This window comes from Dromaius novaehollandiae, chromosome 10, assembly GCF_036370855.1.
Source record: "Dromaius novaehollandiae isolate bDroNov1 chromosome 10, bDroNov1.hap1, whole genome shotgun sequence".
Lineage (NCBI taxonomy): Eukaryota > Metazoa > Chordata > Aves > Casuariiformes > Dromaiidae > Dromaius > Dromaius novaehollandiae.
Window position 1 is genome coordinate 12,441,017 of NC_088107.1, and position 228,968 is coordinate 12,669,984.

Consider the following 228,968-nt stretch of genomic DNA (forward strand, 5'->3'; position numbering starts at 1 on the left):
AGGTAAAATGGCTCTCTGAACACATCTCAGAGGTTTGTCATGACAGGTTCTTTGTTATCTGGGGCCTCCCCACAGGAGGCCAGATGTCTTCTGTTGTGAAAGGAGATAGATAGAGATGCTCTTCCTTTTCCTCCCCCTTTAACTTATGGCTGTTTAAGTTACTGCTAATGGAAGTGGAAGCCTGTTTTTCCCCCTCGCTCTCTGATGTTTTTGGAAACAGAAGAGATAGTTAGTGAAGGGGTATTATGATATGAAAGAAAAGGCCCAGAACTGGCCTTTACCTCCCCATGACCCTAGTTTTAAAGAACAGGGAGGTCAGTGCTGCTAATTGCACTTGAAAGGATTAACCACTTGATTGCTTTCATTTGGCAGTACAACACTATTCTTTGGTCTAAAAGCTGGAAAATGTATCAGAGGTATTGAGACATTTTTAGTGTGAGGTGGATAACTTGGTTGGTTCAGCTTATACCAGTATTTAAATTAAACGGTGGATTTAAATCTGTTAACTGAGGGGAGAATGGAAGATGGGAGAGAAGGGGGAATTACATCTGCTGCTCAGACAGAACAGACTTGCAGCTGAATTGACAATAGCCTCCTTCCTGCCCTCCTAAAAGGTTATCACAGGAATATCAACAGTCCATAATTAATTACGGACATTAGATGTGCCTGTATCACTTAGTGTAAGAATTACTCTTGCCTTACATCAAAATTACACTGGAAGAAAAAATATCTGAACCCAACTGCTGGACACACAGTGTTCCAGATTTAAACTTTTTTCTGTACGTTGATTTCATCTAAGAATTAAAATTTATTTGCTTTCAGGATAAATTTTTAATTCCCATTGTTCAAATAAAGCGGGGTACACAAAACTTGAATTTGGAAAACATTTTTAACCTTATGAAGCTATTTTTCAAAAGTAACAAAGACCAGCTTATATAAGCTTTTATCTGACCTCTACTTCTTAAATAAAAAAACATGTTTTCAGAGAAATGTGTCTTGGAAGAAACTCCCCCTCCCCGCCCCCCGATTTTTCTCTCTGGTTCTTGTAAAACATTAGGTCAGTGGGTTCATTTTATTTTTGTTTGTTTAAAGTGGGTGAAAGTTTCCTTCTCAAGCTATTATACTTCTGTGATTTTTAGAAAATATTAAAGCAATCCTTGTTTAAGAAATACAAGAACAGATGGAAATGTCAAAAGACTATCAAAATTCATACCAAAGGAAATAACATTAATCACTGTAAAAAGCCAAAATAACCTCTCAATAACAGTAAGAACCAAATGAGTAAGAAATGTGTTGTTCCAATAGCACTGAGACATGACTGCTGATTTTTCTCACTGCCTGGCACATTAACTCGTAGCTTATTTAACAGCTGTGCCATTATATGTGTATATTTAAAATGTTGTTTCTCATACTGACTTCAAGCTTGTTTCTTGTAGTGCTATGGTAGTTCACCTGCACTTCATATGAATCCATATGACTTAACCAGCATTTCTTTGTGCAAATGGGAGTGAAGTGTTTTGGTTGTCCAAAGAAATGCATCTTTTATACGCGTTCACTTGTGCAGATGAGCACACACACCTGGAGGTAAGTATGACTTGCAGAAAAAGTGTACCTGTAATTTGTGTTTCAAGCAATATGTATTTTGATTTATTCAATATCTTGATGATGAAAAAAAACCACAGTACAAACAGACACAGTACAAATTAGTTGTTAGAGCCTGTATGGATTTCTGTATAAGTATATAAACAACTTCTTAAAGTGGTTTTCAAGGGACTGTTTCTGTGCTCACCCAGGTATGAGGGTGCCCTCCTCGACAGTACATTACAGACAATAATTTAGCCAAATTTGTTGAGGAAAATATACAATAAAAATAAGCTTCAGAGTTTTTGTTTAAAAATAATCTATAATAATTTTTCAATCTGTGTCACTTTTACAAGATTTACAGGTTTTTTCTTCTGTAACACACTTGAAAATATTCAGAAATATTTATCGATTTTACTTATATCGGACCTGTGCTTAAAGAGTTTTTGCTAGCTTAAGTGTTTTTTTAAGAGTATAATTTTTTACCAACATAAATTTTGTGGCAGAACATCCTAGTATAATGTGAATAGATTTGTATAACTCTGCTTGTAAAGATATTGCCTAAGTCTGTTTTCTGTGCCAGCACAACCTGTACTGGTATAGCTTGGCAAAGACATACGTACATAATTACATCCATATATGACAGCTCTGTCAGCACAGCCCTACACATACCAGCAAAAATTTATTCGCTGCAGACAAAATCTTCCTTATGCTGAGCAAATCTCCACTATTACTGCAAAAGAAATAAAACAGTAGATTCATAGTCTGCCTGAAGTAAGGAAGATCTGTCATAAACCTCTTCTCTTATTTCTCTTCTTTGTAAATTACTTAGGTTTAGGTCCTGCAAACAGATCTGCATTTTTAGACAACCCCAACAGTGCAATTAGCCCTTTCGGCTGCCTAATACACAAGTATGTGGCATTTACAAAGTTCCGCTGTTTGTGATATGCCATAATGAGAGAAGTTAGTGCTCCTAAAAATAACAATCATATTATATAAAAATAATAAAAAGGTGTAAGGAAATTCATTTCTGTTTGAAGAAATCTAAAATTATTCAAGAAGTTGAGGATAATCTTAATACAAATATACGTGAATGGTACTTTAGAAAAATCATGAACTGTACAATGATGTTTAAACAGATAGCTCATTTCTATTACTAGGACAATTTTCCAGAAGTAATCTTGAAGTTTATCATTTATATGCCATTCACTCAATTAATGTGGCCTTTCATTTTGTCTTCTTTTTCACCCTAATTAATACCATCCTAATCATTTCAGTAAGTTTTTGATGTCATGAAAGTAAAGCTAGTCTTACTGGGTAAAACACACAGAAATCATCTGAGCAATTAAAAAAAAAAAAAAAAAAAAAGGAGCCAATTCTTTTTTACAGTTGGAGAGATCACCCTTTATGGGATGAGGGCCAAGTCTTCCAATCCCCACCTCAGGCAATCCTCTCACTGTGCCTAGCAGATTAGGACGGTAAATTCGAACACAGCATATTTAGGAAAGCAAAGCTGTTTTCAACTAAGTAATTCTAATGGGATTGCTCACCTGAGTAGTTCCACAGCCTTATGTGTGCAAGGCATGAAGTCTTCCGTTTACATTTGAAGCAACACTGTAGACATTATTAAGAATACAATCTATTTCCAGATTTCAGATAGATAAAAAGTAGTTGCATTTGTGCAGTTTATCATTACATAAGAAACAAAATATCATGTTACTCACCTATGGATGGCCATCTTGGTTTATTCTTTCCCTGCACAACACTTAGCATTTTTAATCAATGTGTACATAAATGAAAAGAAAAAAAGCAGATTATCATATTGTCCTTTGTAGTTCTCTTTCAAAATCTCCTGATGGTAGTCCACAAGGAAATAATAAATTGCTTCTATTGTGGAAAGGTATGTATCTGGCTTTCCCTTCTGATGACGCCAAAAGCAAGTTTTTCTTGTTTTCAACTCAATTTGTAGCAGCCCTGTCAAGAAAAAAACTGACATAGATTAGATGACGCAGATTGGATAGGGCACCAAACAAGTCTTTGGCTGTGTTTTGTTTTTGGCTTTGCTGCTAGCCTGCATGAGAAATGTTGTAGGAGCTAGGTTAAAATCCCCATGCTTACATTTAAAATGTACAGAGTATCCTTTCATCCATACAGCCTCACTCGACTGAGTGAAATGCAGTTTGGATGCAGGGACTGATCACATGGCAAGAGTGAAATGTACACCTATTATTGATCATTGTTCAAAAAGTGATGTATAAACTTCATCTTTTGCAAGGTTAATACTTTTGAGTGTAAAACAGAGTGCTTCAGACTGCCATAGTTTTTCCTGAATTCTGATGAGGAATATTTCTGTTTGCTAAGAGCTAGACAATTTATGCTTGTTAAATAACTGTAATAATCGCCCTTGGATTACTCAGGAGCAAGAATGGCAGAATTTGGCCAGTAATTTATTTCAAACTTACTTATTAGAAACTAAAAAGTTTCCTAGCTTGAGATGAAAGCAAGATATTCATGGCATGTATGGATATGTATGGCATATGAGAATCTTCTATCTCCCATAGTCTCTGTCTATAATTTCTTATTCATGAGATGAATATTAAATGTGTATCTTCATTTGGTATTCCTTAAGATGCACAAATTACTCAAAATAAAACATATTATTGAGTAACTGCTTTGTAAACAGGAGTGGACAGTTGGATTATAAAGAATAGCATATATTTCTATCAATAATAAGATCAGGTTGTAAAGTTATCTTTTTTAAAAAAAAGTTAAAATTAAGATACAAAATTTGCATCTTGGGATGGTTTAGTATCCATAATAACATTGTCTGAGAATTACCTAGAACTTATAGACAGGTAAGTTTGGACCCTTTTCAGTATGACCCAAACTCAGAAGCCCAAACTGGTCTATAGCACAGAACTTGAAAGTTTATCCTTTTTACTTTCAAACTACATTTAACTTTAGAGTGTAATGGCAAGATGGACTTAGCTACTTGCTCTGCAGTTAATAACATATGATAACTTGCACAGTAGAGAAATCTTCTACAGCATTTTTTTAAACTGAACAACAGGAGTTTCTGTCACTGAATTTACACTGAATTATTGTTGGCACTTCAAAACTTAAAATTCAAAATAATACAGTCTATTGTCTCTAATAATCTCACACTTAATGCAGTTTTTTATTACTATTTTAACTACATCAGTTTGTTTCCCACAGGAGGTTTCAATGCTTGCTTTTTCTTACTTTGAACAAGGGTAGTCTTAGATCCAGGAGAAAAAAATAAGAGTGAAGTCTCGGTCCTAATGAAAGTGAAAACTCTCATCAAATTCAATGACGTTTCCACTTTAAGAGCAATGAACAAAATTTAGAGCAAGATTCCTCCAACATAAATTCCCACCTATTCATGGTTTGAATATAAACATAAGTTCATTGAACGCAAGCTCACCGATGCTACTGAGCTTATTGCAAATGCAGGATCAGTTAATTTCCAACACAGAGTCTGAGTTTTGGAACAAATACTTCAGAGGGATTAAGGGTTACAGCTTACTGAGCATATTTCCATCATCTTTGTACTGTATCTGTACAGCCAAAGGCTATGTTTTATTACAAACATTGGTTGTTCTTATGAAAGCAACTTAAACTATGAAGGAAATCAACATCTGCGTTTTTTTTCTTAAATCCACATACTTTGAGCTCATTAGAAATAAACGTTTGTGCAAATCTAAGATCAAGCAAGATGAAAATACAGCTACCTTTAAATCCACTTGACTATTGAATGTAAACAAAATTTTCCCTTATAAAAGTTATCCTCCTGTATATATATGCCTTTCTCCCACCTTTCCTTCATCCTTCATTCTTTTTCCATATGCTACATCTAATTATAGCAAAATAATCCCTGTGCTACTTCATTATAATAATAGAATGCCCAAACCTTCAAGATCATATTTAATCATATTTAGTCACTGATGTTACATCTAAGGAAGACTCAGGTCCTTATCAACAAACATTCTCCATTTTAAATACATGATGAAGCCTTTTGTTTACTCTGGGCCTTCAATCCCCTCTTGGTTTTATGGAATATTTGTATAGTGGATTGGGAGATTCACTAGTTCAAGAAATACCAATGTGCTGAAAATTTTGGAAAAGTAATTATGGTTTGCTCCTATGGCTAGTTTTTCATTGTTTCAAGAGGCCTGTCAATGCACCTATCCTTATTTTAATTATATTAGTTAATTTCCTACAAGAGGTCTCAGTACCATCTTGAAACTGGTATTTCAGACAAGAATTCCACTCCTTTCCTAAATAAACTTCTAGTTTCCCAACTTTTGTGAGTAACTTAATTGAGGATTTAAGGTGAAGCAGAAGGGATTCACATACCTTGGATTCACCTTGCCTCTGTGCTGTGGCCCCCTGAATATATACCAAACTCACAGACATAGAATACAGTGCATGCTATTGTGAAAAGACTGTAGAAACTCATAATGGAGTTCTCACTTTTCTTTGCATTGCATGCCCAAAAGTTTGATTTTGAGGGAAAAGGCGAGACAAAAATGTGAAAAGAGGGCAAGAGAGTTATCAGAAATAGAGGCTGGATGGAAGTTGGCCTCAGAGAACATCACCTTTCTGCTCTCAAATATCCTGACTATGCATAGGCATAAAGGGTACTATTTTCTTGCAGAACTGCAGGCAAGCACAGAAACTTAAAAAAAACAAAGCAGATGTATTTAGAGAAAAAACATCAAAGCAATCTGTTTCTTTAGCAACCACATTGATGTTGCCAATATGCTTCATCACTCATATGAGAAAGTAATCGTTAACACTAAATATAACTGTTTCCTTTCTGATCCAGTGATCATTTCACTTCTAATGAAGTAATCAATCCTAAACATTACCAACTTTCAAATATTTCCTGTCTTTAATGCAACTGATTTGGTTTTGCTTTCTAAAGATATATTACGCCACTTTTCCAAGAAGATACAGAAGTATTTTGTTTTGTCCAAGTTTTCTAGATTGCCTATTTTTAAGATTGATAGACTCAATTGCTTTCTCTTGCAGTGCAATTAGCTAGATTTATTCCATATATCAATCCAGGCTTACAAAACACAGGCTTTATTTTACGTTTTCTTGGCTTACTTCATTAATGGTTTCCATCCACTATTTCTTGTAACTTCATCTTTTTGAATAAGCACTGCAGGAACTTCTTATTTGGAATTGCAAACATTCCTTTTTGAACTTTAATATCTCAGGAATATTATGTTGGATGATGACTTAATTTGTAGGAGAATTGAAAAATTACAACAGTCCTCTAGTTTTCACGTGCATGTGACACACACATTCCTTCAGTTTATGTCTGAGGAAACTTTGTCCCCATCCATCTTGATAGGCAAAATTGCTGTCTCTAAAAGGAACATGAATGCAACTTATGTCCTGTATAACAGGCACTAAGGAAAGCAATGAATGCACCAGATGTATACCCTAGATATACCTGCTGTATGGAGGGCAGAATTTTCCCTTGGGGCAGGATAAGAGAGACTGACTCACATGACACCAGTCACACCTCTTAGAGCACTTCTGAAAGGAGTGGAAGGTGCTCAAGGAAACAGAGGACTGGAATACAACTGAAACAGAGATGAAGTTCTAGAAATGAGGGAAGGGTCCACTTGGATCAGCATTCACATAGGCCAGCTGGAAACCATGGTGTAAGAGCTACAAAGTAACAACAATCAGTAATTTTTGGCTGATATACTGCACAAGCTTCCATGGAAATCTTCAGTTCCCTTGGTTAACTGTTAATTTTCTAAAGTTTGTCCTTTTTATAAAAGTTCCAAATACTTTACGGTAAATTACAACATGCAATAGCTCTAATCTTTACAGTAATATACAACATGCAATAACTCTAATCTTTACAGTAATACTTCCATTTATTTGATAGAGATTGTTTTGTGTTAAACTAAATATTTGGTAATGGAATTTTAATTAGCCACTAAGTTACATTAACATGTGGGACTCCTTAATGAGCTGGCTAGGCAACAAGGCAGCATTCATCTTCCATGTAAGAAGCCTGTGAAAACCCTTGCAAGGGCCAGTGGAAAGCAGGCACTACTAAGCAGATATATATATTACATACAAACTTGATACTACCAGCTAAGTACACCTTTTAAACTAATGAAAGTATTTTCAAACTCCTATCTCAAAAAAATGGAACGCCATGGCTAAATTGTTTTATATTTTGTGATTTTCTTCAGAATACTTAAATGTAACCTCTTTTAATGAACGTAAGGCAAAAAGCCGTTGCAGAATTCTAATTTTTTGCTTTCAAAGATTGGAGGGAGTTGGGGGCAGGCAGGCTTTCCTCTTTTGACTGGACAATACTGATGTCACTGAAGTGACTATGAAACAAAGAACTTTTCTAGAAAAAGGAACAAAGCACCTTCGTCAGTGGCCTATCTGCCTGGGAACACAAAACATATCCAGAAAATTCTCCTAGCCTTTACTCACTAGGAAATGAAAAAACAAGTCCCAGATAGCCACCTACAAAGGAAATCTTTCTGGCTTTCTGCATGGCTCATTTAAAGGACTACTGTTCTTCTGTATTGTCTAACATGACAGCTTCCATTCTGTGAGATTCAGGAAATTTGTTCCAATAGACAAGTGGGGGAAAAGAAATGTAGATGCTTTCTTAATAGTAGTTTTATCATTTTGCAAAAAAAAAAAAAAAAAAATACGTGATATGAAAACAAATGGAGTCTTTGGCTCAGGAAGTCTTTTACAGCACTAAAATATTGAATCTTTCATGCCTACTCAGATCTGTGGGTAGCTATGCACTTATGTTCAGGTCTGTTATATATATATATACATATACACATACATATTTGGTTTAATCATTTTTGTAGCAATAAAACCTCCATTTCAACTTTTTTTTTTTTACCTTGAAGTCGTTCATCAGTTATTATTTTGTTAGTTTGATTCCAGGTACTGTCAATAAATATTATTTTCTTCAGTCTAGTGCCTTCACTCCTGTTGCTTGAGATGCGTTCATTTAGATTTTTTTCTTCTTCAGGTTCTATTTTTGCTTGCTTAAGAAACGGCTCTCTGGAACAGTCATCATCATTGTCACAAACACCTTTCTTCACATATTTTTGGAGATGAAAAGCAATATCTCTCACTGAAATTGAATTGGGGCCAGGAAAGATAAGTGCTATCTAAATGAATAAAATAAAGAAATCAGAGTGTCATCAAAATCTGACAGTCTTATAAAATACTAAGAATTGTTTCATTAAAGAAAAAATACAAATATTTCCTATCCCCACCCACATTTAAGACAGTAGAAGAGGAAAGAGAGCATCTCTTATACAAAAATATTCTATTGTCTAAAAGCAAAAGGGATTATATTAAAATAATGAATATCGAATATTTCATAAATGTCATTTCATGTCTCTACTACTGACTCTAGTACTTCTGTAAAAAAAAAGGGGGGGGTTCATCCAAACAATGATGTCAGCCAAGAGGAAGTCTGAATTTCACTTGTCACTGTAGTGTATGGACCAGGAAGGCCATGAAGAATAGTTTTTATCCTATTTTCATTCACAGCTTTTGGGTCAGAAGAAATAATCTGTTTTTCCTTCTGTCTACTGCAGCTCTCACAAATATGTTACGTCAAAAAGACTATTGATTTCCTTTACTTATAATAGAGTATTTTTTCAGTAGGTTATTGCTGCATTCAGAATCTGTGACTTGGAAAGCCTGGGCAGTATGAAGTCACTGCAACCTCTTCCCATTTTGCCTACCTTCCCCATCATTCTTTCTGCTTTTTTGAGCTCCCTGCCTCTGTACCTCCTATTTTTTCTCTTTCATTATCTGAAGAAAATACCATCTCCCTGAGCTAGGTACATTATCCCCCTTTTCAGGTAATCAGACAATGAAAGTGTTAATTATGACATCAGAGGCATTAATGTTAGGTTTCAGGTTAATCAAACCATTCAAATGTGTTTTTATCTCACTTTTATCTCATTTTTTTTCAGGCTCTGTGCTGACTCAGCTAGACAACAGTTATATTTGCTGGGTTTTCTCTGTAATAGTGAATGATATAAATTTTAAAGAAGTTTAAATCCTGTAGAAGCTGAATGTGATGAACAGGACACCTAATTGCATTAAGTTGAATACTTTCACAAGTTTGGGTAAAATAGTCCTCATAGTACACAATGAATCAAATTATATGAGGTGCTAGACATGAGAAACTTAAACTGGTTACATGATGCTATAGTATTTCTGAGCTTTGGCGGCAGTCCATAACCATACTTGTGGGCATGTGCTTTGAGAGAGTTCAAATGGGTGGACTAGATTAATATACTAGTGCTCTCCTTCCTCTTCCTCTTTGGGGACTGCAGTACCAGCTGCAGGAGGGAACACAGAAGATATTCAGCGCTCCCCGGCACAAAGCCCTGTTTTCTACATAGCATTTCTTACTTCATGCCTTTTTTCTTTGTATTCTGGAATGCAAGGGTATTTATAAATTGTAACATCATCAGGTGCTAGGAGCTTAGCATGCACAGCAGTGCTTTTGCCATCGGTTTCATTTGGGTGTTTAATAATGTCAATCTTCAAAGGTAACTACAATAAGAAAGGAAAAAAACAGAAATAAGCACGATTTATGATCATATACATGCCTGCATATAAAACATACACAAAATCCTTATGGGTATGTAATTAACACATATTTGCTTCAAATAGTCTCACTGAATGTTTTTGGTTTAATAGTTTAGAAATAAACTAGAAACCAGTGAAAAAAAGCCTCTCTCACTTTCTCTCTATTCATGTAAATAGCTAAGTATACAATGAATGCAATCTGGAACGGTGCAGCAGTAGGGTAGTAAAAGTTCTAGTACTAGCATCAATCAGGTAAAGGAGATATAGGTTTAAATTTAGCAAGATAATAGTGCCAAATATGAATATGCATCTGTATTAGATATTCACCCTAGTGCAAAAATGACCATTTTAATTGAAATACACCTAAAGCCAATAGGTCACATTTCCAAAATACTTCTAAAGTACTTTCACAATGCTTTCAAAGTGTCTTCAAAATGCATTTTTTGTTCCTGGGTGATTTTGGAAAATATATCTCAGTCACATTTGATGGTTTCTCCAATATATTTTAGCTGAAGAACATTAGATCTTAAAAACATTTATTTATTTTTACTTTAAGAGTGGTTATCTGAATTCAACACCCTTTATATTTAGGAATGTCTTTTAGCTCACATTTTATGTAAAATTCAGCCTTGGTTATGGGCAGGTGATACCATTTGTTCCCAATACGCTTTGTTCTGGCCGGAGTTCTTACAAAATGAAGAATGAAGGTAAGAACAGCCTAAAGGAGCTTTTAAAAACTAAGTGAAAACACAGTTGTTTGCATGAGAATCCCAGTGGCTTCAGCTTATCCTTTTCATCTAGAACATACATAAATGTTTATGGGGACTGGAACATTGTCAGTGCTTGTACGTTTAATTCCTTAAATAAGAACAATAATTTTATCTAATTGTAGTTTATTCATACATTATGGCTACTGTGTTAAAGATGAATGCTCATAAAAATGAATCAGAAAAGAAATGGTCACCATACACTAGCTGCCTAACAGGCACAAGAATAATACAAAAAAAAAATGTAAGAGATATTAACCTTCACAACTGGAATTTCTTTGGTAGGGACAGTTTCAACAGGAACAAAACATGTATAACAGTAAAACATCCTTGAACTACTGCAGCGTGGGCACTTTGATCTCCCACTCTTTTTTGCCTTTTCAAGCACTTCCTGCGATGCTAACTGTAATTGCTGAAGTGGGTTATCTTGCAACGATGATGGAGTCTGCAATTCTGGACTTTCCAAACATTCAGTATTTCTTTTTAGTCCTTGAGAGTTTTCTTCATTTAAAAGTGTAGATGAATTTAAAGACATGGTAAGCTGAAACAGACAATATGTTGTACCTGATAAATACAAATCTGATATACGATGAACTAATTTATTGGAAATTCTGTATGATCTTATTTAGCCAAAAAGAAAAAACTAATCAAAGTAGATATTCCCTATACTGAATCAGATTATTTTATTCTTTCTTTTATTACAGCACCAAGAACTCAAAACAGATTTCCGGACAGCATGATATAAACAGGTAGAAAAAACTTGAGATCTGTATTCTTAATGCATTTATATACACATTTGTCATTTTACCCAGATAAATTATCCCATTCACTTCACTTATGTAACAGAAATATACATTTTTAGGATCAGCATCTTTTTTGTTTGCTGTTCCTTTTTCTGTTGTTTGTTGCAGCAAATACACTGGTAGACATTGCTTTCTGCATGAGCCGTCCCACTAGTTTTCACCAGGACTACTGACAATGAATTAAATGCCTGCAGGACAGAAGTCCATAATAAGAGAAAAGTTAACTGTACAGTTTTAGACCTCTATCCTGAAATTTATTGTGTGTGGGCAGAGTAAACTACCTGAATAAAATCCCTGCTGACACAGCTTTGTGAGATAAAAGAAATCTTTCAGGAACAAGGCTTGAGACTGAAAAATTAGGCTAAAATCTGGATTTGAGGCTCCGTACACCAGACAGTAAGGGCTGGTCGAGTCTAGACTCACTCTGCAGGTTCATATTTCTTTAAAAAATATTGATGGATTAACATTTTTTTTCCCCCAAGGCTTTCTTCAAGATGGACATTGACCCTCTGCAGCTGGCATAAAATTTCTGTGTTCTCGGAGTAATGTATCTGAGTAACGGCTGTATGCATGCCCATACCTGATCCAGATGGAGTAGCATTGTGTGCAGAGATTCATATTCCCGATCACAAATGTAGTGAAACCTTTCGGACTAGATTAGTCAGGGGCCTCTCTAGCCTTCAAAGCAGCCCACATGCAGGAGATTAAGCAGCCTGCAGTAGTTACGAACTGCCTTTTGCATTCTATACGGCATCACTTAAGACGAAAAAAAGTCATTCCTAGTATTTACTTTCAGTTAAGTTTACTTTTTCATGTCACAGATCACACTTGTGAAATGATGTAACAAAACAGTCATGTTTAGCAAAAACAAACAGTAATTCCTGTGATGTGATCCAAAGTGAAGTGCTTAAATAAAGCCAAGTGTAGTTTAACTGAAAAACAGCAAGGACAAAAGACTCAGCGAACTCCTCCATATAAATTTAAAATTCCAGAAAAATTAGTTGCTGTTTTCTGGTAAAAATGAATACTTATGCTTGCTTCGACTCCCCCTGCCCTCAGGTTCTAACTCTTGATGGGTCAGGGATCTCCCTTAATATAAAAACAAAATTCATCAATATGCATATAAATTTTATAGTCAATTTGCTTTTAAATGTATCTGAGATAATGCAAAGGGAAAACTATACCCTATGTCTCAATGAAAGCTTGCCATGCCTAGACTAACCCCTACAACGATTAAGATTCCTTCAGAAGGAGAGAGGGCAAGAGGCCCTGTAATTTGACATGCATTCCCCGCCTGCAAACTGACTCTTTTCAGTATAATGTCTTATGGCACCGCGGTGTTCAGCTACGATGCCCCCGAAGCGCTTTCATTATTGATGCTGACAAGAGAGAGGCCGCTCTAATGGCACAGGAAAACCTCTGCGGTCTCAGAATAACTGTTTCCGAAGTGGGGCGAAAACCATACGCGCGATACGCTGCGCAGAGAAGAACTGTGCCCATGCTCCCTGCGTATGGTCTCCCAGACCGCTCGCACTGCCGCGCACCCTCCGCGCACGTCTCGGGCAACTTACAACCTCGGGCGGGGCGCGGGACTTCTCTGGGAAGCCCCGACCTCAGTCAGCCGAGCCGCCGCGATGTGGCTGCCGCTGCTTCTGCCCGGGGCCTGGGCACGGCCGAGCGACGCCGAGGCCTGCGGCGCCCGCAGCGCTCTGCAGCCCGGGCCGCCCCCGCGGCGCGCCCGCCCGCCCCTCGCCTGCCCCGGGCCCGCCGCAGCCCCGCGGCCTCCGCCTGGGGCCTCTCCCGCGCGCCGCCCCCGCCGCCGCCGCCGCCGCCGCAGCGCTCCGCGCCTCACCCGCTGCCTCGGCTCCAGCCCCGCCGCCGCAGCCCTGAGAGCCCCCGGAACGGAAGTGTTGGGGCTCGGCCGCCGCGGGGCCGGAAGAGCGCGCCCGGGAGAGCGCTTTTCCGGGGGGACAGGCCGCGGGGCCCTGTTGCTAGGGGCCCCTAGCAACGGCGCGCGGGGCCTGGAGGTAGCGCGGGCGGGGAGCGCTGCGGCGGCGCGGCCCCGCGGCGGCGGTGGCGGTGGCGGTGGCGGTGGCGGCGGTGGAGGGGGGGCGGCCTCCGCGGCGGGGCTGTGTGCTCCCCGCGGGCGCCTCCGAGCCCCTCGGCCGCGGGGGCCGCGCCTGCTGGCCCCGGCGCGGGGGCGCTCCCCACTGAGGCGGCTGGGGGCAGGCGCGCGCCCGCAGCCGTTGCGGGGCGTCGCCAACGGCCGCGCGCGGAGGCGCTGCCTCGTCCCGCCCTGTCGCGTTTCCACGTTTTGTGCCCCAAAATCCGAAGGGAAGCCACGTCCTGCCACCTGCAGGGAAGAGACACACCGTTTTCGGCTGGCTTCCGTTCCCGCTGCGCAGAGGTGGTCCCACCCCGCACTAAGCCGCCCCCTGACTTTTAACCGCCCTGAAGCGTTTGCCCCGGGGGAAGCGGCCGGGGCCGGGGGGAGGCTGCGCCGTGGACGCGCCTTGGGACCAGCTGCTGTGACAGAAGTCGCGGTTTAGTTGCAGTCCCACGTTGACTCCAGGAATGTCAGATCGTTTAGACTTTATAACCTGTGTTTTTTTGCCAAGTGTTAACTGCATGCTTCCTGTTGACACCAAGGACTGGAAAATATTTTTTGTAGCATTCTGTTTCTGTTGTTTTGCCTCTCCCCTTAAATGGGACCCAGGATCTTTTCTTTGGAACTTCTCGGTCTGGTTAAGGGTGATGCTCTGCAATAATGTTTACCCAACGTTCGGTGTTCAGCAGCTGCATTTTTAGGTTGAAATGGCTAACCTAAAGCAATAATTTTGGTATACAAAAGATTTCTCTTGACTCAGTGAAATAAAATAAAGTCTGTGATATATTAGTTGTAATAGCCTTAGGGAAAAAGTTAACATTGTAGGCAGATTTTATGCCAAACTTTGATCTCAGTTACACCCTTAAAACCTCATTGACTTCAGTGGTATTGCATTCAGTGGCAGAGGATTTTTACCAGAATTCTGTTGTTATTTGTCTTTGCTTTGACCTGTTTTGTTTTTCTTGTTAGCAGCATGTAATAAATACATTGCAGTAGAAAGGAAAAAATAGTGACATTTCACATGATTTATACTTTTTACCTCCTTATGCTGTAACAATACGTCTTGATGTGCAGTAGTTAATTACATTAAAGTAACAAATGTTTATTGGACACAAAGAAGAATGTTATAATAGTTTTAAAATCCTTTTGTGCCAAGCTTAATCATACTAGGTTTTACCAAGTGTTCCATCTCCTACTTTACTTGAATGATTTCTTTGGATGCTTGGTCCAGAGAGGAGCTGTTTGGGAATGACAGAGCTCAGCATTTAAAAGCTGGGCCTGAAATCTGAATTAGTCCTTTACATTTTATTCTATAGTTATTTGCAACTGAAAACTGTGATACTAACAAAACTGTTCTTCAGAATGGTTGCCATGTAGCTTTTGTTTGGGGTTCTTAATTTCACAATTTGTTAAAAAGGTAATTTTTTTCAGACTGATATTTCTCACACTTGGTTTCTGCTCACAAGTAATACTATAAAGTTGTGCTTGCATTTTTAATTATACTGAATTCAGCAGATACCAGCTGATTGATTTCTTTTCTGTGAGGCTTTTGCTAATCTGCAGCGCTCATATTTCTTCCAATTTGTAAGCAAAAATTGAGTATATATAAGAACGGACCAGATGTACCAGGTGAGTGGACTTTCAGTTTTTCTTCAGAATGTATTTTAGAAGTACCTAAATACAAAATATCTGTAATATTATTTTTTTTGATGAAGATACTTGGAACAAGGTGGAAGCTCTACTTTTATGATTCAGTGTTTTACATATCTTTCATATTCTTAGCATGTTTCTCAACATTTTGTTTATTGGAACAAATGATAATGAACATGTTCATTATCCGTTACGAAGGTAGCTTTGTCTGGCAGTATTAATCATCTAAAGTTTAAATGTGTGTTAATAAATGTTGTCTTAATTTGTTAAGGTATTCTGGTAAGAACAATTCTTATTTGTATGTCAGCAGAAAATGCAAAAGCCTCCTTTCTCTTTTGAAGAATTCTTACGGTCTCAAAATTTGGTGAGTCCTACTGCTTATTATTTTAAATACCCATGTGTATGGTGAAGTGAATATGCAGGAATGGGGTCGTGAGCAAAGCCATGTGAATATAAATATTGAGAACTGAGTCTGAACATAGATTGTATTTCCTAGACCCTCAGGCACTGGAAACTAAGAGGTCTGTAGAAATGGCAGGCCTTCAAGAGAACAGCGTGTCTGTTGTTAAATTTTCTTTTTCTCAAAGGTAAACCTTGGAAGAAGTCTTTTGTCTGCTGTGCAGCAATTTTTTATTGTTGGAAGCATGCTTGAGTAATGACAGTGACTCAAGCTTTGTTTAAAATTTGACCAGTCCACAACATTACTAGCATAATACAAAGTCCTAAACCCTGAGGCAAAAAGTTCTGAGGAATATAAAAGGAGGAATAGTTAGGTTTGCTTTTTAAATGAGCTTTCCTTCGTTTCTTTTGCTGATAAGATTGTTGGGGAGATCTTTGAATATACCTGTGTATTTTGTTACAGAATTATATATAACGTGGATACAGGTGATTCATTCAAATTACATTCTTATTGTAGGAAACAGAACATTCCTATTGACCTATCCACATTATTTGCAAGTATTGATTCACTCAAGGCTGTTCAACTATAGAGCTATGAGGAAAAATTGCTCTTTTTGATTGAACCAGAGCTTTTTCCGCTCACAGAAGAAACAAAGAAGAAAAAAATTTAAAGTTTTCACAGATGGAAATTGCATTATAACTTTTTTTTAAAGATATAATTTAGAAGGAACAGCCTGACAAAAATGGAAACATTTAATTGGGAAAATGTCAAAACAAAATATTAATGCATTTTCAATTTCTAATTGGTTTTATTTGCCTTTTCTCTTTTATCCCAAAATGATCATGTGTTTTAATAGTTTTCTTTTCTTTTTCTTTTTTTTCTTTTTTTCCCTCTAAATACTTTGTCTTGCTGTCCTACTATTGAGGTAGAATAAGCCATTGTCTTCCAAGTATACTTAGAGGATTTAAAAACAAATAAATTGTTCTCTATTAACTCTTACTAAGTTATTTCAGGAAAGCAACCAATCTGGTGATTAACTTCAAATATCTTCCATTGGCATCAACAATTTGCTCATCTACTTCAGCTGCTAGTTTTAATGCTTTGCTAGATCGAGGAACAGAATTTTTGCCTATGCTTCTAAGACTATTCTCAACAGATGGAAGACATTACTGTTCTTTCAGAGAATTTAAATTGCACATGATTTTATTTGTCTCTTTAGAAACACAATAACCCTTCTTTCATTGAGTAACCCCTTTTCTAACCAAAAAAGTTATAATTTTTTTTAATTACTCTGTGTGTGCTATAATGGGTCTCCTTGGCCTGTTTTCTTTTTTTCTTGCTTTTTGAGATGTTATAATAATCTGTGAATCTGGTATATGGAATAGTAGGAAAACAGTTTGTGTTGACAATGTTGCAAAATTTAGAGATTCTTTGAAGGTGTACGTAAAATGCATTTATACTGGTACTGCAATTTTTCATATAAAACAAATTTTACAAATTACCTAATTTAATCTTTACATTTATATCATATCCAGAAATAATAATTTTTACTTTGTACTGATTGCAGAAGGAATGGCCAAGATTTCTCTTTCTGGATGAGCCTTATTCTTTGGTGGATCAGTTACAGAAAGACTGTTCATTCGATGCTGTATCTAAATATCTGCATGAAAATGTGCCATTGAACATCAACCCTCTCTCAGATTTGGAGAAGAGAATAAATGCGTGCATCACTGAACTGGAGGAACATGCTGAAAAAATATTTTCATTACAACATGGACCAGCATATCTAGAGGAACATCTTACTCCGCTTGAACAGAGTAACAGTGATTTTAGTTTTTTCTAATAGAAAGCATAGTTAGAAAGTGAAAAACAATCCCTTTAATTAAGGCCTACATAACTGGTGATTTCTTTCCACTTCTTGGAAAACAGCTTAGAGTAGTAGCCAAAAAATTTAAGATCGTATATGTAGATTTAGTGTGTAGAGTTTGAGTTTGCTAAATTCTAGAAATTTAAGTAAAATGAAGCACCCATGTTAGAAAACTTCCAGATACTGTGTTAAATTAAAGACATTGTTTCAGATAAGTGATTATAGATTATGCTAAGGCAAGTAGTTCAGGAGGTGCAAGTAAATATTGATGGCAGGTTCAAAGTGTTAAAACAACAATGTAAGAATTCAGAGTTCTGTGTATAATTGTTTGTGATTAGATACTAAATAGCAGTATCAGAACTTCTTTTACAGACAGCCAAGAAGGATAGTACTGCTAAGTGATGGGTTGGGGTGTGCGGGTGACAGGCTGCCTGTGTGCCCTCTGTCAGTACTTCTCTCTGTACCTCAGCTTCCTGTGTGTAAATTTGGAGGATACTTTCCTGCCCTAAGTATCATGCAAGAAACACTAATTTTGCAGTGCTCTTTTAGAAGGGGACAACATTCTCCATCTGTATTAATTCTTGCAAATTTCTGAGACTTAAGATAATACTGCTAATACTGCTCATATTAAGTGGCTGTCAGACATTGCTCTTCTCCTTATCCCGTTTCATGACAAACAAATAGGCCCCCAAGAGATGTAATAGGATGGGGAGTTTTAATTGAATAAGCGAATATACCTGATGTTGGTTGATATGGTCAGTTACTGAGCTCTCTGAACTAGGGTTTGCTTGCTGTGTACTAGTGCTAGGTGATATACCAATATCGCAGTAGTACCGCTATTCTGAATATGTACAATACCAAAATTGCTATGTCATAACAATAGCACAGTAGCACAATATCTGTTGTCAGTCCTGTACGTCGCTATGTGCCAGCCAGCGCTGCTTTAGCTCTACTTGCATTTCCCCCATTCCCTCCTCACAGATGTAGGGCAATGGAGCCAGGAGTGCAGAAGGGCTGGAGGCTGTCTGAATGCCCCACTCGGTGGTGCCCCCCCTTCCCAGGAAACTGCCTGAGCTGAGCTGTCACATCTGGGGTTCAGCGTTTATTTTCAGATGCTGGGAAGAGAGGGAGTAGGAGAATGGGGCTGTGCTACAGGGATGAGTATCAAACTATGAAGGAAGTGGGGCGGAAGGGGATTGAACCCACAGCTGCAGGTTTATCTTGTACACTGGCTTCACTGTGGGGTAAAGTTCCCTAGGGCAGCTCTGCCACATTAACAAGATTAATCAGCTGGAGAGAGAGAGAATTAGTGAGAGGAGAGCGAGAGAGGTTCCTTTCTTCACAGAGAGACTTCAGATTCCACACTGAGCTCTGTTCAGAAGATTTGACTGTTGTGATCCAAACGGGTATCATGCTATTTTTTTTTTTGAGATAGTAATGTTAAAGATCCAAATGCTGTTTACACATCACTATTATTCTTTGAGCTATTATATTTTAGTCAATTCATGTTTAGTCTTTTCCTCAGCTTGTAAGAGTAAAGTGTCAAATTTAGAATTTAAAAAATTCTAATGAACTAAAGTTTTGGTTCTGCCTAGGTCTTAGGCACGTTTGTTTCAAGCCTAAACAAAGTCCAGGCAAATGTCTATGAAGGCATAAGTGCCACAGATTTTGGCGTTATAAAAAAAAAAAAAAAAGATGAGACACACAAAAAGACATAAGTTGTGGGGGGGGTTTATGCCTACCAATCATTTCAGTGATGCAGTAGGACTATATACAGTGTATGAAGTTTTGTGCATGTACACATTTAGACGTAAATCTAGGTATATTAAAAGTCTTTGCCTGATTAGAGCTTTTAATTGATAAAATCACCAAATCATACTTCTAGCTAAATCTTGCTAATTTTTTAAGCCATTGCTGCTGAGGAAACTGGTACAGAAGGAGTTCCAAATCCAAAAAGTGAGGTGGGGAAAGCAAAGGTATGCTACCTATTTTTAACTGTATTTTCAAGTTAGACAGGGGAGACCAGATTTTCAAGTTCTCCTCCTTAAATCCAGAGGTGAGATTATACCTATCTCTGTATGTTTGTGGGGGGGGGAAACCTTGAAATGTATATTTTTTTCTTTTATCTATCCAAAGGTGATTTGTAGTATTATGTCACCTGATGTCTCAATTTTAGACCATTGTTTCTAATCTGAAGTATATTTGCAGTTCATAATTTGAATTACCTTAGCTGAATATCATTAATTTCATTGTGTAAAATATATGTAGCATTAATTTTGTATTATGTATTTAAACATTTTTCAGGTTGCCAAATACACTGTTGACAAGTCAAAGGGTAGAAATGTAGAGGTGAGCCTTATTACTGAAAAAAGTACACAGCATTTGGTCTTATGCATGTACTTTGTTAGTGAGTTGGAAGTCAAATACGTTTGATACCAAACCAAGGGAAAGAAAGGTCTTGAGACTCGCATATTCAAGATTCATTATCAATTTTTCTAAGATTATGTAAATTTGTATGTATTGCATAAGGGAAATTCCCAATACAGTGTAAATATGATCACTGGTTTTATTCACTTGACACATTCTGCTTGAATCTTTGGGGCTAGTGTTTTGGACTTTCCAAGATGTGCCAAATGAGAGACTTGAAGGAGAACAAATATGTCTCTTTGATAGCTTGGAATATCTTGATCCTGGCTTTATCTGAAATATTAATGTGATTACTTACAAAATTAGGTCCCATTAATAACTCATTGAGGAAATATATTAAGTGATGCAAAATGTTTAATATAAGGCCATACCATATTTGTCATTGGGCTTATCAAAGCTCAGTTAAACTTCAGTTAAAAAAATTGGTATGTAAAAATAACAAACCCATTTAAATCCTTCTGAGACATTTCAAGAATTTCAAAACATAGGTTTCAAAGCATGTTTGCCTCTAACACATCAGTGAGACAGGTTGTCCAGAGAGCTTATGCACTCTACATGCTTGAGGTTTTCAAGGCCAGACTGGATAAAGCCTCGAGAACCTGGTCTGATCTTATAGCTGACCCTGCTTTAGGGAGGATGCTGGACTAGAGCCCTTCTGAAGTCCCTTCCAACCCGAATTAGCCCACGATCTGTAATACTGATATCAGTAGGTCAGAAACCAAGTAACAGTGGTGTTATTTATATAGTGCTTTGAACAAAATCAGCTAAGTTTCTTTCGTATATGTTTTCTGTGCTTTTTAAATACAAGCTGAGCCATGACTTGAGTAAAAGATAACAGCATGTTTGTATTATATATGAGTAGATATGAAGTAGAAGAGTAGTTGTTTTCTTTGACAGAGGCCTGGCTTAGCTTCTGTTGGGACACTTCCTATTATGTATTTGAAACATAATTAGCAGAGTAACTGTACAGGAAATACGCTCAGCAAGGAAGTCAAGTGACTTTGGTAACTGTGCTCAAGTTGAAGATCAAAGTCTTCGAACCAAGTAGCATGACATCTTTGCACATATACTCTCTATATGAACAGTTTGACTGCAAGTCAGTAGCTGCCTAGAGCGTCGTATTTTCTGCCTGGAAAGCCAGTCAGCTCATTTCAAACCAGAGCTACTCTGGTAGACTCTTATGGACAATGTAATGTAGAAAGTCACTGTATAGATTTTGTGGGCAATTTGTACATGACTGGGAACTCATGCCCAGTGCTAATAGAACAGAGCAGAGATAGCCAAAGTGGCCAAGCAATGGTTAATGTCATCTTGTATTGAAAAACTAATATAAAGCTTGAAAGAAACAAAAATCCCTGTAAAAAAAAAAACATGGGGTTTTACCCATATTTTATGATAGAAAAGAAATTTTTCAATAAGTAGAAACTCACAGGAAGCAAACTTTAGTGAAGACTGAAATGGCTGATTTTTGTACTTTGACAGACTCTTACTGGGTGTTAAAGGAAAGCAACTGCTAAACAGTATTTTTATAAAATTAGGCCATGAGCAAATGAACACCTCTGATCTAGAATATTTTTTTAAATTTTACTTTAGAAAAAGAATGGTTATGTGTTTGATATAGTGTTTTATCAGTGAAGCAGTTATATAACACAAAGGAAATGTAATAATTAGCTTTAGTTTCTAAATATTTTCTTTTCTTTTTAGAGCTATAACTACCCTGGTTTCAAGGTAAAACAACTTTTAGAATTACCAAGACATTTGGAAGCTCCAAAACTTTGGGACTTAGTTATAAAAGCTCAGCATTTCAAAGTATGTATTCTCTGTTCTAGTTTGCTAAAGAGAAGCGGTGATACAGAGTATTGCAAATATTTTGCTACATTAATCTTAGGTGTTCTGTTTTGCTACATGTTTTAGTATCACTGTTAGCATTTCTTGAAGTTACCAAATTGACAGATCTAGGAGTCATTTATTATTAAAACAGCATTACTGAAGGATTCTTCCCGCTGCCTTGTCCTTATGTCCCAAAATTGACCAATAATTAAAGTACTGAAATAAATAATATTAAGCTAATATTAAAGTTGAAAAGAAATTCAAAAGCAAGGTAAAGCCAGAATTAGAATTTAGAAAATATGATGTTACACATCATTTTTTATTTTTTATTTTTTATTTTTTTTTCTTCCATCACTCTGTACACAGATCTGACAGTGCTCAGGGAATGATTTAAGACTATGCAGTGAGTGAGATAATTGTCTTTAACATCTATGATTTGTTGGAGGAATTGTAAGATTGATAAAGAAGGAATTTGCAGAAAGTACATAAAACTATGCTATTATGCAAATTAATTTTGCAGTAGAAAAACCATCATGACGTTTTTGTATTTGTTTCTTCTGTGGGTGATCATTCATAGCTGGTGGGCTTGAACCTCATGTTTGTGAAAGTGCTTTTGTAGCAGCAGTGTCAGATAGAACCTCACTGCATCTTCATGGAGTATATATCTCCTCATGTCTCTCACCTGAGGGCGTAAAAATTGAAGCCATTCCTTAATTTTTTCATGTGACCAACAGCAGCAAGATGAAGCCCTTATGGTGTCCAGCTGCTTCTGTGTGCACTGTTCATTAATGATAGTTAATAGCTCTTTTTTTGTCAGCCAAGGCAAGATTATCTGATGGTATCATAATTCCTCCAGTATGGTACACCCATCTTTTACAGGACTGACGTGGATACTATTTATAGTAAAGATATGGCTTTTGTACCTGCCCCTGGACTGAATTAGCAGTCTATGACAGAAATTGTAAATGACAATTTAGAGTATAATTGCAACCCTAACCTTTGTATTCTAATTTTTACTGACTTTAGTAAGAATTAGCTATGGCTTTAAATGCTTTAGTTACTTCACCAGCAGACAAACAAGGAGGCATATTCTTTCCCTTGTGAATTCAGTAGGTATATTTTTGAGCTGTATCTCTCCTGTCTTTGTGATCTGCTTCCGGTAGCAATCCCTATTCCTGTGCCTAGTTATTTGCCCCTGAGTAGCCTTCTCTTTGGAAAAGTCAGTTTGCAGCAGAGTCAGAATTCATAGCACCATGGAAGGCTAAGATATAATATGTTAGATTTTATTGTAACTTCCACTTGAAGTGGAAATGTGTAATCTTTTATTAATATTTATGTTGAAAATATAAATGTTCAGTGCAGTAAGTTATAAATTAGATAAATATGCATAGACTGTAAATTAGGTAATAAGGAAAAAAGAAAAGTAATTTATTTTAAGAATAAATTTGAATTCTCACCATACAAATATTTTAGAAATTTAATGCTGTAAGTAGATCATCCCAAATTATTTCTTTATGCTGTTACACTTTATGTGGGAGGATCTGTAGGTCTGCATTGGTACGTAAATATATAAACAAGAAGAACAGATAGAAACAAGATACATATATGTGTGTGTATGTATAAATACACACAAAGATATGTATATATATAATATACAAGATACATACACACACACAAATATATATCTATATTTCTGTATATGTACACACACACAAAATTACAGAAGAACAGATTCCTAATAGGAATGTGAACATAGTTAGCACTAACATAAAACTATCACTAGTCTGTTACTGTTAACATCAGATACTGTGAAAGCCTGATGTTTGATCCGTTTTGCATGTTGGGTTCTTACTGTTAAGCAGTATAAAAATGATTTTTATGACTTCTTACAAATTAACCTATGATTAAATAGTGCTACACAGACTGAATTTCACAATTTATGTGAAAAGTTACCACCAGATAAGACTGAAGAATATTTTAAATGTTATATTGTTTATATGTTATATTTTTCTGAATTAATTTTGACTGTTTCAGATACTTATAAATGATGGAAACTGTTAATTTCTGTTACTTTTTCAAGTCCAGATAATATCAAGCTGACAAAAACAAATTTTGCAGAGTTGGGGGGAGACTCAAGATTCAGATTTTTGAGCAGTCTTAGTATACTCTATGTTTTAATAGTGGCTTTTGACAGCACTTGCTGAAAACGTGTGCATAAGTATAACTTTTTTGAGTGATAATGTTTAAATATAATCAGAATCGTTCTTGTTGAAGTTGTTAGTGCAATATCAATATACGGCAGTAAACACTAGTCCTACAAAATATAAAACATCATAATTTTTTTTGTGTACAACCTAATGTATTTGTGCTCAGAGAACAGCTGTTGACCTTATTACTTGCACTGGATAAAAGGCTGATAAGAATTTGTAATCTGCAGCTAGCCTAATGAAGATGTTTGTAATACACAGCCAGAAGCTGATGTAGCTTTCTGAAATACCACATGCATGTTTTAAAAAATCCTTTAGAGGATTGATTTTAAAATTTTGTTTATTTTTCTTTAATATGTGAAATGTACCCAGGTAAGGATGATGCAAGGACTCTCCAAACCCTCTCAGCACTTCTGTGCATGGTTTTGGCAGAATTTAAATCACTACATGTCAAAGGAAATAAGTGAATCCAGAGTCTGAATTTGCTTTGTTGTTTTAATTATTTATAATATTTGTGCTTTTAGATAGTTGTCATTGTGCTAGGATTTTAATGCAAAGGTATGACTTGTCTTACTAATTTTGTATACTTTCATTTTTGTATGTTGAACTTGAGATGTTTGGACTCTGAGTCCTAGGTTTACTGAAAATTTATAAATCCAGTAAAAACCCGAGAGTTGCAGGTTTCTGAAAAACACAGATCAGTGTCTGTATTTTGAGGACCTGATGCTGAGGTACCCAAAGTAATGGATTCTTTAAAGAACTTGCTTTTTTAAAAACATTTCTCCCACAAGGTTTTTTTATTTTTTTAAATTTTCTGTGCAGTAATTCACCAAGCTGAAAGAAGTTCCTATTTTCTTTTGGATTGTGTTAAAAAAGGAAAAACCTTGTACTTTTTATCTTTGTCTAGTTTTGTTTTATTTTGTGGTTCTAGGGGTTTTTAAATCTCTGCAATCAGGATAAGGAATGTTTGTATTGTTTTTTTTAACAGAAAGATGTTCTTAAAGTTTGGAGAAGTTTGTTTCTCTCAAAATCATCTATTGCAGTGTTTCAGGATTCTTTCTGGTGGTGGTTTCTTCAAAAGTTTAAGGTACAAATGCATTTAAAGCATTTTTAGAGCTTTTATAATCAAAAAAATAAACTGTAGATTCTACAAATACAAACCTGTAAATGTTTTACTGACTAGACTCAACTATATGAAGTGTAGCCCAAAAATTAACTTTTCATATAGCTTCAAACAGCAGTAATTGAACTTACAAAGAGCTAATTTCATTATCAGGTTTATATCATGAAGCTTAAAATAAACCTTTAGTCTAAAATTGACTGTTTATTTTACTTTGCATTTGTGTAATGATGGTAGGATTTATATAAGATATGATTTTGGAATGTTTAGGTTAAGAACATAAAAAGATATATATTTCGTTATCTCAGGTGATCACTATGTTCTCTATTAAGAAGAGAAGAAAAATGTTCATATGGTAGGAGACTGCTTAGGTACACTGGCTTCGATTCAGCATAGCATTTAGATTCCGTCTTAATTGTGGCCTGGTAGACTTACATATGCTTCACATAATGCATGTACTTAAGTGCTATGCTGAATCAGGAACTACTGCAATAAACTAAAGAAAACATCTGTTAATACATTTAAAGAAAAAATATTGCAGAAAGAGGCCAAATTAATTTAAGTATTTGTATTTCAGTGGTGTTCTGTTATGTTGTCAGTGCCTCACATCATGGGATACATGTGCTTTAATAGTGTCATGCATCAATATTTTAGCACACAACTTTTTCTGATTTTACGTTGTTACCTTTATGCTTGTTTTTTTTTTTTCTCTTTGAAGCCTAATCAAGAAGATCAAGACCACTTATTTGACAGAATTGCAGACAGTTTTGTGGCACTTTTTCTTCTTGTTCCAAGGGAGACTAAAGATGCTTTTTTTCAGGTAACCGTACAACAGTACAGTTACTATACAACAGTACAACGGTAAAATTACTTAGCATTTGCTATGATATGTGGCTAGATACTATATTTTAGCTCATAATACTAACATGTCACATAAACCAATTTGCATATAGCCAGATCCGCAGTACTCTGAGTACAAAAGAGAGCTGCAAGTATGTATATGCAAGACAACAATCAGAAATGTTGTTGAGGAAAAGCTAGAAATCATGGGCAATCTGAAGTGAATTTTTTTGTGTCATATAATACGTGAATAATAACATTTCATGATAGTATAAGAAGACAAGCTTTTTCCAAATTTCTTGTTTTTCTTTACATATCATGATTAGTTAAATATAAACAAATATTTATTCTGCATCCTAATTTTAGCCTTAAGTGACTTGTTCAAATCTACAGTTTATTTAAATCAGTATTCTGTAGTTCAGACTTAACTGTGAACTTTGACTTATACAATGGTTAAACAAATTACTGAGATGTACATTTGCTTATAATTGCTATAGTTGCCTAATGTTTCATACAGGTAGTAAAAACTTGTACCATTTTTTAACAGAATGGCTTTGTGATTACAATGTTTTACTTGAATATTTTTCATTAACTTAAAAAAAATTGTAATATGAAAGCTCTTTGTAGCCTTGTTAGATATGGTGGTGTTCTTATTTTGACAGGTATATCCTGATTGTTTATCACAAGTCATTTATGTTGCTTTCTGTGAAGCATTTCCAGAATCCATTAAATGTTTTGATGATGATTTTAAGGATGAATTAGTAGATTTAATTTTTCAGTGGATATCAGGTACTGATAGTTTTTTTTTTTTCCTTTTCACTGAGGCATATTTTGTCCATGCTACCAGATTTGCGTTTCATTGAGAATCTATTGCTTTTTCCCTTAATAAAAATATTTAATAACAGAGTTCAGTATTAGTAATACTATTGTCAAAGTTGACTTTTTGTGTTCAAATAATAATAATGTCATAATTCTGATTCTTGGTATATATAAGTAGGAATAAATAGTTAAAAACAATAGGTGGCAGTCTGGAAAGGAAATAAAGAATGTCAGCTGACTATATAGCATTAGTTCTGTTTCTAATTTTAGAAAAAGTAAAACTGGATCTGACATTTCAAAATGTTTTTGGCAAAAGCATGTCAAAGTGCTTAACCTACTTTAATTGCTCAACTGTGCTATATTTCTGTCTTGACTAACCTATTTAGTATCCTGTTGTCTGAATGCAGCTGGCACTGTGAAAGCATACTGCATTCAGATTATTTATTTGCATAGCAAGATTAGCTGAAGTGGAGCTTCCAGTGCTCAGTAGCGAAGGTGGTGATGTCTTACTGCAAATATGAGAAGTCTTTGAAACTTGCTTGCCTTTCTATCTTTCTAACGCTTTCATATGTTTTAGATCCAGTTTTAGAACTGTTCCTATGTAAGATGATTGAAGTTGCATCAATATTTGTCGGTTGGATTTAAGTCAATATTTTTCCCTCTTAAATAATGTAATTTCAAGGACAAATTTAATTGTGAAAGTCCAAAACCTTTATTCATTCTGCTCTAGAATTACGAATGTAATAACAGCTGTAATGTTAGTCAGTTTTTAGAAGCTTAGTATGTCTCAGAATTTGAATGGATGTGAATTGATAATCTCTTTGGAGCTGCTGACTTTCTGGATGATATTGAAATGTGTGTTATTTTAAAGATTATATAGGCTGTAATCCAGTCCAAGTCATTGCCTTATTGCAGAGTGACTCTGTTCTGGAGTAGCTCTTTCAGCTGTGTAAGTGCTTAACTATTGCAGAATTGGTCAGCAAGGGTATAACAGTACTATAGGATGTAACTTTTATAATTGAACTGGTGAATGCAGAGTTCCTTTTGCTGCTTTCGTCGTGATACTCTATAGGAGAAGTATTCTGGAAGAATCTGTGGTAAGCACATTAATGCAGTTAGGATGGAAGCCTTAAAATTCAAGGCCTAAGTAACACTATAATACAGGGAAAAATAATGAACATAGTGAGGATTTGTATTTTCTGGGTTAAAGTGGAAGACTAGGAGATCTTCTTCCTCATTATTTGTAAGTGGCCTTGAAATTTTTTCTCTATAAAAAATGGTCAGCTTGTATAAACAGTCTTACAAGACTCAAGACTGTACCTGTCCTGGAGTCTTCTGCTGGAAATGGTATTATTACCATTAAATATCCACATGGTTTAACAGTAACAGTTCATGATATATAGCTTGTAGTATCATTTAATATCCATTCCAAAACTTAGATTTAGAGCAGATTTCTATCTTTAGTGCTTATTTATTTAGATTTTATGACAATGTGGAATTCATTATGTTGTGTGTTGAAGCTGATTGACAAATGCAATAGAAATATGATTTTGAAGTGGATACAAAATACAAAAATATTTTTTTACAACCTTTCTCTGTATCGGTCACTGTTTCTTCAGCAGAATTTTCCTTTTAGTTACAGACAAAGAGAAAGTTGTATATAGAAAAAAAATACACTGAAAAATCTAATTTAGAGAAGGTTCGCATACTTCAAAGTCATATGCACCAAATTCCAAATGAGCCTTGCACTTTGAAGAGTTTGATAACCCACAGTCTAGTCTGTAATATGTAACCACTATAAGTAGATAATGGGTTGAATTATCTGAAATTTAGTCAGACTCCCCCCCCCCCCAAAAAAAAAAAAAAAAAAAACCTCCCAGCAAACTAGGAGATCACTGCTATGGCATGGATTCTATATCTGCATGAAACTTATGGTGGGGCAGCTGTGCAAAATTCTACTGGAATGAATATTGAAAACCACTGAGTAAAGTAAATTATGTATCACTGCCAGAATAATTCACAGCCTCAACAGAACATGCAAATGTATTACATTACCAGTATTGGAACAACCGCAAGATAAAGATATTCATTCATGTGCAAAACCAAGCAGCAGCAGAAGAAAGATAGCAAAAAATTGTCCGTGAAGACGCTGGCTTACTTTAAATATGTGAATACTACTGTATAAGTGAATGGTTTTGCTCCTTAGCTAAAGGTTGTGCATGCGTATAACTATATATATATTTGAGACATGAAAGAAATGAATTTTAATTTAATTTGGAAATATTAATTGGGTGATTTTCAAAATTAATATCAACATTCTTCTAAATTTAACTTTTGCTTTTCAGGTCTAAAACCAAAAAAATGTACATGGAGGAAATGGAATCTTAATAGCTTTAAAACAACCATGGTAAATGGTGCTAGTAAAGATGCTACTACTAATATACAAGTTAGCGGATCTGCCAGTTCTGTAGCGGCCTGTAAGTCTTGTAAATATTTTTAAGCACACAATACACATTACTTTATGCATATTGGAATGAAACTTATGGTACATTGCAAAATCTAATTGTCAACAGAAATTGTTAGTATTGTTTCCCTTTATTTTGCAAAGAATCAAAGTTTTACAGTCATTAAAAATGAATTGTGAATTTTGCTTGAGTCTTAACATATATCCTCCCAATTTACTGATATTTGCATTTAATTGAAGCTCTAAACAATATCACTGTAAGGTATTTAAAGAAGCTGCTAATACTAACTTGATACTTGGAGCACATTTTCATTCTTACATGCATTCTAGAGAATACCTTCTACCACTTTGTCTTCTCTATCCTGATGGATCAGATCTCAGACTGTTTTATGATTTGATACTAGCATGCTGTTAAGATCTTATCTTAAGCCTTTTGTGCTGCTGTTGCTTACTGATTCCTTCTAGCTTGCTCCCTTTTTGTATGTGATCTAACTTTTTGTTTCTTCAAGCTAACCAGATTCTTCTTACTGTCTTATTCCCCATATATGAAGATACCATGCTCTTTCTAGCACCTATAGCCATCATTTTATACTACATCTCTTCTCTTGTTCATTATCTTCCTTCTCCCCCAACCATAACCCAACAACTTTTCCCATCCTTGCCTGTCACTTTGTTTCCAATGACCAGATTATTTACATGCTCTTTTTATGATCCATTCACTATCTATTGATGTTGCCAAAATTATTATTGTTCAGAATGTAATCATCTCTGGCAACTGGGATTTATTGTTTATGGAAGTGCAAATGCTATGTTATATTCCATATATAATAACAATATGCTCAATGCTAGCTGAGTGTTTTGTGTAGGCGTGTCCATTTATTTTATCTTTTTGGGTGATGCTTAAGTGCTCTTTTATATGACTTACCACTTAAGGTGTAGTCATTGTAAGCTTATATTTGCTTTTGTCTGGAACAAGACTAGAAGTGTGTCATGTATTAAGCAATGAGATCTTCTAATTGCCTAAGTGCTAGTGTTTCTCTCCTGCTAAGCAGCTGGAGAGCAAAATCTGATGCACATTAAAGGACTGCACAGATATGGGGTTATTACCTTTATTTATACTTTTTGGAATCTCTTCTGAATATTCACAGTGAAGTCCAAGCACTGTGGACACACTGGAAGTTTCCTATGGATAAAAATTTACATACACCTGTGGGAAACTATGTGCCATAGCCAGCCGGCTGCAGATCCACTGATGTTCTGTGATTTCTTGAGAATTGGTGTGTCCTATAGATCCTGACTTTCCTTCCATAGTGTTACGGTCCTGTGTTATCAAAGATGTAGATGGGGAAATGTTAACTTTGTATACCTGAATTTCTGTGTGGATTTTTTTTCCCATGGGCCCATGTGCTTTTTCTGTTTTTAAATAATTTCCCTAGTCTCCAAGGTAGGAAAACATTATTTTTGCTGCAGATTGATTCAGAGGGAAATACCTATGCATCAAACATAGGTGTCATTTAAGTCAGTGAAGTCTGTGATTCTATGATTTTTCCATTTGTTAATGTATAATTGCCTGTATAAAATAGGAAGATTCTTTGCCAGACTTAAAGATAATCTGAGGAATGATTTTAGAAATTCTTTATTAGTGGAATTTACCTGAATGAGGATAAGATATCCTCTGAATGATCTCTCTGTGCAAATTTTCAAGGCTATTCACCCTGCTCTATTGATAATAGCCTTCCCTTGCCTCCCCAGTGTTGTCAATGTCACTCTGGCAAGCTTTATTTTCTCTATGGTTATGTTAAATGTTTTAAAAGAAAAGATAGATAAGCTTCTATCAAAACTAGGCTCTTAATGTCATAAGGAGTTAAGATATGGAGCATGCTGTACTCAGGAAATCATGAGCTAGTGAAATACTGCAGATGTGTCAGAGGAAGGAAGTGTTCTAGCACGTGCCCTGATTCCTGCAAAGCTCACTCTTATAATGTAAATGTAAGAGAACTCCGTGGGTTTTTCCCAGTGAGAGGGGCTATCTGAGCAAAGGGGAGAGTTGCTCTTGAAAGTGAGCTGAAATGGTCTCTACAAATGAGCACTTTCCCAAGCACAGAGCTTTGCAGAATCTATATAGGAATTGGCGACACACATCTGTGGCATAATAAAGTGAACTATCTTACTGGTATTATGTATTGCCTGTTAGCTTTCCATCATTTTCCTTTTTGACTTTACTGCTTCTTTTCAAGTAGCATAGTTAAATAAATGAAGTTGCTTTAAAGTTGACAGTCAGTGTTATTTTCATGAAGTTACAGTCTTGAAAGGAAATTCTTGTTTACAGAATTCTTTTCTCATGCGTTGCGCTGTTTGCAGTACAGTTTTTTTTTAAAATAGAAATGTATCTGTGTTGCTGAAGACAATTGTCAGAGGAACATTTGGGTTTAAAAAATAATATGCTTTTGCAAAACCTAAAACCAATGGAAATGTTTGCATGATTTTTATAAATTCCCATGGTTTTGTTTTTATAGAATCATATTTCCTTTGCCTTTTGGATCTCTGTCATTGTAGTACTTCACTAGTATATGAAAACAAGAGTATGAAATTGAGTAGAAAGCAATTATTTGTGGAGCAGGTTTGGCAAATCACCTCAGGTGTTTATTATAATAAACCCTTATGCCCTGAGTCTGTTTTAACTGCAGTAATTTCTGAAGTCACTGAAGCTATTGGGATCTTGATGTACATCTCCAAGAGAGGATGGAATGACCTGTTTTTTTCCAATGGCAAGATGAAAAGGAAAAGCCTGACTACTTTAGTTCTTTTAATATCCTATTGCTTGCAGGATGCTCACAGTTTTGTTTAATAGTCTCATGTTCTCATTTATGACCAATGAGAAGCTGGTTGCTTGTCCAGGTGTGGGTAGAAAATAAGTGACATTCCCCCTGCTGAACTCTGCCCTATTGTGGTTATTCTGGTAATTTAAAGCTGGTGTGGGCATATGTTTAAGTTTTAGCAGCACATACCAGACTTGTACTTTCTTTTCTTAGGTAGGGAATAGGATGTTAAAAGTGGCTTTCTTGAAGTTATGTAACAAATCTGTAGCAGAACCAGGTTTCAAAGGCTGGTGGATGAACCGTGAAAATTCAGCAATCACTAGCTGATGACTTGCTTCAGGTCCATCATAACTGGTGCTGTCCAAGGTAATATTAAATCATTTTTATGCTGAAGCAACCAGCTGTAAATTGTAATAGTAAATGGAGTCTGTCCTGAATTCTGACTAAAATTATAGCACGTAACCTTATTGTAAAAAAAAAAGATTTCCAGTATGAATAAAAATAATACTGAATTAGTTAAAAGAATAAAATATGAAGTTGAGATTCTTTTAAATAAGCTTAGGACAATGGAACATGTATGGTTGGGGTTCTTTCCTCAGGGTAGACAGATCTAAACTAGAAGTGGGGACTGTTGTACTTTATGAAAACAGAAATATTTAAATTAAGACCGTCGACATTAGGATCTATGTGAATTGTTCAGTCAACATCACACTATAGATCTGTCGGTCTACTGTAATTGCATTCAGTCAAGTGTTGGCATGTTATCAGAAAATACAGATGCAAACCAATGAAGACTGGTCTGTAGAACGAGTTGTTTTCCGTGTTTATGTTGCAAAGCTAGCAAAAGAATATTTTGGTTTTGGTCGTACAAAATTCTATGTGACACAAATCATCCAGGTGACACAAATGCTGCCTAATTTCACTGACTCCATTAGCTATAGAAAGAGCTTAGTCTGCAGAGAACTGCACCCTTAAAAATGACCAGTCTATCTTGTCAAAGATAGGACAGTTGTTGATATATGTAAAGTGAAATTGTAACCAGTTTCACAAAGGTATCTGGCTGCTAAGTAAGGCAAATAACTAGTAGTTGAGCACACTAGGTACTTCCTATTGAAATCAGTATGACTTTGGCAACCTACTTACCTGAACACCTTCAAGTTTTCATGAGGTACCAAAATCCATGTTTAGGTACCTGGTATCTCTGAAAATCTATACTTCATTTAACAATGCTCAGTGTTCACATCTTCAACCATCCTCACTAAAACACTGTTTTAGAAGTGACTATAAAAGTAAGGATTATTATTTGCTATTGGACTTTAGTCTCAAAACACTGTAACCTTTATGTGTCAAGTATATGCATAGTTGTTCAAAATCCTGTGCTTTTCTGGTTTATCATTGAAGGAAAATATTTGATTCTCATCAGGAAACAATTTCCTCTGACCTGAGTTCTCTTTTTTCCTCTGTATTAAGAATCAGTCTTTTCAAGTGCCAGACCTCTAAGTAAAAGAGTTTTCTTAATGAAACAAACCAATTGTGGTAAGGTAGGATCTGCCTTCCAAGCAGAATTGAGAAAAATCTCCCTTTTTAGGTCTGGAATGTAAGCAGTTATAGAATTTTGGTGTCTGGAACACTAGAGATTTACAAGCTAGCATTCCTCAGCCAGGTATTGTGAAGTTATTTACAGAGCTGAAGTCTGAACACATAGTATTTCTAATACTATATGGTATTTTTGTTTGCAAATTTTTAATGTTATACTGTACAGTGGCATTTTATGTAAGACTATCAATTTAAGCCTATGCTTTTTTTCAGAAATTTTAGCTATGTGAATACCATTGAAGTTAATGTCATGTTTAAAACCTCATGCAGCTCCTTAAAAATTTTCCCTCATGAGTTTCTGCTTTAAAGACAGTACTGTTCTTCAGAATGATTCTGTCGATAGTAGAAGACTCCAATATTTTTTCTCTTAATGAGTTCACCTTCTCTCCTTCCAGTGAACATGTAATTTAAATGACTGTTAGCCTTGAAAAGTCATCCAGTGGTGTGAGCAGTTGAATTTCTCTGTTACTAAATGATAGTAAAAAAAGAAGTGTAGTATTAGTTCTAACCATGGACCTCTACTTTCATGATGACTGCTTCACTGATTTGGGGAAAATTTTCTAACCTGTAACTTTCATTTCCTACATCTGTTAAATATTATGAAATTCTTAAGGTTCTTAAAAAGTTAAAGTATTGAGGAGATAAATTACTTATGTTTAGGTAGTATTTAGACTATTCAGGTAATGGTTGTTGAGTGAAGGGAAATACTGTTGCTCTCTTATTATTACTGCATTGATGAAGCTTGATGTTAGCTTAAATTTTTTTCAACAAAATGCTCGTGCGAAAAGTGTTAATCCTTTCCTCGAATTCTTTTTCCTGTGGTGGCACTAATCACATGGTTAAAATGTCATCAAAATTATTTGCTAGAGTTGTTTGAAAATATAGCCAAGTATTTATTTAAAGGAGTAGTATACAATGTACGAATGTTTTCATAACTACTGAATTGATTCATCATTTAGTAATCTGATTATATGCGTGGTGGTGTTTTAAATTGCTTGCAACAGAGAACTAAAAGTGAGGCCATATTGTACCATATCATGTCTTTTAAAGGCTATGAAAATTGTCCAATTTTCTCATTGTTTATTTCATTATAGGATGATTTACATCATTTTACATAACTCTAATGACATACAAGTTGTTACAGACACAGTATGAGATAAACATGTAGTTATCCACATACATGGAATTCATGTTTTCTGTTGTTGTTCAGAGCCTGAACTGCATTTTAAATGGCTGTTTTAAGAAAAACAACTTTTCTCTGGGACCATAGACTCATCTGGGTTGGAAGGACTCTGGAGGTCTAGTACAATCTCTTGTTCAGAGCAGGGCCCATGCTGAATTCAGACCAATTTGTTTCAGACTTTGTCTAGTCAGGTCTTGAAAACCTCCAAGGAATGAGCTTTTACAGGCTTCTACAAGATTCTCCAGATGAAATTAGCTCATTTCTGTGTCATAGACTGTTTGTCAGCACTAATGCAAAAGGTAAGAAGTAAGTAGAACCTTGTTAATTAAATTTAAGGGATTGCGTAATGGAACAGTTTCTGGGAAATGTGAGTGGTTATTGAAGGTGGCTAAATAGAATGGCTGTTTAAACCACAGGAGTTTATATTTTGGTTCTAAACCACTGTCTATTCATACTTTATAATATCTGTGGTAAACATGGAAAAAACCATAGATTTCAGCCAATGCACTGGAGGAATAACAAAGAAATTACAATTGCCAGTGGCTTTTATAGCCCAGCTTATTTGGATTTTCTTGAACCTTCAGGATTATAAAGGTTAGCAATGAATTATATCCAGACAGGTATATCTGTTTCTTTCTCTTCATATGAATCAGTTTAGTGATACAAATCTTTTAGTAGTTTGCTATTGTTGGTCATCATTATAAATTTTCTGCTTATTCCTCTCCATTTTTAACATCCAACCCGCATTTTTTGAGGCAGTGTATGTGCTACCCTTTAAGTCTATTTGACAAATAAAATGCCAGAAGAAATGAAAATGTAAAAGAAAGGCAAAATACTGATTTTTCTCAATTATGACCCCTCCTCTGCTTAGTCAACATGAGGAAGTTATTGCACCATGTAAGGACATATGACTGTGCTACTGAAGGATCACATCATTTGCATTCGAGTATCTTTTCCTGAGCCATTCATTCACAAGATGCTTTTTGGATATGACAGCTGTATAACCTGAAGCAGCCTTGGCTTACCTGAGGATATATGTCTTTTTTTCCTTCAGGTTTTTGTTGCCTATATTTTTCTGATTGTTTTCTAATTTGTAGCTTTTGTTGGCAATTTCTATGCGTGTTGTCTCTGCTTCATAATTATCTTTGTCCCCACTTCCATTTCTGTTGCTTGCTTTCTCTTCTGAACAGTTGGATAGAATCTTTCTTTCACCTTATGCATGTTCTGTCTTTCTGACTTTCTTCACTACACAAGTGCTGTATTTTTCTTAGCTTTCACACTTATGTTCCTGTTGTTTCTGCCTTGCCTGAGTATTCTTTCACTGTTTAGTTCTGCAGTAGCACGAAAGCTTCTTGGATCATCAGAGTTCTACTTAAATGAGATTGCTACGGCATCCCTCTGAAAATAAGGTGGGGTCTTGCCAGCATTTGGAAAGTTATCAGCTTTTATGGCAGAGTAATTCAGATAGCTGGATAAGTAATACCTTATGGTGGCAGTCCTTCTCACCTCATCAAAATGCATATTTCACTAGATTTTCATACCTCATTTCTGAGTATATGTTTGCACCACTACAAAGCACAGAGTGCAGACCATGTGTTGCCACAGTAGTTTAAATTTGATTCCAAAGGTCTACTTTTATAGCACAAAATAAAACTGTTAACTCAAAGGATTTTTCTAGGAAATTACTTGGGTTCCTTGTAGTCCTTTGTGTTACTTGGTAGGTGGATTGATTTTTTTAGTTCTTGTTGCCTGGATAATATTGAATTTGATGGCCTATACAGTGTGGCTGGTAAAGCACAAAATCTTGACAAACATCAGCAGTTCATGATACACAGTAGTAATGTGAATAAGTTGTTAAAAATAATGCATTACAGTTTTATGTTAAAGTTCTTTGATAACATACATTTCTGTTCTTTTAAAGGAAAAAATAAGAAGGATATTATACTGCATGAAACCTAGTGCTAAAAGTGTTTTAAAACATTGATTCTGATTACAGAAATCTAAATCTCCTTCTCCTCACAATAAAATCTGAAAGATAAACCTTGGGAAAGAAAACTCAAGGATCATCTTGGGTAGTTTATCTCAGATCATTCAATTAGGATCACAGAAGTTTCTGCCACATACCCTGGAATTCCCTGGGTATAAATGAAAAATCAGTACAATGCAACCATGTGGCTCTGATAGCTTGGTAATTCACTCATCTTCAGTCTCATAAGCAGACTTAATATCAAGGATATTCCATGGTCTTAGTTATCTGTAAGGACTGCTGTTAGAGGGGTGCTTCCCACTACTGAAGGGGATTCACAGAAAAAGTTAGAAAGGCTGGCAGAGGGCTCTACAAGCCTGCTCTCCTTGATCTATACAGGGTGAAAGAGAAATCATTTTACAGGTACTGGGAATGAAATGCGGTATAGAAAAAAATCATTTTTTATTAATGATTTCACATCTTAAAAATAAGCAGATGTTCTATAATATATAAAATAATATATAGATAGTATATAGTGTAATAACATATACATTATTATCTTGAATATTGTAAAGAAAACGTGCAGTCTGTTTATTTCAGAAGTTCAGTAGAGAAACATATGTTTCAGTAATACCAAAATGATCTGGTCAGATTTGTGAGTAGTTACTAGTTAGAGGTAACTAAAATGAGCAGATTTAACTATCAAAGTATGTACTGCTCTGTTTCACATCCACCCACTACTCAGGAGTTTCTTAAACCAGCCAGATACTGGTCCCTATAGAAGAATGAATTTTAATATTCATATGTTTAGCAGCCTTTGAGATTCCACCTATAAAGATAACAAGCTGTGAATGAAGAAACTCTCTGAATTAATCAAGGAGAGCTCAGTTCGGCTTGTTATCTCTCTCATCTTGATTTTGTTTTTCTTACGCATTTCCTTTTATTACTCTTCACTTCAGCATGAATGCACATGCCAGCACGTTCTTGTCCCAAGTCATCTGATGGCGATGATACATGTATAAAGTATATATCGAAAATATGCATTACCAGTGGGGTTCAAGAGTTGTTTGACTGTATACCTGTATTCTTGAATAACCCAGTAAAAAGATCTTTAGAAGAGCCTGTCTGCTTCTGGATTTAATTTTAAGCTTTTTGGAATATATTTGTATTTTAATTCAAGCTTCAATAGAGATTCTAAACACAAACAATCTCAGCGAGATTTTTTTTATTTTTTATTTCAAAACGTGAACTAGCCTGGTTTTTAGGTCTAGAAACTTTTGCTGGTATATTAATGTTGATCAGGAGTGTGAATTTTGTTACAATGTTTATATATTCACAGAAGGTAGCTCAGACATATACTTACAGGAAAAATGTTTCTTTCCTAGTACAGTCTGTTGTATTCAGTGAACAAGTAATAGATAAAGTAGCAAAAACAGTGAAGGTTTACTGACATGGCTATATGGACAAATATTTCTGCATAGATCAGGTTATCTCTACACTTTCATGTTTGATATGCAAGTCAAAAATCATAAATGATTTCCAAGTTAAAGTATTTGTTAAACAAGTATTTGTTTAAAAAATTGTTAAAATCCTTGCAGACAATTTTTTGTGCATAGGTAACCTGACTCCATCCCACGCTGGTGATGATCATCCAGTAGCTGTTTTAGTTAATTTTTTAGTGATCTTTATCTGTGCACAAGTATCATAACAAGAAAACTTGTAGGCAAACTAAGCAGAATGAAATGAGATAAGCCACTAGGACTTAGCTGAACACTTTAATAGCTAGGAAATTAAAATATCTTTTCTTCATCAGGTCACATTGATTTTGGCTGGAGTTTGAAATTAGTCATGTAGGTTCTTTATATAGCCCTGTACCTGTTAGTACAGTTTCTGCCATCTGAGCATTTATTCCAGTACCTGTTGGAATTGTAGCTTTCCTTTATCTAATGTAACTATGGGCATGCTATTAAATTCAATTAGCATGAGTACATGGCAAAGATTTTTTACATTTTTACATTGTTCCCACCGAGACGTCGATTGTGAGATTTGCTGCAGGCTGTCGTTTTTGTCTGCCATCCAATGTATGTTGGCAAGAGGGTTGTGTGCTAGACTTTGTGTCTGGTCACAGAAAAAATTTGTGCATCTCAGCCAGACCATTTTGTTATTCCTTTAGAATTAAAAGCATATGAAACAGATGCAGCTTAATAAGTTTTTTTTTTTATAAATAACATTTAAATAACTTAGAACAATAAAGTTCAAATACAACTTAAAATAAAGTTTAATGCTGTAACAACAGAAAAAGCATGTATAACGATGGAAAAACAATATTAAAAGCTGTATGCCCTAACAGGAATTATACAAAAGATAGGATATGTTACATAAAAAAACCATAATATGTCTGAATTTTTGCTTCGTCGTTATATAAGATGTTACTTTGTGAAAAGTGAGATGAAGTACATTATTTATTCCTATTCTTATTTTACATACACTATTTCGAAACATCTTTTAGAGCAGCATTAGGTATTTGTTTCATTAATAGATAGGAACATTTTGTAGTAGAGTAAACTTAATTTTTCCAAACTAACTCTTTTATATGAATACAACAATAAACATTTACAGGATTATATTTTTTTTCTGATCATATAGTTTATGTGTAGGATATCAGTTTCTTGGGGGAAGTATTTAAAATACTGCTCAACCTCCACATTTACTATTGACTTGATAATCTGACAACTCATTCCAGCAGCCTTAAAGTCTGACATATTTTACACAACATTATCATCTGCTTATTATTATTATAGCAGCCATATTTAAGAAGCAGATAGGTTTTTTTTTTAAATAAAATATTATCAGATAATCAAGTCACGACTTATTCTTCAGGGTAAATTAACTTAAGAAACTACCCAGTTACAATGACTAAGATAATGATTGTACAGCTCTTTAGAATTTTTTACAACTTTTAGTTAGTAAATCTGGTTTTGTGTATATTTTCAAATCTTTTTCATGTAGTCTCTTAAAAATAAACATAAATGCGCAAGTCCAGCTTGTTCAGTTTCTCAGTAGTATTCCAGCCTCTCTTGATATCAAATAGTCTCCTTAAAAATAATCTTCCTGCTGGAATTAGTTCTGTATAGATCACTTATGATTAGGATATTGCCAGAGGAAGAAAGTGGGATGCTCTGTGTTCTTTCTTTGTTTTTTTACCTTTCATGGGAACACCTTTGTGGTTTAATGTGACAAACATCTCTTTTCCTTTGTGTGTCCATTTTGCAGAAGCATATGTATTATAATGGTTCTCTTCAATCAGTTCTATGAAGTTGCAGTCCTCATTGCATACTTTCTGTTGAGAATGAAAAACAGTGTAGAGTAAAATAAGTACAAGTGTTTTTTAAATACATAGATTAGGGAAGATGGGAGAAGAATATGCATCATCAATAGTACATGTTATTAATATTTTTAATAATATATAATTTATTTTTAATAAATAACAAGTTTCAAACCTAAGTGTCTAATTGAATATTTTAGCTTAGCATATTCCCTCTTAGTAGTTCACATTTTTAATAAGTATATGCCTTTAATCACTGAATTTTTAAATGGGCATAAAAGTGTATTGGTAGGCAAGTATGGAATACATTTTAATTTGTTAGGAATCATTTTAAACAAACTGTGCAGATACTACATTAAGATTATCTAAAACTATATATTTTTAAGATTGTACATGATGACTGCACACCGAGAAACATTTGCATCCATACCTTTCCATACAGTCTTCCTGACTTGTTCATTGCTAGAAAGTATTCACTTTCCACTCCTTTGATTGCCACTACTCCAACTGCCACTGTTCTGATTTCGAGAATACCTGCAAAGAAACACAGTGAGGTCTGTGAAGGGGTTGTTCGTTTCTGCAGTCAACTCACAAGGTTAATTAAAACTAATGTTCTGTAATGTTTTTGTGTTTATCGGATATATGCAGCAGTGGTTCTTAAAAAGAAAACAGAAAAATGTGGTTTATTCATGTGAAGAACAAGTTAGACTTCAAAAATCTTCTGTACGTGAGCATGTCTGCGCAAAATCACTTAAAGAAAACTGTTTGATAACTTTTAGGTATTATATTCTGAAGTTGCCATGTTAGTATAAGCAATTTTTTTATTTTCAAAAAAATCAACATATCTTAGAATTTTTCAGCTTCACGGTTTCATTTGGAAGGATTATATATGTAGTCATCAAGGTTCACAGAATTTGTGTAAAGCCTGTACTTGGAAGACTTGTTTAGCTGTACCATCTCCTTGAACAAGAGTAAACCTTAGAACTTGCAAATGATAGAAAACAGACCACAGTGTCTTAAATAAGATAAAGGATTTGCTTGACCCTGCATGCTTTTAAAACCGATAGGAGCTCTGAAGATACCTGCATTTGAAAACAATTAAAAGCTACTGTGAGAACATACTTATTCAAAGATATTACACAGAAAACATTTGGAGTTATCTTATATAAATTACTTTATTTTCATCTGGCTGATGTGTATCTGTAACAGCTTTCTGTGGTTACTACACTACACTTAAGTTACCTGTAACATAAAATGTATGTTTCTGTAAATTTAAAAAAAAGTAAGATTGAGTGAAGGCAGGAGGATGGTATAACATATTAAGGAACACCGGATAGTTTTCAAACTTGAATATTATTGTTGTTTTAAGTAATACTTTAGAATTATACTTCTGAGTTGGAGCCATGTTTTTCTGATATTGAGTCACCTACAAAGCTGTATGTAGTAAGATTTGTATTATGACTCATTTCCCCAAAAGAAGGGGTCTTTCAAAGCCAGCCAAATATAGGCAGATTCCAGCAGATAAGGGGAGGAGGGGGGAGAGAGAGAGATTTAAGTATTGCATTTCTGCAAGGACTATTTACTTATGTTACTCTTCTTTTCCTAAAAGAATGTTTTGCCCCAAAGATCCAGAATTAACTCTTGAATGCATCCATCCTTAGCTATTGATCTTATACTGGCAGCATTATTCCAATTTCAGTAGGAGTTCAAGGGTATTAGAGTCATATTGTGTTAGACTGTCACCTGAGAAATGGCCTTCCTCTTGAACAAAGCTTTTCTTTTTCTCTCTTTCAAGCTTGTATTGACTCTTCACAACTGCCACAAGTGATGACAATTTTTCATTAATTAGTTTTTTAAAAGATTGCATGAGTATCTGAAATTTCTCCTTACTTATACCTTTTCTATACCCTGATGTCCTTACTGTTCTGTTTTGCTTTCTTCCTGTTCCTTGATTTACTCATGTATCAGGCCTAGCCTGTTATTGCTTGCTTTTTTCTTCCTATTTCGCTACCAGTAGATTGGTTACCTCTTTTCTTGGTATGTGCTTTGCTGGGCATTCATCTCTCTGAACACTTACAGTTCTCTACTTCTCTGTAAAGCTAAGCCAGCTTTAAATATAGCTTTCTGAATTCTTTGACAAGTTGCACTCTGCTGCAGGCATAGCAACAATTCTTGCAAAGGGCAATTTCTAACTGAAACTTACAAAATTGTATTAACTTTCATTTAAATTTCACTTGAGAGAAACCACAGTGAAGGCTGAAAAACAGATGAACATCTGCATCTGGCCAAACACAGAACATAAGAGTGGAAGGGATCTCTGGGTCATCAAGTCCAGTCTTCTCCTAGCCTGGGAATAACATCAGATAATTCTCTTTTCATTAACTCTGCCAATACTAAATAGGAGTTGTTATTTCTTTGCCCCCAGTATTTCCACTGAAGGCTGTTCAGAGCTTGATTTATTTTAATGGCTAGAGACTGTCTAGTAATTTGCAATCTGCATGCTTTCAGGGACAGCTTCTATTCATTTTTTCTTTTGCCTATGTTGGTCAAAATCTTAAGGAGAATTCTTTTCAAAAGTGTACAAGTTTTCTATTAATACAGCAGTAGAGAAAAAAAAGATTGAATCTGTGACACAAATTATACCAATAAGAAGTGAGATCTCCTTGAGTAAGCTGCTGTTGGCTGAAATTATGGCAGTAGAAAATACTGCTACTTTTAAAAAGGAAATGCCAAAAGCTTTTGCCCAAAACTATTATTATTAGAATTGTATGTTATTTTATTTTTTTTCTGAAGTGGATGATGAAATTCATACTGACTTGTAAGAGTTACTTTGTTTTGGGTACTTGTTTTTCTATTTTTTTTTCAATTCAGACAAATGTCTTAACATGTGGAAACTTTACAGGAGAGTTTTGCTATGCTGTCATCTTTGTTGTAAGGTTGCAGAAGGTTGTCATTAGAGAATCAATTATCATAACTGTATGGGTAAAAAAAAAAGATCAAAAAAGCTCTTGAACTTATCCTGAAGGTGAATGCATAGCACTTATTCAAGATATTTGAGTATAGAAATAGAATTTGGCATAGTTTTTCCAATTTTTGAGTTAAGAATAGAAATTGGGGATGTTGAAATATTTCATAAGTCTCCTATAAGGCAAATCTGAAGCACTTTGTAAAATAAAATATTAACTATCAAAATTATATTCTACACATATATTGAAAGATCAGTATCTGTAACAGATTTATAGTATTTGGAGACAATTACATGGCTTTTCATCTTATTTGTTAAATCCTGTTTGTGCATACAAACCAATACATTTATTATAATTAAAGACATAATTTGAGATTCATAAATGGGAATGCATATTTATTGCTCTTTGCTATATTATTATTATATAATTTTCACAATTTTAAGCAATTAGGTTCCCCCAAAATTAGGGCTAGCTCTCACATAAATAACACTTGACTGCCTGACTCAGAGGTGATATTGAATCTGAAGGATACTTTGAAGTCTCTGAAAAGCACTTTTCTAAAAATGCTCTGTGTGTGTATATCTTTGTAAAGTTTAGTCTGGGAGTATTACATGAACTCTGCAATCTGGAGGGTTATTGTTGTCACAGACAGTTGCGTTATTAGCAATATTTAAGAGAGAGGAAGAGACCACAGAGAATTAAGTAGAAATAGTTTGTGTTCTTGATTTTTTGTTCAGAATACACATGTCTCAGAAGTAACTTGCCTGTCACAAACTATGCATACACTCATTTTTCTGTTCCCAGTACTAGATCATGTCTTTTTTGTTCTGTTATCTCTAAACCAATCCCAAAAGAAAAAACAGAGCATAAATTTCTGCATGATTGCTATACTTTTAATAGGACTGGCCATAAACAGTTTTTGCTTTACAGGAAAGTAACCTGTGTTTTCTAGAAATGCAGGAAGTACTTTGCTTCTGAGCAATTGGAGGTGTTAAAATTAACAACAAAACAGCAATATACTCTAAAGATTGACTTTATAAGGAACAGTAACCTGAGTCAAGCAAATCTTGCTGGAGCTAGAGTGTCTTTTCTAATACATCTTCTTTGGCTGCTTTTAAGATATGAACATAAGACAGGAGCAAAATGAAAATGTGTTAATTTCTTTGCTCCTCTGCTGGGAACTTAAATGTAGCTGTACTTCAGTCTTCGTGCTTAATTCCTGTTGGTTGATTCACTGGAAGGAGATAGATCTCTACATCAACAGAAAAACAATAATGGAAGTAAAATTACTATGTTATGTTAGGCTTAAAGGCAATGTTATATATGAAGGCAAAAATTCCATCCTCATTAAAGTCAATAGTCAGATCTCAGCAAACTCAGTAGGGCCAGGATCGTATCCAAAAGGTAATTCCTTCAGTGAGGCAGAAGCAGTACAATAAGCTAAAATATTTTCTGTAAAATCACAGAAGTAGAGAAACTGCAAACTGGTTTGTATGTGGGGTTTAGCTGTTTCCCTCTCTAAATGTTAGTTTCTGTAGCACAGATGCTTTAGAGAAATGTGAAAGAAACAACTACAATCCAAGTTAGAAATTCTACTCTCTGCAGTGTAATAGTATAGCATTCATTATCAGATCTGTTTTAGCAAGCCTGTTCGTAAATGCTGCTCTTTGAAGTAAAAAATTCCAATCCTTTCCATCTCTGTTCATGAAAAGGAAAAATTCACCAAGCTACGATGAGAAAGAGAAATTTCTTATATTTAGATTTTATTTCCAAAAAAGCCCCTCAGTTGTTCTATTCAAATAATCTGTGTTTATACCTTCAAAATTGCTTTAGAGACTAGCTTAAATTGATAAGATGCTGCTGATGAGAAGGTCTTAAGTATCGATAGTTTAAAAATGAAAATCTAAATTGTGTTTTTGAATTACTTTATCTAAAGGATCCACATAAATGTTCAGAAGAGATTTAAGAGAAGAGTTGAATTTACAATGAGGTAACTGGGAAAGAAATCAAATTAAAGCCAGAAAGTAAGCAAGCTGAAAATAAGCAAGCTGAAAATGGACCCACAAAATTGAAAACAACTGTAATTGCTAGAAAATCAACATGAAATTCCAAACAATTTTATATGGTTGCATGGTCAGTGTATCAAGTGTAGTTTAAAATTCCTGGAGTGAATGAGGTTTCCTGCAGAGCTGAAATTGTCCAGTGTACTTAAAAGATTACTGATGCTCAGCTGAGACTGGCTATAGCTTTTCTTTAGGAGAAGACAACTGTAGATACTGGCTGCAGTGTGTTCAACCACTTGGGGCATTTAAATGTCAGACAACTGATAGAAAATCCAGTAGAAAAAACAGAAACAAAACAACTGTTTGGGTCGATGTAATAATTTTAGTGGGTGGAACTATATCGGTTTTTGGAGATTATTTACGTAATAAATGGGGACTGAGTTTACTGGCACTGTGGTCTAGGATGGTGGTCCCTCAGTGTTTTACAAGTAGGCACTTATATTTCTGGATTTATTCCATGACTGTGACCTGGAGGACAGGACTGTACCTTGGTCTGGAAATCTAGGTAGAAAAATTGTCTTTTCGCTGTGTCACTGATACAAAATTGAACATTCTCACGTGAGATTATCCTTTGCTTGGGCAAATGGTATTGAATAGTTTTGTTCTGAATCACCTGATATTATTATCTTTTTCTGTTGTAATTAATAATTTCACATTGATTTTTTCATGTTCTTTTTATTATTTTTTTCTTTAAAAACATTTTAATACCATAACATTTTCTTTTTTTAAAGTAAACATTTGCTTGTATTACTACAGAATCTTTTTACAGATTATATTAAACTAATTTATAACTGGATGTAGCCACAGCTGATTTGGCACAGTTTTATGTTTGCCTACAATATCCTCAAAGAGTAATATCTTATCTATTCCAAAGTAATGAAAGCACTGTGATTTTGCAAGATTGGGGGGGGGGGGGGCGTTGTCATTAATCATCTTGCAGCCAGGAGGCTGGAAGAATACAAAAACATAATATAAACAAATTCTTTGTGCTTCTGAGAGCTGTAAAAAACAAACAAACAAACAAACAAAAACAATAAGTGCAGCAAGTTACTGAAGACCTAATAGGTGAGAACAACCTGCTAAATGAAGCTTCTTTGGAAGAGAAAAGAACTTCTGAGACTAGATATTTTTTCACCTACTAGGGAGCTTCCATAACATATCAAAGTGGTGAGATTGTTTAAGAAGATATAGAAAGAGATTTTAAAGTACACATTTTGCTTAGTCCTTTATCAGCTGGCTCTTTTTCCAGATGTTTCATGTATTGCTGATATTCATGGGATATCTCATTGTGTTTCTGGCCACTGCTTCTGTACTTGTTAGTGTCAGTATTTCTGTAGACATTAATATGAAGAAAAGTTTTGGGATCAAATACATTTTTTCAGTCAGGCATATGGCAATTTTATCCCAGTTTTTTTTTTCTATTAGGTACATATATTATGAGAAAATGTTTAAGGTTCAGCTGGAAGCTTAGCTACTGTGGCTTTTAAGTCTCCTAAATGCTGGAAAGAAGGAAGGAAGAAAAGGGAAAGTAGGGTTTTTAAGGAAAGAAAAAGTCAAATGTGCAGGAACTAGTTTTTATTTTACATTCTTAGAATTTCCCTTTAAAAAAGATAGCTAATGTAATATATCTAAAGCTGATTTTTAAATATTCTAAATGCTTTACAGCACCAAATTTTGTTTAATACTTATAGCGGTTTATCTCTCATGGCCCCTCTGTGTATTGAAGCCGCAAAAACCAGTCTGCTGCTGATGTTTAAGGGTATGAAAGCTGGCACTGACAACTAAGCACTTGTGAGGAATGTGTTTGTGAAACACCCTTCCCTAGGTATCGTTGGCCTGAAGTAAAGCATTTGAAACCTCAAAGAGGGAGCAGAAAAGACTTGGATGGAGAATAAGTCAAAACAGAATGAAACTGCTTAAATATGACCAACTTGTGTTTCTAATTAATTAAATTTGGGGTACATATTTATAAATTCAAGTGACCTTTAGAGGTGATTCAAGGCCAAGATAAATGCTCAATTCATTGCTTATAAGAAAGAAGTTAATGGTATTTAAGGTTATTTTCTCTTTTATTCTGGGATTTATTAAGTTAGCATTCTCTCTCTTAAAGCAAGAAAATACAAATAAAGATGGTCAATCATATAGAATTTTGGGAAAATTTGATAGCCTTTACTGGTGTTACTAGTGCATTCAGTGAGCCAGCATGGTAATGTTCATTAGCTGGTTTATTAAACTTGAAATGTTTTTCCAGAGGACTCTATCAATATTTGTTTTCTGAAAGTAAATGAATACTTCCATCGGATAGTTTTGTAAGTCACTGGTTTTAAGAAGCATTACCCCTTTGTATATCTTCTAAAAAAAAGTGTGTATATATGAAGCATTAGTTTTTACTTAAGTTACTCTGATTCTTAATGACTTTTCAAAATATATTTATTTTAAAATTCATTTTTAGGTAGAGAATTTGTATGCTCATTCTCACATATAAAACCTAATGGTGTAAACATTACCATAAATAAAGGTACTCATTTAAAAGATATTGTAGGATTATTTAATTCTTTTTCTCCCCTCCTCTCATTATTAAACTGATAAAATTTTGAATTTGCATTTGTATTCTATACTGTGCTTAACAAGAGAATGAAAGATTTTCCAAGATGGTGCCACATAGAATTTACATTCATAAGATCTATAAGTAGATTTAGATATAAAGGTATGTATTATAATAGTTTTGACAACAGGGAAAAGATCATTCCCACCACCAGGAATTTTCTGTTTATGGATGTGTTTTTAATAAATGGTAACAGAAAACAAGTTACATACCAGGCATACCCCAGCTGGTATGTACATCCACTATTACTTTCCTTTTTTATTTGTAATATTTTTGCTTCTCCTTGTGATACTCAGAATCTAGATTTTATGGCATAACTACATGCAAAATACATTGTTATTTATGGCAGAGACCAATGTGGAAGGCTAAAAAAAAGCTTTTTATTAAGAGGTTTTGTGTTGTATTCATGCATGCCTTTACTGTTCATGCGTAGACTATCTTAAGCACTCTAGTTATAAATATGACTAAAAATGATCTGCATATAAACAATAGATCTGTCAAGGATTTTCAATAGTCCAGTTGAAGCTACTGCTTCAATGCAGTGCCAAACATCTGGATATCATGGACAAATGTCCAAAGCACTCAAAATTCCTGTTTTCCTCCTGTACCTAATTTTCAGGGAAATTTCAGGAAAATTGTAGTTGTCTCAGGAAACACGAGAGACGATACAGATATATTCCTTGAGGACCTGATGCAGCATATTTTTTGATCAGGCACCTCAGGTAGCAGAATTTGCTTCTAAGACTGCAAGTCCGTATTCAGAACAGCTGTTTGGTTAAGCATAAATGACTGATGGTTAATTAGGGTTTTTTTGCAATTCTTTAGGCTCAAAAACAGTAGGCATGCTATTTAAAACATCAACTAATTGATAAACAGAAGACCATCTATTTTTCTACTTTGGTGGATTTTCATTGATAGATCATTTTAAAGTTTTCTTTCTTGACATTGCATTGCCCATAATTTTCTGAGCTCTTTGTTAATCTCAGAAACAGTTCAATACATGGATTGCTAGATAGAGCAACTTAATAATAAACCATTGTATTGGTGGTGTCCAGCAGTTGACAGGTAAGATATAGTTATGGAAGTTAAGCCATGTGAAGGTTTCTGAAAGAAACCACTAACTTGATAAGTGCTATGAAGATAGCATAAAAAGGGTAAGTTGCAAACCAAACAGAAGAAAGAAAACACAACAGGGAACTAAAATGACTGTTTAGAAATGCTGTTGTTTTACTTACAAGATCTGTTCTTTGCATTTGTACTTGGACTTGGGGGTGTTTACCTTTATGACAGAAAAGGAAGGAGTAAGCTAAATTCCACTCTTAAGTCTGCATTGTTTGACGTATTTATTTGCTTAGTTTCACATACATCATCAAAGGTATAATCTGACCTTCTGAGTATGTATTACGGGTACCACAGCATGAGAAGAAAAGTCTGGTTTGAATTGCCAGACTGATGTTTAGGAAATGAACCTTTCTTTTTACTTATAACCTTACCCCATTTAATCTGAACTCTGAGTGAGAAATATTAAAATCCCAAATACCTTTTCCAGTTACTTTTCAAAGTGCATGAGAAATGTAAAATATTGCTCATCAGTTGACAATACTGTGTAAAGTTTATCTCCAATAAGTATTGTAGCAAGGATTTTAGTGACAATATTCTCTTGAATAAAAATGTATATGATTCCATAGTGCTGAAAAGAAATTCTTCAGAATGTCTGAGAATACTTCTCCTTATTGTACAACCTCTTTGACTATCCTTTGATGTTGGTGGGTTACGTAGGCTTGTAAATCGAAGGAAAGCTTCCTTCCTTTTTGTAAACGAAAGTTTAATAAGAATTGATCTAGGAAATTCTAAATTGCCTTCTCCCCTGTGTATGTCTCTTTGGACTTCTAGCGCTTTGGACCACTCTGTTTCCAGTATGTCTCTCGATCTAGTCCTGAAAACAAAAAGAGCGTGACATTCTTCACTTAAGTAGAGTGTAAAATTGTGGAACTTCTGCATTTTACAGGTTTGTCTGGTGGACAGCAGTATATAGTATCAAGCATTGAATACCATGCCCCAAGCAAGCATAGACTCATGAATTTCTCATTAAACTTATTAGAACCCTTCACTTTTGCTGATCTTCACTGTGCATTTCATATAAATATTTTCTTGAACAGCTTCTTATACAGCACTTAGCCACTTCTCGTATTTGCTGGAAACTACATTGCAGTAAAAATTGCCCTGGAGCTAAACATATGTTTATAATGAAAAAAAAAATGTGTATTTTTAGAATTTATAGTGTCCTATAAAACTCAAGTCTTAATCTTCAGTCTGATATAACACTCTTCTATTATGGCATTAATAATTTAATTTACTGATATTAAAAACAGGGGGGAAAAAGGAGGATAGAACCACTGTTTACAAAAGATAATAGTTTCCAAGCAGTAAGAAAATTAATGGTTTAATAGTTTAGAACTAAACTTGCACAACAAAGTAATTTCTCTACTGCTCAAATCAAGGATATTCCTAACCTTGAAGCTGTTGTGCTAGTTTCGCTAGAATAAATGATCTCTTTAAACTTTTCAGACTTTTGGAAATCTAGCTTCAAAATAGCAAAACTGCATATAAAATCCTACTGGTAATGAACCTTTTCATAGCAAAATGAGATGCATTTATTTAGTGGTATGAAGCCTCCCAAATTTAGAGTTTCAGTGCTTACAGCTGTTTTGATTACCTGACACTTGGAAAATTTCGCATAGGACCAGAGTCTGCTGTCTTTCCAAATTCTTCCTTAATGCAAAAGTCTTTAAATAAATTAACTTTTTCTTTGGTATTTATCTCTATTCTATTTGGTGTTTTCATCTGGAAAGGGGCTGGTGTCTTGGTATTATTCCCTAGTATGATTGCTGCTTAAATTTCCTTCACCCTTTCATGTGTATAATTAGTCATCATAGCTGACATAAAATTGGTCATTTATCACATCTTTCTGGAAGACTTTTTCTCCTGGTTTTCTTAAGAAAATTGGAGAGCATGTGCATGTATCATTTGTCTTTTGTGTGAGAAATTGAGTGATTGATTATTGTGTTCTGAAGAATTTTGAGTTCCAGGTGAATTTCTTGTGATATTAGGGCTTATACCTGTAAAAGCTGGCTGCGGACAGTAGTAAATATGACATAATTATTATGTAAATATTACCTGGCAAAGGGTGCTAGACTCATCTCAAAGTTAAAGGAGGCAAAAATACATTTAAGTCAAAACCTGTTCTTTTTTTATATGAAGTGTTCGCTCATCCTAGACATGTGCCTATTTTGTTCTATATATTGTACTGTCTGCAACCATTCCTTCCACAGCTTTGCTGGTCCCTGGCATAGGCTTTACAGAGGAACATCATAGCCACATACTGGAGACAAACTGAATTTAAAAGCTCCTTTCCTGTTCTTTTAGGATTATTTAGAATTATACATTGTTGACAAACATTACTAAGAACTATTTTTAAATGCTCACAAATGATCGCAATGACCTTCTCAGTGCTGAAAACTCTAAAATCCATTTAAATACAAAGTAAAATGTGTTCTTAATAGTGAAAATGTTTTCCAGATATAGCTAGTAGCTGAATTATTTAAAATAAGTAAAATTGAGAAAGTGAACACACAAGAAGCTGACAGTAGTATTCCAGAGCTCAAACTTACACTTCAGAGCCCCTAGCAGAGGAGCAGATGATAGATTTAGATGATTTGAAATTCTAGACAATAAAATCTTGTCTGACACAGTTAAGAAATAATTTCATTCATAAACAATGCAATCCATAGTGCAAGACTTTTTCAGACTAAGTACTTATGTAAAAGGTAGAACAAATACTATCTGACTGAATACATTTTAGTTCAATTTCCAAACTCCAGACTTGTTTCTTGGTGCAGAAACAGCTGAAGCCAGGCATCTAAATACATTAATCACAGCATCTGCAAGTACACAAGCAGGCAGTATGTAATTCCTTTCAGGGTTCAAAATGCAAGAAGCTGCTAAGAAAGTCATGCTAACCCCATGCTGCATCACAGAGTGGGTAGTGATAGAAACCAGCTGGCTCTTTCTTAATGCCTTCAAAACATTACTGGACATATATTTAGATGATATGGTCTCTCAAATTCTTCGGGTTTGCTCATGACAAATAATTCAGATTTTAGTTGAACTTGCAAAATCTACATTAGACCAACTGAAATGTAGACTAAAACAAAACAAATAAAAAATCCCAAACAATCAATTAATCTAATCCAATTCTGATTAAATAAATCAAGATTTTTGAACCTGGAATTTTCTCAGGTCTTGCTCAGTGTACAATTCAAAATCAGTTTTTTTCAAGTAGTTTTTTTTCAAGTAATTTATTTTGAGCTTAACATTTCCTTGTCTTGATTATGCCATTAATTTACTTCTAGTTACAAACAATTTTACCAGTCTAAAAATTCTTTGTTTAGGGTGAAATCCTGACTGAGGGGAAATCAATAGGATGTTTGCCAGTGACTTACGACATGCAGAATTTTAAAAATTCTCTCTTTGTTTACATCGTCAGATGTTTATAAATATGTTACTTTCCTCTCATTAATCTTTAGTTGGTTTCTGGCTCTACAGTTCCATATCAAAACTGAAAAAACTGCACCGGCAGCAATGGAGAAAATTATTCCTTTCATTCAGGAACAACTGCTGTTACCGAATCAAATATACCAAGGGAACTGTAGCCAAGTTTCTCTCTTACTGTGTATTTGTTTGTGTAGTTTTTATTTTTTAATTTTTATGTTCTTAAATTTTTCTTAATTCAGCCGCGTTTTCCAGATTCAAAATCAATCTATTTTGTTGTAGTGACATCAGATGCCAGGATGCAGAGGAAATCAGCTGTTACCCTTTTAAGTCTGCTGGTACAAATATTCATGCACACAGCTTAGTTTTGCTCGTGTGAATAATCTTGCAGTCTGTGAGAATACTGTTGTGACTAATGTCATGTAAATATTTTCTAGAATGAATCCTTTATAATGCCACTGGCAGTTGCCTTTCGTAGATCCTGAAAGGTGATGGGTTTGTAAACACACATGCCTCAGCTATATAAATAATTATTTTAGTACCATGAGCTGACAATTCTTTCTTCCAGAAGGATGCTATCACAACAGTACATGTGGTGACCATGAGACCTGATTCAAGATTGCTCGTCACGTTACACAATGTTAAGCGCTTTGCAGCATCTGTCACTGGTCGGCTGTGTTACCTTTGCCATGACTTGTCACAGCCTTTCTGCACTTAGCTTTTCCCAACTATTACACAGAAATAACGTACTAGCTTTTTGGGGGAAGTTACTTGTACCTGAAAACTGGAAAGAAGGACTCTAGATCTACAGTCTGCACGCTTCCAGTGTGTTATTATATACTGATGCTGTGTTCTGAAGAGAAATTATTAGTCATAGTTAAAATGTAAAAAGTCATAAAATAAATGCACTGAGTAGTTAACATGAAACTTAACAATACATTTTTATTATGAATTATTGGTTTGTATACACAACCTAGTTTCCCATTGCTTTTGGTCTAATCCTGTTATATCCTCATGTGTAAATCAGTGCAGTTATGTTTATTTCAATGAAATTATGATTGTTTGTATCAGCTAAAGATCTAGAGGGGAAACTGTGAAGGTAAAAAGCTGCCTTGTATTGTCAGCTGTTCCTTCACATTACCCCAATAACTCCATCTACAGGCTAGTTTAAAAGGAGGATTTTCATATAGATGCTGCTGCCTATCTCCATCTTTTTTTACTGTAACATCCTTAAAAACTTAGTGCTATTTGATGCCTATGCCTATAAACTGCAGTAGTTTGTTTTCTTGGCTCTCAGGGCATACAGGTGCTGTATCACTGTAGTGTGACTGTTTATAATAAAGTTATCTGTGACCAGTCTGTTAAAATATTTAAGATATTAAATTCAGATCCATTCTGGCAGCCATATTATTATATTGGCAGAATTCCAAATTTCCATCTCTAACTATTCAAACAACCTTTCTGATAGACTACAGTGTAGTGCACTGGCATTAGACATACTTTTCTCTTGATCTTGGAAAAATTGAAGATTTTGTACCACTCAGGCATTTGATAACATCTTCAGACTGGAGCCTCTGGGACATCCTTCACTTTTCAATTTCTCTGCTACAATTGGCATAATTCTTATTTTGCTTTTATATGTCTTGCTTTCATGAAGTTCTGAGGAGATCCATAGAATTAATAGATAAGCAATTTATAGCAGAATACTCAGACCCCTATAAAATCTGGAAAGCAGGTGGTCTATGATGTGTAGATATTTGAAAACATGCTTTTCAGCTAATGGGCTTAAACAGGGACCTTATTCAAGCAAGGAAGAGCAAAATAAGTTATCTGTAGGAAACAGAGTAACATGGTAGAGATTTCTTCTGTAGGGTCATAGGGCTAGAGAACTCAAATGAGGGTCAGTGGGTTTTAATATTGGATTATTTCTGGGCTGAGGAGCAGAGGCTACATGAGCAAATAAAGGGTTTGAGGCACATCTCCTTAGGGTACTGTATTTCCCTAGTGATTGTAACATAACTATGTAACACTAAACTCAGCAGGAGATTTTGCCCTGTCAGAACTCTGTTGAAGACCATGAAGTTAAACCAGCACAGAGCTTGGCTATACAAGTGCTGGTACATTCTAAAATACATACAAAAAACTTGTTCTTTGTGAAGGATTTGTCATGTTTTTTTTGCTCTGACTGAAACCATTCGGGGTATTCCAGGAACTTAAAGTGGTGAAGAAACCTTTTCTTTTTTGTTTAAAGTGTTTGTGACTTCTGCTATATTGCAACAAGAAGTTGGAGAAAAAGTAACAAAATTGACTGAGAAAAAAGTTGGGTTTTACTGCACAGCGTGAAACAAAGTGTTTCGGCCTTTCTTAACTTGCTCTTTTGTGCCACCTTAATTCCTCCATGATTATCACTGTATTCTTGAGTCACATGTGGATGTAAATGTTACATTGTAGAAAAGTTTTACATAAATAGATTGTTGTATATCTAGTATGAAGTTCTATTTGGTGTAAATAATGGAATCACTTTCTATTCAGTATAGATGTGTGGTTGTGTGGTTTTAATATAGCTCTAGAAAACTCAGTGTTAACATCCATTAGTATCTTCTATACAGAAAAATAGATTTGCACATATATTTGCTTACTTATGTTTGAAAAGTTATAGCTAAGTATGTTAAATTGAGTATCCTAAATTGGGTATATTCTGGTGTATTGCACCGTAAAGCCCATATCTTGAGTAGCAGAATAAATAGAGATAGCAACGTTACTCCAGAGATGTTGTTAAGATACAAATAAGCAATGCTGACTTGAAAGTCAAGAAGAGATTACTGGTGAAACAGGGATTTCATTTTTCTCTATGTCCAATCTGTATTACCAAGGTTATGGAATCATATTTTAAATTAAAGGAAATAATTTGTATTATCAATAGTTTTTTTATTTGGCATCCTTTAAGTTAGCTCCTGAACCCATTGGAAGGAAATCAGTAACAAAACTCTTACTGATTTTGGTAGAGCCAGACTTTCACAAACTGCACATATTTTTCTCTTTCCTAATATGGGTCTTTCAACTCCTGAGCAAACTTTTCCTTGATGAATCACAGGGTTAGATAGCTTTTCCACTAGTCAGTAACTTAACTCCTGCACAGCTGTGCAATGTTTCTTTGCTTTCAAAAACAATTCTTTAGACTATTAATGATGGTTCGTTGTAGCTTATCAGTAAGCCAATATGAACAGAAGAGCCAAATCTTGACTCTAGGCTGAAAAAAAGAGCTAATGCTGTACTTTGCAAATGATTATTTTCTCAGGTTGGTTACATCTCTGTAGTTATTGAGAGTACGTTTCAGTCAAATGTTGTGCAACTGAGAAGGGAACATCTTTTCACATAGAAACCTACGTTAACGAAATAAGCATGGCACAGTCCCCCTGACAGGGTTCAAATCAGACTTTTTGTACAAGACCACCTGTGAGGTAGAACGCAGCACATGTGATTACTAAAGCCGATGTATATATGATTCTCCAGGGATCCACTAACAGAGGCATGTTTGGGATGGAGCTGCCAGATAGACATTAAGGGAAAATACAAAAAGCACCATTCCACTTGGTGGGCCTGGAGCCGAAAGAGAGTCAACTCGCAGAACAGGAGCTACAGCTGGCAATTCCACTTTGCTACACTGAGTTCAACTGAAAGTATGCGTAACTGCACTGTTGAAGTATGAAAGTATACTTCACAGTCAGGAGACAATCTAGTAAGTCACAATCCAAAATCTTCAGTATTTACACTGTGTAGCTGTATAGAGACAGAAATATTCTGCATTTTCTTGCATCTCCTAGAGTGGGGGGTAGGACACATGCTAGGTTTGGAGTTCACGTAGTTAATTGTTTGGGGAGATAAGTATGGTTATTTTCTTGTGTAATTTCTGCAAAACTAATATTTTTAAATTTTTCTGCTCTATGGATGAACTATTTAATGTGAGATACCTCAAACAAAAAACGGATCACAGAAAGAAAAAATGAGCTGCTAAGGGGAAAAAGGGGAGAGAAAAAAAAAGATTTTTGTAATGTCAGCCATGAAATATTTTGATATCTAAGAAAAAATGAGATTAATATGTATATCTGTTTTGGCAAAAACAGATATTCGTTACATCCCAAATATTAAACATTTTTGAAAAATTTCTCCACTATACATAAAATAAATATATCTTCCATCCCTAGATTATTTTCTGCTTATATAGGCACTGGAACTCATCACATTCTTTTAAATAATCAGAGCTCGGTTGTTCACCACCTTACTAAATTAAGGTTTTTATGCCTCTTATGTTATGAATCACCTTCAAAATTCTGCTTTTAGTCTAAGTAATGATAGTGTTATCATTTTTGTATAGACCAGTATTGATTCCAGTGTTCCTTCTGGATAAAAGTGCCTTTTCAGAAATTCTCATTAAATTATGCAGAACGTGTCCTGGAATAATATGATTAAAATAGATGAACTCAAATGAAAAAGACTAGATTATTTCGTTAAAAAATTAGCAGAGCATGATTTCCTTGAAAGATGTGGTAATAGTTTCCTAGAAAGATGTGGTAATCTTTTTTTCCTTTAATATTGTTGCATGACAGTTATGTTCAGTATTGTAGACCAAATTTCTCAAGGCACGCAAGCAGACAGAAATGAAGGCATACTCAGTAATTCTGCTGCGGTATTTACAATCAAGTAGTCCGTGCACAATTTGGACACTCTGATTGAAATGGGTATAAAATAATTTAAATGAATGGTTTTATTAATAGTCGCATTATTTCTGTTGCTCAACTTAAGAGGTATTTAAAGGGGCCAGTATAGGTGGCCTAGGACTCTTGCCATTTACTTTATAACTTGAGCAGACTCTCCTAAGCCAGCTCTCAAAACTGACAGCACGTTTGGTTTCCTGTGACTAATGAACCACTAATGACTGCAGACTCCAAAATCAATTCACCCAAATGTGTGGCCAGTGTGCTAGTAGCAAGGTAGAAAAACATACCGTACCCCTGTCTCAATAAGAAAACTTGTCTGACTGCTAAAACAGATACTCAAACTGCTGTTTAGCACCCTGAAAACATAGTACCTGCAGGAAGCAGGGTGGCAGGATGTAAAAGAGAGCAAGAGGCTCAAAACACCTGTGCAGTTGATCACATTATTAAGCGTGAGGAAGGAGGGCTCAGCTGGCTCCTTGGGGCTGGCCAGCAGCAAGTAAGGAGGGTTCCTTACAGGGAAAAGGCTCTTGCTCTTTTTCCCAGTGTGGTTTTTCTCCTCTCATGGACTTGTTCCTGCCTGTGGTTATGTTGTCTCTAACATGATTAGGCAGGTGTGTAGTATTTGTTTCGTGAGTGGAGGAATAGTCTTTTTGGAATCATAATTTGGATATAAGGTATAAGAAAGTGTTTCTTTCTTTTTCTCTGCCTTGTATACACTGCTTTAGAATGTTCTAAGCAAGAGCTTGCTTGTCCTAGCCATTGTGTACCTTTTTTTGGTTTTAAATTGAAGTAAGAAATATGGGCCATGATCTCTGTGCTCTATTAAAAATGTAAAAGGTTCAATTATAGGGATGGGGTGTTACTTTAATTAGAAGAATAGCTTTTTGTTGCTAGTTAATTTGAAAATAGCCTCTTGGAGTTGTATGCAATTTGGGTTTTGATTAGTAATAATACTTTTGAACAGGGTGCTGTTTGGTTATTTGTCACGCTTGTAGTTCATATATTCTCAGACGTGCAGAAACTTCTTTTTGTGCTATGTTGTAGCATGGTATTGTTTAGAGGTGCCACACTAATGAGAGCTAAAAGGTTCCTGGAGAGCTCAATGAGGCTGAATCTCACTTTGGCCACAGACTCGACTATGTCCCTATCCTTATGTTGGGGAAGTATAAAATATCTTGCTGTAGCACTGGAGAGAGATATGGCTATGGCTATTTCAAGGCTTCTTATCTGCAGTTCCCCCACAGAATGTAAACACAAAGCACTGCTGCTGAGGAGTATCTTCTGCTGGCCTTTCCCACAGCATAAATTTGTCTTTGGTTGCAAGGTGGCCCTAATAAGCAAGTCTCTCTGCTATAAAATGTGTGCATGTGTATATATATATGTAGATATATGTCTATACGTGTTTAGAGATGCAGATAAAATTCATGCATTTGCACTAAGAAAATTTATTTCCTAGACTTACAGAGCTGATTTTCCTAAATCACTGTAAAATCTCACCAATAACCACTCAAGAACTGTCTGGATTTCTCTGTATAATTTTGCACATTATGTGCAGTGCCTAAATGGTATAAGCTACTTGAAAGGAAACAAATGAGCATGGTGGAATTGGAGTTGCTCTTGTTAGTGAAAGTTGCACTTTCCAGCTGTATTAGTGCTCACTACGCTCTCTAGAATGAAGTCATCCTTTCTGTCTTTCTTCAGAGTTTCTGTCAGGGAGTAAAGCTTTTGTTTTTATAAGGTCTTCTGCAGCAGGAGCTACAACAGGAATGGATGGTACTGGTTCATTCTCTGCTGTGTGCTACCTTCCTCCTCTGAGTTAGCTACATCAGCATTCACTCCCAAATCCGTATGCTTAATGGCTAGCTAGAGAGCCCCAACGTTGTCCCTCTGAGTTCATGTAGACCACTCAAAAGGTAGATCTGTTACTGTAATGCAAATGGTATGGCATGTGTTATCCAAGAAGCCAAAAAGTTCTTCTAGGGGATGTTTCCATGCACCTTGGTAAGCACAAAAAACTTTACATTTACCACTACATTGCTTACAACTGTGCATACAAATAGCCTACAAAATTATGACACTGATTCACCTGAGCAGCTGCAGGACTTCAGCACAGCACAGCTGTGCATGCAACTGTGTTAAGATTTGATGCAAGATGTGAATTTTTTTCCTAGTATCTCCTGCTGTAGATAATGTGCATGTTTATGTATAACCATTTCTGTCATTAACAATCATAAAGTTCTTCATTTTGGCATATTTACTGTACACAGTCACTTCTGTTTGATTGAAATGTCAAATCACATTTGACATTTAAAGGTCATTTAAAAAAAAAAAACTTGTAAATTAGCACAGATTATTAATGAACATGTGGTTCCTGTTAGTGGGGATTTTTTTTTCTTTTTTTGGAAGACATTACCTTCTAGCTAGACAAGCATCAAACTTCCCAAGTATCAAAATGACTTGAGGACAAGTTTGATCAGCTTCTTTTTATAGTCTATAGCACCTCCCAGTGTCTATTAGCACGCTTAAATAAAGCAAGACAGTTTACCAAAAATGGAAGTAAGATAAGGTATGTGTGTTATTAAGGGTTGAAATAGTAATGTTAGGAGACTCTGTCAAAAAAAACCCCAAACAGCTAATGGGAGTATTTGAAAAATGGTTTTGATGGTGGAGATGAGTGGTGATTGTTACTTCCCCCTATTTTAGAAGTTCCTGTGGTTATAAGTTCTGTGGCATGGGCATGCCACCTGTGTTTTCAGTTATGATTTTATGTTGGTCTGTTGATGTCCCAACTGTGGTGAGTTTTGAAAAGCGGCATAGGCAGCATGTGAACATTGTAAAGAGATCCTGTTATTTTTAATCCTCATCTTGTTCTTTGTTTCAAAAGCTATATAATAATCGAGAGCATATCGATTGCATTGATATTTTTATTGCCTTTTTGTGTTTTCATGAAGTTGTCGGACACATCTGTGAATATCTGTTTCCAACTTTTCAACACCAATTGTTACAAAGAATTTTTCCATTTGTATAAATGATGTCAGTGTTATGAAAGTTTTAAAGTGTGACAATCCAGTGCTGTAACCGTTAACCTCTATTATGTTATTGCCATAGGAATTTTCACCGTTAACTTTTTCATAATAATGTTTCTAAATTACATACACCAGAAGGCTAACTTGACCTTTCCATCAGCTCATAATCCAGAATTAAAAATTAAAAATAAAGTCAAAGGTCAAAAAAGACAATTGAAATACCGTTGCCAAATATAGTCATAGACAGTCAATTATGCAATGAAAGCAGTGTGCCACCCAAGAAGAGTAACAGCCTTCATTTGGCGAAACTGATTCTGTTTTGATGAGGAAAATGTTCCAAAATATACTACTAGTTGGTAAGTCTTGCAGTGTGGAACAGTATAATTACATGTTTTAGGATGTCTTGGTGTTCCTGAACTTTAAGGAGGGTGGAAGGGAAAAAAGTACTTTGCTCAGTACTCTAAGATCCTAGAAATCTAAAAAAATCACTTTCAGATACTCAAACAATACAGAAAGCTGGAAACTGCAAAGAGGAAAGTCTGGATTTTGTTTTTGTTTTGCAAGAAAGACTGCTTTAGGAATTAAAAATTCTATCAAATTACTGTAAATTCTATTTACCAGTATGAAAAATTGCTTCTTTGAGATTCATTTAAGCTCTGTGTTCTGTCTAGCTCCTCACTTTAGTTACTTTTATTATGGAATATTAATTGCAAACTAAACTATTTGCTGTCTATAACATTACTACACAATTCTTTTGTAGGTTCGGAGATTTCTATGCTAATAACTTTTACAGCTCTTTACACAGAGGCAAATAATTCCCCTTTATAGAGGCACACAGAGCTTGAAGAATTTTCCCAAAGTCTGTAAGCAAATTGCTTAAAAATTTGGATTAGCCTCAAATCTCGAGTCTCAGGTCAGGGCCACTTCAGCACATTTTCTTCAGGATGGAGCAATAACATGCTTAATGATACAATACTGATTTTTTTTTTTTTTTTTTTTGACATTCAGAAATAATAAATGAGGAGGAAGAAAAAAAGCTGTGTGGGTGATGGGGCTGTAACTTATCTTTTTAAACAAATATATCCATTAACTGCTTCTGCAGTTAGTTACTAGACTTGATTGATGGTTTAATAAAAATGTGACATTTTTCATTTCTGATAAACCTCAATATTGAGAGATTCAGGAAAAAAAGTGCAGAGTCACAACCAAATTACAAAGATACGTTAAGGTCAAGTGCATCAGTTTAGCTGAGTAGACTCACCCTAAATATCTTTCACTGCTCACTTGCATTGCTCTTAGCTCATCCCCCAGTTTTGAAGCATGCACAGACACATATGGTCCAGCTGGTGTATGTTACCTCGGGAAGCAGCTGACTGTGCCCAAGCCCAGAGGTTCAGTTCTCCCCTCACACGGCATATGTGCTCACGCAGTGCTCAGAGTGAGGAGAAAGTGAGCGTAAACTGCTACTGTTCCGATTTGCTAGTACTTTACACTCATTTTTCAGCTGTTAAGTACCATAGACTAGACAAGGTGATGACAATTCAAGAAGTAAATTCAGAAGTCATGGTTAGTTTTTCCTGGGTTTTCATGTCAGTTGAACCCTGATCTGGACATTGATACATGAGCTCTGAAGAATCTTGCTGCAATGATTCAAGACTTTACTCCCACCTTTCTTCTCCTCACTTCCTCCAAAGGGTACTCTTATCAAAAAGCTGGCTGAAGCTGGCAGCCAGCCATGCCTCAACTGCTGCTGCTAACTGCATCTTTGCTAAAACCCATCTTCAGCAGCAGTTGCTGGTGAAAAGCTAGGATTTGTGGTAAGGTATAGACTAAGGTGTAGGTATAGAGTCTCTTCTGCCTGCGCAAACATAGAGGGGATAATTACCACCAGGGCTACACAGAAAGCTGGAGGGAAGGCAGGAGTAGGGAAATCTGTTATCTAGAGATCTGATTAATCTCCTTAGGAGAGAGTACCATCCTTGGCACTGGATGTTAAGTTTCCAGAGGAAATATGTACTGTTATTAAATGAAACCCCTTTCTGGTATAATAAAAGATTAGCAGAATAATAATGTGGAGCAAAAGTATGTCAAGGTTTATCTTCCACTTAGGCCACCACATTGGTTGAACCAACAAACCTTGAGAAAATCAGGAATGCAGTTACAAAGACAGACTTTCTATCTGGTTGGAGTGCACATAATCCTTAACTGAATCTGGAACATCAATACCTGACTGCTTCTGAAGCTATTGAGAGAAATTTGCTGGGCATGCTGGCAATCCTGCCTTGAAATATATTTTTTGATTTTTAGATATCGAATTTTTTGTTTCTTTGTCATTTAAATATATATTACATAAAAACAAAATTTGGTATGATGGCATGGCATACATATCCCAGCATCTGTTTTATCATAAAAAGTATATATAAAATGCTATTGAATATCACTTTGATTTCTAAGTGAGTTTGAGTATTTAACTGCTAAAATGCATTTAAAATGTATTTTGTCATCAGTTTAGGATCTAGGTTTGAACAAAACTGAGTTAGAGTTCATTTAATGATGCTGAAAACTGGATTGTTGGATTTGTTGAAAGCGGAAGAAATTTCCCAATGTAAAATGTGTGCCAATTTGTCCCAAGATATCACCAGGCTATCTTTTTTTTTTTTTTTTTCCTTTTTTCCTTCTTTTTTGTTTTTGGCTTCCTCCACTGAAAAAAAGGAGGAAATAGGCACTTTCTGTGTTTAGAGCACACATGGAATATGATAGGATCAGACATGTTAGGACTCAGGTTCCGGGAAGGCTTTTCTAGTAACTAAGAGGCCCTTTGAAGTCTTTAAAATGAGATTCCAAAGGCAACAGAGCGTGGAAAGTCCTAAAGCATCATCCAGTTGTAGTTGTAAATCCTCTTGGATAGAGTCAAAATAAACTCTGGTTTTGGCCTCTTTTTCTCTGTACAAAATCAAATAAATCTGGCAAAATTCATAAATATAAAACTGAAATGAAAGAAAACCTGAGCAGTAATAGAGAGACTTACTTTCCATCAAAGATGGAGAGTTAACAAATTGCCAGATTATTGCCATCATCTGCTCAGTCATTCTCACTTTTTAACCATGAATTCTGAGAGTCTAATTTTTGTGCCCACTTGGATTATTCTAAATGAAATAGAAAACATATTTTTAAATTAAAGAAGCAAATAATCTATGTTTGGACAAGGTATAATAAATTATTGTCAAAAAGAAAAATGTTTTATGAATAATTATAAATTGTACTGGATGGTCTTGTGTCTCTTGGCTGTTTTCTAATGCTTAACTTTAGCTTTTCAGTATGTAGCTCTCAGTTTTCACTCCGCATTTTAGTCTTCAGACTGAAAAGCAGAGCTGTTTCTGTCAAGTGCAGAGTGATTTCTTCTGCTTAGTGGAAATCACTGTCCTCTGATTTGCTTGGTTTACTATTCAGTTATCCGCTTTATGTCCACAAGAAGGCTCTGCTGGTTACTGAAATATGCACGGAATAAATGTTCTTTGAGTACCTAGCAAGGTCATCGCTATTATAGATAGGATTCAACAGTTTTCTTGCATTGACATGTTATGCAAATATTTCTTGGAGTAAGCAGTTAAATTTTAATGCATTTCGAAACCAGTGAACGATAAATACAGATAGATTAATTATGATTAGTGAGTAAAGATTTGGTTAAGTACTTAATATTGTCATGGAATCTCAATCAACATATATTTAATATGGTGGGTTTTGCATCAATATCTTAATGACAGTGTTACAGCTTTCTATTTCACCTGTTTTTATAAGGTGTGTATAAAAATATTTTTTTAATTTTGTAACTTACTATAAAAGTTAGACTGCAGAAGCGTACCGCAGAGATCCTGTTCCCTGCTGTCTTTACAGTCTTATATTTGTAGTCTTGACTGATGGGAAGAAATCCATGTATTTTGGCACTTGCCAATGTTACAATGTAGAACAATGATGTTATCATAATTCTGCAGACATTTCAGATTGTCAGGATGATTGCTCTACACAGTGTTCATGCTTCACAATTCATGAGCTGAAAGCAAGTTGTTGATTTTGCAAGATTGTCAATGCAGCTTCTTTTATTAAGATTAAGTCAACTTATGATGGTTAAAAATGTGAAATTCTTCTTGATTTCATTTGAGTATCTTGTTAGTGATTCAAAAGGCAAAGGGATTCCTTTTCTCACACCTGTAACTTAATGTAAAGGATCATGGAAACAGGGCATCTTATTATTTATAGAAGCATCTCCACTTAATGTAGTAGAAGTTGGGTTCTCCTCTGTGAAAGGTAGAGAATTTAACTGTTTTTGTATTATTATGATATTATATAAATGGACAATTAGAATAAAGTATGAAGATGCTTCTCAGAGCAACATTTTTGACAGCTGTTGATTAATTTGGCTACAGCTGTTCTGGGATTCCATCCTGAGAAACGGGTCTTATTTACCATTTACTAACTTAACAATTTCAGAACTGGAAATCACAGAACAGGAACATTTAAACACACAGATTAATTCATCTTGGTAATGCATATGATTTTTAAATGATGCTTTTCAGAGACCCTGGATAACAATAGCCTGTTGAGTCTTCTAGTGTTTAAAAAAAAATTTGTTTGGGGAAAGCAAATTAGTGCAGTCTTATGTGTCATATTCTTTAAAAGTGTTTTGGTATAGGGCCATAAACACATCTTCAAGAAGGCTTTTTACATATTCTGTTGAGTAGAGTATGATTTTAAAAAAAAAAAGGTCTTACAATATTAAATTTTTTTATTTTTTAGAAAATGTTATCAGTGTTCAGACTTTTCCAGTTCCCTTCATCTATGTTTCCCTATTCTACTTATCCAACAAACGCATTCACATAATTATTTCCTAGTGTGCAATAGATAAATTGCAATGAGAGACTTCAATATGATGGGAGACTTCCCACATACTTTAGTTAAATACAGTAGAGACATCTCAGCGTATCATGGCGCATCTCGGTTACCAGATAAACCATTCAAGTTGTGATTCTTTTCCTCCTGATAACCATTACATTTACCAAAAAAGAGATTAAAGGTTTTTTTTTTTTTTTTTAATTTGAGTATAAATGTTTAATGACTCAAGGTAATAGTCCTGTAATTTGTAGTAGTTTATTGCCATCAGTAAATCTTCATAAAGTGTTCAGAAAACTGTACAAGAAAACAGGTTGCCTTTAGCACAAGGTGACCTGATATCCTCTAATAGTTTCACTACAGAACTTTTCAGGGTATCGTTAGTGTGCTTCAGCAGCATGGAATTCTGCAGAGAATTGAGTCTTTACTTGAATTTGAAATAATGCTAAATTACTAACCAAGTCCTTTGTCAAGCAGCATGGGACCACAAAAAGCAAATTTATGTAATTATTTAGCTCTATATGTTGTCATAATCTCTTTAAAGCACTTCTTTGTAAATAACAGGGAAAAAATGGGTAAAATGGGTGTTCATTTCTCTGCAACAAAAATTAAGAAACTATTTCAACAGTAACAGTTTTTCCATTGATTTCTATGGGAGCAACATTTCACTCCTAAACTAGCCCTATAGGTCTTTATTCTAGCAATGTCCTCCTGAATCTCAATAAAACTCTTGAATATGGACCAAATAATTTATTTGGCCTCTGGCCATGTGCTACCTTTCAGAGAATTATGGTTTTATAGAATATAGTGTAGGAAGAAAGCAGACAGAAACAAATTTTAAAAGAAAACGGTAACATTAGTCAATGAAGTTTTAGCCTTGCAAGATGCCACATACTTAATGCAGTCATGAAGTAGAGCAATAAATTATGAAGCCCACTAGCTAGGCGCTTAGCACTGAGTGCTGTTTTTGTAGAAAATAAGTCATCTTCAGTTGAAAGTTGAAACACATTAACAGCTCTTGAAGTGTTGTTGTTGTTATATAAAGTACAGTAATACATGCAACATATATTAAAACTGCATTTAATTGCATCCTTGAACAGATATTTGTCCTTTCAGTTGACTGTAAACACTAGATGAGAATATCTCTGGCCCTTTTTCCTTCTCATTTTGTTTTAAAGTATGTAATATAATCGTATGCTTTTTTTCTGTTATATTTTTAAAAATTAATGTAGTCTTTTAAAGGAGATGTGATATTTCTCCAAACATACAACATATTTGTGATAACATAAAAGCTAAATTGGCAAAAATAGTGAATGTAAAAATGGTGCCTTCAGGTAGTTATAAATGAAAGTTATACAGGTATGTATGTGGAAAAAAATATTCTAGAACAGTGACTCTTTTGCCAGTTCAAAAATTGTATTTGGTGGAACTTTTCAAAACTTTATATGACCATTCTCTCTAGATGAGTCATCTTTTTGGAAGAAAGAGGAGAGAATATTTTTTCATCATCATGATCATTGTAATAATGAACTGCAGAAACTATAATAGATTTTGTTCCTGGCTTGGCAAAATATCTAAAAGATTTTGCAAGACAGTTTACATAATTCTTTCCATTGAACTTTCTAGTATTGCATATGTTTCAATTGTTAACTCAAACATACTGAACTTGTAGGTAGTTTGTGGAATATATAAATGGGGTTTAATGTTTCTTAAGTATTTTATGAGCAGAATTTGTGGTTATGCATTTTCATACTTACAACCTTAATTCACTTGTTAAAATAGGCTCTCTGTTTGCTAATAGTTACCAGCTGTAACTAATACATTAGCAGATCTACAATGTAGTATTTAAAATGACGCATTTCAAAATCAATAACAAATGTCCTGCTGTAGGATTCATTGAAAAACTTGTCTTATACCATGGTCAGTATGCTATACAAAATTCTTTTGAAATTACTGTAAGTCAAGGGATAGGAAACAATGATGCATGATTTTCTAAAAACTTAGAAGACAAATAGCAAAAGCAAAGATATTACTTACTGTAGTTGTTGTTTGCTTCTCTTGTCCCTTTTACTTTGCCTCGCTTATCAATCCTCATATACCACTGAGTTCGACAGAAAAGTCTTCTCACTCTTACATCCCCCCCTTCCATATAATCATAGCTTCTGGTATGTCGCTCAGGGCTGGAACAGTTCACATTTGTAGCCATTTGCTCTGGAGTCATGTCATTGCAAGCTAAAGATATAGTGCCCATTAGAAAGATAATGTAAAAGTATGATCTGTAGAGCAAAATTGGCAGGATCCATGTCAGTATCCATTTGTGCATTATAGTGCAGTGTTCTGGGTGTTCATGAACAACATAATGAAAATTAAATCTCAAGTAGGCTGTTGCTCTTAGGTCACCGACCTGCCTTCTGTCTTTATGAGTTACAGATTGATTTAAATGAGATTGTTCCCTCTTCTAGAATTCTGATCCTTATTCCTTAATAGTTAATGGCGAAATGGAAGAGCTTCTTAAATATCTTTTTCAGTCAAAATATCCTTTAAAGACACAAGTTATAAAAACCTTTGTTGCTGTGACCTTCTTTACTACTTGAATTTGCTGCTTGCACTGAAAGTAAAAAATCTGTGAGAAAAGTTGCATGTATAAGTCCTTATGATCAGTTGTTACAAACGTGCAAGAATATATTTTACTACTGAAATGTTTCATACATAAATGTATAACATGCTAAGCTGATTTTTAAAAATACGCAAATGTATATACAACCTATCTTTATATAGCTTCTTGCATAAACAGACATTTAAACTGATTGTAAACATACTTCTGTCTTCAGCTCAGTTATACGTCCTTCCAAAAAACCCCTACTAATTCAGTTGAACTATGTTCTCGTGCACTGAAAAATACTGCTGATTTCCTGATACTTATATCTTCACTATTAGCCACATTTTATCAGAGAACATTTCTCTAGTCCAAATTTCAAGACAGACCACGTAGTCTTATCCCTTCCTCTTTATACCTACATTTTTCAGTTTATTAATAGAAAAATTACTCAACACTTTTTTAGCATCTAACATACAGAAATCAAGATAAAAGCTATTAGCTATTAGTAACTGTTGAATATTCTTGCAAAGGACAGATAACTTACTTGTTTCTGTTGATAACAGCTGGATACCCAAGTATTCCATTTCTGTTGTCTGCGTTTTGCAACATGAGACACTCTACTGTAGCTACAAACTTTCTCAGCTCAGAAAGACTCCACCAGAATTATAATTGTTTCCATAAATCAAGACGCTAGAGAGGTGGTGTGTATGTGCTTATGTGTGCGCGTGCATGTGTGTGTTGAGCCTGTTGTTCAGTCCTTTTCGATAAATACCTTTGCTGACCTCACTTGGAAGCAATTAGAATTTAACCAGTCAGCTGTCAGTTGAATCCACGAACAAAAATAAAAGGAGACTTGTGTTGTATAGTGTCCAATGGTCATCAGAGGGAGCTGTGTACATAGTTTATACTTTAAATCTCTAAGAATCTACTTTGTAAAAACATATATTCTATGGTGTGTAGATAGAGTTGCTTCACATGCCAGTTAGCATTTCTATTCTTTGATTTAAGTCAGTATTTTTCTCTTCTTAAAAAAGAAAGCCCTTCTCTCTTTCACACGCACACTTATCTTGGTTTTCTTTCAAGTCTTTTTTGCAGTTTGATAGATTCATACTCTGCTTACTGCCTTTCTGATGGGTAAATGAAACATGTGGGTCCATTATGTACTGCGGAGAGGGCGTGCTGTGGTCATTATAGACTGTGCAGCGTATTTGTGTATCATAGACTTGTAAAAGAGGAACAACTGCATAGAAAATCACTGAGATTTTTATTTAATTGGCCACTAGGGGAAAATAAGAATGTATTTTTGGATGTGTCAGAGTCTGACATTCAAGTACAACTTTTATCAGCATGAAGGAAAAAAAGAACTACTAGGGAACAGTCTTCCTTAGCATATGTAGTTATTAGGTCCTGAAACTCGCAACATGAGAATGAAAAGTTGCAGCAATGCAAGTAGAACCTGTATACCGCACACTGAGCAGTGAATGACCAGCAGGCTTAAACTGTAGAGGATCAAAGTAATGGCTAAATACGCTGGGTTTTCTGCCACTATATGCTAATTTTCAGCCGTTGCACCAGGCTGCCAGGCTGGCATCCAAAATCTCCATTTCAGCCGTAGGAGATTCTGTCGGTATTCTGATGAATGCATTTGTAAAGCATATGGAAACTCTCGTTTTCTGTAAGGAGTAGATGTATGAAGAACCTGTAGTTGTCTGTAACTGGTATTATAACGTAGTTTGTCTTTCCCTGTTTTTTTTCCCACAACCACTCCTCGCTCTTTGTAGAAGTGGGAACAGTTGCTTCTTAAAACTTGATTGAAACAAATTGTATAGGTAGTTAAAAATCATAGGGAGTACATATGTGCCACCTTGTGGTAAGGGGGACATAGTAAATTAGGATTTTTCACTGAAATGTTCCAAAATGAGCATCAAAGGTGTGTGACACTGGGGGACCTAATATTACCCAGTCTTTCCTGTACACAAGCACAGAGAATGAGTCATTTCCTTCCTTAAAGTCCTCGACTTCTTCCTCAGAGCTCACTTGGATTAATCGCTTTTTTCACTTGCTTTGTTGTCTTTTTTTTTGAATCATTTTCCCCCAAAGTCCAAAGGTGATCAACTTTCTTTCTCGTTATCTCCATTTCAGCCTATTGGGCTGTTTCCCATGTTCTGTGACTCAACTAAAATTTCCTAATTCAGCAGAGCTCGGTACATACACACGTAGCATACTATGGAAGAGGTGGCACCGTGTGCCTTTCAGAGGTTGGATGCCTCCAGTAGCTACACAAGGAGGTTGCTCTCGTTAATGCTAACCCCTGTAAACTGTGATCGCTGCTGTTCCCAATTGCACTTGTACCTTGTCAACCCATGACCACTATTCTGACCAGAAGTGGGAACTGAAAGGACTTGCTGCAGTTGCACTTTTGCCAGTACATTTGTTGTGGTTTTTATCGGTATGTTTTCAGACCCATTCCACAGCCTGAATTCAGAATGATAGCAATGAAAAAAATCTATGGCATTCAGAAGGCTTATCTATTGTGTATTATAAAGAAAGCAATCAAGGATAAAATGTAATCTGTGTTTTACTTCTCAAAGTAGATGCAAGCAGAAATATTTTTGTAAATATTTTGCATCTTTTATGAGCAGTAACAGCTTTCACTTTCAGATCCATATTTACTTTTTTTCATTTTTCTTTCTCTTTGCTAACTTACTGTTTCTTTTTCTGACTGTTAGTAAGAGGGGGGGAAAAATACATACCTGAAGTTTCAGTTTCAGAAAGCTGGAGCTACTTGTGTCCAGGCATAGGCATGTATTTCTCTTGGCTCTGCAAAATAAATCACTTGCTGTAAGTATGTTTTGAAGTGGTGCTTCAGTTCAGATCTTTATGAAGTTTTGTAAAAGCAGTTTAAATAAGGCACTAGCTGTAAGTTTAGTCAGTGAACAATGCAGTTAATCTTTAATTACTGCTAACTTTCATGTCCTCTCATTGTCTAATTATAGTATAACTTTTTCCAAAATATTTTTACTGTAGTATTATTTAATCATGCAGTTTTATGTCTTACTATACAAGTATAACTGCATATTTTTTAATGAAAGAATGCCATCTTGATCTGCATATGCAAGTCAGGGTTTCTCACATAAATCCCAGGTCTCTTGAATGATTCAGCCCACTTCTGTTCAAGAAGAGCATAACTAATTCCTCTCTTAAATTGACCTATTTTAGTTTTATGGAAGATCATGTAATTGACTTGAGCGGCACTTCTTCCTCTATCTTCTTACAAACATGTATGCCCAGGACTTTGCAAATCAAATCCCAAGCGATTCTTTAATAAAATAGAGAAATAGTTCCCCTAAAATGCTAGAAATTTTGTGTTTCTTTGGCAAGATGTATTTGAAGCAATGTGTTAAGATGACATGACCACATGAAACATGAAAACTTAGAGAAATGCACACACTTTAAGCCATCCTTTAATATTTAACTAAACATACTCCCTTCACAGTAATCCTTGTTTTGGTTCCTGCTAATTGGTAGGCAGTTGTCCATAGCACTGCTGCAGTGCATGTCCTGAAAAGACGGAAAATGAACAGCAAGCACTTTGGCTCCAGTTATGAGGATTGTGCCCAGGCCTCCAAATCAAATAGAAACAGCATAATAAACTATTATCTCTCTTCACTCACCTAAGAAGCTACTTTTTCCCCTTTTAGGGGCAAACATGTTTTTCCTAGAATTTTTCAAAACAAATCACTGAAACATCTTTCATTTATATTTGTTGGCTCCATTATTCATCCAGAACATGTCAAGCTGATTTAAATCTACAGGAAAACTGGAATGGGATGCAGGAGATATTAAGGAAAAAATTGTTATCAAATAATTGACAAACACATAACACTTTTCTTTTTTTGTTAACTAACTCCAGCAAATTATTTGTATATAACTTATTTTAGGAAACATAAAGGCTGGGAATATGTTACCTTAATCAGTAATAAGCTTAAAAGGTAAAGGCATCCCAGCTTATTTCCCTAGGAGGATGAATCACCATGATACTGACTTTTGAAGGAGACGGACGGAGTAAAGCAGAGTGGGATTCCAAAGATGAACCTTCTGGGAGTCAGATGAATCCCTCCTTTCTCGGTGTAGCTTGTATAGTATGTGGTTGTGATAGGTCTCCTTGCTATTAATAGCTTGATAATCCATGCTGTCAGTCAGCTTCATCATCACTTGTGATGACATCGGGACACTTGGAGTGCGATTAATGTAATGTAAGATGTTTTGGCAGAACTGAATTGTAACTAACTTTTTGGTGAGGGTGGAAAGATTGTAAAACTGAGATGATAAGCTATTGAAAAGTTTGGTTTATCTTATTACCAGGTATGAACTTTGAAAAGCGTGTATTTCTTATGTGACTAGCATATTTGTATTGAAGTTTTACTTTTAGCAGAATACTTATGATGTAGTGATTTCTTCTGCCTGATTTTAAATATATTTTATTTCTTTAGTTTTAAGATGTGCAGCATCTTTTTATAGACACAGCTGATTGGATAAGAATTAACTGTAAGACTTGGATTCCTACAACTTTGCTGAAAAATCTTTTTAAAAACATTGCCAAAAATATTATTCCCGTGAGTTTACCTGTTATTATTAAGTCTTAAATTAGTAGTAATAAATATGAAATAGTCTTCAAGCTCTGCTTTTATCTCTGAGTATAGTTATACACAGATTTGAATATTGCATATAATCCAAGAATGGGATATACAAATGGTTTCTGTCTTTTTTTTTTTTTTAAGTGTTCAAATAAGCTAGTGTTTTTTAACCCTGCACATGGGTCCATATAAGGCATAACTATTACAGTAATTTACTTGATGACTAAGCATTTCAAGGCTCATAAGAGTTTTTAACATGGGAAAAATATAACACACAAATAAAGTTTAAAGCAATAATAAAGCCTTGTTGCCATGATAATAGGTATCTATTATTAGCTGTCTGTCTGCTAGTCTTTTAATCTTAGGAAACAATTTTAGTTCCTTCTAATTGGAGCCCCTTGCAAGGCAGATTTTGGATGGCAGACTTTTCAGCCTTCCCTCCCCCCCCCCCCCCCCAAGGTTTGAAACTGACCTCACTGATCTACCAATACTACCTATATACCTTACTGAACAGAGGTTGGTTGAGAATAGAAAATTATCCTCTTAGTCAAATATTTCATTATATCCTTAATTAAAATCTATTCATAACAAAGAACTGGATTGTGCAAATTACATGGTCCACTCTTTGATTTGCAACTAGACCACAATAAAGTTGGAATTATTAGTAGACCACCAGCAACTACCTGTTGACATCTAGTTAGTCGGCAATGCATTAAGCACTGCTTTTAGAAATGTTTCACTTTCTGACATAAAGATGCTGCCAGTTAAAGTCAGAAAGGAAAGAATGTTAACAGTGAAATTAGTGAAAATGTACTGCAAGTATAATGGGACATGGCTGTTAATGTCTTACAAGTACATATGCCTGTTCATAATCAAAGAATTGGTAATCTTATATGTATAAAGTAGTCTGTAACTCATCTGTAGGTGAGTTGTCTGTGCACAAAAAAGAGATAGATAGTGATTGGTCAGATGTTGGGCAAAAAATGCTGTGGGTGGGAAAACACTGGGATTTAATTAGGAGATTGGGATTAGGCACTCTTGGGGATGTACAGAGGAAGAGAGAGGCCAGCACCAAAAAGAGGAAGATAGTTCACAAAGGGAACTACGGAAAGTTGAGCAAAGGACTGGGCCTGAAGTGTGGAGACTGGGAACAGGTTAACAAGGAAAATGTATCTGGGAATTTTTTTTTTTCCCAAAGCCTGACGTTGAAACCAAGCCTTATACAGAAGCAATTTTTTCAGCTGCATGTGGGCCTACACTGCAAATCTTTGGCATAGCCCAAAATAATAGGTGCTTACATGTGATTGCAACCTTCTACAGCTATGAGTTTTTTCTAGTTAAATTAGGCATGATAGATCCAGTATGTACCACCCCTATTGAACCCCTATTGCTTCTGTGATGGAATTTTAAAAGCCTCACACACACATACGCCCTCTATCTTGAAATATTATTAATGTTGTAAAATACTCAAAAGCCACAAAATACTAGTTATCCATCTTGTGCATTAAAAGAGGCATGAAACTTGTGAAGAAAAGAATGATGCTAAAAGTTAAACTGTATCGTGGTACATACACAAAAAGACAGCCAAATCAGTGTTATCAGAGAAAGTCCATCTCATCTCCTGACTTATGAATATTTAACTTTATAACCTTAATGTTCTTCTAAAATGTATGTGTAATATATTCTTATTTAAGTCAGAATGATTTATGAGTCAGATTTCTGTCATACTGCAGTGGTTTACACAGTTAAACATCTGGCCCTCAATTACAGGAATGTATGCTGTGTACGTAGTGTGGGTTTCCTGGATTTTGTTGCTAGTCTTTGCTTCTGTAAGTTATCCATTTACATTTGTTCAAGCAGGCTTTTCTCAAATCTTCAAATATTTAATTTTATTGTGTAGCTCCTGAAAGCTCTGTCCCTTCATTGAGGCACATTCACCTAACAGCAAAATGTTTAACTGTGATGTATATATAAATTGCTACTGAAATTGTACGTAGAAATTGTAAGGAGGATGTGATTTAGCTATGGAATTTTCAGTTTCCCAATGTTATACAGCCTTTGCAGTTGGTTTATTAAAGGCTCGCACGCGCGATGCTTTAAAAGTGTCACCATGTGGAATAACGTTGGGACAAATTATGGCTTTTTCAATCTAAGGTTTATGGCTACATTTAAGTTGGTGGCAGAATTCAGTATACTTCAGTAGGTCCAAGATTTCACCTGAGATTTAACAGGGGTTCCTTTTATAGTGACCTGTCATTTGGGAATGTCTCAAGTCTTCAAATTTAACTAGACATTTTTTTTTCAGTGGCTTGCTATTTTCTGAGCAAAGTTGGTAATGAAGAAGGTTGGTATAATCAGTGTAAGTAAATGCAAAATAACAAAATGTGGGACTATATATGGTACAAATGCTGCTGGTTAACAACTGCATGTTTAATATTTGATTTTAGGAAATAGCTTGAGTAAGACCTTTCCTAATCTTCAGCTAATTATATGATCTATCATTACGTGCATTCTAGAAGCAAAATAAGGTAGGAGAAAAGTGCCCTGTTCCCCTGCAAAGATGTGCTGTTTTCAGTAGAAAAAAACTGTGGATTCAGTGGATTCAGAACAAGAGCAATTCTTTGTAATGCTAACATTATTTATTACCCAGTCCGTCAGAGATAGGGATACCATTTAGTCACAAAATTGTAAAGTTTTTCAGCTATTTACCACTTAAATGATAGATAAGCATTTGCTGAAGTGAGGGAATCTAATAAAAGGGAGTTTTTAGTAGAGAAACTGTGTTAGTTAATTTACAGAGTGAGCTCCACCACATTTCCTCACTTTTTCCATTCCCCCATTTAACGGTCATCAAATCACACTATGTGCTGCTAAATCTATACAACTTCTGGCTAGAATAGTCATTGGATAATTCATATGGGTATGAGAGAGGATGTAAAGTGCTAGTGATATGGGTGCAGTTCCACAGAATTGAGTGCTGCGTTAGAACAAGCATGTAAACATCATTCCCAAGACATCTGTCTAATGTGGGTATGGACCAATGGACCAGGTTTTCTATGGCTTGATTATAAAGGAGAATAAAAGAAAGCATCAAAATACTTTTGTATTTGAAGTAGGAGGGCAAACTGAGAATGTGTCAGAAATGCAGAATTCCAGCAAGAGTGCTGAAGCAGGGTGGGATACTTCATTGATTTCACATTGACTGAAATATAAAGATGCTTTGCGTAAAGGTTACCAGAGAGTTTCTGTTCTGAGTAAATAGCACCCTCCTGCTTCTCTGTATCTGTAGTTCTTTTGTAGATTCAAAGAGTAATCTCTTCTATGTGTGAACAGCTGTACTTCTGTGAATTTAAATGTCTCCTGCTGCAGCTGTTGCTATGTTAGATGGATATGCGCCTCTCTCATGGCATCCGCAAGGATTGAATTTTGCCAGCAACTGATGAAAGGCGGGCTTGGAAACAGATCTTAGTCAGAATTGATATTGGCTGATCTGGCTCTTGAGCCCTGGCTTACTCTGCTTATCATAACTATCACATTACTAAAATCACTTCTACGCTTTTAACATTATTTCCAGTTGACAATTTTTCATACTTACTGCTGAGAAAGACTACTCATTGTACATAAAACCTTCTCTACTCAAGCCTAAATATTGCTGTCCTGTGAAGCTGGAATGCAGAGCATTTGGTAGGTAAAAGATAGGTAGGTAGATAGATTTAAAAAAAGCTAGGACTAATGCATCTGTGTTTTCCCTTTTCTCCCTTGGCAAACAACTTTTTCATCCTATAAAAGAGGGAAAACGTGTGAGTACAACCCTTTTGCCGCAAGGACTTAAGTGGTACAGATCGCCTTGCTTTTTCCCTATATATCATGGATGAAAAACTGTGGCATATGTTTGAAAAACATATGCGACATCTTTGAGGAATACCTGTTCTTGAGAATGCCCAGTATTCACTCCGGAAGTAAAAATAATGTGATTTTGGACACTAGTGTCTAAAAATGGAAAGTGTGCATAACAAACAATTCATAAATGCCCAATACCCTGAAAATGTCTTCTCAAAACCATTCAATATACATGCATACACTACGGTTGATCTTCCAGAGACTTTCTAAATGAAAAAAAACTTTTCAAAGTGTTCATAATGAATAGGTGTGAGAACTCCAGTGTGGAAGCTACTGTGCTGAAATGCGTCATGCTGAGGTACAGAACGTGACAGTCCCTTGGCATGGCAGCCAACAAGGTTGTGTGGGTTTTTTGTTTTGTTTTGTTTTGTTTTTTAATTTGGTTGACTTAAAACCACAGAATAAGAAGATATAAATATTTGAGAAAAGTTTCTGAAAAGCTTTTTTTTTTTTTTAAGAATTTTGACAGGCAGTTTTTTGCTAGTGAACCACATTTCAATAAAATTCCTCTCTGAAGATCATCGCTTTAGTTATTTCACAGTATTGTTAGATGTGAACAGTACATTGGCAATGTCTGATAGGAATTCTTGGTCTCTAGATGTCTCTGGTGAATAGTTTATCAAATTTAACATATATTCTTTAATCTTGAGGTACAGATTAATTTTTCTACTTAAGTAAATGGGCTGTGCCCTTCCTGATTGCTCCTGTTGGTGACAAACTTTTTTTTTTATCTGGCTCCTTTCTAGATTTGAGAAGTCCTCATTCCCCTGTTTTGTGTTAATTCTCAGTAACACCTGGGAGATGGGGTAAGAACTAATTTCAAGACCTCAAAACGATGTGGAAGAAAAGACAGATCTCTTAAAGTATCCTTAAAATTTGGGGGTTTATTACAATTCTTAAATGCTAGTATGAGGACTGTGAGGCTTTATCAGTAATGCTCCGTATGTTTGCCTGTCTTTTCCTTTGACTTGCAACCAACATGACTTTGGCCATTACTTCAACAACAATGAGAAGATAACTTTTACAGCAGTGTCTAGTTGTTCAGTGGTGGCAGAAATATGTGGTCGTGCAAAGAAGACCACTTATGTGCCCACAAAAGTTAAACTAGGGTTACATGAACAGTCTTAATTCTGGTATTTCCCAATGTCTGAGTGCTTGACTTTGGAAACTTAACATTCTTCTGGTGTTGGAGAAGTTGAGAGTGTATCATAGTTGTCTATTTTTGCAATTTGTAGTGAGGCAGGAGAAAGTATAGGACCATAAAACTTTTGCAGATGCACAGAAGTTGCCATTATGTTCTATTTGAAATATTTCGCTCTGTGGAGGTAGTTTCTTATGCCTCCAGAGGGGTGCTTGCTCTGTCAACTCAAGCTACTTCTGCCTCTCTCTTCAGTGTGAGGAGCAAGGAATCTTACATAATATTTTTCTACCTGAATTGTCTCTATAATAACTGTTAGACATCAGCACCTCAAACACAGCAGATGATGTCTCAAAGAATGGACTTTTGATCCAATATCAATATTTTAACATCCACAAATACTACTTCTCACCCAGGCTATTGTCTGACTTGGCAAGCTGGGTGAACTCTTAACATGAGAGGAGTGATCAGTGTCCTCAAGGATCCAGGGGGGCCTGATATTGCACTAGCAGGTGCCAGTGTGTGGAAGAGAATGGGGCATCAGTTATGGGAAAAGGGAAATTAAGGGGGCAGTTAAAACATTGGCAGAGAAGTAGTAATGGAAAAATTTGGAGAACTCTTGGAAAGTGGGGGAGAGATGTGAGACCTGGGCAGCAGCAAAGGAAAGTAATGAGCTCCTAAAGTGTGCAAATAAGAGCTAAAAAAAAAAGGGTGTGTGTGGGGTGTCCACAGGAAGTAAATCCTAGTAACCTGGGAGTCATTTTAAGAGAGTGCAAGGAGGGATCAAGGAATTTATTTGCTACTACTCATTTAAATCCCCCTTCCTCCTGCCTGATGTTTTTTAAAACGTATCGAAGAGAAATATCATTTGGCAAACTAAATGTGTATTAAGATGTGTTGTATGTAATCTTTTATTTCTAAGTATTGTGCTAAATACGTTCAATACACAATGTATTTTAACTTTTGTAATTTGCAGTACTAGTAGGGGTGGAGTAGCTATTGTGCCAAGCAGTGACAAAGCCTTGTTCATACAGAAAATAAGATAAACACTTCTGGTTATCAGAAGTGTTTCTTCATGAAAACCAGGAACAAGTTCTCTCTCTTATAGGGTGTACTATTTCAGGCCAAGTTATATAGGCCTGATTATGTGGCCTTTGCTTTCCATAGTGGAAGTGACTCTCAGCTGAGGCAAAGTGGCCTGATGCAACCAGGATACAAGCCATTAGAGCCGGTACTGAGAGTGTCAACTGGCTCAATCTCATAGCTATTATGAGATTAAGGTAGAACGGGGACAAAGACGTGATTTTTTTAATTTATTTTTTTTCTTCCCTGCCTGAATGGGAAAAACCTTTCTTCTCCATGCTTGTTAGAGGAGACAGAGAAGTTCCTTCTTCAGTGGTTTCTATTTCACGGCTTATGCATGCAAGGAGTCAGACAAAAAATACATGGCTTCAAGAGGACCACACTGAAATCTGCAGTAGAATCTGTGGCACTGGGGGTCGATCCTGTGATTTCCTTTGTGATCTGTGATCCCTCTTCCTTTGTGAATGGAAGTCTTGCTGTTTTCTAATGCATATGAAGAAAAAAAACAGCTGGCCTACTCTGGAGCACAGTGCTGTTAAGTCTTAGTCACAGCCTTCAAGATTCCAGATACTGGCCTGCATTTAATATAAAAAGTGCTCCAATCAGGATTGGCAAGGAGATAAGGCTTCCTTTTAGTGTCTGTCCAGAGGTGAAGACAGATAATTTTTTTGGAACTTCAATATCATATTTACAAGCCAGTAAACCAAAGCAGTATTCCTTTAAAACACTGAAATCTAGGTCTAAAATAGCCTTGAGCTTTATTTCTCATGGATGTCTTTTATGACCAAAAATGAAAATATTGATTTTTCTTTGTTTTAGTGTTGCCTATGCACAATTGTTAAGTTAATGTTGCTTTGGAGTATTATCAAAATAGGTGTCTAAAAGATGAGATGGTTCCATGTTTCTTAGACTTTTTTTTTTTTTTGAATGAAAGAAGAGAGTTCTGTTTTTAAGTGTTTTTCAGTTCCTGCCCCACCCTTCTAAAAGATACATACACTCTCCCTCTTCAGTTTTGAGAAACACCCCCAGGGCATCCATTTTATTTGAATTGATTTTCTAGTTGTTTATCTTTTTCAATCTGGTCATGAAAAGCACATCTGGTTCCTATTTTAATCAGTATTCCTGTGGGAGCAACATCATATTATAGAGGGCTAACAATGCTAAAATAATAATCTGTAATGATGCAACTTCTGGTAATTTAAAACTGTTTTATCCACTGTTTGTGCAAGTGTGTTAATGATGTAGGCCAACTGATCTCTTTTCAGATTAAACTCACCCTGGGTCTTAATAACAGCGAAATATCTGACATCCACATAGGCAAACTCTTCAAACTGTCAGAAACTCCTGGCTTTTGTGGGTGGTGTTTTTTAAGTGTGAGCATTCCACTGATAGTCATGGAAAATAAAGCATCCTTGTTGACAAGGAGTTTGGGTAAAGCAGTCCCAGCTAGGTTACACGTAAGCTTTTTCTGTGTTTTATTTGATGCAGTCCTACATTTAGAGGTGATCAGGTTGGATAGGGTTGGTTTGTCTTGCTTTCCTCTTCTTTATTAGTAGATTCACTACTTGGCCTATATGGTAAGACTGCCAGAAAGTGACAGTGGTTATTTTATTACAAGACTCTGTTTACTAGCAGCTAATCTGAGACCTGTTGTTTCATGTAGGTTGCCAAAATCTTTTAGGTGGCAATACTTGTTTTCTACATTTCTTGTCTTGATCCAAGCCAACGACAAATGGGAGAGACTGCTATCATATCTCTAACTAATGCGTACATACCTACTTTTAGCAATTGAGTAAAACTGAAACATGCTAGCTCTGCAGTTTTCACATGAATTTGCAATAGTCCTTCTTCAGCAAAGCCACAGGCTGATACCTTATGTGGCAGGGCTTTGTTACGTTCATATTTGCCTCATTGCATTGCCACGTACTTTAAAGTATATCCACACTGATGCCAGGCTAGGCTTCCATAATATGATAGGATAATCTGAAGAAGCTCTCCTTTAGAAATAACTTTGGGAGGTGGGGAGAATTTACTGTTTTTTATTGAGAAAACGCTGATGACGGAGTACTCTACAGAGCCTTTGATTCAACCTTGAAAATACTTCTTAAAATTCTCACTTTAATATATAACCAATATATATGTTAGGCACTCAAGCTACTTGCTAGAAAGGTTCATTCTGAACTTGCAAAAGTTCATTCAGACACTAAACTGCTTAGTTTTGCTGCACACTTTTGAACTGATGCTACATTCCTAGTAGACATGGATGCACTTCAGTGGTAGATGAGTGGAAATATTAGTACGTACTACATGCAAAAGTACTTTGGAGCTCTCATCATATTTGCAGAGCTGTTATTTCTCTGCCAGATATTATAAATAACTTTAAGAAATATTTTGTTTGAGGAAAAATAATTATAGAATTGAAAAGAATGGAAAGATTGAAGATTCTTTTAAACGATACTTTGGTGAACTGGATTTTATTATTTGGTTGACTGTTATTCCCTTTTTGACACTATATAATTTCAAATATTTCAGCTGTATTTTATAAACTGTTCTCATCTTTTAAGTGTTCCATTTTGGAAGTATTTTCATGAGTCAAAAATATTTTTGCTTCTATTGAAGGAAGGGGTGGAGAATCACTTCTCCGTCTGCTTGGCATTGTGAGATTTCCCTGGTAGCCAATTTCGAGCTATTGGTACTGCAACAAGATTCCAAGCTGGGATGTAATTCAAGTCATAGATGGTGTGCATTGGCTAACGTTTCAGGTGTTGAAATTATACCCTGAATGCAAACCAAATTCATCTTTCAAGATCCCTGGTTTAACTTTTCTACTCTTGTGGTCTGACTTCAAATGGTTTCCTCTGGTATTATTCTTGTATATATCACAATTTTACTTCTGCAGGAGCACCATGATTGCTTTCAGGATACTTGGACAAAACTGTATAAATAACAAAGAAAAGAAGCTCACCAATATGAAAATTTGCTTTTCTACAACTTTGTAGTATTCTTCAGAAAACATTTAGGAGCTTCATAGCAAGGGGCATATGCAAGCAGCATTAATTCTGAAGAAGAAAATATAGAGAATTCTTGATCTTGGGATCACAGCTGGGGAAATTGAAGTGTGAAGAAGAGATATAAATTTTCCAAGGCTATGAAATGAGACAGCAATACAGTTAAATAAATTTGGGAGTTGAATTCAGGTGGCCTCCTGCAGTGGCAGGTGCTTTGGGAATGAGAACAGCACTTAGTGTGTATCTTCCCCCCCACCCCCCTTGCTGGACTACAAGCTTAGCTTTCTCGTAGACTCATGTCATCATATGTTGCTCATTTTTGTACTATGTACAAAAGAATACGTGCATGTACACACAGATTTCTATGTGCATATATTTAGGAACAGTATGTTGTTGTGGAATAAAACATATTCGGAGAACAGGATAAAAGCTCAGTAAATGACTAGTAGACATAGGACTTCTATGACTTTTGAATGCTATGTTTTTTTTCCTACAAATTCATTGCTCAGCTAGTTGGATGTCAAGCATATCGTTTCTCACAACTCTATCCTAGACTTCAGTACAAGTCAGTACAAGAACAGAGGCTCTTTTTTGCCAAATCTTATCAGAAAACCTCCCCTTGCGCCACCACGACCCCCCGTAAAAATCATTAGCTCCACCTTCTGTTTTGGAAGATTCCACTGTCTTGTGTACGGAAGGCAGTTCAATTTTACCTTTGGCTGGAGAAAGAGCTGCATCACAAAAATTGTTTTTTTTCTGGGTGTGTAGTGCCAGTGTAGAGTTTTGCTGAATAAATGAGTAAATAAGATGCAGAGGGATGGAAGAGAGGCAGAAACAGATCTTTGGTATGAACGCACTATTTCCAGAATATATCTCCTTAAGGCTGAAAAAAGGTGCATTGGTTTTTCTTTACAATAGCACTTACTTGTTTAAAATGAATATTTAAAAGCAAAAATAATTAGTTGAAAATAATTTTTGAATAATAAAAATTGGAATACTTTGTTCTTGTTAACAAAGGTCAATAAATTGACCTTGCAAGGTCAATAAATTTTATTACATTCATATTAGAATGAAATATGAATTTAGCTATACCTTACAAAGTATAATTTCTCGCTTTTATCAATGAATAAACTATTTATAAATCAGTGGCATAATACAACCTTTACTATTTCATTTTATATAGTTATAATTAATTTTCTTCCATTTTCCCACTACAAGAAAGATGATACTGGATCATATCTTTCCTTCCGTTCTGGAGCAGAGAGCCCATCTGACTTCAATGATTCTGCTTGAAAACTGATGGCATGATAAAGCCCCTCTATTTAACATGCAATATTATAAGATAAGGATAAGAATATTAAGAGCAGCTTTATTGTACAAAATGAAAGCAGATAAATTATCTCTGCTTTATCAAAGCTTTACACATTCTAGAAACAGATGCCCTTTCAAATCAATACAGAATTCCTAGATATTAACTTTTCAAACAATAACAGCTGTCAGAAATCAATCCCTTTTGATTAACTACACTTTGAGCAGGCAAGTTATATCTTAAAATTAAACAGAATAAGTTTCTAAAATCAATATACTCTTTTTGTACTTAGCCTTAGGAAACTCAAATGAATAGCGAATTTGTTGTGTATTTCACTGCATATTTTATAAAAAGTTAAATCTTTTCTAACTTAATTTTTTGCTAACGTTAACTTTTTCCTTTGCTCACTTTTAAATGAATGTGTGGCTCAGCTTTTTTTATTTTATTTTTTTTGTTTTAATCTATTTACAGAAGTGACAAATTAAGCCTGCTATGAATTCAGTCTATTGTACTGCTTGTCTGGATAAATTATTTCGACACCTTTGTTAAGAGATGAGTCAGTTCAGGAGTCAGACCTAGTCGCTTTTTTTTTTTCTTTTTGATTACAAACAGATAAGCATGTATATTAAATATTTGGAGATAGAGTTTCAAATTGTAGGAAAATATCCAAAGTTATAGAGTGGAGTTCCTGCTAGATCCTCTACCACATGCCTGCATATGCATGCAATTCCTTGCATGACTGCACCTGTTGAAGCTTTTTGCTATTCTGAGAATACATTTGTGTGTGTGGAAACTAGTCTGCTTTTTAAATGGAGATACGTTTCTAGTGCTTTCTGCACAGCAGTAACTAATGTATTCAGATACTCAGCGTAATACTTTCCTGGTCATATTTTAAAAAAAGTAATAATAAAAATGAAAAAAGTAGCCACTCATTCTTTCCCTCTCACTACTTTTACAACAATTTTATACTAAAAGTTTGGAGGAATTCAGATGGTCTAACCTATAAACTGATGGCACAGTTTAGTAAGCAGTACTAGAGATAAGGAGCAAAGCTAAAATGATTGCTCATTCATATCCCCCATTTTAGCCATTAATTTAATTAATCAAAAACAGCTCTCCATGTTTTAGGAGACTAAAAGCCAAATACAATTTTACATACTTACACCTGAAAAAATGATGATCTGTGGTTTATTGTTCATCTTTGGAAAGATTACTGTTCCAGCTTTCCACTCAGCTTAGAAGCAGAGACAAGGCGAATGTTCCACTTGGAGTACTCAAATAAAAGCTGGAAAAAGTGAGAAAAGTTACAGGGTCAGATGTAACCCAGTACTCTTCACAGCAATGGTTAGTACAGAGGAGCAAGAGGAACAAAGCATCTTTGCTTAGTATCAGTCCAGCAGTTAATGATTTAGGGATTTCCTAAACTGTTGGATTGAGACTATTTATTTCAGAAATCATTAAAAAAAAATTCTTTGTATTTGCTTTGAACCTGCTTCCTGATCATTTTCGTAGGTGCCCCTTGCCCTTTTTCTCGTGACATTAAAAACAGTGAATGATCACTTCTTACTCATGCTACTCATGGATCACTATTCTGTTCCCCTCAGCCGTCTGATTTTCAAGCTAACTGCTACTTTATTTTGTCTTTTCTCACACGGAGGTTGGTTCATACCACAGTGGAAATCTCTTGCTTTTCTGCAGAAATAGCACTAAAGTATTGCAGGTACTGGCTTATTTGGAGGGAGTTGTTAGGGAGCTGACACAGTGTGTCTAGGGCTTACATTAAAATTTTTTTCCAATAAAAGTTCAGCAATTTGAAACAGAGAGGAAATGATACAAGTGAGTCACTGTATCCTCCCCTGAGCATCCATTCCAGTAGCTGAAAGTGAAAGAGTTGTCTGAAAAGAGGCACAGTTTGCAGATAGAGGAAAAAACAAAGTACTTCTTGGGACACTGGGGAACAGCATAAATCCCAGCTTTCTGAATTTTTGAGGAGATTGGATGATAAGCAGTATTACTGCTAGTTACTTTGAATGCAACTTTAGTGCAGTCTACATGATTTTGGAGGAACAGAGGGAAAAAACTGAGCCAGATAATTCCTGAAAGCACTAGTGCAACTTCATATAACTTCCATATGACAATTTACAGAAAAGTGCTCATTAGCAGGTGTCCCTAGCTTAATGACGAGAACTAGGAAGCAAATCAGTTCAGTCCATAACAGTGGATAAATTCAATTCAAGAAAAAATGTTTGTGATTTATTTTAGTCAGCCTTAAGGAAACCATTTTTTCTTCAGATGCTACAACCTACAGTGCTTTCTTTGGCTGCAAGAAAACATTTGCATTGGAAGCAGTGATATGCTCTATCAAACTAGAGACAACTGCATTGAAGCCAGTGAATAGGATGGTGGTAGATTTGTGCAGAAGGAAAAGAAAGCAGAACCAACACAGATATAGGGAAATGATCCTGCTGATACTGCATGAATCAAGTTGCTAATTGTCAGAGCCAGAGATATTAACATTTGCAAGATCATAAATCTTTGCTGATAAGCTTCTTTATCACAATGGTTTTCCTTCACTTTGATAGTGATCATAAATACAATTAATGTTTTATTAAGTACCTACCCCGGTTTCAAGCATGAGACCCAGTACTACAGGCACAGAATTATGTGCTTTCTTTACTGAAATATTGATGTCTGTATTCAAAAATGATCATTACCTGTGAATTTAAGTATCAGAACCTCAAAATAGTATGAATAAGCTTGTAGTGTTCAACTCAGAAGCATCTAAAGATTGCATATTGTTAATAAGCTCTTCTTCTGTGATGATAAACATCTTGTCGTAAAAGCATTCGGATTGCTTTATATATGGTAATAATTATTTAATTAATTAGGATTAGGAATTATAAGCTATGTTCTGATATTCAGGAAAATAGGAAGTGTCATTAAAAATAGAAATAAGGCATTCTAGTACTGTGAATGAGAAAATGAAATATAAGACCAAATTTCCCAGACTTATTTTCAGGAAGGAAACAGTTTTATGTATTTTTAGATATGTACAGTGACTAAGTAAAATGGATCTCAGAAAGAATTGAGTTCCTTCTGCAGTACCAGTTCTTTTCTGCTTCCATTTTAGAAAAACTGGGGAACATGCTAAGTGCTTACCAGTGTGAAGTCCTCATCACCTGATAGTTGTTCATTCAAAATTACCTTAATAATTAGAACCAGAATATTATCTCCTTCCTCTTTCTAAGCCTTGAATAGCCTCAGAGGATAGAAAGGAGTTTCATTGTTTACTGAAAAAAATGGATTCCTAAAGTCTCTCTAAACTTGCTGTTTAAATCAAGAGTATCTAGAAATCTGAATGGCAGTAACGGGGAACAGAATTTCTGTACCTGTTTTTCTTTTTTTTTTTTTTTTTAACGCACATTTGAATGACTGCAATATGGCTAAGCATTTTTCAAGACTCACCTATAAAAGTGTGTGCAGCCCCGCTGAAAATCAATCAACTTTTTCCTGCCAGTACCGTTACTGTTGCCAGTCACAGGGTTGCATACAGTATTTAACCAGAAAGGCATATGTATTTTTTACTCCTCTTGCTGTTCTGCATGCAAATATATGGAAAACATTTTGTAATTTTAATGTCTGACCTATATTTGTTCCTGAATTTAAATGTGTGACTTTTTTTTTTTTTGATGAAATTATAGCTATAATGTGTAACATTACTGTTCAGCAGTTAAAAGGTTTGGGGGTCAATAAGAAAAGAGAGCAAGCTTATTTTCATTGTTGACTGAATCCAGTGATATTCCCTAAAATCTACTGCTGTAGACTTTTCAGATACTTTGTTAGTGTCTCCCTAGCTGACAAGAGAGATTTTCTCTGGTGGCATACAACTACAATTCAGCAAGGCTCGGGAAGCATTAATCCACCGTGTAATCTCTCTGGCAGTGCGCACACAACTAGTGGAAATTCCTAGGTATGCATGCAACAGTCATTTGCATGTTGTCATGTCATAAAAGAGAAAAAAAGTCCACCATCAAAGTTGTGCCATACTTTTTTCACTATCACAATTATAAATAAAGCCTCACTTTAAATTTTTAATGACTTTTCATTTCTTACTTTAATTTGTATTTCATGACACATTACAGTAATTAATGACAGTCTACATAGTATGCATTTTAAGTTAAAATAATGAAAAACATTAGATTTCAAGAAGGGTTAAATGCTTTCACTTAAGCCAGAAAAACAGCAGAGTAAAGACTAATATAATGCAATTTGTGCATGACAGCAACAGAGCAAACTCAGAGTTTAAGTTTCTACATGCTTAGCATTTCCTAAAATAAACAGGAGCTGCATATGAAGTATTGCAGAACCCATCCACAGCTTAATCATTACTAGATAGATAGATATGAGATGCTCGGAGTCCTCTTAATTGAGGGCACTTGGATTCAGAGTTTGAGACAAAATTGTGCCTAGATTTCCATATGATTCTGGAAGATGTCAGTTTAGCTCTAACTATATCCTATTTAACTTGATTATATAATGAACTCAAGCAGTTTGCTTATGTGGCTCTTCCTGTAGGTACCACCGATTTATAAGGCTGTTTTCTAAATTGGCTCTTCGTAGATATATTTTCAACAAATTCCTCTGAAAACTTATTGTAGCAAATGTGATATTGTTTCCAGCTGTTTCTATCCAGAACTGATATTAAATACTGGAAGATAGGAGGCAACCAGCTCACTTTTGCTTTCAGGCTTTGACACTAACTCATGGGAATTAATAATGTTCAAAATGTATCTCAGATTGAAGTTGGAAAAGCTAGTTACATATCTCAACTAGCAGCAGATGTTAGAGCCAAACACTGTTTCAATTATTACCTAGCACTGCAAAAACAGGAAAAATATTCTGGAGGCCAGTCGTGACAGTCAGTCTTTCTGGGTGGCCTGCTCGTCCTCTCGTAAACTGAGCTGTTCTGAGTACTACTTGATGCTTTCAGGTCATTCAGCTAGCAACAGAAAATGTTGTTACTTGCCATTACACATGAAGATATTGGTGAGATAAGATATTGGTAAGATACTAAGTGAGAAAGATAATATCTGAGTTGATAGGAGCTGTTTTTTTTTTTTTTTAGTTCTTACTGTTACTGCCGTATTTTGTTAAGGCGAACACAGCTGTGTGGCAAGTTTCCATGCTATTTCCTGATTGCGTATGTGAGCTAACAGTTAAGGTGCTGTCAAAGTAATGCTGAAAGAACAGGAACTCCTAAAACTATCACTCGTTCACCAGAAGCAGCTGATTCAAAGCACTGGAGGCTAACAACAAACTTTACATGCCCGTCTAGTCCTTACTGATACTTCTGGTGAGATGAAATGACCAACTACTGCAGGCAACTTAGGCATTCATTGCAGTAAGGAGTATATGTTACACATGTGAGTATGAGCTGTAAGTTATGCTGCATGTATTTGCAGTGGTCTCTGAAGACTTCATAAAATGTAGATTTTTTTTATACAACCATACCCTTTTCCTAAAATCACACTCCAGCTGGGAATATATCTGACATGTCGGATAGCATGGCATTGGTGATGATAGCGAGGATTACTCTCAGATTAGTACAGGTTGCAGCCACAGCTGAATATTCTTAAAGCTTGTTTAAAGAAAAAAAAAAAGAGAGAGAGTTTTCCTAGTATGTTAAAGCCATCAAGCACAGAATGTTTTAATTAATCTGAGGAAGAGAAAAAAGAAACATTGCTATACTACTTTTCTAATTATAAAAAGCCACTCCAGAGAAAGGTTTCTTTAATTGTGTTGCATGCTCATATGCTATGAAGTTTTGCTCATGTGCAAGTGTACAAGAGGGTATAAACAAAAGAAGTTACTTGAAAGCTGGTGATTATAATAATAGTTCTATTTTTTGCAAGTACTTCTAATAAAATACTGCATGCATTCAATTAGGGATGGCAGAAGCTACAGTCCTGGTTGTGACCTTTCATCACTAAAGCAGGGCCATCTACAGAATATGTTTCTGAATAAGCACCAATACTAATTATGGAAATCAGACTTCTTTATGTGCTGAAATAATGATAATACTCAACAATTCTTCAATAACATTATGTAGATCCATCTTCTTGTATTTAGATAAATAAGTTAGACACTTTGAAGCCTTCTGCTGTGCTACAGCTGCCTGAAGACGTATGAAGATTTGAAGCTCTTGTTCTCAGGGCACTGATCCAGTATTTCTCTCTTGCAGGTTGGGAGTGCATTAGATTAGATACTTGATATGAAACTGAAAAATTATATTTGAGGGCACTTACAAGATAGGCTTCACAAAGTTCTGTCATTCTAGCAATCTTGATATCAATTCTGCAGTGGCTGCATTACTAGTATGTGTGTATCTAGAATATCTTAATGTAAAAGATTTCTTGTACTTTCTGGGAAGCAGAATTCTTTTTCAAAGATCAAAGTGATCACTTAACTCCAAGAGGTCTTTTATGAATTCCTTGTTTTGTACAATGAAATTGGGCTTCTAACAAACTAATTTAATCAAGAAAAAAAGGAAGTAAATCCTTCTAATGATAGAAACAATATTGGTAGCTGTAGAAGTAGAAGTTTGCGCAGCAGTACTAGCAGCAAGACGACAGTATATTGTTGCAATTGGTTTCCACCAGAACATTTTAATGTTATTTGATTATTATTTGATTGATACTCCAGTTCAATACCTCTATCAGCAGACTGTGTACCAGGCAACATGTGGCTCATGTATGTCAACCTTATGAGCAATGGAAGAGTTTGTCACTCCGTTAAGTTGCCTCTTTTTCAGGCTGATGCATGTCTGTATAGTTTATTCCTTAATTCTCCTAGACAGAGTTATGAATGCACAAAATTTTGTTTAAAAAAGTCTGCATAAATCTAACAATATGAATAAAGAAATATTTCTGCTAGGGAGGTGTGTATATGTCTCTCTCTATATATATATGTATCCTGGAAAAGGGATGTGGATCAGAGCTGATTTGCCCTTCTGATTCAGTTTATTTGCTTTTTCTTCCTCTTTTCTTCACACTAGGGCTACTGAGCGTAAAAAGTAAATAGATACATAATGACAACATCTCAGAGTGAACCACTATTGAGAAAAGCTATTTACTTTAAACTTCAAGCTATTTGCTTGTATAAGGACTGAATTAAGTGAGATGCACTTGCTTCCTTTAAGGACTGCGATAAGTGCACTTGAACTCTAACTATTGTACATCTTGGTCTGCAGACAAGCTCATCTGTAAAAATAATAATACCTAACTGCAAGAGCTTTTGTTGCTGTACTTCAGAAATGAATACTTCTACAGTGAAAAAGTGGGGAAAATAGCTGATCTTCAAACAGTCAGTACTAGATACTATGAATGTTGTTAAATCACCTCTCAGAAAAGTACAGTGTAACACAGAATATTTGACAAAGCTGGTATTAAAAGTTTTGGTCATAGTATAAGAATTTGAAAATATTGAATCTAGAAAATAAAGATTCTTGTCCAGTAGTTTGGGAATATTAGACTAGCAAAATCAGGAAAATGAATCTCTGTTCTTTCTGTCAGAAGACCTTCTGGGAGAAGAGCTTTCTGTTTGCAAGATCTTTTAATACGCAAAAATCTTCAGCTGTCTATGACAAGATTTTGTATAAGTTCTCTGATATTCCCTAATTTTAAGTGAGGTGAGACTAGCAGAACATCAGATGAAGCTAAAAAAGAGATGGCTCTTAATATAGCATGAAGTTAAGCACCAGCAGATAATGTAGATATTAAATTTTACAAAGCTTCAAAGATAACTAGTTAGTAGAAAAATCTGCAGAGGGCTATAAAATGCAGAGTGTCCACCTCTGGTTCCCGAGCCACAGCTTGCTTGTGGCCAGGAGAGAAGTCTGTGGAAATATCACCGTTCACTTGCCATGTTCTTAAAATCTTTCTTAGGCATCTGCTGTCGGTCAGAGTTGGAAAGAGGATGCTGCGCTAGATGTACCTTTAGTTTGATCCAGTACAGCCATTCTTGTATTCTTATGTTACAATAGAAAAGAATCCAGGTAACTCTTATTTTTTCCATTAAGAGAAGTCAGATTCTGAAGTATAATGTGGCAGATGCAGCATTTAGCTTCTAAGCCTTTCTGGTCACTTTTATTCATACAAGCTCTCAGTATGGTCATTTTTATCTTTTAAAGTTTTCTCATCTGATGATAAGTGGAAAACCTAACCTAGAGGTTCTATATTTAAATAAGAAGCAACTGATAGCAAATCTTCTCCAGTCACTAAACCCAGATTTTCAAATTCTCCAATTCCATTCTTACCTACAGGCTTGCTAGAAAGACATGTTTTTTTCTTATTTTTTCCTCAAGTTTTTGAGAGGATTCAGAGTAAATAAGTGGCATCTGTTAGTTGTCAAAGTGAAGTCTTGATTTTTGCTCTAGGTACGCACAGTTTTACCTTAGCTAAGCAAGTGCTTGGTATTTCCTAAGTAAAAAGAAACAAACTTACATGTTGGGGTCCCATAGGAGTCTGCTCTCTTTAATTGATATCACCAGCTTTCTCTTCCTCCGCTTACCTTGAGCTTTGATGTTTAGGTCACATTTTGAAATATCCTTCCATCATTGACCTCTTCTTGAATGTCCGATTTTGAATCTCCAGCCTCTGTCTGACATCTTGTTTTGTGGTCTGCTTATCTGGCACTTGGTCCCTTCAGTACTGAGTATTTTTCCCTCCTTGGGTCACCAATTCTTATTCCCTCTAACAAATCCATTTCCCTCTCAAGCTTGTAGGACCAATAATGTAGATAATTTCAAATCAGAGAAGCAGATGAGGTGATGCTTGCACCACGCCTGATTTTGAGTTCAGGCACTGAACTCAAATGAGACAGAATAAAAGTGTATGGATCTTAGTCATCTAATCTAGGCACTTTGGAAAAGCTTCTGTGCCCCCAGAGCTTGGCTGTTTTGGTGTGTGTGTGGTTTTGTTTTTTTTTTTCTCCAGTTGTTATTAGCTGTATAATAGCTTTCTTCCCTGTAGAAACGTTGCTTCACTCACATCTTCGGACCATGACAACAATAGCATAACTAGGATAAAGATCTCTTGTTTCTTTCCTTTTAAAATGGGACCATATTTTGAAAAGCATTTTTGGAATTCTTGTATATCTGGAAAAGAAATATTCCAAAATGAGAAATTACACCACTTTACACAGCAGATCTGTTCTCTGTTCAGATAATCGGAGGCAATGTTTTGGTTTTAAAGACAAAGATTGGACTGGTTTTTCCTATGTTGCGAAGGCTGTCAAGAACTCACACAGATTTGAGACTGAATTAGATTACTTGCTGGGGTTAACAGAATAATTGAAAAAGGCTACCAATGCTACTGCTTTCAAATGATTTATTTCCCTATTTGGAAAGGAAGGAGTGAAAAAAGTTATTTCCAAGCCTAATCTGATGATAGTAGTGTGTGGCTCACAAAATCTGTCACTGGTCATGATGCAGAGGCAGAAAAACAGATTACAACCTTAGTATACAGGGCTATCATGCAAAATAAGCCAGTTGCTTTTCAGCACCAAAAGGAGGCAGGTATTTTATGTGATGAGAATAGTTAAAAAGCTTCAAAACTTCTTTGAAATATTTCTATAACTTTTTGTTTTGGAAAAGAGCTGATACCAATGAGGTTTTTTTCTATTTGTAGACTTTCTTGTATGCTATGAGAGCAAAAGCTGTGCATTTATTTATTTTTTTCTTCTTTGGTGTTTTCTATAATGCTTCCACAGCTGTTAGAGTGAAAATAGAGTGAAAGCAGTTTTACGTCTATAATATTTTTCTAACATGGAGCACTACTTTCATTAGGTATAAATTTGTGAGAAATATTTTCTGTATCTGTATTCTGAGAGATGTGCGTTACGCTGCTTTGTCTAGCAGGATTGTTTGCGCTAATATTGCAGTTGCCACCCAACATAAAATTTTGTTGAATACCTAATTTCTAATAAGAAATTGTTTTGTAAGAAGTACTGGCTGGACTCTTTGCTTACTGTTGAGTGATTAGGTAATGGGCAAGCTCTGTGAGGGACTTGTTTGAGACTGGTTGCTGCAGCACACTGTAAAGTTGACTGGCTGTATTTTTTGCTTTCTTTTCCAAATGATGTTTGTCTTTCCAAAGAGAATTTGGAAAAATATTTCACTAAGCAGACAAACTTTTCACTTACGTCTCATTTTCATTTACACAGTCCAATTTGTTGGTAGATAATTTTTAGCAATACAGAAAACGTTGACCTTTTCACTGTTCTGAATATATATTCATTCACTGCTTGTTTCTCCGCTATTTAGGAACATATTATATTCCTTGTTAGAGCACAAGCTCCCTGAAGGTCTTTATGTTCATGCTGAACTGCGAAAATACCTGATTTTGTTGTTGTTGAAATCTCCCAGTACAATATGAGTATGTATAATAGAGTATGGATAATTATTTTATGTTTCTGTACCTTGCATATACTTATGTACAAGCATACACGTGCATACTGTATTTTCAAAACTGCATTCACAGTTCACCTGTAAATGAGAAGGTTTGAAATACTGACATCCTTAAATTTGTTCAAAAGACAATATTTGGTCACACTCAGAAGTAAGTTTAGAGAGCTTCAAAAGGTATCAGAGTGCTCCAAAAACTGTAAAACTTTCATAATTAGCTTCATTAACATAATATCTGTATCTAGTTTAAAATACTTACTATGTTAGAATGTTTTGGCTTTTTATTTAAATGGTTATAAGAATGGTGAAAGTTACAGAGGTGCATATGTTAAAGCAAGAGGCAGTTATAATATTGTATTTGTACAGAAAAGAGATAATTAAACTAATTCCAGACACGGTAACTTTGAAATACAACTTCATCTGCATCTTGATGACTGAACTAAAGTACTCTACAAAAAGTAATGACGTCTATACTCATGAAAGCCACAAAGGACAAGAAGATTAAAGAAAAGATCTGCACTTTTATTGACAGCCATTGAGAGCTGTGTTGGAAGCCCTAATTCAGGCAATCCCTAGTAATTCACTGGCATTGATGTCATTGGCTAAACACAATTAATTTCAGAGTGAGCAAGATTTCACTTTTGCTCATAAAACACCTGGACCTGAGTGGCAATAAAGCAGTAAGGGTTCTACCCAGACAAATACTAGTTGACGTCAGTGGGATATTGCCTGTGTAAGGTCTTAATTATCCAGACCTTTGCAAAAAGAAACAATAAAGTTGTAAAAAGATTGAAGTAACAGTAATAATCTTAGTGGCTAGCTTTTAATGACAACATCAGAATTAAAAAAAGATTCAGAGTTTTTTTCAAACAGATAAAAAGCTTCTGAATTTTCCACTATTGTGATAAGCTAGAAATAAAACTAAATGTTTAGGTACAGTATTATAGTTATATATCAGCAAATACAACAACATGGCAGACCAAAAATTCTTATGTGTACATCAAATAAATATCTTCCACCTTTAATACTATCTCCTGAACTGTAAAGATTTAGTGTATAGGATGATGAAACAAAACCAGTCACCATGATGTCACTATCAGCAGTAAATGCATCAAATGTGTATGTTTTCTTATGCCTATGACTTATCATAATGAATAATCTGTATGATAATTTTGCAAAGATGCAACTTACTCCTCAATGTCTCTTACTTTTCTTCTTTGTTTTCCCACTTCCTCCTCCTTCCACTCCACTTCTTTCTGCTTGTCAGGATCTGAGTCCTGCTGAAGAGAATGCACTAATTCCTTAGCAGCAAGGAAGAAATCAGATAAAATGAAAGCCTGCAAGACTTTTCTCTGTAGGATGACATGTTGTAAAAATACAACTGTATTCTGAAAAGTGACTGTAGAGATGGCATCTTGGGAGTGAGTGGGGGAAGGTTATGTTTATTATCTGTTAATGACTTCCAGATCAAGTTTGCTTGGTTTGCACGTTAAATAAAAAACAACTTTTTTTTTTAAACTGCCTTCTCTGCAGACTCAATTTGGGATTCAAAAATCAAGCTGTACTAATTCTAATCCAAGTATTATTGTCAGCAATAAAAAGGTTCTGCAGGATTATTTGTGCCTTAAATTGTTCTTCAGTGGACTGTAGATGAATGTTCATTCTGTTGACGAGAAGACTGTCAAAATCAGGATTTTTCTAGTCCTGGTTATTCTTGATTAACTCTTCCTTATTAACTATTTAAAGGCTTGTGTCTGTTTAAATGATTTCTGGACCTACTTACTGTGGAGGAATGTGAAAGGCAGAGGCAAAAAATCTGAGCTGTTATTTTTATATTGTTCTTGAGCTCTGACGAATGAGGTCATGTGAGTTAGAAAAGAAGTCCTGTTCATGTACTGACCATCTTGTTGAACGAAAAATTTTCAGGGATTTGAATGGCTAGCGTTCATGCATTTACACAAATGAGAAAAGTTTGTGGGAAGAAGCAATATTTTAAATAAACCAAATGGTGTAATTTGGAAAACAGGTCAGCTTTCAGAAGTACAGGTCCTTCTTTAGATCCAATTGTAACGGTCATATTATTGAAGACAGAGCCAGCAAATCAGGAGATACTGAGATTCATTTAAGTGTGGCCTCTGACAGTGCTGCATCATCACTTAGGATGGTGCCATTGAGCTTGACGGTTACAGTAAAGGGAAAAAAAATATCAGCAATAACCCTCCACTCCTTCCCCTTTCTGACAGATATTCAGTGATTCAACTTTTATACAAATCTTGTCAATAAAATCCTCATTACTGACTGGGCGGGCAAGCTGGGCTGCCTGCCACCTTTTCCTAGCTGTCTCTCTTGTCCTGGGACTATAATCCTGGGATCCTTTGGGGATCAAGGTATCAGGAGAAAATGGTTGTGTTCTTTGGCAGCATTGTCTCCTCTTTTTTTCCTCTGGCACCATCCTTGATGATAGTAGACCTTTTTTAGCCTCATCTTATTAGTTACTAATCCTATTGGGCTCTGACAACTTTTTTTTTCTTTACAGGGAGAACTCTACTCCGTAGCATGAGTGCACCAGAAGGACTTGAGATCACTCCTGGTTTTAATCAGCAAGGTAACTTCTGCCCTCAGTACCCCACCAGACGAGCTATCTGTCTTCTCTGTTCCTGGTGTTTCCTTCTCAGAAACACTCCACACCAGTGAAATCTGAATTTGATATGAACTACATTTTATTGATCAGCCCTTCGGGCCCTTGTCTACCTGCTTGCTGCTGCACCTTTCCATGGAAGGATTTTTGTTTGTCCCGGTCACTTCTGCAAGCAGTGTGGGAGATCTTCCTATGGCACACAGATGTTATTCCCAGACAGCGTATCTCTGAACACAAGCTCCTGAACAAGGTTAGATTGTAATTTGAGTCAGGAGATTCATTTATCCATTTTTCTTCCCTAAATTCACATCTTAGAGCTAAAGTATTTCTACACAAGTCAGTTGTTAGAAAGTCCTGAGCCATGTCTGAGAAGCCAACATCAGAAAAATCCAATGATGTCTTTGGTTGTTTGTTTCTATTGCAAGACATCAGAGAGTACAGATGGCTCTGCTGAGGGGTTGTCCACTTAAATGGACCGTAGCAAAAATTGCTATGAGACAATAAAGATGATTTTCTTCACTGGTGATCAGACATGCTCCAGGAGAGCTACAACAAGGATGTGGTCAAATAATGGCTACTGTTCACATCTCTGCAGTGCAGCCAGTTGGAGCTTCATTCACACTTTTGGGAAACTCTGTGCTTGAATACAGTGCCTCATTTGCACTCCATCAGTTATTATTTTGCTAAGAGAACTCTCAGACACACTTCAGAATCATTCTCCAGCTTCTGGAGGGGAGTACTGCATCCATCCCCGGTGAGAATGTAGAAATGGACAAGAAGTAGAAAAAGGAAAGAGTGCTTTCCAGTAACTACATTTTTTTACAGATGTATTGCCCGTATGTACATTCACTATCCACCCATCTTTCCCTCTTTTTTCTTTTTTTTTTTTTTTTACAAGTTTCTATTAAATGCATCTGAAATTGAGAAGGACTGGGTATCTCTATGGCTGTGCACATAGCAGGGCATGAATCTATATAAGCTGTGTGTACTGCTAAGGGAAAACAAAAAGTCAGGACTCCAGGAGATACAGACTCCTGGAGTAGATGTTTGCCCGTGAACCAGTACATCTCAGTATTACATAGCCTTTCTTGCTATTAGCATTTTAACATTTTTCTAGGAATACAAATTAAGTAAACTAATCTAGAAGTGCTGGGAACCTCCTTTTCTCCTTTTGCTGACTTTCAGTAGTCTGGGACCTGTTCCTGGCACATTCTGCTTGTGGATATATAAATTGTTGTGAAGGCCTATAAAAGAAATGTCATTGCAGGAAAACTGTTTTTGAATGGTGTTTGTCTGCCGACACCAGAACCTGAAGAGGTTATCTCAGCTTGGCTTTCATTGCAGCTCTGCTTTAGCAGTTCTTTGTCCTCCCCTCCATCATCTATTCTGTGCACTGAGCTGTTATGTTCAAAGAGAGATTTTTTTTGAAAGAAAACTCTTCACTTTGTGGTTGTTCTTATTCAGTGATGTTATTTCTCATTTTAGGAGCTTTTGTATTTCTTTAAGGCAAATGAGGCATGTTAGTGGTTATTTGTAATTCTTTTTTGTTCAGTGGATTTCCTGTTATGCAAAAATGTAAAGCTTTTCTCACTGCTGTTCCAAACTTTTGTTTTCCTATGTTGATAGTTTTGTACATCTGTGTCTGCTTTATAACCTGTGGCTAAGATGTACTTGCCCAGCTAAGATCTGGCTTTGTCTTCATGAATGCCTGGCAATTTACTGTAAAACTACAACTCGAGCTAGAACTCATTTTTATTTGTTTGTTTCAAGACATTCAAGAAGCCAGCAATTTTTTTTTCTCTAACAGCTTTCCTGAATGTATATAAGGGTACTGAAGATCTATTTAAAAATTTCAGTGTGTCATTCTTGCATACTCCATTTGTTCTGTAATTGTCTTACTCATTCGTTACTGCAACATAGAATTGCTCACAAGAGGAGCTTTACAGAACGTAAGGTTTGCACTTGGGCAGCACGTGTGTGTATGTGCATGCTACATAAAGGGTAATGTTTCTATACGGTGCACAGACAAAATTCCCCTCAGCCTCCCCCCCCGCCCAGGCTGCACAAAGTGGAATCCTCCCGTGCCCATGCTTCTTATTTTTAACTTCAGGAGACAGGCAGGGGTGGGGACCTCCAAGTCTTGTGGGAGGCAGGCAGGGGTGGGGACCTCCAAGTCTTGTGAGCCTAGCTCTTTGTTATTCTGTACTTTCTGCTGCCTTGGGGGTCTATAATTATTAATAGTACTCTTTTAAAAATGTCTGAGATAGGTAAAGCTATCTGCATGTTATTGCTAGTATTAGTAAGATATTGTCTAGTTTCCAGTGAATCGACAGGTCAGTATGTTCCCTATAATGTAGTTTAGTATTTTAAGCTAAAGAACAAGGATTAAATAGCCTTCTTAGCACTATTTTCCATTAACTGATTCATCATCTATAGTGCATCGTCTTTGCAAAGTGTTTTGTCTGGAAAATTTTGTGTGGGAATGCATTCCAGTGTACTAAGGGGAGGTTTGGCTTATTAACATTTCCCTGAAAGCGTGATATATACCCTGTACTACCAAGAATATGCTGCACAATGAAAAGGGATGTCAGAAGAACAGAAAGCCAACAAAACCCATGTTGTTAATAAGTGAAAGTGTATGATCTTTATATTTTTCTTAGTAGAGGACATCAGTTGCGAAGATCTACTTGAAGACAGAAAATATACGGCAGATGGAGAAATAAGTGAAGATAGTGAACATATAAATGATATGCCAAAGGAATCAGAAACTGTAACAAAGGTTTGCTTTATATGTTTGTGATGTTAAAAGCAGTAACTAAGGGTAGCACACTAAACAAGGGCTTTGTTTCTGTTAATATTTATGAACTGCGCTACAGAAATAACTCTACTGACTGAAGTTACCTATACAGCGGCAACATCAGAATATAGGGGTTTATGAGGAGAAAACAACATTATACATAATTGGAGAAAATAACCTGAAAAAATAAATATTTTTCCTGTTTTTGCAGTTACAGTAATTTTAGATGTGATTTGTATTTATAAGAACAGTAGGCATTAAAATCAGACATAAATGTAATCTTTGAGTTGATTGTTTAGCTTAAACTATTAGTGATTTTGAATAATGCTCTATTTATGTTGGTCCTTTCCTTTTATCTGTATCCGTACTGGGTTATTTTTATGTGATTTATATGACTTTATTCAACCCTCTTTCCTACCATTTTTACAGTTTTCCTTTTGTGGTCACTGAAAACGCTTTAGCATTGCACTAGAATTAACTAGTCAGATTCTGGTAAGGGCGTGAATGTAGTAACCTGCAGGTCAAGATAGGGCTTTACTAGGTACTTTCTGGATAAAACTCTAATTTATCACACACATCTTGATTTTAAATTTACAGTGCATAACATATTGCATTGATGGAGAGCAAGTATTAAAACAAGTTTACTTGCAGGTTGTTATATTCCCTGCTGTGGGCATCTAATGCCTGTCATAGTCTGCAGGAGTTTTCCTACTTGAAATGGAGAAAGACAATCTCCCATAACATTGATCATTACCTTCAGTCTTTGTCAGAAATACTGGTTCCTCCTTATACTGATATCAGTATGTACCAGTATGTAGCATACTACTTTTTATTAAAACTGAGAATTTTTTCAACAAAACATCATCAGCAGAGATATTTGTTAAGATATATGCAGAAGTTCTTATTCTGTTCTGTTATTTGCAGACAGTTAGTTTGATAATAATATGCTTTGCTGAATTTTCTCTCGTTTTTACAGTCCTGTTATATCGGCCCAGATCCAGAATGCAGGCGTGTGCTCTTCAGACTTGGTGGTCAAAGTCCCTTGGTCTCCAATTATCTTAAGATGCACAATATAGCTAATGCTGCATCGTATTCCTTGACTTGCAGGATTAATCGTACAGAAGTTTACAAACTACCATATCCTTTTTAACCCCAACCTGTATTGTGTTTATAAACTTTTCTTCTAAACTTTTTTTGCCAAGGTGGTTTAAACCAGCTGGGGTGGGGAGGAGAAGAATGTGTTACTAAAGTCTCACCCATTTATTTTTTTTCCTTCTTCCGTTATGATCACAATAGTTGGGACAGTTTTCTCTTTTTTAGGCTGAGGCAGACCACAGTAATGCAGACAATCTCAGCAAGTGGTTTGTCCAAAGAGAGAAACTTAGAAATACAGAAGAAAGATTTGATAGGTCCTTCATCTTGTTATCCTTTAACCTAACATATGATTTAAAATGTCTTAGGAAAGACTGCACTTCAGTTCTGTTACTTTATTTTTTTCCATTAGGTTTTTGAAGAATAAGGCTGAATAAGAAACATAAATTGAACCTCCCAAAATTTAATGAAAATCCCATCATATCTGGATTCTAGCTTCAAATACTGTCTTGGTTCTGCTATGGCACCGAACTGTACTCTTTGGATCCAAACATCTATAAATCTTGAGGAACTTTAGAGTCTGTTCTGAGTTTGGATATATTTCTGCCTGGCATTTACCTGAAGGGTAGATTTCTCTCTTGTGTAGTGCAGGTATATTCAGAGCACTTTGTGGTTACATCTTAAACTAATGGGTTTCAGAAGTGAAGATTTCCTAATTAATTCTGTTCTTTTACTAATGTATATCGAATTGTTTCTACCTAGACTATTTTTGGTGGATTTGAGGAAGATTGCTTGAGTTCCCCTCAAGCATTTTCTGGTGGGAGTCCTCAAAATTCTGATCTTCTGTATACTAAAGGAAAATCAGTTTACCACTGCTTCTCAGTGTATTTCACTTCTGGTAGAATATTTCACTATAGGGAAATTGCAGCTTACTTAAAAAGAACACTGTCGAATCTCAGCAGCTTTTGTTAACAGGTCAACTCCTATTACTTCAGTGTATTAGGGGTCAGATTCTGTATTATGCTAGTTCAAATTAACTTCACTGGCTTCAGCAAATCTCACAGCATCATATGAAAGACTGGAAAATTCCTTTTTTCAACTTTCAGTGTGTTATTTTTATATTTATCTGAATCTTTTTATGAACTTTACAAGGAGACATTTTATAACTTGTTATTAGGATGACTAATGGGATAAAAAGAAAATTTTTGACTTCTTGTGAAACTGATTATAAAATTCTCAGCAGATTTTAGGTGACTGTTCACATTATGAGCAGAATTCTGTCTAAAAATAAGTTGTGTCCACTTCTTTATGTGTTTATTGAGAATAGAAATTTCCACACAATTCTCCCTTTAATGTGACCACAACTGGCAGTCATAATTTGTCCAATTATGTAAAAAGAATAAATTAGCGAATTAGCCACCAAAAACTGTTAGTATATCCACTTTTGCTGACATGTTTATTGTAATTCACAATATGCATGATGTTGATTTTCAAAAATGTTCCATTTTCTTTTTTGAGAATATGAATTATAAATTTATGAAACACAGAAAGCAAGACTAATAAATCTTAAAAGTTGGAAACATTATATAGCACTCATCTATGTCATCCTTAAAAAAAAAGGGGGATGTTGAAACTTTTTATAGCTTGATTAAAAGCCTGAAACCTTCTATTCATTTTACAGCTGAAAGAGAACAAGATGGATGATCTTTCCTGCCTTCACATAATGAGAGTAAGGCAGCTAATGAATGCATGCCATGAAATGTCTAGAGAAAACCTAAAAAATGGACAAATATTTAAATTTCAGTGCAGCACTCAGAGCACTACACAGCATAGAACGTCATAAAATACATGCAGAACTTTGTTTAAAGAATTAGACTGTTTTTACTGTTTTGTTTTAGTGGCACATATTTCAAAGGAAAAGGAACTTATCTCCAAAAAACTCATCTAGGAATTAAAGACAGCCCCTAATGAGCAGACAAAGGAAGTAAAAGGAGAAGCCTTTCAAGCCCAAAAAGTGGAGTTCAAAATATCATCCGTCTTACAAAATTTCCTGAAAATAGGCTTGTGGAGCACAACAGTCAATAGAACTATGAAAGCAAGTCCAGTAGTCGGCACTTTCAAAAATAAATAAAAACATCAGGCAACAACTCTATGCTAATTGTATTTAAGAAATAAAAGACCACCTACATGGAAAACAAAAATCTCGTTAGTGGAGATCGTTGAGATTCAGACTCTGTTAACCCAACCCCCTACGCTTGCTTGGAAGAGCTTACAAAGTCACTGCCATTTTCTTACTGATGGAACTGAAGTAAGTATAAACTGTGTACAGACATACCAAGTCCCCTAATTCAAGTGGGCTGTAATAAGTGCATTTCTTGAAATAATTGTGCTCTCACTTTCAGGAGGTCTGAATAGATTTTTCATGTTGAATCAGCACAGCTAAGACAGGGAGAAAGAAGGTCACCAAAGAGCAGGTTCTCTGATGCTGCTAGTTTAGTATAATACTGATAAATCCCCCAAATCATTACATTTTTCTGTCATTAAAATTTGATTTGCTTAACCAGAGGACACAGGTCACAGAATCCATCTTCTAATATGAAGTCTTAATTTATTACGGCTACTTATGCTATAGCATAATATTTGCATACGAGAATAAAGAGTTTGGTGATTGGAAAATGATTTCCTATAGCACCTTAAGACAGTGGGAGAGGAGCATTGCTTCAAAATTATTTTTTGGTATTTCTCGGAAAAAAACTATTGGAGACACTCCATCCGTCTGCGTTCATCTGGTAGTGGCAGAGAAGTATTCATGTGCTCAACAACTGATCAACCCTAGAGACCGAGCTTGGCTGCTTAATCTGTACCCCCTAACACGAGTTTATCAACAGTCGACTAACAAAATACTTGATTGCTTCATGAAGGCAAAACCCCCAAAATCTCATGATCAAGAGAGTTAAATATTTTATGAATTTCAGACAAGACAATAAATTGTGGAGTTTTTCATCAACCATAGTGAGAGGTTGGTAAGTCCATCCTTCGAAGCAGCTTGCACTAGCTGTCAGTTCCCTCTCGAGGAAGCACTGAAAACCAGTTCCAGCCATGATGCGCTTCTGCCCGCTAGCCATCATCAAGTTGTTATAGATCTTCACAAGCAAGAGCTGCCCAAGGCTCTTCTCACTCTCTCATATGGTCTTCTGAAAATGAGAACATAAAAAAAAAAAAAAAAAGAAAAAAAAAGGCTTTTGAAAGCTTGTCATCTGCTCTGCTGCTGATATAGTTAGATTTACTCTATAAAGAACTATACAGGAATTTACCTGGAAATATCCTCAGGGTCCAGGCCTGACCATGAGTGACTTTAGAAACAGCTCAATAGGTATTTTCTCCTTGATCTTGAACCCTTTATCCCAAAACTTTTCCAATCAAGTTTTTCAAGTTATAGTTAATATTTGGCTTAGATTAATCTTATGATTCAGTGGTGGAGCTTTAATGATATCCTGCAGAAGATTCCTAAATCCTTTCTAGGCTCTTTTAGTTCTGATTTCAGGTCCTGTTCTCTGTTACAGTTTTTAGTTCAGCTATGAAAGCTAGAGCTGACTGTTAGAGCCGAGTATTTGGTTCTAACATCGTAAAATTAGGTTCAGCTATTCATAAAAATTTATAATTTGTGCAGCTGCTGTTGCTGCTTAAAAGTGGGTCACTGAATTCTTCCTCAAGGATAGTTTCTCCTTTAAAACTTTTATCCTAATTCTTCTCCAGACAGAAGCCATTACAGGACAGGAAGGAAACAGTTCCAGCAGAGATCATAAGGGATGTTCACTGGGAGAAAAACAGTAGAAAACTTTTCATTGTTAATCAGAGCAGTTTAGTTCTATTTCGATATTTGATCAATGGAAGCACACTTAAATATCCTACTCAAACCCAAGCCAGCCTAACCAAAAAAAAGTTTTATATGTGTGTGTGTGTATATATATATATATTATATATATATATAAAAAAATCTGTCACGAGACATAGATAAGTCAGAAAACATAGATAACATAAGTAAAGTCCTCCATTATATGAAGTCCAGCAAAACAAAAGCCTTTAATATTAGTCAGTGACAACTGCAGTAAGAGTTTCATGCAAACCTGCTTCAGTATCCCCTGAAAAATTAAATTGGAATCAAAGCACATCTGGCTCGATCATTGGCTAACAGAATGTATTTTTATTCCCACCCCAAATCACACACAGCTTGGCTGGAAAGACAACAGCTGCTTGGGCACTGGTGTGTTTCAGCCTGAAGTACATCTAATCTTTATTGAGTTATTTGAGCCTCAAGTGCCAAGTGCAGAAAGGCATGCTGTTGTGGGGAGAGCATGGGGGGGTTGCCTCTTCAATATTAGTGTGTAATCTTGGCCAACAAAGTAGTGCTTAGGAGACAATAGCAATTCTCTAAATGCACTGGAATTAAAATCCCAATACTTTTGTATAAATCCTCACTCAGTTTGTTGCTTCTGCATGAACCACTGCTATTGGAAATCAGTCTCAATTATTTTACTGATCAGCTAATTCTGAAAGCTCCTTAATGTCTTCTCATTTGGTTAGCTTCAGCATTTTTTACTCCTTTGCAGATTTTTCATTAGTTAATAAGTCTTACACATCCTGTGAATATAGCATGGATACGTACTGTTAGGGATAGCGGGCTGGGGTAAAATCCAGGTTTTGTTCAACTTGGAGACAAAATCTGCAGAGACTTCGGGGGGGTCCAGCGAATGTTCCTCTGCCGGCTTTACTGGTAAATAGCAGCTGACCTGAAGGCTCTTTTTGGTTTTTTTAAAGAAATCCTACTTTGATAGTTTTCTTGTGTTTAGACGATTTTTAGCAAATCATAGGGGGAAAAAAATTTCCTCAGCCAACTGCAATTCCCAATGCGTCTGTTACAGCTGCCTTGTACCGCCTTTCGCTACCTCGCCAGGAGCGTTGCAGCCCTGCTGAAGCATGCGAGATTACAGAGGAGGCTCGGTGCTGTTCGCCGTGAGCACGGCGGCACGTCCGGTCTCCCAGCAGTTGCAGCGCTGTTATCAGAGGCTCTGATGTGGTATCTTGCAGAACGTCTCAGTTAATTATTTTTGACACAAGTGCAAAAGCAGAGGGCAGAGCATCAGAAATGAGATCAAGAACAGAATTGGTCTTTTGTCTTTGTTTTAGGGGATGCTGAATCTCAGAAGGCCGCTCAGCAAAACGGCTGGCTAAACTAGAAGAGCCGAGGCAAGGCAGGTGTGATGGCAACGCTGCCGGGCAGTGCTTTCCCCGCCAAGCCTGGCTGTGCCGGGAGAGCTGTCAGGCAAGGCTACATCCCAGAAAGCAATTTTCAGTGAAAGTTCCCCCTTGTACTGTTTTCTGTATTGCAGACTCTTAACGTGAACTCTTACTAATACCTAAGCCTCCACCTCAAAATTAGCATTTAAAATGTAATTTAACAATCTTCATGATTCAGAGGTTTAGTGATATTAATTAAGCCTTATCAGTCTGGTTTTCATGCTATTGTTACTTCTCAGTACTGAGCCTCTTATACAGTCCACTTTTTTGTTGAAGCATATAGTGACAAAAATCAGAAAGCACTACTTTAATCCTAGCCGTAACGATTGTGATTTTCATGGTAGCTCTTTTTGGAAAAAGATAGGTCTTGTGAATGTTGTTCTGGATCTATCTTTGTTTAACTGGGATTTAGCACAAATGAATTTCCTAGGTAGCTGAAAATATAACGCTTTCACTTGACTGAAACTGTAGTACACCACTTGCTCCAACATATCAAGATGTTATTAAAGAGACACGGAGACTGAGAGAGGAATTTCAGAAGGATTATACTGAGTAAGTGCATGGCAGTTATTGAAATACAAGTTGGCATTCAAATCATATTAATCGAGAAACTAATATTCCTGAAGATGTTATGTAGTAATTACTGCATATTGGGTTAATGTGTGTGTGTGTGTGTGTGTTTCTGTACATACACAGACATATATATGTATCTTGGGTGCAAGAGAGAAAAATGTCAAATATACAGTCTTCATCCCCTCCCTTCAAGTGAATGGTAAAATTACTCTCACTCTATTTGGGAGCAGGAGCATGTACAGTGATGAAGCGCATGTCAATGGGATTAAGATAATACAGTGTATCAACATGGCACCAGGCAATGTTGCTGCACTTAGATGTCTGACAGTGTCTCCACTCTAAATCCTTTTTGGAAAGGTTTAGATCCCATTTACTGCACAGTAAGATTAAACTCATGATTGAATGAATTGCGGTCAGACATTATAATGAGATAAAATGATACTGCACTGATGAGCATAGCTCATGCTAATAGGATGCATCACCTCTGCACATATTGTCTGACATTAATTCTATTATTTTTTCAAATATATATATGTATATACATTTATATACCAATTTGCATGATTTTTGTCAAGAGAAGGGATTTTGCAGATGTAGTCAGAAAAAGCTATTTAAAAATACAGATCTGGAAAGACTTAGCAAGCTTGTAAGTTGCTGCTTTATATGTAGAAATTCTCATCCAAACCAGAATCTTCTTGCTTCATTTTTAGAAATACTACTTTTGTACTTGCTGCTTACCTTACATATTTTTCATATAGCAGTCTCGTGCTCTGATTATGCTTTTTTTTCTATTATACAGGAAAATGTCTTTAAAGGTTAAAAAAAACAAGCCACAAAGTTTCATTCATATTTTTAATTTAAAAAGAAACATTTTATTTTGTTAGTAAAATGTAAATAAAAATGTCTGAGTGCCATTTTTATGTACATAGTTTGAATATCCTACATCTTTCACTGAAAGTTATGTCCCAATTTTTATTCTGCAGATTACAGCAAAAGTATGAAAAAGGCATTGAAGCAATAAAGAAGGAAAGGAAAGAAATTAATCAGAAGTTTAAAAGGTTTGTTGTTATTCTTTTGTAATATGCCAGTGTTCTGATTTCTTCATTTATGAAAATATCACTTACAAGATTCACTGACAGAAAAATTCTGAAATGTACTGCAGATGGAAAACTGGACTGCATGATTTGGGGGAAGATTTTGTGACTACATGTGTCATGCTCAACTTGAAAACAAAAAAAAAAAAGAGCTAAAATACCTTTATTCTGTTCTTAGACAGATTAGAGCTTCCAGGAATCCAGCTGAACTAAAGTTCAACACAGCTACAGTAATGAAAGAATTGGTATGTACAGTGTTGTAATCTGCTTTTATGACAGAAAATGAATTAATATGAGGATTACTAGTGTCCTTATATTTAACAAGACAGGTTGTAACAAAGCCATGGTATTATTTTCTTTAAGATCTCTAAAGCTGCCTTGAAGATTCTTGAAGATCTTTGCCTATTGTTATTTGATTTTTGGAGTCCTGTATTTACAGGTTTGGTTGAACATACAGCACATCTGCTGCACATTACAAATGGGGGTTACAAGACATTAAATTCCCTTGGATAGTAATATTGCAAGCCTGTTTTAAGATTAGACCATTCCATAATTCTACCTCTTGTTCTTAACTATCACCTTTATTCCCCTTCTCAAATGAATACTTCTAACTCTCCTTCCAAATCTGGTCTTTCTGTTCCTCCCCATCATGCCCAGAGCCTGCCCTTTAACTTTCTTTTCCTGAGTACTGTCAGTTGATATTCTTGATCTATAGCATTCCTGTTCCACTCTTCCTGGTTGTCAGAAAACACAAATCCTTCCTGATGATAGTATTGGCATTATATGTCCCCTCTGAGGCTCCTGAAAAGATGTGGCACTCTGTGTTGGCTGTCATTCATCTGCTGTGTTCAAATTTGGCAGAGTCCTCTCACAGAATTAGTAGCCTCTAAGAATTCATTTTTGGCCTGAATTAGCATTAATGTACAGAGGATCTCTTCTGAGAAATCTCTAATTTCATGCAGACTTCTGGACATTCACATGTGCTTAGCATCACAGAAATGTGCACAGGGACAAATCTCGCTATGTCTTTATGGCTGCAAGGGTTACGACATTAGCAAAACTTCTGCTGAGTTCTTCTTGCACATAGCAAAGCGGTAGAGTATTTTGGGCTGTGAAAGATAAGGCCCAGGAAGCTAATTTTCCACTTGGAAGCAGGTTTAAGACCTCCTTGGTGTATCTTAACCTACAGCCATCTCTTTGAGCAATCATACTCATTTTTCCTACTAAGGAGATAGATGAGCTCTGAGTTGTAGGTGTTCTATTTCCAATGCACTGCAATTATAACCTTGAGAGTGCCAGGAGCTACCTTCGGCACTGATTCACCATTTGTTCATTCATTTAGTAAAGGGAATATACTGTCATGCTCAGTTCACAAACAGCATTGATTTTGTTGAAACTTTTGTTGAAAATTCCTGAGAACAGCTATAGGGTGAAGAGAATAGTTTGCAAATGGAATGACCTCTCCATTTTTTAACCGTAACTGTGATGCCACTTACTCTGCCCAAGAAAACCAGTAATTCTGTCAGCTTCTGTCTGACTTGGGAAAAATTGAAAGTTGTCTCAAATTCTGAAAAAGAATCAGGGACTGTTTGGACAGTAAGTTCAGATGGGTTTCCCACTTAACATATGTTCCTAATGCTATACTGGGGCCAGCAGGTACTCCTCCAATACTATCATTAATTATAACAATAATAATCCTCTTTGAGACTATTATAAAACTTGCAATGTTTAGCAAGGTCCTTCCAGTTTTTTGAATACTTCAGTTTGATCTTTTATTCTTACAGGACTTAAAACCAAAAAACATCCACCAGCAGAAGTGAATAAGCACTGAACAGCTCTGCAAACACTGCGAGGTTCCAGCAATGAAATAGCTCATTTTTCCACCTGCTCTTACTTTTATAACAGTAAAAAGAAAAAAATAAAAGATCCACTGTAACAAAGTATCATCAGTTTCAGCATTTCAGTCTTTCATGTCAATAGGTTTCTATAAATTAATGTTTACACTGAAAGATACTTTTAGGATGGAAAAAATAGACTTTATAATCTAAGAGTGTTAATTGCTTCTTCAGAAATAAATTTTGATTATAGCAACTGCTCATTGTAATAAAAAAGAAAAAAAAACAGGAAAAGGACTAATTTGTGGTGGCACAGGAAGTCCTGCCAGTTCTAAATGCCCTACACAGTTTCTTTAAAATTTTGACATTCTTTAGGCCTCAACAAAAACTAAAGCGCCTCTTCCAGGTTTGGTAGCAAACAGACTATTATTCTCCAATGCTGAGCTTTGGACATTGGTTTGGTAATAAGCTTTTTCTACATTTTTTAGGAAATTATTCAGCTTGTCAGTAGGCACCATTGATACAGTGCAGCCGCCCCATCCAGCTCCAGTCAGGCGTGACCCAATGGCCCCAAATTGCCTAAAATAAAAATAATAGAAAAAAATCATGAAAGATAAACCAAGAGGAGGTAATTTGTCATATATAAAATTCCAGTTAAAAAAATAATGAACACTGGACTCAAAACACATCTGTATTTTCTAAAGCCCACTTGGTTGTATGAGACAGTCCAGCAATTTGCAATTATCATTTTGGACAAAAAAATGCTGGCACTTTAAACTCTGCAATGTAATCATCTCTGTCCATTCCAAAAGTCACCCTCTTTTATAATGCTTCAACATCAGCTGTTTTAAGGATCACAGCACAGCTGAGATGAAGAAAGCAGAGAAAGAAAAGAATTGTGTTAGCAACATTCATAAGACATCAGAAGTGAAAACAGAAATACTTGACAAAAATAACAAAAGAGGAATCATAAACTAATTGCACAGGATTTAGGCATGCAAGCCATTTTCTAATGTGACAAAGACAAATAGCTCTATTCTTCCAGGACAGATCGAAAACATGCTGAAGATTCACAGGCTTCTGCAGGACTACTGAGATTGCCGGTGAAGAAAAGGAGAATTCAGAAACTCTTAAGAAGTTGTACAAAGAGTCATTGCACTCAGTCATCGGAACAGGCAGAGTTAGGTACCTATCTTTAAACTAGACAAACTGCATGAACTTAGCAGATTTACAGCAGTAGAGGTAAAATGAGAATCCAGTCCCAAAGGAGAAAAAAGCCCTTAATGGGGAGGGTGAGGAGGAAGAACAATGACAAATAAATAACATCCAAAACACAAACCATTCCCAACTTCAAGATACTGAGCCACTAGAAATGTCCTACAGCAAATCCCATGACATTACTCTGCAAGATTCAGATGTCACTTCATCAGAATTTAGTTGAATTATTTTCCTTGATTTGCTCACCTGCGTTCCCTATCTTCAGTTAGATTCAGAAAGAGTAGGAAAATACCATGTAATAAATTTCTTTTGGGCATTTCTAACATCGAACAGGATGATTTAAAAAACTCATTTGAAATCTTATGCTCATGAGAGATCTAATCTGATTTGCAAACAAATACTTTTGATATGTTTCCGATACTGAGGCATTGTGAGATTTACCAGTCCTAGAATGTTTTGGGGAGAGTGGGCATCATGTGGCTAGTGTATTGGAAAATGACAGCTCATTCTGAGTAGGCTGTGGTTATTTTTCATATGTGCATTTTATGTTAAATGAATGTGGTATACTGCTGGGTTAGTTGAGGTTTAGGTCATATTTCAAGCAAGTACTTACATATGTATTTCATTCTAAACACGCTTACATATCTCCTTGAATAGAAACACTTTCTTCAGTGTGCCTGTATGGTGCCACCCAGCATATTGACTCGATTTTATGTTCACTCTTTATTTCCTGTTGGTGTTTTATTTTACTTATTATTATTCCTGTAGGCCACTCTTATTCTCTGTTGCAATTTTCTGTAGTTTCTGGTCCATGGAGCAACCTCTTAAAATAAGCAGGATCCAGTCTGGTCTCAACTGCAATTGACAGGGAAATTCCCATCGACTTCATAAAGTCCAGTGTCTCAAAGTCTGCTAAATCAACTGGCTGAACTCCTTTGGTCTGTTACTTCAGTCAGAACTTTGCATTTCAGATAGTGTCTGGCTTTTATTTTGGTGGGCAACTGAAATCCCTGAATACCCTTTTATTGATTTCATAATTCTCTGCGGTCATGCTGATGCCTCATTTTTACTGAGTCATTTTAAAATACTTAGTTGAGAAAAGCATAATGTAGACAAAATATGCCTGTTTCAGAGCTGAAGTCACTGTGTTTCAAAATACTGTGGCTAACAGTTTCAAATGTGGTGATTACTGTTAGACACTTAGGCCTCAGTGCTGAGGAACTTGGCACTGTGATCAGCAGTGCTGCAACACCTGAAAACTAGGTACCTGATAGTAGAAGAATTCAGAAACGAGCACCTAACTCTGCATATATTGGAAATGTGGTGCAGAGGAGTTATCTAGGTCAAACATGAGAAAGTTAACATTGGAATAGATCTGAAACTGTCTTTTTCATCCACTCTTAATCATATCAGTTCAGTCTTAAGCTATACCCCTCTGTTAAAGTGGGCTTCACAGCCAGACACCCTTTCTTGTGCACTGGCATCCAAATCATGCATTCATGAAGAGAAGAGGAGTAAAAGCAGACACTGACTTTTTGGACAATAATCTCGTGGACAGAGCACTCACCCACACAGTGGGAGTCATGGATTTAATGTGTGGGACCATTGGGCTATGGTACAGCCAGGAGTACATGTAATGGGGGGTGAGAAGGGCACACAAAAAAGACAATATATTTCTGCAGTCCATTGCTTGGGGCGCTCGGCTCTGATTCCTGGGTTCTGGTCTTTGCTCCTCTAAGTTTTTATATATATTGTTTCAGTATTCACTGGATAAACAGAATTATCTTATGAATGCTTGCATGTTTGTGTGTGGACATGCGTGTGTGTGTGTGTGTGAGAAAACATCAATACTATAACAAATAAATGATAAATAAAAATTGAAGCAATGCAGTTTGGTATATGGAAACAATCGTAAGACATAGCAGTACCTTATGTTTTAAAACAGTTGTGCTGTGAGAGGTGGAAAAAAGAAATCATAACAATTACTGTTGGTTCCCATTACTCAGAATCATGAATGAGCTATTCAGAAAGCATGGGGTAAACATGACGAGTTTTAAATATATAAATGTGAATATATGTATTTGTGCTTATTAAGTGTATTCTGTTCTGTAGTTTAGTGTGCATCTGAATAACATCTTTAGGCTTTTTCAACTCTAAGAGCTGCAAACTCCTTTCTTTTTTTTTTTTTAAGAAAAGTCTGGATTTTCATATTGTCCCTTAACTCCTGGTTTTGCTGCTCTAAGCAAATCATCAGTCATAAGAGTCTTGATAAAATGCAGAGTTGTCTCTGCTACCATAATATACCTTGATACAATGTAAAAATTATATCCTTTTAGAAGTGATCAGAGAGGATTTGGTGTTCTTCAAGTGTAAGGGGCATGGCTGGCAACACAAAAATTATTAGGCTTTATATCACCAAAAGATGGAAAATAAGGGGAGGAAAGAAGGTTATTTGCAACACTTAAAGGATTCTGAGAGATTTTTTAAAAGTACCTAAGGAACTCAGGAGCTCAGTTCCAAATTTTTGTTCCTTAATTGTTTTGTACCTTCTGTGTTACTTGCTTTAAAAAGGCTAACAGGTAAAACAGCTATTAACAGCATGAGATAGGTTAGAGAAAGTACAAGTCTTCTGTCTTTGCAAAAAAAAAAAAAAAACACTGACCAACTAGTGGTTACACTTTTCAGCACTACAAACCACAGCAAGTATGGATCCCTTTCTTTCTTGGCAGACATTGTACAGTAAAACATAAAGATCTAGGCAAAACAGAAAACATCTGGATATGCAGATTATTCTTTGCAGTTTAAACCTTGTAAGGAGAGAGCAGCAGCAGACTCAGGCAATTCTGTGGAATGTATTTTTGGAACGGCTTTTTAAAGTTGCAGCGCAGCTGTATATCATTGTAAGCAAAGAATGTAATTTATGTAGTTCCTGGCCCTTTCTATAATCACATCAGCCAAGTTTTCCTAGAGTGACTAGTGATTTTACGTGCCTTAATTTTTTAATGCCCAACTTGAGCAAAGTTAGAGTTTTTTCCCAACAGTTTTCAAAAATTAGATGCTGGCTTAAGCTGCATTCATCTAAAGTCACTATTCACTTTCATAAATCTAATTACAGAATCACAGAAAAATCATTAAAGAGTATCAAACTTTAGAAGAGAAAAAAGATATTTTTCCTAGAAAATATTCCTGATGGGTAAAGACTGTAAAGAAAAAGGAACCAGTAATTTATGTGTTCTGTCCAATGAATGTAATAAAGAACAATTAAAATCATTAAATAGTATCAATTAAAAATCATTTCATAGTGACTACACTCTACTGTGGTGCTTAGCTATGCTGATCATACTAGCCATGGGCTCTTCTGTTGGTAATTTAGAAAATCGGATGTAACATGGGCACGCATCACTCTTTTTCTTTCGCTATTTGTATTTTGGTCCCTGGAACTGAAATGCTCTGATTAATTTTAATTTAATTTAGTAAAATCCTAACTGTGTACTCCCTTCCTTTGGGTTCTGTGGCTACGTCTATGCTACCGCCTGCTAGCTGGTGTCACGATACCCGAGTTAGCTCGGAGAGCAGCAGCTGTCTAGTTGTGGCACCACAGAGCTCAGTGTAAATGAGAAACACAGAAGGTCGCCCCATGCTGAGCTTCACGCTGCAACAGACCGCTGCCAGGGTCCACGCCAGTTTATTTAAACGTAGCACAGGTAGCTGCGTGCTATAGTGTCGAGCTGTCATGTTATACTTGTCTGTTTTCTCCTGCTTGAGTCAGGGTAGTTTTCTCTCAGCACTTTTTGAGAACAGGCCCTATTAGTATGATTCAAGCTGGATACCCTAAGTGAAGACGCTTGAAACCTCTAGTAATCTTTGCAAAGTTCAGTCATCAGATAGACTCTATTGACTATGAAGGGTCTACTTGGTAATAACTGTGACTAAAAATAATGCAAAAGTTAATTCTTAAGGCTTTTCCTCTGTAAATGCCATCATAGAATAGGCTGCTGATACCTTGCACTGATCAAGACTTTGCAGTCCAAGATCTTTAATAACTCACTGGAGCACAGGTTTTGTCTTCAGCCAGTCTGGAGACTGCTCTCCCTTCTCACACACACAAACAGTTCCCCTCGGAGTAGCTGGGACAACCACGCTGGAATCACCGCGCTGTCTGAGTTACTGTAACAGCTTATTCCATTATGTGATCATTACGTGATACAATAAACTGAACATGGCCTGTGAGTTACATAGAGAATTTGTTCCCAAGAGAAGGAACAAAAATTGTATTGTTAAATTGCAATCAGATTGTCCAACGGCTATCAGGCCTTCGCTGTGTTTTATCTCAAAAGGGCATGTGTATCCCATATGCAGAATAATCTGTCCAAAAATCAGTTTCTAAGTTTGTACTTCTCTGGCTCAGAGGCCATTCCATCCTGTCTGCAAAAGAAATCACACTAACCTAGTGTATTATATAATCAGCTATATGTTACTCTATATCGATTTACAAACCTGGTAAGTCGTAATTACATCTTACTAAACGAGCATGACTATAAAAGTAAGAATGCATGTGGCAAGCTGCCTATTTGTAAAATTCATATTTTCATTATAAGCCAGGCTAGTGTCTTAATCAAAAAAAAAAAAAAAAATCAGTTGTTGGTAAAGAAAACATTATTGTAACCTTAATTTTTAGAAGGTAAGACCTTCATTTTTTAGCTGCAAACCCAAAGAGAATTTCTGGTTTTTTCAAGACTGTGAAAGATTTGAAGAAAGGATGTGGTACCTTCATAGAGTCCCTCTGCTTCTAAAGGACGGTGAAACAGCATTCCTTGCCCTCAAGCCTGCAAGCAGTTATGGCACCCTACACTTCCCTTCTGGTAGGACAATAACTTTTGGCCTTTTAACTCTCGAGCTTAGGGCAGAGTTTCCCAAACTGAGCAAGGTCCTCTCCAAGGAGAAGCAAGAGCTGTAACAGGGAGGCGGAAGGCGGCATCACCAAGAGCCACTAAGACCTGAACAAGAGAAGCAGCTGGGAGAAGGTAGCTGGGGCAGAGGCAGGGAGGAAGGCGTACTGCGAAGGCCTGGGTGGGCAGCTCTTTAATCCCCCCAGCCGCTGTTAAAATGATCAACAACTACTGAATTCTTTCTGTAGGCACTGCATTTAGACCAAAGTTAGCATTAATGTTTCTGTCCCACGATTCCATGTACCAGACACATGGACATTAGGAGGTACCGAAGCGTGTGCATCCCTTCATGCTGGTGCTGTGGTACGGCTGAAATATTGAATAGAATGCAAGTGCTGCATAGTTTATTTTTACTTTCTGTATTAACACATGGTTACACCAGATTTCATCTTCCACTGTAGAAAAGAAAAATAACAGCCTGCTACACAAAACAATGTGTGATTTCCAGCTCACTTCATGCCATTTCTCAAACTCCATTTATTTGGGCTAGAGGATGTGAAACTGGGAGGGAAGGGAGGGAGAAAAGAAGAGATAAAATGACACTAAAGGAATGTATTTTGGAGTTGAGTGGGGCTTGTTTTATTGGGACCAAACCGAGTTAGGGAATCCAGCTGGAAAAATGAAGCTGGGGCAGGAACGAAAACTGAATAATGTGGAGAAAGCGCAGACACATAATGCAGATGGCAGGAGCAGAGGATGTTAACTATTATAAAACGTACTTGTTTAACTGATCAGCTGCTCTCCAACCTATCTGGTGCCCTAGACACAGTATCTTCTAGAATAAAAAAATAATCTCCAGTATTTCACAATATACCATTAGGATTTCAAGGCAACCTAAGAATTTGGAACAGCCTGCTCATGCTCTGGCTTTTCCATGGTGGCAGTACTGAAATGGTTAAGAAATATATAGAAAGTTACAGTTTCAACAGAACAACTAAGATGATGTTTTAAGAAAACCAATTATGATTTCTTCTTCAACTTAGAAAAAGAAAAGCCAATGCAATCTAACGTAACATAACACTTGTGATGATCAGTCAGTCCAAAAGCCAAGCCTGTACTAAAGCCATAAACTAGAACTTTCATCTGAAAGTATTACACAGATGTCAGTAGGGAAACAACTGACCATGTAACATCCCTGCAGGAGAATGAATTTGTAATAAGAGACAATAATACTTTCATTTTAAAAGTGCAATAGCCAACAATGTCATATTTTCTCCTCAATTCAAACAATATTCTCAATAGGTGATTACTTTTTGTTGTGGTCAAGACTTACAGGCAGATGTCCACCAGCCGGTCCAGTTCAGGACAGCTGCATTCATACATTTCCTTGCAGCTGATATGGCTCTGGTTCATTAATTCTCCCAGCAGCTGGATTGCATTGGCAGGTGCTTCATCGCATATCTTCTTAAATTCCAGCACTCTGGCAGCTTCACCATACACATGCTTAGCACGCTGGTATAACTTAAAGGTGGAAACTAAACAAAATGATAATATTAAATACTACAATTATCCATTAATATCTACTAAAAAGGAACATATAAAAACACAGCAGAATTACATTTGTTTCAATAATTCTCAGTTTATATTAGAACACTGTAGGCTGAAAGTCTTCTGCAAAAAATGCACTTCTTTAAAGCCCTAATATAATAGTAGTTAGAGTTCATTAGATGAAAATGTTAGCATTTTATCATTTTGATTTTATGCATATCGGAAAGAACATTAAAAAACTTCCAGGAGAGAGTAAAACCTTTCTTAATATAAATGCAGTTGTGATCACATTTACAATGGCGTGATTATCTGAGGCTATCAGTTTTTAATAAAAAAACGGAAACATCCTTCAGAAATGGTTGCAATGTTTGTTTTAACACAACTTTTGAATTTTATCGAGACATACAGAAAACCTTACCTCCATAACCACACTGTAGAAGCAAGTCATGTTACACCACTCAGAGATGTCTTAACTCAGTTTAGCCATTCTGATAGTGTGCATATGAATGTAACACACAGATATCATACACGGAATATGAAACCTGCCCACCCAGACACACATACACGCACTCTGGGCTGTGCATTTATTATCCCAGCCCAGCTCTGCAGGTCAGCCCCAACACCGGTTCCTTGCTGCCTGCCACTGGACCAACCCATTTTCTCCTTTTTGTTTGCAAAGGCAAGTTACAAGTTGAAGAACTAGCAGCAGACATGCTGATAGGAAGCAGTGACATGTATTAGGACATTAATCTAATACTTTCAGGTTTTCAAATACTAGCAAAACTGAGTCATGCTAGTACCAGAAAGGTGCATGGTACCTGCAGGCCTTTGACAGCACCTGCGGGCACACAGGCGGTTGTGAGTGAATGCACCAGGCCTGATTTGCATGTCAATTATGTAACAGTTCCTACCTTTTCTATTAAAAAGCTGGAGTTCTTTGAAACAGACATTAATAAAAATGCTATGACCTATGTTTCCCGGTGCCCAGGCAAGGAAGCCCTCTCAAATACGCTCACAACACAGGCTCGCCCCGACTGAAAGTAACACTGGAGAACAGGCATACTGAAGAGCGCAGCTGCCTCTGGTTTGGCTGTTGAGGTTTGGTCTTTGACGTGCGTTACCTGCAGGAGGGCCACTGCTGCCTCTGAGAACAGGAGGAGAGGACATGCCCAGCCAGGTACTGCTTAGTATTGACCTACTAGGATCAAGACCTAGGGTAAGAGCTTGAGCTAAGACTTTTTTACCATACCATAGCAAGCTAAGCGGTTGCTCTGCGATGGGTGGGATGGTGCCCAGACCAGTGTGTCCCTCTGGGCAGGGAACTCCACCAAGCCTGGGTGGGAACCTGAGAGTGGGGCATAGCAAGGAAGTGGATGGCTGTGTCTGAAAGCTCCTCTAGTTGCTCCTGCTTATGGGAGGATTAGGTTCACAACTAATACCCAAGAACTGTTTTGTCTTGCCAAGATTCATATTACAGTTCACTGTTTTTTCTCTCCCAAAATATTGTTTTGTTGGTTTTAATACTATGGCTTTGTAGCTGTCATTGAGGAAGTATTACTCACCAGGTGCATGCATAACATAATTCAATTTCTTAGATTTCTGGTCAAACTGGTTTGTTTGAGTAAAAGTTACATAAGCGAACCTTATCCTGTATTTGCAGCACTACTGTAGTATGTTTCCTAATTTCCCTTCCGCTGTAGCAAGCTTGTGCTTGGTAGAGCACCTCCAAACATCCTTCCTTTTCCTTCTGTGCATGAATGCTCCTCTGGGACATAGAGTCTTTTCTCATTTCAGTTTCTGGTCTCTCTCACTTTTTAAAATGGCTGATGAAATATTCAAATAGAGGTAAAAAGTCAAGAGAAGACAGACAAGCTGTGTATTTAAAACAGAATTTGTGACCTGACCTCGACACACAGACTCCTGCCTGGCTGTTCTGTGTAGGCAGCCAAGGTCTGGAACCACTTCTGATGGCTTCAGCAATCTGCATTTGTAATTATATGTAGAAATCTTCCCTAAAAGACTGGCAATAAACCTGTGTCCAGTTTAAGCCTCTCATGTATACTCCAGATTGCACCCCTTACTGCCTAAAACTTCATCAGTATCTGTCCAATCCCTTCGCATTTCTCCAAAACAGTAAATGTAAATCAGGACTGCAAATGCTGGAAAGGTAGTGCTGAGGGAGACATTTATTAATGTGCTAAAATCATAGAGAAACATTGAACATAGCAATTTTCTACTTCTGGTGATATTTATTATGTAATTCAATACAGCCCCTACTGAGAAACATGGTGTTGCTGTCTTCTGAACAGGCCTTCTGAATGCATTTCAAATGAGGATTGAAATGAAAAAATTGGGTGCCCCACAGAAACAGCATCTTCTTGAGAGTATCAGTGACTAACACGGGAAGGGCATGTTCTCTTTTACCATTTAGAGGTGGGCTTTTTACCCCACTGTATTTCATGGCTACTGGAATTGTTTGCACTGTGTATTGCAGAGTGATGCCTTGGTATTTATGAATGTTTGAGAAAGGCTGCTTGGCATTTTTATAAGATGGTTTCTCTTTAAATATTCCTTTCTTATAAGCCATTGTTTTAGAGCAAGGAGATTTCTAAATGTGCATTCGTTTAGGGAATATCTAAAGTTGCGTGAGAGATTGCCATAGCTCACACTCTCTTGTAAATCACCATTGAACAGTAGTAACCCAAAGAATGAACTGAAAACATGTCTGTTTTCAATTGTAAGGCACAAGACTTGCCAAAGGCTGTGATTGATTCGGAGACCACCCTTTGGTAGAGCAATGCTCTACTGGCCAGATTACCTTAAAACTCTCTGGGGTTGTGTTGTGCTCGTCATGTTATGAATTGGCAACCAGAATGGGTGCTCCAGCAGCTGGCTGTCAGCCAAGAACGCTGAGCCGCGTCCTGGACAGCATGCGCTCCGAGGAGAGCGTCGCTCGATGGAGGGGAGGATTCGCTACCTCGACTCTGTATGCAAAGGCAATCCTTCCAAGCAGTTTTCAAGTGAGAGAAAGTGGCTGTACGTTGTTTTCAGACTCTGTTGCGGACGTTTACTGAATTTGTATTAGTTAGTTTGGTATCGTTACATTAGCTATTGGGTGGTTTGCGGCAGCATTTTATTTCAGAAAACTGTGTTTGTGTTTAGAAGATATTTTCTATAGTTTGCCTTTTCTCTCCAACAATACTCTATTCAAGTAAAGCTATCTTCAGGACATCAAACATCTCTGTACTCTTTAAGTCATATTCTAAAACAATGCAGCAATACACATATTTTCAACTATCAATACCAAATGCCTCCGGTAATAGAGAAATCCTCTTCTACCCAGTGCATGTGTAGTCCAATTAACCATCTCCATATAATAACAAATAGAGCATACATGATATTTCAAAAAAATTACATCTATATTTTAATCTTTTTGGTAAATCACCAGGCTCTGTATCACTCTGCATAAATAAGATCTGAATTTATGGACTATGGCAAAGAGCTGTGGAGTAGTGATTTTAGAAGAGTGCAGGAACTGATCAAAACCTGTGTGCTTCATGGGAAAGCAGCCACATTTTTTTACAGTTAAAAAAGTGATTTCCTAAGCCACATTCTGCCATGGTTAAAAGAAACAAAAACTTAAGTATGCACAAGTGATTAGTTTATATCTGAACCAGGGCCGGAGGGCTCTGAAAGAAAAAAAATCTGAAGCCCTCCAAGATAAACCTTCCCGTGTTGCGCAGGAATGGGCCATAGGGGCTTCCTCTTTGTGTGCTCAAAGGAGAGCATAAAAGCAGGGCTTGGGGAACTAAAGCCAGAGTCCTAAAACATTTAGAAGCTAATGGAAGTTATGTACTTAATCTGACTGAAAATTTCCATATATTTTCCTAAACCAGGAAGCTATAAAGTCCTGGGTTCTCTCACTTAAATTTATTTCCCAGTTAGGGGTACAAACACCGTCAGCCCACCTCCTGCCAGTGAGAAGGCTGGTTAGGGGACTGCTCATCCCACCTGAGACCTGAGTTGCCCTACGGTGCCCCTTTCTCTGGTGACTAGAGAAGAACCAGGGTCACCACCTTCCAAAAACTCGGGTGCAGTGACACCAGCTCTGACTACCACTGACATAAAGAGACCGTCTAGGGCAGGTCTAAAGTAGTGCTTCTTCCATAAAGGGATCTGAGAAGATCCAGTGCAGGTACTCTGTTCGCTTAAAATGACAGCAGCCTTCAGACTGAAGGAGATTCCTATCAGTTAAGGATTTAGTCTCAGACCAGAATCATGCTGTCAAAAAATATTTTTCGAATATCACTACGTATTTCCTCTCTGTCGCTTTCTGTGAAGCTCTGCCACGTAGAATTGAACTGTTTGATTTTAGCACAGTCAGAGCTTGGGGTCCTTCTTTCCCTTTCTGGAGAAACAATATGGAAATTGTGATTTGTTTTGTATTGTATCAGCTGCACATACAAAAAGCTGCTTGTGGAGTGAAGTGAGGCTGAGCTATCCATTTTATGGAATGAAACAAATGCAGATCAGAACCTACAATAAATATGAAAAGTCGACATGAGACCAAAGAAAACTTAAAGGAGGACAAGAAATCCTATACTTATGTCTGCTCTAAGTGTCATCTCGTCACTAAGTTTTTAACATATTTCACCTTCATTCAGCCTGCTTTTGCAGGCGCTAATCCTTCTGCCAGGTCATAGCCTCACTAAATGTATTTCTGAAGTTCAAAGAAGACAGAGTGAACTTTATATATGGAATTCATCCACTGCTAACTGCTTTGTATTGCTGGTCCATACCTATTTTTCAGAGAAGGTCAGTGATTTTTGCTGACACTTCATGGATTCTCTGCATCCTAACTTTGCTTCTCTGCAGAGGATTTCAGTAACATCATCCCTGAACAACTAGATTGAATTCACTTAAACCCACCAAATAACCTTGAAACAAATGGTGAAATTGTCCTATGCACTAATAGGTCACAGTGCAGCAAGAACCTTTCAAATTAAGACACTACTAGACTAACATCAATGAAAGCTTGTTCAAAATCCATATAAAATCTCTTAAAAACAAATAAAAATCCTGGGCTACTAGTCTCAAACAAATGTGGGTTGGTTAAATATAGCAGAGGACTTTACTATGTGTTTTCTACTCTGTCATATTTTCAATTTTAAGTTCATGAAAATTGTGTAATGAAAGCATCCACACCACTTAAAACAGACTTTCTTTCTTATAATTAAACCTTGTGGCTTCCCAGCAACTCAGATCATTTGTTCTTACTTCAGCTTCAGCAGATTCCTTTCTTTAGGGTTTCCTGTACAATTCTATCTGACCTTTAGCTAAAGACCAGCCTCTTCAGGCTATATGGTTTTTTTCTGGTTGCTTTGGCAGCTTCTTAAAATATATTTCACTGTAGATTAATGAGCTACACATGGCTGATGGGACTCTTAGAAATTTACAATGGGGAAAAACTCACCAACTCAAAACCATGTAGGGGACCGTTTCTACCACCATCACTCATGTGGAATAGTACCTTTCTGTTAGGCATCCTGCTGATTGAACATGAAGAGGGTGAAGGTTTCTGACTCGTAATATATATGAGAAAATGCTGCCAGATGGCTTTAATTTGAGCCAGATTGTGAACCCCCTACTCTAAGCGAGGAACATTTACTCTACTGGGACTGCTCGAGTAACTGTTTGCAATCTGGCTGTCTGAAAGTAAGCTAGGGGACGAGTCGCTGCTGGATTCGGTGACCCATCTAGCAGACACCTGCTCTGAGATTGTGATAACTGCTGGTTTATAGTAGTAACTCTCTGCAGAGAAATGCTAGCTGTAACAAGGCTTTTGCAATTCAGTGCCCATGCCTAAACTGTGGCATACACCCAAGGCCTGCCTCCTCCGCGTGCCCGTTACGGGGCCCGGCCGTGCAGCTGGGCGTCCTCCTCGCGTCGGCACAGGATGCCGCGTGCCCGTGACGCGGAGCAGGCTGTGCCTGGGGCAGGCAGCCGGGCCCCCGTGCTGGGAAGCGCTCTCAAGGCCACCGGTTTGGAGGTAACATCCCTCCTCGTAAGACAAGGAGACTTGCCTATTGCCCGTGACAGAACGGCACCTATCGCAGGACAGCCTGAGACAGCGGTGGTAGCGCCTCGGGAAATCCACTTTTATGTACGCCCTTCTGTGCAAAGACAGTTAAAACTGTTCTTGCACCAAGATCACCATTGACACAAACTAGTTGGCCACATGAATGAAAGGTTATTCAAACACCACGCGTTGAAGCTACAGCAGGGTTTTAGCATTATCTTTCCAGGGGACAAATGGGAGGGCAGTTGAACAGCCAAACCCACACAGAAAATGGATGCCTTTTGCTCCCATAATAATTCCATTCCCATGTTTAAATGTCAAAATTAGATTACAATTTTATATGGGAAAAGGAAAAATTGGTTTAAAGAATACCTCATTTAAGAAGGAAAAATATTTTATGGTTAAAGGAATACACTGTTTTACAGAAGAATATCCTTTTGTGGTGAGGCTTATAAATACTTAATGTCCCACAACCACCGCACACTAAATGTTCTGTGAAGCACTCAAGTCCAAGCCAAAATTATAGCATAGTGCACCTTAGAAAGTAATAAATATTATTTGTTCTAGAGATGCTCACAAGCCACAAGTGCAGTCCATGTGTAAACATTTGCAAGGGGGATTTAAACTCAGGATTCTGAGTTGGCCAAGGAACAAGACGGCTTGAGAGGCTTTATGCACCATCTCTACTTCTCCAAACCTGGGGAACAAGTGGGCTGTGCAGCGAAGATGCTGCAGAAATCCTTTACTACCTGCCTAAACAGGGGATGCAAAGCTGCTGTGCTGCCAGACCCAGCCTGGGACTTGCCCAGAGCCTGTCCATACCATTTGTCTTTGAGCTCTGGAGTTCTGATTTGGTCAGTCTTACATAAGCATAGAAAACTTTATACAAGTATGCAGTACACATACTTGTTGCTGGAACAGTGGAAGGGAAGGTGGACTTAAGGCTAAAATAATACATATAAAGCACTTTCAGGTCCTTAAACATAAGATGCAATGTAAGTACAAAACATTATTTGTAACTGTCACTGGACTTTGAATAATGCAAAAAATGAAAAGTGCTGACAATTTATATTCAGCTAGAGAGAGAACTGAGAATCAGTAAATGATTTAACGAATATATAAAATATTTAACTAATATTAATAGTCAATATTTAACCAGCAGTTAAATATTAAAAATATTTAACATTAACTAATACTTCATTTCTCATGCAAATATTTCACATTTTATAGTATTCTATCAGAAATGTTGATAAAATGTTTGCAGAGGAAGATACCTTAAATTGTATGTAAAATGAAATTCAGCAACATTCTGAAATTCTCTACAGAGATTACTTATTCAGCGGTATGTTTTCTCTCACATGAAGAAGCCAGGCTTTGTCATTAAAATATAGTGGGAAAGTAGAGGAGAAGAAAGAAAAATATTTTTGTCAAGCAGCCACTGCTTTTCCAAACCAACATAAAATGTAATTTGTTTAGTGTGTAACAAAAACAAACAGTGGATTTAGATTCCTTCTCTCTGTATCTGTCGTTTCTTCTTTGCATATAGTTTTACAGAAATCTGTTATTTAATTTTATATTGTACATGCAAAGAGGCTTACAGTATAACCCATTTTAATTGGCCTTATCAAATGAAATCATGGTCATGCAAATTTAAGAGATTCCATTCAGCAAACATCTGCAAACACTATTCTGAGCCACAGTATAACATTTCCTTTGACTTTCCTCTATTGCTTTTATGTTTCAGTTTTTCATCCAGGCTTTGGTTTTTGAAAAAAATTTAAATAACTTGTATAAACAATTCAGTTCTATAGAACTGTAGAATTTTGTTTTATAAACCAGGTACACGGAGTATAAAGATCTGTAAGTTACTAGTCTTATATTGTTTCATAAAGGGGAGAGTAAAGGGAGAATATAAAAGATTTAGAATCCTACAGTTTTCCATGAAAATGTTGGAGAGTGCAGGTACATGGTTCAGTATATTCCTCATATACACACATCACACAGTGTTATCATAACACTTCCTATAAATAGCTGGATGAAGATAGTATATTCCATGCTGGTACCACTCTAGCAGTGTAATTAGACAATAATATAGTTTCGCACTCTCTTATACAACTGGGACACAAAACAGGGGTTATAGATTCAGAATCTGGTTCCTGGTCAATACATAGGGTTTACAATAGTTCTATATATGCAGATTATCAAAATATAAGCATCAGTGTATATATATGCTATTAATATACAACAAATATATACCTCTCTGAAACCATTCAATGCAAACTAATCATTTCATAAATCCTTCTCTATTATTTAGTATTGTTAGCAACCCTATTATATACATCCAGAACAATTCTTATAGAAGCATTTAATGTGTGCCTATACTCATGACTATGTGATATAATCATCAGCAGGAATACATGGGAGATATTTTAAATATTAAATTGTTCACCTCCACCAACATTCTTCTAAAAGAAAAAGATATTGTCAGTGATAGACTTACTTCTCAGGACATATCTAGAAAACCTGCTACCCAGTGCATGTTTTATGAAGTGACCATGTGTTTGTCATGTCAAAAGCAGGAACACAAGCTCCATCTATGCTGGTCTTTAACATCAGTTAAGGCAGAGTGTTTAGGATTCATTTTCATGGTGCTGTCTATCCAAAATGTTTGTTTTTGTTAGAACCATGGTTTAAAAGAAAGCCTGGCTTAGATATTTTTTTCCTTGAAAAAAACTTGGGTTATTTAGAGTTGATTCCAAAACAGTACAGACTAATGTAAAGTAGTAAGTGATCTGCTATTTCTACCATTTTAGAAACAATTCAATCAAAATCAGCTTCACTCTATTTTACGTTAAAGGTTAGAATGCAAATCGTAACATCGATTCTTTCACTTGCCCCCTAAGATTCTGGGGAACTATTCTGGCAAGACTTCCATGTGCATTACTTATTAATATATAACCGTTTTATATAATACAAATATTGTAAACTAAAAAAACACTATTTTGTATACACTTACCATCTTGTGTGTTTTGACTAAGGATCTGAGTGCGGAACTCCTCTAGGCTAATTCCCAGGTATTTACAAATTTCCTCTGTGCTGTAAGGCTCAGGGTGAAATACCTCCTCGACAATGGTCAGCATTTCCTCTAGGCTAACTCCTAGCTTGACTTGCACATCTTGGAGTTTCAACATTTTTTTCCAGTCCAAGCCTTTTGACTTTGAGAGAAGCTAAAACAAACAAACAACAAAAACACACAAAAAACCAGATAATACTTTGCCTTCTAGTTTTAAACTAACATTAAATTGTCCGTAAGCAGCTTTCAGACTAATACTTTCTTTTTACTTCTTGACTGGGAACCATAAAAAAACATTTTCTATCAGTACACAGCAGGTACCCATTATGTTTATTTATACAAGGTCTGTGAATGAAAGATATCCCCCCCAGGTTAGACATTCTCTGTAAAAACCCTATTGGCATTATTTGTTTGGATATCAGATCAGTGATTCCCCCTTAAAGAAACTGTTCAGCCTTACAAGAAGGTTATGATGGGTTAGTTGAAATCTGCTCTGTTCCTACATGATTACCATTAGGCTGATTAGTTATAGATAGATAGACAGATGGGTATCTTTTGGTCCAACATGGATGCAATGCTTTAAATCTCTGTGATGTTATGGCAGTTGTCAGTAGTTATTTTAACGCATGAAAGTCTTTAAAGGAGAAATGTCAAAGAAGCTCTTCTGTAGGTCACTGAAATGTGATGATGTTCTCCTATACCTAATGAAAATAGCTGAGGGCTTTCCTCATGTTTTCATGAGCTGGAATATTTCTAGTATTATAAATGATAGGAGATTATTAAGTGGTCATTGTGAGATCCTACTGATGACACACCACCTTTAATTTCAATAGACTACAACAGTGTTAAAAGACAGATTAGTGGGACATGCCACGGTAATTTTACTGGATTTATGAGTACATGACATGCCTCCAATTCTGCACCATTTAAATTGAGATTAAAGCTTCCAAAAATGCTAGATCAGGCTGTATGTTTGCAGAGTGTTTAAAGCGGTGCAGGAAGCCCAAGGAGAGAAATCCTGTTTCCATTTGAAACAGTTCAGAATCTCTCATCAACAGGGCCAAGATTTCACTCAGTGTGTTTTGTTATTCTTTTCAATAAACACAGATTTTGAGCGAGACTTGTTTGAAATCATTTAGGCCTCAATTCAGCAAAGCTATCTAGTATGTGTTTAACTTCCTAGGTTAAAAAAATGCATGGGATTTGCATACACGCCTGACAAGAATTTGCTTCCCTTTGTGCAAAGTTATACAGCATGAAACTGGTTGTTTAAACAGAAGGAGATCAGCTATCTGCTGCAGATTTTACCTTGCTGCTCTCCTCCGACATGACTTTGCAGGGGTTTTTGCTGTATTGCAGTATATAAAAATTAACCACTTTTGGTGCCATCTAGTGTCTTGTTAAGGTTTATGTGAAACTTAGAGCAGAACAAACAAAACCCAATCAAAAGCCTAATCATATGACTTTGGTGACATCTAAAACAGAGTTGTATGTCCAGTGGTAGAGAAAGAAGCAACAGCGTTTAGTGGCTAACACAGAAATCAGAGTTAGAAAATGTTCAGGTAAAACACTGATTAGGTCACTTCTGGCCTGGTTTTCAAAGGCTCTGAGTATCTAGAATGCCACAGCTTTAATCTAATTGTATTAATTTAATTAATCTAATTAGAATCTAATTATTGACCAACTGGAATAACAATTATTGTTTCATATATTTTACTTTAAATATTCAATATCTCGTATGTGCTTGGTGCACACTTGTGACATGATCTTAAATCTTCTGTTTCAAGGTGGTAAATGAATGGAATTTTCTTTCCCCATAATTTAATCTGGATGTTTAGCATCCCCTAGATTTTAGTATCAGAAACTAAACAGAGCTAAGAACTTAGAAAAAAAGTCATATAATGCTCTATAAGTCAACAAAAATCTTTCTACATTTTTAATAAGTAATCCCTTGTTAGAAAAATTTGTCATATGTACTGTCACATCTATTCCCATTTCTGTTCTTGAAGAGAAATGGCCTATTTCAGATGAGCTGCCTACCCTGGTATTTTACAGATGAAATGTTCTAAATGGAAACTAACCCCTTCAAGACAGTGGGTAGGGTTTTTTTTTGGAAAGTTTTAACTGCTTACAGCAAAGTTTCAATTCTAACATCACTGGGAAAAATGTTAAGGGCAAACAGAAAGAGTTTTAAAAAAATCTAGCTTCAGCAACTCAAATTACAGTGGACACAGAACAGAAATTGGAAAAAATCTCATCTATTAAATGTACAAAAGTAATCCCAATACTGATCCCACAGTTGGATATTTTCCTGATGATCTCTGACTAGATGGATTAAAGATGCGGACATCATCCAGCTGGCTCTTAACTGCCAGGATATAGCATCTCTAGCCTTTACTGTCCAACACAGGCACAGTGGAGCACTGTAAGTAATTGCAAGAGGAAAACATACTCAGTACATGATGGGACAAATATAAATAAAAGAAAGCCTGACCAGGAGTAAGTATAGGAATACTAAGCCCTTATATGGCAACATCACTTTCTTATACTTCACATTTCTATAACGCCATCTCAGCATCTTTCCACATTTAACGAATGTTAGCTGATTTTACGGCATCCCAGTTTGCAGACATTCTTGGCACTGCTCTGTAGCTGAAAGTGAAGTGAAACACACGCTATGAAGCATGGGGAGGGCTCGGCATTCACTAATGCTCACATTCATCCTGCAGCACCTACTGTGCAAGTTTTCTGAAATACAAAGTACATGTTAATGTCTCTTGGAATTGTGAGTGTTCTGCAGAACATGAGAGATTTTAAACATACTGTTTAATGGAGTAGAGGAAAGCACTCAGATGCTACAGCAATGAGTACAATGTAAGAACAGGGAAAAAAAACAGGAAAGTGAGAGAATGACTGTCCAGAAGAGAAGGGAAGGGAGCAGGCCCTGAGAAAGATAATTGCGAGGATAATCAAGAGCTCACTTGCTGTAGGACAGAGTGACATCAAAATGTTCTACACTAATGCCAGCAGAGATATGTTTTGTTGGTATCTTTACTGACATGAAGCTTTCTGCAAAGAAGAGTATGAAATATTAGAATAAAAGCAGGAGAGGAAAAAAGTCTATCCTAAGGCACTTACTGATAAGAATTTCCTTTAAAACGTTATTGTGAGGCCCTGCATGTTATTTCATAGTTGCATTACCTTAATGGTGCTTAAAGAACTTCCCTGCTTCCACTTACATACCTGCCCTCCTTCACCCCACTGTGACCTGTTCCTAAACGCAGGCTTTTCCTGGCTCAATGTATTTTTTTGTGTGTGCAGCTTTCCATCTGGGTAGCATATGTTTAAAAATAGACAGGTGTATGTTGTTAGTCTCCTTAAAATCATGCATCTGCTAAAGGTACTTTTTCAGAGATTACATCAGAGCTAACGTGAGCGTAAAAGAATCATCCTTTCTCACCACTCTTTGCAGTTTATTACACATGACCAATAATTAAAAGCAATTTAGAAAACTGTGATGTATTTCACAAAATCTGGTATACGGAACAATATTTCGAAAGGCCTTACAGCCTAACACATTTAGTGCCAAGGTTTGCCTTTTAAAATAGATCGCACATGAAGGTGTCTCTTATGTAAAATAATTTCCAGTGGACTCTCTTCCTAAAAGAGCTAGTTAGTCAATTAACTGTCCTAAATTAGAGGTTTTTCAGATATGCCAAAACCAACACATACAGGTCCTTACTTTGATTCTATTGAAGGTGTGAGAATCTTGTTGTTAACTTTAATGACAACAACTTTAACCATGGTCACTGGTGCTATTTTTTTTTTTTACCATATCTTACATACTGCTAAAATGCAGCTGTTATTCATACTAGTGTTTAAAGCCCATTTTAAAAGTCATCTGAAGTTTAGGTTCCCTCCTAGAAAACCATTCCAACCACCACATTTTGAATTGTTTTGTCAATACCTGATAAACTCTTCAGATCTCTTTTTTAGCATTAACTATGATGATTTTTCATAGAATTATTATGCCAACACATGCTCAAAGTACTTTAGAGCATTGCTCAGATTTTGACCTGAACGTCTTGTGGCAAGGACTTTCACAGTGCATTTTTTAAAACTGTTGTCTGAACTTTGTGACCCAAATTCTACTCTGTCACAGAGCACTCTGTTAGGTATGGTTGCAGTGAACTGGTGTACTTACTCCTCACTTACTTGAATCAAACAAAGAATGATCCTCTGCATTTCTAAAACAGACTCCAATCAAACCAAGTATCTACATATTCCTAAACATATGGTCTACGAAATCCAGAATTAAAGTGGAACTTAGATTTGTCATGTTCAGATTCCATATATTTTAGAGATAGTTGCAAACTGTAACCTGCCAGCACAACCTAAATGTTTAGCTTTGAATCAATCCTCTTTAAACTTCACGCTAACATACATGTTGCTATTCAGCACTTCCAGTAATATCTCCACGTTTCTAACTAGTGGCTTTGATGTACTCTAAATCCTAGAAAACACACATCTATTACCATATATACATAAAAACATGTGACCACACTGGTTGCTTTCCATTATTTGTCATTATTCAGTTTTAATTAGAAACAGTCTATTTTATTAACTGAGAATATTCTTGCTGAAAAATAGACATATTTCCACCACTCAAACATAATACAAAATAAATTAAATAGAACTGAATCACAGAAGCTTCTATATAAGGGCACAGTCCTTACACTTCCATTAAACTCTGCAGGAGTTCTGTTTCTGCACAGATGGAGGTGTCTGGTTCTGAAAAGAAAAAGGCTACTTAAAGTAGCACCTAGCCAGGTGTTAAAGTAAAGACACGACTGGTCAGAAGTGGGGAAAAGCACATACTTACATGAAGGTTTCATTAGAGTTTGACAAAAGCCATACGTTACCTTTGTAGCCAGACGACACTCCATTACCCTAATATTGTAATGAGAAGTTGCTGCTTTATTCATTTCAACACAACTGTTAGCAATAACAAACGCTGCTCCACTTGGAAGTCTAACATCAGTTGCCCTTAGAGGACTGAACTCTATCAACTTGGCCTATCGGAAGAAAAATGAATGGTTAGTTTTAATTTACTACTAGCTAACAGTGCACTTAGTTCTATAAATCAAATGCAAATTTGTATGTTTTTTTCTCCTGAAAATCCATGGACAGTTAATGAAGGGAACTGACATGAAACAGTGAGAAAAGAGGTTTAACCTCACTGGCCAAGTTACACATACATTTCAAACCTTTCCCTTGTAGCTGGATTTTAAAATGTTTCCATTAAGTCTTTGGTTTTTTTCAGAGTTTCACAGAACCCCACCCAACCTATTTTTCTTGCCTGTTTTAAGACGACAGTTTTTCTTTGATCTACAGAAAAGTACAGACCTGGCTGAAGCTAATGTGCGTGCTACTAGCAACAAGGGGCTTCACATTCCCCTGCCATCCACCCATGCCCATCTCCCTCTTAGTTTTCTGATTTCTCATTAAACCAAGAAGATTCAGTTCACTGAGGTATAGAATATTAGCAAAATTTTAGAAATGACTGGATACAGTTACGTTGCATACAGACAATCAGAGAAATCAAGCAAAACTATATATAAAAATGTAGTTACTGTCTCCCTTCTTCTGAGATAAGATTTTCTTGCCTCACTGTGCCTTACACAGGCTGAGTGTTCCCAATATGTTCCCAACATTTTGTGACCTTTTCATGGAATAAGCTAGGAATCCATTAATTAAATAATTCAGGATGTAATGTAATCAAGAGATTAAATTCACATCTGGATTTTCATTGGGATAAGTTGTAAATCATGTGCCCTGCTCTGGCTCTTCAGAATAGTCTATAATTCTGCAAGCAGGGATGTCTTACTGGTTTTGGCATTGTTCACTCCCAGAGAGTTCCTTAAGCAGCTACAGTGCTAAATAAACAATGACAAATCTGCTTGTACGTTATGTTCAGCATGTGTGTTACTCCCTGCCACTGCGATCCTGCACCACTTCACAAAACTACTATCAAGGAAGACAAGCTTGCTTACGTTTAAATATACCCATTTAAGAACTGCTACATTAGATCAGAACATACCACTAAGCTGGGCCAGTGTCCTGTTTCTGACAGTAGCCCCAAATGGATATTTAGAGAGGGTATAAAAATAAGACCTATAAAAAGAGATCTTCCTACTATATTCTTACTTCTTCTCATAAGCAGAGAATATGGTGGTTATACTTACACTGGAAGACACATCAGACTATTATGTTTAATAGCCACAAACAGGCTGACAGTCTGTCGATGTATCCAAGAAGGTCCCTTCCGAACCCTTTTTAAACTTTTAGCTTCCACAATGTACTGTATTTCTCAATTTAACAATGAATGTTTTGAAAAAAACACACTTCCTCTTGTTTGTTTTTAACAAGCTGCCTGTTAATTTCATTGTTTCTGTTAGTTCTTCAGTTATGAAAAACAGTGAATTCCCAATTTACCTTTTCTTACACATTCAGGATTTTACAGACCTCCAAAATATCACCCTCAAAGATATTTGCTTTCCAAGCAGAGGAGTCTTAAATTATTCAGTCAGTACTTGCATAAAAAATACCTTAATTCAACCTCAGAGTCCTTCTCTGTACTCTTCTAGTTCTAGTATATTTTTCTGAAATGGAGGGCAGGAGCTGCATTCAGATGCAGGTATATTGAGGCAAGGATGTTTTCTGTCTTGTTCGCCATTTCTTTTCTAATCTTTCCTAATATTCTCTTTGCCTTTTCGAGCACCACCTCCAAGTCATGGAAAAGCCTCCGCTTACATGATCCTCTGTGTGTCTGCAACTTCCTTCAGCACGGGTGTAGCTTTTGGTTTGCTACTAACAGTATAAAGCGTGAAGGAAAGGTGTAAAGTAGGTACAGGTGATGTTGTGAAATTGAAAATACGTACATCTCATGGTGGAAATAAACATATTCAGTGTAATTCTAGGAAACAGCTTATTTTCTTTATAAACTCATCTAAGATATGGCATGAGGCCCATAAACCATGGACATAGAAAATCACTTCAAATAAGTTATAAGCAAAGTAAAGGTTTTTCATGAGAGGCCACATTAATTTTAATAAAGGTATTTTGACAAGTTTTAGGTTTGAACATTGGATCTTGAGGTCCTGTGCATCTTCTGGGGCAGTGGATGGATTCCACTGTAAATTCTACTGCAAGGACTCATGCACAGCTTGGCAGGTCTTATAGATCACTGCCAATCCACCTTCTGTCACCACATTTAAGACAGCTAAATACCTTTTACATCAGAACCCAGCCACAGAATCGTCTGGAATTAGCAAAACTAGGGGGGAAAAAATCTCCATTGTCTTTGTAACTAGACCTGGCAAAACTTCCTACAACTGCTTTGTTATAAGAAGTTTCAAGAAAGCATTTTTGTAATAATTATCCCATTTGCACTGAATACAGGACATACCGACCATTCAGATTTCATTATATGGGAAAAATTCTAAGTTCAGTGATAAATTAGCCAAGCAACATGGAAACTTGTGCTCTTCCAGAATATGTCTTTCCCTGTGTCTTCTTATGTTCTCCTCTTTCCATTTCTTATTTCCTTCAAACCTGTCATACTCAATTGTACACAAGTTTACACATGTAATTCCTGTTTCACTTGCATAGAAACAGTGAGTATACTGCTTGCCAAGGTATTCCTATTTCTTGTCCTTCTGCTAGATACATATGAAAATATTGTTTGTTTACATTAATTAACATTATGTTGTTAGTTTAGATTACAAAGATCCACGTACAGTTCCTTCTTCCGCCAGAAAAGATATTGATTGGTCCATTCCTCCACCTTCTGTGCCGATATAACGTTCACTCTTTGAGCAAATTTCTGCAAGCTCCACCTGAGAAAACATTAAATGTGAACCTTCAGCCAAGATAAAAGATCCTACTTTTACATTGCTTAGATATGAACTAGTGAGAAGATGAAGGAGAGAATGGTAGAGCTCTGAGACCATTGCTTATCGCACACTAAGTGTTGTAAGCTAGTGTCAACCAGGATGCCACATGGCACCTTTTTGCTTTTCCTCTGAAGGAAAAGAGAACAAATTATTCAGCCTCCCCTGGGCTCGTCATAGTCCAATGCTTTTCACATTATCCTCATTTAGATGCTCCACCCTACTAGTTCTCCTCCTCCCACCTTCGTCGTTCATCTCACCCCCCTCCACCCTAGTAGGCAATACTGTTGATTTATTAGTTGAATGTATCTATGTCTGCATCTTGGCAGCTTACAGAATGATGGCAAGTTGTTACTTTATACTATACTAATACAATGGCTCCACAATCAGAAATTAGGTATTGAACCTATCTCAGGAAATCCTTTTCCCTGTAAATATTCCTATCAGTGGTGCTTGTCATTTCTCCTTGGGACACAGTACTCTTACTTTACGTTGTTTATCTGATATGATTTGTAATTACATGTGATTCACATTCTTTTGTAACATTTCAGACATACCTTAGCGCGTTCCGATATCTGAAGGTCAGAGGATAATACAGGTGTGTGGAATATTAGTATCACAATTGTCAAAAGTAATAAATACAGGAAAGCTTTCAGGCATCAGGCCAAGTCAAAGCAGAACACCAGGGAAGTCTTGGAGAATGGTTGAAGAACACAGACTATTTACAAGGAAACAGGAAAGCATTTGTGTCCATAGACCATGGCACCCACCAGTTTGTTTCATTAAGTGCAGGGTAACCTCAGGACAGCTGTGAAAAGGACTTCAGAAAAGCAACACCCCATTTTTCAGTCTGGTGGCAACGTCAGAGTCAGATTCCCCACTAAAGATGTAGCATCACGTGACTTACAACAAGCTAACCAGCAAGGCCGGGACATTAACCAGCACACAGCTGTAGAACACAGCAGATAGAGGCAGTAAATCACCACACCAAGAGGGAGGTATGTGCGGTGTGCCTGCTGGCCCACCACAGCCAAACTTGTAAAATTGGTGCTCAGGTCAATGTAATCAGGCTGAACCACTTGCAAATTCATGAACCACCAATTTACTCAGCCCACAATGCAGTAATGCTCAGTAAACCTTAGGCTGATAGGAGGAAGCTATCAAATGAACATTAACAAAGTTACTCTAAAACTACACATACCAGACCTCTTTGAATCAAACATCCAGGGAGTCCAGACTGTCATCAGAGACCCATGCTGGCGTTTCTGGCTAAGCAGATCCACTTACACAACCGAAAAGAACAAGGGTTTATCCACCTTAGACAGATGCCATACAGGGGTAAATGACCATTAAGGAGAGAAAGCAGAGGGTACAACGAGCAAAGATAGTCTCCTTTCCTGCACTGCTTTTCTTCTGTGCATTTCAAAGATGAGCAGAAAGAGAGATAATGCTTCTTTTATTTTCTTGAGAAAGTACAGAAAGCTCACACATTTTGATTTTATTTTTTTTAACAAAAGTGGTTTCTGTCGAAGGCCGAGTTTATCAAGATTTGTTTTTTTCTCCCTCATTGGAGAACTGCATAGTCCCACCTCTGGTTTGAACCTTAGATCTCTTCCCTCCATCGATGAAAGTTTAATTTCCAATCATCATGTATCCCTAATTCACTAAAAATTGGAAATAACTTTGAATGAAATGCTATTACATAGGACTCCCATACAAATGCAACATTGCCTTCTCTCCATTCAATGATAAAAGATGTAGCAATAGTTCTACAGAAAAGAAAGAACAATCCTCCACGCACGCAGCAGTTTCTACATGCTCCCTCCTTTCCACATGTGAAGGCATGCCTATTTACAAACACTTTTTGCCGGCATGTGGAAATGCAGGCATGTGTCAGCCAGTTCTGCGAACCTGCCCTTTGCCCCTCTGAGAACCGAGCAATACCACATCCCTGACTTTTGCGCCTTTGGCAGAAGACCTCAGACTGGGGTTCATGAATATTATTCATTGGCAGCAGTAGAAACTTCTCCACATAGGTTCATACAACAACACTGGCTGAAAAGACCATGCAAGTGGTTTATGTGCATTTAAGCAGGAGATGCGGCTCTGCAGAGCTGGCCTGAAGCACAGCTCCGGAGGTGCTCTCTGTTCCACTCTTGGGCACAGCTGCCTAAGGTATTGTGTTTCATTTGCAACTGCTAGATAAAGCTTTGCAAAACTCAGAAATTAAGCATTTCACCCTTCAGTTAGTCTGGCTGCATGTCATCTCCATATACAAATCAGCTACCACTAGACTGCTCCAATCGTTTAGTCTTTGAGCCTGGGCTTATTAAATAACTATCAGGAGGAGTCTTGCAGAGGAGGAATGTTAACAATTAGGCCAGTGCCACTCCCCTGTCCCTTTACATGGTCGGGTGAATTGTGCCTGGTTGAGCGCTGGGCCTTGCCTCGTCCCAGCCGTCCAGCTGCGCACGCTGGGCTAACAGCGCTGTATGAGCTTGAGCAACTTTTGTTTTGAAACTCAGCAAGGATTGGCAGGACCACCAAGTAGTAGCTGGCAAGAGTTGAGAAGAACCCTCTCCACAAGACAGCCCAAGGCATCCCCGAAACATTATTTGGTTTCTAATTTAAACAGGCCCTTGCTGACACAGGCTGGCCTTCTAATAGGAGGCTGAGGAGCATATGAATGGAGGGGAAATCGTCATCTGTACAGAAAGCAGTTTCTACTTACTGCTGAAACAAATGGGCAAATGTTTGCCTTTTTGCTAGAACTAATGAGAGGACAAAGTTCAGAGGAACTGAACTGAAACATTGGAAAATAGTGTGAAGACTAAATTGGAGAGTCTTGTGTACGTATTTGATACTTGGAAAAGGACGGTCATATGACTGAAACTGTGAACTGAACGTCACAAGGTCTGGGCTCAATTTCTAGCACCACATTAAGTTTCTTGTGAGACAGGGAAAGTCCCTTTAACTCATCACGGCTTCATTCCCTCAATAAAATGAGGAGCATCTCCCCCCTCCTGGTAATTAGCAATTACTGCTTGGGATTTTTAGATGATAATGCTATAAGTATGTGTGACCTCATTACTAGAAAATGAAAAAGGGCAGGAAAGTCACTGCGAGCGTTCTCGTAGGCACGTTTAGGGGAGCTGCAACCCGGCACACGCCCAGGACACACCGCAGCACCACCTTCCAGGCAGGCAGGTCAGAGGGAGCCCAACCACCCCTCAGGAGGCTCAAAGTTCAACGATTACGCATATAAAACAAACAGCGTCGCCCCTATTGAGTTCTGCAGCACTGGGAAAAGGTCCTAAATCGGCCTTACTGCAGAGCTAGGTGAAAGCAGACGTTTGTACTTCACAAAGCAAGATGTGAAATACCGAGGAAAGACATAGGCCACACTTCTGTTCTGTATTTCCTGATCCATGCAAGACTTCACCCCTTAGCTAACCACAAAACACTCTGCACACCTGAGACTCAGAATGGTTTTCCCATCCCTAAAGCTTCATCTCAAAAATACTAATAAATCATAATTTAAGTCTGCATAGAATTTTACAAACAGACTTTACTTTAAAACATTCCTATAAGGCTGCTGTTAGCTTCAATTTACAGACAGCACAGATGTTTACATGACTTGTTGAAAGTAATGTCAATCAATCACAAAACTGAAATGGGAATTCTAAAATCTCCCTATTTCCAGAATTGTGGCTTATTTCTCTAAAGAATATGGTCTCAGGGAATCCTCTGCAGGATGGGTTTAAAATCTTTCCAAGATAGCAGCAATGAAAACTGGAACAAAAGGATTCTAAAATCAAAGTACAAATGGGTCTGAACAGAAGTATTATAACTCTAGAAGAAAAAATGACTTCATTAGACAGATAAATCAAAAATTTCCTTCTGCCAACTGTTCTGTGAGCCGCATATGCTAATGTGTTCTGATTTCTGTATTATTGCTCCAGGAAAGTTGTTCCAACAGGGCTGGCTAAACCAGGCCATCATTTGTGAATATCATGCAGACAGTAACTCCTAAGCTGTCATCTACACCAAGTATTAAACAAGCCAAGTAATATTTTTAACATAATTTAAAAAGTAAAGCTCAAACAACATCAGAAGATATTTCCTTTGATCTCATCTTTCAAACAAAAAAAACCCCAGCCAAAAAGAACAGCACATCTAATGTCCACGAGTAACTAAGAGGTTGTCAGTTAGCTAAAATGTATTAAAAGCCTTGGGTCAGAAGAAAAATATAGAACATAAAAGCAGCCGCAGTGGGTCAGATCAAAAATCCAGCTAGCTCTGTGTCTTCTATCTGAAAGCGGCCCCCTAGTATGAGAGCAGGGCCAAGTATCAATGACATTTTCCCAGAACGCTCTCAGACTCCAATTATTTTTTCGATAAACAGTTTCCTGAGCTGAATGTGCATTCTGCACGTTTAGTAACCTACCTGTAATGGATTTCTCGTATATGAACTCGCCAGACTCCCCTTAAACCCATTCAAAATTTTAGCATTTAGAACATCCCAAAACAAGGAATTCTACAACTTGTTGGGTAAAGAACCACCTCCTTCTGTCCACTTTGAACATGCACCTGACTAGCTTCATCTGATGCCCTCTGGCTCTTATAATACAAGGGACAATGAATGATTGATTCCTATCCACCCCATCAATTACAGTCATGATTTTATGGACCTCTGTCATCTTCAAGCACATTTTTCCAGAGTCCTAGCTTACTTTTATGGAGGTCATTCCGTACCTTTGATCATCCACGTGGCTGTTCGCTGAATCGTTTTCAGTTTAATGGTCTTGGTTTGTGAGGAAGGGGAGGGGCAGACCTATGGCTTTCCTCAGACTGAGAGCCAATTTCACTGTATCTTCTCCTACTTTTATGTGGGAAATGAGCCACATAAAACATCTGTTAATTAGCGCTAACACAGGCATATGGTAGTTCAACACTACTATTCCACCTCTCTCACTGAGGTGACCATCCTGACACCATACTCAAAAACACAGCTCAAGCGACCATGCGTCAGCCACGTCTGTAAAAGCTCCACTGCTCAAATGTGCTTTGCAATGAAACAGCTGAAGCATGCTGCTCCCTTCTGCTGACTGCAGTGAGGTCTGTAACCATGAGTGGTAAAAAACAGGGAAGCTGGGATGGAAACAAGTATCTAAAGTTAGTCTAAAAATACCTTAGCTATTCTGTAAAATTGGTCCGGTTAGGCTCTGAAAGCGTGAGAGGGACAAGCATAACATGATGGCGGTAGTAGCTGGTAGGTGAGTTAAACCTTCAAGTCTCCCTGCTGATCTGTCAAGAAACATTAAATATTGCAGCTTTCAAATGCCAGACCCGATGTGATATACACAAATGCAAGTAGTGCTTTTGTATCTCTTGGCAAGTACAGATGCCAGATTGGCAGTGCTCGAGTGGGGGATGTTTAGTATCAGCGAGTTACACGACACAGTAAGTTTAAAGCTTTTTTGTTTTTTTATCCAACAAAAAATATAACACGTTAAATGAGAATATCCTTATTAAAAATGTACAAAGCAACATCATTAGGAACAGAATCTTAGTGCATACAATTCACTCACTTGCCCAATAAGGCACATTAAAACCATTAAGAAATATATATGAAGTAATAATCTATTTAAAGAAGCTGCTGTCTCCCAAGGATTTCAAAACTAAACTCTTTATGTTTCAGACAACTTTGGAGCATTTGGAAAAAGGTGAAACAACCAATGATATACTAAACTTGCATCTTTCTTGTGCTATTCCTTCTCTCTTCTCAGAGGCTTAATTCTAAATTCTGCTGAGAATGAATGTACCCTGCTGCAAGAGGCAGCGCTTACTCATTTGTATGCTGGGTAACGGGCCCCACGTGCAGACCCAGGCTAGCCTTTGATCTGAGAGCTCCACTAACCACCTCTGCTTTTTGTTTGAAACTATTTAAGGTTCCTCCTGATAAGGAGCAAGTCAATCTTGGGTTACAAAGAAAGAAATTACTACCACTTAAAACTGTTTTATCTTTGAGCCACAAGATTTCCTATCCAGCATGCGGAAAGTCTAACCTGGGAAATCATATTAGTGGAGATATAATTTAGTCTGACAAAGAAGGGTTGTGATTTTTTATTATTAGTTGCCTTATGTGTAGTTTTTCTAGACAGAGAGATTTCTTGTAATGACAGCTCATCAATAGCTCTGCCTCAGGTTACGTTGTTTGGGTTTTTAATGGAAAAGTGGGTTTTCAGTAAAATGATACTTTTCACTAGTATGTACTTTTCTTTCGAAAATTTACTTTTCAATATGAAACACCTAAAATTCAGGTTTTCATTTTCAGCTGAGCATTTTTGGTCTTTCAAAAATGTTGAAAGGCAGGTAAAAGAATATTTTTCTGAATATTTCCAGGCACACCCCAACACTGTATTAGGTTTGCACCATTTATGTTCTTATACCCTGATACTTCTGCAGCAGGGTAAATTATGAACCACCCAGTACAGCTCATTTGAGTCTCTGTTTCCTGATCATTTATTTTAGTTTCTTTCAGTTTAATGTAATGTATAATGAACATCAAGGCCCAAGGGTACAAAGGTATTCAGGTATCTAATGCACAATGGAAGTGAATAAATCACCCACTCACAAAATCTACTTACACTTTTGATCACCTACTTACAAAAATCTTCCTAAAAATAGAAGCCCACAAATACAAAAACCTCCTAAAGAATTATCTGAGTGAGAATAGATAAGAGAGTTTGAACTTTAACAGTCCCCTCGCTCACAAAGGGGCCAAGGGACAACTACCCTGATTTTCACTCAGTGCAATGGGTCTGGACAGTATGTGAACTGTGACAGAATTTGTCCCTATATAACTGTCACTGTCAATATGTTCCATACCAGTGATCAATCCCTTTCAATCTCACGTAGACCTTGAAAGAAGTAAACTCGTGTAAGATTAAACCCCTTAAAAGAACAAGACAATTAGTGAGTAGGAGACAGGCAAATATTTGTTAGTAAAACAGAATTAGTGTTGCTTAGTACTTTTTTGGAACAGCTTACCCTACATTACCCAGAAACTTGATATATACAAACCCAGAATGATGGCAACCAAAATAAAGGAGCCTTATCTATAAAATGATAGTATTAAGTTACATCGACATCAGTGGTTTTATATAAGTTAATTTCAGCCGAAGTTAAATGTGCTAGATTTTCTACATATAACAATGCACGGAAAGTTATAGCTGACCTTTAAATTCAAAAACAATTTTCCTTCTGTTTTAAATTTTATTGTTGGTGAAGGGAAGCTTCATGAAGAAAATACTTTCAATAAGTTATTTTTAGATTGTCGTTTTCAGTGCTCCAAAAGTCTACTTAGCATGCGAATTTGAGCAATTTCAGTATTTAAATATCTACAGAACTGCAGAGCCAAAATATAGAGGAGCCCTGTAAGTCCATTTAGTCTGCCTATGCCAATACAGTAATTGTTCTCTAATGCACATTTATTATCATTTTGTCCAGTTTAATTTGAAAAGTCAGACTCAATCTACCACTTCCTTGTAAAACAAAGAATGTTGGTCATTTTCTAGCCTATTTAGAACCTAGTGTAGATTTTCCATGCACTTCTACAGGGGTTGGTTCACAGCAGATAGGACCGAAAATTGAAAAGATACATTTACAGATAAAGATGAGTATTTTGAATTTTAGAGTAAAAAGAAAACATTCGCCATCACTTAAGGCATATTTAAAGCTGGTTAAATGTTGGGTTTTTTTCAATCTGTGTGTGTGTGTGTGTGTGTGTGTATCACTTGTAAGAGATAAGGCACTATGTTTCACATATTAAGGTATAAAATGATGCCTAATTTTTCAGGGTTTTTTTTTACCATCAGGACGTATCCTGATTCTTAATACGTGATCTTGTCTAGGAACTGATTGCTGAAAGTTACCATCTGCTCCCAGTTTGCATACAAACTCCCAATTAGCTAAGTTTCTTAGGTTTTTTCAAGATAATTATGCTTATTTTTTTCAGAAGTGGGAAAATATTTGTCAGATATTATCTGAGTGTTCTTATAACCACAGCAATCTTAGCTTGACTTGGTCTGCCCTCTAACATCCTCAAATAGAAGGTTATCAATCTGGCTGATGAAAGATTATGGCCTTTGATGACCACTGCTTCAAAGTGCTCTGTTTCCACTGGATTACAAACACACATGGTCAAACCTAACAAATTAGGACCTTTTTTATAATTCTATCAATCTTAGATTTTTCTCAGACTAAATAGACCCAAATATTATTCAACTTTCTATGTTCAACATTTCACATTTAATTAACTGTACTTGGTTTTGCTCTAATTTTCCCAATAAGGATGTACAGAGCTGCCCAGCCTTAAGCAACAGAAGAAGTGTTAGGGTTGATGAACAGACCATAGTACCACAAGACTTAATGTTTGCAGAGCAACGGTATCATCACATCTCTCAAGTAAATCTAGTTATTCAAAAGTACTAAATGATTTTCTATACTCATTAATTCCTACCATGAAACACAAAGCTGGGACAGTTTAGAATGTTACTCCGTTTCCTTTGTTAAAAAGTATCTTTTCCTGATGAAAAGTTGTACAAAAGATTGATTTTGTAACAAGAAAATACAAATCACTTTAAAATAGAAAGCTAATACTGAGCATTGCTATTCTCTGAGCCATGCCAACACAGTCTTAGACTGGTATACTGTTTAGAGAAAAAAAAGGGATTCTTTTTAAACATCTCATTCTAAATTTTCCATCTTGTTATTTGAATACTATTGCACTGCTGCAACTGGTTAGCACTGCACATCTGGCTGAATTGTCTTGGACTGGTATTTTCCCTAAACTATTGTGTATGTGTGTGATGGGTTTTTAAAAAAATATTGTATGCAAACTGAAACAATGCCCTATTGCAGGCTGCTACACACAATAATTAGTGAGAGCATATTTTTTTCTGATTTTGTTTTCGACGTCAAAAAGTGCTATTTTTAAAGCAAGCCACCATGAAATTCTAGCTATGTTTTTACAACATTTTTCATTTTGTATTTTTCTTGTCTCTTAATCTCACACGCCCAAACTTCACACTGAAGCTGTTATCACATAAAAGCTCTAAATTTCAACCACTTTTACTCTACAGCTACTTTAAACTTACATTTATCAGGAAAGAGCACAAATATAAGTCAAATATTCTAATAAAAATAGTTGCACAGAAAGAAGACAGATAAATGTTCCATTCAGTAAAAGGTCAATTTTTCATAACTTTGGCTATAGAAGCCCTACCATTCAGCCAAATTGGATTCTAAAGCCAAAAGTTTCCTTGTCCTGCTTCTGCAGACCGCAGTATTAAGATTCTGCAAAGTCCATCAGATTAATGAGGGGCAAAAAGTCAATCTTTTCTCATAAGATTACTGAGACAATCCACCTCAATCACCAAATACTGTAACTTAAAAATATTACCACTTACAACTTTCGCAACGCTAAGCATTTAGAAAAAAAAAAAGTAGGGGAGAGGGAAAGCAATATTTCTTCTTTAAAAACAAATGAACACATAAATATCCAGAGCCCTAAAAATGCAAGCTCCTGGTTTGCTTTCTAGTAGGAAGGATCTGGAAAGCCCCTAGTCCTGGTCAGCTGAGAATTTCCCTGCCATGGGGGAGCTCCCAGCTGATACCCAGCCAGCATTACTGGATCCTTCACAGGTACCATTTCGCACCAGTACAGGATGCATTAGGAGCTGGAAGGAAGTGGCCAGACCCCATTTTATACTTTTGAAGTCTCACATGACTAGATTGCTCTGATTTATATTCAGGCTAACACTGCCTTATACACAGCAGTTCTGCAAGGCTAAGCATAAATCCAGTGCAACAGAGAGCCTGAATTTAGCTAAATATAAAAGGTTTCAAAAGCTAAATCATAAATTAGCCCAGAACATGGGACTTCTTGTTTTTACTGTCCTGTAAGATTTGGGGAACCTTAAAGCCTGGACAAAAGTAATCAGTCTTCAGAGCTGTCATCCTCTGTCTTATCCACCAAGCACACAAAACCTCAGGTATGTTCTTAATTCCTCATCTGTTGACTATTGGGAATTCTCATCTGTACGTTAATTGCTTACTTTTCATTGCAAGTGCAAAATATTTGGCTGAAGACAGCAGGATTCAGCAGGATTTCCTGACAAATATGCGGAGTTGTCTCTCTTCTGTTTGTCCAATTATATTTGAGACACAGGATTAACTGTCATCACATTTTGCAACCAAAGAGCTAGAGAGATTTTGGGCTGATTGAAGAGGACATATGAGGAGAAGGAAAAGACATTTAGTGGAGGCTCTGTCTTCCTTTTGTTCCTCCATGATTTTCTACAAAAATGCCAGAAGTTGTTTTGCACCTTTCTTTAGAACAGGTCTGGCATAATGCAGAACAGTGCTCCCAGGCCATGTGTAAATTCAGCTCAAGATACACCCTCTAATGCTTATTCTCTGAAGAAAGCGGTACAGTCTTTCTTGGAATAATGAAAACCTGGCTTCTGGTTTTCCAGTTTCAGATTTCTACTATGCAGTAAAATTTGGGCTTTCTGACCTCTGTCAGTTTTACGGATTTTGCAGACACCCAACGTCTCTCTGAACATATGCAGTGCAGTGACTTTGATCAGGAGTTCCCAAGTTCAGCTCATTTGGTTGTCACCAACAGAGGTGGCGCTGACCTGTGATATCGGCCTCTATGCAGAAACAGAACCTTCTTGACAGGCCATGTACACATGCATGAAAAAGCACGTGTCTGTCACCTCCACCCCTCTTACTGCAAAGTCTCACACACCAGAACAGGACTCCCAACTCCATGCCTTCATCTGCAGTGGAACTACACACCTCATTTTGCCAATTGGAGCCTCTGTTAAATGTCCAATCCTTTACTTACCTTACCACACATCACACCAACACAAAGCAGGGTGACAGTGACTGCAGCCACATCCTCCTACTGCGAAAGGCCAACCCACCTAACCAGCCCTGCTTCTTGCTGCCTTAACCCTGCTTGATACCTTCCTGAAGCAAGCACCGCAAGCTGTGCAACGTGGGATAGCGCACTGACTGCTGAGCAGAGCGCTGCAGCTGGACAGAGAAGTCACAACTGATTACTGAAAACTTTCTGTGCCGAGCTCCTTACCTCATGGCTCAGATAAGTGTTTGTATACAAGCAGAGTTAACAGCTGCCATCATCATGTACCACTTTAAATTGGTTTTGTACCACAATTTGCGATGTCTGACTTACACAATAGGCACAAATATGCATAACAGTCACATTTAGATCAGTTCTTTTCTCTTCCTGACAGTGTTCTAATTTAAGATCCTAGTTTCACTTAACCAGACATTCCTACTGGAGAGAACTTTATTGCCCATATGGCACCTTCAAGGACCATGACTCCTCCAGAAATTTTCAATACATGAGCCAAACTCTACTAACAGTTGTAATGGTAACAGGTCACATAGTTGGCATTTGTTTTAAGACTAATGTTTGTTTTAAAAAATGAGGAATACATTTTGGATTGTAAATATGTTCATTCCAAAAACTGTGAAGAGAGTAAGGAGAGTCAGATGGAAGAATTTTACCTCTGCTTTGCGTTGATTATATAATTTATCAGGAAATTTTTCCACAGGCCTACAACAGATGCTCTTCTGTTAGAGCCATGAAAAGTCATTCAGGGCGAGGGTAAAGGCCTCGGGGGTGTGGTCCACATGCTTTAGCACATATATCCTCAGTCCTGGCCTGCAGATAGCACATCTGGTCCAGGCATGGACCTGATGGTTGGCCAAAATACAGGCTTACAATAATGCTTTTTTCAGCTTTAATGTAAGCCTGTTTTCTTGCCAAATTCAAATCCTGCCAAAATTTGGCCAAAGATGTTTGCTCAGTTGTGCAATATCTTAAGTTTATATCCAACAACTCTTTGCAAAAACAATTGTAATCGTGTTTTTAATGTTTACAGACATTAACAATATTTAATTTTAAGTAGAATTTTACTGCTGACACTCTTGTGTTTTACAGTAAATTACCTTAGAGAGGGTTTTTCCATTAGCTCTTACTGTCACGAGTCCTGCACAACACACCAAAGCACTGGAGCTAGAGAGACCAGAACTTGGAGGGATAGTTCCATCTAGCAGACAATTCATTCCAGTTGGGTTATTAAGACCAAAATGTTCCTAACAATGAAAAAATAAACAATCTCAGTTTCAAGTACAGACAGGCTCAGGCTTGCAATTATCTGATACTTAGAAAGAGAATCTTTCTGCTGAGTTGCTGGAACCAAGGACCTGCTTCTGGTGTCTCAAAAAAAAAAAAAAAGTGAAATTTTCATTCTATTCCTTAAGAACAAAGCCAATGGTATGGCTTCAGCCAAAGGTATGTCTGCAATTCCTGTACAGTAATGTACATGAGGTAACAGAGCTGTACCCCACGCACAACTCAGTATGGGCTGAATGCCCAGGAATTTACCAAGCTTCGTGGGTGGGTTCTGCAGTATTGGCTCAGCTCTGAGCTGCTGTAGTGACAAAGAATATGACAGTGGTTACCAATCTTTTTATAGCCTACTTTTGCCATTTTCTCCTCCTCAGCTCCTCACTTAACACATCCTAAAGAGCTTGAGGTCCACTTCATGCTCCACTTCTCACACTGGCATGCCATATTAGGGAGCCAGCTCAGGCTGATGGGGAACCAGTGGCCATGAAGCTGTGTTCAAAGCCAAATTCCCCTGTCGCCTGAAGCACCCACAGGACTGGCGCTGCGAAAACCACAATGGTACTTGAAGGAAGGGTATGTTTTAGGCATAGGACATACTTACCAGCAGTGGTGATATCTGTCCTGCTATTTTTAGAATAAAGTTTGAAACATTGTTACACATACAATAAATACCACAAATAATACATTTAATCTAGAAATCTTAAATCCTCAAGCACATATTCTTTTAATTAGTCTTTATTTGCTTTGCCTTTTCCTTCATCATAATTTTAAGATAAATTTCTCTCTCGTGTTAGTTTGAAGTAAACATATAGTACTTATCAAAAAATCTTTGAACATATATGGGGAGTATATGAACAGCTACACTCTGATTCAGATTAATACATCAATAAACTATGTAAAAATGTCAACAATCAGAAAAATGGCAATGTTTCTATACAAAAATGCCCACCTTCAAAAGATTTCTACTACTTTTCCTGAAACAGCTTCAAGCATAAATAACACTGGCAGAAATCAACAAACACAAAGATACTCCTCTGACATCTCCTACCATTCTACTATCACTTCGTATTATTTTAAATTTCCCTTTCTACACATACAAGGGACTTCGTACCTGACATACTAGTGCTGCCCATGCCCCTTTATGAAGAACACTAGACAGGCTTGTTCAAAACCAGAAAATGTTCAAGTAACCAGAAACTGATCCAGTTTCTGGATTGTCTTGAATGTGAATCAGCTTGCAAACTTATCACGCGATGTTTAAATAGAAAATGTACTTCAGTTTCAAAAATGAAAATGGACTTTGCCAAGTTCTGCAATAGTTCTGTCCCGAAAGGATAGCATGTTCAACTTAATATAAACAGATTATCCTGCTGGACCCTCTGAGTACTTGTATTTCAGTGTTTCTTAAGTCTGTAACATTTATGCTTATTTTCTGCCAACAATAGAGACTGAAAACCTGCTTTGCCAATTAACCTTCAAGTATAAAAACTTGTCTTTAGGAAACAAATCTCAGTAGCAGACTGCGAAATAAGTGAATTGGTCATGCTAGCCTTAATATAAGAAAGGATATAGTTTAAACAAACCTAATCTATATCTCTACAGTCAATACAATTTATATGCATGTTTTACTCAGTAATACAGAATTGAAAAAACTCATTTTACTGCAGACATGAGCCATTTATTAAGGCTGTTATTAAAGATAGAAGGGGGTCAGTTTAGGAACTGTAGATGGTAATAAAGTGATTCGTGGCACTGGTTGTTCCAAATCTTGTATTTGAGGACATCAGTGCCAGGTCTGAGGCTGGTTTTTATGGCTGTCTGCAGTGCTTACCTACTGGATCATGCTGCGGGATGACCTAGATGGTCTATCCAGAGGCAAGCTTCATGTCCTTTAAAAGGCACATTTACCCACAATGTGGGCTAGCTATAGTGACCTGATCCTGGCCTCGCCATCGCTGGTTATCCCATCTGTCCTTCCAGAAATGTCACACGACCAATCTCAGGTTGAGAAGACACCGTGTTTTCTTCCTAGAAGGGCCAAGAATCACCTGCAACAGGCAAGCGAGATTTATAGGGAGCATCAGCCCTGCGTTGCAGGCTGCCTCCCGGGACAACAAGCATCGAGGGCCCTCGCTTCCATGGGCCGCTCAGGCTCCGAGCCACTCCAGAGCCAGGCTGGGTCACAGAGGAGAAGATAAAGCTCAAATGAGCAGACAGGAAAACGGCTGTCTGGTGAGTGCTCCAGCCCTTACCGTAAGCACGCGGTTTCCTGCATAGCTCTACTCTTAAGTCACTTAGGAAATTCTGAAAATCTCACTCAAATTCCACACACTGAAAACGTGGATAAGTAACGGTTCCTCCTGGAATGTTTCCTCTGTACGATGTTTATTTATTTTTTACGTTTTCCTTTGCCTACTGCATGAGTCAGCTTTGCTCAGCTGTTGTGCACTAGTTGGATGTTTCCAGCATCAATGGAAATTAATTACGTATTTTAAAACATTTCCATAGGTGAAGAAGAACGAATATAGGATCTTCATTTCCTGACAGACAAGACTCCAAACCTTTTTTAAAGCAAATTTTTATTACCTGATTTTATTGAGAAGCATTCTTTTTGACTTTAAAATACAGAAATGTCATTCTGATAATTAGTTTGATCACGGTTTTACTAAGTAAGCAGATTATTCAGTATCATAATTTATGTAATAAATATAAAATGAACATAGTGCTCTGCAAATATTTTAAAACAAAACTAGTCATATCTCATTTTCAAATTTTAACATAAAAATACTTAACTTTAAAGTATGCCAAGGAAAGCTACAAAATGCAGGGGAATATTTTCAGGGTGAACAGATATTATGCTTGTCATATATTACTTCTACCCTAATTTCATAAGTTAAATGGATTTGGCTTACCTGAATACCCTTCAGTCCACATAGAAAATAGTTATGCCATAGTGGTTTGGTTTTGTTAATCTCAATGTTATTAGCGCTGGTACTGAAATCCCTGCAAAAACAGAAATACCTTAAGGCTTTAACTTGTCAGTAAATTTAGTTAGAAAATCATGGCTTATTACTGCCACCTGCTGATGAACAGAAACATTTCGATGTTGACAATCACATTTTTTTCAGCTAAATATTTATTAGTTCTTTCCCTACAGCTCTTCTCTATTAATCAGTTATATAACATTTTTTTAAATAGAAGCATAAGTTATAGATAAGTTTTGCTTTAGTTACAGAATTTATTAAACAAATTCAGAAACTAAAGCTGCCCCTTAGCATCCTTAATCAAGGTATCATGTTTTCTATCACATGTCTATGTGCTTTCTTGAATCTCTCAGAGAAATGAAAAATCTAAATAATCACAACTGTCAAACTTAGAATAGAGATAAACATACTTCAAGCTTTCTTGTAATCCCTGCTCAGGAATGCATCTTCACTACCCTTCGCCTGAATAGCAGTTCCTTAAAACAGGCCTAAATGTATGTTTTCATGTATGTTTTCAGGGTACAACTCAAATACCAGTTTATCTATTTCATCCAGGGTAATTCTGACAATGGTTTTCCTATTCCAACTTTATTTCAAAACAATAAAAACAGTAAATCTGAATGTTCCTAAAGAAACTCATGCTACAGATATATGCTGTCAAAATATGCAGGGATGTGCAGAGGCCTCAGAGAGGCATGCATTAATCCCCAACAAGCGCAGACTGTTTAGCAATCTATACTATCAAACTCCCAATAACTATGTCTCTCTGATGTCGATACAGCAGATGCCCAATCCAGAAAGAGCAAAGGCACTGAGAATGTCAGGAAAAGCTAATGAAAATTATTCAAACCTTGCAGGCTAAGTTGTACTTTAAAGGGCACAGTGTGTCATGCAATGCGATATGAAAAGGGGCAGCTGGATTCCTTGGAAATATATAGGCTCAATGGGAAAAAAAAAATGACAGGAATTTTAAGGAAGGAGACACCTGGCAACTTATAAGGGACTGGAATTTTTGCTTCTTATGCTAGTCCCGCTCTGTACCTGTAAAACTATGTAAGTTAGTGATGTGCCTTTTTTATTTTTATCCAAAATAGTAATGTTAGTTAATATCTGTAATGAATACCAGCGTGAAGGTGTCTTTATCAGTAAAGTACTCCCTTCCCTATGAAGAAACAGCTATACTAATATAAAGCACCTTTACAGCGATCTAACTGTCTTCGATTATGTCTGAAACTTTTACTTTATCCTGGTACAGTTAAATGCTGCAATTTTTGTGATTATGCAAACCTAAAGTCTGATAACCAGAGTAAAATGGGACCCACAATCCTGCCTCCTCTTTATCTGGTCTAGTGCTAGCTACACGATAGTGAGCTACTCCACTTGCATTGCCAGTCTAGAACCTACTGCTAGGTCAACATTACATGACAGACCTCACACTTCAACTTAGAATTACCATTTTTTCAGTTAGATATTCAGTTGCAACGTACATTTCAGTGCAGAAATATCAGAGATTGCTGTACAGTTTAAGGTATAATTTGCTGTCAGCTGTTGAAAACAGTGCCACTTATGGGACATTATCAACAATGCAGCATCAGTGAATCGTACAGAGTTAGTGCTGAAAAATTCTTAGGTTTATAGAGCGACACAAGAGTACTGAGATTACAATACAAGGAAAGTTCAGGAATACCAATAAATTCTTCCAGTTTGAGATTCATGAGTCTTTGGAACAATCTTCCAGAGCATAAAAAAAATCTTTTGCCTTATAACTTTTGATCAGAAAACAGAAGTACTGGCAAGAAGAAAAGGAAAATACTTTTCTAAAGTCTTGAGGAATAAAATGATTTTGTGTTTGCTTATGCTTGTTTTCCACAATAATCCTAAATTATTATTGCAAAAAAGCAAGGACGATCACAATCAATGTGTAAAAGCAATTAACAGGAGATCAATTTAAAGTCCCTCCAAAAAGCATTCTAGATTATTTCATCTGCATCCTTCTTTTTAAAGAATCAGACAAAGGAAAACCTAAATGAACAAGATGACATATACTGTAGTTACATTTGCTTGTTGCTCATGATAAAGGAAAATAATGACTTCTTAGAAAGTATTTTGCTTGTTTCTGCAATCTTCTCACACAGAAAGGGAAAGAAAAGTTGACTTTGAATCTGGCAGATTTCACATGGACATAATTCATACAAACACAGGATGTGGGACTGGCAAGGTCCCCTCAAGCCTTAAGTCCAGCTTTTTGTTATCACATTCGAATTGTTACAAAAACCCATTCCTAAATGCCTAAATTTCATCTTAAATCAGTAAATCTTAAATCCTATCTTTGTTCCTCCTATTGGAAGGCAGGTAGTGTGATATAAGAACATTGTAATAAAATAAAATTAAAAACAAGGAAAAACATGTCTATAAAATAAAAATAGCCTGATACTGTCTTTTTCAGCCTTTCTATTTTAAGAGCTTGTTGGGAAAGCTTGCCCCATCTCCAATGCCAGATATAAGCATTCTAATTCACCTAGAAAATTAGAAGAGGGGAGTTTTTTCATGCTTGAGTAGCATTTAATCCTTATTTTTTGGGAGACCAATTTGGCTCTTTCTCACAGAACATTATCATCCTGTCAATCTGTTAGCTTATCTGTTTGAGTCCTCTGTTAAAGATCTGATTTTTTAAAAAAGACTTTCAGGTTGTGCCATGAGAAGGGAAACCACTGATAACTATTGTCCTGTGGTATTTCTGCAAGTATTTTGAGAAGTATCATGTTAGATATTCTCTGTGTGTGTATTTCTCAATTACAAAGATGTTATGTGAAGGGGAGGTACCTGAAACTTCAAGAGGTTGCAACTTCTGAATAGCATTTTAGCCCAAATAACACACAAAAAAGCATCTAATCCATTGGAAATTTATGATGAAAAACACAACAGTGTGTTTTTGCAACCTGTTCTCTGTTCTGTTTTTCTGAAAAGTTAACATGAACTATCAGGGTGGAAGAGAGCTATATAACAGTTAACAAAACAAGAATGAAATAGGAAATAGTGATTCTACGAGGCTTATGGTTAGCCCTTGTTAGCCAAAGGTCTGTATGTATGCATTCACCACAGGCATAAATCTTCCAGTGTAACAGGCTGGGAAAAAAAAGATATACTGTCAACAATTGTTTGTTATGTGGTATAACATCCAAAGTGTTGAAAAACATTTTTGTTATGAAATTATGGGCATGTTTTAGCTTTGTTTTTAAGCAACAGTGTCTCAATGAAACAGAGATGCTGAATGCCATACTCTGAGAGCTCTTCTTGGTTTACGGTTTAAACCATATGTTTTCAAACTGAAACCAAGGCAGATAAAAAGACGTAGTGATTGTGTTTAATTTGAATTCAAAGGCTGTAATTCTAGATTTGGTATGAACTGTACTTACTTCGGGAGAAGGTCATTTTGATTCTTATATAATGTGCCAAAGACCAAGTAAAAATGTTTACATTTTGGTTACTGCTTTATTTAATATCCATTATAACAACTTTTCCTAATCAAAGCTATCGTAATTCTGGAACTATCTCCTCTTGCAGAATAGTTTTGCAATACAGCTTAAGCCATGTTGCAGGTTACTATTACAGAAAGGGAAAGATCCCACTCACTTCCATTTCCTTCACCCAGCTCACTGCTGCATGTTCCCATTGCTTATCCTGAGCCAGTTCTGGTGCTGAGTGCATGGCAAGCCATTCACTAAAATGACAGAAAATTAAGCAAGCAAAGAAGTGGGTGACTAGTGCACGTTACCTTAATGTCACACAGGTAACACACCTGGCAAAAGGCAGAAGGTGGATCAGGGCTGGAAGCAGGGCTGAGGGGGCAGGGAGAATAGGGGTAAAAAGGAAGAGAAGCAAGCCATCCATTTGGCAGCGGCAAACTTTTAATCCAGCTCAGCCATTTTGTGATAACCTACTCCATACAGTGACTGAAAAGCATTTATATATTTCTACTCACCAGGGAAGTGAAAATTCCTTGTAATTGCCTCAGTTGCAGGCAGCAGCTCAGAATGTGTTTTTATAACATTTGAGCTTTCAGCAGGAATATGTGCTAAAATAGTTCCCACTCTTGGCAATATGCAGCTGTCCATGTGCTGCCATGTGCCGTGCTTTCAGGGAGCTTTCAGGGAGTAGTTGGCCATTGGCTTAAACCAACTAAGTTTGTGGTGATTCTCATTTCTGCAAAAATCCACAAAAGTTCAGGTGGTTGAGTGACCTGATCTGAACTGCCATGCAACCACACAAATATCAGTACATTACAAGGAAAGAGACAGAAAAATGTGGCTGGAATTGAAATTAATTGCAGGATTATTTCTCTTTGTTCAGCACTTGTCAAATTTTAGGGCTCCCCAGTATGAGAAAGACATTGGCAAATTGCAGTGAGTCCGGTGGAGGGCTGTTAAGATGGTTACAAGGCCAGAGCACATAAACATAAAAGGAGAGCTGGTTTTGTTCAGCCTGGAGAAGAGAAGCATATGGTAGGATCTGATTCCTGTCTTCAACCTCCTATCGTGTGCCTAGAGAAAATGAAGCCAGATTCTTCTCAGAGGTACCCCAGAAAGGACAGGAGGCAACAGACACAAGCTGCAACAAGGAAAATTCCAATTAAACATGAGGAAAATACTCTTCACAGTGAGGGCAGCCAAACTATAGAATAGGTTGCTCAAAAAGGTAATAGAATTTCCATCCTTGGAGTTATTCAAAATGTGACTAGACAAGGTCCTGAGCAACCTTCACTACCTTTGAAGTTAGCCCTGGATTGGACCAGACGATCTCCAAAGGTCACTTCCAACCTAAATTATTCTATGGTTCTGTGAACAAGCAATTGTGGGAGGAAGTGGAAAAGAGGGGGAATGCAGACCCTTTGAGCCAGGATTGTTGCTAAAGCCTTTGTGTTGTACAAATACAGCCCGGGGTTCTCCAGAGCAGGGGAGCGTTCGCTTACATGTGCAGTAATTGATTACAAAACATTTCACTCCCTTCTGGAGGAGGAACTGAACTGCTGCCAATTGAGGGGATTACATCAGGAAAGATGAGCTAAAAGAGGGGGAAAAGGGTTGCACTTCTAGAAGGATTGAAAAATCAGAGGTTTCACAATGGAAATCCAAACAAAGAGGTGGGAGACAGGAGCAGCAGACCTAGTGCTCTAAACTAATATGCATTTAGAGTCAGTGGGATCCCATCTGCTTATATCATTCATTTTACTCAATTAAACTCCAGTAACATCTTACGATGGAGATTTGTCAGATTTCTGAAAAGTTAATCTGTATTTCAATTGCATAAAGAGATTCTTAAAAATTAGTGAATAAACAAAACTGTTACTTACAAGTACGAAGAATTTGTATTGGCCAGTTGCACAACTTGTGTTTTCACAGGTTCTACTGCAATCAGTATATCTTGTTCTATAGCCATAGGGAGCACAGCATAACCACAGTAGTCTATATGTTCTCCTACGAAAGAAACAGACAATTAACAACATTTTGGAATAATTCTTTCTAGAAAGCAGTACTAGGGCTTCTACAGGAGTTCAGTATTGTTTACTGTCATAGCCAGTTTCAGAGTATACAGTCTCAACTTTTATTATTTAAACTCCACTTAATAGTTTTGGGTGCATTTCTTCCATTTTGTATTAATACACAAAAATTTTGTATTTCTTTAGTGATATCTATTGCCTTTCTCTACTGTTTATAAATCTTCATGCTTTTAACACTGGCTTATAAAAATAAAACAGCACTATGTAGGTTATTGTCCAGCAACATGAACAACTACATTATTTGTATGGTGTTATGTCAGTACAAAAAATTAGATCAAATCAATCACATTTGACTGATGGCTGGAAAAGATAAAGGCAATAGGTGACTCCTCATTATGTGACTTCCTCTGCCAGTCTGGATGATTCTTTAGCCACTGGTTTAGGCTTGTGGAGGAAATTTTTTTTGCATATAATTTCTGAACCTTTTTCCAATAAGAAATTAATTATATTTAAATAATCATTAACACAGTTACACACAAGAGGCAAAATAACTTTCAACTATAAAATGTATGTTGCAAATATCCTCTCTCTGAGGAATATTTTTAGTTAGCATATGCTGTCTACTTTAATTAATCTACAAAACATGTTCACAGAACACCAAGATAAAAATTATCATTAATTGCACAATGGACTAATTAATTTTTAAATCTCTGTTTTCTGGGATCCTGTTACTGATAATGTCATCAAATAGGTTGCATTACTCTATAAATATACAAGGAATTGAGCTCTTGGGAAAACACAATCATAACGTGGCTAGAGAAATCTCAAAAATGAAGCTGCCAAAGAAATACAGGTAAGTCCTAAATGAATAATAATTGTGTCTCGCCAGGCAGCCAGTAGATCACAGACAGCTATTCGAAGCTCTAGGGACACATCTCTATGGCAGAGTAAGAAAGAGGAGGTCATCGTAGAGTCATTTCGCGTCTCATCATATGCATTGTTTTGTGGCTGGCTATACTTGGTAACTTAAATTACAGTGGATCAGAAAAAGAAAACTGATTTCACAACAGCACCTTACTAATGTTTGTGGATCCACTGTCCACCAACTACTTTAGACTAGATTTCCAAAGCGCTTAAAAAAATTGCACCCAAGCATAAGTAGGCAAGTTACTCAAGTTTTCAAAACTGTCACTGCTCTGTATAAATATGTTTTCCTAAACTGGGATTTGAGTGTGCAGTTCTGTTTGTAATGGTATGTGGTGAAACCCAATACAGTATTATCTTCTCTTTCCCATTTATGACTTTCCATCAATCACCAGCAACTTCTCTGAGAAAAAAAGAGAATTAAGATAAACATTATTTTAGATTCTATATTTTAAACTATCAAACTCCCATGATGGCAGATAAAATAAAATAACACAAGATTTATACTCCTCTTTTACCTATTAAGTTGACTCGCCCTGGTGCACGAACATAAAACTTGGGAGCTGATCCAAATTTTGATACAAACATCTCCTTCAGCTTCAGCAATCTGAAAGGCAGGTTGGAAACATTTAGAATGAATGTATTTGGATAAAAAACAGAGGGTCTATAGTCTGTAATGTGTTCTTAAAGTAAATTAAATTGAACTTTTTGAAGTACATGGAATTTTCCTCGTTACATAAGGAGCTACATTAAGCTGCTTATTTTTGCTCTTCACAAAACAGTAATTTGTGACAGAGGAAAAGATGCTATTTAGAATATACTAGTCAATAAGAAGTTTGTTTTAAAATCAAGTAATCATAAACAAATTCAGGAGTCAGACATCCAAAAGTAACTAATATTTGTATGTCTGCTTAAAAAGGATGAAAGAGCCCTAATTCTCTGCGAGTCCTCCGCCTAGGCTGGTCCTCGCCAGCAGCAGAGCAGGCAGTTGCCTGGAGTTATAAAATACCACAGCCTCCACCTGCTTTTCACGTGGCAGAGCTCTGTAACCTGTTTGGAAGAGGTCAGGCAGCGTGGACCAACGGCCCCTTTGGGGCGTTGGGATTTCGAGGCAGCTACAAGTCACCATCCTTTTCTCCTGTGCATCTGGTGGGAGCAGGATGAGGTCCAAAGGTCCATTTTGTCTATACTGCAGAAAGCTTTAACCCACCTCTGGAAATCATGGCATTTTTCTGTGTCACAAGACCCAGTAGAAAACTGGAGCATTAAAAAATTTGTTAAAGTTTTCAGAAGTGTAGGTTTTTTCCTCCCAGATATTTTAGACCATGTTAAAACTTGAAAAATAGGAGAAAGAATACGAGAAGAAAGAGGAAAAAGGAAAGGTCAGATGTAACATGTGAAATTTTTTTTTTTTTTTGCATCTCTCTCGCATCTTCAGGAGAATTTCAATGTACTTTACAGATAGTACTAATTAAACTTTGCAAGATCTATGTGAGGCAGAAACATTTATTCTCATTTTACAGGCAAGGAAAAAGAGGCACAGGGATTCTAAATATTCCATGCTCAGCAAATAAATTCCTAGAAGAGAGCGTGTAGGCCTGACTCACTGTCTGGGGCTCTAAACATTGAACAACTTCTTTGTGTGACTTAAGCTACAAAACATATATTTCTAATAAAAAACAGCTTCTTTTTCTTGTCCACAATTGTACTTTATGTGTTTAGCTGGAAGTGGCATGAAATCATTGAATAAGTTTGTTCGGAAGGGAGCTTTGCAGGTCATCTCTTCCAAACACTTGCTCAAAGTTAGATCAGATTGCTCAGGGCCTGAGCAAATTGATTTTCTTCTAAGTTTTCACTTTTTCAAATTATGTATCAAACTTTACACCACTTCTGTATAAAAACACATACAGAGAACTAAAATCCCCAAACTTGGATTAGTCCTGTGACTTGTCTAAACAGTATTTTCTGTACAGCTTCACAGCAACTGTTTCCAGAAAGTTCTTCCAATCTTCCCTTGAGGTTATAGACATGCCACGGAAAGTTCTAACAGAAAAGCTTTGGCACATTGCTTTGTTTCATAAGACTGTAAAGATACCTAACTTCCACCCTGTGTTTGCAAAGTCGGGATGCTCCCAAGTGTCACAGAGCAGCAGCGAATAAATAGTGACTGAGAGGAGTTGAAGCCCCTGTCTTAGTGCAGCATTTGATACCAATTTACTTCAAAATAACCTTAAAGCAATTCAGGTTACACACTAACCCATTAACTTCCATTAATGGAAGCAGCAGACTAAAAAGATGAAGAACAGTAAGAAGACAAGAAAAATAATCTTTAAAATGGGTCTTACACTATTTCATGACCATACTCCAGTGGCTTTCGAGCATGCACCCAATTAAAAATTGTTTTGGCTTTTAGCCTAATAACAAAACTCTAGTCACAGGAACTCTGCTAAGGTTTCTACGTTTAGTCTAAAACTAAAACTGGAAGCCTAGTTCATGCAAAGCCTAAGTAAGATGACAGCAATAAAAAACAGATGTTACCAAATTTCACAGCCAATTATTTACTTTGTACTTCTTTGTAAGAGCTGTATTATTGTCCAGCTACACATATTCAAATGTTTTGTAATATTTCTCTAGAAGGAAAGCTACAAAATATTATTGTTTGTTGTGAATTCTTTAACAGATCTTTCTGTACTTTTCCATCTTGGAGCCCAGTAACAAAACTGTACTGTCTCTTAATTTCCTTAATTTCCCCTCGTACTGACTGGTTTATCACTCTTCCAATTAGCAGCAGCAATTTCTGCCATTTCGTTCTACGGTCCTTTTTCTCAATCACATTAATGATAACATTAGAGCCCATGGGGATGTTTGCGGGCAGATTCTAGACGCAATGTTAACTTTATTCCTTGTTGTGCCGGTATCTGGAGCACTTGTTTCAGAGCTGTTTCTGCAGCGGTGTCGGTACCAAGAGGCCCAGAGCAGGTTTATCCAAGTGCCGAGCGGTCTCTCTGCTTAGTGCAGGTTTTACAACCAAGCCTGGCAAAAGGCCGTTCACAGGCTTTGGCCTCGTGGCTGCAACATGCGTGCTGCAATTCAAGCACCTACATCGAAGAGGGATGTCACGCGTGTTAAGCAGATGCATCTCTCACGAGTTCACACGTCCGAGCCCGGGGACACCAGCCTTCCCGCCCCGTCCATGGGACTCGAAAGGCACTGCCATCCGATGTAGGTAGCAAGAGTTTAAAAAATGACCCGTCTGCAGCGCTAACGCAGGTAAGAAGGGTCGCTGGAAGTGCCCGTGCGTACAACTTCCAGCACAGCTAAGGGCAGCTCTGTGGGGAAAAGGCCCGCGCTTGCGGGCGCACCAGCACGGACCGAGGCGCACGCTGTCCCAGAGCGCAGCCACACGGGACAGAGGGTAACCGCTACCCCCAGATTCTGGGGAGGGGGCTGCTGGGAGGCAGCTCAGCGGAGGACCCCCGGCAGCGAGGGCACCGGCCGGGCTGGCGGCCGCAGAGGGGCTGCGCCGAGGGGCAGGGGCCGCCGGCGCCCCGGGGCAGGACGCGCAGGCCAAGGCGGCGGCGGCAGGGCCCGTCCAGGGGCCGCTGGAAACGCGGTGGGGGAAGCCGCCACCAGCGGCCGCTCCGCTGCCTCGGCCCGGGGCAAACTGCGCCGCCGCGGGGCCCCCCACCCCCCGGCGCCTGCGGCCCGGCCGCCCCCGCCGCGGGGCCGGGCCGGGGAGCGACCCACCCACCTGGGCTGCTCCGCCAGCTGCACGGGCAGGGTGGCGGGGGCGGCGGCCGCCATGGCGGCTCCCCAGGCGGCGGCGGCGGCGGCGGCGGCGGCGGCCACGGGGCGGGCGGACGCCCCTTCCGGGCGGCGGGGCCGGCGGCGCGGCCCGGCCCGCCCCGCTCCGCCCGCCGCGGGCCCGGAGGCAGCGCCGGCCCCGCCGCGTCGGCTCCTCGTCCCCGGAGGGAGAAGCTCCGCACACTGCGCCCGGGCGGGGCGGCCACGGCCGGCGGGGCTCGGCGGGGCGCGGGGCCTCCCCCAGCGCGGTGCCTGCGTGAGGAAACGCCAAATAAATTCGCGATGCTTTCCCCACACGGCGTCCCCCCACCCCGTTTTTTTCCTGATGTGGGATTCTGCCAGTTTCCCTCAAACAAGCGCCTGTCACCCGTCAAGATTAACGGCTACCGCTAACTTTGAGGAACCGAGCTTTTCAAACACATTTACACGCTCACTGATGTTGCTGTCTGTCTTACAGCCCTTAATATTCAACTTACGGAGCTTTAAATGGGTGTACTAGGAAAGGTAGAGTACATTAGGGTTTCATCCTTACAGATGAACAAGACTATAATAAAACTTTCTCCTATCAATTGCTTATAAACTTTTCATAGCTTCATTCTACCCACTCTCCAAATACTACAGAGAAATGAGAGCTTTTTTTCTGTTTGCAAACCAAAGTCGCGGCATCCAATGTCATAACATTGCATATTCAAAATACATGTTTAATTTGGGACATACGTGCCGGAGGCGTAGACATATGAGAAATGAACCAAGTAACAATTTCAGAACAGAAATCGGGTTTTTAAAAGGCTTAGCAGTGACCACAGAAGGAAAGGACTGTCAGAAAGTGTAGCAACGTGAAAAGGCCCACAGAAATATCTCCAGTCCCTGTGGATACCGCAAGTGCGCCTGGTAATGGCTGAGCACCGCAGCCTCTGGAGCAATGTGGCAGCGCCCTGTTGGTTCTCCCTCGCTCCCAGGCGGCAGGTTACTGCGCGAGGCTTCTCAGATGGCCAGTGACCCCGTGCTGTGGAAGCCCGTGTTTCCCCCAGGTTAGGTAAGGTGTTTTAAAACGTTAGGACTGACGATGCCACGCTCAGACTAAACGCAGAGCACACAAGCGGTATGGCAGCCCTGAACGTGGCAAGCAAAACAGCGATTAAACGGCCGTTGCCGAGACACCAACTAACGAGCAGGCTGTTTAAACTACTTTTACATCCAGCGGTGTTTAAGGGACAAGTCCGCGGCAGGCGAGCCGGGGCAGGGGCGGCCACCGGCGAGGCCAAGGCGGGGGGAGCGGGCCGGGCCGCGCCGCCATCCCGCCGCGGTTGCTAAGGGCCCGGTTTCTAAGGCCCGGTTGCTAGCGGCGGGACAGGAAGCCGGCAGCGGTGCAGCGCGGATTGCGCTCCGTGCGGCCGCGGCGCCGGGGGCGGAAGGGAAGGGAAGGGACGCGACGCGGGCGGCGCGGCGGTTGCGGGCTGAGCCGAGCCGAGCCACATTGGGCAGGCGCCGCGCGGGGTTGTGGGAGAAGAGGCCGGCCGCGGCGCCTCCCCCCGCTCCCGGCCGCCTCCCCTCCCCCCGCCCGTCCGCCGGCCAAGATGTCTGACATGGAGGATGATTTCATGTGCGATGATGAGGAGGACTACGACCTGGTAGGGCTGGCGGCGGCGCGGCGCGGGGGCCGCGCGGGCCGGCGGGTGGCCGCCGCCGCCGGGGCTGCCGCCGGCGCGGCCCCTCGGGCGCTGCCCCGCGCGGGAGCGCTGACAGGATGAGTTTCCCTGGCCCGGGCGCCCGGGGGTGCGGGGCACCTCTCGGAGCAGGCCCCGCCACCGCTCCTGCCCCCGCTGCCCCGCGGAAACAGGCCAACTTCAGCCGCGGGCAGCTAGCTAGGCCCCGGGCGCGGCGAGCCTGGGCCGCCGGTCGCTGCCCGCAGGGGTCGGGCCGAGGGGACGGCCCCGGGCCGCCGCCGGGCTCCTCCTGGATGCGGCCCGAGTGGCTGGCACCAAGTGAGGTGGCGAAGTTGGCTGCCCTCCTCCCCCTCCCCGGCCGCGAGGAGGTTGTAGGGGTAGATGTCAGTCATGTCCCAGCGTCAAACTGAGATAAAGTGGGGGGAAGAGAAAGGGGAGTGAGGAAAAACAGCCAAACAGTCAGTTTCTGATGCGACGCGCCAAGGGTGTACTTATCCTTAACTTTCCTGGTACCTAGTCTTACAGGGATTTGGTTTTTTTAATTGCAGACTTTGTTTTTTGTGTGTTATATCTGATTATATTTTGTCGTAAGCTTCTGTTCAAAGCTTTGACAGTTAAAAAAATGCTGTTTGCAATTAGCAACAGACCAATTTATCCAGGAAAAATTGGGACTATGATTGTTTTGATGCAATGCATCTCTTTAAAATCATTAAGAGCAAATTTCTTACGACAAATAAAAACATCTTAGGGGAAGGTTAGTAAACTAAATAGCTGTCATACTTGAACCAAAAGGTGTTTGCTGTGCTGTCTAATTAGTTATAATTGTGTTACCATTACCTTATATGGTGGCTTGAGATTTTATTATTCTTTTTTGCTTTTCTGAGTTTTGTGTAGGCTTTTAGAACTGAGACTTTTTAGAAGAGCGTTGTGTGGTTGAGGCTTGGTATTCTGTGTTTCATTTATTTCAACCAAACCTGTGTTTCTAATACTTCAGTTTCACTAAACGAACCCCAAACACTTTCTTTCTGGAAGAACTCCTTTGTAATGAATGATTTGATAATCATTACTACTGAAGAATTAACTTAAAAGGCTTGCCAAACTGGAAATAGTTTCTGGGCAGTTTTTATTATGAGCTGCTCAGTATGGCTGGATACATTGGATACATAGTAAAAGTGTCTGGTTTTGGTTTTGACTCTTTAAAGTGATACAAGAGTGCTTGTCTGACATATGTGGTCATCTTAGCCTTATGAGCAATGTGTGTCAGTATTCCAAGTACCATTAGCCTTCCACTTACCTCCATGAATGAATTCACAATCTTTTAGAAACAAATTTCCTGAATGAAATCTGTTAAGCTTAATATAATATAATATAAAAATATTTTGTTTATCCCATTAGTTCCAATATAAATTTCCATTTGTTTCTATTAATGCTAAAATCTATATCCCAATTTAAAATACTGTGTTTATTTTTCCATGTGATACGATCAAATGAATACAAAACACAGCAGAATGTTTACAAGATGAGAATCAGAAGTTTAGCGAAATCATTGGAATGACATCTTTCAGTATTTAAATTCAACTGTCTACATATAAACTGGTATAAGTCAGTGCAGCTCCAAGCTTACAAGGGTTATGTCATTTTCACCAAGTATGAACTGCTAGTCTTACGCTTGTTCTTCTTTCTGTGTTAAGTACTTTCTTTATCATAGTAAAAAACTGAAATTTCTTGCTTATGGCAAATTTCAGCTGCTGACAGTAGTTACTTTTCATGGAACATTTTCATCATCATTAATTACTGCTAGCTCAGACCTTTCTGAAATATAAAAATAGTGCTCATAATAATTAGGAACATGTTAATTTCTTGTTTTCAGTATGTAATTCCTATGTGAAACATCAAGGAATGCTTAGGCTATATCTTTAAATAAAACAGACTTTTCGATCTAATTTGGATTTATCCTAGATGAAAAAAAAAAGAAGAATTTAAGAATAAGGATATTCCAGCTAAACTAGTTTTGTTATTCTTGAACTGACAAAATCATGACTAGATGTTGTTTTTAAATGTGCTTGGGACTGTGATCACAGCATTCTGCAAAACTGTTTTGGAAGATAGTTAAACCTTCTCTTAAGTCAAGGCCTGATTTCTTCTTTTTATGTTGATATAAATCTAACTAAATTAAGAGGAGACTATAACAGGATTCATGTTTTCCAAATTGAGTTTAAAGGCTACATTCAAAATGTTTGAAACAAAAGACTGAGTTCAGACAAATACAGAATTAGAAGCAAAAGAGCACACCTCAGTGTTGGTGAATGAGTATTTTGGAAGGAGTAGGAGATAGAAATTACAGAAACAGTCAGTGAAAGAAGAAACAGATGCCTTGTTTTGTCAGAGAAGTATAGCATAGTGAGCCTCGATTGAGATGTCCCAGGGTAATTAGTAACATAAAAATAGTCGTAAAAACAAGACTCCTAAAAAGTTTTCATTTCATTAGGTTTTATTAGAAGGGGTTATGTCTGTTCCTCTTTAAATGTGCTCTTCACCTGCTCATTATGTAGAACCAACCAGTCAGTTATGTTTCTTTACATATACAAATGTTTCGCACTTGAACTGAAATGTGAACTGAAAGTCTGAAGTCCCTTCTCTTTCTCAGCTTCATTGTCCTGTTTTTTTGGGTTTTTTTTGTTTTTTTTGTTTTTTTTTTTTTGTATAATCAGAGTGATTACACTGTGTTAAACAACTGTAAAACAGGTAGTCATCAGATCATAATTTACTGTTTCTACTTAGTTTTTCATTGGGTTAGGAGTCAAAGGATTTGCATGTAAATGACCTCAGCTACTCATATAGGAGTCAGCTTTATCTATTGGAGGTCTTGATATCAGCAATGAATTTCATTTATATTTATGGGTGGATGGACCTAAATTCAGAATTTGCTAATAATGTGCAGTGACGGCTTTGATTATAACATGGTTTATTCCACTTTATGCTTCCATAAACAGAATAATGTTTACTAGTCATTATGAAAAACAGTTTTAATTTCTGGGTTGGTGCTGTTAGATGTGTCATATGATTTCAGTGCAGTTTTTTTTTATTAGTTTCAGCTTGGGAGTGTAGAGGGGGGAAGAGGGAAGGACCATCACAACTACCATCTTTATTTGTAGTCTCAGACAAAAAGCTATGTTTAGAATTGACTTTGAGACTAAACTCAGCCCTTCTCCAGGAGGTGCTTCTTCCAGGCACAATGACAGCACATTGACAGTTGTTGTAACATATCTTCTTGGTTTTAGGGTTTATTTTTTTTAATTTATAAAAAATTGTCTGCAGTGTTCTTAATGAGATATCTTACTGTACTCTGAAATTCAATTTAAAAATTAATCTGGAGGAAGGATAGCCAAATCTGTTTGCTGAGCAGTTTGACTATACTGCAACAAATATTTATGTTACGTAGGTGCATTAATTCAGCAACTTTAGTAGGAGAGCTGTGTACAAATCCTAAGAACGGCCAGCTGTTTTCACCCCAGTGAGATGGCCACAAGTCCATCAGGATCAAGGACATTGTTCAAATATGGAGAAAGTGCTTTCAAATTACTAGGAGTTTCCCTTTTCAGGCTGTGTCAGTATTTGGAAGTATGCAGTCAAACATTTTGTTTCAGGCTATCAGAAAGACAGCTTAGTAAATATGAATTGGTTCATTCTTTCTTTCCAACCATAAGAAATATACTTTATTTCAGAAGGAATTCCTGTATGCTACTAAACCTGATGAGTAATCTCATCAGTAGTCAGTGAAATTTTCCTACTTTATACTGGCATGCATTTTTAATAGACGTGATTGAAATTTTGTGGAGACATTGTCACCTCTTCACAATCTTTACATCTCAGTATTGCCATCATTTAAAAATATGTATATATTGCATGCATGAGACTGATGAGGCTGCAAAAATAAGCATTCAGAACTTGAGAAATACTAAATCAAGCAGATCAGTTTACCCTCTTGTGTTTCTTTGTTATGTTTAATTGCATTGGATATGATTTTTCTTTAATTGAACAAAAATGTGCTTCACAGAGGACATGGGATAGACTGTTCTCTGAACTAATTCCTGCTTAATATTTTATCTAGGTTCATTGTCCTGATACTTTAGAAATTCTCTTCAGACTCACCTGTAAACACAGAACTAGTATATTTTGGGGCTTATTTTGCTCATTACCCTAGTATCTCGAAAGCAAGTATTGAGGCAATAAGTATGAGAATGATTTGTGATTAGTCTGTAAATTCTTTCCATCTGACAATTGACAGGTTTGGTATAAGATCTGATTTTTTTCCCCCCAGAGTATTTAGCCCTTTATTCAGAACAAAACTTGCCTGGATTTGGTATGTAATTGAGTGTTAAACAGGAGTAAATTGAATCCCAGTTACCCTAAACTTCATTCTTAGAAAAGGAGGAAACAAAGTTATGTGATTTGCCCAGCATTACAGGAGAACTGTATGATAGAGGTGGGAAGAGTGGGAAGAAAAGGTACTTCTGTTGGACGTTATTTACATGTCATAATTCCAGTTTTTTCTTTCTGCAGCCTCCTATCTTATTTCTGTACATCTTTCAACTTCTGCTTTAAAAAAATAAAACAAAACAAAGGGAAATCACTGTCTTTCCATGGAAATGTACTGACCCCATTGCAAATCACTGGCAGAACTAGACTCCTGAAGCTGCTTCACAGCCTGCTTATTCCTGGTGTCAGTAACTGACTGTTACAAGCCCCTGTGAGAGCCAGCAGGCACTAGAAGGAGATGACTCGCAGAGTTAGTGAGTAAGAGCAGAAGAGCACAGAGACCTGGAATGTGGAGAAGAAAACCAGGATTCCTAGTGCGTGGTTGAGTAGTTGCAGACTTCTTACACAAATCACACTCTTGATTTTACCCTCTCAGACTGTCTCAGTTCTTTTTCTCCTTACTTTTTTGCATTCCAGTCCAGTTGCTTTCTTTATATTCATGTGCCTGGATACCAGTGGCAGAAGCACACAGAAACTTTTCAGTGCTTTTTGTCCTGGTGCCTAGGGGCCCAGTGGTCCAAGAAGAGCAGAGGCAAAGAAAGTTGTACTTAGCACTAGAATGGTGATTGGTTGGTCACTCTTGGTGCCAACGCATATGAGCCATGTGGAAATAGTGCGTGTTCATTGTAGATTAAATGCTCAAGAAATTTAGCTGGCAAGCTAATAGACTAATATATTGAGCAGTTATATTCAGGGGTTTTTCACTTGGCCTTGCGTGAGCATTTTTGTATTAAAAAGCCCATATCACTGGTGCTCTTGCAAAATACCAGGTCCTTGCTCAAAATCCTGGAGTTAGCTGACCTCCTAAATGCCATAGTTATGAAGCACAGTTAGCTGAGTAAAAGCAAAGTTTTACCAGACTTATTCTCAGGAACAACTGAACACAGAAACAATTGAAGTGGTTTGAGATAACTTTCAAGATCAGATTTCAACCACTGGGCTATCTTCTATTTAGCTACTTTCAGTTTTTATTGAAAAAAGGTTTACAGAATAGGAGTTTGGTTCCTATGCAGGTAGCTGAACTATTGTTATATTCTGTTCTGTATTATACAGAAAAGCAGAAGTTCATCTGAACTATATCGCTATACATTTGATGAAGAGATTAGAGAAAGGCTTCAGACAAGAGAGGAGACATGAGAACTAGTAACTAGTCAACTGTAGTTTTTACAAAATATTGATTTCTTCAGTTTTGTATGTGTTTATCAGGTTAGAGTGTCACTTTTCTGCTAGAATGCCACAAATTTACTGTTAAATGTCAGTGATAGTGTTACACTGTCCAAGTTCATATACACTACGTTGTCTGTGAGGAGCGGTGCCAGGCTTTAAGCACATGAGCGCTTACACATTGAGCGACCCCATTGACTAAGGCTCCTGTTACGGTTTTCTGATACTGCAGCTGGTTTTCTCACCCTCCCTGGTCACCTGCTTTGCTGCCATATCTCACAAGCCTATGGACTGTGTCTGTGTAACTGCTGGTCTGGTCTCTCAACCACGCCAGGAGCAGTCATTGCCAGGGCCCACACAGCATAAGCTGTTCAATCACTGCAGCTAAAGGAGGGGATGCCAGGACCAGCAATGAACAGGGGGGAAAAGAGGGTGAGGGAGGACTGGGTGCTCTTAAACTGCCTTTGCTGCTGGAGAAATTGTAAGTGGATCCATGCCCTAAATTTCATGATTAAAGCTGGGTGAGATGAATTATCTTCTGTGTGTGCTCATGGTAGAAGCTGAAGCTTAATGTTTTAAAGCTGTTTACTACACAAAGTGAATTTCATGAAAACTCGGTATGTGATTTAATAAAGATCGATAAATTACATTGAATCTATGGTACTAGTTTAGCTTTTATTAAAATTGTTTGAAAGAATTACATCCCAGTCAGAGTGAGCTACATCAGAGGTTTTATTTCCATTTGAATTGAGGTTGTATGGTATTTTTGTTACCCCAGAAAGCGACGTGATAGAACTGAATTGTTTATAACTGACTAAATTTAGAATTCGGATGTTCAATAGAGCAATACTTAAGTAATGTTTTGACTTTTTTTAAAAAAGTTCTTTCTTTTCAGGTTGTACCTGGCCTTTATGACTTCATGAGTAACAATCAAAAAGCCACTTGTTTGGGAGAACTATATGGGTTTCAAAGATGAGCTCTGTATACTGAGACTTCTGTTCTGTTTTAGTTTGTACTGATAGCGTTGATGTCCATTTAAATAAAGCCATCAAAATCTTCATCAAAAAATTTCTTAGGGCTGTAACTTTTTACATCAGCTCAGGCTAAAATATAGCACACAGATACTTTTATATCTTGAAGTTTTCATTATGAGTGTTCTTCACTATGCAGAAGATTAGGTCCAAACTGTATAGTAGAGATGTTTAGAGTTATGCTGAAATGCTTTTTGTAAACCTGATATTCTCAACTTAATCAACACAGAATTTTTGTCCGCTTTTATTTTGGTACTGCATTGTTTCATGAAACAAATTGTCTGCATAAAAGCTGTTGAGTTGTGGAAGTTTTTCAGACAGGAGGCGGGGGGATGGAAAATTGGAGTGAGGAAAGTTTAGGTGTTTGGTATCTGAATTTGGTATTAAAAGACCTTTGCTATTTTCAATACTGGAAAGGGAATGCATCTTTTTCTTAACTTGAAATTTGGGGAGACAGCTTCACACTCTTCGTTTCCATCTTCTTTCCTTTTGCTTTTAGCAAAAGCTGAATATTCTTATGTTCTTTCCATTCATCATATGCATCAAAAAAAGACTGAGTAGAGTGCTGGTCCTCCTGAAGTGATCAGCACTTTGCATAATTAATGTTGATATTTAAATTGAGATGAAGCATCTAAATGACTGATCTGTTATTTTTAGATTGTTTACAGATTCACTGCATCATACTTAGTTCATGGTTTTAAAGTTTTCTTTACAGCCATTAAATCTAAATACATCTTTTAAAGTAAGCCCCTTAAAGTAGTTTGCGTACTTATGTGGTGTTTTTAAAAACAATCCATTGTAATATCTTCATTGTAAAACTCCTTGAGGCAGAGACGTTGTTTGAAAAGCACCTAACAGTGTGAGATCCTGGTCTGTAAATAGTATTTCTAAGTTTGATAATAATAATGATATGGCTTATTAATCTCATTGGATGTTGGATTTGACTACAATAAAGATATTTTATTGCTTGGTCTTATATTACCTACAAGACATAAAGTGGTCTTATGCTTTATATATATGGGTCTGATCTTTCCAATCTTACTTAATGTTTAGTGCTGAGATCTATAACATGTGTTACATCTGAGCTCTCTGAAAGGGTACCGTAAGGTTAATTCATGTTCTCATATATCCAATTAACTTATAAATGTAACAGTTTTTCATTCAATTAAATATTTTTGGATGAAGAAGAAAAATCTCCCCCTCAATTTCCTCCCCACCCAATATAATAAAAGTATTATGGCAAATTTAAAAAATATATATGGGGTGCCTGAATAGCATTATAGGTGCCCCAAACTGAAGTTGCAATGGTGATTTGTTCAGCAGCTTACTACTCATGAAACCAAACCCCTCCAAAATACATAAAACCTCACCCGTCTAGGCATATATATTAACTCATTATGCCATATTGTCCTTAGGGTAGCCTTCATAAATGGATGTATCCTGCTAATAAGCTATTTCAGAAGGGAGTAAACCATGTTCTGGAGCAAGCATTGCTTTGAACATGAATTCCAACGTAAATTCTCTCTCTTAAATTGCAAGGGATTCAACTCAGGGGTCTCCATTAGCTGCGTTTAGGTCTGTATGCTATGAAGAAAAGTAGAATTCCTGAAATAGGGAAGCCCCATCTCCTTGAGAGCTTTGAGTCAGTAACATCATAAAATTGCTGTGAGGCAAGCAGGCATCAAATTAAGGTAAAATATAGCTATAGCAGCATAAAGCACTTCCTTTGCTGCATTTCAAACTAATTCTGTTAGGAAAAATTACTCTAGATCTAGACTTAACATTTATTCCTTGTTATATATGAATATTATTATGAAAATAGCTTTATGGGATATTTAAGTAGCCTTGAGGAAAAATGAGCTGAAAAAAGGCATCCTGCATAAATCCACATCCAGAATCATTGCTACAGCTGAGATGAAAACTTAGATGTTTTTTCATTTTAGGCTAATAGAGCACATTGCTCCCTAAAAGGAATTAATTTAGTTTGCCATCCTTTTATCTTTTACAAATAGATACTTCAGCCAAAAAAAATTCCCCCATTGTTCAGGTCTAGTGTAAACAAAGCATCAGCTGATTACAGGTATCTTAAATGCTGTGTTGTTTAAGCTTTCTCAGTGGATATCTTCATGAGGTGCCTGCCATGCTACAGCTGTTGGCATCTTGTGTATATTCTTGTAGTTGCTTTATCTCTGGTGAATCAATGGGGTAGAGAATTTACAAATAGAAGCCGGCCAAGATGAAAGTCTTACCAGTGAAATAACATGATAAGGTATTTGCTTCCTGTTTGTTTTTAAGTTTTCAGTATTAGGTTCTATAGTTCTTTGGGAATTCAGAAAACAGTTGTGGAATCCACTAGGCTTCTAAGTCCATTGATTTCTTACTAAATCATATCCTTTTAGTAAGTATAAATAAAGGCATACTGGAGCAATCATCTACATGTGACAAATTGAAACAGAGGTGTTATATACTGGCAGCATGCTCTGAAAGTTGAAAGATAAATGTCTCAAGGATAATTTGAGTCAGTTTTAAGTTGCCGTAATTAATTTTTCCTATTTAAAACTTCAGAAAAGTTAAACTTTGAAAGATTCACTTGCACTGTAAGGAAGAGAGAGCTAATTTTAAAACTTCTTATGCCTCATCTTTTTTTTTTCTTTCCTTCCCTTGGTTTTGAAGGACTCCATTAACATTAGCAACATATGAATGAGCAAAAGAATGAATGGTTATAGTGAAGAGGAGGAAGTACAGTAAAAGAGGAAATGTCAGCTTAAAGAAGGGCACCTAACTCTGTTCTGTTCATGCTGTTATAAGGGAAAGCTACTCTGATGGCGCTAACTTTGAGGTTTAAACAAAATCTGTTACACCGTTCATCTGCTAATAGTTTAGCACGTTGTTGAGAGAAGCTGGCTTAAAAATACAGGCATGTGAAATATTTGTATGATTCTTGTAAACTTCAAATAAATTTGTTTATTATTTGGGTTTTGACTTTGTTAGTGTTTTGTAATTCAGGCACTGCACTATTGTCCTACAGCAAAAGAAGATCAAATGCCTAGTTTATTTTCATCAGAAGAAGCCCCAGGGTACTTTAAAAAAAATTAATGTAATAATTGGTAGAAGTAAATTCTACAATTTGTTTGGTGCTAGTGTACATGACGGGTAATTATTTGATTAAATTATTTTGTGCCCACACTCCACCCTCCTCCCTTTGGCAGTAACTTTAGCATTATCCCAATCATTTCCTTCTTCTCAGCAAAGAAGCAGCTGGTGTTATCATCATTATTCTTTTTTATTATTATTATTTCCATAGACAAGTATGAATCCATATGGTATAGAAAGGGAGATTAGAGATTCATGGAAACTTTTTATACCCTCCACTGCTGAACCATTACTTGTATGGCAACTCACTCAGGGTCCTTTTTGTGGATAGTAAAGGTCATATAATATAATAACCTTTTAGAAGACTAGTGGCCAGCATGTTTTCTCCCCCATACAAAAATGACATATGCTGTTAGGCATCTGTCCTTAAACATCAAAATTGGCTAAATTTTAATAATGCAGTCCGTACTTACCATAAAAACAAAGTCAGTGGAGCTATGAGAGCATTATAACCAGAGTTCATTAGTCCAGCAAGAAATCTGTTCACAGGCACATGTTCGTAGCCAGTGAGATCATCCTGATAATGAGAGAGAGAGAGAGAGAGAGAGAGAGAGAAATCCTTGTTTGAGTCCATATGTTACATGCTTTGAAACTAAAGATTTTATATTAATATACCTGCATTGTGTGTCAGTTTGAGCAATATGTCTTACTACATTCTCTCCATTTTCAGCAAAATATTAGAGGTGTTCTGAACCTTTCTTTTTTTCCTCTGTTATTTATTTGTTTTTTTTCTTTTTTTCCCTTAAAATGTAGGAATATTCTGAGGACAGTAATTCTGAACCAAATGTGGATCTGGAAAATCAATACTACAATTCTAAAGCTTTGAAGGAAGATGATCCCAAAGCGGCACTAAGCAGTTTTCAGAAGGTTTTCAGTCTTTACATTCTTTTTTTTTTTTTATTGATTCTCTACCGCTGCAGTTGTATTTAATCCACATTAAAAATATTTGCTTGCCTTTTGAGTTATTTTCTAGAACTTTAAGAGTAATGTTTATAGTTTAATTTATTAATATGCTAAGTTTATCACTGGGCTACTTAGATTCCTGACTGACTGCCTTTTCAGGACCACACTTAGGAAGCATAAGCAGGACCACAGAGTGGTCCTATTTTATAGCAAAACTGAAGTTTTTAATCTTCAAAACTTACTAAGTTAATTAAAGAATCCTAAGAATGTTTTCATGCGTCAACTATAGAAACCAAATCTATTCCTTTTTTAAAATTAAATGGCTTTTTCCCCAGTGTCTTACATAATGCATTATATTTGGTTCACAATCTGATTACAAAGCTTTATATGCATAAATACTAAGTGACACATCTAGAGAGAGTTTCTTTCCTTCACGTCTATTTTAAATGTTTTATGTTTGCACACTGCCACCAGAAAGCAATATGTTAGCTGTTGCTTTTTAAGGAAAAAGTAGATTTTTGCATCTTTTGGCTTATTTATTGTATGTAAAAATATGTATACATGACTTTAAATCTTTCTAAAATTTTTGCTTACTAAACATTCTCTGAAGTATGTTACATTAAACATTGCAGCCTCAAAGTCCTTCTGATATGAGAAGAAATGATAGTAATATAGAAGTGTAATTTTTTAAAATAATTTAGGTCTTTTTTTATTACAACTTTTTGTGTGTTTGTGTTCATGGAGTGGCATTAGAGTTTAGTGTTTGATGTTAGATAATTAAAAAAAATCTGTAAATATCTTTATCAATCTATAATCACCCTCCCTCCATCAAGCTAGGTGTGAAAACTAATAAGATGCATACCCCTAACTTTTTCAATGATATCATGGAAGAGTAGAATTGGAGAACAGCGTAGAGTAGAACATTATTGTAAGGAAGAAAGCAGGGAAAAAGGCATGTACGGGACGTGTATGTTTTAAAAGGGGTACAAACTGATTTACAAATTGAAAAAAGCTTTTGTAAACATTATTTGTAAAAAATTCTTCTATTTCAGGTTTTAGAGCTTGAAGGTGAAAAAGGAGAATGGGGATTCAAAGCTCTGAAACAGATGATTAAAATAAACTTTAAATTGGTAAGAGTTCCAGCTATCACTTGAGAGTAAATGGCATAAATATGGATTTCACTCCTAGTTCTTAAATTATTATTCGAACTTGTGACTATGGCAGCAAAATCTGCTAGGACTTGTTTTTTGCAGCCTTTTGTGTCTGCTACAAATGTGGCAGGGAGATTATGTTGTGGTTGCAGATGAAAGGCAAAATGTAAACAAATAGCTGCTGTAGTCAGTTGATATTCTCTGAAAGTCTAAGACTCAGTCCTTGTTTAGGCATCATACCCTAGCTGTTGGTAGATTGTGTGTGTGAAATGAAAGCTTGTAAAATAAATTAAAGTACCATCCTTAATCAAAGAAAAAAATTGACTTTTCTAGAAAACTTTGGATTTAAGAACTACTCTTAAAAATAATATTTTATTGGATCGTTTATATAAAATTTTGGATTTTTTTTTTAGAGCTTCTTTTATAAAGTGGGTATTTGTTTTTATGGTATAAATGTTCAGATTTCAGTTTGAATTGCAAACTGCTAACCTATGTATATATATGTAACACTGTTTACCAGAACAAATCAGTGAAGAATATTTTCACATTACCTATTCAACGATTGCTGACAGTTGTATAAGTGTCTCTATTTTTCTAAATGAGAGAAACATTTTAAATACCTGTTCTGTGGAGTCTTGGTGAAGTTACTTTTGATTCTTCTGCTTATCAATAAAGTAGTGATGTAAAAGATCCTTATAGCAACCACTACTGCATAGTCTTTCTATTATGCTTTGTTTTTTATATGTGTATTTGCAAAATGTAGTTTGATTTTAAAACATTAAAATAAAAATTCATAATATTTTTTTCTGTATAGACTAACTTTCCTGAAATGATGAACAGATATAAACAGCTATTGACCTACATACGGAGTGCAGTTACAAGAAATTACTCTGAAAAATCCATCAATTCTATTCTTGATTATATCTCTACTTCCAAGCAGGTTAGATCATCAGTTCTTTCATCCTGATGGTTTTCCTCTTCACATTTTTAACTGTGGACTTTTTTGTGTATAGTAGTCTGTTTTTTTGACCTTATTAGAGAACAATTGCATGTTAATTTGTTGTCATATGTTAAAAAATATTTCCCACATTTAATGGATTCTGTCAACATGCATAATAACTTTTCAGAAATTTGTGACTTTTTTTTTTTAATTAAAGCAGGCTGAATATTGTTTGGCAATATTCACCTAGGATATCTATGCTGTAAAGTAAAGCTTTTTTAGCATAATAGCTGCACACAGTACGTGCAGTCTCAAATGTAATTTCTAATTAATTAATCCATTTTACTTTGAAAAATTCTGCAATAATGTGTTGATGGTAGATATCATCTGTCTTTGAACAGACTGTGCAAGCTAGGTACATGTTTATGCACCTATACAGCTGGGCTTCTTTTCTTTTGTGTTGTTGTTCAAGCTTTACATTTAGTTGAAAGCTTCCCTAACTGACTACCTGGAGATAGCACCAGCATATGGAGGATCATTGGTCTTTAGGAATGACTCTTGTGTCATTATCACAATCCCTCCTGTCCTGCCAGCTATAGGAAGGGAAAGTTTAGTAGATGAATGACACTTTACCCTCAGGTCTAAAGAATTGGCTTGAACTTTACCTTGTGGGCAGAGTTGAGTGTGTTTAGTCTGAAGGCACCTGGAGCCAGACCTGGACGGGCAATTTGGAAATTTTAAGCTGATGTATAGCTGCAGATCTGTTATCCCTGCTGCCCAAAAGAACAATGGTCATAAACAATACTGATGCATTCTCTGTAGAACCTTCGTTTGGTGTTATACTCAGCATGTTGACTTCCATTTTGGATGTTATATTTTCATTTTTTTATGCAAGGAAATGGTTTGATGCACTCAAGTTTTTAGCTTTGTTTCATGCAGTGTTGGCAGTATAGAAAAGCATCTTTTCCTTTGACCATTTCTTTTTGTGTGTGTGTGTGTAAATCTTACTCTTTTATTCTTTTTGATATGTAAATTCTTTGGTTTTTTGTTTTTGTTAAGTAGCGGTAGTGTTGTCTATTAGTGTTTGCCTTGTGCTACACAACATAAGGATTTTCTTACGTGCTTGTAGAAGATGGACAGGTGGCTTTCATTTGTCACCAGCATGCTTTTTAATGATATGTATTTCATATAAAAAGAACAAGCATACTTTGATTTGTTATTTTAGAAGCTGTTTTTACAATTTAAAAGCAGACATTCAATAAGATGCAGATTTCTCTGTCTTTCTTGTTTTGAAGTTCAAACATGCACTTTTAGTTTGTTCAGATTGACTTTATTAACAGGTACAAATTTGCTGTTTACAATTATAGAATTCTGATTTTTTATGTCAGATGGATTTGCTTCAGGAATTCTATGAAACAACACTTGAAGCTCTGAAAGATGCTAAGAATGATAGATTGTGGTTTAAGACAAACACAAAGGTAAAATATATAATTCATTATTTTTTACTTTTGTTTGTGACACCTTCAACTAAACCTTATAAGCTATAATTATGAAATCTTAATAGAACTTAATATTTCAGCTCTTTTTTTCTCTACTTTTTTCTTTACTTCTCTTTATCTTTTTCCTTTTTTTAATTTTTTTTACAGCTTGGCAAATTATATTTAGAACGAGAAGAATATGGAAAGTTACAAAAGATTTTGCGCCAGCTGCATCAGTCATGCCAGGTAACTTTATATTGTAAATTGGTGTAGCTTAGTAAACAACATTGATTTTTTTACATCTGTTGTTGGCCTTTGAGGCACATTGTTGAGTTTTAGCACAGAAATCCTAGGCTTGCTTTGCTATCTGTTTGATAACATGAACTAAAAATGATAAAGGTGTTCTATTCCTTGGCGAAAGATGATTTTTAAAAGCAATAATGCACAAGTACTGATTGAATAAGTTTCTTTTTAGTCAAGCGCAAGAATGAAAAGCACACGTGAATCATTTAAAAGTATAGATGTGTATTTTAAAATGCAGTGGAGATTCCAGTGAGCTTTAGTCAAAGCTGAAACATACAATTGTTACTTGTCCCCATTTGGAAAGGGTGGGGGGGAAATTAAGCCATGCAGCCTACTGTGCTTTTTTGTCCCCTTTTCCTCATCTGGCATTGAAAATAGGTTACAAATATCTGGGAAATGACTTTGTTGTAGGTGGTAGAAGGGTCGTATGTATTATCAATATATGTGCTCAGTCATTACATTGGTATACTGAGAGAGGCTTTTTTTTAAAGGGGGAGTGGAAAAACATAAAGGGCAAAGTTCTGGAAGTTATTGTAAGGAAAAGTTTTGATTAGACAAAAATGATAATGTGTTAATAAATGGCTTCAGAATTTGGTCTATGGTAAGTTCCTTGAGTTTTCTGTTTATAGCTGTATCAAAATTTAAAATTTTAGGAATATCTTTATTTCTGACAGGATGTTTCTGAGCGTATTTCATAATCAATGTGTAAAGCTGAAATCACTGTTCTCTTAAAATTTCACAGTAGTTATTACTTAATCTATCCTAGACTGATGATGGCGAAGATGATCTAAAAAAAGGTACTCAACTATTGGAAATCTACGCTTTGGAAATTCAAATGTATACAGCACAGAAAAATAACAAAAAACTTAAAGCACTATATGAACAGTCATTGCACATCAAGTCAGCCATTCCTCATCCACTGATCATGGGAGTTATCAGAGGCAAGTTAATATTGAACTTCTCATTTAACTTCTATTGCATAGATCAGTTTTGTGAAAATCTGATAATACTTTTTTCAGTTTCAACTATAAAAACATTGCAGAGGATCCTGTAGATTCAGAGTCAGACAAACCCTATGTGAATAAGGGACTACAAATGCTGTCACTATGGTTTTGTCATTTAATATTTGTCCCCTGTAGGACTTTGGCATTGCTGCTCTGGTCCCAAGCAGCAGATGCACAACAGGACAGTTGGCTGCATGTGGCATAGCAGAGAAGCAATAGAAGAAGGGGGGAAGACATGAGCTTCCTGACACCATGGCAGGCAACAAAGCATAAATACACAAGCAGAAGGGACTGTTGTTTCTGTAGTCTACTTTTGTAAATTTGTTCTTGCTGTTTCATCTTACTAAAACTCATCAGGAACAAAAGAGCTTTAAGATGTATTGGAAAATATTTATTATCAGTAAAGGTGGATTATACTGGAAACATGCTGCATGTCTTGAAAATACCTTTCTCCAGAATATTATTGTGCCTTCTTTCTTCTTTTGGTGTAGGCACTTGCACAGAAGGTCAGGCACCAATGGATACTTCAGAAATAAAAGATGAACTGTATTTCTCAGTTTATTTTTTGTGTAGTTTTTCTCAAAATATATAGGGAAGATTTCATAAATATAGGACGTCTATTGTCTTTGAAGTTTATTGAGATAAATTCCATTCGAATTTTAAGTATTTTAACATAAGGTTAAAATAATTATTGGCTGCAAGGATTGGTGTTCTTTTAGATTCATAGTGTGGGCTGGGTTTTGTTTTGTGTTCTTTGGAATGAGTTTATTCAAACGGCAAAGCTGTATGTGCTGGCCCTAGTGCTTTTTCTAGTGATTTTAGAGAATGAAAAGACTCCTGAAAATATTTCAGTAATCTATTTAGAAATAGCGTGGAACTTCTGAGTACAATTATTCTAGTCAGCAACAAGCACGCAGTGTTCCTTTTTGCTTCATCCTGTGTTTTCTTTTCAGAATGTGGAGGCAAAATGCACTTAAGAGAAGGAGAGTTTGAAAAGGCACATACTGATTTTTTTGAAGCGTTCAAGAATTATGATGAATCAGGGAGCCCCAGAAGAACGACTTGCTTAAAATACTTGGTCTTAGCAAACATGCTGATGAAATCTGGAATAAATCCATTTGATTCTCAGGAGGTACTTTTTATAAATATGATTAAGTCACTTTCAGTTACTGCCTTTTTTTTTTTAAGAGTTGATAGGCAAGTTACCAAAAAAAGACAAAGGAAAAAATATTTAAAATCTAAACATGCATATTGTGCTTTCTGTTCTGTGTAGGCTAAACCATACAAAAATGATCCAGAGATTCTAGCAATGACGAATTTAGTAAGGTAAGATTTTAAGTTTTCCGGAGAAGAAAAAAAAAATGTAGTATCCAAAACAGGAACTGGATATTTTTGAGAGGTGGCTTTTTTGTACACAACTAACGCAAACATTTTTTCATAAATATCGAGCAAACACTGGTAGACTGTTTTTCTTAAGAAATTGTTTTATTTACTTTGACATGCACCACGGTCTATCCTACACCAGGTAGGGGGAGGGGGGAGAAATAGTGTTTATCTTCTGCTATGGTGAATTTCTTCTGTAATGGCCAAAAAAATCACATTTTTCCCTAAAAGAAAGTTCTGTCTCCTAATATTGCACCTGGACTACAATGTTTGGCTGATTATATATATCAGAAAGTGAGATAACTGACATCTCATACCAAAGCCAATAGAATAATTGGATGCAGTGATATTTCATGATTACTAAAGGAGTTTCATAACATAGGAGTATGAAATGGAATTCTCAAGCAATCTCCCTTATCCTTCAGATATGTGAAGATCAAAAAAATGCTTCATTACCTCTTACAGGCAAACATGAAGCCAGAGCTTTTTGGATAGTTAGATTATCAGACAAAATAAAGTGAACTAAGGCCGTCTTTGTATTCTGTGCTGTGAAGCTAACCTTTTCTGTCCACTCTATCTTGCCTTTGCATTAACAAGTAAAAGAATGAACAATGCTTGAGAAACTTCCCACCTTTTCATTATGTAAGAAGTAATACATGCTTACGTTTTGAAATAGACGGTTAAAGTCATGTTGGAACAAAGCTTGCTTTGAGATTACTATGGCGCTGCACCATTGTATGCACACAAATCATTTCTAAAAGTGAGGGTGCTCGTCCATTATTGACATAATGATGAACACATGATTTGGTAGTTTATTAAGAGACTATTTCCAGTAATTCCACTTTAGACTTGTCTTTTCTACTTCACTTTCGTAGCTTCATGTGAATTTGAGGCAGAAGGAACTCCAGATGGCCTTACCCAATCTGATTTTATTCACGCTCCTAATTGAGATCTTTTATCTTGACATTTCAGTATAACGGCTTCTTTAAAATTAATAATGCAATTAAAACGGTGTAGATAAGAAAGTTGCAGAAGATAAAAATCGATTCCAAGTATTACAGTTATGTTTTTAATTCTTCCTATACTCTACATTGGGCACTTGAATGCTTTGCATATTGTAAAGAGAGACTTCTGGAATAAACAATAAAATATACTTAATTGAATTTCCATTTAATTATGAAGTAAAATTTATTGGTTCCATGTGATGCAGTCCTCTCCACTGTTAAAACTCCATTTATAAACTCCTCAAGTTCCATCCTAAATTTAACTAGGTTTTTTTTTTTTTTTGCCACTTTTACAGGATGTCTTTCTTGACCAGTTTAAAAACAATTTGAAAATGTACAGAGACTATAAAGGAGAAATATATGTTGTTCTTAAAATATTCAGTGTTAATATCAAACAGATATTTAAGGCAGGTATTGAACAGTACCTCTTTCAGGTTAAAGATCATTAGCTTGTAGCTTAATATAACTAAATTACTGTGTAAGCTTCATTGGTTAGTATATAGTGTCTGTTATGGCTGACTGTCCCTGTAAGAAAAGATGATAGATTTGATTTGTAAGACCATTATGTTTAAGAAAATGGTCTTGTTTCAGCAGCTCTTATTGCTCATATCTTTAAATGATGCTGTGGGCCACTATTGAACAATAATTGGTGTCCAAACTCATCTTCTTTCTGTAACCTTTATTTAGATAACAATATTAAGTAGTTAAATCATATTTTAGATACTAAGAATGAACTATAAATCTAAAAAGTAATGTTATGCCAAAATTACTCTCAGTTAGTCTAGAAAGTCAACTTTTCCTTAGAATTCAGCTTTCTAGAAGCAGCAGCAACAAAACCCTCTGCATTCCTTTTCTCTATTTGTTGCATAAAACATGGCTTCATTAAGCCAAAATTTGAGTAACAATACTGTCCAAAATTGGCTATTTCTTAGGGTTTGGGGTTTTTTTAATGATAGCTTTTTAAAGTACAAATGGTTTGAGACCAGTGCACGCTTGCAAAAGAACTAACTGATCATTCTAAACTTCTGTATATGCTAACAAAGTATGAAATAGGAGAAAGATCTTTTCTGTGGCATCTCATCGAAAACAGTTTTTCCTTATGAAGATTATAGAGAACTAAGTCTTATGATGAGTCTATTTTACTTTTAAAAATAATAATTCAGTCTTGTATTTTCTGAAGTGCCTATCAGAATAACGACATCACTGAATTTGAGAAGATTCTGAAAACAAATCACAGCAACATCATGGACGATCCCTTCATAAGGGAGCATATCGAAGGTATTTTCACAGACTGTTTTAATCCTTTCTTTTCTCTGCTTGTTATGCTGTGTTGTGTTAAGATTTATTTTCTCTGTGTTGAGTGTTCTTTATAACTATTACTTACGGACAATTCCTTTACCGTTTTCCAAGTTCTTCTTTGGAAAATAGTCAGGGCCAACATTCATTCTGGCAGGTAGAATAACTGCTAAGAATTGCAGGAGTCATGAAGAAAGTTCTTGCAAGAATGGATGTTTTAAGATAATATCTACTGTGATGTCACACACTCAGTATTTTGGATTTAATTTTTTTTTTTTGCACTGGTGAAAGATTGAATGAGAGGAACCTTTAATTAGTTGGAAAGGTTGTTCTTATTGGTCTCAACAGTTAGATGTTCACTGTTGTAATAAGATGAACTTTCTGCTTCAGATCAAAAACATAGTATGTACACAATGTAATGAAGGCTGCATTAATAAATGTGTAGAAATAAAACATTTAACAAGATATACAGTCGTGCATGTTGAAAACAGTGTTTGGATTTATAGTACTTCTATATAGTAAAACAGGGGAACACAATAATACATGTTTATTAATTCCATTAACAGACGAAATAAAGTCTTTCCTGCAGTTTGTCATTTATCGGAGAGTTTGTAAGTCTCTTGACTCGCAGATAATGTCCAGTTTTTCAGATGACTACCGTTGATTCATCAAGAGTAGGACTTATTTGGCATTGCCAGAGCAGTTAGCTGGATGGCTGCATGAAAGAGAAGAGTTAAATCCAGAGACCTGGTTTTCCTACGCTTCTTGTTTGTAAAAGAGAAGATGGCAATCAGCAGGGGAAACTAAATATAACCCCTCTATTGCTGTTACACGTCAACTACTGGTAAACTTCAAAGTCTGGTAGGGAAGACTGTAAGATTAAAGAGATGGGTGCTTAAGGAAGAGAGAATGACAGTAGAAATGGAAAGCAAGAGAAGGAGAGCTGAACTTAAGGACTGGAGAGACCTTTGAGTTTAACCCGTTATATGATATTGGTCTGCCAATAACATCCAGGGAGAAAAACACATTCTCAGCTTTTTCACTGCCTACTGAGATGGAATGTGTGTTTGTGGTTTTAATGTTTACACAGCTTGCTTAGTTGTTTTAATCTCATCAGTTTTATTGAGATACATAATCCAGTCTTCAGTATTAGTTTTCATTAAGTGAACAGTCCTTGTGTAACCAGTTAGGTAAAAATGGATCTAGCTCTTTTTCTGTTAATTTACAATGTTAATTTATGCTTTAATTTTATATTACTTTTCTTTAATAATGTGAAAGTACTAAAACAGCTGCACTGTCTGTCTTGAGCAAAATCAGCCACTTCATGCAGACCCCGTTTTGTAACTCTTCTTCATTTCCTCATCATTATACCATTAGATCCTGAACTTTAACTTAAAATGTGAATATACCCCATGAAGTTAATTGTAAACAGCCTTAAGTTTCATAGCCTTTGAAATACCTCTTCCCACTTTTGTTTAAGGCAAGCATTACAGCTGTGAATTAAAGGGGCAGGCATACTGTGCAGTGGTCTGTATGATTTATCCAGTTAGTTTGAATAATTTAAATTTTAACAGGGAATACATTGCTCTAGGTTTAAACAATTAATCAACTTTATCTGTCCATCTTCAAAGTTACATATTGTCAAAGTATACTTGGAAAAAAGAGGGTGTCTTTATTTTGTTTTGCTCCCCCGATCACTGAATGCGAAACTGCTCACTACCTTAAAAGATCATGGTAGTTAGGATATAGAAAGATACAAAGTTGGAACTGTATTGCATCTTTATTTAAGTACTGTTATTTTTACAATATTTTTTTTTCTTCTCTTGCAGAGCTTTTGCGAAACATCAGAACACAAGTGCTTATAAAATTAATTAAGCCTTACACGAGAATACATATTCCTTTTATTTCTAAGGTACATGCCAGTGGAGCCTTGCATTTGCTTAATTAAATGATTAATAGTGAATAAACAACTCTTAAATAAATAAAGCACTTCCTGAAGTAGAACATCTAAAATATAATCTAAACCATAATGTAGTGCACTGCTGACACCTTTGCAGTGCAAAAATGCAAATGTCGAGTATCATCTCAGTGCTTTTTAATGATACATTTCTGAAGTACTCAGTTATCGTATTCTGCTTGCTGTAGAAAAGTGCTTTTCTGAAGAGAAATGTAGAAACTGCAATTTGCATAATTCCTAACTGTACACAAATTTTATGGACATAATTCCAAATTTTAGTTCCTCTTTAAAAAATATATTCAAATGTCTGTCTTGTAAGAATTACAGAACTGTAATAATAGAACAAATGGATTATAAGAGAAAACCACTGATTTCATTCTCTAATCAGAAGAGAACAAAATCAAAAAATAGTAGATGACAATAGGGTTGTTTTCATCTTCTGTGAGTCTTTTTAGTCTCCGATTTTTCTTGCAAAAATCGATGGCATTTCAAAATATATTATGAAGTGTTGCCCAGTTTTTATGCTTGTCATGTAAAAGCGTACTGTAAAACTAACCTTTTTATATAATAAAGCTTTGTACACTTTTTTCTTTTTTCCCGGAAGATGGCCTTAACATTTGCAGAACTTACTTGAGCCAGATGTTCCATTTAGCTCTCTAAAGAGTTTTGAACATGGGCCCATTCTTTTCTGATAGTTATAGTCTCATTTTATATCCTGATCAGGTTTTTTTGTTTTTTTTCTTCAATATAGTCAGCAAAGGAGCTCTTTTCAGGAGCTTCCAAAAATTCTGCTTTAGCCTTTTCAGCCCTTTCTGAGAAGTTACTGATCTCTTGATCTTTGACATATACTTTGGGTGGAATTCTTTTGCTTGACAGATCATTATTGACTTCATACATTCTAACATAAGAAACAGAAATAAAATCAAATTCTGTATATAAAAATAAAGATTGGAAGGATTTAATGTTGCAAAAAATAGTAATATAATGAGTTTTTTTTTTCCTTCTAGGAGTTAAACATAGATGTAGCTGATGTGGAAAGCTTGCTTGTGCAGTGCATATTGGATAAGTATGTACTTTCTTAGTTCTGGTCATTAATTGCTTTAAAATAATCAAACTATACAAGAAACAACAAACTATTTTTGTGTGTGGTGAAAATACCATGATTCTAAAACCAAACAGTAATGATGCTGAATTGATTGTTTGGGTTTGCTTGGCTTAGGAGCAGTCTAGTATATTTGTAAGATGTGAGCAAATAAGGTTATATAGAGAGATTGAGTGGCATGTATTTACATTAATTTTGAATTTTGTAATAAATTACTTATATTAAGTCTCCATATTTTATGATTCCTTGTCTTAAAAGAACTATTAATATTAAATTGCTTCAGATTTTATATGTGGGTTGTAGATGCATAGGTATCGATTATTATGTATAGTGCAAATATATGCATTGTCCACTAAATGAATTGATTTGATTTCCTGTCATGATGACAATTAAATAGGCAGTACTACATGGGACAGTATATAATAAAAGTGGACAGTATATTATGAAACTGTTAAATTCTGAAATGGATTCTGTATCTGTGTTTTGTGTAAGAAGACCTCTTATTTTACCCTGATGTATTATTAGTTTCTATTTCCATGTGCATTAGAGTTATTTATTTATTTATTTATTTATTTATTTATTTATAGCACTATACATGGCCGAATTGATCAAGTCAACCAGCTCCTTGAACTGGATCACCAGAAGAGAGGCGGTGCACGGTATACTGCATTAGATAAATGGACCAACCAACTAAATTCTCTCAACCAGGCTGTAGTCAGCAAGCTGGCCTAACAGAAAACAAGCTTTTACAAAACGTACTTAAGGCAACAGTGCAGTGATGTAAACCTTAAAAGAACTGGGAATGGCAAAACTACTGTCGGTTGGTGTGCCCTGAAATTATTGGAGTTATGGCAGAAGTGCTTTTTTGATCAGCTGGTTTGTGTTTTGCTGCTGCATTTATCCCAAGAAAAACAGCTTTAATCTCCAGAAGAAAACCAAAATGCCACGGGATTTATGCTGTATTGACATCTTGCCCTAAACATACAACATCATAGTAATTTGTCAAAGGGCAATTAATGACCAGAGAGAAGATTTTTGTCATGATTTTAAATACACTGACACGTTACTGTTGGTTAAATTTAAACATGTTTTACCTGCAGAAATTCTCTCACAGAAATAACCTGCAATAACTTGAAATGCATACCCTTTTGAACACTTCCTTTTCTCATGTATAAATTGAAATGTTTGCTGCATTTTGCAAAATGTCAATTCTCCAAAAATGTGTCCGTATATTTCTGTACCTGCAGTGTAGTAAAGGTTTAGAAGAAACCCCATAATTATAGTGGCATACTGTCACTTTAGGTTTCAAGCAGCAAAATAAACAGTGCAGTTCAGAAATTGTACAGTTGTTTCTTGATGTGCTTTCATTATACTTGATTTTTACTTTCGATAACTTAAGAAAATATGTACTACTTCATCCTCACCTTTCTTGTGAAGGACAATGTGGAGATTTTAAATCTAAACCTTGGTATGCTTTTTATTTTTTCCTTAAATTGGTAATTACAAATACTTAGATTAAAACCTGACATCTAGCCATCTTGCTAACTGATTTTTTATCTTGCAAGAAACCAAGCTCTTACCAGTCCCATCTAGTTGATATTGGTAGGTATTTGGCAATTCTCAGGAATATGTTCTTGGTTTTGATTTTGGTATTTTAAGAATACAGGTTTGTCAGGCAATACTTTGGAAGTAGAAAAGTGGACTCTAATTGTTGTCTCTCTCTGACTAATTAGGTCAGGTTGTGGTCTTTTTTTGACTCTTGAATTCTGTGTGAATAGAAGCACAAGTTTTGAAAGCAACAGAAGCATTTCTGCACGCTGTGTATAGAGCGGGACTAAGTACAGTGACATTCCCTCCCAAACGTTTGATTGTATTTGAGTTCCTTCAGAGCTGCTCTTTAAGTCACGTAATAGACACTACCTTCCATGTCCCAAGATTTTGGGATCATCATTTAAAACAGAGCTGTAGTTTTGGCCACAGCAACTGTTCTTCCTCTGGCAGCTTGTTTGGACAATTTCTCTGACAGAGAAATTCTTTTGCGGTTTTCAGAAAAGTAAAAGAAATTCTGCATGTTCATTTCTTCTGTAAGTGCAAGTACTCCAATTTAAAGGTGATGGTATGATATAAATAGCGCAAAAAGCTGTGCCATGCTTTTTGCAAGGAAAAATATGTATGTAGAGCAATTAATGCCACAACAATGAAAAAATAAACATGAAGAAGACTCCTGTAGCACACATGTCTATCACATATGTGTAAGATAGCATAGTAAACTGAATGTTTATTCTAGGACAGGATTTAAATAGTTAACAGCATACATTTAAGTGGGATGACATTAACTTTCATTTCAAAGTTAGTTAGGTGTTGCAGAAAATAATTTTGCTCTGTAGCTGTCAATGTAAGTGAAACTATTTTCCTTGTATCAATTAAGGATTAACTTAATGTGTTGCAGAAACAACATAATGCTGAATCTTGGGGAGCATTTCCTCTTTACTGAGGCATATTTTTACCAGTAGGTTTTTTAATTTAGCTAGTCACTTAAAATAAGAGTAAAATATGAATATAAGTTGAAATTAGTTTTTAAGCACAGGCAAAGGTCTTTTTACATTTCTTTTTTCCTTCAAAAATATCGGTAGATAACACTTAATAAAACACATTGTTCTCATCACATTTCTTTACAATGTGTAACATAGTTTTTACATTGAAAAATCCACTAAAATCTGGTGATGTGAAACTGGACTTAGCAAAATCAAATTTGTGTATGATACTGCACAATAAGTTGTACAGATGTCTAGTATGTCTCCTCTCCAGATCCAGAAGCACCTATTTGGATAGCTGTTCTTGCAAGATTCTCCTTCCCATGGAGACAGGATACTGCGACAGCTGGTTTCAGCATGTTTCTCTTCTCTACCATTTCCTGCCACCCTTGCTGTGGGAAGGAATGATTAATCTCCTCTAAAGGAGGAAAAAAGAAATGAGCATAAACTTCATTTTGTTTAAAAACAAGTCTTTCTGACTTTGCTTGTTTTAACTGAGATAGCCTTTCCCATCCCAGGTATGTTTGTTGGGGAGGGACATTTGGATTTCTCAGAAGGAAACTGGAATACTACAGTAAATTTTGTCCTATCTAGTTAGTCCCCTTTTTCTAGCTTTTAGTCATGAAGGACTAATTGTAGTAGGACTAGTCCAACCAGTGAAGTACTGTTAGTTTGAAAACCAGTGAGGGCTAATGTGTATTTTTACATAGAAAAAATACGAGTCTACCTCTGATGAACTGTTGTGCGTTTTTGGCATAGTTTATTTCCTACTCATGCATATAGTGCCTTAGCATCTGTGCTCTAGGCACATAATGGAGATTTGTATAATCCCTAAGGGATTCTACCCCTTTTTTAGTGTTCTCATAATTAACCCCGAAGATGAGAGTTGTCTATGAGGAAATACGGAGGAGCTGTGTTGTCACCAAACTTTGTAAGCATTGTGCTAGTACATCTGCTGCAACATTGTGAATAGTTGCTATAGCCCACTTATTGCCTGGTAGATCTGTCTCTGATGTGGTAAATTGTCCTTTCCACCTTGTCAGGAAAACTGAATAGGTAGTTGAAGAAAGACAGTGACTTTTTTTTTTTTTTTAAGTATTTTTGCACTGCAGGTTCAAGAATTGCTAAGCAGCCTCACTGGATTCTCCAGTCTCAGTTCCAATTTTTAAGTTTCTGGAAATGTCATTAATTTTCATAGCCAGAGTTTTCACAATTTTTTGGCTGTTTTTATCCATGTTTTGTTTTGCTGCTGTTGGTACAAGACAAACTGGAACCTTAGCTGGTACCAGTAATGTTATCTATTTGCAAAAGAACATTTTAATGGCTACTGTAATCTTTTGCTTGTGTGTGCATGCGTGCATGTGTGTATATATGTATATATTTACACACACACACACACCGTCCTCCATTTGAGTTGCTGGCAGCTTGTGCATTAAAACTGAACCTGAACCTCATTCACGGAACTGAAGTCACAAAGGATGTGTGTGTGCATGTTAGAAATCTTTTTTTTACTTAGCAAATATATTTTGGAGAAATGCATTCTTTTCTCATCTTAAAATCCTTCTACAATGGATTGGATCTGAAACGATGTAGTGAGGATTTAATTTTCCTTTCATTTTAAATCAGCTTAGAAATTGATTCAACAAAACAGAAAACAAAAAATGCAAGGCTGTTGAAAGGCACCTAATAGAATAATACAATGAAGGTATTTGGATTGTAGTCTGGTAATAAAACACTCTGATTCCTGTAATTACTCAGAAATTGTCAGCTGTAAAACATTATATCTGTATTTGAAAATTGTATTTTCAGGTTTACTTTGAGGGGAAGTGAACTAACTTATTTGAGCAGGAACTCTGTGTGGATTAACAGTAAAATGACATCACTCTGGACAGTACCCCAGTTTCCTCAGAGCTACAGCAGTTATTTGAACTGTATTTCCATATGTACATGTTAATAGTGACTTTAAAAATAAAAGTTTAGCTGCTATTCTATTATTTTCAAAGTGCTAAAAAAAATTTAGTTTGTAGGAAACCCCAAAATTGCCAAATTAGAGAACTAGGCAAAATACTGCTTTACAACTAAATATTCACAGTTAAGCGTTAAGATGTCAACAGATAGGATTATCTTAAATGCTTCTTAAATGCTTCTAAATCAGTGGAAGGGTGGATTGCAAAATGTATCTGCATGACAATAATTGCATGTTTGGCATGAAATTTTAGATGCAATAACTGTAAACCTTACAGCAAGAGTAAAGGCTAATCCCATCCTGGCCAGATTACAGAGTTACAAGGTAGGATCTGTCCTCATTGGCTCTAAAGCCACTTTGCAGCTGCTCTCAGTGGGAGTCCTGTGCTTACTCTGACTGCTGCTAGTAGTAATCACAGGTTGCTATCAGAATCATGATTCTCAGATTTGTGGACCAGTCACACCTAGTGCCACCTTCCCACTTCAGTTGCATTAAGTTCCCTGTTGCATTTGCCTTTAGCTGCCTGTGCAGGATGTTACACATTTTATCTCCCCACATCAGATACAAAAGATTATTTGCCAAAATATGCTTTGCTTTCTATACTTGTCTTTTTCTCCTAACACTGTAATTATACTGAAGATTTTAGTCCCAATCCAGTAAAGCTGTGTCATTTTGGAGTAAGCTTCATTCCTACTGCCTCTTCCACTTTCTTGCTGCAGCATGCCCCAAATCTACCAGTGCTGCTGTGGAGCTCAGTCTGAGCCTGCTTATACCACCGGCGTGGAGGGGGTATTATTGAGCAACCCTTCTTTCATATTTTTAGGCCTGTGCAATTCACCCTACACATGTGTTCAATATGAGGAGCTGCCTTGATTTTAGGGAGGCACACCTAATCACATCCTTATGTGTTTTGTAGAACTTCTTACACACTGGATGTAAACAGGGCCTGCATATGTAGGGAGTGTGAGTAGCCTGTACATGCTGTTAGACTTACCTGTAATTCTGTGATTAATTCTGAATTCAGAGTCATTACTAAGTGCCTTTCCATACTGCAGAGATATTTTGGTTTAGACTCCATTTTTTAATTTTCATTGACCCAGATTTCCTTCTTTATTTGGTCTGTGTCTTCCATTGTCTTCAGGAAGGATGTTTCCACTATCTGGAAGATATAGCAATAAACTCAACAACTTATTAGCAAAATTGCAATCCGCTCCCACTAGTTTCAAGCACCATTTTTGCTTCTAATCTGAGTTACTTCTCTTCATGTGGCAGTAAAAAAAGGAAGTAGCATTAATTATTCACAAACTGCCAGATTTTAGAATGGGCACTTAGGACTGAATATTCAAAAGCAGCTACTGCAATTAGTAGTGTGTTTATATTGAATGGTTGGGTGGGTTTTTTTTTTGTTTTGTTTTGTTTTTTAAGATACGGCTTCCTTAAGGTTGGTAACACTGTTGAGTTCACTTACACAACACTCAAGCAAAAAAGATGATGATGTAACCAGATATCACGGCATAGTTGTAATAGCTCTGGAGAGAGGATCTAACATAACTGGTTCTGAGTACTTTGGCATGTTTTTCTTTTTGGTGATAATATGGAGTTAAATTTTATGACAGACTTGAGTTCTTTTCTCTTCACCCGTGTGGCCACTCAGGTCACTCAGCATGACTTTCTGTATTATGTATATTGTAAAGATTTATGTAGATCTGATGTCTATTTAGCCACTGCCCAATTTAGAACTTCTTGTTATTGTTGTTTAAGTATGCATAACAGCCCTTTCAAGTGTGACCTTTATGTTGGTATGTATCTTGGGAACAAAAGAAGGATTTTATAATGAACAGCCTTGCCATAATGAGTCATTATTAAAAAAAAAAAAAACAGCAACTATCTTAAGAAAATGTCATAATATATATTCCACGGTCAGCACCAATTTGGACAAATTAAGCTGCATTCCACACTAAAATTCTGGTCTGCTAATACAAGAAGACAATTGTGCCCATTGTTTCAGTGGGGTTTTTTCACTGTGTTTTCTGTCCAGTCAGGCAAGTTCTCCCACATTACTTGGGAGAGGAAAAGTGACTAGGTTTTAAGTAAGTCAGCCTAATTTAGCACAAATAAGTAAAACATTAAACTATTGGGATTAAAATATATTTCACTTAGTAGAGATATTTTGCCTGATTCATGGAGATCTAGGTCGAGTAGCTTATTTAAATGTTTCATAATTATTTATCTAGAGATTTACATCTCATAAGTTCATCAGTGGCTGATGAAATGCAGTTTAATTGCATCAACTGAAAGCTTTTAATATAACCAGCATACTCCCTGGTTTTACTTTCATGATTTATTGTGTTGAAAGAACAAATGTCATTCTATGAAAGCCCCTGGGAATGTAACATCATAACTTCAATTAAGCTCTCTATTACAGTATAATAACCTTAAAATGGCTTCTTGAAGTTACAGACACTTGTGTTAGTTCTGCTGAAGACCATTACTGTGCTAACGTTGTATATTTTATCGAAAGTCAGGATGGCATGACCACACGTCAAAAAGAGATTTCTATTAATCTCATCAAGAAAGGTGCGGGGACAGGGAAGCATGTATAAAGGTTGCAAAGTTCTGCAGCTCCTCCATTTAAGAGGCAGTTTCTACATCAACCAGGGGCGGGAGCAGCCCTTCTGTTCTCTTCATCTGTGGTAAAACACTGGCCTCAATGAAGTCTACAGAAATCCTGTAGTTACATTTCATTGACATTACAATTTCGCCTTTCTCCCTTTCCCATATGATCAATAAGACCTATGATTTAGTTGGCTGCAACCCTAAGAAAACTTAAGTCATAGCATATAAGTAATACTGCAGACTTCTAGGCAAAGGTTACACTTGTATTGTGATCCTGCTGATTTTCCTGCTGATGTGAAATGGCACAGAAGGCAATGACAGTCTGAGCAAGTTCTATATTCAGATCATCTGTTTGCAAAATGAGATCTTACTGTGTAATGTAATAGCCATCTTCAAAATACCATATGTTATATATAAAATTTTAATGATGAAGAGCTCCTCTAAGAAAATACAAACAAAGGGATTACGTGGATTAATCCAAAATATAAAATGTTTATACAGTAGAACAAATTGTTACATAGCATAATGAACATAAATCTGGAAAGATTAAAGAATTATAAAATAAAGGTTAAATCTAGGAAGCTGCAGCAAGATAGCTCTGTAAAGACATTTTCAGTAGTTATAGTTTTAACTTTATGTCAAATTAAGATATAGGCTTTGCTTGCTTTTCCCTAAACTATGCCATTTATATCTCACAAGAACCTCTGTTAAGCAGAGGCCTGATTCTTTTATTAATACATTTTATAAACGTATTTTACCTGGAAGCACTCAAGAATCTGTTCCAAAATTTGTGTTTTTCTTTTATTTATTCTATTACTACTCATTCGTTTCCTTGATGTGGTTTAGGAATGTTGATACAAACATTAGCAACAGAGCTGCAAATAAACAATGCTTGCTTTTTGCTAGACTAAACCCCAAACCCCAAACATACTAGCTAAAGAAAATGCAGGAATGTTACCTATGGAATATACATGTAAGAGTGTCGTTGTGTGGCCCCAACTCACAGACTCATAAACTCTGGGTCCCCGTCCTCCATGGATGAGCACATCCTCATGGATGAATGGAGACGTGGACTTCACCGGGCTTGCTCGTAATACCTGTAATTAAGTGTGAGTGAAAATCAAGGCAGCAAAGGAAGTGAAGGACACGTCATAAAGGCTAGGCTGAAACTGATTTCTCAAAATTTCCCTCCTGTATTAGTAGCTATGTTGTTACCACACAGACATGTTGATGGCATTGGAGGCTGGGTGCAGAAAGGGCCAGCGTGGCCGTGGGACGGCTGCGTGGCCACGGGACGGCCACATGCCCGCTGGCGCCGTCAACAGCCGCTCCCTTCCCCACGGCGCCCTGGCGAGGGCCAGGGGCTTCGCGGGGCCGCGTCGCGTCGCAGGGGGCATGGGGCCTGGCGGGGCCTCCCCGCCACCGCAGCCCAGCTGCCCGCACCGCCCCGTCGCCCGCTTCGGAGCCACGGCCTGCGCTCCAGAGCCGTGTGCGACGCTGTCGGCTTCCTGCCTTTAAATAAATCACAGGTTTTTCCTTGAAAGTTCCAGATAATCTCGAGGACATCATCTACCCACCGCTCCTCCCCCCCAACACCCTCTGCGGGGAATGAGGGTCATGTTTGCCCTCCTGCAACGCAGCCCCGAGCGCATCTCTTTCCTCCAACGCGACAGAAGCACCGTGTAAGCTGCAGCCTTGGAAGGGGGAAAAAATGTCCCACGGTTTTGGGGGGCCAGTGCTGAAGGCTCACGTCGCGGGCGGATATGTAACTTTTCCTATCGCCCGAGCTCGGGTGTGAGGAGACGCTGTTCGTGAGCATATGGCAGCCCCCGGGGCATTTTCGGGCGCCCAAAACACGACCGTGCCGAGGCACCTGACAGAGGCCGCGCCTCGCCCTCAGCCCCGCGCACGCAGCGGCTCCCCGCCGCCCCGGCGAAGGCGTTCCGCGCGGCTTGGGCCCGCCCGGCCTCCGTCCCAGATGATCCCTCCCCGCCGCCCGCGCCCCGCCGCCGCCGCCGCCCCTCGGCTGCCCGCCCCCGCCGTGGCGTAGCCGCGCTCGGTTTCCGTGAGAGCTGCGCGCGGGGCCAGCGCGGCGCTGGGCGTGTGCGGGAGCGCCAGCGCCATGGAGGAGGCGGCGGCTCGGAGCCTCCGCCGCCCTTATTAGAGCCGCCGCCCAGCGCCGCCGGAGCCATGGACAAAGCCGACAAGGTGCGGGGGGCGGGCGCCGCGCCGAGCCGTAAACACCGGCGGGGGGGCCGCGGTCTGTCAGGCCGCGCCGCGCTGTGAGGCGGCGGGGGGTGGGGGGGCAGGGCGCGGCCCGCGGCGGGGCCTGCCGAGCCCCGCGGGGCGGCCCGAGGCGGCGGCGGGCGGGCGCTGTCGCGGCGCGGAGGCCCCGCGGGAGGCCGCGCCGGGCCCGGGGCGCCGTCTCGGCCTGGCTGGCGTTGGGGGCTGCGCGGCGGCGCTCGGCGGCTTTGTTCCGCGCGGGGGAGCGGCGGCGCTCGGCGGGGCCGGCTGCGGCGCGCGGAGAGGGGCTGCGCCCCGGGCCGCGGCCTCTCCCGGCGCTGCGCGCACCTGGGGCCGCGGGTGTGAGCGGGTGGCGCGGCTGGGCGCAGCTCGCTGGTTCCACAGGTCGCTGTTTGCGGTGATATTTAACTTGGCGTTGGCGAGGCGGTCAGCTGGAGTTGTTGTCAAGACCCTTCAAATTATAAGAAGCTTAAGCTGAGGCTTAAAGAGTTCTTAGGGTTGTGTTATATGTGCGCAATACAATCCTTCCCCATCGGGAGTTAATTCTAAAAGAGAGATCTCAAACTAATATTTCCCTCCATAATAACCTGTCTGCTATTTGTAAGTTCCCAGTTCAGAGCAATGTGTGTTGAAAATTCACATACTGGATTCAAATGCTGCTTCTCTGTGATTCCCTTCGGCATCTCCAGCAGTTCTAGGAGCAGGGTCAGCCGATAAAATGACACGGGCTCCTGTAGCAAAATACACACCAAGTAATAAAGTGTTCTCTATGAATACCTTGCTTTTCATTTTGTACATATGTTAGTAAACAGTGTATTGTATTACAATATACTTCCTAATATATCTTTCTTACTAGGTATTCTAGTATGATGAGTAAGAATTTTAAATACATTTTTCCATGCTTGCTTCTTATTTCCTCCTCCTTGTTTCTTCTTATGCCTGACTTCTTATATGTGTTCGTTTGGAGAAACTGATCTTATACTGTAAAATTTACGTTAGTCTACTCTAGCTAATTAGTCTGTACTTTTCGTTTCAATATCTTGTTTTCCTTTGATTGAACTGTAACTAGTACTGTGGTACACCTGTGAAATATTTATTCCTTGTGCTTGAGCTCTTCATTACCAGAGGTTACACACATGCCACTGTCAAAGCATTCTCTTTTTTACTTGTTGGAAATAGCTCGTGAAAGAGCCAAGAATCATTTTATTATTCACAGTGTAAAGTGTTGAAGCTGTTAGTATGATTGTCTTAAGTAATTTTAATATTTCAACTCAGGGTGCAGTTAAGCTCTTTGAAGCAGGAACCATCTTCTTGTTTGTTCTGTTTGCAGCATATCTAGTCCTGTTGGTTCCTGGTATACTAGCAAGGCTTCTAGACAGACAAATAAATAATAGCTGATAAGTTTCTAAAGTGATTCACCTCTCGTTGCTTTTGTCTTCTCATTATACGGTGGTATCTCGATTAGATGAATCCCAAATGTATTGGGTTTGAACTTTTTGTGCAATTAGGATTGCAGTCTCCTTTATCAGTGTAAATGTTTGGTACGATTGCATCAATTTTAGCTGCTGTTCCTTTTTTTTTTTTTTTTTTTAATCCAGGCTCCTTTCTGCATATGTATTGCATGTCATCTGATAAATGAATATTAAAGCATGCAGACATGTGAGAACACTCTCCCCTTTTCCCCAGATTACTCACTTAGCCACACAGTATGGTAACTGTCCCCATTGATAGGAATAATTACTGTGAAATTAGAATATGAATGAGTAGGAATATTGTGCTATGTTAAAGTATAGCATTTCAAGAGTAGAAGGGGACTATGAGTGCTTTTAATAGGTATGTATTCGAACAGAATTTTCTTTTGGTGCGCAACGTCTCATACTGATTTACTGAGACAAGAACTCCCTTGGACACCTACATGACAAAAGGGTGTCACTTGTAGGTTGTCCTTCAGGTTTATGTTAACTAATTTCTAGTATGACTTTCCTTGTTATGATATGCTTAGTGACCTTCTGGCAGCCAATATAAAGGAAAACAGGTTACAGTTGTTCTGAAGTTATTACTGTATGATAGGATCTATTGTGATTTCTGTAATGGGCACAGAAGTTTACTTCTGTATGTCAGAACTGAAACTATTCATGTTAACAAGTATTTGGGTGTCAGTGGTAGTTAACTGTTAGTTATTTTTCTGCAAAAGATAAAACTTATCATATGACCTTCGTCATTTTTTTTTCTACTGAAGCTAGTCATGGTAGAAAACTAAAGAGAAACAACTTCCCTTCTTGAAGGCACGCTGCTGCATCTTGATTCTCTAAGTATTGTATGCTTGTTTAGCCCTTTGATTGAGACATCTGGTTCCATTAGTGCAGTTGGGAAATCAGTTGAAGCTGCGAAATCAGTAGTCCAATCAATGACCTATATTTGGTATTAGTATTGCTTAACGATAGGAATATTAGTACTGTTTGTTCTGCTTGCCCTTGCCATTTTTGACTGTTTAACAGTAAACATAAGATGCTTGCTATCTAGGTAGACCTTGATGGCAGTGTCTTATACGCTTTATCCTATACGATTTTCTTCAGTGTTTCTTACTCGAGGCAAAATCTTCAACTGTGAAAGAGACTAAAAAGGTCAGTTAACTCCTCAGCTCTCTTTTGCACATTACTTTTTCTTGAATCTTGAAAATACAGAATAACTTGAGTTTTGTGAGGGGCTTGTATTATCTTATTACAGAAGGTATTCTCTACTGCATTTAAATATCATTGATATGACATATGAGTGTCTTTAAGTTTTCTGATCCTAAGTTTATTTATCACTAGCTGGCTTATGGAGATGAGGAAGCCCTCTAATGTGAATGGCTTGTGTCGATACCTTTAGTACATAGATTTCAAAGCACTGGTATAAATATTACTAGTGTGAGTTTTGAAGTTTACGTATGTACTGGTATGTGCCGTAAACTGATAAGGTGAAGAGAAGGATCATGTCGGTAGCTTGTAGTCTTTCAGTTAAGTTTTGTAACTGTTAACCTTTATTTTTCACCATTTTCCTATAATATTCTAGTTTTGAGTTTCAAAAGAAACAATTTGGGTCAGGTTTGTGCTGCTTGCTTATTTTCTGTGTACATAGAAAAATTTTAATCTTTACTTAAAACTTATACTTAGCTTTGTTATATTCAGAGCACAGTACTTCTATGAAAGGAAAGATTTATGTATGGGAGTTTAGGGAAGAGGCAGGGACTAACTTCATAGGGTATTTGTTTTAAGGGTTACATTGAAATTACTATGTATAACCTAAATAGAGTAGGATTATATTGTTCGCTGCATTAAATGGCCTGCTGCTGGTGTTTCCAGTTGGACTGCATATTTACCATTCCTGAAGTATCTGCCACTTAGAAGTGACTAATTATAGTAACAATGATTTCCATATTTGCAAAGTTTGTCTTAAAATAGATGAAATGTGACCCATCTTACTACTAAAATGGCTATTTATTTTTGAAACTCAAAAATCAGCAGGATTGTTTTTCTTAAAAACATACATCTATATCTATAGGAGTTATGTTTTTATCTTACATTTGTGATGAGACTTCTTGTTTCCAGACTTGAAGACAGTAAAGCAGCTGATTTTATTATAGCCCTCTGAAATGTGGCATCTGTGTCTATTTTCTCACCCTGTAAATGGTAATACAGATATCCAAGTGCTCTCTCCTAAGAGAGCAAAGCTGCCAAGGATCCTATTTAATGAAAAATGCTGAATGACATTAAGCTACAATGAACAAAAAGTTTTCTAAGATTAAACATACAATACTATAGCTATAGGACAAAGTTTACCAGTCTGTTCCTGCTTGTGTCATCTTCTGTCTTTGCAGCTGTTGATGACTACAGTAGCTTTTATACAGAAAACAAAGGATCCCTTCAGTATATATGCTGTCTTGAAAGAGTTGCGATTGTTGGACTGAAATATGTAATGAGCTACTGCAGAACATTTTGCAAGTTAAAACTAGGGATGTCGACAAAAGAGACTTATGTGTACATCTTGGTTTCTTTTGAAGGACTATTCTTCCATTAATAAGCAACTGGTTGAAAACTGGATGCTTCGGCATCTCTTAAATTTATACTTGAGAAATCTATATTCATAATTAAGTTTGGTTATCAAGGGCCAATTTTAATAAAACTTTGCTTAGCTTTGTGATGTGAAAGGTTGAATAAACATGAAAAAGTTAAACTCCAAAATAAAATTAGGTTTGGTCTTATGATAGTTGCAAGTTTGCCTTACATTGTCTGATCAAATACATCAAAGTTTTGTTAATTGTTTAGGGTCTGACCCTGCACGTATTAGTGTCAGTGGCAAAACACTTTTTAGTGGATGCAGCATGGAATAAATGACAGTACTGTGAGAGCAATGAGAGAACAGATTAGTATCACAACTGCTCTGTTGTAGAGAAGTAAGTGTAGGAGGCTTTTCTCCAAAATTCTTTAGCATTTTGGCATACATATTTCTTCTCTAATTCCTTCTTTGCATGCAATTGTGAACCAGTGGCATGATCAGTCCTGTCATGTTCTGTTCATCAGCATTTGTCACTCCATTTTCATTGCATGGATGAAATCTTTGAGGAATTGCTTTAGTACATATTTGCATTTATCACTTTGATTTATGCATTAATCACTTGCTTCTGAAACTAAAAAAAGGCCTTTTAAAAATGGGATCCAATCTCTTATTTACTTCATCTGCATTGATTGTGTTTCCCCTGAGTCTAAAGTATGCCAATATGGTATTAAAAAACCCAAACTTTTGGGGGCATAATTGTTTTTGTGACTAGCCACAGAAGCTTAGGCATCAACTCCTTAAATCGGAAGGCTCAGTAGAATCTCAGCTGAGGACTTCTTTGCTTCTCCAATGCTATGAGAAATTAGCACCACCTTTACTTACTGCTTAACTGATGTGCTTTTTTTCCTCTTTTTGTTTCACTTTCTCATCTCACACTATAAAAGGGAATATAATTTCTATTGTTCTGACAGCATATTAGGAGCCAGGAAACCTAAAATGCCCTGATATTAATTTCTTTTTGCTAAGAGAAAGGGTTGGTGAAGATAAACAGGAAAAAAAAAACAGAACCTGAAAAATTCTGCTGAGAACTTTGGGCAGATTACTTAGCTCTGCTTTTGTTTCCTTCGTCTATCAAATGAAACCACTACCCATCTGTGAAATGCATTGAAATGTCTGGATAATCATTTTGGAGAGTTAATTCTGTTTATATTTTGCGTTGTTCAGCAGTCTGACCTGACTAAATAAATTTGTTCCCTTTTTTTTCTTTGGGTTTAATAAACCGTAGTCTCTTCTTCTGAAAACAGAGTCCGTATTAAGAGGAAGTTTGGTAGTGTTTTAGCAGTGCCTTTGAAAACCTGAAATAGTTTTTTGAAGTTAACTTTTTTTGATGAGGAATACATTTAAGCTGTCTTCCTGCTTTCTACCTGAAAGCAAAAATGGGATAGATCAGTCACGTTGAGAATTGCTTTTGTTATACTTGCTGAATGACTTTGAAACATTTTTTAAGGGTTTGCCTGCCTGCCCGCCCCCCCCCCCCCCAAATTTTCATTTATTTTTCTGGTGAGTTAGCATATACATAGTGCCCACAGAAATAAAATACTAAATTTAAACAGAAGTATTTTGCCTGAATTCTTTATACCAAAGCAAGTAGCTTGGATGCATTTTTAAAAAAACCAACTATTATATAGGTACAGATAAAATTATACAAGGAAACAATGTTTATGGTGTGGCGGATAAAAAAGACTTCTGTTCCTTTAAATAAATATTAGACACTTGCAAAATTTACTAGGCCAAAAAAAAAATTACTACTCAGTACAACTCTGTGTGTTCATGACTGTAGGATATGCTGTATTTTTATCTTACCACTCTAGCTAACCTAAATATTTAATCACCATGTTCTGCGCAGCCCATAATATATTAGCCAATTGCTCTGTCATAGGCATAGTTAATCATTACCTGTATAAGAGACATGCCAACAGGAAAGAAATCATTAAAGCTGTCCTTAAACAGACTATTCAAATGTTATTTTGCTAAACTTGTCAACTTGTATAATACTTAAAAAAAAAAAAAAAAAAAAAAAAAAAAAAAAAAAGATGAAAAAAGTTTAGTCCTATATACACTGGAAAGATTTAAATAAATTGGATGCTTTTCTCTCCAAGTACTTTGTATAAATTGCCATTTTTAACTTTGTAAAAGCAGATTGGGTAAAACATGGTCTTGAAAATGTTCCTACTAGAATCATCAAATGTTCTGCAATCTTAACACAGACAAAATCTGTAAGCAATATTACTGATACCTTAACAGGTAGAGGTTATCTTCACAAATTGAAGAGATGGCAAAGAACTTATTGCAGCCTTGCTGATGGAAGTCATACAGCTCCTGATTTGATCAGTTATGTCTCTTACTTTTTAAAATACTCTGTGTGAAAGACTCTGCCCTCATAAGAGTAATAATGAATGGTGATGCATGCAATAGAAAATGACAAAAACTCATTGTAATGAGAATTCTCAAAGTGACTTGCTCTTGAGGAATGATTTTCATATCGTCTCATCAATCTCCAAGAATAATATAGGGAAAGAACTGGCAGCAAGACTGGGAAGTGCTTTAAAACAGGAAATCTCTTCCAACATGAATGGCAAATAAAACGTTTTGTCAGTTTTCTTAGCCGGCACCTGAATAGTTTGTAATTAATACTTTGGCTAAAATTCAGTTATGTGTTGCTGGGAAATACTGACCTACAAATTAGGAATAATTGTTTGGAAGTTTTCAGCATTTCGTAAGAATACCGTATTTGTAAAGACTTCGTCTTAGTTCTGTAGTTGAATTTTATGTGGATGAGACAGCTCTACTGTGTTCCCACAATGTTTGTGCTATACAGCTTTGTAGGCCAGCCCACAACTGGATCTATGCTGGCGCAAATATTTTTGACTGACCATCTTGAAATATTATGGGGAAAAAAAGTCTTTCAGAGAAGGATCTGAATGTCACCATCTCTGTCACTTATTACATGATCATTGTACTTAAACACTTGATGATTTGGTTTATTTGCTTTTAAGTTTTTATCCCTGTGGTGGTGCATGTTGAAGAGAATGCCCTGAAATTTTGCAAATGGATAAACGAGTCGTCAGGTAGCTAAATGATATGCTTGAGGTGGAAGAACTGGGTAGAGTCAGGAGCTTGGTTTGTGTTGCCCAAGTTCTGTGCTACCACTGCAACTGCACCACAGCTTTTCTTCTGCGTATAGCTTCAGGAACTGGAGAAAGAGTTAACGTAAAAGGAAACTTTGCCTAGTATGTAATGATGAAGAAATGCGTTTAATTGATACTGAGGTGATTGCTTTACTGTAATGCAGACCTTGTTGAGCAGCATGTAGTGATATCTCTGTATCAGTTCTTATAGCTGGGTAAAGTTCATGCCATATGCTTTTTTTTAGACCAGTCATTGCTAACCACTTTTTTGACAGAGATAGCCTATCCTGTCGCTAGCTGAAACGTACTTTATGGTGGTGTTCCTGTTACTCCAGTTCCGCTTTAAGCCTCTTTTTACAGATGATTTATTTTCCTCTTTTGCTTGCTAATAAAATTCATGTCTCTTATGCTACAATTTTATCTGTGATTGCTCTTGTTAATTAAGTTTATCAAAGCACAGAGACGTTTTGGTGGAAGGGACATTTCTGCTTTCCTTTCACACTTCAAGTCTGAAGGCAGAGCAGCTTCTCAGGAAATATGTTTTCCCACTTTTCTCCCCCATTCTTCTTGGGGGATCTGTCCTTTTGGGGAATTCTTAAATAATTCAACTATAAACAAGCTTTGGGCTTGGTAACTGTGGTTTGCAGAATGTCCTGTCATCAGAGTTGTTAGGGATATAACCCTTGATCTCAGGTTAATACTTGCAGACATGCTGCAGGCAGTGGTCCGTTAGCCCAATGAAAGTTTCGCCTGGTAAGCTTCCTCCTGTGTTTATAAAGTTCATTTTGAGCAAGGTGGGCAGTATTTGAATAATACTTAAATAGAAAATTATCTGGTAGCATTTCAAACAGAGAAGTGAATTGATGTTTACAGGAAATAACTAATGGTGAAATTTGAGCTAATACTGCACTTAATCTCATGAGGGAGTTATAAATTAGCAAATTTGACTATGGAAGGATAAAATTGTAAACCAGAGATAGACACTTAACCCTTTTTGTAGGAAAAGTTTGGTTCCAGTTCTGTAAGTCAACAGAACAGCTCTTACAGAATGACTGTCTTTGTAATTGCATAGTTTTGGATATTATATGTGGCATGTATAGAGTTTAAGGGATTTACCACCTAAAATTTTTGTCTTTATCTTTGAAACTGTCGGAGAAAGCTTAATGTTACAGTAGCATATTCTGTATGTTGAATTACATTTCTCTATTATAAAAGTACATTGCATCCTTTACTGGTAGTTATGATAATTTAATACTAAATGCAAGCTTTCTGTGAAATTTAGGGAGCGTTTACAGTCTCAACTATATCTTTTCTCTCTTCTTTCTAAAATGCTGTATGATAGCAAGATACTTAACTACCAGTTTGTTTTCTCCTCATTTGTTATTGAATTATAGTGTAACTTATAGTTTTAGTAATTTGTTTGATTTTTACCTTTTGCTCACTAAATAATTTTCTTAAGTGTATCAGATTAACTAAATGAAGAGTCAGTCTTTTGTTTAAGCGGGTCTTGACCTTACTGCTGGTCAAAAAAAATGCTTAAGCTAGGAATTTATTTAGTTCAATCTGCTACCTTAAAGTATCCTATTCATTCAGTAAAAGAAGCCTTTTTTTCCACTGTCTGAGACAACTGTAGTTTCAAAATATTGTTGGACTTCCCCATCTCACTCTTTCTCCTCTGTGCTGCCAAATTAATACAGGATCTGACACCATGTTGTTTTTCAAAAATATACTTTTTTGGAATAAGCCTGTAGATTCAGGTATTGGCAGTAAAGCCGAAATGTCTCGGGGTAGATTGCGGGCTTGACACAGAGCAAGGACGCAGGCTGACCACCACGTGGTGGACGTGACTGCCTGTCACCACCTTCCTGAGCTCTGCTCGTTTAACTGATTCTGCTCACGTGGATGTCCTCCAGGTAGCAGCATATAATGTTGTCCTCATGTGAAACCTTTATGTTTTTCCATCTGTAAAATAGAGCATGTCCTTGTCCAGACTGGGTGTTGTCTTTTGGAATTGTTTCTTGAACAGATGGAAAGAAAAGCTTCTGGAGCTCTTGCCTGCTTTAGAGAGAGCCTATCTAGAAACTCATCCTCTATGAGGAACTAAATGCGAGACAAGTATAATGAAGTTGTAATCTTTGTACAAAAAAGATGCTTTACAGCTAAATGCAACTTAAAAGGTAATATAAAATGTAAGGGTACTTTGGATCTGCAGTTGTCTCTGCAACTAAGGCTCCTTTGGTGAGCTGAATAGAGCAGTTTTTTAATTGTTTAAATGTAAGATCCATCTAGCCTATGCAAGACTAGAAATGTGGGTAAAAAGGCTTTAAGCTGTTGATACCTTTTTTAAATGACACTCTGTGAGGAGGGGAATCTTTTTCTTTGAAAGCACAGTTTAAAACTTATTTCTAAGTAGTCTTTCATTCCTTCTTCACGACAAAATCTAATCATCATCTTAACACTTTAAAATGTTAGAAATGTGCAGATGGAGTGTGTGTGGGTTTTTCTTCTGTGATGCACCATCTATTTTAGCAGTAAACCTATGGTGGCTGAAATCTTTTATAATTGCCTAGGAACACGGTCAATTTTGTAGTGTAGACCAGGCATTACTACATCTTCCATATGTTGATTTCGGTTACAAAAGCCTACACAACTGTGCTCCACCTACAGTGCTAATCCAATTGCTTTCTGTGCTCAGACTAGTATCTGCTCTGCAAGATCTGAACTTCAGTCTCTTTTTAATTAATTGGTTTTTGCATAGCACTTTGCAAATGTAAAGGGTAATACAAATGCTAAATGTTGGTCATCTGTATTGCAGCCTCTGACTGGAAGGATGGAGCAAGCACTTGCCAACTGTTCCCACTGCTTTCAGTTTGCTGAAGAAATCCTGCAGTCTTGTTCCTTTTGCCTGCTATTTGTGATAATTCCATACACCTTTATGAGTCTTTGTTTTACAAAACAACTTATGCTTTTGTGTATTTAATGAAGACCTTGTCTCTTTTTTTTTCCCTCTTTCTTAAGAATGTCAAGCTGTCAGCTGAAGTAGAACCATTTATTCCTCAGAAGAAGGGTCCAGAAACACTAATGATCCCTATGGCGCTTCCTAATGACAGTGGAGGAGTTAATGGCGTGGAACCAACTCCTATCCCCAGTTACCTGATCACTTGCTATCCATTTGTACAGGAAAACCAATCGAATCGGTAATACGTGGTTTTGGTCTTTATCACAGATAAATTCTTTTTAAGTGGGTTTGAACTTTAGTCAGACTTGAGAGGAGTAAAAGTGGCAGTCAGCTGTATATTCATTTTGGTTACTGTGTTTAATCTTCTGACCCTTCACTGGTGAGGGTGAAGCTTGTGTCCCATCCCATCCTGGTCCCCTTGCTGTTATGTCCTTTTCTTTACTTTCCTCTATTCATAATCCTTGTTCCTTTTCTTGCCTTTGCTGCAGATCCCTCACAAAGTCATATGTTGTGCTCTTGTACCTTCTAGGCCAGTCAAGAGATCTGTGTCTGAATCTCTGAGCCTGAAACAAGGCTCCAGGCGTCCTACTTTCCTCCTGCCATGGCGAAACAGTATGCGGCTGACACTGTTGTAGTCAGTCTAGCTGGTAGTCTAAGTCTAACCAGCTTTCTTTGCATTATTGGTTATAATGCATTGAGTTTAGAAACTCTGTTCTAGGCCACATCTGTTGTTCTCTGAATGCACAGCCTAGGTGGTGATCATCTTGTATCTGTCTCCTGTATTTGTTAGTTGGTATTGATAAACGTAATGTTTTCATAGAATGACACTTCATAGTGCTGCTGCACCTGAAGAGGTAAAAAGAAAAATAGTTCTTTAGGAACTGCATACTGCAGATCTGTAAAATTATCATGCATCTTTCCTTTTTCTTTTCTGTAATATTTAGGCCTTAGCGTTTTCTATGTAGAGAGTTTCCTGGTCTCTTGGGGTTTGAAGAAAGGGAATTGGGCTCAGAGTTTTCAAGGCGGTGTTCTTGTAGTATGCTGTATCGCAAATGAAAATATGGGAAGAAGTCCCTACACTTGGTTTCAGTAGTAAGTTTGTAGATACCTGTTTTTCTGTGTGCTTCTGAAGGGCTGTATTTTTGTAGGAGTTTCGAGCAAAGTGTGAGCTGGTGACTTCCTCTCTTAATTTACTCAAGTGTTTGGCTCTGAGTAAGCTGATGAATGTCACCGTTCCATCTGTGTATAAGCTTACATTGTGTAAGCCTGTGTCCCTGCTTAGGCTATGTATGCTCTCTGACTTGTTGAAGCAATGAAACAGACAGGCCCAAAATACTTGTCAAAGCAAGTGGCTACATTTAAATCTTAAACTTAATTTTAGAAATTTAAATAATAAGCTTACACAGGTGCCAAGATGAGCAAAACTCTTTCTTTATCACTTGAACATAGTTTGAGCTTTTATATATTTTGTTAATGTCATTTAATTGTCATCTCTAAGAAGTTTTAACAACTTAAGGTTTTATATTAAAAGCTATGTCTATGAAATATATATGTGTATATATAAATGTATATGTATAGTATTTTAATGAGGGTAGGGTGTGGTGTGGTGGTGGTCTGAGTTTTTTGAGAGGGGAAACTTCCTCAGCAGCCTTTTTTCCTCTTGACTTTTTCAGACAGTTTCCATTATATAACAATGACATCAGATGGCAGCAACCCAACCCAAATCCTGCAGGACCATACCTTGCTTATCCTATAATATCTGCACAACCACCTGTTTCTACAGAATATACGTATTACCAGCTGATGCCAGCACCATGTGCTCAGGTCATGGGTTTCTATCATCCTTTCCCTGCACCCTATTCTGCACCCTTTCAAACAGCAAATGCTGTAAATACAGTTACTACTGAATGCACTGAGCGTCCTAACCCGCCAGGCCAGGTCTTTCCACTATCCAGTCAGCGAAGCCGAAGTGGTAACAGGGGACCAGTCGTTCAAAAAGTAAGCATGCTACTGACCACCCGCTGATAGAATAAATGGAACCATATAGAATATTCCTTCACACAGGGAGCACGTATCTCGTTCGAGGAAGAATATGTATGGCAGTAGTATCAATGGGGGGGAAAAGTGGGCAGAAAATGTGTTAATCAGAGTAATATCTCTTTGGTGACACAGTACTTCTGTTTTTTGTGAAAATGTTCAGTGAGCTTATAAAACCTTATTGGTGCAATAAGGGAAACTCTCCTCCCTTCCAGTGCCTCTCCACTAGTTAGGTTTGAGTTTAGAATTAGTTCCTTAAAGAACAAAATACACTCATACTTTGTTTACTTTTTGCTATGATGTGGAAGAAGCATAAATACAGTTCATGCAGAAAAAGGGGGAAAGGTTAATAAATATACAGGATTGCCATAAAGTATTTGCATATTAATCTCTTGTCTTCAAATACGTCACTTCTGTACAGAGTGTTAGAACTTCTAATGATTCTGTTTAGTTTGATTACAACTCTGAAACCAAATCGTATGGCTTATGTTTATATGTGGCTAATCTTTTAAAACAGCAACAGCAGTTACAGACGCACATAAAAAATAAACGGCCTCCAGTGAAAAATGTAGCAACCCAAAAGGAGACTAGTTCATCAGGTCCTGAGAACAGATCAAAGATTGTTTTGTTGGTTGATGCATCACAGCAAACAGGTAATTTCTTTCATATTTTCTGTGTGTACTAAATGTATAGAACTACATTTCTGTCACTGTGTTTCCTGCAACAAGGTGGACTTGTTTAAGAGACAGCTGCTAAGGTAGATCTCTGCTGACCAAAAGGTAATGAAGAAAAGGTGCTGGTGCCTGCAGAGACCTATTTAATATGTCAGATTATTATTTTGCAATGATGTGGTGCTCCTGCAGAGGTACAAACTCTAAGGTATTAAAGACTTAGAGTTTGTTTCTGACAGTGGCTATCTTGTTGGAGTTAATTATTAGTAATAGTCGGAAAGCTAGACCTTATTTCTTTTTCAGTTTAGTGCTATCATTAAAATTAATTTTACTAAAGGGAAATTACTGTCATATGGAAAGACTTTGGCTTATTTGCATCTCATTTGTTTTTTTAATATGTAGGTTTTTCATGTTTTTTTAATAATTCCTGTACAAGTCATTGTGTTTTTATTCTGTCTTGCAGACTTTCCTTCAGATATAGCTAATAAGTCACTATCTGAGAGTGCATCTACAATGCTTTGGAAATCAAAAGGCAGGCGCAGAAGAGCTTCTCACCCTGCTGCAGAGTCCTCTAGTGAACAAGGCGCGAGTGAAGCGGACATAGACAGTGATAGTGGTTATTGTAGTCCAAAGCATGGCAATAACCAGGCTGCAGCCATGACTTCAAGAAATACAGACTCTTGTGCAATGAATGTGCGTAGCCATAAGTGAATAATTTTGCTATATTTGTATCCTGCACAATAATAAAACTATTGAAACATTTGTTTTTCCTTTTCAGGTTGTAGAACCAGCAATAAATACAGGTAAGCAGCAAGCTGTATCATATTGCTGGGTTATTTTGCTAGGAATAGTCTCTGTCTACTTCAAGCATGCTACTCAAACCGATCAGATACTTCAGAAGATCTCTTTTACTGCTTTTTGCTCCCCTCACCCCCTTCCTGTAGTTGCTTGCTGAATGGGTGGATAAGTAGTTTCTACTAGTGATTTATTAACAGTTGTCGTCCTTTAAAGGAGAAAAGTGGAAGACTCCAAATGGAAGCATTCGGACAAAGCTGTGTTTCTGCTGTAGTTGTATTTTTATCATATCTTTCCTTACCCTGTTGGACTGCAGTTATGTTCATATTTGAGTAGTAATTACACTCCTCTGTACAGGTCTGAGTCAGAGCTCTCATTTCTCTATTTAAGAAGCAATTGAATACTTCTCTAGAGGTTTTGCTTAGTCTGGTGATAGTGGAAAATACTAGTGGCTGTTATTTATGATTGGACTGAAAATTGGTGAGGATATGAACCTGAGATTTCATTTATCTGATTGCTTACTAATGATCAGTTTGGGCAATTTGTATGTCTGTAATCTCACCCTTTCCATAAAGGCAATTCTGCTAACTTCTAGGAATAGCTACAGAAGTAAACACTGTCAGAGGAGACTTAGTCTTTCTGAGAGAATTTTCTGTTTTAAAAGCATGTTCCTGGCTTTCATGGCATGTGTGCTCATTATGATACATTCTGTCATGCTAACTCATTTTTCAAAGATGTCACTTCTGTCTCTTTCAGCTGGTGTGAGTTGGACTAACGTAAATTCCCAGGCTACTCAAAAAAAACCTTGGATAGAAAAAGCTCAGACATTCTCTAGAGGTGGAAGACAAGCTGAGCAAAGAAGTAGTTCACAAGTAAGTTATTAATGGCTCTAAACTTAAGCACTCTGTTTTTTGTACTGTATGAAAATAGCGAATTCAAAATGGATTAGAAAGTTAACATACAGAGAATAATCAATGAGAACAGTGAATAAAAAGTGTAGAAACTCAAGCTGGAAGTCAAGCCGAACTGACACCTCCAAATCACACGTGTTTTTGTGCTACCCCTATGTATTTTTGATTTCACATACTTGGCAATTTTCTGCCTATAGTATGTTCTTTCCATGCATCTACCTAGAAAGTAAGTTATGTGTATAAACTAACTTGTGAAATGAAGAGAGTGTGGGTGAACAGAAAAAACAGTGAAGCTATTCCTATACAGTAATGGGGTAGGGGGTGGGGGACGAAAAGGTAGGTAGGTTTATTGATCTCTTCACATTTTGAGATAGATAAAAATCTTGAACTTTCTAATGAAAGTGGTGAAATAGAATCCTGTGTTCTCACTTTTGTTGTCTTTGAAAATCTTGTTTTTATATTACTGTACCATCGTTATTAACAAATGCATTTCAATGGTTTTGTGCTAGAATTTGAAGAATATATTTTTATAAAATCTTATGTGGGACAGGATTTCTGTAACTAGTGTGTGAGGAGAAGCTGGCCTTCCTGATTTTGATCATTTCATTTGGGAGGGAGGGGAAGGTTAAAATGACTGTTTGCTAAGACCCCCTTTTTGCCCATATTTAGTTACTGCAGAGATGAACAGTAGAGCTCGAAATGGGAATTTTTTATCCTAGGCATGTCTGTACGTGCATTGAGATACTTGTTCAGTTTACGTTAGATGGATTTGTTGATTTGTCTTGAATATTCCCCTTTGGTAGTCTCCTGTCCTTATATTAAGAAGCTTGTTGTCCCTTGTATCTGGCAATCTAGCAGTTCTGGATTTGGCTGGAGGGGGGAGGTTGTCTCTTTAACATTCTGTAGCCAAATCAAATGCTTTTATAAAAGCAACTCTTTGCGGTTTATGGCACTGGGAGAGTAAGAGGAACTATCTTTTCATCTAGTAGACTCTCTAGACTTTAAATCTGCCAGTTATTTTAGATATTTAAAAACAAAGCTGGCACAAAGTTTTAAATGAGGTTTCACTAGCCAAATTCACTATACCTCAAGGCAGAATTGTTCTAGAAACTGACTCATTTCCTTTGAAATGAAACTTGCACCCAGTCCAAAGCAAGTTTTCTTGAGAAATACACCAATACAAGTGATCTAGAATTTCACATTCAAGGTACGCTTCATTTTCGGCCAGTGGCTCTTGTGTCTGGCTTTCCACCAACCCTCCACTCCATACACAGAAGAGTGTTTATACCGTATATTCTGAGGTCTCTGGTCTCCAGAGAACTCTGTGCCAATGTATTGTTATAAAACACATGCTGAAAAGGCAATAATCGCACATAGAAAAAAACTGTAGTGGGAGAAAGTCCTTTGGTTACAAACAGTTCCTCGGGATTCTCATCTCAGTTCTGTGGAGTCATCAAGAACTCCTGTGCTTACCTTCATGTTTGTTCAAAAGGACCTTATTTGAGTACTTTTCAGATGTCTGCTGTGATCTTAAATTAGAAATTTAGAGGTGAATGGAGATCCTGTATGCAAAGAGTTTGCCACTATCACACTTGATTGCTAGAAGAAAAAGCTTTTGAATTTCACATCTTCTAATGGTTAAAGCAGCAAATTTGTGGCAATATTCTCAGAGTAGTCACAATATTATCTTTAATGGAGGCTATGGCAATATACAACAGGCACTTGATCTGCCTATCTGGATATTGAGCCACGCTTGCTGCTTTGCTTTAATTTTATGGTTATATCAATTGAATCCATAAGCTGACCATCCTGTGTTAGTCTTTTAGTTACTACTTTGGTGGTGGAGGCAGCCTTATGTGTTCACAAAGAGCTTGCAAAAATACATTTTCCTCTTCTGTTGCTGTTGTGCCTTGCTTTGTGTCTATGCCCATGCTGAGTATGGCTGTTGAGACCGCTCTCGAGAAGAATCTTCTGGTTTTGGCAGCTGACTTTCAAGTCTCTTAACAAGTATAAAACCTTTCTGCAGTGAAAGAAAGCTGAGATTCCCTAAAGGTCCTGCTGATGTGACAGTTCTGCCCTGTAGCACCCATGTGGTGCAAGGGTCAGATTACGTTGTAGTTTTAATCTTCTGCGATATGTGGTCTGAATGAGGTGAAAGTGAAACGTTTGAGGATAGCTGTACTTCTGTAACCTTGGATAATTAATGTAACTGTCAAGTCTTAGAAAAGCTGTTCTGTGTGTGTGTATTTTGCATGGCTTTCTGAAGCGTTTAAATGCCTTTCGCCCTGACCCCAAGAACTTCAAGGATCCCTCTACCTAGTAGGACCTAGAAGGGAGCAGAGAAGTAGATGGCTTTTAAGTGTCAAGACAAACCTAGGCAAATCTGAGGATTTTAAAAACTTAGTGGGTAGTACTGGAAGCTGCTGTATTCTTTTCTACTTTGAAATACTACTGAAAAGTACAGCAGAAGACCAGTATAGCAGAGGAGTAGGAGTAAAGCAGTTCAGCAATGCTGGATTTAATTGCTCAACTATAAATTCATTGAAGCTTTTAAGAACAAAAAGCTGTTTAAGTTATACATTGACAAAATAATGTGAGATAGAACACTAGTAATATGGACCTGGTTTTGTTAGCAGTACAATTGACAGAGCTTTTTCAAGGATCTATTTAAACACAAGTTGTGGAGTAATGTTTTTAATCTGGATTAAGAACATAATTGAAGCTTTCAGCTGTACAACTGATAAACAGAAATTAAGACTTGGCAAAAACAGAAGTGCGTTATAGGCATACAAAATCTGCTTTGGCATTTTTGTTTCTTATTAGTATAGAATGGAAACACTTTGTGAATATAAATTCCCATTTGTGCCACAGCTAGGTTGCTTTGAGATACAGGTTTGTTAGGGCACCTACATCACCATGCCGTAGAGTCACCTGTTCTCTCTTTTAAACAATGAGCAAATGCATACTTATACGAAGCAGAATAATTCTGCAGAAAAGACACTCAGTCAGCAGAGTAAGGATTTTTACTTTGATAATTCACATTTCATATGATGTCCTGCAATGTTCTGTATTGAAACTAACTAGAAGAACTTCTCAGAGCAAAGAAAGGAAAAAAAAATCTGATAGCATTTGTAGAGTCCTTTTTTTCTCTTCCCCCCCCTTCTCTCTCCTTTAAGGCAAAACCCCAAAATACATAGCTTACTAAATCTAACTTCACAAAACTGTACCTTTCTTGTTGCTAATTAGTGAACGTGAATGTCTTGCATGCATGCACCCACACGCACATTTTGAAAAATTGAAATTGCAAAATATTGATCACATCCCTTATTTTTAGTCCGGTTTCAGATGCAGAGGCCACAGCACGTCTTCAGAAAGAAGGCAGAATGTGCAGAAACGACATGAAAAACCTCTAACTATGAGTCAGTCAAGTAGAACAGAGCAGAGTCCTGAACCTTTGTATTTTGAGGTAGTGTTGTATGAAAAATGCTTTCATGTTATAGTGAGATAAGTTAACACTGATAGTCTCAACATATAGATAAATGATAGTCTCAACAGGGAGAAGTTCCAAAGCATCTGGCTCTGAGGTGTGCCACATAGTGCACTGGTTTCACTTATACAGTGCTTTCTGTGTGTGTGTGTGTGTGTGTGTGTGTGTGTGTGTCTCTGTGCCAAAACTTGTACTGGGGTGTTGTGGAAAGTGTGAGGACTTAAAACCGTGGTTGTTTGTGGTTTTGTTTGTTTGGTTGGGTTTTTTTTGTGGTCAGCAAATTAAGTAGACAACTTTCAAGTAAACTTTTATTTACCTGAGAATAAAAATTAATGTATTCAGTGATTTTTATCTAATTGTAGTTAATTTCTCTAATGTACAATGCCAGTTTAAAATTTTGTTTTGAAAAAAGGTCATTTAGATATAGAAATCTCCTGTTGTTAATTTGGTTATTTGTGTCACTTTTAAGCCTTTCCATCTTAAGTTGGAACTTTAGGTAGGGATTCAATTCACTCACTTCTAGTTTCAGCCATTTCAGTTGATGCTTTTCATGTGACTTTCAGTTCCACACTTGTCACTTTTAATTTGTGTATTGTTTAGGATGAAGATGAGTTTCCAGAGCTAAATAGTGACAATGGGAGCAGCAAAAGTACTAACATCCAGCAGAAGATTACACCTAAAGTAGTAAGTAATTCTTCTGTTTTGCAAAGCAAACTAGCTTTTAGATAGAGGGAAGTTGTTTTGAGAATGCTATGATGTTAATATCCTTCTTTTATGACTCTGTTACAGTATTTTTAAGGTATTTGCAATACCAATCTAGACTTTAAAGAAATGCTAATTGAAATAACTAGTGGTGTAGAGAAGCCATGTTAAAGTAGGCTGCTGGATTTGAGATTGTCAGTAATGACTGAGACTGTAAGATGGACTTGATGGACACTTCTCCATCTTACTGATGGTGTGTTGTTCATAAACTCTGTGCTTTTTGAAATTTCATGATAAATTTTAAGTGAACATTAGACATGACATGATTTCTGAGACTGAAATTGATTTGGACTGTTTATTTAACTTTCTTTGTGCTAATGCTTAAATTACGTCCTGTGGTGCACTTTATTCTTTCTGACTCAAAGGGCTTGTATTCAGACTGCTGTTTTGGTGCAGACTTTTATTAAAATTGTTAAATCTACAAATATGTAACTACAGTTTTAGTTTTTCAGAATAACTGCTGATTATGTAGTTTGTTCTGAAAGGAAAATAAGAGAATCATTTCAAGATTGTACAAATGGATGCTGCAAAGATGGTCTTTTAGTCCTTGTATGATCCTACAGCAAAGCCTTTAAACAGATCACCTAGATTATTTCATCTATGTGACTGTTCTCCAAGAAAGTCAAGTCCTACATGAAATCTTTGGAGGGGGCACTTGAATTTAGTAATTAAACTGGAAAACATTCTGAAGAAATAATTGGAGATAAATATAATAATGTCTTTCTGTACAAAGATGAAATTATGCATAAATAACTTCTAGTTTTATCACCTTACTGTCTTATCTAGCTGTACTTAATTATTCTAATTTCATACTGCTGACCAAAACAATTGTTCATTTGGTTTATGGAGTGACACTCTTCCTATGAGGGAGGAAGAGAAATAAAAGAATTTCTTTGTGAGAGGCCTTTAATTGCATTTTATGTACTTTGTTTAAAATCCTAGTTGGATGACTTACCAGAGAATTCTCCAATCAATATAGTCCAAACACCAATTCCCATTACAACCTCTGTACCGAAGCGTGCAAAAAGTCAGAAGAAGAAGGCCTTGGCAGCAGCACTTGCAACAGCTCAAGAATATTCAGAGATAAGCATGGAACAGAAAAAACTCCAGGTCTGTGGCTTCTCTTCCTCCCACACCCTGCCAGTAGTAAAAAGGAATATATATTAGCTGTTAGTCCTTTTTACTCTGTAATAGCAAGAATCTTTGGAAAGACTGTTTTGCTGGTGTCTATCAGCATGTGATATTCATGTTGCAGGAGGCTTTGTCAAAAGCAGCTGGAAAGAAAAGCAAGACCCCTGTGCAGTTGGATTTGGGGGACATGCTAGCAGCTCTTGAAAAGCAGCAGCAAGCAATGAAAGCTCGTCAGATCACCAACACCAGGCCTCTTTCATACACAGGTATTTCTAATCTGCTTGACTCACTAAAAGCATTTTATGACAGTATAAATGTGAAATGTGATCATTCTGAACTCTTTCAATACTTTATTCTGTTAAGTTTTATTTTGAGGTATAAACATAAACTTGTGAGGAATTTCTTAATGCATTTATTTTTTTGAAAAATTCATCTGTACTATCTTGCCTCTTAGTTGCAGAATGCAATGGTGAATAGTCTTACAGAATTGAAGACAAACTTCTGTTAAAACACCTACTACTCAGATAGTGCTCACTTGTTGAGAGTAATTCAGTGCTAAAGTGAATATTTGAAAAGAACCGTACTAGGTCAAACAGAACATCTATTCCAGAATTCTCTTTTGGAAGCAGCATAGAGGGGGTATGTGTGACTGATGCACAAGGATACTTCTCCAGGATATTCTTCCAGCCTCTACTAATCATAGTTCAGGGCCTCCTGACCCAAGGTTTTCTCAATCCAAATTTATTTATTAATTAAATTAACCATCACTATTTCATCACATGCTTTTACTGTCCTTAAGGTCTTATGTCAGTGAGTTACTGCACGTTGTGTGGAAAAGCTCTTCCTTCCGCTGTGTGGTTTGTTTTTTGTTTTTTGGGTTTTTGTTTTGTTTTTTCTTTGTGCCCCACTCATAATTTCATTAGCCCTCATAGCCCTTTTATTACGAAGAGAATGAGCAATCATTCCCTGCTCTCCTTCTGTATAATTCTTAAAGATCTATCATCTCTTTTCCAGCCTGAAGAGTCCTGGTCTATTCAGCTGTTATTCCTTATATGGAAGTTAGTCCATATTTCTGATCATCCTGATTACCTTCTCTGTACCTTCTTGTAGTTCTACTGTATTTTTTTGGAGATGTGGGAGATCAAATATGCACAGAATATAAAGTTATGGTTCCACTATGAATTTATGCAATGGCTTGAATGCATTTTTTTTCTCCATTTCTTTTCCAACTCCTAATATTAAATTGGATTTTCTTAATGCTTGCTGCTGAATACAGAACTGATGTTTTCATAGTTACCTATTTTAACCGCCAGATTTTATTCTTGAACAGTAGCACATAATCTGGAGTTTGTTATTAAGCACATAGTTACCATTTTCCCTCGTGTGTGTTTCTTCATTTACCTGCTCTGAGTTTCAGCTGTGTTCAAATACTAATTCAAGTTGGCAAGATTACATCAAACAAAACTTGGCAAAGAACAGTTGGCACTTTCTTTGAAGACTGTTTGTTTTATTCTGTTTCTTACAGAAAGCATACTTAACTGCATGCTGCACTCCTTCCTCTGTTTTCCTGTCAGCTAACTAAAACTCAATGTCTAAATAAATATTTGCAATGTATCATATTAGTATAAAGTAACATAGTCATTTGAGAGAGATTCCTTACCAATGTTATAAAGTAATTACTTTCCTGGAATCCATAGCTTCCTAAAACATGAGGCTAAACTGAAGAAAGCTTAAACCATCTGGAAGCAACAATATCTGATGATGTAATTTTCCTGTCATTATGAACTGTTTTTTTCCAGGGAAGGAAAATGTACTTTGAGAATTCATCAGTGGAAATTCTGAAAGCAGTGCTGCAATAAAGCTGACATGTCTTTTAGTGAGACTAATACCTTTCTTGTGTTTAGTCGGCAGTGCTGCTCCCTTTCATACCAAAGAATCTGCCAATAGAAAGTCCTTAGCAAAGGGACAGCCAGCTATGGGTTGCCTTAATCCTTTGGATTCAACTGCTCCAAAAGTGAAAAGAGGAAAAGAAAGAGAAATTTCAAAACTGAAACGCCCTACAGCACTTAAAAAGGTAAACATGGCAACCATGGAGTATCTTGATCTGCATTCAAGCTTCAGAAATAAAAATTGTTATTTTTTCACTTGAGGTCTAGTGACCCTGAGCATAGAGTAAGGAATTGTAAGCTTCTGCTTCTAGTTCCTGTTACAGTAATGTCTTGTTCTTTGGATTTAGGCATGTAACGTGACTTTTCTACACCCCTAGCAGATTAAGGATAATGCATGTCCATCTCAATAGCAGTTGCAAGAACTTTTTACTATGAGCGTTAAGTCATATGGGCAAAGCTAGGTGAGTTTTTCCATGTCATAGAGCCCTAGTATTGTAGGGCAATGTAGTATACTAAGCTAAATCCCCCCTCCTTTTTTTAATGGGTATATAATTTGAAGTAAAAGGCTGGGGTTTTTTTTTGTTTTGTTTTTTTTTTTTTTAATCGAATGAATTTAGAATTCAGTGTGTGTATGTATACACACAAAAAATAAAACGAATATGTGCATAGAGATACAATACATTATATGAAGAAGGTAAAATACAGAAAACCTAGCTTTACAGAAGGAAGAAAGTGTGAAAGTTCCTCAGTGTTACACTCGTGTACCACAGTTCTTGTCAGGATCACTTTGTCAAATGGGCAGTCGGGATTTGGCAGGGCTATGTGTGTATGACAGTTGGCATGGGCTAATTTGCATTTTTTGCTCTCCTCAGCAAGCTTGTTTTTTCTGACTTATCCATGGCGTATTTGGGCTAGAGAAATCCAGAGCAACCTATTCAGAAAAGCTTTCCAACCTGTCTGTTGTCAAGGCCTTTGCATTTTTTTTTCCTTTTTTCATTATCCATCATAATAGCAGCAAAATATCTGGCTGCTTTGTTTTGTTTATGCCTTTGTTACTATAAATGAGAGGATTCTATCGGTAGCATTCTTGTGTAAGGGGTGTATGCATGGTGTGGGTCCTTCGTAGGTGGGATTTTTTGTGTGTTTTTTGTGTGTTTTATTTTAAAACGAGTGGGGATGAGGAATTGTTGATAAGCGAGTGTTCTTTACCAAAAGAAGCTTTGAAAGTACTTAGTATTTAAAACAAAGTAATTTGCATGAAATACTATCTGTGATCAATGAGGAAACTTGAAATGGCGTCAGTTTTTTTTTATTATTCTGGTGTGAGTAGGAAGGTTTGAAACACGTTGGCTAACTTTTATTTATTTATTTATTGTTCAGTGAAATGGGACACTTTTCTTTGTTGGTATCTGTTTTTTCAGGTGCTGACAGTTGCTATTTTTTTTCCCAGATTATTTTGAAAGAGAGAGAAGAAAAGAAAGGCCGTTTATCAGCAGATCATAGCCTTTTGGGATCTGACGAACAGAAGGAGGTTCATATTAACTTGACTGGTGATCAGTCTCAGGAACTGGCCTCTCAAGAAGGTCTGTCTCTCTCCTTTTTTCTTTTTCCTCTTTCTCTCTGTCTCTCAGAATAAACCTCGCGTTGCAGTAATCAACTCATTTTAATATGTTGTCTTTTTTATAACATGCAACACCTTTTATTGGTGTTAGCTTTTATTGTAATTTTTTTGACATTACGATATACTAGAAATTAGAACCCTCTTTTTCTGAAATGCCTTGTCTGTACTTCAGTCGTGGAAAGCTCAGTCCAGAATGTGTTCTGTTTGCTTAATCTCTGTACAGCCTTTTAATTTATTTCTCTTGGATGGATGTTTCAAACACCTCAGAGTTTGTTATAGGAAAAAAAAACCTTTTTTTTTTTTTTTAGTCGATGAAACTTGATCTTCCTCGGTAGTGATTGCATGGTGGTGATCTGCTTTCAATTTCTTGTGGGCCGTGCCATGTTGATCAGAGTGCATTTTAATGATGAGCAAACTGAAAGTTCTCCAGACAGAAGTTTAAAACTTTGAATAAGAGTTTCCAATTTGCTGAACACTCCTGTCAGTAAACTGGAGTGTCCAAACTGTCCATTTACAGTGACAGCTCTAAGCAACAAAGAACTTCCAATGTCCTTTGGGGTGGTGGGTTTTTTTTTTTTTCCCCTTTCTCTACCCAGTCCCTTTGGGGTGGGGGAGGGGAGGGTCAAACTACCAATACTGCAGATGTGCCACTTCAAAACTTTTCTTCTGAATGATGTTGTTTCTCGAAAATTTTGCCTGACTTTAGCTGACTGAAGATCAGTGTGAAAATCTTAAGTATTCCAGGGAATAAATTAATTAGACTATGTAAGTAGTAGAAGAATTATTGGAAGAAGTTGCAGCATTTTGGGCATGTCTTCCTTTCTGTTCTGTCCTTTTTCCAAACTTAGCTTTGGATTTCATTTTATGAATAGTCAAATAGCACTTATTTACCTAACCCACGCTGAGTGTCTGCTATGTGCTTGTTTAGCTTTTTGTTTTTTCTGCCTCTCAACTACCCCTCTAGGGAACAACACTGTTTAGTGTTTTCAGAATGTAATTTGGAAAGAGTGTGGGAGAGACTGGTGATAAATGTGATACTGTTACTTTTATGTAAAAGTGCCTTTGCATTTTATAATGTTTGAAATCTGTTTTTCAGAAACTGGGCTAAGTATGCCTAGTGATACTTCACTCTCGCCAGCAAGTCAGAATTCTCCGTACTGCATGACTCCAGTGTCCCAAGGCTCACCTGCTAGTTCAGGAATAGGTAGTCCAATGGCATCTTCTGCAATAACCAAGATTCACAGCAAGAGATTCAGAGAGTAAGAGTTCTGCCTTATTCACATAAATTTGAAGTTTGCACTTATATCACCCTCATTTTTAAGTGTGAATAGGTTTAGTAGGCTTAGAAGCTGAGGTAGCATAAACTACCTTTTCATCCGTACAAGTATGATCAGATTTTTCTTTTTTGCTTTCCATAGATGGATGTACGTGTGTGCACAAACATGTGTGTATATATACATGTATATGTATGTGTGTGTATATATATGTGTGTATGTATACATATACTTCAGGTTTTCCTTGGTTGCTGCAGTGAGTAAGCTAAATAGAAGTATTTTGAAAAGGAGATTTCTTTCTCTCCCTTTTTTTAAGGAGGGCTACATTCACTATGGAGGGAAAGAAGAATATTTATGAATGATGAAAATTCTGTAATGTTCACTCTTGTTAAAACTTTTTTTTATATACACCAACACATTTTTATAGAGTATCAAATTAAGGAGAGGACTAGTTGCTTGTGACACCTAATGGAGTTTTTGGGGGGTTGTTTATTCTTTTTGCTTTACTTCTTGAGGTAGGTAGAGTTACTGGAATACTAAGTGCTTTTAGGATTTTTTTTGTTTTTTGTTTCTTAGCCTAATGTATACAGTCTGACTTCTAAATCCTTTTTCATGGCTTTGGATAGCGCAGTTTCGTGGAAATAAAATATTTTTTATTTGATAAAAGAAAAGGCCCAATGAACTAGTACTGAGCATGTGCTGTGCTAATTTTGATGTTTCTTGAATTGACAGATACTGTAACCAGGTTCTAAGTAAAGAAATAGATGAGTGTGTGACTCTGTTACTGCAAGAGCTTGTCAGCTTCCAGGAACGGATTTACCAAAAGGATCCCATGAGAGCTAAAGCAAGGAGAAGACTTGTTATGGGGTTGCGTGAGGTTACTAAGCATATGAAGTTAAACAAAATCAAGTGTGTAATCATATCGCCCAACTGTGAAAAAATCCAGTCAAAAGGTATAATTAATAAAAACAAAGTGATGCATTTAACAGCATTGTATTTACAGTTTTCTCACACCACTGAGTAGCACTGATTAGCAAGGTTAGCAGCATTTTTCAGTTGTGCTAGATGTAATACTCAAAATCAATTGTGTAATTGCCACTCTGTATGTACTTCATTCTATTCTGTTCCATTCTGGCAGAAGCTAGTCTGAGGGGTGAATAGCTTAACAAAAACCAGTTTTGCATCCAACAGACTCTTATTCCATTCAGTATTTGATGCATCTGAGCTCTGAGTGCTTTCCAGGAGGATAAATTCCTTCCTCTATGTGTAGGCTAGTCAGCATATTTTGCCACTACCAGAAATGCAAATAGAGGTTTCCTGAGATAAGAGAAAAGCAAAGCTCTCCAAGAAAATTGCTGAGACAAACTCTTACAATGTGTAGAGTAGTAACAGAGAATACAAAATATCTCTGAACAGAAGCACCTTGATCTATATGCACAGTAGTGTATATTTGGTTATACTGTGGTACATAGGTTTTTGTATCTGCCTAGTCCTGTCTACTATCTTCCTATCTACAGCAATGCTAGTTTATTTTAAGCAAGTGCTGAATGAAAACAGCTGCTGACTGTGTGAACTGTAATTATCAGTTAAAACTTCGATAAAAATTGGGGCACAGATTTGTATCCTGTCATACCATGACTTGAACTGACTAGATATCTATTTACGATTGTTTTCTCCTAAGGTGGATTGGATGAGGCTTTATATAATGTAATAGCCATGGCACGGGAACAAGAAATTCCTTTTGTCTTTGCTCTTGGACGTAAAGCTCTTGGACGTTGTGTGAACAAACTGGTTCCTGTCAGTGTAGTGGGTATCTTCAACTACTCAGGTGCTGAGGTGAGTATCTCACAGAAATGGCTGGAGTAAATCATTATGCTCCGTTTAACTAAGAACTGATTTGTCGTGGAGAGCACATCAAATGAGTACACAGTTTATACTGGCCTTGACTTGATCTATACTAGGGTCTGTTTTTTCTTTGAAATTGCTTGCTTATTTACAGAACTGAGAGACCAATGTGATGAAAAACTTTCTATACGTTTTGGTTAGACTTGAAAGGCCACCTGAAACTCTTGTGAAGGCTTAAGGTTGCAAGGCATACCAGTATCTTAAAGTAAGCACATCTCAATTGTGTAAATGTGGAATAGCATTTGTATGAAACAGAGCAGAACTACTTTTCAGTCAGACGAAAGGTATTTGGAGCTGATAAGCTTAAGGCTGAATATTTGGTGTAGCTTTGGTTAGAAGTAGTACTGTAAAGTGGAAAATTATTAGCAAGAACTACTGAATTTTATTTTTTAATATATATTAATCCTCTAGGACCTATTTAATAAGTTGGTATCACTGACTGAGGAGGCCAGAAAAGCATACAGAGATATGGTTGCAGCAATGGAACAGGAACAGGCAGAAGAAGCCCTGAAGAATGTCAAGAAGGCACCCCATCATATGGGTCATTCTCGTAATCCCTCTGCAGCAAGTGCTATCTCATTCTGTAGTGTTATTTCAGAACCCATATCTGAAGTGAATGAGAAAGAATATGGTAAGTGTTCTAAAACTTTTGCAACTAGAAGCTGGAATCTTCCACATACTGCTTTTTTTAAAACATAACTAAAACAATTTTTTTCCCCCTAATTTATAGTAATTAAAATTTTCAGGGGTAATACAAGATTGGTTAGTTTTCTGGTACTTCTACAAGTAAATTTTCCTAAACTACGTGGGAAATAATGATTAAGTTCTATTCCTCAGAAGTCTTACAATTACCTAATGCTGTTTTGCTGATCAAAATCACGCTGAAAGCTAGTGGCAGGAGACTTCCGTCAGCAGAGACGAGTTCTCCAGTTCTGTTGAACTGATACTGAAAGGTACAGTAATAAGACTGTACCAAGCACAGAACTGATTAGGTGATTGAGGAAGAACCAATGACAAAAAGATGACAAGTGTCTAGGAGCTAGATTACTGAGGTTATCTGAAAGATAGGACCTTTAGTGTAAATCTTGAAATTTGAGATAGCAGTGCATGATTGTGAAGGATTATTACAGTGTGAGAGCATCAGACCAATTTATGTATTGGCTCACTTATGAATAATAAGTAATAGAAAAGGGGGGAAAACAAAAATGATCGTTTGAGGTCAAAGATTCTTTTTCTTTTTCAATATCTCTTTAATTTGCATTAAAACTATCTTGGTTTTAGTTAATTCTTTTATGGTGTCTCAAGCTAGCTTCACTTGTCAAGCATTTTTCTACAAATCATTAAAGGGTCAACACTAATATTGTGGTGGTTTTCTGTTTCTAATAGAAAATTGAGTGCAAAGGTATTTGGTCTTGCTTCTAATTACATTCACTGTTATGTTCAGTGCTTCTGCAGCATACACAGGAAACCAAGTGCACAAATTTTCAGACTTATAGTACGTGTTTTAGGTTACTATTGAAACAAGCTTCTGTCACAGGTTTTTTCTCCTGTTGTTTCTCCCTTTCCTTTCCTCCCTACTTAACTAAAATTGTTCTAGTGAAGTATAGCATAATATTAAAATGTTTACCTCAACTGCTATTTAGCCAATTTTGGGATGTTCAAGGGAAATATTTTTATATAGAAATAATTAATCTGTTTCATGTTCAAACTTCTTTTGAAACTTGTAGAAACAAACTGGAGAAATATGGTGGAAACATCTGATGGGTTAGAAACATCTGAAAATGAGAGAGAATCCTCATGTAAGACTGCAGTTCCAGAAAAAGCTGGTAATGGTCAAATTGAAAAAGCCGCTCTTAATAAACAGCCACCTCTGGCTACAACTGGGACTACCTCAGCAACAAATCATGGAAAAGTCACACCAGGTGAAAAAGAAGAGGTGAAACCAGATGACAATCTGGAATGGGCCTCACAGCAGAGTACGGAGACAGGATCTTTGGATGGCAGCTGCCGAGATCTGTTGAATTCCTCCATGACCAGTACTACCAGTACTCTTGTACCAGGAATGCTAGAAGAGGAGGATGATGAGGATGAGGAAGATGATGAGGATTATGCCCATGAACCTATTTCTGTAGAGGTTCAGCTTAATAGCAGAATTGAATCTTGGGTTTCAGAGACCCAGAGAACTATGGAGACTCTTCAGCTTGGGAAGACCCTTAGTGGTGCTGAAGAAGACAATGCAGAACAAAGTGAAGAGGAAGAAATAGAGACTTCTGAGCACGTCGATCCAGTCACTGATGGTGAGGAATGGACAACTGATAAGCACGCAAGTAACACGCAACATAAACCCACCATCTGCAGTTCTTTGAATAAAGAACACACAGATTCCATCTATATGCCGTAAAAAATGAGCAGAAACTCAGGAACTTTTTAGAAACTAACTGTTGTAAAGGTTGCAGCCATTATTTCGTATGCTTCATCTCAACATTTTGCACTGTTGAAACATTTAGTATGTGTATTTAATTCACACATTTTTGTAGCTGTCTTTGTTACTTGTTTGATTCAAAAACTAGCTTAGCTTTTAATCAGTATGTATTTCCCAGAACAGAAACTGTGTGAAGACCTGTCAGTAGGTATTCATTTGATCTTTTGTAAAAGGAAACATCTTGTAACTGACCAGTTTTAAGCAAAATTCTTTTTAAGATGTGACTGTTTAGCTCATTTTCAACAGAAAATCTGCATTTTAAGACTGACAAGTTACCAACATTTTACATGCTGTTATGCCAGTTATGTCAATGTATTTGGCCATCATTTTCTAGTTATAGCTAGAAATAAAAGTAAGATTTTCTTTCTCTTTAAAGAGAACCTACAAAACCCTGTCTGCAGTCATAATGAAAAGTAAATAGTAGGGAAATCTATGCATGATTCTTATGCTAAGATAAATGTAGCTTTTTAGTTGGTCTTGGTGCCCATTAAAAAGCTGCGGACAGTTGAGATGGTTACAGTAAGCTATAACAACTTTGATTCCAGAATAACTTTAAACCAGAGGGGTAAATAATTAATGTATTTATTATTATTATTATTATTTACAAAATGGAAATACTGCATTAAAAAAAAAAACAGGAAAGAGAACAAATTCCCCATGCTCTCTGCAGTCACTGTCTGCCAAACCACACTAAGTGAATCATTAACCATAATCCCTATCCAGGGTTTTAATGAACTGATGACTTCCTCTTTCTCCTGTCACTTACCTCAGGAATGCTGTTATGCATAATGTTATCTACATAAGATTGCAAAAAGCAGGAATAATCTTTTAACAGCGAGTATGAATGATATAGAGGCTCAGTGTATTGATACGTTCATCTGCATGCTTTGATCCTGGCCACCCTCCTGTTGAGTTCAGGATGGGTCTTAACAATTCTCACTGATAAAGTGACCTCTCTTGTCTGTTCCCACTGTTGCAGCAGCCTTGAGGGTAGACCTCTAGAGTAGAAAAGGAAGTAGTTATTCCAGGAAAGGGGGAAGTGCCATGTAGTATCGGGAGGTGTTTCACTGGTTCAGAGGTAAAAGAAACAAAACACACCCCTGCCCTGAATAATACATGTTACTAGATAATTTTTCCGTATTTTGTTCTGAATTTTGAAGTGAAGTCCATTAACTGATGATGAGCTTATTCCAGATTGAAGATGGAGTATATGTCTAAACCTTGCATGCAAGGAGTCTGTTTTCCATCTTTGTCTTACACTGGCAAGAGATGTACCGAAACTGCCAGCAGCAAGAGCTTCACTACCAGAGCAGCCAAAGAATAACTTGCATGAATAACATTTTTATGGCAAACGTATGTTTGTTTCAATTCCGCTTGTCTCTTTTTTTTTTTTTTTTCCTCTTGATCACTTGCATAAAAACACATAAAAATCTGGGTAGTTTGAATAACACAAGGAATGTATAGCTTAGTTACGTGTTTAGCCCACAACTTTAGTAACATGGGACCAGCGCTTCTAGTATTTGCAATGCTGGCATTTTAAGTTGCACTGGGAAAACAAGACTCTGGGTTTAGAAATCATCTACTCCTGTTTTTTGGATGCTAATGAGAATAATAGAAACTGTGTGTATTATGTAAATAATGCTTTGGGTAGGTGTAGGCATAGCAAATGCTATGTAGATAAGCAGTAGAGAGTGCTGCTAGGACAACTGGCTGTTCTGTCACGTTCTTTGTTCCTTAATGTAATCTTCCTAGGTATTAGAACAGGCATTTTATAGGAAAACAGAGTAAGGAATGATGCCTCCTGAATGTTAACCCCTTTACTATATGTGTGGCAGATTTCTACTGTCTGTATGTTTTGAGAGTCTCTTTGCTTTAGGAAATGATAGGTGTTTGAACTGCTGAAAGGCAAAACTTGCCCTTGGATGTGTAAGCACCTCAGCACCAGCTGAGATTAGTGTCTACAATGAGGGCAAAACTTTACCAGAACATTTAAAAAACTGAAAGATAAAAAAAACAAAGGTATTTGTAGTTCTCCTTTTGCTTTTTCAGTGCCAGTGATTCAAATAACTTTTGATCTTGAAGTATTAGCATCAAAGGCGCATCTTTTTATATGCCTTTTCTGAACTTGGACTGTCATTTTAAGGTTTTTTGACATTTATATCAAAATGGAAAAATTCTTGTAATATTCAGCCCACTACTTAACTGCAATTTTGCTACAGATTTAATATAGTTCTTAAAAGTGATGCAGCACTTCTAATATCTCTCAGTTTGCCAGCAAATAAGGAACCGTTCTCTTTTTAAAATGTGACAGATCACCCGTAGAGGGGCAAACTGAAAATGACTAAAGGAAACTATTTTTAGTGCTTCCTTTTTTGATAAGCTGGGAATGAGCAATAATTGTGTGAATGAAATTGCAATTCCTTTGGGCTTGATCCATTTGCATCTAAAATTAGGGAAGTTCCTTGCAGCTTGAAGCACTTGAGAAGAGTATCTCACTGTGGTAATTTTGATTCTGCTAGCACCAGAATTTAAAAAAGCATAAAAATGTTTTACAATACCATGTTTTTTTTAAAGTAGCTGAATTTCTATTTCGGTATAGAAGTGTGCAGTTTATACAGGTTGTTACTGTCCCAAGAAAAGATGTTTCTGTAGTTATAGGTGTATAGATATTTTTGTTGTGGAAATGAGTACTCAGAAAACAAATCTACTTTTCTTAAGGCATTCTTTTATAGAATTGATTTCACCATTTAACTCATCTGGTAAAATCAAAAATAATGTATCTGTGGTAGGGGTAGGGATCTTTTAAGACTGATAGAGGTGGCTATGTATACAACCTATTTATATAATACTTTATCTCTGTAAAAATAATAATAAAATGTGGATGGGAATATGATAAGGGAAAAAATCCTGAAGAACTTTTGTCCATAATTGGACCAAGTAAAAATGTCTAAGGTTGTAGGACCTGCTCCTGCAAACACACACTTATGAGCATTAGTTCCACTGCCTTAAATCAGTGGACCTATTTATCTGCTTAAATTGTGTGCAAGTATTTGTAAGATTGGAGCTAAACAGTGACAGATAGTATCGACCTGTGTTTTAAAAATTAATTATAGAAAATGTTCAATAATGCACTTGTTTTCTTCTGATAAGAGGTGTCTTATGCTCATTTGGGTGGGTGGGAGCTTACACAATGTGATTCAGTCCAGTTCTTTAACACAAGCTTAAATTTTAATAGCGTTACTTAAATACATATGTAAAAAAGTATTATCGTTTGAAAAGCTGCTGTTTGCTGAAACTGTCATTAAGTATTTTCTGTGAAGTTGTGCCAACTAATGAAACTGTTCAACTGATTTCAGTGTTATCCATTTAAAAATTAGATAGGAGGATTTGTTTACAAAACGGAAAACCAGCAGAAGCAAGCCATAGAGACAAATGATGCGAGTTTCCTACCCACCTGGCCACACGCAAGGAAATGTTAAGAGTATGTAACCCAAAACTCCAATCTGCCGAATGATGACACTGAAAGTAGAAACCCAGTTGGCACAGCCCACCTTCTAAATGTTCATAAATAGTTCATATATTTTACTTTTAAATAGATTCTAATAAAGCTGTTTAATCTTAATGTCTTAAAATTTGTAGTAATATTTAGGTTAAAGCAGTAGAAAAATCATTATGAAATACAATATGAAGGGTTTTGTTCATTTCTTTTTTGCTGTATGAAGGATAATTGTTCTGTCTACCGTACTTTTTGGAGTAATAACAGCTTTTTTGCACTATGTAAATACTAGTGGGGATTCTTCCATAACTAATAAAAATGATTGTAGAAATTCATGGCTTCCACACAACGGTATGTTTGTTCCGCGGCTGCTTTATCCTGAGTTCATGTTCTCGAATGCTGCCCTGGCACTTCTGATAACTGCAGAGGTGGAAGACTTCCTGCCAAGCCCCTGTTATGCTGTCTGTGGCCACAGGGTGGAGAAGGCAGGCGGTGGCCCTCCCCTGGGGCGCTGGGCCATGCCCCAACGGCGAGCTGGGCCTCTGCGGTCGCCTTGTCTGCGTGGTCACTGGTAGAGAAGCTGAAGAGAAACACGGGGCTGGAAGAGGATTTCCTGCATTAGGGAGTCCCGTTGCCTGTCTTCACAGGTTCTGTGCCGTAGCATGACCTGAAAAATGTTACGTAATATAGAGAAATCTGCTGTTCCTCGGAGATCCTGGTAACAAAATAGGTCAAGAGTGCTGTCTTGAAAATAACATTTCACTCTAGGAGCGCAAGAGTAAGAACAACCACTTCCCCAACACAGCCACCTCTAAAAATCAGGATCTCTTGTGTACTGCGAAGGTAAGAGAATTCAAGTTGACATCCTCTTATTACTGTACGTTTTGAAACAACACGAAGTTCTCAACGTGTCATCCCTCCAGTGACTCACCAGCACTGCTCACTCTTCCACATCTCTAGTAACAGTGTCATTAACTTGTTTTGCAACTCCTACATGTGAGAATATTTGTAGCAATTCACAAAGGATACAGCCTCATCCTGTAATTTTGAATTTTCTATTTATGTGCCTTAACTTCACGTTTCAGTTCTGCTATTGCAGTTGTCTTCTCTGTTGAAAGTACTTCTGTTATAAATGTTACTTTGTAAGTGCTATCACTTTGTCAAAATTACTCTTCACATGTGGGTTTTGCGTGCATCTTCTTGACCTGAAATGAATTTTGGAAAGTACAAAAAAGTAGGTGGCACCTTGTGACTGGTATTGTGGTAGTGACAAGGAAATTAATTACCCTAAAGCCTTACAACCAGACTTCTCTTCCTCCCACTTCTCCATTAAACCACAGTAAGATAAGTGTAGGTCCAAAGCACTTTCTTCCTTGAGAAATTTCTCTGTCTCTGTCGAGCATTTAAGGATCACTATAGGCATTAACGTTTTGCACTGCTGCGCACAAACTGGAAGAACTACAAGAGGAAAAACTTGCTCATGACATCGTAGTGCTGAAGTTCTTGATAGCAGCGCTTTCTTGGCTATGAGAGCAAGACGAGCTCTCGGGTAGCAGGTTTATACTGACAAAGCTGGGTGTTTGCAAAGGGAATTCGGGAATCTGTGTGTCAGAAACGTGTGGAAAGGCCCCAGCCAGTTGCATGCACTGTTTGTACAAAAAGTTGCTTTGTGACTTTGCTTTCAGATTTTTAGGATCAGAGTGTACGAAACTCAGGAATTGTTGTTATTATTGTTATTATTACAGCATTAGACAAGATGATGAAACAGAAGACTGGTTACCTTTTGTTTGGTTGGTTAGGTGGTTAGTGTGGCTTTTTTTTTCCCCTTTTCTTTTTCTTTTACAAGTTAGCAAACGGTATGAGACGCTGGGAAACCGAGGCTGGAACATGCACTTTGGCAGCAGATGCAGAGCACTGGTGTGCTCATAACTGTTGCATTACAGTTTTCCTTTGACGCTTGGTGATTTTCTCTTTTGAGAGGCGGATATGTGTGGGTGTCCATCTGGACCCTATCTAAAATGCTCAGCTATCTATCACAATGTTATTTTCCAAGGATAGTACTTTAATGAGTAAAGAGGAATTTAGTAATCATGTAACACCGATAACAGACTTGCTCTTATATAAAGACACATGGGAGAGGGGGCATGGGGCAAGCTGCGTTTCCTATATTATCTGTATCAAACTTCTGTTTGTGCCCGGGTTTCCTTGGAGAGCTGGTGGAGGCTGTGGTAACACCACGCACCCAGGCAGCTATTATATTTGTATTTATAGTGAAAGTTGATGTGTGTCCACCCTAAAACAACCTTGTGTTTTCACAATGCTTCATTCCTGTATGCTAGGCCACTTGGTTTTTGCGGAGTTATAGAGCAACAATTAATTGTCATTCAAAACTTGTGGGGGACTCTTGTAATTCCCCCCCCCCCAAAAAAAAAAGCAGTAGAAGTCTTAGTGTTGGGTGGCCTCTTTCAGAAAAACATCTAGACAAAAGTTCTTCAGCCTATTGAACTCTGTGATACATTTAAGCAAAGGGGAGGAACGTTTTCAGAGGGATTTGTGCCCCCGAGAGCGCTGTGCCAAACTCCCGCAGCTTTCCAGCCGCGGCCGGGGAGGCGAGTGCCCTCGGCGGCTGCCTCGGCCGGGGAGCAGCTGGGGCTGAAGTGCCGGGAAGGATGTTGTTACCTGTGTGGCAGCCCGTGGATACCGAGCCCTGTGATGCCACCGAAGCATGGTTATTTCCAGCTTCTTTTCGAGCTGACTGTAGTCCCGCGGTGCTGTTGCTGAGACCTGTTTCACTCAGAGGATAATTCTGCAGAGCCAGAGCCTTACGGCGCTTTGGGGCCAGCTGAGGTTTGTCTTTGCAGCGCTGCCGCTGCCGGCCTGTGCCGCAGCCGGAGCCAGGCACCTAGCTGTGGTTTTGGACGAAGACGTGTTTTTTGCAATGGGTTAAACCAGGGTGAGCGAAACACGGTGCCCTGGAAAGGGACCTGCAGCTGGTTTGTACCTCACCCCAGGGCCCCTTTTGTGGTGCTGGGGGCTCCCCCAGAGCTAGCGCGGAGCCGAGCCCTGGTGGCTGGCGAAGCCCTGCCTCACCTCCCGCCCGGGGCCGCCTGCGCCCAGCGCTGCCGGGGGACCACGGCCTGGGCCCTGCCGCCGTCCCGCGGCACCGTGCCACCTCCTGCCCCGCTCGGCCGAGCGCGTCGGCGGGGAAACACGGCCGCCCTGGCTCTCCCTCGCCCTCGGAAAGCTCGGTGCGCCCTAGCGTTGACCTAGCGCCGCCCCTCCTATTTATAGCGGGGGAAAAAATCCCCCAAATGTTCTGTATTCAAATAGAAACGCAGCTTGCTGCTATGCTGCTTACGAGAAACCCGTAGCAGTTTCTCCCGGATGCTGGCGAGAGCGTAACCGCTTCTTGGCCGCGCTCCGCCGGGGCCGGAGCATCTCGCACCGCAGCCGCCCGCCTGCCCCTCGCACCAGCCCCTCCGGGGCCCCTCCGCTCTTTCCAGACGTGGGGCCTCGTGCTGCTCAGCTGCGCCTCGCCCTTCGAGGTGCCGCGTCCCTTCCCGGGGCCCTGTTTCCCGGTTGTCCCCAGCAGCTCCCCTTTCTTTCCCACCTCGTCCTCCCCGAATATCCCGCCTGTACCCGAATATCCCGCCGAGACGCTTGGTGCCAGGCCGGGACCGGGGGCTTCGTGAGAGGAGCCGAGCCGTGCATCGGCCTGCCGCTCGGTGCGAAGCAAAATGCTGCTTTCACGTGTGATTTTTCAGATCCCGTTAAGATGCTGCAAGTCGGAGGATGGGGCTGCTCTCCTTGGCTTTTACTGCGGGGCGTTTGAGACCTGTGGAAACGCTGCAAAGTGCCGGGTTTGGGCCTGGTGAAGCCGGTACCAGGGTGACCAAGGGACTCCCCTGGGCGACGAGGCCTCCCCGCGCAGCCCGAGGCGACGCGCGGTGCAGCCGCTGGGGAACAGGCCCCGGCGCCTCAAACTGGA

The 228,968-nt window shown here is 37.1% G+C and overlaps 6 protein-coding genes and 1 long non-coding RNA gene across 15 annotated transcripts; 3 read left to right on the forward strand and 4 right to left on the reverse strand.

Annotated features, from left to right (window-relative positions):
• Positions 1-1,618: 1,618 nt before the first annotated feature.
• On the reverse strand, positions 1,619-13,508 carry DTWD1 (DTW domain containing 1). The gene is made up of 5 exons (XM_026097043.2): positions 13,369-13,508; positions 11,254-11,535; positions 10,048-10,191; positions 8,510-8,783; positions 1,619-3,555 (listed from the first exon to the last, which is right to left on the reverse strand). Exons 2-5 carry the CDS (start codon positions 11,527-11,529, stop codon positions 3,326-3,328), a joined length of 924 nt encoding a protein of 307 aa, XP_025952828.2. The 5' UTR covers positions 11,530-11,535; positions 13,369-13,508; the 3' UTR covers positions 1,619-3,325.
• Positions 13,509-15,049: 1,541 nt separating this feature from the next.
• Positions 15,050-108,804, forward strand: FAM227B (family with sequence similarity 227 member B). Its single transcript, XM_064517329.1, has 15 exons — positions 15,050-15,533; positions 15,862-15,918; positions 17,522-17,771; positions 19,730-19,797; positions 20,126-20,170; positions 21,953-22,057; positions 25,274-25,372; positions 26,124-26,225; positions 26,908-27,034; positions 29,410-29,541; positions 95,906-95,974; positions 98,668-98,786; positions 99,781-105,746; positions 106,751-106,825; positions 107,040-108,804. Exons 1-13 carry the CDS (start codon positions 15,525-15,527, stop codon positions 99,952-99,954), a joined length of 1,356 nt encoding a protein of 451 aa, XP_064373399.1. The 5' UTR covers positions 15,050-15,524; the 3' UTR covers positions 99,955-105,746; positions 106,751-106,825; positions 107,040-108,804.
• On the reverse strand, positions 37,531-70,686 carry FGF7 (fibroblast growth factor 7). Of its 5 annotated transcripts, none has more exons than XM_026097081.2 (4): positions 70,586-70,686; positions 67,271-67,465; positions 40,848-40,951; positions 37,531-40,432 (listed from the first exon to the last, which is right to left on the reverse strand). In XM_026097081.2, the coding sequence occupies exons 2-4, from the start codon at positions 67,452-67,454 to the stop codon at positions 40,238-40,240; spliced, it is 483 nt and encodes a 160-aa protein (XP_025952866.1). In that variant the 5' UTR covers positions 67,455-67,465; positions 70,586-70,686; the 3' UTR covers positions 37,531-40,237. The 5 variants fall into 5 exon arrangements, with proteins under 5 accessions (XP_025952866.1, XP_025952860.1, XP_025952863.1 ...); XM_026097075.2 differs by lacking the exon at positions 70,586-70,686 and adding an exon at positions 68,377-68,630 and having other exon boundaries at positions 67,271-67,509; XM_026097078.2 differs by lacking the exon at positions 70,586-70,686 and adding an exon at positions 68,377-68,629.
• Positions 106,606-159,132, reverse strand: GALK2 (galactokinase 2). Its single transcript, XM_064517328.1, has 10 exons — positions 158,847-159,132; positions 155,614-155,702; positions 154,025-154,148; positions 148,603-148,693; positions 145,507-145,653; positions 133,303-133,401; positions 130,426-130,578; positions 125,447-125,657; positions 116,137-116,338; positions 106,606-109,275 (listed from the first exon to the last, which is right to left on the reverse strand). The coding sequence occupies exons 1-10, from the start codon at positions 158,897-158,899 to the stop codon at positions 109,068-109,070; spliced, it is 1,377 nt and encodes a 458-aa protein (XP_064373398.1). The 5' UTR covers positions 158,900-159,132; the 3' UTR covers positions 106,606-109,067.
• Positions 159,133-160,307: 1,175 nt separating this feature from the next.
• Positions 160,308-184,317, forward strand: COPS2 (COP9 signalosome subunit 2). 3 transcript variants are annotated; one of them, XM_064517332.1, is made up of 14 exons: positions 160,308-160,530; positions 165,130-165,419; positions 171,207-171,320; positions 172,409-172,486; positions 173,322-173,447; positions 174,815-174,925; positions 175,094-175,171; positions 175,995-176,169; positions 177,186-177,364; positions 177,506-177,558; positions 179,800-179,897; positions 181,745-181,827; positions 182,880-182,938; positions 183,562-184,317. In XM_064517332.1, exons 2-14 carry the CDS (start codon positions 165,393-165,395, stop codon positions 183,704-183,706), a joined length of 1,326 nt encoding a protein of 441 aa, XP_064373402.1. In that variant the 5' UTR covers positions 160,308-160,530; positions 165,130-165,392; the 3' UTR covers positions 183,707-184,317. The 3 variants fall into 3 exon arrangements, with proteins under 3 accessions (XP_064373402.1, XP_025952830.1, XP_025952831.1); XM_026097045.2 differs by lacking the exon at positions 165,130-165,419 and having other exon boundaries at positions 160,310-160,530; XM_026097046.2 differs by lacking the exon at positions 165,130-165,419 and having other exon boundaries at positions 160,311-160,530; positions 174,836-174,925.
• LOC112981417 (uncharacterized) lies at positions 180,448-191,964 on the reverse strand. 2 transcript variants are annotated; one of them, XR_003258703.2, is made up of 3 exons: positions 191,049-191,964; positions 188,469-188,633; positions 180,448-180,630 (listed from the first exon to the last, which is right to left on the reverse strand). It is a non-coding gene; the product is annotated as an uncharacterized LOC112981417 (long non-coding RNA). The 2 variants fall into 2 exon arrangements; XR_010390752.1 differs by lacking the exon at positions 180,448-180,630 and adding an exon at positions 184,220-185,926.
• A 98-nt stretch (positions 191,965-192,062) lies between these two features.
• SECISBP2L (SECIS binding protein 2 like) lies at positions 192,063-225,315 on the forward strand. 2 transcript variants are annotated; one of them, XM_064517330.1, is made up of 18 exons: positions 192,064-192,298; positions 202,579-202,757; positions 204,193-204,517; positions 205,074-205,209; positions 205,691-205,920; positions 206,006-206,030; positions 206,779-206,894; positions 210,268-210,399; positions 211,021-211,104; positions 212,125-212,292; positions 212,438-212,579; positions 214,218-214,387; positions 215,653-215,785; positions 216,920-217,082; positions 217,830-218,050; positions 218,779-218,933; positions 219,414-219,633; positions 220,730-225,315. In XM_064517330.1, the coding sequence occupies exons 1-18, from the start codon at positions 192,281-192,283 to the stop codon at positions 221,401-221,403; spliced, it is 3,291 nt and encodes a 1,096-aa protein (XP_064373400.1). In that variant the 5' UTR covers positions 192,064-192,280; the 3' UTR covers positions 221,404-225,315. The 2 variants fall into 2 exon arrangements, with proteins under 2 accessions (XP_064373401.1, XP_064373400.1); XM_064517331.1 differs by lacking the exon at positions 210,268-210,399 and having other exon boundaries at positions 192,063-192,298.
• Positions 225,316-228,968: the final 3,653 nt, after the last annotated feature.

What these genes read in the sequence shown, in the direction of transcription:
- GALK2 (XM_064517328.1), bottom strand. Translation starts at nt 158,899, where the DNA reads ATGGCGGCCGCCGCCCCCGCCACCCTGCCCGTGCAGCTGGCGGAGCAG. An exon ending in CAGCTGGCGGAGCAGCCCAG is followed by an intron (nt 155,703 to 158,846) that starts GTGGGTGGGTCG and finishes CCTGCCTTTCAG; the next exon opens with ATTGCTGAAGCTGAAGGAGA. An exon ending in TTCTGGCGGAAGAAGGAACT is followed by an intron (nt 130,579 to 133,302) that starts GTACGTGGATCT and finishes TTCTTCCGATAG; the next exon opens with GCCAAGTTGATAGAGTTCAG.
- FGF7 (XM_026097075.2), bottom strand. Translation starts at nt 68,441, where the DNA reads ATGTTGCAAAACGCAGACAACAGAAATGGAATACTTGGGTATCCAGCT. An exon ending in AGAAGCAAACAACAACTACA is followed by an intron (nt 40,952 to 67,270) that starts GTAAGTAATATC and finishes GTTTCTTTGCAG; the next exon opens with GTATTCTCGAAATCAGAACA. An exon ending in CAGGAAGACTGTATGGAAAG is followed by an intron (nt 40,433 to 40,847) that starts GTATGGATGCAA and finishes CATTCTCAACAG; the next exon opens with AAAGTATGCAATGAGGACTG.
- FAM227B (XM_064517329.1), top strand. An exon ending in TAAAAGCTCAGCATTTCAAA is followed by an intron (nt 22,058 to 25,273) that starts GTATGTATTCTC and finishes TTTTTTTAACAG; the next exon opens with AAAGATGTTCTTAAAGTTTG. An exon ending in AATCAGAAACTGTAACAAAG is followed by an intron (nt 98,787 to 99,780) that starts GTTTGCTTTATA and finishes TCGTTTTTACAG; the next exon opens with TCCTGTTATATCGGCCCAGA.
- SECISBP2L (XM_064517330.1), top strand. An exon ending in AGCAAAGAAGTAGTTCACAA is followed by an intron (nt 206,895 to 210,267) that starts GTAAGTTATTAA and finishes CCTTATTTTTAG; the next exon opens with TCCGGTTTCAGATGCAGAGG. An exon ending in CTGAACCTTTGTATTTTGAG is followed by an intron (nt 210,400 to 211,020) that starts GTAGTGTTGTAT and finishes TGTATTGTTTAG; the next exon opens with GATGAAGATGAGTTTCCAGA.
- COPS2 (XM_026097045.2), top strand. Translation starts at nt 160,477, where the DNA reads ATGTCTGACATGGAGGATGATTTCATGTGCGATGATGAGGAGGACTAC. An exon ending in TTAAAATAAACTTTAAATTG is followed by an intron (nt 172,487 to 173,321) that starts GTAAGAGTTCCA and finishes TTTTCTGTATAG; the next exon opens with ACTAACTTTCCTGAAATGAT. An exon ending in CATAAGGGAGCATATCGAAG is followed by an intron (nt 179,898 to 181,744) that starts GTATTTTCACAG and finishes CTTCTCTTGCAG; the next exon opens with AGCTTTTGCGAAACATCAGA.
- DTWD1 (XM_026097043.2), bottom strand. Translation starts at nt 11,529, where the DNA reads ATGTCTTTAAATTCATCTACACTTTTAAATGAAGAAAACTCTCAAGGA. An exon ending in AAGAAATTCCAGTTGTGAAG is followed by an intron (nt 10,192 to 11,253) that starts GTTAATATCTCT and finishes TTCTTATTGTAG; the next exon opens with TTACCTTTGAAGATTGACAT. An exon ending in ACAAAGAAAAAAGGCATGAA is followed by an intron (nt 8,784 to 10,047) that starts GTAAGAAATGCT and finishes TTATTCATTTAG; the next exon opens with ATAGCACTTATCTTTCCTGG.